The sequence below is a fragment of the Chionomys nivalis genome, chromosome 1 (genome assembly GCF_950005125.1).
Source record: "Chionomys nivalis chromosome 1, mChiNiv1.1, whole genome shotgun sequence".
NCBI classification, from domain to species: domain Eukaryota; kingdom Metazoa; phylum Chordata; class Mammalia; order Rodentia; family Cricetidae; genus Chionomys; species Chionomys nivalis.
This window is the reverse complement of record NC_080086.1, coordinates 10,325,589-10,613,946: the sequence shown is the minus strand read 5'-3', so window position 1 is coordinate 10,613,946 and position 288,358 is coordinate 10,325,589. Positions and strand designations below refer to the sequence as shown.

General features: G+C 43.5%; 1 protein-coding gene across 32 annotated transcripts; it reads left to right on the top strand.

The window, feature by feature from the left end:
• Positions 1-97,271: 97,271 nt before the first annotated feature.
• Positions 97,272-261,558, top strand: Plekha5 (pleckstrin homology domain containing A5). 32 transcript variants are annotated; one of them, XM_057784151.1, is made up of 32 exons: positions 97,274-97,623; positions 97,735-97,814; positions 99,810-99,867; positions 191,077-191,160; positions 191,840-191,993; positions 192,604-192,708; positions 194,683-194,755; positions 199,252-199,352; positions 203,026-203,141; positions 203,372-203,389; positions 208,254-208,721; positions 215,063-215,525; positions 219,017-219,100; positions 222,122-222,241; positions 222,919-222,972; positions 228,630-228,710; positions 233,320-233,355; positions 233,827-233,889; positions 234,626-234,706; positions 234,812-234,961; positions 236,057-236,158; positions 238,398-238,509; positions 240,495-240,541; positions 241,452-241,640; positions 243,090-243,210; positions 246,914-247,026; positions 249,436-249,645; positions 253,944-254,084; positions 254,457-254,581; positions 256,429-256,565; positions 258,116-258,218; positions 260,719-261,558. In XM_057784151.1, exons 1-31 carry the CDS (start codon positions 97,532-97,534, stop codon positions 258,208-258,210), a joined length of 3,873 nt encoding a protein of 1,290 aa, XP_057640134.1. In that variant the 5' UTR covers positions 97,274-97,531; the 3' UTR covers positions 258,211-258,218; positions 260,719-261,558. The 32 variants fall into 32 exon arrangements, 30 of the variants coding, with proteins under 30 accessions (XP_057640377.1, XP_057640134.1, XP_057640127.1 ...); XM_057784144.1 differs by having other exon boundaries at positions 240,492-240,541; XM_057784173.1 differs by having other exon boundaries at positions 191,873-191,993; positions 260,719-261,557.
• The last annotated feature ends 26,800 nt before the right edge of the window (positions 261,559-288,358 follow it).

Sequence of the window (288,358 nt, the reverse complement as noted above, 5' to 3'; positions counted from 1 at the left end):
ACAAAAAAACAGACTGGAGGGTTACCAGAGACCAGAAGGTGTGTGCCAGAAAGAAAACTTGGATTCGGTAGAAAATCTCCAACCTGAAAAGCAACATGAATGCCTTTTTCTCATTTGTTCCCACAACGAGGGATGCCTAGAATACAAACATCAAACAAAAGACAAAAGAACCATCTTCGAGGAAACTGACCACAGAGAGGAAACAAAACAACCCTCTTAGACTAAGGCTGGCAGAGTCTCCTCTGAAGGAGTGGAGCTTGGGGCTGGAGGTCCCTCGGTAGAGCTCTTGCCTGGCTTCCACGTAATCCTGGTCCAATCCCAGAATTCACATATCCAGATGCCCGAGTGGGTGCTCCACTTAGAATCAGAGCCCGGAGACAGTGGAAACAGGAGGCCCCAAGCTCAAGCTCGGAGAGGTTTGGGGCCAGCCTGGGCTCCGTGACTCAAGGTCATAGGGAGTTGGGGGCCTGCCTAGGTTATATGAGATGTCTCAAAGCAAACAAGCAAAAGAACGGTAAAAGGCGAAAATATCCACCAGATTTTCAAATAGTAAAGTTAAAGATTTATAAAGGGAAATAAAAGTATCCAAAAGTTTTTTTTTTTAAATGCTGAGGAGAAAACATCTACAAGAAAATTCAATGTTCAAGTAACAGAACATTCCAAGATGAGAAAATTGAGAAAATGAAATACATAAAAAGAAATTATTGAGAGAAGCTCGTGGAATCGAAGGAGAAAAATTTTAGGTTGAAGGAGTCTAAGTGAGGAGTAATGTCTTAGTTAGGGTTTTTATCACTGTGAAGAGACACCATGACCATGACAATTCTTTCTTTTTTTCTTTTATTTATTTATTTATTTATTAAAGATTTCTGCCTCCTCCCCGCCACCGCCTCCCATTTCCCTCCCCCTCCCCCAATCAAGTCTCCCTCCCTCATCAGCCCTAAGAGCAAGAAGGGTTTCCTGCCCTGTGGGAAGTCCAAGGACCACCAACCTCCTTCCAGGTCTAGTAAGGTGAGCATCCAAACTGCCTAGGCTCCCACAAAGCCAGTACGTGCAGTAGGATCAAAAACCCATTGCCATTGTTCTTCAGTTCTCAGTAGTTCTCATTGTCCAGCTATGTTCAGAGAGTCCAGTTTTATCCCATGCTTTTTCAGACCCAGGCCAGCTGGCCTTGGTGAGTTCCCAATAGAACATCCCCATTGTCTCAGTGTGTGGGTGCACCCCTCGCGGTCCTGAGTTCCTTGCTCATGCTCTCTCTCCTTCTGCTCCTGATTTGGACCTTGAGATTTCAGTCCGATGCTCCAATGTGGGTCTCTGTCTCTGTCTCCTTTCATTGCCTGATGAAGGTTAATATTCAGGAGGATGCCTATATGTTTTTCTTTGGGTTCATCGTCTTATTTAGCTTCTCTAGGATCATGAATTATAGGCTCAATGTCCTTTATTTATGGTTAGAAACCAAATATGAGTGAGTACATCCCATGTTCCTCTTTTTGGGTCTGGCTCACCTCACTCAGGATAGTGTTTTCTATTTCCATCCATTTGCATGCAAAATTCAAGAAGTCATTGTTTTTTACTGCTGAGTAGTACTCTAATATGTATATATTCCATACTTTCTTCATCCATTCTTCCATTGAAGGGCATCTAGGTTGTTTCCAGGTTCTGGCTATTACAAACAATGCTGCTATGAACATAGTTGAGCATACACTTTCGTTGTATGATAGGGCATCTCTTGGGTATATTCCCAAGAATGGTATTGCTGGGTCCAGAGGTAGGTTGATCCCGAATTTCCTGAGAAACCGCCACACTGCTTTCCAAAGTGGTTGCACAAGTTTGCATTCCCACCAGCAATGGATGAGTGTACCCCTTTCTCCACAACCTCTTCAGCAGAGGCTATCATTGGTGTTTTTGATTTTAGCCGTTCTGACAGGTGTAAGATGGTATCTTAAAGTTGTCTTGATTTGCATTTCCCTGATCGTTAAGGAAGTTGAGAATGACCTTAAGTGTCTTTTGGCCATTTGAACTTCTTCTGTTGAGAATTCTCTGTTCAGTTCAGTGCCCCATTTTATAATTGGGTTGATTAGCCTTTTACGGTCTAGTTTCTTGAGTTCTTTATATATTTTGGAGATCAGACCTTTGTCAGTTGCGGGGTTGGTGAAGATCTTCTCCCAGTCAGTGGGCTGCCTTTTTGTCTTAGTGACAGTGTCCTTTGCTTTACAGAAGCTTCTCAGTCTCAGGAGGTCCCATTTATTCAATGATGCCCTTAATGTCTGTGCTGCTGGGGTTATACGTAGGAAGTGGTCTCCTGTGCCCATGTGTTGTAGAGTACTTCCCACTTTCTCTTCTATCAGGTTCAGTGTGTTCAGACTGATATTGAGGTCTTTAAACCATCTGGACTTGAGTTTTGTGCATGGTGATAGATAAGGATCTATTTTCATTCTTCTACAGATTGACATCCAGTTTTGCCAGCACAATTTGTTGAAGATACTCTCTTTTTTCCATTGTATACTTTTAGCTCCTTTATCGAAAATCAGGTGTTCATAGGTTTGTGGGTTAAAATCCGGGTCTTCTATTCAATTCCATTGGTCGACTTCTCTGTTTTTATGCCAATACCAAGCTGTTTTCAATACTGTAGCTCTGTAATAGAGTTTGAAGTCAGGGATGGTAATGCCTCCAGAAGTTCCTTTATTGTATAAGATTGTTTTGGCTATCCTGGGTTTTTTGTTTTTCCATATAAAGTTGATTATTGTCTTCTCCAGATCTGTGAAGAATTTTGATGGGATTTTGATGGGGATTGCATTGAATCTATAGATTGCTTTTGGTAGAATTGCCATTTTTACTATGTTGATCCTCCCAATCCAAGAGCAGGGGAAATCCTTCCATTTTCTGGTTTCCTCTTCAATTTCTTTCTTCAAAGACTTAAAGTTCTTGTCAAATAGATCTTTCACTTCCTTGGTCAGAGGTACCCCAAGATATTTTATGCTATTTGTGGCTATCGTGAAAGGTGATGCTTCTCTGATTTCCCTCTCTGCTTCCTTATCCTTTGTGTATAGGAAGGCAACTGATTTTTTGGAGTTGATCTTGTATCCTGCCACATTACTAAATGTGTTTATCAGCTGTAGGAGTTCTTTGGTAGAGTTTTTGGGGTTGCTTATGTATACTATTATATTATCTGCAAATAACGAAAGCTTAACTTCTTCCTTTCCAATATGAATCCCCTTGATTCCCTTATGTTGTCTTATTGCTATTGCTAGAACTTCAAGCACTATATTGAAGAGGTATGGAGAGAGTGGACAGCCTTGTCGTGTTCCTGATTTTAGTGGGATGGCTTTGAGTTTTTCTCCGTTTAATTTAATGTTAGCTGTCGGCTTACTGTAAATAGCTTTTATTATATTTAGGTATGACCCTTGTATCCCTAATCTCTCCAAGACCTTTATCATAAAGGGGTGTTGAATTTTGTCGAATGCTTTTTCAGCATCTAATGAAATGATCATATGGTTTTTTTCTTTCAGTTTATTTATATGGTGGATTACATTGATAGATTTACATATGTTGAACCAGCCCTGCATCTCTGGGATGAAGCCTACTTGATCATAATGGATAATTTTTCTAATGTGTTCTTGAATTCGGTTTGCCAGTATTTTATTGAGAATTTTTGTGGACCACAACAACTCTTGCAAGGAAAATATTTAATTGAGATGGCTTGAGATGTCCAGCCCATTATCATCTTGGTGGGGAGCACAGCAGTGTACAGGCAGATATGGTGCTGGAGGAATAGCTGAGAGGGGGACATCTTGCAAGCAACAAGAAGTTCACTGAAAGTCACACTGAGGGAAGCTTGAGTAGAAGAGACCTCAAAGCCCGTCCCCACAGTGACACACTTCCTTCAACAAGGCCATGCCTCCTAGCAATGCTACTCCCTTTGTGGATCATTTTCTTTCAAATCACCTCAAGTACCAACCCCAGCCTGTCAGGGATTTCTTGTCACAAAGAAAAATGTTGGCTTTTGCCTGGAAGAGTTGTTTACCTCCTACCTGTGGGTAATTTTTGAGGAAACAGATTTTTGTTGTTCCCTGACTTAAAAGGACCGATGGTATTTGAAATGCAGTGTGCTGTGCCCTCAGCTCAGCACCTTCTTCACCCTCCCAACCCTTCTCACCCTCCCCACCCTCTCCATCCTCTCCACCCTTCCCACCCTTCTTACCTTCTCCTCCCTCCCCTCTCCTCCCCCTCCCCATCCTCCTCACCCTCCTCTAATCTAGACAGTTTAACCAAGTCCACCATGCATTAATATGGCAGAACCAGAGCTGGAAATGACAAATTCTTGTCTGGGTCTGAGTCATAGTCTAGATGTAAGCAACAAATTTAGAAGGAACGCGGCTGCCGTCTGCCGAGGTCATTCTGTGTGGTCAGCTCGACAGTGGCTTCATTGTCATATTTATGTTCCTAACCCCAGCTGTGTAGCTCCAGCTTCCTTATGCTGTAATGTCCCCTTATTCTGATTAAACGCAGGCTTATTGAGTGGAAAGAACATCAGACAGGGGCACAGCGGCAGAAGACACTGTAGAGAGGCCCTCGTCCTGTTTCCTGATACTTTGCCTTCATTTTCTCCAAAATAGGAAACAAAGAACTGTCAGCCTCGGAAGTCTTCCCTCCAGGATCTTTAGGGGATACAACGTGGAACATCTTCTTGCACTCCTGGAAGGCGGGTGGCAAGAGAAAGGGTTGTTTCCATGCTAGGACAGAGGAAGACTGCAGCGAATCAAATCCACTGACAGAATGGTTTGAGAGACCAGCATATTCTTAAGTCCTGTTGACATGACAGCACAAAGGTATTGGTTTGGGCTATAACCAAAGGCTTGATTAGTTACCAAAATCACAAATTGAAATACCAGGAACGGTGAGCTGGCATTCAGATCAGGAAGATGGTCAGTATGAATCAGCTCCTGGAGGCCATCGGTGCAAAACATATACACCGTAGACCACCCGTGCTTCCATCAACACTGGAAGCTTCTGTTAGTGCAATACTGTTAGAAAGAGTCTCGGTGTGGAAATCGATGGAATACAAGAAGTCTTCTGTAATGAACAAACTGTGACATCAGCCAGGCCTGCAATCTGTACCCTGAAGGAAAGCAAGCACCTGAGTTTGACCTTTAATGAACTTGAGTCTGACCATTGAGTCAGGAGCAGTGAAACTTAAGGGACTGAACTTGCCCATAACTGATTGATATTATATCTACTACCCTAGAAGAACAGGTTCTCCAAGTGGATATTGAATTGGAATTTGAGTTCTGAGAAAGTTAAACTTCCCCTCATTCCAAGCAAGGAGCACAATTTTGGGTCTCTCTCAATTTTATCTCAGAGATCTTTTAATTTAAGACTGAACACCAACTCTGTCACATCTCTGCCTCCAGAAGTTCTCCGGGAGTGACCTCATTGTCCCCAGACTTTTCTTAGTGATCCGAAGTCTAGTATGAAGATCAAGCGATGGATATTAATGTCTGCTGAAAGATCTTTTTCTGTAGGAAAAACTGTCTTCACTTCTGGCATCAAATACATGAATTTTTCCCATGCCAACTAATAATCCAATTCTCTGCAGATACCTGCTGGTGCCACACAATTTAACTCGATTCTAACACTATTCACCTGGAGACAACATCAGATCTCATATGACCCCATCACTGAAAGTGTCTATGAAAAATCTAAGTTATTGCCTGTGTTTTAGCCAATTGGCTGTGCATCAGAGGTCCCCTCCTTGGCTTGGTTCTTTGCTAGAGAAGCGCAGAGCATGTAGGGAAGTCCTTTATACACTAATCCTTGCTTACTATACAAAGGCACAACTCGGGGGCAGCATAACAGAAAAGATGTCCAGAGCTGGGAAAAGGGCAGAGGACACAGAACTGCCGAGCCAGATCCAGGAATGCCACGCTCTGAACAGAAGCTCTGAGATTCCAGAGTGTAAGCTGTCATGCTATGGAGCCGCTTACCAAACAGAAGCTTTCTAAACCCTGCCCTTGGGGCACTGGTAAGGCCTCATTACAAAGGCATAGTTGATTAAATCATTAATCACTAGTGATTAATTCAATACCCCCCAGTCCTTCTCCCCATTTGGTAAGGGGCTGAAGGGGGGCTGAAAGTTCCAGCCCTTTAATCACTAACTGGTTCCCATGGCAACCATCATGAGGTTACGCAGGCATCCTCAGCCATCAGTCATCTCTTTGTCATGTGAAAAGATTCATCACTTCAGAGATTCTATGATTTTAAGATGTGTGTGTGTGCCAAAAAGCAGGGACAGAGACTATATTTATAACAATTATTACAAATTACAATATCACACTATTCAACTCAGAAGAAAAGATAGTGTCTGAAACATGTAGGTGTATTTTTGCAATGGGGAAGAGGTAGTGACAAATGAAATTTTATGTTGAATATGCAAGTTGAATTTTATTTTCTAAGATAAGCTGATAAAATTATCTTACATTCAGGAAATACCTAACTCTAAGCCAGAGACAGCATGAGGAAGGCACTCATTTCTCCACAGTGATCTGATATCAACAAGGGGAGACAGATATAAATATCACAAGTCAAGTGCCCTTCCCATGTAAGTAGGCGCACACCTGAAAAGTTTTCAAAAAAAATCAGTAATAAAATCATCCAGCAGCATTCTTTCATACTTCCCAGACAGTATGAAAGAATGAAGAAAAATGGACTGTAAGCATGTAAGAAGTTCAAAGGGAGAGACTGGGTGGACCAGCGTTGAATGCATAGTACAGTCGGATGCTAGACAAACAAATATGGACGCCTTCCTGAAGAGCGTGGCCTGTACAAAGTAAGCCCTTCTGTCATGCAACCCCACAGATTTCAAAGTGCTATCCTGTGACATTTCAGTGTTGTGGTTTGAATGTGTCCCCCAAAACTTTGATTCATGAGAAGAGGAAGAGCCTTAAGCTAGGGCACTGGGTTGGTCTCTATACGTGATTTCTTCTGCCCTGTTGCAATGCATCAAGAAAGCCTTCAATTGCTAGTATCATGATTCTCAGCTTCCAACGTTCAGAGCCATGGACTAAACAAAACCCAATTTTTACACATTACCAAGTATTTTGTCAAGGCGACAGAAAAGACAGATCAAGGCACTGCGATGTGTTGAAAGGTCAAGACCCTGCCTATTATTTTATCATCTCATTCTATCTTACATGTTTTCAATTTTCCCTCTTTTCTTTTCTTTCTTTTCCTTTTTTTTTTTTTTTTTGTTTGTTTGTTTGATTGATTGTTTGTTTGAGACAGGGTTTCTCTGCAGCTTTGGAGCCTTTGTAGTCTGTCCTGGAACTAGCTCTTGTGAACCAGGCTGGCCTTGAACTCACAGAGATCCACCTGCCTCTGCTGAGATTAAAGGCATGTGCCACCACGTGATTTTTCTATTTTTACTTGAAAATAAGGCCCAGTTGTTATGTTTTAGTTTTAATATCATTTATATGAGCCACCAGTAATCAGTCATAGGAGGTCTTTAATGAGGGAGGGTTAATGACAGAAAGTAAGGTAAGAGTAGGGGAAGGAGACATAGAACAGGGCAAGGATTTGCTGAACTAATAAAAGGGCCTATTTTTAAGAAGTTTAAGTCAGGATGGGGAGAGTGGGAGTGTGGGCAGAGAGAGACTGAAGACAGTTGTGGTGGTCTGGATGAGAATGGCTTCCGTTTGGGTAGTGTGTTTGAAAGCTTTTTCCCTAATTAGTGGAACTGTTTGGGAAGGGTTAGGAGATGTGGCCTTGATGGAGAAGATGTGTCATTGGGGGTGGACTTTGAGGTTTCAAAGGTCTCATCTAGTTCTCTCTCTCTCTCTCTCTCTCTCTTTCTGCCTGCATCTTGCAGATCAGATGTGAGCTCTCAGCTACTGCTCCTGAGTTGTGACTGCCTGTCTGCTACCACAATCCCTGCTGTGATGGTCATGGACTAACCCCCTGAGACTATAAGCAAACCCCAATTAAATGCCTTTCTCTGTAAGTTGTCTTGATGACAGTGTTTTATCGCAATAAAACAGTCACTAAGACAACAGTCGAGAGACACATAGAACTTGATTCACAGCCAATTCGCAAGTACAGCAGTTTCTGACAATTGGGCAAAGTAGGCTGGAAACCAATACATATTTACTCTTCCACTGGGGGCTTTTCATAGTTAATAATAGCTGCTTCCCCTCCACGATGGTTACCATGGTTACCATGAGACAATGAGGCAGGGCGTCTTGTATCACTCCCAAGCTTCTAGGGTGAGCTTACTAGTTTCTTGACTAATGGGATCTTGTAGAAGAGTATGTTAAATTTAAGAACTTGACCATAACTTACTAAGAGAAGACTGGTCATTGTCTTATCATTTTGTAGTCTCACATCCTCAGAAGGCTGAGGAAGGAGGGGCCTGAGTGCAAGGTTTGCTGAGGTTACTGGGTAAGCTTAAAGCCAACTAGGGCAATTTGGTGAGACTGTTTCAAAATAAAAGATAAAAAGCTGGGAAGGGGGCTGAAGTAGGGTGGAAGGAATGAGGCTTTCGCTCCATTGAGGAATGTTGGTCTGGCATTCAAATTCTAGTAGACATAGAAAGAAGAAACTTGGAAAGAGTGAACTATGTAGAAAAGGAATGGAATGAGCCACAGATACCAGCAGCATTCTTCCATGGCACCATTTTTACTTGTTTGTATGACCCAGGCTTCACTAAGACAGTCTTGTACCCTGCACTGCCAGAAGAGGACAAAGTTGACTCCTAACTCCACCATTATCTAGGACTTGAAGGTGAGATACCCAGCCTTTATGCCATGTAATATTTTCAAAATACCTCTCTGCAGAAGAAGTCTCATGATCGTTAGATACCAAGGAGGCAAAAGGATGTGACCTACATGTGACCTGAGCCTAGTAGCGCTCTCATTCTTAGACAAGAGACGACTGTCTGGCAACTGATTATACACTCCTATCGATTTTATTGGTGTGGGGAGCATGTGCCACATTTTAATGTGCAAGCCAAGAGACAACTTGAAGAAATGAGTCCTAGGTAGCCAACTCAGGCCATCAAGCCTGGCAGCAAGCACTTTTACCCATGGAGCCATCTCACAGGCTCTGTGCACTTAATTTTTTGAGCACTCTTATTATCATCGCTTGGGAGATGAAAACAGGCCAAGGCGACTTCACGCAGATCCTGCAGCATAAAGCAGTAACTTTTGACCAGTGAGCTGACAGACAATCTCCTGCGTCTGTAAACAAATGGAGTAGAGATGGAAGCAGAAGCCAGTGGGAGGCAGGTGCACGGGCCCTGTAGTTGTACAAAGGCCACTGTGACAAGAGGCAGAGACGGCCAGATGGAGTCGGCAAGGGCTGTCATGCAAAGGTTCACGGGTGTGTGGAGGACTGGGTTTTGCCTCAAGGCTGAAGGAACACTGTTGAGAGGACTTAAACGGGACGCACGTTGCCAGAGCTTCATTTCTTTTAAAGTTGTGTTTATTCAAGTGTATTAATTATACATAATAATGAATTCACGGACATTTTCATAATGTATAGAATTTAGTTTGATCACATTCTCCCCCATTACCCTCTCTAGTTCCCCTCCTGCTCCTGCTGACCCTTTCTTCCCCACTCACCCTAAGTCACCTCCCCACTTTCTGTCATTTTATTTGCTTCTCTTGTGAGTGCCCAAGGCACCTGAGGCATGGCTACACCACTGGAGGAAATGTGTCCCCTCCCCCAGCCACCATCCACCACCTACAAATCCTTAGAGAGGGGTGCAGCCTTGTGAATTCCTCCCCCCGTCCTTAGCAGAGTATTGACAGCCCCAATCTTGTTCAGGTCTTAAGCAGGTAGTCATAGGTGCTATGAGTCCAAGAGTAGCAGGATGGGAGGAGGGGTCACTATTCAGGAAGCAGATCTCTGTGAGTTTGAAGACAGCCTGGTCTATGTTCCAGGCCAGGTAAAGTCACACAGTGAGACCCTGCTTTTTTTTAAAAAAAAAAAAAAAAAAAACAACATTGAGTATATTGTAGCCATGGGATTAAATTGAGTTTTAGTTTAAAAATAGATAAATTGGAATAGGACAGAGACGGATTGAGAGGAACCATATGAACCCCATTAGATTTACCAGAAATTTCATACACTCTCTCAGTTGCAGATCCTGATACCAACTATTTAAACTGAGAGATAAACCAAACTGAAGCAGGTTACATTTATAGCTTTGCTTGGACATCCTAGGCAGCAAGGTTTGGCTTCACGCTCCAGATCCCAGGTTCCTGGTTCCAGGCCTGTGCCCGGTGTATCCTAGACCGCAAGACCAGCTTCTTTCCTGAACTGCAGCCATGTTGACTGGCTCTCTACAAGGCCTAGAACCTTTCTCTGAAACCTGCTTCCCTCAGCCTCATGGCTCCAGTCCCTAAATATAGCAACCTTCATCACACACAGGCTGAGCCTCCAAGACAGCAGAGACTCTCTGCTTTGCCTCTCACTTCTCATCTTTTCTTTAATTTTTGTTTGTTTGTTTTATTCTGTTTGTGAAGGCATAGGTCACAAACAATCCCACACCAGTTTAGAATTATGATTAATAAAATGGTTACTTATTTAAAGGGAAAAAACTTACAGATCACCATCCCAGACAACAGCCCTCTGCACCATCAGGAAAGGAATCCTAGTAGCCGGAAGCGGAGCTAGCACACAGCTACCACTGTTTTTTAAAACAAAAGAGACCACGCCCAAGTAGGCTGGTATCTTAAATGCTATTGAAGGAGTGGAAGTAGCTCCTGCAGCATGTTCGGGTTTTTGTTTATTGAGACAGGGTTCCTCTGTGTAACCCTGGCTGTCCTAGAACTCACTCTGTAGAACAAACTGGCCTCAAACTCAGAGATCCATCTATCTCTACCTCCTGAGTGCTAGGATTAAAGTTGTGTGCCACCACTGCCAGCTTGTTTATTTTTAAATAAACTCTATTATTTAAAAATAATAATAAAAAAAAAGACCACCAGGCTGGAGAGATGGATCAGTGGTTAAGAGCTCTGACTGCTCTCCCAGAGGACCCAGGTTCAATTCCCAGTACCCACATGGCAGCTGACAACTGTTTCTAAGTCCAGTTCCAGGGGACCCGTGACACCCATGGCAAAACACCAATGCACAGAAAATAAAAATAAGTGAATTTTTTAAAAAACACCAAAAGTAACCCCAAAATCTAAGCTTCTCAGTGTACTTTGCGGTATTACTCAGTGACTACAACACTGTATTCTGACTTTATCTGGCACATCCTAGTGTATTCCAACTGTATTCTGACCTTATCTGGTACACCCTACTGTTTCCAACCATAATCTAACTTTAATCTCTTTCCTATCAACTAGTTTCATTTCAGAAATGGATTCAGTCCCTGGATTCAGCTCTAAGGCCCGGGTTCTCTACCTGAAGGATCTCCCCTTCAATGGAAGGGGAGCACTCTTACTGGAAAGAAAAAGCAAGGTAAGACTTTTTCTCCCTTAAGGAGGAAAGTGCACAGGAAGTGTGTGTGTGTGTGTGTGTGTGCGCGCGCATGTGCGCGCAGATATTTGCTGAGTCCAGAAGAGGGTGTGGGGAACCCTGGAGCTGGAATTACAGGTGACTATGAGCTGCCTGACTTGGGTGCTGAGAACTCTAACCTCAGATCCTCCGAAAGAGCAGTGGAATGTGTTCTTCACCACCTGCCTCTTCTTCTCCCCACCCATCCCTGTCTTTAAGATTCTTTTTTTTTTTTTTTAATTTATTCCTTTTCAGTCCTCAGGAAATACCATCTCCTCAAGCTTCAGCACACACTAACATTCAAAGTTAAGATCACATGTGGGCAGCAAGTACTGCTGGCTTTGCAAGTACAAAGGACTTTTTCCTCAGAGAAGAATTAATGGTTCAGATGTGTTCAGTTTTAACCAACTGCAAGAACTGAGCCTGAACCTGAGTGCCAGCTTGGTTAGATGGAGAAACACTTAGATTTGTAACCCCCACCTCTGCGCATATCTCCAATAAGTCTTGTGAGATCTACTAGGTAGTACGTTTAGCCTGGAATCCCAGCACTTGGGAGGCAGAGGCAATATCACCACAAATTCAAGCCACCTTAGTGTCCTCTCTGTAACGTGGTCTATGCCACCTGGGGTTGTATACTGAGACCCTGTTTCAAAAACAAGGGTTTGGTAAGATGGTTCAGGGAATGAAACACTGCCGCCAAGACCAGCAGCCTATGTTTGAACCACAGAACACACATGGTGGAAAGTAAAAAGCACCTCCCACAAATTGTTCTCCACCCTCCACATGTTCACACACTCACACACACACACATACACACACATGCACACACAAACACACTCATACACACACAAATAAATAAATAAATACATATATACATGCATAAATGTAAAGCAAATTTATATTTGCAAAAATCATGAGGGATCAGTCCTAACAAATGAATTAATCCACTAAAGAATCCAAAATCTGAAAAATTATCTACCAGAAAGAGGTGGCGCAGTGGAAGGTGGGGCCTTTGGAGAAAGCAGGTCCCTGGTGCCACACCTTAGACAGTCTCGTCTTGGCCTGGCCCACTTCCTGCTAATGCTGTACTCTGCTTCCTCTCCTCAGTGATGTGAGAGTGCTCAACCAGAGAGACTAAACATTCTGAACTGATCACCACAGCACAAAGGAAGTCGACACTGTGCTACACTCCCCCCAAGAAAGGAAGGACACGAGAGCGAAAGTGTGGGCACTGCCGCAGCCAGCAGGACCAGGCGTGCTTTAGATCTAAGGTCAGTGTGCAGACCCTGCCCCCTTCTCTGTAAAGAGTTCTGAGTATACAGCCACATTTCACGTTAAGATATGAAATATAATCCTAGCAGGAGTCAGCAAGTAATTCCTCACTTTCGCACTTTCTCTCCTCCCAGAAGAAAATCATTAAGAAGAGGAAAGATTCCCTGAATTGGCCAGATGTATTTCCGTTCCTTTTGTTCCCTCTTTGCTTGTCTAGTCCAGGCAAGATGGGCCCTTCTCCCAAGTAAACCAACAAATAACTCACTGCCTAAGAAGAAAATCTGAAAAGCATTCCCAGGCTTTAAGATAATATCTTTTGAAATCTTCCTTTGCACTTCCTTCCAAAATACCTTTTTTTTCTAAAAATAGAATTCCCAAAGTGACCAGAACAAATGAAGATTGGGTGGGGGATAGAGTTTTCTGCCAAGTTGTGAGATGGATGTGAATTAAAGAAACTGAAATGTGAGCCCGTGCTATTGTGATCTGAAGTGCTCACGTGTGCCCTTCACCTAACACACGCAAAATATTTTCAAAACAAGCACCATGTGATACTTGGTAGGCTAAGTCATATTATTACAGCTCTCCCAGGGAGAGAACTTGTCAAATGGAAACTTTGGGACTATGCTAAAATACAAACACTTTCTGAGTACAGCTCAAAATTAGCCATATATTGAGGCTTAAGTGTGGGCTCAGCGGTTAAGAGTTCTGGCTGCCCTTCCAGAGGATCCACATGGCACCCCACAACCACCTGTAACTCTAGTTCGTGGGGACCCAACTGCATCTTCTGGTCTCTATGGGTGTCTTATGTAGGGTTTTTATTGCTGTGAAGAGACACCATGACCACAGCAACTCTTATAGATGAAAGCATTTAATTGAAGTGGTGACTTTCAATTCAGAGGTTCAGTTCATTATCATCGTGACAAGAAGCAAGGTGGCTTGCAGCAGACATGGTGCTGGCTTCATCTTGATCAGAAGGCATCAGGATGTGGACTGTGACATTGGGAGTAGCTAGAGCATAGGAGACCTCAAAGCCCACTCCCACAGCCACACACTTCCTCCAACAAGGTCACACTCCAGCAAGGCCATACCTCCTAACAGTACCACTGTCTTTAGGACCATTTTCTTTTAAACAGCCATAGTGGGTGTTAGGAATATTTCCTAACAGAGCCTTCCACTGGCACAAAGAACTCCAATCAAACCAGATTAGACCAAATCAAAAATGCCCACGTTTAATGAATGCTGTGCTCTCAGGTGACCGGGAGCATGGCAGGGAAAGACAGAGGGACAGCACTTGCAAAACACAAAACCTTATGCTTCTTTTTCCTGGCTCAAGCCTAAATACCCTCTGGGAGTGGTCCTGACCCTCCCCCAGGGAGGGGTCAGCACTCGGCAGACTGGGAGTTGGAGTTCAAGTGCTTGGCAGGCTGGGAATTGGAGTCCAAGCACTTGGCAGGTTGGGAATTGGAGTCCAGACCAGGGCAATTCCCAGGTGGGGTGGTTGGGGTGACACTTCCAACTCAATATTACACTGGGCACCAGGCCCACTAATGCACATATATGCATGTAGGCAAAACGTCGTACATATAAAATAAAATGGATCCTAAAAAGAAAATTAAGCCTTTTTCTTTGTCTTTTTCAAAACAGGTTCTCACTGTATAGACCACCGATGTCTGCCTCTACCTCCTAAGTGCTGGGACTAACGTTGTGTGTCACTATGCCTAGCCCTTTAGTGCTAGTTTTGAAGCCTCTGACTGTCCAGGAACTCATTAAGTAGACCAGGCCTCAAACTCACAGAGATCCACCTGTCTGATTCCTGAGTGCTGGGATTAAAGGCATGTACCCCCACATGGGGCACATATGATCCTCTAAATGACAAAGAACAGCAAAATAATGATGATGATGATGATGATGATGATGATGATGATGATGATGATGTAGTACCGGCGTGAGCAGTGACTCTGTTGTTCCGATTTTGCAGCCTCTCCTAGGGTTCTGGAGTCCCAGGCACACCGTCATTTACCTACTTCAGCTTTTAGTTCCCTGCTCTGTGGTTTTCTCTGGCCTCTTCTGTGAACTCTTGCTGTGCGGGTTTCTTAAGCTGCAGATGAGTTGAATTTCAAAGAACCAGGGACACCAGAGCTGCCACTTAGAAATTTCAGCTCCCTGCTCCACCAGTGGAGAAATAAATAGGGCCTCAAGGGAGAGGGAGTGAGAGCTTCCCTGGTGGCAAAACCCCCATGGGAATTATGGATGAACAATAGTATTTGGGCCGAGCAGACACGTGAGCACCCTGCAAGCCCAGGCTTTCCTTACCACAATAGGCTGGGAGGGACCCCTTTGTTCCTTCCAAATAAGTCCAAGAGAGCCCTTTACCTAACACACGCCCTCCATTCAGCCCTTTTATGTCTTTGTTCTTTCTCATTTCCTTTGATTTTTTTTAAAAGAGACTTTAGCCTATGATTCTCATATCCTATGAAATTGAGCTCAGTGATTTGTTTTTCTTTTCCTTCTTTCTTTCTTTCTTTCTCTCTTTCTTTCTTTCTTCCTTTCTTTGTATTCACTCAGTTACTTCTGAGAATTTGGTAGGTCCCTTCTTCCCCCACCACCTCCCCCGCCCTGTCCCTTACACCCCCCCATCCCCCAACCCCTCCCCATGTGGGTCCATGCAGAGGTGTTCAGAGGGCAGTCACTATGTCTGCATAGTTAACCATCAGAATACAGTCCCAGGATGGGCTTCTGTCTTCCCACACCTGGGTTGTTAGCCACAGGTGTCATGTTGTCTCTTTTCCCACCCCCACCCCACCTCTCCTCTGTAGTGTGGAACTTAAATCCATCAAACACACACACACACACACACACACACACACACCCTACAGACAACCACTATTTAGAAAAAAAGAATGCAAAGTCACAAATACAAAATCAGAAACAAAGAACGATATGTGTCTGGAAAAAAATTAATTACAGCAAAATACAATCTAGGTGTCGTCCCCCCAAAAAAAAAACCCAGGGCATGGTGGCACATGCCTTTAATCCCAGAACAGACAAACATACTTCTGTGAGTCCAGGACAGCTTGGTGTACATAGGAGTTCCAGGACACCAGTCAGGGCTACAAAGTGAGACTCTGTCTCAAATTAACAAAAAACAAAAGAAAAAAATCCAATAAGCATATTAAACATCATATAAAACAAAAACAAATTGCATGATTTTTCAGTAGTTGCTTTAAAAGTCCTCTATACCACCTTTCTGGACGTAGATAGAAGGACCTTGGTCTTCCCGCAGGGCAGGGAATTTGGACTGCTCTTCAGTATCGAGAGGGAGGGGGAATGGAGTGGGGGGAGGAGAAGAGGAGTGGGGATAGGGGGAGGGAAGTGGGGGGAGGGTAATATTTGGGAGGAGGGGAGGGAAATGGGAAATGGGGAGCAGGTGGAAATTTTAATTAAAAAAGAATAAAAATAAATAAATAAGTAAAAAAAAAAAAAGCCCTCTATACTCCAAGAAAAACTATAAACTTAAGAACTCAATTATCTTCTTAAATCGTTGCCATACTGCACTGAGATGTACAAATGTGCAACACCATGCAGGCGGTAGAGAAAGTGGTGTGGGGATTTTGTCAAGAAGGGCTTTTTCCTCGCAGTACTACTACATTTTTTATTTTAAGTTTTATTTATTGTGGAAATACATCTGATTTTGGGGGGGTGTACATGCCATGGTGTCCATTGACGAACAAGTCTCCCCTTCCTCCTTTACATGAGTTTTGGGGATCGAACTCCATCATCGGGCTGAAAAAGCAGCTTTACCCATGGAGCCATCTTGTCAATCCTAGAGTGCTACATCTTAGTAGGATGCTATTTCAACATGTGGGGTGAGGGGAGGGTTGGAATCCAGGCTCCAAGCATGCTAGACTAGAACATTATCATTAATTGACTGATGCTTAGACATCCAAGTTTTTCTTTCTTTTCTTTTCTTTTTTTTTTTTAGACATGGTCTCACTGTAGACCAAGGCTGATCTAAATTCCTGAACTTAAGCAATCCTCCTGCCTCTGCCCCACCATATCCAACTATCCAACTATCCAACCCTGAGAGCTATTTCATTTGAAGCAAGTTAACTCTTAAAGACTAAATAGGCCAGGTCCACGCCACTGTGTGAGGACAGTCCCCATGTGTGTGATGTTTAAACCCAGGGATCAGACCGTTTTTATCTGGCACAATTCTCATCCAAAAGAGGAAGAAAGCAGCGTGTTGTCTTCTCCTGACAGGAGAGCATCCATCTTGATAGGGTAGCGGCGAGAGGACACTCTGCTCACAGTCTTGCAAGTCCCACTGTCCAGCTTCTGGCGACCAGTTTTCTAGATCCTTATCTCCTCTCTTTGTTGGGAGCCTCAGGACACAGGGAGATCACAACAGGATGTTTGGTCTCACACTTCCGTGTCACAATGCCAAGTGAGCAGTGCACACTTCCTGAAAGCAGTTCTTTCAAGAAAACAAAAAGCCTCGCTACACCCAGAAGTAGTTGTGAGCTAGCACATTCCCTGAGCATGCCGCCAACTGACAAATTGCACACCAGAAGAAGCGTAACAGAGCAGAGAGTCTGAGTTAAACAATGGTCTTAACCAACCGCAAGGAAGTGTTTGCATCTTCGATTATTCATTCATTTACTTCTGGTGGTCTCACTATATACACTAGGCTGGCCTGGAACTTTGCAGATGAAGCACCTCACCAGGCTTGCAAATTTTATAAATGCATAATCCTAGGTGGTTCGCTCTCTGTAAACATTTTTGCAGATTCATTGTTGACATTTTTTACAAGTCGTATTCATTTGTTAATATACAAAACTGATACGGCCTCAGATAGCTAAGAATTACTAGCTGAAGTTTTATCAGCAAATTCCAGTGTACAGTTTTTAAATAGTAAAATTCAAAAAAAAAAAAAAAAAAGGATGAATCACCATGCCAGGCTTGCAAATTTTACAAATATATGGCCCTGGAAAGGCTTTGCTGGAGCCCTTCCCAGGGATTTGGAATATGCAGGGAATTTCCTTGACACATCATTAGCCTAGCAATAAAGTTTTGTATCTAACTTAACTGGGTTTAGTGTGTGTGTGTGTGTGTCTGTTGTCAGGGATTGGACCCAGGGTGTAGAGTTACATCCCAAGTCCTCGACTTGATCTTTTAAAATGATGGCTGGAAAGATAGCTCAATGGTTAAGGCCCTTCCTGCATAATCAGAAGGACAAGAGTTCATATCCAGCAGCCACCTAATACACACTAATGCACATATAGAAAACTAAACAGATTATATCTTTATAACTAAAATGAATGGTTGCCTTGTTGAGGATTTGTATGCATTAATATTTAATATAGAGTATCTAGACCATGCTTGTATTATATTAGAGCATATAAATTACAGTCATTTATTCTTCATTATGATCCTACCTGGTGTGATTATCTCTGATATCTCATGTGTTGAAATTTAGTCCTCATTTGTGGGGAATTAAAAGGATGGAAATTTGATCCAACTGTGGTGGTGCTGAGACAAAGCCTCGGGTGATTAGGATTTGATAAGGCTCCTTCACCTTCCTGATGGCCATATATAAAAAAAAAAAAAAAAAAAAAAAAGACCAGAAGAATTACAGAACACACAAAGTTCATCTCTAGCCACGGGATGTCCTGCATCACCTTAGGCCTCTGCCAGCTAGAAGGCCATCACCAGATGTGGAACTCCAGAACCGTGAGCCAAAACAAACCTATTTTCTTTCTCTTAAAGATTTTGTGCTTTTATAATTCTGTGTGCTAATGTGTCTGTATGTGGTGGCCTCAGAGACTAGGGCGGTGAACCTCTGGAACTAGTTTCACTGACAGTTGTGAGTCACAGAAAAGGGTGCTGGAACCCAGCTCAGGCCTTCTAGAAGAACACTTACCTGCTGAGCCATCTCCGGGCTCTAGATCACTTTTCTTTATAACTCAGCTAGCCGGTGGCATTGTGTTACCAAGAACAGAAAACAGACCTACAAATTTGTAAAATATATTTACAAACACATTGAAAATGTAGCAAACATAAAAAGGAATAGTTTGTAGTGATATTTTGTTTGTAATCTAACAACTAAAACTTGTCTGAAGGGCAGAGCTAAGCCACTAGTTAGCCATGGAGGCCAGGCACTCGGGGGAGTAGACAGACAACTGTGAGTTTGAAGTCAGCCTGGTCTACAGAGCTAGTTCTGGAACAGATTGGGCTACATAGAGAAACCCTGCCTCAAAAAAACAAACAATAAATCTCCCTTTTCTAGGTTTTTACTGTTTAAAACATATGCCCTAGGATTTGCTAATAGGACCAGCTTTTCAAGATTAGTTATCCAAGGCCACATTGCTTTTGTATATTAACTGAGTTAGGAAATAAACAAATATGACTTGCCAAAAAAAAAAAAAAACCTATAAATTTGCTAAAACATTTAGAGATGAAAAAGATTAAGAAGTCAACTAGGGTTGGTAAGATGGCTCAGTAGGGGAAAGTGTAGAACCTGAGATTGAGCCCCAGAACCCACATGATGGAAGAAGAGAAGCAACTCCTGCAAGTTATCCTCTGACCACCACATATGCACCATGGCACGCATGTACACACACACACGCACACACACACACACACCCTTAAAAGTTTTCGAAAGACGGTATCTATCTCCCAACACTATAAACATCATAGCCGTTCCAGTTCTTCATTCACTAATTTGGAACATACTTGCTACGCATAGAATCTATACCCTGACGGGTCAGATAACAATGATTCAAATAATGAAACCAAAAAAGCTTTACTAGGGGAAGCTGTGATCAGAGCAAAGAAGGGAGTATGAGGATAAAATCGTGGGAGGCCTGATGGAGTCTGTGTTTACAGGGGTGGGTAGAATGGAGAGGGAGAGGGAGAGACAGGGAATCATCCCTGAGAGAAGGCTACCTGTTTGGGGTCTGGAATATGAGTTATTATCTCATGGAAGAGAGAGAGAGAGAGAGAGAGAGAGAGAGAGAGAGAGAGAAAGAGAGAAAACAAGTATTCCAGACTTACAGTTGATATGGCTTCAGTGTGTCTCCCAGACTTCAAGGGTTGAGAACTTAAGGTTCCAATTAGTACGTGAATGGTTTTTGGGGATGGGACTATTGGCAAGTGCTTAAGTCAGAGCAGCAATCCTTCTCCTGAAGGGATGACTGGGGACTCAGAGTGGCTTCATCATAAAAGCAAATCTCTCTAGCTGGTCACCCTACTCTATCATGCGATGCATCATACCAATTTGTATTATATGTAATATATAGCACCAGGTTATGGTGCGGGAAGTCCTTCTGTCTATGTGACGCTTTTATTGGTTAATGAATAAAGAAACTGGCTTGACCTATAGCATGGGAGGAGGAAGGTGGAGTTAGAGAGAAGCCATGGATCCGCTGGAGACAGACTCTGGGAACTTTACCCAGTAAGCCACAGCCACGTGGTAGTATACATATTAATAGAAATGGGTTAAATTAATATGAGTTAGCCAATAGGAAGCTAAAAATATTGGGCTAAGCAGAGATTTAATTAATACAGTTTCTGTGTGATTATTTCGGGTCTAAGCTAGCCGGGCAGCCAGGAACCAACAAGCAATCCTCTTCCAACAATGTTATAATACACCGTGAGGACATTAACCAAATACTAGCACCGTGATATTAAACTTCCCAGCCTCTAAAACCATGAGCTGACTAATCTCCACTTTTTTGATTGATAATGGGGGTGCCTCTCAGTGTATTGCCCAAGCTATTCTCAAACTCCTGAAACATCCCCCTGCCTTAGACTCCCAAATAGATACAACTATGAAGAAACCACCATGCCTAGCTCTGGTCTTATTTATTTATGTTTTTTTGAATAATGTGTATGCATGTGTGTCTATGTGGGGTGTATGTGCATGTATGTGCAGTGTCATCAGAGGCCAGAAAAAGGTGTAAGATCCCTTGGAGCTCGCTGGGTATGCAGGGGCTTCTGAGCCTCTTGCTCTTTGTGCTGAGAAACCCATCTTTGGTCCTGGACTAGAACAACAAGGGCCCTTAACCACTAAGCTATTCTTTCAGCTTTTTGTTTTGAGTGTGCTTCTTTTGTTTTGGTTTGATTTTTTTGTTGATAAAAGGCTCTCACTATTTAGACTCTGTCTTCAGAGGGGGATGAAATGCTGACACCACCACACAGCAGCAACTCTACTCTGTACACGTTATCCAGTCTCACGGGTTTTGTTATAGCCATAGGAAACAGACTGAGATGGGGTAGAGTGTGTGAGAATGTCTTAGAAAGCCAGAAACATTGCTATTTGGGCCTACGGACATGTGTATGGTTGGAACAGAGGGAGCAGAAAGGGGCCCAGCTTGGGAGGAAACTAGAAATCAGGCAGGTCAGGCCATGCCAGGATTGAGGAAGGATGCAATTACAGAGTTTGGAATAAAAGGGAACATGGTCACTTTAAACTTTTGAAAAATCCTTTTGAGGTAGAAATGAGAGGGAAAAGTTGGGAGCAGTGTTATTTTCTGTCACTTCTATCTCTTTGACTTCTGAACCGTGTCAATGTTTTAGGAGTCATAAAATAACAATGAATATATTTTATCCCGTAAAGGGAATATGAACTAAAACAAATGAACCTTTTCCATTTCAAAAGGATCACAGAAGCACACCAGAGGGTGTAAAGGCGGAAAGAGGTGATCCAAGTAATTTATGAACAAAGTATTTTGACACCCTGCCTTCATTCTGAAGACAATGGACTGTAGTTAAATATTGAATATACGGGTTTTAATATGTATTGTGAATGAGCAAGAGAGGTGGAGAAACAAGGAAAGGATGAATAACTGTGCACACCCTGGGAACTACTAGACATAATCTACCAAGTAGCAAGGACAGCCCGTCCAAGTTTAAACCTCTGAATGCAGTAACCAGTAACAGGAGCCAAGCTCGTGGGCTCGGCCCACTCCAGCCAGAATTTAGTAATAGTGGATGATCCTGGAATATCTTAATTGAGGCCGAGAATCAGGAAGTGGTTCAAAAACAGCATGGTCATCAAAGGAACACAGAAGCCAGCTTCTGAAGGTATATTTGGCCAAATGAGGGTATATTCTCAGAAGAAAATAGTATTAAACAAAAACACACTGAAGGAGATAATTCATGAGGAGATAGAAAACACATGAGGAGGAGAGAAGGGGAAAAGGGAAGAGAGAGGAGAAAGCAGGGGCAGAAAGCTTTCATCCGGTAGCTATTATGACTGGGTAACCACCAACACCAGTAGATTGTAGACCTGTGGGAGAAATAGTATAAAATCTGTGTAGTTCTCCCTATAACAAAGAAACTTCCCAGAAAAATAGTTGTAAATTTAAAGATAAAAATGTAACCATTTTGCAGTAGCATACTTCTTAGGTACTTTTTTTGCAGCTCTGACAAAATAAGAGGTAATATCAACTGAAGATGGGGAGGTTTATTTTGCCTCAGGGTTTAAGACCTGTGACAGTCATCACAGGGAACATGGGGAAGTTGGGGGTTTGGAGGCTGAGATACAACCTTACTTTTCACAACAGGAATACTGCTGGTCACATTGTATCTGCGATCAGGGGACAGGGAGACTCAAGTGCTGGGGCTTTTCTCACTGACTTCTTTTGTCTTGTTTTGTTTTGTTTTGTTTGTGTATTTGAGAGCAATTGCCAGCATACACAAGTTCCTAGGCTCTGTCTCTAGCACAAAAGAGGAAGATGAAGATGGTGCAAAATGGGAGAGGTACCTGATGTGGAATATCCTTCTGGATACTGTGAATGTGTGTTGCTTTTATTGGTTGATGAATAAAGCTACTTTGGCCTGTGGCAGGCCAGAATATAGCTTGGCAGGAAAGTTAAATTGAATACAGGGAGAAAGAAGGCAGAGTCAAGAAAGATAACAGTTGCCTGAGAAGCAAGATGTGAAGTAACCAACCACAAGCCTCATGATAAAATATAAAATAACAGAATGGGTTAATTTAAAAGTACGAGCTAGTTAGTAATAAGCCTGAGCCATTAGCCAAACTTTTACAATTAATATAAGCCTCTGAGTGTCTATTCAGGAACTGGTGGGCGGGAAAGAAACTTCCAGTTCCAGTACTGAGATTGCAAGGGCAAGCACTGCTTTCCTAACTCTCTGATCACTCAGTACATTTTGTCATTGTCGCTGTTATGATGGCCATCTGCATGATCATCAGGCTTCAGAGCCATCATTTCAGCCTCTGAAGTTTGTTGTCAAAAATGTGAGGGCTGAGGCTGGAGAGATGGCTCACAGGTTAAAAGCGCACACTGTTCTTGCAGAGGACCTAAGTTCAGCTCCAGGCATCCACATGGGGCTGCTCACCAGCACCTATAACTCCAATTCCCAGGAATCTGACACCTCTTACCTCCCCAGTCATTTGCACTCCCATTCAAACACAGACACACACACACACACACACACACACACACACACACACACCTATGTAATGAAAATGAACTGAATTTTATTTTTTAAAGGAAAGGCTATGAGTACAGCTCAGCAGTAGGACATTTTTTCCTAATGTCTGTGAGGCCCTGGGTGTGATATCCAGCACGAAAAAAATAAACCCTGGGTCTTGTCACACAAGGTGATGCAAACCTTGTGGGTAGATGGGGAGGCCGGAGGATCAGGAGTTCAAAGTCACCCTTGTCTACACAGGAAGTTGGATGAAAATGTGTGAAACAAATGAATCTTCAAGCTGCAAGCAAACATAGTGATCAGAATATTTACGTCAATATATAAACCCAGAATTTGACAAACAGCTGCCTCTCTGGTTTGGTCTCCAGGGTCTGCTCTGTTGGCAGCTCCTGATACTTCATGAGCTCATTCTGGGCTCCGTTTTCTCTAGCCTGCTGAGGTAAGAGTCGCTGCCTTAGGAACTGCTGAAGTGCTTTGCTACTTAAAGAGAAATTAGAATATGGCCTGTGCAAGGATAGGAGGTAGCTTGAAAAAGCACCAAAGAATCAAAACCGGGAGTAAATCCCACAAAGAGGCACTTGACAAGCTTCTAGAAACATGAATGTAGAAAACTTAGACATAAGACGGAAGAGGCTATTTTGATCCTCCAGCTGGGAGAAGGAGGAATATTAAATATCAAAAGGACTCAGTTTTAGTTCATCTCATCTACCTGAAACGGACAAGCCTGATGTGAAAAGGCTGCTGCAGGGAAGGACTCTAACAAGAAACCAGCAGCCCAGGGTGTGACTCTTGCTCGGCTACAGTTTCCACCATCTTTGATGATCTCAGGTCATTCACTAACCCCCCTCTGATCGGCATGGCCACCTAAATTGCTGTTGCTCCCTGAAGTAGGGCATAATGTTGCATATTCCAGGAAGACAAAATGAGGGTGCCAGGACCCAACAGATGTTTGGCACAGGTGTTTATAATCCAAAAACAATTACCACCACACACAAAACAGAACAAGCCACTCTTCCTCATACATCATCCTACAAAATATATGATTCCTATGTAGAGCTCCAGAAGGAAAACGCTGGCTGCTTCCCTTTGATTCCCTTGTCTTCCTACACAGCCTTAATGAAGACATCTGCCTGACAATAGTCAGCTTGTCAGATAAGACAAGCAGCAACCAAATCTGCCTTGTCATCTGCAGAAAAAAAAGAATCCAAAGACAAGATGCTAGAAATATAGAGGCCTGATCTCGCCCTCAGCCCATCCCTTGCTAATTATAAAAATAATGGGTGGTGAACGACTTTACAATTCTCCCAATTTTGACATTCCCTCCCGAAAACAAAAGCATCTTTATTACTATTGAAACCCGTGAGCAGAGTGCATAAAATGGACTTGATAGGGAGGGAAATTGCTTAAGAGAGGATGATTAAAATATGTAGCCTTTCCATCTCTCTGAATGTTTGATCTAGTAATGCAGAAAAGTCTTCCCGACAGGCAGGAGGCTGGGATGGGGGTGTTCACAGTTAGCAAACAAAGGATATCCCCTAAAGGACTTGCAATGCCCTTTAGAGGAGTTTGCACCATCCCCATACTTGCAGATGGCACAATGAATGCCACCTTCTAGTTTGTTCCCCAAGCAGCTCTCATGTCCTCCTCCCCCTCTCTTTTTTTCTGTATCTCAAAAACAGATAGATAGATAGATAGATAGATAGATAGATAGATAGATAGATGATAGATAGATAGATAGATAGATAGATAGATAGATAGATAGATAGATGAGAAATAGACAGATGAGTGATAGATAGATGAGAGAGAGAGAGAGAGAGAGAGAGAGAGAGAGAGAGATAAGAGATAGATAGATAGGAGATAGGTAGGTAGGTAGATAGATAGATAGATAGATAGATAGATAGATAGATAGATAGGAGATAGATAGATAAGAGACAGACAGATAGATAGATAGATAGATAGATAGATAGATGATAGATAGATAGATAGATAGATGATAGATAGATAGATAGATAGATAGATAGATAGATAGATAGATAGATGATAGATAGATAGATAGATAGATAGATGATAGATAGATAGATAGATAGATAGGTAGATAGATGATAGATAGATAGATAGATAGATAGATAGATAGATAGATAGGAGATAGATAGATAAGAGACAGACAGACAGACAGACAGACAGACAGATAGATAAGAGATAGATAGATAGATAGATAGATAGATAGATAGATAGATAGATGATAGATAAGAGGTAGGTAGATAGATAGATAGATAGATAGATAGATAGATAGATAGATAGATAAGAGATAGATAGATAGATAGATCTATAGATAGGTAATGTAAAGGCAACGAGAAAACATAATCTTTGTTGTATACCTTATTGCAAATTCTTCTTTGTTAGCATATAATTTAGATTATTTTTCATGACAAGGAAGTACTGGATGGACATTATTTGAATGGTGGATGGATGTGGCATTCTCCCTAGATTCTACTACACTGTGCTGTTTTCACAAAGAAGCACTTCATTCCACGACACCAGTTTATTCATTAGTGTAGATCCTTCTGGTGGCTCCAATCATTTACTGTCTGCTGATTTCCTCACTGTGCACGCTCATGGTAAAAGCACAGCTGCCCTGGGGGAAAACAAGTGACCTTGATCCTTTTTTCTGTTAGACCTGAGTCAGAGGTGTGACTTAAATTCACCCAAGCAGGTTCTTCCTCCCGAGACTCTGAATACTCAGTGAGTGATGTAAAAGAAGAGAACCTTGTGGAGATGGTTTCCATGGCAACTGAGACAAGAGGTGCACTAAGTATTTTTGGTGGAGGGATGGTTGCTGTTTCTCCTGATTCTTGGCCCTCTAAATCCTCCATTGCTTCCATGCCAGCCCCTAGAGCCTCCCAGTCTGTGGTCTCTGCATTCAGAAGCATCATCTCCATCACCAACCCTGCGGGTGGTCAGCCTTCAATTCAAGGTGACAGTGATCAGCTTCTATTGGTCACAACTGCAAATCTCCTCACAGAAGTGACTCTCTAGAAGTTAATTTGCAGCTATTCTAATTTCAGCAAAACTACATTGAGAAGAAACCGTGACGTTGTTACATACTTGTGTGTAGGCAAATACGACACACACTTGATTAAGAGCAAATTTTTAACTGCTTTCTCTTCTAAATAATTCCTGTAGGGGTTGGAGAGATGGCCCAGTGGTTAATAGTGTTTGTTGTTCTTCCAGAGGACCCAAACTCAGTTCTCAGCACCCTTATTGAGTGGTTCACAGCTGACCTGTATGTAACTTAGTTCTGGGTGATCTGGTGCTCACTTCTGGCTGCCCTAGGCCCCTGCACACACAATTCATACCGATACACTAACACACACGAGTATAAATATAAATAATCCTTGAATAACTCCTGTACATTCTGTGAAAATGAAAGCCAACCTTTGAAAAGAAAGCTCGGGGTTCCTATTGCTGTGATGAACACCATGACCAGGACAAGCTGGGGCGGGGGGGGGGGGGTTGATTTGGCTTATATTTGTGCGGCACTGTACAGAAGCCAGGACAAAAACTCAAACAGGGCAGGAATCTGGAGGCGGAAGCTGATGCAGAGGCCATGAAGGCGTGTTGCTTACTGGCTTGCTCCCCATGGCTTTCTCAGCCTGCTTTCTTGTAGAACCCAGGATCACAAACCCAGGCATGGCTCTACCCACAGTGGGTTCAGACTCCACATTAATCACCAATGAAGAAAATGCCCCACAAGCTTGTCTGCAGCCCAATCTTCCAGAGGCATTTTCTTAATTGAGGCTCCCTCCTCTCTGATGACTCTAGCTTATGTCAAGTTGACATAAAAGTATCATCATGGGTCATTTGCCATGTGAAATACTGTCCTTCCCATTTAATAGAGTAAGGGAAGTTATTAATAGACAAAACCAGAGGTTTTAAATGTGTGAAGCTTAAAAATTCTAAAGTGTCTCTGAATTAGAAAGTGTAGGATGGAAGGATCAGAGATATGGCGGTGCAGTGACTGGGTGTGACAGACCTGCTATCGGCAGCCCAGTTAGTCCTCCTGCTGACAGGCAGCTGAGTAGGGAAAGGGCAGTACCTGAGGGAAGCAGAGAGGCTGCCTTGGGAGCACAGGACACGGCTTGATAAGACTCTGCTCGTCAGCGGCTGTCACCGGTCTTCAGAGAACTTCCACCGCATGTCTCTGACTTTACTAGGAAATTACTTTTGATTCATATCTGTGCTGTTTCATTTTTTTTTCTCTATCACAGGAGCAAACTCAAAAGTGATGAATCTGTGTTACAGTATTTTACCATACCATGGATAACACGGAGCTTAGACAAAATAGAATGAGTGTGTATGTGTGGGGGAAGGGGGGAACGACAGACAGAGAGAAGAATACAGAGAAGCAGAGAAATGAATAGAAAGCTAAACTGCCTAAATTAAAGTTCATATTGGTAAGAAGTAAAAGCCAGGGTCTATTTAGCAATCTGTGGACTCCGGCTGTAGCTCAGTCAGCAGAGTGCTTGCTTAGCTTGCAGCACTGGGTCCAGTTCTCAGCACCCCATGCACAGCCTGTGCTGTGCACATCTGTATCCCAGCACTCTGAAGGCAGAAGCATGAGAATCAAGAAGTTCAATGACATTCTTGGCTACACAGCAAGTCCAAGGCTAGCTTAGACACATAAGACTTTATCTCCAACACAAATAAATATTGAGAAAATGAGAAATGGTATACATACATAATGATTATTAAAAATTGAAAGGAAAAAAATCCCAGAGTTCTAGCATAAGAACTAGTAGAGAAAACACACATGCAGACAAAGAAAATGCAGCAAAACCCAGTGGACCAATGGACTTAAAGACTCACCAAGAGCACTTAGAAAACTCATGGGCTCCAATGCAATAAGAAGTGGTTTTAAAACTGCTGCACACATCGAAGATGTCACACATCAAGAAAACTTCTGATAATGAAAAGGCATTCAGATTGGTTTGTGCATAATGTATTATTATAGCATTAATCATGCTCTCTGTTTTTTTCAAACAAAACACATCCATCACTAAATTTGGTAAAAAAAAAAAAACACCACAAAGCATCTGGAAGATGCCAATGATCTATTTTGACATTTCATCACAAGTCAATTGTTTTCAGAGAACAAGCATGTCTGTTTGTATGACAAAAATTACAAAGGGACATGAAGAACCATTAGCGTGCACACGCGCGCACACACACACACACACACACACACACAGGAATGCCTTCCAACCTGGAATAAACAAAAGACAGGAAGTCCAGGGGCTACAGAAATGGCTCAGCCCTTATGAGCAATGGCTGCTCATCCAGAGGACCTCACCTGCGCGCACAATGCCTTCATAGGCCTAAACAGTGTGTCAGATCCCCTGAAGCTAGAGTCCTAGGTAAGGTACCTTATGTGGATTCTGAGAACCCCAACCTCAGATTCCCTGAAAGAGCAGAAAGTGCACTTAGTCACTGATCCGTTTCTCCACCCCATCTGGCTTTTATTTTTATGATTTATTTAATTATCCTACACAACAAGAAAAGCACGGTTGTGGTTGAACGAGAAATGTTCCCGTGGGCTCGTGTGTTTGAACACTCTCCGTGTGGCAGTGTTCTAGAAAGTCGTGAACCTTCAGGAAGAAGAGCCTCTCCAAAAGAAGTGGGTGTGTTGGTAAGAGCTAGCCTTGCCGTTCCTTACCCCGCCCACTTCCTGTCTCCTCTCTGCTCTAACTGACCTAGTGATGTCTCTGCTCCAGGACATCACGCTCCTGCTGCCCAGCCCCGATGTGATTCGCTGTATTCCTTCTTGAACTGTAAACCAAGATAAACTCCTTTCCTTAGGTTGCTTTTGTCAGACACTTCGTCTGCAACTATAACCCATTGGAATCTAATAAGTGTGGCTTCAAATTGGAGCTCAGCTCAATTTTTTGCTAAGAATATGGCCTCAGGTAGTTTAACCTTTTTAAGGTTTGGTACTTTCTTGTGCAAATGAAGAAAAAGTCTACTTTGGGAAAAGTTGCACGTGATTAGTACATAAATATGGTTAATAATAGGGTCTGGGGAGATGGCTCAGTTGGTTAAGTGCCCGCTTTGCAATTATGAGGTCCCAAATTCAAACCCCCAGAATCCACACAAAAATTGTGGGCATGATGGCATGTCCAGTGTAGGAAGGTACAGACGGGCTCAATACCCAGCATACCCTAACCTAGTTGTAAATTTCAGGCCAGGGAGAAATCCTACCTCAAGAGAAAAGGAGGGATTGGGGAAATGACTCTGCAGTTAAGAACAATTGCTGCTCTGGTGATGGACCCAAGTTTGATTCCCAGCACCCACATCAGGTAGCACACAGCTGCCTGTCACTCCATCTTCAGGCTAGATTCTGATGCCTCAGGTCTCTGTGGGCATCTGCACTCACTTGTATGGACTCACACACATCCACATGCGCAAACACCCCCCTGCCCATGCACACACACAATTTTATTTTAATTTTAGAAAGTAAGGTGACATCTGAGAAATGACACGGAGAGGTGGCCTCCACACGAGTGTACACATACCCGCTGTGTTTGTTGCTTTCCTGTTCCTGGGATAAACCATAACTAAGGCATCTTAAAGAAAAAGTTTATTTCAGCTGTGGTTCCAGAGGGGAAGCATCCATCATGGTGAGCGAGGCATCGTGTTAGCAGAAGCAGGAAGCTAAACTCACATTCTCAACTGTAAACCCAGAGAAGGAAGAGCAAACAGGAAGTGGGACAAAGCCTAATCTTTCAAATCCTGCCCCAGTGACATTCTACCTCCAGCAAGGCTGAGCCTCCTAAACCTCCCCAGACAGTGCTAACAACTGTGGACCAGGTGTTCAAATACCAGAGCCTGGGGGGCATTGATCATTTAAAACATTACTGCTGTGCACACGCAGATATACATATCTGAATATGTTCATGCGCATACATATACACACATCCCATAAACTACACAAGATGTTTAATGCCAGAGTTACATTTTAATATCTGCACCTATGCATGGCGGTTTGAGGGCTCCTGCTTATTTATTATCTGCTTTCTTTCCTCTTCTTTATCACCACTGACCACTCTGTTATCTTAGACTAAAGCCCAAGATCCTCATCTTAGGATAAGTGTTCAGTTAAAGACCTGTTTTAATTTCTTCAAGGCACTGAAAGATGCCCCTAGGTTTGTCAGTTATTTACACCTCGACATGGATGTTCATTAAGTCGTTGATCTTAGTGGGGGTTAGAAGGACCAGGAAGGCCTGCAACCCACATAGGAACAAACACTAAGGCATCAATGAATCATCCCTGGTAGGGAAAAGGGACGAAGAGGAGAACCTGGGGCTGGGAGGCAGTGCCACTGGTAGAGACCGCAAAACATAAAAGCAGGCTCTGAAAGCAGAAGGATCAGAAGTTCAAGCTTATCCTTGGCCATATAGTGAGTTCGAGTTTACAAGAGACTGTATTTAAGAAAGGAAGGAAGAGACAGAGGGAGGGAGGAAAAAGAGAATTAACCAGGAAACACAGAAACAAACTCTATTGCCATTTTAGTTACTTCCTGCAGTCTAACAGAGACAATTTGTAAATATTATTTTGGTGCAGCTTGCTGGAGGTGAAAGACCGTGGATGGATTTACTCAAAGGTGGACCCAGCCATATGGATCTGTCAGGCAAGAGGTGTCAAAGGATGCAAGAGTGTCCTGACTGTGTGGGAGGTAATCAGTCGCCTTTTTTTTTTCATTTTTTTTTTATTCTTTTTTAATTAAAATTTCCAACTGCTCCCCGTTTCCCATTTCCCTCCCCCTCCTCCCACATATTGCCCCCTCCCCCGCTCCCCTCCCCCTATCCCCACTCCTCTTCTCCTCCCCCCAGTCCATTCCCCCTCCCTCTTGATACTGAAGAGCAGTCCAAATTCCCTGCCCTACAGGAAGACCAAGATCCTCCCACTTCTATCTAGGTCCAGGAAGGTGAGCATCCAAACAGGCTACGCTCCCACAAAGCCAGTTCATGTATTAGGATCGAAACCTCGTGCGGTTGTCCTTGGCTTCTCATCAGCCTTCATTGTCCCCCTCAGTCGCCTTTTTATTGGGTTTAAAGTCTGCTCCATGAGAGAGAATTTACACCCAAGTGTAAACCTAGCCGAAGGCCTGTGGCCGGGGCAGTCATGGGCCTTTGAGGAGAATCTGCTGTTGTTTGGTTAGACAGACACGGCGTCTAATGCCATCTAAATGTTTCTGTTTATATGTATCAATAGTGATTCTCTCAGTCTTGGTCAGAGAAACCCCTTTTTACATTGGGCAGCCATCAGTGCAGAGACTCCTAAGGAGTCAAAGTGCTGAGAATAAGGGAATGGTGACTGCTCAGCCCTAAAAGGTGTTGTTGCTAAAAGTTTGTGTGTGCAGACAATGCTAAGTGGACTCAGTGGGTTAAAAAACAACAAAAAAAGAGAACATGGAAGTGGGAGGGGCATGTGTAGAAGGGTCCGGACAGTGGGAGGAGCATGTGTTGAAGGGTCCAGAAAGTGGGAGGAGCATGTGTTGAGGGGTCCAGACAGTGGGAGGGGCATGTGTTGAGGGGTCCAGAGAGTGGGAGGAGCATGTGTTGAGGGGTCCAGACAGTGGAAGGGACATGTGTTGAGGGGTCCAGACAGTGGGAGGGGCATGTGTTGAGGGGTCCAGAGAGTGGGAGGAGCATGTGTTGAGGGGTCCAGACAGTAGGAGGGGCATGTGTAGAAGGGTCCAGACAGTGGGAGGGGCATGTGTTGAGGGGTCCAGACAGTGGGAGGGGCATGTGTTGAGGGGTCCAGGTAGAAGGGAAGAGCTGAGAGTGGGTATGATTGAGATATATAAACATGCAAAATTATCAAGGAATAAATAAAAATATTTTAAATAACTACAATAAGGTAGGCAAGAAAGGCTCAGTGAGTAGGGAAAGGCGCTTGAGTTCAATCCCAGGATCCACACAGAGAAAAGAGAGAACCAGCTCCTGAAAGCAGTCCTCTGGCACACGCACACACAAACTCATACATACATGTATATATACATACACACAGAGAGACACATGCACATATACACACACAAACTCATACATACATGTATATATACATACATACACCAAGACACATGCACTTATAGACACACACAAACCCGTTTGCACACATGCTAGTATATATACATACACTCACCGAGACACATGCACATATACACACACAAAAACTCATACATACATGTATATATACATACACACACAGAGTCACATGCACATATACACACACAAACCCATATGCACACATGCACGTATATATACATACACACAGAGAGACACGTGCACATATATACACACACAAACCCATATGCACACATACACGTATATGTATACATACATACACACAGAGACACATGAACATACACACATATACTCACACATACAGAGGCACATACACATAGAGACACAGGCACATGTATGCATATATATACACACATGCACATATATACACATACATACATGCACACACTTTCACATATACATATACACACATTCGCATATGTACAGAAAGACACACATACATACGTACATACACACACACTATGACAAGTTCATGCCCAAATACATGCAGACACACACAATTAAAAAAAATAAGTAAATAAATGTTATAAAAATTTAAAGCAATAACAACATGAAGGCAGAGAAAAATTCATTCAGTATTCAACAATTTTAAGTATGCAGGAGGCCATGATAGAGGACTGTGATATCTTTTATTAAAATCAGACATTCATGACACATCTTTATTTATCGTTAGCCCTATTCTCTCGAGAGCTGACTGTCACACTCCAATCCACCCTCAGTTTATCTGCACATGTGTGTCACTGAGGTGTGTAGGGGGCAGGTAGAGCTCCATTATCTTCTGATTACAGATAGAGAACCGAAAGCAGGGACAGATAAAGCAATTTCTCTCTGGCCTCACTCCCTGGAGGTGGTTGAGCAGGTAACAGACCAGTCTGTAATAGAAACCTCTTCTGTCAGATAAGGACACTCCCCTCCCACCTCAGCTGGGAACCTGCCTTTTTCCCAACCCTGAGAGCTGCTGAGGGAAAGCTGGGGAATTGGGAGGACCTAGAGAGAGAAAAGAAAATGAATACTCCAGTCTCCAGCATTGCTGCAGATGATTGCTGTGGATTCAGAAACTGTAATGAGCCCAGACTTCAGGCTGAAGTTCAGAGTGGGGTTTTTGTCCACTAGATGAACACGTCTGTATTACAGAGGACAGCCACGCCTCCCACCAGGCCCTCTTGCAGACAGTTTCCACCCTAGCATTGTGGAGCAAGTGCCGCTGCCGCTTGCACGCAGGTGAATGCACTATTGACCAATCAAAACCACACGTGGACCACTCCTTAGGAAATGGGCCACGCCTTCAGGCAAAACTGGAGCACACCCAACTCTGGCACCCAGCCAGCACCTGAAGCAAGACCTTCGATTTTTTTCTTTCATTTTGAAAGCTGCTGTTTAGGAGAAAGCAAAGGAGAACCTAGCACACACATTTCCACACAAGGGTTAGTGAACAAGGGCTGAGTCTGTTATTTTTGTTTGGAAGTCTGCTTCCTTGTTTCTGGCGGGGGGGGGGGGGAGGAGATGGTAGATAGTTGTTAAAGCTAAATGTTTAAAACAAAATGATTGGGATGACAAATTTTAGGTAATGGCATAAAAAGATATGAAAAGCTGATCGTGTTTATTATTGTTTAGACTGTGACAAATGTGGATGTAGAGGAGAGGAACTCGATCAAAAAATTGTGAATCACAACATTAGGGGCAGGCATGGCGCTGCATGTTTTTGACTCCACCACTTGGGAGGCAGAGGCAGGTTGATCTCTTGAGTTTGAGAAAAGGCTCCTCCATATAGTGAGATCCTGTCTCAAAAATAAGCAAAACATTTACCTTTTCCTTTGGTGTGTGTGTACATGCCCATGTGTGCCTTTGCGTGTGTGTGTGTGTGTATGTGTGTGTGTGTGCATGTGTGAGCAAGTGTAGTGATATTTTATTTGTGGTCTAACAAAGGAAGCTTGCCTGAAGATCAGAGTCCAGAGCTAAGTCAACAGTTAGCCAAACCGGCCAGCCAGTGCTGACACACACCTTTAATCACAGCACTGGGGAGACAGAGGCAGCTGGATCTCTGTGAGTTCAAGGGGACCCTGAGCTACACAAGATTGAATCTGTCTAGAAGAGAAATAGAGCTCACACGGAGGTGATTCTAGCACTTGGAATCCCGTCTTTAATCCCAGCACTACGGAGGTGGAGACAGGAGTGACATGGCTGGGCAGAGAGAAGACAGTAAGATGGGAGGAGATAGGAACTCAGATGTAGTCTGAGGGTGTAGTGTGAAGATTTGTAGAGACAGGATTGATATCTGATTCCATGTTTTTATTATTAAGACCAATTAAAACTCATGTGTTTGTGTGCATGTGCCTGCCTGTGTGTGTGCATGTGTGTACATACAGTAGCATGCATGTGGAGGTCAGAGGAGAGATTGCAGGAGATTGGTCTGTCCTTCTACCACGTGTGTGGGTTCTTGTTATTGAACTCAGGTCATCAGGTTTGACAACAAGTGCCTCTACCCACTGAGCCATCTCACAGGTCCCACAGAAGAGGATTTTAACAGTTGGCGTAAAAAGACCAGAAGTCAATAAGGACAGAAGAACTTCAAATAATCAAAGAGTAAGCCTGACCTTTTCGAGGACACGCAGAATATTTACAAGAATTGCTCTCTCAAGAAGTTAGAAAAAGAACAGGAAATTAAATTACAAAGAAACTTCAACTAAGGCAATATTAAAGTTAAGAGATGAAACTGCGGCCTCTGTTACATTGTCTCGTGTTTCTGTTGTTTGGTTTCTAACAACTCTTTCAAAATCTAAAAAACATTCTTAGTTCATTGGCCCCAACAAAAACAGGCATGGGCAAGACTGGTCCCAAGAACCATCACTTTCTGACTTCTATCTAGATCACAAAAGAAAACTGGAAAAAAATTATGCCAATAAATTTTAAACTTTAGGTTCTACAGATGAAAACACAAGTCATCAAAGCTACCACAGGAGCAGCTAATCTAACGGTCTATTAAAGAAACTGCACTCTCAATTTAATTCCTTCCCACAGAGAGAACGACTGGCCCAGATGGCTCTGCTGGTGGATTCCCCCAAACGTTTAAACAGACTTTTCTAGAGAACAGCAGACCAGGGACTATTTCTCATTATTTCTGAGTGAACTTCATAACCTTGGTATGAAAACATGACAGAAACATTATGGGAAAGATGAAGTCCATGCCAGCATCTCTCAGAGTACAGACTGAAAAATCTTAAACAAAATCCTTGAAAATCAAATTTAACAAAATATTAAAAAAAATCCAACTTTTTTACTGGAGATTAATACTGGTGCAGATTTTAAAATATCAATCAAAACAGTTTGCACTATTAATGGCATAACAGAGATGCCGTGTGCTGATCAGGGGAGAGAGCACTGCGATGCTGTGTGCTATGATGCTCACTGCAAAGTCTCAGCAAATTCTGATGGGAGGGGAGTTCTTGGTTTTGACACGGCATCAATATGAGCTCCACAGCAACGTAAGGATGGACGCTTTCCTACTGAGATCTGCAATGAGTCTGTAACCAGTGCTGCGTTTAGCCTAGGACTGAAGGTGCCAGCATAGAAAGAGAACTGATCATGCAGAACCAAAGAGGGAGGGAGGGAGGGAGGGAGGGAGGGAGGGAGGGAGGGAGGGAGGGAGGGAGGGAGGGAGGGAGGGAGGGAGGGAAGAAGAAAGGAAGGAAGGAAGGAAGGAAGGAAGGAAGGAAGGAAGGAAGGAAGGAAGGAAGGAAGGAAGGAAGGAAGGAAGACAACACTGAGGTTAAGGCAGGAGGATTGCTGTTAGTTCAAGACAGCCTGAGCTACAGAGACTTCATTTCAAAAAAATCGAACAATAAATAAAATAATAAATAGTACAGTTGTTTACAAAATGCAACCGTTGGAAGCAGAGGCAGAGACCCACAGCCAAACATTAGGTGAAGCTCAGGGAATCCTGCAAAAGAGGGGGAGAAAGGACTATAGGAGCCAGAGGGGTCAAGATCACCATAAGAAAACCCACAGAATCAACTAACCTGGGCTCATAGAGGTTCACAGAGACTGAACCAACAACCAGGGAGCCTGCATAGGACTGACCTAAGCCCTTTGCATATATATTACAATTGTGCAGCTTGGTCCTCTTAGGGGACTCCTAACAGAGGGAACAGGGACTGTCTCTGACTTTTTACTGGGTCACCTTGCCCAGCCTTAATACATGGAGAGGTGCTTAGTCTTACTGCAACTTGGTAGGCCATGTTTTGTTGATACTCACAGGAGACCTAAACAGAAACAGAGACCTGAATTGCGGGGGGGGGGGGTCATAAAGATTGGGAGGAGAAATGGTAGGGTAAACTGAGGCCAGGATGTAAAATAAATAAATAGGTATCTATTATTAAAGAAAAAAAGGAAAATAGTTAATACGACCCACTGTCTATAGAGATGAGTAAGCACTGAGGTGTAGGTGTACATGGCTGTGGACACAGGGCCACCAAGAGACACGTCCCCTGTGATTTTGATTGGGATTGTTGGTTTGTTTGTTTACAGTTCTGGGGACCAAACACAGTACCTGGACACTTGCTAAGCGGGTGCCCCGCAGAGTCCCACTTCCAGCCCTGAAGAGAGAGCTCATGGGTTTTTTGGATATTTGTTCTGTTCTCAGACTGAAACACTCAGGTACCTATTAACAGTAAACTGAACAAATGGATCGTAGACTCATTCATAATGGGCGATTATAAACCAGCGTAGAAAAGAAAAGCACAATTTCCTTAGAAATCTAGGTAACTTTGGCAAATATGTTGAACACAGAAGCCAGTCACGAAAGTCCCCATACTGCATGATCTCATTTTCTATAAAATTCAAAGCAGAAAAAAAGATTGAACTGCAGTTTGACAATGTGTGCTAGTGATAAAATTCTAAAGAAAAGTAAGGGATCACTACCGTTGTCTCTAGGGACAATGAGGGGTCGAGCAGAGGCAGGATTGGAATACAGGGTGTGGAGACACCAGCCCTTATTTAAGCAACGTGTTTTGTTTTGTACAACTTCAACTTGTATATATTTTAATTTCAAATTTTCAAAAACTTAAAATATGACATAAACCAGTTGTCGGTGTCTAAAGACATGCTACTTCTAGCAAATGGCCTGTCACATTCATCCCTAGCCTTTTGCACCTTAAACCATCCTGTGCTAAGGGGAAACTCTGCATTCTTTGCTAAAGCTATCATCTCAGTGACTTGCCCAGAGACTTCAGACTTTTGTACAAAGCAGATTGTAAGGGTTTCAGAAGAGAAAGAACAGCAAACATCTCAAACCACATGTAGTTTTAATTAACACTCCCTAAGTAGAGAAAATACATCAGCTGTTCCATTCGGGTGTCTCTTGGGAACTCCACAGGAGTGCTCTGCTTTCGCAAGGAGAGCTGCTGGGTGCACATTCAACACAGTGAGAGCCAGCAGCAGAAATTCTGCCCCTGCGGCAGCCACAGTTGGAAGAAGCCCTGAAGACTGGGAAGTTATTGCTGTACCACTGAGTCTCTCGAAAACCCTCAACAGGCATTGGGCATAGGGCATGTTGGCTTTGGCAAACTTCGCCTCCTTTGTCATGACAATTAAGTTATTAAAATTAAAGCACAGGGGCTAGAGAGACCGCTCAATGGTTAAAGGGCTTGCAGTACAAGAGTGAAGACTGGGGTTTGGGTCCCCAAAACCCATTTAAAAGCTGGGTGGGCATGGGGGTTCTCCTGTAATTCCAGTAGCAGAAGGCAGACACAGAAAATCCACAGAACAAACTGACTACAGAGACTAGATAGTCACTATAGTCACATACACATAGATCCATCTGTAAGAGAACCTTGAAGGGTAAATACCCATCTGGTACCATGAAAAATAAACCAGTGAATCTACAAGACTACAAGTATGATCTTTAAGAGTTTTTCTGTTGTTTTTGGTTATGTTTTGTTTTGTGTTTTGTTTCTTGTTGTTATAGTTTTGGTTTTAGTTTTAGTTTTGGTTTTGAGGTCAATTAACTGAGGAGGCATCCTGTGGATATGGAAGTGTTCTGGATTTGACTGAGAGACCCTGACTCAAGGAATAAGGTGAACGAGAGATCAAGGATGTTTCCCAACATCAACCTCATGCCTCTACATGCACACACATATACACATACAAATGTGCTCACATACCCAAGACATGCAAACACACAAAGAAACATGGGAAATAAATAAATAAAAATCAAAGTACAAGCACTTAATAATGAAACTCTTTTTTTTTGTTTGTTTGTTTTTTTTTTTTTTTGTTTTTCGAGACAGGGTTTCTCTGTGAATAATGAAACTCTTGTAAAATAATTCTGACTTAGTTGATGTTTGGGGGTTTTTATTTTTTATTTTTTTTAAGACCAAGGTTTTGTGTATCCCAGAATGGCCTCAAACTCACTATGTAGTGGAGAATGATCTGGAACTCTTGATCCTCCTGCCTCTTCCTTCAGAAACTGCAGGGATCATAGGTATGTGCCACCAAGTCCAGTTTCTTACCTTGCTGAGAACTGAACCCAGGACTTCATGTGTGCTAGGCAAAGATTCAAGGAGGAAGTTTTTCATTTTATTTTTCTGTAATGTTTATATATTTATTGTGTTGGAGAGAGGGGAGGCGTGCTCATCTGAGCAGTTAAAGGACAACTTGGAGGAACTGGTTCCCTCCTTCCACCATGGCCAGGGAGGAACTCAGGTCATCAGTCTTGGCAGACTTTGCTCACAAAGTCATGGCACCAGCCCCATGGCTGAAACTCATAAAGGCTCAAAACCTATTTCCTGACTTCTCAGCAAGATGCCTTTCCGGTTCACTAACCTCAAAAAGAACAAAAGCTAAAGGTCACATCTGCATCCATGTAGCTTCATTGGTTTCTTCAGTTTTAACCATGCCAGATGGATGTTTACCCCCCTGGTGTTACTACACATGTGTATATATATATATATATATATATATATATATGTATGTATGTATGTATGTATGTGTGTGTGTGAAATACATATATATATATATATATATATATATATATATATATATATATATATATATATAGTGGGGGGAAAAGTGTATTCTATACTAGCTTATTCCCCTTTACTCTTTGCTTTTCTCTGACCCAAACATCAAAACAGGTAGAATAAGCGAGAGATCTGTCTACAGCAACAGAGGTCAAGCCAATTAGATTTTTCTAATTATTAACTTATTTTTTATGTGAATATTTTGCTAGCATGTATGTCTGGGTACCATGTATGTGCCCGGTATCAATGAAGGCCAGATAACAATATATACCAAAACTGGAGTTACAGGAAGATTGTGAGCTGCCATGATGGGGCTGGAAATCAAACCCAGGTGTCTGAAAGAGCATCCATGCCTCTTAACACCTGAGTCATGTCTGCAGCACTGCCAACAGAAACTTGAATGAGTTCATTACAACTGAACTACAAATTGTAGGTTTTCTGAGGAAAAGATGCCCTCCTTTCTTGTTGTAGTGCAGGATGGAAGGAATTTCTATGGCCAAACCTGAGAGTTGAGGAAATGGCCTATTTTGGATGCCAGATAGAACAGCATTTTAAAATAAGTAAATACTAGAGGCTTTCTTAACAAAGCTATTTTTCAGATTCCAGAAACCTCCTGGGGAAAGCGGTTGGAAGTGACAGAGTTTGACACACTTAAGTTATAGTAGGGTAAAGCACTCAAGTGCTTCATGAGGAAGCGCTCTCTGTAGAGCTCGTGGGACAATGAGCTGGATGTGTAAGAGGCTGAGAAGAAGTGAACTCAGGAGGCAGGCCTGCCGCTGAATAAGTATCATTTTAAATAGAGAGTGGCCGTGTTGTAACCCGGTTCACTCTTCTGTGGAGAAGAACATGAATGAGCGAAATAAATAAAGCAATCTGTCTCTTCACAGGCCCACCTAATTATGTAAGGTTTTACCCAAGAATGGCACACTTCTATATTCATTCTCTTTGAACTATGTTTTTAATGTTATAACCCCCAAGACATCCAGCCCCCTTCCTCCAACAGTTCAACCTGTCTGTCACAGAGAAGTTCTGAATGAAGCCAACCAGCTTTGAATTTCAAATGCTTATGCTCAACTCTGCCTTTTTGAGGTGAGACGAATTTGACAGTGACTTCCTTACGCTTCTCCCCTGTGGTGCTGAACCAGCACAACCTTAATTAAGCCTATACAACTCCCCGAAGAACAAATCACTTATTGGGAATCATCAGCTCTACTACAACAGAAAACCACCTTTCAGAAAACCTTCGCTTAAGAGAACAATTACCATATTCTGTAAACCTATTGATTTCTCTTCACTGTGGAGATGGCAAATGCAGACAGAAATACATATTTACTCATTTTGTCTTCTAGAACATGACCTTTGCTCCATGACCCCAACAGTCTGTCCCTTGTGTATGAAAGAAAGGCTCTTTCCAGAGTTTTCCATGAGGGTGACTGATGACTGGCTAGATAAAATTCTAATTAATATGTTGTAGGGAGCTGCGGGCTGTGTTCCTGCCACCCCAGCTCCTGGTCGCCTGGCTAGCTTATGCCCCGAAATAACAACACGCAAACTGTATTCTTTTAAACACTGCTTGGCCCATTGTATCTAGCCTCTTCTCGGCTAACTCTCGCACCTGGACTAGCCCATTTCTAATAATGTGTGCAGCACCCCAAGATGCACTTACCAGGAAGATTCTAGCCTACGTCCATCCTGGGTTGCAGCTTCATTGCATCTTCCCCAGAGAGGAGAGCTATCGAGTCTGAGCTCACTTCCTCTTCCTCACAGCATTCTGTTCTGTTTACTCCACCCACCTATGTTCTAACCTATGAGGGCCTAGCAGTTTCTTTATCATTTAACCAATGACCTTCCTCCATCACTAATATAATAATTATAATTCACTTCATAGAATAAGGAGGATGTGAGGGTGTTGACCGAGGTTTCTGTCTCACAGGGTCCTGCAGTCATTCAGTCCCAACGAAACACACAGAGGTCTACATTAATTATAAACTGATTGGTTCATTAGCTCAGGCTTCTTATTAACTCTTATAACTTATTTTAGCCCATAATTCTTGTCTGTGTTAGCCACGTGGCTTGGTACCTTTTTTGGTGAGGCAGTCACATCTTGCTTGCTCTGTGTCTGGGTGATGACTGTAGACTGAAACTTCCCTCTTCCCAGAATTCTCATTGCCCCACCTCTACTTCCTGCCTGGTTGCCCTGCCTCTACTTCCTGCCTGGCTACTGGCCAATCATTGTTTATTTAAAATACAAGTGACAGGGTACAGACCACTGTCCCACAGCATGAGGGAAAAACTATTAGACCTGGGAAACAAAGTGGTTGTGGCATATTGGTAATATTTCTAAAATGCCTAAATATTACTTATTCCCAGAAGGCAAGTGAAGATGGATGAGACAGATGGAGACTGGCCTTTATCTACGTGGGGTGTGCAGCCTGCAGCCCAGATGTCTGAGACCCAGACTCGGGAAACTCACACAACCCCAGAGTCCCACTGGGACAGATGGAGACTGGCCTTTATCTATGTGGGGTGTGCAGCCTGCAGCCCAGATGTCTGAGACCCGGACTCGGGAAACTCACACAGCCCTACAGAGTCCCACATTTGCATTTCCAACATGGTAGGAGCTGCCTGTGCATCTCTCCCGTCAACATGAGAAAACTATCTGAAATACAAGAAATAAAAAATATAATGAATCAACTACAACACTCTGTGAAAAGTCTCACCAACACAGTGGGTCAAGGAGAGGACAGACTATCTGAACTTGAAGACAAGGTAGAGGGATTAGAACAATCCAATGTGGACAAATATTTAAAAAAAAAAAATAAGAAGTTACCAGTGGGCATCCTAGGATATAACCCGACATTCTAAAAAGATTAAATTTGCAGGTTAATGGGTGAAGAATGGGAACAGGGAGAGGAGGAAGAGGAGGTGGAAGAAGAGGGGTGAGAGGGGGGAGGAACAGTGGAGCAGCAGCTTTTTGCTCTAGAGCAATGGTTCTCACCTTCCTAGTACTTTGACTCTTTAATACAGTTCCTCAGGCTGTGGTGACCCCCAATCATACAATTATTTTTGTTGTTACTCCATAACTGTAATTTTGATGTGATGAATTGTAATGTAAATATCTGATATGCAGGTTATCTGATATGAGACCCCTGTGAAAAGGTCACTCAACCCTCACAAGACAATCTATAAAGACACAGCAGAAATTTTCAAAAAAAAAAAAAATCACAACCGAAAATTTCCAAAGTCAGGAAAATAGATGCAGTCCAGGTGCAGGTGGCACTGAGGAATAACCAGACAAAACCAGAAAACAATCTCCCCTCATCATATTATAATTAAAACACTAAATATGCAGAACAAAGAAAGTGTATAGAAAGCTGCAAGAGAGAAGCATCAAGTCACATGTAAAGACAGGACCGTCAGAATAACAGCAGATTATTCAACTGAAACTTTAAAACCAAAGGGCTTAGAATGGTGCATTTCAAATTCTGAAAGATAAGGGCTGGAGAGATAGCTCGGCACTTCAGAGCACTGGCTGACCCGGGTTCAATTCCCAGTACACACATGGCAGCTCATGCCCATAACTCTAGGTTCAGGGGATCTGACACCTTCACACAGACATACATGCAGGCAAAACATTAATGTGTATGAAATAAAAATAAATAAAGTTTGAAAAATTCTGAAAGATACCAGTGTCCAGTCCAGATTACTTTACCCAGCAAAACTTCTGTGATAGTTGAAGAAGGGGAATAACCTTCTATGATAAAAATAGGCTAAAGGAATTTGTGACCACTGAGACATCTCTACAGATGACAATTGAAAGTATCCTGCAGACTGAAAAACTCCAACCCATCCATGGGGCCACAGGAAAGAATAAACAGTGCCAGAATCAACACTAAGCAAGAAGAACAAAGACTCAAGCACCAGAAAAGCCAACTCTGAATATTAATGTTCTTAATTTGCCCAGTTAACAAGTCTGGGGCTGGAGAGATGGCTGAGAGGGTAAAAGGACTGGCTTCTCTTCTGGAGAACCCATGTTCAATGGGCCAGCACCCACAAAGAGGCTCACAATTATCTGTAACTCCAGTTCCAGGAGATTCCATACCCTCTTCTGACCTCCACTGGCACCAGGCATGATAGACAGACATGCAGGCAAAACACCCATACACATAAAATTTAACTTAATTTAAAAAGTACCAATAGAGGGACAGTCACAGGTCAGCCCTAGAACAATAGCAATCAGCAACTTTAACACTGTGCTCTCAGTAACTGACAGGCCATTCTGACAAAGAATAAACAGAGATATCTGAATTAAATGGTATCAAAGATCGAAAGAACAGAACAGATTTCTGCAGATGTCCCATCCAAATGCTGAAGCCCATGAAACTTTCTTCAAAATAGATCATATATTAGGGCACAAACCAAGTCTTAGCAAATAGGCAGAATTGAAATAGTTCCTTGTATTCTACCTAATCATAATGGAATTATAATATCCAAGAAATAGAATCAGCCTCGATGTCCATCAACTGATGGATAGATGATGAAAATATGCTGTGTTTACGAAGGGAATTTCATTCATCTGTAAAGAAGGATGAAATTTGCAAGGAAAAATGAAAGGAACTGGGAAATATTATGCAGAGTGAAGTAAGCCAGGCCCAGAAGGAAAAATGCTGAATGTTCTCTCATATGTGGTTCTAGCTTTGAATTCTCAGAGTTTTATGTTTAATTTGGAGTATCTGTGAAGGTCAGAAAGCCAAGAAAGGACTTATGAGGGAGGGGAAGAGGTATTTATTAAGGGACAAGGGAATAGCAGAACCCATATGCTATAGGGGTGGGAGTCAGTCAGTTAAAAGCTTAATCAGAGAGACACTGGGATGGGGGACAGGAGAGAGGAGAGAATGGGATAGATTTGCCAAATCTGGGGATGTATGGAAACCCACTATTTGTAGACTAACTTCCCCCGTGGTCATTAAATAAAAATCTCAGTACAGGGCCCGCAAACAACACAGTCTATTGTCATTGTGCTTGATTGCCCACAAGAACTAAATGGTAAGACCCTGTTGCCAAGATACAACTTATTTTGATTGTTGGTCACAGAGAAATGAAGCTAGAACTAACCAGAAACTTCCTCCCTGTTGTTTGGCTTTCTCTGGGGGAGAAAAATGGCCAATGTTATCCCTCAGCAGCAAGGGCCAAATGCCAAATCCTGGCTGGCTGAGCAACATGGGCCCACAAGTGTACCAGGGGCACAAAAGTCATGGGGTAACTACCTGCTTTTGAGCTGGATTTGAGCCCACACACCACCACCCCATCACCTCTCCACCCTACCACCTACCTCACCATTTGACACAAGACTCTGGGAACACTGAGGGACAGGGAATGGAAAGAATATAGGAGATGGGGACGAGTCCTGCCTGTGGAATGTCTTCTGGATGTGTGACCTGGCCTTTGCACTCATGAGCACACTGCAGCTATGGGTACCTGCCCAAGATCAAGACAATAGGCAACAGTAACTGGATCTAGTGGGTTATCATTAAAAAAAAAAAAAAGAGGACATGAAGATGGGAGGGGTTGTCGAGGAGGAGTGGGAGGGAGAACTGGAGGTATATATGAGTAAGACATTAGTCGTATATATTACACATACATATATATATAATTGTCAAAGAATAAATAAAAGATTTTTTTCTATTTTTTTAAAGCGATGGAAAGGAATACTGTGAGAGAGACCTAGAAAGGAACAGTGAGAGCGGATCTTAGATAACCATGATTACAGACTTAGTGATCGTGACGTCAGTGGACTAGCTCAGATCCAATCTCTCCTCTCAAGTCTTGCTCTTCCACGGGGGTGTGGGAGGCAAGCGTTTGCTTCCGTATCATCTCGGTGCTGGGGGTGACAATGTGGCTTCTGTGACCAATGAGTTGTCAGCACTGCTACCATGCAAAACTGAGACCTGTGTCTTCGCAAGTGGGTTTGTCACCTGTGTTGCTTGAAAAGCCCTGTGATCCAAGGTGGGAGGCAATATTCATAGAGGAGACCCAAGTGCACTCTTTGCCCAGGAAGTGAACTAGCTGTACTTTAAGTGAACAGTAAACAAATGCACAAAGAATGAATGTGATTGTCTCTTGCCGCTGCACCTTGCAATTGTCTCCTGTAAGCTCTGTGTAACTGTGTCCGGATTTGAAGCACTGAGAATTGTAGTGAGTGGGTTTGGAGCAATAGTTCATCCACACTAGGCCAGTCTATTGCCAACCTCTTAGTGCTAGTAAAGTGACTATTAAGACATGAATATTGAATTCATACATAATGGCAAGCCCTTCTGTCCGATTGTTTTTACAGTTGTGACAGTTTCAGAGGGAACTCATGGGTGCGATTGATAAAAGCAGCCACCTGTCTCTGCTGTGACCGCCAGAGCATCTAAAATTTTCCTCCTGCCTGTATAAACTTGGAGACGAGACTCTGCTCCCACCATTTATCCTGGATTCTCTCAACCATCATATCATCACAGCTCTTGTTAAGAAAATTCATAAATGATAGTTTAAAAAAAAAAGAGCAAATGATTGCAAGACAGGGACTCTTCCTTGTCACAGGCTTTTCTTTTGGGTCACCAACCAGCTCCAAAATACCAATCCCAGTTCCCTCTTCCTCCTCTCCTCGTACTCCGCCCCCCAACACCTTCCCTCCATCCCATCCCCCATCCAATCCTCAGTGAGGGATGACACTGAGACTTCTTAGTTATGAATGCTCGGCCTTAGCTCAGCTCTTATTTTAATCTGCTTCTCTTTATCTACGTTTTGCCTTGGGGTTTTTCACCTTTCTTTCTTTCTGTATGTCCTACTTTCCTGCTCCTGTGTCTGGCTGGCTGGCGATTGCCTGGCTTCTGACCTCCAGCATGTCTGTCTCTTTCTCCATTGTTCTTTTCTCCTTCAAATCTAGATTTCTTCTCCTATTTATTCTGTCTACCAGCCCCGCCTATCTGTATTCTGCCTAGCTATTGGCCGTTCAGTTTTCTTATTAGACCAATCAGGTGCCTTAGGCAGATAAGGTGAAACAGCAACACATCTTTAAATCATTGAACAAATGCAGCATAAACAAGTGTAACCCATCTTTATGTCATTAACAAAGGCAGCAGAGCCAAATGTAGCACAAATGTAGACAAATTTCACATAGCTAAAGAAATATTCTCACATAAACAATGTAACACATCCTTGCCTAGCTAAAATAATATTCCACAGCACTTCCTCAATAGCCTTTTAAGTGAGCAGATATCTATATTTACAGTATATAAAATGTGCATGTGCATAACGTCTTTAAGAAGTAGATACACTTCACTAGGCATAGTGTTTCAGAACATTCTAAGCCTACCAGTCTCAGGCCTCCCCCTTCCCTTGCCCACTCACTAACCCTCTGACCCTCTAAGGTCCTTTCTTCATGGTTCACACAGAAGGGCATCAGCCTCCTAGATCTACTAGAACCAGGCATGGTCCACACCTGTTGTTGGAAAATGGAGGTGGACTAACCAGGAGTCCAAAGTCACTCTTAGTTCATAACCCTTAGAAGCTGTGGTGGTTTAAAAGAAAATGACCCCCAATGGGAGTGGCACTATTAGGAGGTGTGGCTTTGTTGGAGTGAGTGTGAACTTATTGGAGGAAGTGTGTCACTGTGGAGGCGGGCTTTTGAAGTCTCATATGCTCAAGGCAAACCCAGGGTCTCAGACCGTTTCCTGTTGCCTACCTATCAAGATGTAGGACTCTCAGTTCCAGCATCATATCTGTACATATACCACCGTGTTTCCCCATGACGATAATGGATAAAGCCATCCCATTTAATAATGTTTTTCTTTATAAGAGTTGCCATGGTTACAGTGTTTCTTCACAGCAATAGAAGAACACCAACTAAGAGAAAAGTTGGTATCAGGGACTGGGGTGTTGCTGCCATGAGCCTGACCATGCTTTTTGTTTTGAGAAATTTGGATTTGGGTACTTTGGGTTATGAAAGCGGTAGAATGCTTTAAACACTGCTTACTGGGTCATATTAATAGGAACACAGACAGTGATAGTGCTAAGAGTGATTTGAACTGTGGGGAACCAGCTCAAGAGGTTTCCGAGAAGAAGAATTTTAGTGTGTTTGGTTTGCCTAGAGATCTTTCTTGTGATGTTTTGGTGAAGAAAGTGGCTGGTTTTTGCCCTTGTCCAAAGAGAGTCTGCCTGAGGCTAAAATGAAAACATTTGGATTAATTTCTTTGGCAGAAGAAATCTCCAAACAGCCTAGTATAGACTTTGCCATGTGGTTACTATTTATGCTTATAAAGATTTATAGTGAAAAGGAGCAACCTGAGGAGAAAAGGAGAACCAGGAAGTGGAATGGAGATAAATCCTGCACTCAAGGAGATAAACAAATTAAGAAATGGATTAAAGATATTGGTGACCTCAGGGCAAGAGCCTACCCAACTCAGTTTCCAATTTGTGAAAAGAAATTAAAGAAAAACTTTGATCTGGATTTGGTGGAGCACACCTTTAATCCCAGGACCAGGATTCAGAAGGCAGAAGCTAGAGGAACTCTGACTTTGAGGCCAGCCCTGGTCTACAGAGCAAGTTCAAGGACAGCCAAGCTTAGGCAGTGAAGGCAACCATGGAAAACAGAAAGCTGGTGAAGATGTAATTAAACAAGAGGACCTTGTTCCAGCCCCAGCAAGCGGCAGAACTTGGCAGCTTAAGCTATGTGGTTCTGGCTTTAGCATTAAGGATAGAAGAAAGGGGCTATGGAATTTGTCTTAGTGACTAAGGAAAACCCCTAAGGTCAGGCGTGTCTGAGAGGTGTCCAGGAATGGAGGCCTAGAGAAGCCATTGTGTGAAGCTGTGAAGTTGAAGCCTGGATTGCCTTGTAGACCCCAAGACGTTGGATATGCCAGAGGTGTGAGATATCTGCCAAGAAAAGCTGCTAACAGGGAGTGGAACCAGCTCAAGATAAAAGAAGTGTGTTGCAATCAACAAAGTTGAACAGAAACGGGGATCCGAAGAGTGGTTTGATATCAGGCATGGAAATACAGACTTTTTGTGGAGTTTGCTCAGCTGGTTTTTTGTCTTGCTTTGGTCCAGTATTTCCTCACTATACCACCTTCCCTGTGTTTTAGAATGGTAATGCATATCCTATGACATTGTATGTTGGAAATATGTGATCTATTTTTTTATTTTTATTTTATGGGGGATTACAGTTAAGATTGCATGAATCTCAGAAGAGACTTTGAACTTTGGACTTTAAAACATTGTTGAGACTGGGACAGACAGTGAGGACTTGAAGTTGGACTAAATGCATTTTTGTATTATGATATAATTACAAGCCAGGGAATGGAAATGTGGGGGTTTAAAAGGGAGTGGCATTATTAGTAGGTATGGCTTTGTGGGAGTATGTGTGTCATTGTGGAGGCTGGTTTTGAGGTCTCTGATACTCAAGCCACACGCAGTATCTCAGATCACTTCCTGTGGACTGTGTATTAAGATATCGGGCTCTCAGCTCCAGCACCATTGCCTATGCACCACCATACCCCACCATGATGATAATGGACAAAACCTCTGAAACTGTAAGACACCCCATTAAATGCTTCCCTTTGTAAGAGTTGCCATGGTCATGGTATCTCTTCACAGCAATAGAAACCCTAAGTAAGACAAAGGCTAGCCTAAGACACGTGAGAAAGGGAAGATGGATAGTTTTGTGCAGAATGAACTAGGATGAAAAACTAAAAGTGACAGAAGAAGAGAGAGAAATCTGAAGGTTATTATAGTCACTAGCTCAAGAGAGATAGATGGACCCGACTTGTGACAGGTACTTTGCCAGGAAATGGACATACCAAAAGTGTAATGTCTGACCTCTAAGGTCCAGGAGGAAGTAAAATTGTGTAAACATTCCTTTAGGAGACTTGGGAAGTCATGTTGGAGAAAACTACCCCAGATGTGCGCTGATACTGGTCAAGTTCCTAGGCTGGGGCTTTAATCACCGGTCCCTTAACATGTGACCTTATTGTCAAGTATATAAAGATATCTGTATTTCAGAAGAGGCCATTCTGGTTATGATTGGGATGGTCAGCTGACATGCTTACACATGATGAGATGATCATGACCTCTGTGATAGACAAAGCAAGGAAGACTGCCAGAAACCCAGCGGAATCTAGAGAGGGGGCCTGGAACACATCCCTCCTCCTAGTCCTCAGACAGAGCCAAGTGCTGCAGACACCTGTACATTTAGCCTCCAGAACTCTGACAAGACAAATTCCTTTCATTGAAGTCACTCACTATGTACTAGTTGGTTTCAGCTACCGGGAAAATTTGCACCTGTGCCTTCGTAACCATTCCACAAATGATCTTGTTTGGTTGTTTGCTCAATTCCACAAATACTATAGAAATGCAGTTGCAAGTCCATAAAAGAACCTCTAGACAGAACACTCTACAAGGCACCCCAAGGCTTAGGAAGAAAAATTGTATCTATGAATTAATGAGTGTCAGAGCAAAAACAAATAATTTTCTCTCCTGTTTATTTCCAAATCCTATTCCATTCTCTGGAGCCATTCACAAACCTTGTCATTTGTAATGACTCATTTGGCGACTTTCCACTCTCCTCAACTTCAAGTCATTTGTTTCTCATCTGTCAGTTCAGCTCCACCCCAAGCACCAAATTTTAAGACATTCCTGTTATGAGAATGTTCAATAAGCTCTCTTCCCGTGGGGTTAATCATCTAATCCGCTTGGACAATGATCAAACACTGTCCTATTAAATGAGATATTTAGGGTTTGCTTTGTTTTGTTTGCTTTTTGTTTTTTTTTTATGTCCGAAGCCCCACTTTTTGGGCCTGACCCAACTGCCAGGTCACATTGGCAGCCTTGGGTCCACCTTCCAAAGACACCATCTCCTGGCTTTCCTGGTAGTTTATTCTATGGCTGGCACCTGCCCTGGCCATCTGTGCCAGCTTGATGGCTCTGCCCAGGTTCTGGATCTTTGCCTCCTCGGCTCTGCCCTGTCTAGCCGCTGACTAAACCCCGATTCTGACCTAGTTATGTCACGAGAGCAGCAAAGACTCATTAGGCAAAATCTATTTCCTTCTGATCAAGAGAACAAAATGCCTGGCCTGAGCAGAGACCTAACATACCAAGTTACCTGAAACATAAAAGTGAATCCAGGTGGACCAGTCAGTTACCTGGGCAACAGACCACACTCCTTCACCTTAAATGGCACTAAAGGAAGAGGCAGAATAGTTATCGCTTTGATGACGTGGTGGGCTCTTCCTTCCCAGGATCCCCACCCCTAGCACAGTTGATTACAAAGCAGCAAATTACAATTTGTAAGCCTTCCCACTTTTCTGAATTACCCATAAACGTATCGCTTTTCCTTTCCTTCTCTTTTCTAAGCACGCGGTCTCCAACTCCTTGGGCTTCACTCTTCCTCTAGTGGTCGCTTCTCTACCGTGTGGCTGCTCACCCACCCTGTGGCTGACCTCCATGCTAGCCTAACACAATCAGCGTGGCCTCTTCTCTTCTCCCTCTTCCACAAGCTGCTGGGATTTATAGCTCATACGCCCTGGTTTCTTTTTAAACCCTAATAGAATTGTCCTTGAGAGTCCTTTCAAGTCCATTCTTAAATTATTTACTAGCAAAGCTAAGGATGTTGATTGGGCACCCAAGTTTCTCCCCAGTAACATACAGTGATTATGTGGACTCTCCCAAATCTCCAGGAACCGTTGCCTTTCTACTGCACTGTGGACATTTTATTTTCCAGTTTCATGTCTATTTGCTTTTAAGACAGGGCCCCGTGTAGTGCGGGTTGGTGGCAAATTTGCTAAGTAGCTGGTGGTAACCTTGAACTTCTGCTCCTCTCGCCTGTACTTGAGATTACAGGTTTGTGACATCATACCTGGTTATATCCAAGGTTCTGCATGCCAGACAATTAACTGCCCTACCAACTGAGCTATATCCCTTGCCTCATCTTCCATATTTAAACATGTAACTTACTCTTGACCACTTGGCATTCGGTCAGTATGAGCTAAGTTGTGCTGTGGTGACATACAGCTCCACAGCTCAGCAGCAGGAAAGAGTCAAGTCTTCTTTTCTATCTTACGCTATATTTTGAGACAGGATAGAAAGACACGTAAACTACAGGGACCCAAGAAGGAAGCTGAGCTTCCTCTCCTAGTCTTTCTGAAGCCTCTCTAAGTCCGTTTCATAAACTGGCTGGTCCTGAAATTATTTTCAGTGTCAAGGCTACAAATCCTAGCGTTAGCTTCAGATTAGGTTCCTAAAACTCTCAAGCAGAAGTCCTCAGGGTAGCAGTGGGGAGATGAGCATCCTGTGCCTGTACCCCGAAACACTGAGGTTTTAATAATCATACTTAATCAGTTGGTGTCAGTTAAGAGTCGGCTCCGAAGGTCCACTCGCCCTTCTTCTGCTCTCCCTGAGACCTAGGTGTGGGGGCCAGCCATGATAAGCTAGGTATGGACAGGTCATCCAAAGGAAGTTCTTTACTTCCAACCATTATCACCTGCCAGCGTAGAACTCGGTCTTCAATAAATTTAATAAGAGGCCCCCCAATCTCAGTTTCCCCTGAAGCAATACCTGGTAGCAGGAAAGAACCACAAGCTGAGATAACCACACCCCCACCCAAGAGCAGATCATTCAAAGGAAATGCCTGGCATTCCAAGCACTGTAGATAGAAACACCTGCCAGCACACATTCACCAGGACACCCCTAGACAAATGTCAGCCAATCAGAAGTCCTGAACCTCAGAGACCCCTCACCCCCACCTTTACTACTATAAAAACCCAATTTTACTTGAGCTCGGGGTTCTCCGGTTATTCCAATACATTGGACATGCTGAGAGACCAAGTTTGCAAACTTGATTAAAATAAAGGCTCTTTGCTTTTACGTAAAGGTTTCCTTGTTGGCCTTGAGGGGACTTCATGGATTTGGGCGAAACACTAGGCATCTGGAAATTGCCAAGAGTGAGGGTCAGGAAAAAAGCTCCAAGCTGGTGCTCTGCTCTGTGGATGCTCGGGTCTAAAAGAAACTAACTTCTCTTCCCCCTCCACTCACTGGCTAGGAACCCCACGTTCGCCTCTCTGGGAAGGAGGAAACTGGCGCTAAGGGCTTCCATACTGAATAATAATTTTGTTTGCTGTTATTTTTGAGTCACAGTCTCATTATCCCTGGCTTGCCTCTAACTCACTACATAGGAGGCTGACCTTGATCTCCTGACCCTCTCTTGCTTCCACCTCCCAGGCCTTAGGACTACAAGCGTGTGCCATCAGGCCTGGTTCTGACAGTGATTATTTAAGCTGAGCTTGCATATTATCAAGGTCTTTTTTCTTGTTCACAGATTTCCAGATTAGAATAACATAACCACAGAGTGTTCACCAGTTGCTAAACCTGAGAAATATTAGTCCAAGAATTAATATTCTATAATGAAATAAAATGTTTCCTTTTCAATAGTCATTTAATGTTTCTCAAATCTCCCACAATATTGTGCGTGTGTGCATGTGCGTGTATGTGCGTGTGCGCAGCTGTGTCTGTGTGTCTGTGTCTGTGCACGGTACTGGGGTTGGGGGTGGAGGCCAGAAGAGGGCATTGGGTCCTCTGGAGCTAGAGTGACAGGAATTTATGAGCTGCCCGATATGAATTATGGTCCCTCTACAAGGAGCAGCAGCATCTGCTCCTAAACACTGAGTCATCTCTCCCTCTCCATCTCGGTAATACTTTGGTTTCACTCAATCCAAGCGACCTAATTTCTTTACTACATTTCTTTCCTTACTAAAACTTAGTACTAGCCTGAGGGAAATAGTAGGTGAATCTTACTCTGCATCTTTTAGCAGCCCTACCACCCTATAAGAAAGGGCTAAAGCTTGCTTTTCTATTCATTGGTTCATTAAAAGATTTAATGCAGAACAAAGTAAAAACCATTGCCTTTGGTAACCTGGATATATTTTAAGTAAGAGCGAAAGAGGATTTCCAGGTTTGCTAAAACGATGCTCACACATTTCGGTAAGATACCCTTTAGTAACACCCACAGTGAGGGAAGCTGGGGCAGGAGGTCCACCAGTCACCGGCAGAATGAAGGAAATTCCTTGCTTTTTAGGCTTCAGGAAGGCGGGTGTTGAGTTCAGCCCCTGCGTGCAGGTGCTGGGTAGGCTAAGAGGCCTTTACTCAGGTTGCCTGAGTCTGGGCATCCGGAAGCTTAATCCTTTCGCCCCACCCTACCTAGGGACCTGAGACTGTGCGCGCTAGAGTTTACCGGTGCTCAGGTTGCCTTAGGGAGATGGGGGCGGAGCTACAGGAAAGCAAGGGTAATCCTCTGTACTGCCTCAGCTTCGGGGATTTAGCTGTCGTTTATTTCCCACAGATAACTCAAACTTTGCAGTGACTGTTTCTAAAAAACTCAGAAATATTGACCTGCATAATGAACTAACTTTGCCACAAACGCTTAAATTACGGACACCTTTCCAGAAGTCTTCTCTGTGAAAATTTTATCAGTGGAGATGGGAAGTTTCATTGGACTGCAACTTGGAAAACTTATTGCCTCCCTTTTTTTTTTTTTTTATAAATCTATAATTCTAAAATTGACTTCAAAGGATAGCTTTTTAGGCTCACACATTATGAGTTAACTGTGTTTATCTTTGTCATACGCCTTATAATTAGATATAATTGTCTAATTGTGACTTCACATAAAATAATGACTTATCTGAATTGAAAAGTATTCACCAAAAATAAAAAATAATTCACTCTTACAACATTTGTGTGTATGTATATATATATATGTGTGTGTGTGTGTATGTATATGTGTGTATATATGTATGATTGTATATGTGTGTATATGGGTGTCTGTGTGTATATGTTTATGTGTGTATGTGCATACATATATGTGTTTGTATATGTATGTGTGTTTATGTATGTCTATGTGTATGTATATGTATATCTGTGTGTATGTATATGAGTGTATATATTTATGTGTGTCTGTGTGTATATGTATGTGTGTATGTACGTGTGTACATATGTATGAGTGTGTGTTTGCATATGTATGTGGGTATATATATGTATATGTGTGTAAGTATATATTGCATATGTGTGTGTTTGTGTATATTGCATATGTGTGTATATGTGTGTGTGTGTGTTTTACAGGTTTTTTTTAAAAGAAGCTGTCTTTTTAGAGCTATACAATAATACAAAATCCCTAAAGCCATTCCTCATGGTAAAAAAAAAATTTAATTTAACAATTTATGCAAAATGAACCCTGCTTGTAGTTTTATTCTTTGCAGGCTTTTTCCTTCTTAAACACGACATCCAAATCTCTACTCTTGTGTAGTTTTTCTTTCTATTTAGAAAGGATTAGGTGACATTTTCTTAGCAAATTATGAATTTTCGGCATTAGACATTTGCTTTCCCATGCGTTCTACTGTTTCAGGGTATTATTTTCCTCTATTATTCCCGCCTTTCCTTCATTCCTCAGTAAGCCTTCAGCCAGGCTCTTTCATGTCTCCTCCGATTTTCAAGCCAAGAACATACTACCAGGTGCGTCAACTCCTGAAATACAGTTTTCCGGAATCTTCTTTTCTCCTGGTTGTCATCACACACACACACACACACACACACACACACAGAGAGAGAGAGAGAGAGAGAGAGAGAGAGAGAGTGCAACGGCCAGGCCAACCAAGCTGAAATGTCACTCACCTCGCTCCAGAAGCCTAGCCGGGCCTGGAGCAGAATAGGACTGGTGTTCCCATAAGAGCTAAGCTGACTGACCACTGATTTAAAACAGACCTAACCAGTGTTTCTGGGAAAAATAAAATAAATAAAGCAAAAAAACTGGGCATAATCATTCACACCTTAATCCCAGCACTTGGGAAGTAGAGGCAGGAGAATCCAGAGTTCATGTCATCTTTGACTACACAGTGAGTCTGAGGACAACCTAGGATCTCGTTGACCTGTGTCCCTGTGTCTTTTTTATGTGTATGAGTGTATAGAAAGGAGCAGCAGGCTGCGTTCCTGCCACCCAGCTCCTGGCTGCCTGGCTAGCTTATGCCCCAAAATAATAACACGGAAACTGTGTTCTTTTAAACACTGCCTGGCCCATTATATCTAGCCTCTTCTTGGATAACTCTCATATCTTGACTAACCCATTTCTAATCATCTGTGTAGCACCACAGGGTTGTGTCTTACCAGGAAAGATTCAGCATGTCTGTCTCAGGTCAGAGAATCATGGCGACTGACCCAGAGAGGAGAGGCATGGCAATTGCCTCACTTCCTCCCAGCATACTGTTCTGTCTACTCCACCCACCTAAGGGCTGGCCTATCAAATGGGCCAAGGCAGTTTCTTTATTAACCAATGAAATCAACACAAACAGAAGACTCTTCCACATCATGAGTGTGTATGGAGCATGGGCGTGTATGTATGTGTGTTCACATGTGTATCGTGTGCTTGCACCTGTGAAGAGACCAGAGGTCGATGGCGGGTATCTTCCCCCGTCACTGGGGGAGTCTCTCCCTTCACCCCCGACCTCTCTGCTGCACTCAGCTAGGGAGTCAGCCTGCTCAGCGGAATGCCAACTCTGCCTCCCCAGCACCTGAGTTACATACCTGCATTATATGGTTGTTGGGGATCCTAACAGTTGCTTAGGCAGCAAGTACTTTCTCCCCATGGTTTTCCCTAGGCAAGGGGTACTCTTGAACTCCTGTTAGATCTGAAATTAACTGAAAAAAATTAATTTTTTTTCTGAATTATGGGTTAGTCTGAATTCTGGTAAGGCTAATCTACTCTTTTGAAAATTTCCCTCTTTACTTCTATGAATTTACTTATATGTTTAATTTTTGCAGTACTGGAGATCAAGTCCAGGGGCTCATGCATTCCAGGAAACAATGCTACCACTGTAGTCCCAGATCCTGGGGCTTGAGCAAAGGCAGAACCAGCGCTTTCACTTCTGATGTGGCAAATGAGGACCTGCCTCCTGCTCTGTAAACCCAGCATCTCTGCTGAGCTACAGGGATGGCTCAGTGGCTAGGAGCACTAGCTGCTCTCGCAGAGGACCCAGGTTCACTTCTAAACACCGCATAGTATCTTACAACCGTCTACAACTTCAGTTCCAGGGGATCTGGTGTTCTCTTCTGGTCTCCAGAGGTAACAGGCACTCCTGTGGTGTACAGACATATGTGCAGGCAAGACACTCACTCACAGTTTTTAAATGCTCATTTGCTTTTGTTTCTGTGTCTTGCATGGCTAGGGATCTGGAACTAGGACTTGAGTGCCTTGGTCAAGTGTTCTACTACTGACCTAGAGCCCCACCCTTGGGTTGACTCTTAAGACTTTATGGGTAATAGCACTAATATAGGGACATTCTGTTTATCCTATTCTTTTACTTTATTTCTTTTTTTTTTTCTTTTTTTTTTTTTTTTTTTTTTTTTGGTTTTTCGAGACAGGGTTTCTCTGTGGTTTTGGAGCCTTTCCTGGAACTAGCTCTTGTAGACCAGGCTCGTCTCGAACTCACAGAGATCCGCCTGCCTCTGCCTCCCAAGTGCTGGGATTAAAGGCGTGCGCCACCACCGCCCGGCTCTTACTTTATTTCTTAATTTGTTCAAAATAGAAACAAGGGGGCTGGAGAGATGGGTCAGTAATTAAAGATGTTTAATGTGCAACCATGAGAATAACAGACATAAGCCACATATCAGGGCAGGTGTCCCACAAATGCCTGTATTTCCAGTTCTAACGGATATGACACCGTCTTCTGTCCTCTGTGGATGCACAGGCCTTTACCATCAGCATGCAAACACATACGACATACACACACTTCTAAATGAATAAAATAAACCTCTGGAAGGGGCTGGAAATAGATACGGCTCAGTGATTAAGAGCACTTGCTGCTCTTACAGAGGACCTGAGTCTGGTTCCTGGCACACAGGTGCCCAGTCATGCACCTTGCAACCATCCATAAAACGCCAGTTCTAGGGGCTCCAACACCCTCTTCTGAACTCCCCAGGCACAAGGTACACCACACATGTGATATGCATACAGGCAAAACACTCAGATATAAAATCAAAGAAGAACGTTTTTCAACTCCAGAGGAGAAAAAAGATATTATGTGGCATCCTTCATTAAAGACAAGGATGGGTGAGTTGGCTGCCAGCCCTGCAAAGTAAAACAAAAGGAGTAGAGCTGGGAGGAGACCGAGGGTGCTAAGACATTGATGGGAGCGTCCCGATGGGACAGGCTGTAGACTGCAGTGGAGAGTGATTGGTAGGGGTCTGTATTTATGAAGCTGTTCAACCAACAGACTTGTGACTTTTGTGTAGAACAGCCTCACAGCTAAGCTTCATGTTTGGGCTCAGGCACTATGGAAGCCACAATTTATGGCGGCTTTGCTTTTTGTTCGCTGTATTTGTTTGTTTGTTTGCTAGCCGAATTGGACATGTAGTTAAAGATGACCCTGAACTCCTCATCTACAGAGTCAAGTATTTACATGTGTTTTCTATGAAACCCCTCATGGACCACTTAGGGATCAATGAAGATTTGAAATCACGTGCACAACCCACCACTGTGAATCTAGGATACAAATATGTGAGCCATGGGAGTATTTAAGAGGAACCACAAGATGCCAGTTGCTACAGCTGACCACACAGTCTAGCGTTCCTTACACAGGCCGAGGAAACCCTCACTAAAAACATTCGGGACACAGACCTTTGACATTTGAAAGGGTATAGAACAATCTTGACTTTTTTTCTCCTGTGTTTTTCAGCCTGGCCTGAGATTTTAAGTTAGACAAATGAGTGTTTAGTGTCTAGTGAGCCCTTAAGACGACTCTGAGTTACAGTCACCTACTGCTCCAGAGTCCATTAAACACTTGCACTGAGGAGGAAGGAAGCAGCGAGGGACCAGTTTTCACAACATCCGCTGGGTTCTGTTGGTGGGTTCAGGTCATCGTGACTGCAGGAGCTCAGATTAGCTCTGGACATCACACATGAGAGAGGTTCTCCACAGACAAGTTTTATAGCTCTGTCGTGATATTTTGCGTGTGCTCTACAAATAAAGCTTGCCTGAAGATCAGAGGGAGGGGCTAGTCATTAGTTAACCACAGAGGTCTGGAGGTCTGTACAGACAGACAGGAAGTGACATAACTGGGGAGAGGGGGGGGTGAGCGATACGGTGGGAGGAGAAAGGAGCTCTCTCCTTTTGGGCAGAGTCATAAGAGGTAAGATCTCAAAGTGGCTGACTGCTCTGCTTCTCTGATCTTTCAGCTTTCACCCGCTAATATCTGACTCCAGGTTTTTATTATTAATATCAATTAGAGCTCATTCAACATAGCTCTAAGGGGCTCAAGGAAGTGGAAATCAGAAATTTCAATAAAGCACATGAGACAAAAAAAAAAGTACTTCAATTGAGAGGAGGTGGCACTGAGTGTCACCATTGCTGATGTCTGTATTTTGCAATGCCTCGCATACCAATCTCCAGAAAAAGCATTAGAATACAAAGGCAGGGTTTTTGCACCACAGCCCCTATAAAAGCATAGAACCAAAGATATGTTCTTTCTGGTTAGTCTTCCCAATTAAGAGTCTGGATTGAGAGCTAAATATAGCAGTACATACCCATCATTCAGAACGTGGGAAGTTGAGACAAGATCAGAAGTTCAGGATTATTCTCAGCTACACAGCAAGGACAAGGCCAGCCTGAGCTACATGAGACACTATCTCAATAAAAGCTAAATGTTCTCAAGCCATTGTGGCTTTGTTTCAGCACTCCAGAGGCAGAGGCAGGAGGATCTCCACAAGACTGAGATTAACCTCGTTTATATGTTGACTTCCTAGCTATCCCGGAATACGTAGTGAGACCTGTGTAAAACAATAAAATCAATTCAATTGAAAATATAAAACTAGGCTCTCTTCATTCCCTGAGAAAGACTGCACATCACAGAATTTCATCTCATAGATGAATTACATCACTACTTCTCTGGCCTTTCCAGGTCTGTCTTGCCTTTCATATCTAAACGACGTGGATCGAGCCTCCACCTAAGAGATTACAGGCATACGGCGCCTCCCTTTATGAAGACACCAGCAAGACCTTGAGCATTTCACAAATCCGTGCTGAGTGTTCTGGGTCAACTCCTTCTGGACTGTTGCTTCAGATCGTTCCATAGAGACATAGATACCTTCAGAAGTGTGGCAATAAAATCCTTCATTTTAAATGCAGATAGCACTGCAAAGCAATGTCTGAGCATACTTTCCTGAGCCCTGACGAAGCTGGAGAGGATTCAACAGAACAGCAATGTGTGCTGTTCACCTGGACCCTGGAGTGATGAGACCTCACAGAGGTCTCCTGGTGCCCCTGGCAGTGCTAGGCACTGAAACTGGGACCTGATGGCGTGGGGCAGGTCCCTACCACCAAGCAATATCTGCAGTGCTGTTATTGTCCTGACTTTTTATTTTGAGATATGGTTATGGCCCTCCTGTAGCCATGGCTTCAGCCCTCCCCCCAAGAAGCCATGACTACAGTTTCTGTGCCTTCGGGCCACGCTTCCCCCAGGTGCTCTTGTTCTCTCTGGACACACTCAAAGGATCCTCTTAATCGTGTCTAAACAAAAGTCTCTTCCACTCTTTTGCCTCAAAAATACCAAATTCCTCATCTCAAGGTCAGCCAGAGAAAGCCAAGCCAATAAAATATAATGAAAATCTCCTCTGAAAGGCATGCAGTCCCCAAAGTGTCTACAACAGACCCAGGGATCTATTTTTGGATGGCTTTATCAATGGGCTTCCCTCGGGGTCATGGTGATTACTTAATTTAGAAATACACAGCTTGTTAAGATGTTATGCATGAAGTTTTCTTTATTTTGTATTTAAAAAATCAAATTATTGCTCAGCTTGGTGGCACACAACCCTAATCCCAGCAGAGACAGGTGGATCTGTGTGAATTTAAGGCTAGACAGGGCTACACAATAAGACTCTAAAATAATAATAGTAATTATAGTAATGATGAAGACGTTGATAAATTGTCATTGTTGCAAGATGTGATGATGTAGGCCTGGAAAACCAAGAGTTGGGAAGTGCAGACAGGAAGATCGGGAGTCAAAGGCTGGCTTTGGGGACAGGTGAGATGATTCAGGAGGTACAAATTCTAGCCTAGCAGTCCTGATGACCTAAGTAGGATCCCCAGAACCCCCATAAATATAGAAGGAGGGATCCAACTCCACAAAGTTCTCCTCATCCCTCCATATACCTGCTGTGCCATGTGCACCTACATACACTGTAGACAACACACAAATGCACACACTGTAAACACACACACATATATACACACAGGTATATATACACTGTAAACACACAAATACACACACTGTAAACACACACACATATATACACACAGGTATATATACACTGTAAACACACAAATACACACACTGTAAGCACACACACAGGTACACATACATTGTAAACATACAAATACACACATATACACATAGGTACACATACATTGTAAACATACAAATACACACACTTAGACACACAAGTACAAATACACTGTAAATACACACACACACTAAAGAAAGAAAAGAAGGGAAAGAAATGTATGCTCCTATTAGAATCCACAGTCCTAGATTCCCTCCACAATAACATTAACTTTGTTTTTTTTTATTGTAGCTTTCTGTTTTTTCTTGTTTTTTTAAAGCTTTTTTTAATTATGTATGCAGTGTTCTGTCTGCATGTATGCCTGCAGGCCAGAAGAGGGCACCAGATCTCATTACGGATGGTTGTGAGCTAGTGGTTGCTGGGAATTGAACTCAGGACCTCTAGAAGACAAAGGCAGTTCTCTTAATTGCTGAGCCATCTCCCCACTTTGTTTTTAAATAACAGGTATTTTTTTGTAATTTTTTCCTTTATTGTGGTCAAAAGGACAATAAAAACTTGTGCTTCGCTGGGCAGTGGTGGCACACGCCTTTAATCCCTGCACTCAGAAGACAGGCAGGGAGATCTCTGTGAGTTTGAGGTTAGCCTGATCTACAAGAGCTAGTTCCAAGACTGTCATCAGAGCTACACAGAGAAACCCTGTCTCAAAAAATAAAACAAACAAACAATCAAAAAAACAAAAAAGCAAAAAACCTTGTGCTTCTGCATTTTCTTGCAGACAGGCATTGCCCTGGCACACCACAGTCTGCTGGCTCGTTTTCAAGAACCTTCATGTGTGTGTTCTGAGGACAGCAAACAGCTTAGCTTTTGGAGAAATTTGCTAAGAAGCTGCCTGGCACACGAGCCACTTACTGCGTGGCCCACAGAAAAGCACTGATTGCCGCGAGAGGACGAGGGTGTGGCGTTTTATTGAAAATTATCTGAGAGTCACTGCTTGGAAGGACGCTTTTTCACCCATTGAACTTTGCCCTCTTTTGTAGGGCGTGGAAAGCTTAGTCAGAAAGAAAGGAAGCTTCTAGAAGTTTCTCCGTCCTCATTTTCAACCACGGTTGCGCCTGCAAAACGGAAGCATGAGTTAATGATTTGGTCTGCCATCTCTGTTTACGGTAAATGCCCTAAAACTGTGAACCTAAACCAATTAAGTAAGAGGCCAATGAAGAGCTGGGCTTTAGAAATCCTTGGAAGATTGTCACAGGAGAGCCAAAGATGTTGCATGTGGTTTCAAGACGCTTGCTGCGTTTAATCTACCTTGGAGTTTATGGGTAACTCTTGAGTCAATCAACCTGTTGACTTACATGTATCCTCATAAAATTTGATTGCCTAATTAAAACATACTTATTGGCAAAGTTGATCTTTTTTTAATTAACTCTTGGCAAAGGGAACAATGCAGAAGAATGGAGGGAAAGACTGTAAGACCCAAAGGATCAGGGAGTTTGCCGTGAGACTGTGTGTAATGTGGGAAGCTGCACCCATGAAGCCTCACCAACATGACTGCCGAAACATGAACTGGACAAGGACAACAAGAGACATACCAAAGTGGATTGGGGAAGCCCATGGGGCCTCAGTCCTACACAGAGAACTGCACACGGCTAAGGGACGCTGAGGGAAATAGTCTTCCCCAGGGCAGAGAACAATTTGGGTTATTCAATACCAAATGGTCAGCCCCCAAAACATGCATACAAGTAACATTACAGACTGAGCAGGTTGTTTGGGAATATATATGTACATACATTACTTATATACATGTAATAACCATTAATAGGAAAAGAAGCTATAAATTTGAAAGATCAAGGAGGGAGGGGTATATGAGAGGTTTGCAGGGAGAAAAGGGAAGTCAGATATTATTAATTATAATCTCAAAAAATAAAAGAGAAAAGAAAAAAATAACTCTTGCAAATGATAGTAAAGAAATGCCATTTGTTTTCTGTGACAATGTCTTGCTGTGGAGAAAATGTTATTGTCCTATTTTAACTACCAAAATGGGATTCTATAGATGCAATCTGTGCGTGTTATTAAGGCCTTTAAATCTTAGTTGCAAACGTGGATGAACCTCTGAGGAACACCCAGGGACAGAAAGGCAGGTCCAAACAGGTAAGTCAGCAGAGCGAAATGACAAGTGTATCCTGTCCTGTCTATTGCAACCTTGTAGCTCTTTCTGTGACTAATTTCCATTGCACAATTTTTAGAGCAGTTTTTTTTAATTGCACAAACATGATAAGGTCATAAAGGCTTTTTTTTTTTTTTTTAATTTGGGCCACTGAAGTTTCAGGAGAATGTTCTGAGAACCTCATCTCTTACCACCCCAAACCTCCTACTCTTGACCAGACCACCCAATAAAGACCAGATTTTTTTCCAAGCGTTGTGTTTGAGCTGGGTTTGTAGTAATCATAAGTTGGCTATGGGGGATCCTGGGCATACAGCAAGGTTTGTCTTAATGTATTTAAAGTGAATATAATAAAGTATATTTCAAATAATAGTTGGGGAACTAGAGAGATGGCTCTGCAATTAAGAGCATTGGCTACTCTTCTAGAGGTCCTGAGTTCAATTCCCAGCAACCACATGATAGCTCACAACCATCTATAGTGGGATCTGATGCCCACTTCTGGCCTAAAGTCGATAAAGCACTCATGCATAAAGTAAATAAATCTTTTAATAAATAAATAAAAGAATAGATGGGTTCAAAGGATATTGCCCCACCCCCAATAGTTTGGTTTTCTTTGAAAGTTTCAGAGCACCATTTCAAGAACTCACCACTTAATGTCCTGCAAGTTCATCTAAGGTCAATGTTTTGGTTTTTTGGTTTGGTTTTTGTTTGTTCTGTTTTGCTTTGCTTTATTTCGTTTTTTGACAGGTTCTCACAGTGGCTCTGGCTGGCCTGGAACTTGGTACACAGACCAGGAGAGGCTTGAACTCAGAAACCCACCTGCCTCTGTCTCCCAAATACTTAAAGACACAAGACAACATTCCCAACACTAAAATTTTACATTTTTCTTTGTGTTTTTATGTGTGAGCGAGCCTGCGGGGTTGGAAGACAACTTCTAGGAATCTGTTTTCCCCTTCCACCATGTGAATCCCTGGGAACTGAACTGAGGGCACCAGACTTAGCAGCAGTAATTGTTTACCCCCTGAGCCCTCTCCCATTAGCTCAGGTAAACAGTTTCTGTGGGTGTCCCCATCATGGTCTTGACCCCTTTGCTCATATTCTCACTCCTCCCTCTCTTCAGCTGAACTTTGGGAGCTCAGCCCATTGTTCCACTATGATTCTCTGCATCTGCTCCCATCAGTTGCTGGATGACGGTTCAATGATGACATTAAAGATAGCCATCAATCTTACTACAAGGCAAGGTCAGTTCAGGCATCTTCTCCACTATTGCTTAGGGTCTTACCTGGTGTCATCCTTGTGGATTCCTGGGAATTTCTCTTGCCAGGTTTCTTGCTAGCCCCATAAAGGCTCCCTCAATCAAGATATCTTTTTCCTTGCTCTCCAGATCTCTGTCCTTTCCCCCATCTAGATCAGCCTGTCCCCTCAAGTTCTCCTCCTCTCTTCCCCTTCTCCCCTCCTTTTTCCTTTCACCCTCCCTTCTCCCCTCACTCTAATGCTCCCAATTTTCTCAGGAGATCCTGTCTATTTCCGCTTCCCAGGGGTATCTATATCTGGTTTTTTTTTGGGGGGGGGTTCCTTGTTACTTAGCTTCTGTGGGGTTATGGACTATAGGCTCGTCATCCTTTGCTCTACAGCTAGTATCCACTTATAAGTGAGTACATACCAAGTTCATTTTTCTGGGTCTGTGTTACCTCACTCAAGATTTTTTTTTTAGTTCCATCCATTTGCATGCAAATGTCAAGATGTCATTGTTTTTTACTCCTGTGTAGTACTCCATTATGTAAATGTGTCACATTTTCTTTATCCATTCTTCAGTTGAGGAGCATTAGGTTGTTTCCAGGTTCTGACTATTACAAATAATGCTGCTATAAACATAGTTGAACAAATGTCCTTGTAGTATGATTGAGCATCCTTTGGATAGGTGCCCAAGAGTGGTATTGCTGGATCTTGAGATAGGTTGATTCCCAATTTTCTGAGAAACTGCCGTACTGATTTCCAAAGTGGCTGTACAAGTTTGCATTCCCACCAGCAATGGAGGAGGGAGGGTATTGGTCCTGCCTCAAAGCAATGCGCTAGACTTTGTTGACTTCCCATGGGAAGCCTTACCCTCTGTGAGGAGTGGATGGAGGTGGAATGGAGGGAAGGTAGAGAGGGAGGGAGGAGGGGAGCTAATGGGAATTGGAATTGGTACATAAAATGAGAAAAGATAGGGCTTTTTTTTAATAAATAAAAGGCAAAACAAGAAAACTTAATTACTTTATATTGTTTTTAAAAAAAAAAGCTTGCTTTTCTGCTTCAAATGGAAAAATAGTTGGTCCACATGCAATCGCTGATTCTTTGAGGCACAATGAAGAAAAAGATACACAGTAACAAGGTCTGTGTGGAATGTGAGCGAGCACAAAGCCCTACACGTGCTTCTTCATCATTCCCACCTCCTCTCAGTCTGTTAGCTAGTGTCTGCAACAAAGAATAACCTCAGTGTCACACACAGGAACACTCAAAACAAAGGCAAGGCAAAGCAGCCAAGCAAGGCATGCTCCAGAACCCAAACCAGACTAGCAAGCACATTTGGCCAAGGTGGCTTCTGTCTCTTCCTATTGGTGGGAGTATCACAATCTGAAGAGCTTGGTTACTCAGTGCAGAGTGGAAGGGAAATAAGAGCCTTTGCTGGGCTAACTTGCTTCAGCCGAAAAAAAACTCATTTCTTGCACTCAGATCTAGTCTGGAACCATCATGCTAACTGTCTTCATTTTCAATGCTTGGTAGTATTCTCTTTGGAAGATATGAATATGTTATATAAGAGGGCTTTTTAAGCTATATGTTTCTGTGCTAAAGAATTTTTGGTTTGATAAATGATTTAAAAATTAAGATCCAAATTCAGCCTAGTAAAGTTTGACATAAAAAAATTTCAGTGGCATCTGACAGGAAGATTTGACTGACGTAAGAATGCGACGTAAGAACGTGAGCACCAGAAATGCTCGCTGTCTTCCTTTTAACTAACACAAGACAGCCGAGGGAGGGATGCTCACGAGCACTACCGCACCACAGATCTGCCTTTTCTCAGTCTCTCCATTAGTTTCTCTCACTTTCAAATTAACTTCCAGATCTTTCCCCTCCTAGAATAATTGATCTCCAGCTCTACGTGTCCCCTACTCTGAGACAGGATGCTATATACGTCCCCTTCTCTGAGACAGGATGCTGTACATGTTCCCTGGTCGGAGACAGGATGCTGTGGCTCCCATAACATAAAGTCTCATCTCTCCAGTGGCCAGACCTCAGCTTAGGGCAGACAGTTCTCAGAAACATCGCCCTGTTCCCATGACCTGGACCTGATTAAACAAATTACAGTGGCGAGTCCAGAAGTATTCCTCCAACCAGTTAGGCAGAAACCTGGGGACTGAGGCAAGAGACATGTCATAAAGGAAAGCCACAAAGCACAGATAAGTTTGTTGGGTGTGAAGAAAGAAAACTGACACTCTCAAGGGGCAGAGTTCTATAAACCTGGGCAGCAAAGACAAACCGCAATAACAATAACATAGTGAAACAAATTAGAGATGAAAGTCAAGCCCACAGTGTGATGGATTAATTAGGTCAAATGTTTCAACTACAACACCTTGAGTCCAACAAAAGAAAGAGAAAATGGTCCTAAATGTCACACAAACACTGCCATCCGTGCAGTTTCTGTCTTTTTGGGTTTTATAACTCTTGTTTCTGGGTCTCTAGGTCAAAGTGACCAGCATCCATCCTGTTCTCAAGTTCCTCACCCCAGGCTCAATCTCACTGGTTCCACCAACTGTAAGAATACATTTTACCTGGAAATTCACTCCTTTTTTTCCTTTGTGAAATGTTCATCATTTGAAACTCAATAGCACACACTTGAAATTGAAGTCAGTTTCCTTGGATGTAAATTCAGCTGTCTTAAGCAAAATATTAAAAACATATCATTTCTCCAAAAGAGGTTGTAAGCATTGCTTACAATATTCAAAAGAGATATTTATGAGTTCTCCACAAACAAGGCAAAATAATACATATTTAACAGCATTATTCTGTTCATCTGTGACTTTGTATTGACAAATTATGTCAAGGTCAAGTCCATGTAATTTTATCTTTTTCCCCTGTACTGGAGATTGAACCTAGGGCCTTGTGCCTGGGAGGAACTGTTTTACTGAGCTATATCCCCAGCTCATGAAATACCATCTTAGGAGTTTAAGTAAATTAATTAAGAGAGATTTATCATTCTTATTGGTGATATAGTAATTCAGGCAAGCTATAATCAATGTTTCCAATTTATCAGGCATCACTGTATATCAGCTCCAGTTAGGACGCGGAAGTCACCACGGAAGGACAGAATGCGAAAGAGGCTTTCAGAAACACAGCCTTTGCTTTTCCTAATGTCACCGCCACTGGGTGAGGAGCGTTTACTTCTCACTTCCCCTGGAAGGAGAGGTTTAGACTCATGAAAAATAAAACAAGGAGGGACTGCACATTTAGCCCAAAGTCTGTGTGAACCAAGGGATGCCCACAGTTATGTTCTTCTTCCTGGGGAGTCCGACAAAGTGAGAGGAAAAGAAATGAGATACGGGTGCAACCGCGGAAATCATTCAGGAGAGGTCCAGAGATGTCCAGTCAACCCTGAGGAGGCATGTTGAAGAGCAAACCCACAAATACATTTTTTTGCTGTTATTGTATTTATTATTACATGTAGGTGTGCACCTATGACGATGGGCATGCGTGTGCCTGGGTGTGCACGTAGAGGTCAGACAGCAGCTTCTGGTATCAGTTCAGACAAGGTCTCTGTTCACTAATGCCAAGGCCAGGCTAGTGGGCTGCCACGTTTGTCTCGTCTCTGCCTCCCATCTCCCTGTAGGGGCTCTGAGATTACAGATGCTTGAGCCTGATTTGACATTGGTTCTAGGCATTCAAACTCTGGCCCTTATACTTGTGTGGCAACTTCTTTACCCACTAAACCATACCCCTGGTCTTCCAATTTATGATCATCTTAAATTATGTTAAAATAATAAGCAATAAAAATAATTTTGGCCCTGATTGGTACATATGGTCATAATCCTTTCAGGAAGTTTGTCTTTCTTTGAGTAACTCTTATCTTTATAGCTTGTACTTCCTAATGATAATCGATGCAATAGAGTAATGGTAAATTTTCTTGCATATTAATATGATCTGTGAGCATCTTTTATTGGGCTACAATAATAACAAGAATCTTATGTTTGTGAAATGTCTTAGAGTTTACAGCACACTCTCACATACATTATCTCATTTGATTAATGGCCCTGGCAGGTGGCCAGGACAGGATGTTTATCCCAGCTTTATAGATCCCAAGACTAAAATAGGTTTTAAAGACACCAAGACCCGAGGTGTCACAGTAAACAGCGGGAAAAGCTAGGATGTATATCAAAATAATGTCTGACAGCCTATGTCATGTGACCCAAGTTAAATTTCATTTCCTTCATGTTCTGCCTCTGACATTACTATGACTCCACCTGGATTAACGGTACCATGACTTTTTTAAAAAGCCCTCTTATATAACGGTGCCATAAAGGCTGGTGAGGTAGACCATTTTACCCCAAATTTAACTAGCATCATTAAGGTCGTGGGTAATAAATAAAAATCGTTAGCGGCCACTGTGCATAAAGGAACCTAAAAAGGATTGAACCATCATGAAAGATTATGATAAGTGGGCCAGGGAGAGAGATCGCTCAGCAGATAGAGTACTTGCTGTGCAAGCCTGACAACCCAAGTTCGGCCCCAGACCCATGGTGGGCAGAGAGAACTGACACCTTCTGACTTTCACACGTGCCCCGAAGCACACCCACGCTCACACACCCACAATAATAAGCAGGTTTTTTAAATTATTTATTTATTTTTATTTATTTATTTATTTATTTTTGTTTTTTTTGCGACAGGGTTTCTTTGTAGCTTTTGGAGCCTGTCCTGGAACTAGCTCTTGTAGACCAGGCTGGCCTCAAACTCACAGAGATCCGCATGCCTCTGCCTCCCGAGTGCTGGGATTAAAAGGCGTGCGCCACCACTGCCTGGTGAAGTTTTTAAATATAAAGAATATTATGAGCCAGGTGTGGTGGCACACACCATTAGTCCCAGCACTCAGGAGACAAAGGCAGGCGGATCTCAGAGTTCTAGGCCAGCCTGGTCTACAGAGCAAGTTCCAGGGCAGCCAGAGCTAATCAGAGAAACCCTGTCTCAAAGAAACAAAACAACAACAACAAAAATATTACAAATGGCCAAAAGTGAAATAATAAAGTCAATATAAGGACCTTCGTGAGAGGCTTAATTATTTTGGTACTGATACAACTCATAGCTTCGTGCATGATGGAGACCGTTCTACTACTAAGGTACACTTTGGGCTTCTAGAAGACGTGTGTGTGTGTGTGTGTGTGTGTGTGTGTGTGTGTGTGTGTGTGTGCTGCACATCCCACAATGCACATGTGGACGGATCTAGCATGCCTATGGATATCAGAGGACAACTACCGTTTTCTTTCCACTGTGTAGGTTTTGGGAATCTAACTTACATTGTTAGGCTCTGCAGCAATGGTCCTTACCAGCTAAGTCGTCCTTCCAGTCTGAGCTATGTTTGTAATGTTTATTAGGAAACACATGCAATTAAAATTTTTTTTGTTTGTTTTTTTTTTGTTTTTTTCGAGACAGGGTTTCTCTGTTGCTTTGGAGCCTGTCCTGGAACTAGCTCTTGTAGACCAGGCTGGTCTCGAACTCACAGAGATCCGCCTGCCTCTGCCTCCCGAGTGCTGGGATTAAAGGCGTGCGCCACCACCGCCCGGCACAATTAAAAATTTTAATTAAATTGTGTTTTAGTGGCATGCTAAAAATATTAACGTTCTTGGGGTATATTTTCAATTTGTGTGTGTGTGTGTGTGTGTAAGTGTGCACACGCTCATGTGCTGCACATCCCACAATGCACATGTGGAGGTCAAAGGACAGTTTGTGGTGTTGGTTTTCTCCTTCTACCACGTGGGTTCTGGAAACTGAACTCAGGTTGTCAGCCTTAGTGGCAAGTACCCTATCCACTGAGCCATTTTGCCCGTCCCTATCTGTGGCAATGTTTTGAAACTTTAAATATATATATAATATTTTATGAATTCTTTGAGAATCCCATACATGCATACAATGTATTTTTATATTAGTCCCCATTCCTCCTCACAACTCCTCCCAGATTCATTTTCCCTTTAGAGCCGTTTTAAAAGATATCTACTGAGAAAAAAATATGCCAAGGGGAAAATATTTAAAGCGCTTTCGAGGCACTGAGTATTTCACTGACTCTGTACCTACAATAAGTAGGTCATGGTCCTTTCCCAGGTGACTACTCACTCTTTTGATCTCAAAGAGTGACATGGTAAGCAACCCAGACTGCTGCTTCCAGGAAGTTGTCTAACCCAGTTACCAATATACACAGAGCCCCAGATTCTGGACACCCCAAGATATACAGACTAGGAAGCTTGGTCTATGAATTCGGGCAATGTACAAGAGTGGCTTCTGTGTATCTAGCAGTGTTTGCTGAGAACACACACTTATTTCCACACAGTCCATAAGGTTTTAGGTCAACTTCTAGGCACGTTCCTCCCCTCTGACAATTTTCATCTTTTCCCTATTATAGGGAAGAACCCCAGGACTGCCTGACTTAGGTTTCAGCGTTGTGGGTTTGAACAAGGCTGGACAGTAGTCCAAGCTGAACTGATTAAACTGTCCTTCCTGTCTTTGAATAAAGAAAGACTCTTGAAAATGAGCTTTGGGTTATAGGTCAGGAAGACTCGGGAAATGAAGGGCACTGAATTGCTTAGGCATTATCTTAGGGCTGCCAGAATAAATACAAGCATCATGTACTTTTGCCTGCCAGATTTGGCAGCTCAACATAATACACGGCATTAGAGTTATAAAGGCAATACTGCAGGTGGTTGTGGTGGAGCACGCGGATCATCCCAGCTCTTGGAAGGTAGAGAGAGGAGGATCAGGCGTTCAAGGCCAGTTTCCACTACACAGCGAGTTGGAGGCCGACTTGGGCTACAGGAGCCTCTGTGGAAAGAAAAACCTGGCTGGGAAACAGCTCAGTTGGTAAAGTGGCCATGCGAGTAACAAGACCTGAGTTCAGTTTCCAGCACCCACGCGAAAGAGCAGCACGGTGATGGGCTGAGGAGGAGAGACATGAGGTGCCCCGGGGTTCACTGACCAGCCAGCCTAGCCGCAGGCTCCAGCCAGAGACCCCGGCTCAGAAAAATAAGCTGAGAGTTCCTAAGGAATGACACTCAAAGTTGACCTCTGGCCTTTACATATGTGTACACACGTGCACAGACACACAGGTGCACACACATACGCACAAAGCAAACAAACAAAATAATAGGAATGAAGAGATAAGGAAATTAGAAAATCGGAGGTTAAAGAGACAGCTCAAGGGTAAAGAGCACTGGCAGCTCTTCCCTAAGACAAAGGTTCCGTTCTCAATACCCACATAGAGAATCACAATCCTCTGTAACCCCAGTTCCAGAGGACTCAGCGCCTTCTTCTGGCCTCTGTGGGCACCAGGCATGTGTGTGGTGAAGAGATATACATGCAGGCAAAACCCCACACATAAAATAATAACCATGCTGGATAGTTTTATGTCAACTTGGATCAAACTAAAATCATCTAAGAGAATTAAAATTCCTCTATAAGATCAAGCTGTAGGCAAGCCTGTAGGGCATTTTCTTAATTAGTGATTGATGGGGGAGGGCCCAGACCATCCAGTGCTGTCCCTGGGATGGTGGTCCTGGCTTCTCTAAGAAAGCAGCTGAGCAAGCCATAGAGGAACAAGGCAGTAAGGAGCAGCCTCCATGGCCTCTGCATCAGCTCCTGCCTCTAGGTTCCTGTCCTGTTTGATTCCTCTCCTGACTTCTTTCAGTGATGAACAACGATATGGAAGTGTAAGCCAAATAAACCCTTTCCTTCCCAACTTGCTTTTGGTCACGATATATCATCAGAGCAATAGAAGCCCTAGCTAAGACAATAACAATAATAATTTGATTATTTGTACTATATGTACTATATTTATTTAAATATTATGCACAATATATTAATTTTATTATATATAATTATGTGTATATATGTATTATATAATAAAAGAAAATTGGAAAACTATGCACTGTTGCAAATGTGCAGGGAGGGGAGGAAAAGAAAGGCACCTCTTTTGCCCTCAGCCCCAATCCCTTGCAAGGTTTCTGTGCTTCTTGCCCTCGCCTTCTGTGAGATGCCATGCTTCTTTATAAGAGACCCATTTTTCCTTCACAGAGCTCAGTGGAGACACATTTTTATGTAAAATACATCCCCAGGCATGTATAAAATGCTGTCACACTCTGAGAAAAAGTTTTATTTCCCAACCTTCAGATAATTCATGGAATCTGTGAGAAAACGTGCCTCCTGTAGATTAGGCCTGGGAAGTCTTGGGCTATCAAAGTGACTGGGCAGGTAAAGGCGTTTGCCCTGGAAGTCTCACCACCGGAGTTTGTTCTCTAGAACCCAGCTGGTGGAAAGAGAGAGAGACTCCTCTATGAGTTGACACAAAAATATAACCCTCATCTCAAAACAGATGAGATAGTTTATTATGGAGTCAAACATTAGTGACAGTGGCCCGGGAAAGCAGAGTTAGATTACCCCAAGTTCCATGCTCCACTATGGAAGCAGTTTCATGAAGCTTTGTTTATCTTAGATGTTTTTATGTGTGTATCTTACCCATATGCAGGTATGTCAGCACATGTGTGCCTGGCGCCCATGGAGGTCAGAAGAACATGTCAAATCTCCTGGAACTGGAGGTAACAACAGTTGTGTGTGCAATGTGGGATGCCAGGAACTGAACCAGGGTCCTCGGAAAAAGCAGCCAGTGCTCTTAACCATGGAGACGTCTCTCCATCCCCTTCAAGAAGTTTTTAAGGCAACAGAACACAGAAAGCCATAATTCAAGACACTTTTAAACACATTGGTGGAACCCTAGAGACGCAGGTTCCGGCAAAGCAGGGAAGCCTGTATTCTAGGCCTCAGAGACAGGCCAGCTTTAGCCTGTGGGTGAATAGAAGCTAGTGGTCTGCTGAGTTAATCCATCAGAAGGAAGCTGGTATTCCAGATGGTTTACCTGTCTGCGGGCACAGAGGACACAGAGCACACAGCTATTAAGAGGGTTAAAGATAGCCCAAGGCTCTGGACCAGCGACATTCCAATCTCTCCACACTCACAGGTTAACCTGCCTCGGGGAAGGTTCTGTTTGGAACTGGGAACTTCTCTCTGGGAACTTCTGTTCACGTCCTTTGAGCTTCCCCTGTGTTCTGTAGCATAAGTGTGGCCACATGCACACATGTATGCACACACACACACACACAAAATAAATTAATAACTAATCTTTAAAACTTAGAATTAGAAAATTTTGCCTTTCTGTAAGAAGTACAGCGACAACACGGCTCAGAACGGTGTATTTGGAACTTTCGGATTCTCAGTCGGTCTCCTTTTTTCATTCCTTAGAGAGATTTCAACTTCTTAAATTCATTTAGTGTATTTTTCCCAGAGGAAAAATGATCAGCAGAGAGGGTTGGAATGATGACTCAGTGGTTAAGAGTACATTTTGCTCTTGCAGAGGACCTGGGTTTGTTTCCCATCATCCACACGGTGACTCGCAACCATCAGTAACTCCAGTTCCAGGGATTCTGATGCCTTCTGGCCTCTGAGGGCACCAGACACACACAGTGGTTCACAGACAACCACTCAAACACACTAAATTTAAAAGATATTTTTAAAGTTATCAAGCAGGGTAAAGCGAGTCTTTCTGGATCAGCTGTCCCAGCCCCGCTTCTCTTTCTGTCATGGCCTCTCTCCTGCTCTTGGACTTTCTCCTCTCTTCTCCAACCTCCCAGCTTCAGTACCACAGAGGAGGGAAACCATCACTATTTCCACACTGACTGGAAGTGCTAGTCAGAGTTTGTGCATGATAGAAGTCTTGGGGAGCTGGGCAGTAGTGGCACACACCTTTAATCCCAGCACTCGGGAGGCAGAGGCAGACAGATCTCTGTGAGTCTGAGGCCAGGAGACAGAAGCCAATGAAAGTTTCTGAGCTTATTACAGTGGAAGGTAGATTTAAGTCATGATGTCCTATGAGTATCGCACTACCTTGAGGGGAAAATTCCTATTGGTCCTCTTCCACTAACTACAGCTAAGGCCAAAGTGGGTTTTTTTCTTTTTTTTTTTTTTTATCTAGAGCAGAGCTGGAAAAAGGACTTCTGGGCATGAGAACTAGATTCAGTAATCAACAGAGCAGAGCGCTGGTCCAACTCCCAGACAGGAGCTGGGAGTAGACTTCTGTGGAAGGGGTGGGATAACCTGAAACATGGCACCCACACATTTGACAGTGTATTTCGGGGAGTAGTGACAAGGAGGGGCTAAGAGGGGCTATGCCTGTGGGGTTCTTAAACCTAAACACGCCACAGATGGCTAGACAGCTTAATTTCACCAACAAGCTGTCAGATGCTTCCCTTTATCCTAAAACATCTGCCCTCTGCCTGAAACTTTGTTAATTGAATGTTCTTTTTATTAATAAACAATCTCCTTTTAGCGTTTTAAGGAGGATTGCTGGTAATTCACACCTCTTCATAAACTTAAGAAGAAGCTGGTTGATTGCTAGCTACGCTTGAAAATTGGTAATAGCCTTCTGATTAGGGAGAAGGGAGAATTAATTCTGAGTCAGGCTACTTTGAAGGGCAGAAAGCCCTAGCTATGACAAGAAGGCAGCATTAATAATAGCCAGTGTCTGAAAAGTTGGAATTAGAAGTCAAAGAGCTAGAGGGGCACCTCTGCACTTAATGCACACGGCGCTTGCAGAGGACCAGAGTCTGATTCTCACCACGCACACCAGGTGGCCACAACCCCCTGAAATGCTAATCCCAGGAATCTGACACCTCTGGTTGTATCACTAAGGTACATAAGTCACACCCCCAAGCCCTGGCCACATACACGTAATTAAAAATAGTAAAATGGCCCTTTAAAAATGAATTAGAAGACATGAGCAAGAAGATCCTTTGTTATTAATTATTTTTGATTTTTTTTTTTGAGACAAGTTTTCCCTATGTCTCTCTGGCTGACTGAGAAATCACTGTTTAGATTCACCTGGCCTCAAACTTGAAGTAACCCTTCTATCTATACATCCCATGCAAAAAAAGATTACAAGACTGCAAAAAGAATCTTTAAAAATAAGTTTTGTGAGCTAGACAGTGGTGGCCCATGTCTTTAAGCCCACCACTTGGGAGGCAGAAGAGGGCAGGTCTCCGAGTTAGAGACCAGTTTGGTTTACAGAGTGAGTTCCATGACTACACAGAGAAAACCCTGTCTCAAAAGAACAATATAATAAAAATAATAATATAGTAAGTTATCTGAGCTGGGTGTGGCTTCCAATGCCAGTGATTTCTCAGGAAGTAGAGGCTACACAACAAATACAAGGATAGCCTGAGCTACCTCATACTCAGTCTCAAAGTACTTAAAAAACTTGTTAGTTTACCAGCTTGTTCATCCATCCTGTAAGCCTTTCTTCATTGTAAGTGAAGAGCCTCCCCAGGGAGCATAGCTCACTGTACAGGGGATCTATAGAGCCACCGCCCCTCTTCATACTCTGTTTTCTCGACCAGACCTTGTCTTGCATAATTTATACAGTCAGTGGCAATGCCATTCCCTCTTTTCGTTGCCCACCCCAAATACCTGCTCAGGAAACTGGACCCTCTTCAAGTAGGTTACGCTTCCCTCCACTGACACTAGACTCAGACCTCTCGAACTCTGCAGTCTGACTGCTGTGGTCCCGATCCCAGATATTCTGTTTATTGTGATGTCATGGTGGATCTGCTCTTCTCACCAGGATACAGGGTAATGTTAGTCACTGCCTCCTAAGTGTGCAATGGACACACACACATCAGGCTGAGAACTGGAGTGCAGCTGGAATACGTTTGGTGATAATGAGCGTACGTTAGATGGTTGATGTTGCTATGCATAGCTGATAGGTCGTGTATAAACATCCTTATCTCTCTGTCCTATCAGTTGGATTTTCTTTTCTTTTCTTTTTTGGAGACATGATTTTGTTATGTGTCCCATGCTGGCCTGAAACTTACTACAGATCCCAGTCTGGCAGTGACCTCATTATCTTCCTGCCTCTACCTGTCAAGTGCTATTATTGCAGTTATGTGTCATCTCCTGGCTTCCCAATGCTATTTATTAATTTCACTTATTTACTTTTGAGACACAATCTCCTGTAGCCATATTGTTCACTAAGGTTTTTGTCCCACCAGGTCCCACATCCATTTAGTTTCAAATAAACACACAGAAGCCTACATTAATTATAAACTGATTGGCCTATTAGCTCAGGCTTCTTATTAATTCTCATAATTTATCTTAGCCCATAAGACTTGTATGTGTTAGCCACGCGGCTTGGTACCTTTCCTCCCCCCACAATTCTCGTTGCCCCACTGCTACTTCCTGCCTGGTCACCATCACCCCACCTATACTTCCTGCCTGGCTACTGGCCAATCAGTGTTTTGTTAAAAATAATAAAAGTGACAGGATAAAAGATCATTGTCCCACAGATTGACCTGGGATTCTCTATGAAATCAAGGATGACCTTGAAATCCCGATCCTCCTGCCTCCACCTCCTGGGATTATAAAGGAGTGCTACTTCATCTGGTCTCTGCCTGGCTAGGGATTAAGTCTTTATGTACACTAGGCAATCCCCTACCTATTGAGCTATATTCACAAACCCTCAGAGATATTCTGTGAATGGTAAAATGAAAGTTTCATGGATTATTCAGGCCTAGACACAAGAAGTTCACTGGAGATCCTTGATAGAACCTAGTAGAGTGCAAGGTGTGATGCTGACAGGCAATAAATAAGAGCAAGACAATAAGCTAGCAGGTCAATAACAAAGGGATGAGTCAGGCAATCAACTGTAGAGACTCATCAACAAAATATACCATGTGACTGGCTACCAGTAGTCCCCAGTCTGCTGAAAGTCATTTATATTTGAGAAAAACTTCAATGATATACACTTGCAATTTTGTTTATGAAAATAATGACCTTTTACAATTTTGTTTGGTTAACAGCATGTCACATTTTCTTCTCAGCTCTTTCCACTCTGTAAGCAGACAGTGCTGGAAAATTCTCTTTAGATCTCTCTCTCTCTCTCTCTCTCTCTCTCTCTCTCTCTCTCTCTCCTACCCTCCCCTCTCTCTGGTTCGATTTCTTTCTTTTGTCTGTAGCTTTGGAGCCTGTCCTTGTAGACCAGGCTGGCCTGTTTCTTTCTTTTTCTTAAAATCCTGGAGCTTGAACTTAGGGCCTTGTATACACTAGGCAAGGGCTCTACCACTAAGTTCCAACCCTGAGTTACCCCAGGAGGGTAACCTTAGTTAATTTTTAAGTTGGAAACTGACTTTACTATAATAGGCATACATTAGTCTGTAACTTCTGAAGCAAACAAAAATTGTTTTTTAAAACAGAACTTATTTTATTTTAAAATACTTGTATAATTGTGAGTGTGGTGTGTGTGCAAGTGAGGGCAGTGCCTCCCAAGGTCAGAGACACTAAGTCTGGAATGGAGTTATAGGCAGCTATGAACCACCCAATATGGGTGCTGGGAACTGAACTGGTTTGTTGTGGGATATTTGTACACTGTGTGAAGATACATTACTGTGATTGGTGTAATAAAAAGCTGAATGCCCAATAGCTAAGTGAAAGGTATATGCAGGACTTCCAGGCAGAGAGAGAGAACTCTGGGAGGATTTCACCAGCAGACATGGAGCAAGTCAGATGTGTCTTACTAAGAAGAAGTAACTGAGCCACATGTCAGGATGTAGATTTAAAAAAAAAAATGGGTTTAGTTATAAGAGCTAATTAGGGGGAAAGCCTATGCTAAGGCCAAGCTTAGTTCAGGAAACTGAACTAAGGAGGTTAGATTCAGGGATCTTTTTGTAAAAAGATAAAAAAAAAAGGGGGGGGGGGTTAGAAATGATAGGCGCTGGACAATAATGGCGCACACCTATAATCCCAGCACTAGGAAGGCAGAGGCAGGCAGATCTCTGTGAGTTCAAGACCAGTCTGGTCTACAAAAAGAGTTTCAGGACAGCCAGAGCTGTTACACAGAGAAACCCTGTCTCAAAAAAACAAAAAACAACAACAAAAAATAAATAAATAAAAATGGTAGAATTAAAGGGTAGATTATTGAATCACTTTTGAAGTAAAAAAAAACAACAATTAACCTCAAATATTTTATATTGGTATGGATTTTTGTATATTGATACAAATTTAAGGTTAATTTTGTTACACTGTATATATGTTTCTGCTCTTATTTAAGGTATTGTGTGGTGCAGGAGAATTGTCTGTATTCTGTCAGTCATGTTTTAAATAAACGCTGATTGGCCAGGCAGGAAGCATACATAGGCAGGAAAATCAGACAGGAAGTAGAGGTGGGACAGGGAGAACAGGAGGATTCTGGGAAGAAGGAAGCTCTTCTCTCAGTCCTGCCCAGACCACGGAAGAAGCAAGATGTAATCTGCCTGGCTGAGAAAGGTAACGAGCCGTGTGGCTAACATAGATAATAACAATGGGTTAATATAAGCTACAAGAGTTAACAAGAAGCCTGAGCTAATGGGCCAGTTTTATAACTTATGGAGATCTCTGTGTGGTTTTCTTTGGGACTTGCCAGCTGCGGGGTACCAGGCGGGACAGAAACCCCAACAAGCAGCCAGGCCCTCATGTTACAGTATTGTACTTATATACTTTGTTGAACAATGTAATGTAAATTTCTAGTCCTTGAAAGTTTATTGTTACAAACTATTTAGGATAGTTAAGAAATACAGGTTAGTAGTTAGTTATCTACCAATCAAACTTGTAATCATGTTATCTGTGTTTTCAAGGTTAAACATTTATTTTACATAGGTAGTCTTTAAACACTTCACAGACCTACAGAATATGACATTTAAGATGTTTTAATAACCTAAGGCTTTTCATGACCTTGGGAGATGTCTACTCCTGGCAGCATCAATCTACTTCCAAAAAAAGGATGATGGGCACTAAAGAACCTCCATATGGAGTTGCTTTCAATGTGGTAAAGTCAGCCAATGGGCAAGAAAATGCCCTTGCCTCAACTGCTGACAGTACGTTGTCCAAATTGGATAAGCAGGACACAAAAGAAGATGACTACCAAACTTTACCAAGACAAGGTAGGACAGTCCTTCAAAATTCCTGCTTCACAGAAAAGTCTGTCAGATACTCTGTGTTGTAATAAGAGCTGCGGGCTGCGTCCCCGGCACCCGGCCGCCCGCATGGCTTATGCCCCAAAATAATTACACGGAAACTGTATTCTTTTAAACACTGTCTGGCCCATTAGTTCCAGCCTCTTATTGGCTAGCTCTTACATATTGATCTAACCCATTTCTAATATTCTATGTAACACCACGAGCTGGCTTACCAGGAAAGATCTTAACCTGCGTCTATCTGGAGTGGGAGAATCATGGCGACTCCTGACTCGGCTTCTTTCTCCCAGCATTCTCTTCTGTTTACTCCACCCACCTAAGGGTTGGCCTATCAAATGGGCCTAGGCAGTTTCTTTATTAATTAACCAATGAAAGCAACAGATTAATACAAGACCCACCTCCATCAACTCTGGGCCTGTAGGTCAAAGATGAATGCACCAATGTTGCAAAGGAATCTTGGGTGATTGCCCAGGCAGTCAGCTGCTTCTGTCATTTCTATAGTTTTGGAAGTTGTTTGATCTGTGTTTCCTATTTACTCAGGTAATACTATAGCCTACTCATATCCCTAATGAGATTGAAGACTAGATAAATATAGTTACAGTTTACCTTGTTACCAAATTCAAAAAAGAAACACACCAAAGAGGTGTAAAGTGTATAAGGCTGAAAGACAGAAAAGCTTAAGTTGTTTATCTAAGACGATATTTTAAGGTCTAAAAAGATATTTTTAGGATGGTAATACAAGTTATGATTAAAATGGTTTAGGTATAAAACTTTAGATTCATATAAATAGGATAGATAATAGAGTATTTTCTCTTAATATGCCAAATACAAATGAACTAGACATTGTAAATCTAATTTTTTTTTTTTAGTTTTTTAAGACAGGTTTTCAGAGATTAACCTGTTTTTAGTTTAGACAAAAAGGGGGAATTTTGTGGAATATTTGTTTACACTGTGTGAATATGTGTCACTGTGATTGGTTTAATAAAGAGCTGAAGAGCTAATAGTTAGGCAGGAGAAATTAGTTGGAATTTCCAGGGAGACAGAAACTCTGGGAAAAATAGAGGCTGAGCAATGCCAGAGAGACACTGAAGAGGTCGGATGCACAGTACAGAGTAGAGGGGTAGCAGGGCCACGTGGCAGAATGTAGACAATAAGACAGGTTAAGTTATAAGAAGTAGCGGTACAGCCGGGCGGTGGTGGCGCACGCCTTTAATCCCAGCACTCAGAAGGCAGAGGCAGGCGGATCTCTGTGAGTTCGAGGCCAGCCTGGTCTACAAGAGCTACTTCCAGGACAGGCCCCAAAAGCTATGGAGAAACCCTGTCTCGAAAAATCCAAAAAAAAAAAAAAAAAAAAGAAGTAGCGGTACAAGCCTAAGCTAAGGCCAAGCTTTCACAATTCATAACAAGTCTCTGTGTCATTCTTTGTGGGTTGACAGTCCAAAGATGGTTCAACAAGAAAGCTTGCTACATACAGTTTCCCTAAAGCTGCAAGAGCTCTCAACTGCTGAGCCAGCTCTCCGGCCCCTACTTAAAACAATCTTTAAAAACAAATGTCTTAGGGCTGGATAAATGCTTCAGCACTCAAAAGTTTTGACTCTCCAGCTCCAGTGGACCCAGGTTCCAGGTTCATTCCCGGGACCCATGTGGTAGCTCACAACTATCTGTAACTCCAGTTTTGGGGGATCCAATGATCTCTTCTGACCTCCTCAAGCATGCATGCAACCAAACACCGACACCCATAAAAATAAGTAAATAAAATTAAACCAAACCAAACCAAAAAAAGTCTTTTCCTTTATTCTCTCTCGGGGTTGGCGATTTAGCTCAGTGGTAGAGCGCTTACCTAGCAAGCGCAAGGCCCTGGGTTCGGTCCTCAGCTTCAAAAGAAAAAAAAAATGTCGGCCTTTATTCTCTCTCTCTCTCTCTCTCTCTCTCTCTCTCTCTCTCTCTCCCTCTCCACACATACACCATTGATCTTGTCACTAGGGAGGCAGAGACAGATGGAACTCTGTGAGTTCAAAGCAAACTTGGGGCTCTCCAGATATTCCAATACGTTGGACATGCTGAGAGACCGAGTTTGCAAACTGGATTAAAATAAAGGCTCTTTGCTTTAAAAAAAAAAAAAAAAAAAAAAAAAAAAGCCAACTTGGTTTACATAGTGAAAATAAGTAAAAAAAAAAATTGTATATTTATGTGTGAATATGTATATATATGTATGTATGTAAGCATGCATGTATTATGTATTTTGTATTATGTATGTATGTATGTATGTATGTATGTATGTATGTATATTTAGGGACTTTCCAGATGGCTCAGCAGTAAAGATTTTTACCAGTACTGGATGTGGTGGTGCACACCCCAGGTCTCAGGAGGCAGAGGCAGGCAGATCTCTGAGCTCAAGGTCAGTCTGGTCTACCCAGAGCTCCAGGACAGCACAGCTACTGAGTGAGACGCTGTCTCAAAAACCAAAACAAACAAACAAACAAAAGGTGTTTGCACCAAGCCTGGTGACCTAAATTTGATCCATAGGATTCACATGACAGGAAGTAAGAATTGACTCTCTAGCTGTCTTCTGACCTCCACAGACACACCATCACACACACACACACACACACACACACACTTTTTTAAAAAGAATTTTATCTTGCTTCCTTCATTCCTACTGTAGTTCTTTTCACAAAGTCTGTTCAATAAACTTTAAGAAATGAAAAATTATATATATATATAATAGAATTATAGAATTAATAGAATGTAGAGAGAAAAATAAAAGAAGCAAGAAATCAAGGAAATCATGGATTAGCTGTGGTCCTAACCAGTCTGATTCCCTTGGGCAAATATTTTAACTGGCTTGACCTGCAGGGACCTGCTTCACAAGCACGACCCCCATGTGGCTAGCAGGGTTCGTGTTCAGGGAGCCCTGCTGTTGAAGAACAGTCCACTGTCACTGTTTTGAAATGGTTAATATGTTCTGAGAAAGTTCCTAATATTTTCATATTGCGCTAGTCTTGTAACTCGTTCTTTGCAAGTGAAGATACAGAGAATGAGGCCAACTTAAGATCCCAATTTTAATTCTGTTTTTTTTTTTTCTTAATGCCTCGCAGCGGCTCAGGCACATATGCCTGTGGGAACAATTCGAGAGGCCTCCTGATTGCTGGGCGAAGAGTCGTCCTTCTCTAGAGCACCTGCCCTTTTCCGTTCCCTGTCTCCAGCGGGGTGTCCTTCATTCTGTGCCTGTTAATGCTGCTGCAGAATTGCAATGGCTTCTCCAGACTGCTGAAGTTCCACAACCATTGACCTTGAAGTAGGAAGGCAGGGCTGGGGGTTGGGGGGAGAGAACCGCCCTTCTGATGACAAATTCTTTAGGTCTAAAAAGAGAGAATTATCAAATATAGTTTCCTATAAGGAGGGCTTTGGACAGAAAACCTGAAAGGCTTGGAAAATCATTTGGGTATTTTGGATTCTCTCTCTCTCTCCCTCTCTCTCTTCCTCCCTCCTCCCTTCCTCCCTCCCTCTCTCCCCGCTTCAATCCCCCATCTCTGGTATCATCCTCAGAAACATAGTCCACATACTAGAAAAGAGACAGGGATCTCCCAGTGACCTGAAGCTCACCAATTAAACTAGGCCAGCTGGCTAGCAAGCTACCGGAATCCTCTTGTCTCTGCCCCTCCCCACTGTTGGAATTATTAGCCCGAAGCAGCACACCATTTTCTGCAGGTCCTTTTAAGAGCTAGAATTTGGGTTCCCCTTCTTACAAGACAAGTCCATTACCAATGGGACTATCTCCCAGCCCCCCAGTCCCAAGGCAAGTCCATTACCAACTGGACTATCTCCCCAGTCCCCAGTCCTGGCCATTTCTCTCTCTTCTTCAAATCGTTTCAAAAGTACCTCCTATTCATTCTCAAATTAAGTATACTTTCATAGAGGACAATTCTTATATACAATATTTCAGAAAGGAACAAATGCCACTCCAAGTTTATTTTTGAGTTATCATTATGAAAATAAGTAATGGACTACAGAGGGGGAAAGAAAACACAGCAAGCTGCCCAGAGATGAGAACAGCATGCAGATTACTACTAATGTAAATTACCTTTCCTTCTTCTCCTTTAGAAAAATGCCATCTCTATTTTAAAGCGTTTCTATCTGAACAGTTCAAGCTATTTCAAGATGCTAGAGCTTAGAGCTCTGAGCCTAATGCTTTTTGCTACATCTTCAAATGTTTAATAAAAAGGCATTGTCAGGCAATGGGATGAAACAACTAGGAAGGATTTTTAAAATGTTGTTTAAATGTTTACCACTTGGACTTCATTACAGGCAGGACGGGCCATATGATACAATTCTTCTTGACAATAGCATCTCTCCCTACTGATAATTGTGAACGGTGAGGATGTGTTTGGGAGGATTTGGTAACACTGCAACTGTTGCTATTCCATTGCAGACCCTGTGAGTTGAGTAGCCAGGGGAAATCATCTGTCAGGGCACAATTTCTGGAAGTATCTCTTTTGTTCCTACTTTTCTGTCAGTTCTGTTTTCTGTCTTCAGTAATACAGTAACAACATAGTGACAAAAATACAGTCTGTAAGCTGGGCGGTGGTGGCGCAGGCCTTTAATTCCAGCACTCGGGAGGCAGAGGCAGGCGGATCTCTGTGAGTTCGAGGCCAGCCTGGTCTACAAGAGCTAGTTCCAGGACAGGAACCAAAAAAACAAAAACAAAAAAACAAAAACTGCGGAGAAACCAACCCTGTCTCGAAAAATCCCCCTCCCCCCCAAAAAAAATACAGTCTATAGAGACTGTGGGGTAGTGTGGTCACTTGGAAGGTCACCTTCTTTTTAATTATTTATTTTTAAATACATATTTGTGTTTTGTTTTTGTTTTTGTTGTTCGAGACAGGATTTCTCTGTAGCTTTGGAGCCTATTCTGGAAACCAGGCTGGCTTCAAACTCACAGAGATTTGCCTCGCCACCACTGCCCGGGTAGAAGATCACCTTTTTAAGCTTTTATTTATGTGTGCGTATGTATGCTTACACACACATGCATGTGTGAGTGTGTGTTTGCATGTGTGTGTGTGTGTGTGTGCATTCGCTGGTGTGTACATCCCATTGTACGCATCTGGCAGTCAGAAGGCAACCTTTAGGGAGGCTGTCTTCTCTTTCCACCATATGTTCTGGCATCAGACTCGGATCTCCAGGCTTAAACACTAAGCACTTTCATCTGCTGAGCTCTCTCGCTGGCCCAAAGGTTTAGATAGCCACCCTGGCCTGAAACTCCTGCCCCATGTTTCCTCAGCATCATTCTATCAGCATGGACCACTACACCAGCTCTACTAACTATTGAATACTACAGTTCCAATTAAGACACCAAAGAGTAGACTAGACAGTGGAGGAATACACCTTTGGTCCCAGCAGAGGCAGAGGTAGAGGCAGGCACATCTCTGTGAGTTAGATGCCAGCCTAGATGACAGAGTGAGTTCCAGGACAGTCAGGGGTACACAGAGAAACCCTGCCTTGAAATAAATAAACAAATAAATAAATAAGCAAGCGAACAAATTCCTGCACCAATGGTGGGGTGGCCCCACCCCTATCTGAGGAGCTATTGACAGTTGATAATTGCTAGTGACTGTCACCTTTCTTTGGAAGCACAGACACTACTAGATTCCCTAGATCCTAGTGAATGACCCCACACCCATGCATCTTAGGACAACACTAACAGGCCTCAGTGGGCTAAATAAATAAATACATAAAAATGTCAGAAGCTACCAAGCATGATCTGTATGGAAGAATTAAGAGAACAGACTCTCTAAGAGATGAACTGGCTCTCAGAAAAGAACAAGGCACACGCGGAGAACATCTAGTTCAGCTAAGGAACTCATCAGGAGTGACTGTAGCATGTAGTCAGTTTTACATATGTGTTCTGTAATGTATGTGTAGGGATTCATTCATTCAGGAAAAATATTGTGAGCCCACAACAGGTGCTAAGCATTTTGATAAGAACTAATGAATGTGGAAATATAATTTGACCAAGTAAAACTGGGTTCAGCAAGAGCACCAAATGTCCCCCAGACAGGATAGCCTTCATCAAAACAACTGATTTCTCCATCATTTGGAATTTTGGAGTTAAGATCTGGTGTGTTGGCCTTGATACTGAAAGTTCTCGTGGTGTGCCAGCCCCAACTGTTGACTGAGGCTTTCTGTCCCACCTGTTTCCTGCCATCGTTAAGTCCCAAAGAAATCACACAGAGGTCTACATTAGTTAAAAAACTGATTGGCCCATTAACTCGGGCTTCTTTTTTTTTTTTTTTTTTTTTTTTTTGGTTTTTCGAGACAGGGTTTCTCTGTGGTTTTGGAGCCTGTCCTGGAACTAGCTCTTGTAGACCAGGCTGGTCTCGAACTCACAGAGATCCACCTGCCTCTGCCTCCCAAGTGCTGGGATTAAAGGCGTGCGCCACCACCGCCCGGCTAACTCGGGCTTCTTATTAACTCTTATAACTTATATTAACCCATTATTCTTATCTGTGTTAGCCACATGGCTCAGTACCTTTTCCAGGGAGCCAGTCACATCTTGCTTCTTCTGTGACTAGGTATGATTACAGAAGGAACTTCCTTCTTCCCATAATTCCCCTGTTCTCATTGACCCGCCTCTACTTCCTTTCTGGTTTTCCCGCCTATACTTACTGCCTGGCTACTGACCAATCAGTGTCTATTTAAAATATAACTGACAGAATACAGACAGTTGTCTCATACCACCCAACCTTTGTTCTGTCATCCCCAGGGGTGAACTTTGTCTTCATCATCCGTGATGGAGTCAAAACTCAACTTCCGAGCAGTTGGCAGAGGAAGAGAAGTGGGACTAAGTACTTCTCAGCTAACTTTTAAGAAGACTTCCCTGATCCTGCCAGGCTCTTCTCTGTTTCCTATATCTGAACCCAAGCCCAGGCCTCTCATCTAGGAACAAGGAGTCCGAGAATTTCGTTCAATTTAAGCATCAGTGTGTTCAACTAAAACTCAATAGAGATTGAGTAGGGAAGCTGAGCTACTGAGGCAAATGCAACCGTGCATGGCCCCAGAAGACCTCCTTCTTGGAGACAACACCCTGAGTGAGCTGGAAGAGAAAGGAGCTAGCTCAAGTTGTAATTTATTTACTGACTTCAAGGAGTATGCATAGAGATACGGTTAATTAACAACAGGATGCAGATGTCACACTCTCGGTGACAGGCTCTCTAAACACCACCTCCCACAACTGCCGGCAGAAAGACTTTCTTCCAAGCTTCCATCTCCCAGCTTGGGTGACATCATAGCACTTATGGCAGACACAGTAATTATCTATGTCTCTCTGTCTTCCCCACTTCTTCTCATCCAAACTTAACTTTAATGCCTAAAGGGCTAAAATCTGAGTTTTTTATATTCCCTCTGTCTCTAGCTTTAGTATATATGCATATAGAATTAGACTCATGAAAAATGTTTGCTATTTGATATTTTCTTTTCTTTTCTTTTCTTTTTTTTTTTTTTGGAGACAAGGTCTCAATATGGATGGAGCCTGTTCTTTAGAGTAGGCTGGCCGCAAGTTCACAGAGATCCTTGTCTTTGCCTCTCAACTACAAAGATTAAAAGTACAAACAATCGTGCCTGGCTGAATTTAGCTGTTTTTTGTTTTTTCAAGACAAGTTTTCTCTGTGTAGCCCTGGCTGTTCTAGAACTTGCTCTGTAGTCCAGACTAGCCTCAAACTCAGAGATTTGCCTGCCTCGGCCTCCCAAGTACTGGGATTAAAAGTGAGCACCACCACTGCCCAGCTGAATTATTTTTAATAAATAAAAATTTACAAATGCAGGGTCTCTAAGCCAACGTAACAAAGGTGCCATAAAATGATAGTATATAGAAAACTTTGCCAACTATCAAAATATTTAACACAATTTTTTTTTTTTTTGCTTATGAACACAAGTGAATTTTATCGATATTTAGAACTGTGGTGGTCTGAAAGAAAACGGTCCCCAAAGGAAAGGACACCAGTAGGAGGTGTGGCCTTGTTGGAGGAGGTGGGTCTTATTGAAGGAAGTGCGTCACTGTGGAGGCCGACTTTGAGGTCTCATATATGCTCAAGATACTGTCCAGTGTTGTCTCAGTCTATTTCTTGTTGCCTGCTTACCAAGATGTAGCCAGCATTAAGCGTGCCTGCATGTCGTCATACTCTCCGCCATGATGATAATGTACTGAACTTCTGAAAAGGTCAGCCACTGCAGATAAGTGACTTTCCTTTATAAGAGGTGCCATGGTCACAGTGTCTCTTCACAGCAACAGAAACCCTACCTCACACAGAACCTCATCCAGTTTTCTGAACTTGCTGAATATCATTGACAAACTTAGAATTAAGTATATTCTGTCAATGATAAGTGCTATGACCACTAAAGCATTTGAAAATCATTCTTCAAGCATGATTGCAATAAATAAATAATTCGCTTAAAATGTCTTAATAAAAGATGCACTGTGTAACTTTAATCCACTCTACAGTTGTACAGCTGGGCTCAGAATGACATGGCTGGAAACAGAGTGTGCTGGCTCCCTCTGTTGCTCTTCCCCAGATGTCTGCTCACACATTCTGGGAGGACAGTCTCCAGTGGGCAAGACTGTCACCCAGACGAGCTCCTCGTGGCTCAGCCCTGGTCCTTGCCTGTTACCCCACACGGCTCTGTAGAGAGTGAACCGTGAAGTGATGAGATTCATATTCTCAGCCCTTTCATTTTAAACCAGTTCACATTTTCTTTTGTAATTATTCATAGCTTCTTCTCGATTCTCTTAGGTCAAAAACGTTTCTCAGAATAGAAATTCAAGCCGGGCGGTGGTGGCGCACGCCTTTAATCCCAGCACTCGGGAGGCAGAGACAGGCGGATCTCTGTGAGTTCGAGACCAGCCTGGTCTACAAGTTCCAGGACAGGCTCCAAAACCACAGAGAAACCCTGTCTCGAAAAAAAAAAAAGCAAGAATAAAATTCAACTAATAGGACCCTTCTGAATCCATAAGGGATCAACTGTAAAAGAAGTGAACCCAAGACAGAAAAACCTGGGGCTGGGGTCTGACTCAGTGGCGCGCACTTGCCTAGCATGGGTGAGCTCCCGAGTTCGATATCCCCACCCCATCCCTATACTGAAAAAAAAAATTCAAACTGAAACATAACGGAAGAGCTTTGTTAAGAGGCCTCAACACCCCCTCCATTGCTGTGTGCTGTAATTTCATGATTCATTCAATTGCTAAATATTGTTGAATAGAAACCAGGCACAAGCATTGCCCGTGAAAAGGCAAAAGCTGCACTGGCACTGAACTTATTTCAAACTTTATGTCACAATTACCTAGAGATAATCTCTTTTAGATTGTTGCTTATGAAACCCCACATATAACTGAATTAAACATTGAGGAGGAAATTGGTTGAAAAGTAAACGCATATATTTAAAACATGAGCATATACAACTTTCTAGAAAACTCAATTGTCATATGGGAAAATTCCAGCTCCAGGGGATCTGATACTCTCTTCTGACCTCCTCAGGCATGCCTGTGGCACACACACACACACACACACACACACACACACACAAATAAAAGTAAATCCTTTTTTAAAGTAGTAACATCATCTTTTGGAGAGCAAGTGTTCAAACGCATGACTTTAGGGGACATTAACGTTGCAACCATAGCATAGGTCAATTGTCTGAGGCACTTTCACTAGAGTACTGTGGAACTTGCTAGCACGGACAGCGTGAGAGATGGCAACTTTTGTCTCTCATGACTGTGCATATCTTTAGTGAGGTTTTTGGTTTTTGTTTTTCGAGACAGGGTTTCTCTGTAGCTTTGGAACCTGTTCTTGAACTAGCTCTTGTAGACCAGGCTGGCCTTGAAGATCCACCTGCCTCTGCCTCTGCTGGAAATAGAGGTGTGTGCCACCATCACCCGGCTGTCTTTAGTGGCTTTCAATTTACTTTTTCCGCCAGCTTACTCAACTATAGTATTTGAATTTTTTTAGGTATTATGTATTTTTTTTATCAATGTCATTTTTCCTAAGAAAGAAAGCCTACCGACTGAGATCTCTTTAATGAGCTAAGCCTTCAATGTGTCATTCAAAACAGCTACAAATCTTCAGAATTCTTGAAGCCAGGTAGGCAGTGGCATAGAAGCAGCTATTTTCATCCACTCCTAGGCTGCTCTTGGGTCACTGCCATTTTTTTTTTTTTTTTTTTTTTGCATTCTATACGGGGTAGTCTATAAAAAGCTAAGAGAGTGCTAAATCCAAGAAACGATAGCAGTATGACTCATGGCAAGTTGCAGTAACACAAACAGAAATAAATACCAAAGATGAAATGCTTTGCAATACAGGGCACAATGGAAATACATCCTAGTTGTTATTCATTTAACATTTCCTGAATGACAGGTGATAAGGAGAAATAGTGTTTAATTTAGGAAGTTTTAAGAGGAGAAAGGGATGCACATTATTGTATCAACCAGGAGAGACCAGCACCTGAAAGACTAGGTAGTTAGGTTGTTCCTAAAGGATCCTTTTGTTCTCTAGTTGTTGTTGCTGTTTTTGTTTGTTTGGTTGGTTGGTTTTTTGTTTGTTTGTTTTGGTCTGAGGCAAGATAACAGTAGACCCTGCTGAACTTGGTCAGTGTTAGACCAAGGATGACCTTGACCTTCAGAGGCTGTCTCCACCTCTAGGTGTGCCTGTGTGGCACCGAGCCTGGCTTCTGTGATTTGGGAACTAAAGGGACACGGGACTCTGTTGCATGCTGGAGAAGCATTCTACAAACTGAGCTGCATCTTCGAGTTCCAAAGCAACTTATGATAAAGGAATTTAAAACATCAGTGGGAGAGTGTCAGGCAAACCAGGAAGAGGGATTGAAGAGCACACACACAGAGACTTGGAAAAAGTCTGGTTTGTTCTGTAGAATATTCTGTAGAGCTAATATATAAATTGGGAAGACCTCAGATTAGGACAGTTCTCAAAATGATAAGCGACTTGTTTTGGGATTTTATCCTTTAAGCCTTTGGTGCCACAAGCCAATTTAAGCAAGAAAGAATGATACTCAGATATTCGTTTTAGGAAGATCATATTGATAGAGGGAACAAGTTGTTGGGGACACAATTTTGAAGTTTCTGACGTGGAAATTTGGTTCGATGTTTGTGTTGGTCACTAAAAGGATGGCAATTGTATATTTGGAGGAACAATGACTAAGATTATTTAGAATGTTGAGCCTGAAGTATTTAAGAACTATGTCTAAAAGAAATTCTGAGATGTGGTTCATAGATTACAAGAGAGGTCTAGGGGAGAAATGCAGATTTAGGAATGATGATCGTGTGCTGGGCGGTGGTGGTGCAGGCCTTTAATCCCAGCACTTGGGAGGCAGAGGCAGGCGGATCTCTGTGAGTTCGAGACCAGCCTGGTCTACAAGAGCTAGTTCCAGGACAGGCAGGACAGGCTCCAAAACCACAGAGAAACCCTGTCTCGAAAAAAACCAAAAAAAAAAAAAAAAAAAGGAATGATGATCATATTGAGGAATGGATATCAGACATTAGTGTATATTAGAATCACCAATTTTTTTTTTTTTTTGGCTGACCTCGAACTCACAGAGACCTGGCTGCCTCTACCTCCCAAGTGCTGGAATTCAAGGCGTGTACCACTACTGCCCGGCCCTTCTTTAGTTTCTTTTCTTTTTTTTTTTTTTTTCTTTTTTTTTTTTTTTTTTTTGGTTTTTCAAGACAGGGTTTCTCTGTGGCTTTGGAGCCTGTCCTGGAACTAGCTCTTGTAGACCAGGCTGGTCTCGAACTCACAGAGATCCACCTGCCTCTGCCTCCCGAGTGCTGGGATTAAAGGCGTGCGCCACCACCACCCGGCTCCTTCTTTAGTTTTTAAGACAGGCTCTCATACTGAGCCTTTGGCTGTCTTTCCAGTAAGTCCCAGGAATCTGTTGGTTTTGTTCCCAGCTCTGAGATTACATATGTGCCATGCCTGGGTTTTCACAGGAGAGTGAGGATTCAAGCTTGGGGTCCCATGCTTGTGCAGAAAGTACTCCAACCCACTGAGCCCTCTCTCTAGCCCTCAGGAATCCATCTTAAACAGCTTTATGTAATGGATGCAGATGTACTACAGGACCAGTTTTGAGAACTATTGCCAAGAGAACAGGAGCAGAACTGCAAGGGAGTGGTATCATAAAGCCCAGAAGAGAGGGTTTACAAAAGTGTGGTGGCCTTGTCAATCTAGCAGAAAATCCTGCAAGTACAGAGCTGAGAAAACATACAGCCTGCAGGAGAGACTGTAGACTTGAGCAATGACATACTGAAAGGCTCCTCACCTGCAGTGGACACGAGGAAATGGGCAAGGGGAATGGAGCGCACCTAAGAAGCAATACCGTGCAGACAGAAGGTGAACTGCAATGCCAGGAACTCAACTATACAGTCAACTCCAGCCCAACTGAGACCACACGAGACCCCGTTTCAAAACCAACAAACAAAAAGACAATGTGTACTTAAAAAAATTAATAACTGTGTTGGGTCTAAAGAAATAACTCAGTGATTAACAGCTGCTAACTGGCTGCTCTTCCAGAGGACCAAGTTTCTATTCCAGCATCCCTGCGGCTGCCCCCAAACCGTGTGTACCTTTAAAAGAAGTAGATAATTGGAGCTTTCTTGACCAGCTCTAAGAAAAAAAGTGTTTGGCTTTTGTTTTCGTGTTTAGAGACAGGGTTTCTAGGCATAGCCCTGGTTGTCCTAGAACTTGCTTTGTAGACCAGTCTGGCCTCTGCCTCCCAAGTGCTGGTCTTAAAGGCATGTGCCAACATGTGTGACAAGAAAAAAAAGTTTTTAATTTGAACAAGTTCAGGGGCTCAGATGTTAGCTCCTTCAAAATATTCTTTGTTATTCTCCTTGTTTGTGACTGAGACAGGCAGGGTCTTAGGAAGCTATGGTGGATTGAATGAGAATGGCCCCCAGAGGCACAGATTTAAGTGCTTAGTCATCAGGGCGTGGCACTATTTGAAAGGATTAGAAGGTGTGACTTTTCTTGCTGGAAGTGGGCTTTGAGGTTTTCAAAAATCCCAAATCAGGTCTAGTGTCTCTCTTTTCCTGCTGTCTGTAGATCCAGATGTAGAACTCTTCTACCTCTCCAACCGTTTCTGCTTGTTTGCCACTCCCATCATGCTAACAACGGACTAAACCTCTGAAACTGTAAGCCAGCCCCAATTAAACATTTTCTTTTATAAGAGTTTTCATGGTCATGGTGTTTTTTCACAACTAAAGAACAGTAAAGGAGACAGTAGCCCAGGCTAGCCTGCACTTGGAGCAGTAATGGAGACAGTAGCCCAGGCTAGCCTGCACTTGGAGCAGTAACTGAGACAGTAACTCAGGCAACTTGCACTTACTTGAACTTCTGATCCTATTGCTTCCAATACTTAGTTGCTGACATTAGAAGTCTGTCACCACACACAGGTTTTGAAGATAATCCCCTTCATTCAGGAGGCTAAGGAGAGATGATCATTTTAAGTTCAAAGTCAGAGTTACAGAGTAAGACCCCGACTTAAAACACTAAAAATAATGATAGCTCAACCACTGAATTATAACTTTGTGTTGGTGGTGTTGTTTTCAGACAGGGTATCGCTGTATTGTCCCGACTGGCCTAGAACTTGCTATGTAGACAAGGCTCTCCTTGAAATCAGAGACCCTTCTGCCTCTGCTTTCCAGGTGTTTGGCTTAAAGGTGCTCACACAATGTTCAGCTTTTTATTTTTCTTTCTTCTAATGGATGTAGAATGGATGTAGGTATTTCATCCTCATGTATGTCAGTGCACCACGTATGTGCCTGGTACGTGAAGAGGGCAGAAAAGGGCACCTGATCCCCAGGAACTGAAGTTATAGACGGTTGTGAGCTGCCATGGGGTGCAGGGAAGGGAACTAGTCCTCCAAAACAGCAGCAAGTACTCTTAACTAATGAGCCATCTCTCCAGCATGGCTCCCTCCTCTCCAAGTCTTTAAATCCCTACCACCCAGCAAGATTGATGGTGCATCGTAAGGCAACTTAGTATATATGGTTTTTGAATGTGTGAAATAATTTTATCTGTAACTCTCTGTTATCAGGTTCTTTTTAATTTTTTTTTTAAATGAAACAAGATCTCCAGTTGCCCTTGATTTGTCTACGTAGCCAAGGATGACCTGAACTTCTGAATTCCCCTCCCCCATCTCCCTTGAACACCTGAGTCTCCTGCCTCTACCCCTCCAGCTGCTGGAATTAAAGGCACGCTCCACAGCAACCAACTTTTTGGGTGCTGGGGCTTGACCCCACGGTTTCACACATGCTACAAAAGCCACAGAATCAACTGGACAATAAGCCCATCTCTGACCAGTTTGCTTCTTAGGAAAGAAATCCCTAATACACTGACTTGCAGGTCTTACTGTTTTGCACTGGTGCAGACTTTCAGGCTCCACCCTTTCTGCCTAGGTTTTCTCTTGGCTGGGTAGGTCAGATGCTGTGCCGTTCCTCTCAGACCTCTCCTGACCCCTTCCACCTTGGGACTAAATAAAGAGTTCACGGAACTCTTTATAAGATTCCTGAGTCTGTGAACCAATGATGTGACTAAATACGTATTATCACATTTTGTTGGTTGACTTTGTAAGGACCAAGGCTCTTTTCGTGAGCTGCAGACGAGTGCTCGACACGTGAGCTACAGCTCCCTGCCCCTTGTCAGTAGAGTTTAATAAATGAAAGTTTCTATGAGTAATAGGTATTTCTTGACAGTAAAAGAACTTTTTTCTCATGAACTCTTTCTTTGCTTTCTAGAATTCACTTTTTAAAAATCCCCTTTAAAAAGGGAAGCAGGGGCTAGAGAGATGGTTCGGTGGTTAAGAGCGCCCGGGTTAAATTCCCAGCACCCACAAGGCAGCTCACAATGTCTGTAACTCCAGTTTCGGGTATCTGATACCCTCTTCTGGCTTTCATAGATAGTGCATGCATATATACATGCATGGCAGGCAAAACACTCATACATGTAATATGGAAATAAAAAAGTTTTTTAAAGGTTTGTAAAGGGAAACAAATGGATTTTTTAAAATTTTATATATTATTTACTTATCGTGTGTGGGGTAGAGCGGCAGTGGGTAGAGCCACAGCTCACATGTGAAGTTCAGGGGATCTGAGGCACAGGCTTTCACCTTCCACCAGGTGGGTGTGAGGATAGAACCCAGGCCTTCAAGCTGGGCAGCAAGTCCCTTCTTTGCCTGCTGAACCATCTCACGTAAACTGGTTGTTTTCTAAGGTGTCACTTTGTTCTCTTTCCTTGCAAGCATTTTGGGAAGCAATCATGGGTTTGGTTTTCTCGTCTTTTGTTTTTTATTTTGTTTTTCTTGTTGTTGTATTCTCGTGCTTTGAGCTGAGAGTTCTTTAGATCAAGGACTGTCCTCTGTGAACGGGAAGGGTGGTTTTATTTTTAGTTTATCTCGGTACTTATTTATTTATTTAGGTTTATTTATTTTGGGGAGGTGTGACTGTAGAAGGACAACCTTGAGTTGGTTCTCTCCTTCCTCACTAGGTTCCTGGGCTCTAACCAGGGCCATCTCACCAGCGGTCCTCAGTACTTTCAAGCCTCCTCTTCTTCTGAGGTAGCGACAGTCACACGAAGGTTCTTCTCAAAAGACAGACTCACGAAATAAGAAATCAAATAGTCTCACGGGAGGGGACTATGAAAAAAGGCAATAAAAAGCAGACATTGGATATGAGTTTGGTCTGACTCAGTTCTGCAGAGGTGTAAGGTGATAAAGGGGATATATTATTGGATAATAACTCCATTGAGGGGCTGAGGCATCAGGAAGAAAATTAAACTACTGATGATCACTGAGCTGACTCAAGGCTGTGGAGACTCAGTGAATGGAAAAGGCACGACTCCTACCTCCCACCAGGGAAGATACACAGACCTCACAAAAAGCATGCTCATAGAAAGGGCAGTTTAGGAAGATTTTTTAAAAAATAAAAATTTTACCCATTAAAGGTGAGAAATTAGAGCACTCAGCATTTTAATGGACGGAGCTCATCTGACTTTTAGGGTCAGATGAGCTATTATTTACCCCAATCAAAGCCTGTCTCACTTTGTATATACATCACTAAGTTTTTTATTTGCTCTTTCCCTAAACTATTTTTAAGATTCTAGATTACACAGGGAGTGGTGGTGCACACTTTACATCCCAGCAGTCTGGAGGCCAGCCTAGTCAACATGGCAAGTTCCAGGCCAGTCAGGGCCATACCTGTCTCAACAAACAAAAAGCAAAACAAACATAGATTCTAGATTACCATTTGAGTACTGCAAATGTTTCCTTTTTCTTCTTCTTCTCTTCCCTCTCTCTACCTCCTCCACCCTGAAGCTGGTGATTAAATCTAGACCACGGAGACAAGTTCTCTATAGTGAAGCACATCCTTTACCCTGGGTTGTGATTTTAAACATACATTAATGGATCTATTTTGCTTTTTGAGGTATGCCTTCTGTGAATGCATCTTGCAATATCAAAAGATCCAGAGCTAAAGAGAATCCCAGCACAGTATACAGCCAGCTCACAGACATCTTAGGAGTATGCAGTCTTTTGGATCCTGGACCAAGTAACACTAGACCCATAAAGTTATTGTGGTATTTAGGGGAGTTTTAAGTTTGTAATGAGAGCAGAATAGAAAATCAACAGCTCTTGATATTCTTGTTGTTATGCCAGTGACCACGGATGCTAATGTGGGACATTTCCTACTAGCTATTCATTGATTTTAAAAAAAAGTCATATTTTCCAGAGACTGGGCAGGAGATAAGATGTCAAGAAGTAATAAGGAGTGAAGTGAAGGAGCAGAATACAAAGGAACCGAAAAGAGAAAACATTACAGTGACGATATTTTTTTCCTCTTGTGTATGCAGATGGACAGGAAAATTATAGCAGTAATTGCAGTCTCTATTTCATCAGAGACTTATGGCCTTGGGGAATCAGGAGATTGGGGGAGGGGCTATGATGAAAATGCATTCTCATTGGGAGCTTTGGCCAAGGGCATTTGTCCTTTCTGTGCCTTAGTTTCCTTAAAGGATGGAAAAGGTCATTTGCTTCTTTTCAGTTACTGGGAAGATGAATGAGAAAATGCTTCACAAGCACCCAATACTGGTCAGAAAAAAAAGGTGCTGCAAGAACGCCAAGTTGTACTGTTATTGAACTGTGTTTCCTGTTGGGATGAGTCATTCGCTGCAAAGCCACAGAAACAATTCCAAGTGTGATGAAGGATCAGGGGCAGTAAGAAGCAAGGATAGTGCTCTTAACTGGTGCCAAGGGAGGTCTCACTTGCAGAGAACTCTTCCTTTGTTCAAAGAACAAGGGGAAGGGGATGAATGTCAAGGCATTTTTTTTAAAAAATACTATGCAGCAATGTATATTCCTATGAATGGACTCTTGCAAGCCTACAGGCAATTTGAATTCAGGCTTTGCCATTTTCTACCATAACCCCAGGCGCAATAACCTTTGTTCTTTTACATCCCCACCCCCGTGAAATGGGGACGATCTTAGTTCTAATAGGAATGTTGAGATTTAAATGTCCACCATGCCAAGGACTCCTAAAGTAAGTTGCTACTGTAATAAAAGAGAGATTGAGAGACTAGAAATTCACGTCGATAATCAAGTGCTTATTTTTAAGAAAGGAAGAGGAAAAGGCAAGTTTTTCTAAATTATTATATGACTCAGAAGCCTAGGAAGAAAAGGGAAAAACTAAACCCCAAACTCAAGTCTGAGTCAGTCCCATTTCGAAGGTCAGCGTCCACTCGTGGACCCTTGGATATATAGCACGCCACACACCAGAAAAACCTTTCCTGCAAGCAGATTTCCATTTTAGACCCCGGCGCCTCTCTGAGAAGCCCCGGGTTAGGGAAGGAGCTGTTACAAAACAACAGCTCGTGTTCGGAGCCGAGCCCTCGGGGCGCCGGCGGGACCCGACCCCGGAACCTTGGCGCTGGCGGGCGGGCGGGCGGGGCGCGGGGCGCGGGGGAGGGCTCTGGCGGGGGCGCGGCGCCGCTTCGCCCAGCCTCCGAGCGAGCGAGCAAGTGAGCGAGCTGGTGTGCGAGCGCTGCGCGGGCCGGCGGGCGGGCGAGCGGCCGCGGAGGATGCCGAGGGGCGGCGACGCGGGCCGGACTCAGCCGGGGCGGCGGGGAGGGCGCCGCCCGAGGGGGTAGGGCGGCCGCGGGGGCGCGCTCGGGCCGAGCCGCGCGCCCTGCGCTCCGTTCGCTGGCTCGCTCCCTCCCTCGCTCGCTCGCTCGCGCCCTCCTTCCGCGGCGGCGGCGGCGGCGGCAGCACAAGGCGGCGGCGGCGGCCGGGGAGCAGACATGGCGGCCGACCTGAACCTGGAGTGGATCTGCTCGCTGCCGCGCTCCTGGACGTACGGGATCACCAGGGGCGGCCGGGTCTTCTTCATCAAGTGAGCGTGCGGGCGGGGGAGGTGGCGCGGGGCGGCGGGAGCGAGCGGGTCCGGGGACCCCGTGGGTCGCCCCTCAAGCCGCTCAGCGCCTGTCCCTTCTCTCCCCTGCAGCGAGGAGGCCAAGAGCACCACCTGGCTGCACCCGGTCACCGGCGAGGCCGTGGTCACCGGGCACCGGCGGCAGAGCACAGGTAGGGCGAGCCGGGGCTGTGGCTCGGGGCCACCTGGCGGGGGTTGGAGGTGCTCCGGGCTCCGCGCGAGTGAGTCCCGGGGCGCCTTTCTTCTCCGCCTTTTCATCAGCACTTGGAGACGGCGCCCTCTTCCTGCGCCCCGGTCCCCATCCCTGTCCCGACGCCCCCCGAGAGCGGCCGACGCCCCTCTCGACCGGATCGCCCCCGTCTCAGCCCCCAGAACCCTTTAGGGAGTCCTCACCCGCTCCCCCTCGTTGCTCCCGGTACCCCAGCACCCTCGCGGCGAGATGGTCCTGCATCCTCGCCCCGCTCCCCAGAGAGCTGCCTTCTGCCAAGCGGCTTCCTCCTCCTCCACCTCCTACTTCTCTAGGTGGGACTTGTGGGTAGGTAACTGATGGAGGAGTTAGGGGTGCTGCGATCCGTCCCCCCTCTCCGCCCCCCGTGACCCAAGCGCCGGTGCGTCTTCTCCTGCCACCCGGGGAGCAGCAGCCGGAGTCAGGACGCTGGAGCGGGCGCTGCAGGAAAGTCCCCGGTAGCCGCAGCCAGGCTCCACGTACCACCAGCAGGCGGTGGGCGAGTCAGGGCGGTCCCGCGTGGGGGCATTCAGGCCCCAGTTCCGCGGGGAAACGCATCACGGTTTGCTTTGATAGCTTGCTTGAATGCCAAGCGTGAGTTGAGCTGGAGGAGGGCTCGTGGTGTTTTAGTGCTGGTCTGGCTTTCTTTTGTCATTCTTTGTTTACATTTGCCCAACTTGTTTGCCTGAAACGTAAGAGTGTTCCCGTGCTGGCCCGCCTTTACTCCAGGCTCTTGCAAAGGCTTGAGAACAGTTTGGGTCGAAGGTGAGGCCGGTTCCAGCCGCCCTGTTAGTACTTTTCTCTCCAACTCCGCTGTTCTGAGAATCTCCTATTAAAGTTGCCAGAAGGGTGAACAAACCTGCCTTTTCTGTCAAACGCTGGAGTTCGGTGAAGTGACTAATAAAGGTCCAAATTTGCAAAGACGTGGAGGAGGGAAGGGAAGGCTGCTGTAGCAAGCGTGATGAGGTTACATTTTTAGGGCATTTCTGACTAATGAACCGTCATGTTTCCTAACTCCCTGTGCAGTCTTTAGCTTCAGCCTGTTTTATACACATACTGAGACTTAGATGGCCTCATTGCTTTTCTGGCTATGGACACGTTTATTTCATGGAAGACAATATGGGATTAAAGTAACTTAACCCAATCGTTTTGTGGCATTATTTCATGCTTATTTTGGTCATTTGTGACACCAGTGTCTTCGAATTACCCTCACAGATTGTATAACAGTCACGTGCCAGAAGTAGTTTATGCATTTATCTATATATTTGTTTGGGTTTGCTTTCCTTTGCTTGGTTTTGTGCACACGTCAATGACTTTTCATTTTGGAGATGGGTTACGATAAACTCCAAACCACTTGTCATCTTGAGTACCACGAGGCACATTAAGATACAGTCACTCACCTGAATCATTCCCTAATTATGACTTGAAACTTCACATCTCTTAAGGTCGAGTGTATTGAAACACGGTGTGTAAGTGTTCAGTTCCTGCGAATAAGTGCTTGAGTTATTTCATACCAGATGAAAACCTAGATGGATTTGGTTATGTCACTGGAATACACATTTTTAAATAGGCAAAAAATACCTTAAAAAAGCAAAGTGCTCCTGGTTGGGGTTTTTGCCAGTCAGTGATTGGTGTTTCATCTGGGTTTCGAAGACTGATTTTGGGGTCCTTTTTCAACCCTGATCATTAAAGAGAATATGTCAGGTCACCTCTAATATTGTTGGGACCTTCCTGATGGCTTTAAATTTGAATTGCCATATTCTTCCAAATACTGTTATGTTGACTGTTGATTTGACCAGTCTAGATTTTGGGTAGACACCTCCTTAAATGAGCGTAGATAATCATGAAGCTAGCTAAGATGGGCTTAAGCGTATTTTACAACCCCACTGAAGTAATACTAATTGAAATGTGTGTTTTTTAGATTTACCCACTGGCTGGGAAGAAGCATATACTTTTGAAGGTGCAAGATACTATATAAAGTGAGTGAATTTTGATTTCTTCCCTTGGTAATTCAAATGTTGAGATGAACCTGAACTTGGATACTTGTGAGTCTAGACACATTGATTATCTTAAAGTTTGCTTTATTATACAGTGTTAATTGTATCTTTTATATGGTTATGAGATTTTGAGAGGGAGGGTGGTGGCCCTCGTCATTATCTCATTCGCCTGGGTATTCCTGGGTTCTTGGATTGCAAATTAGATTGCTTTGGGCCACATTCCTTTGCTTGGTGTTTCTGAAGGTTTCTTTGGTAGAACCTTGCAGCTGCTTTCTGACATTAGCAGTGTGGTACTTACAGGTTTTGGTTCTTGATTATCGAAGCACACACACTCTCATGCACCGAGAAGTATCTGGGTTCTGTTACGATTCTTACTTTTGAGATGAGTTCTGCCTGGGTGTATTTTGGCCTGAGCGGTTACTAAGTAGCAAAACTGATGTAAAGCTGGGGCACTGACAAAGTAAACAGTAAACCCTGGACACACTGGAGCATCCTTTGTAATTCCTGTTTGGTTTATTTAAAAATGGCCAAGAGATTCTGTGTCTTACTAATACTAGTGTTTGGGTAAAAGGCTTTGAAGAGAGCTTGAGGGGAAAGATGCTGACTAAGCAGTGAGAACCAGTTCTCCAGAGCTGGTCGCCATTCACAGTGAAGTCAGTAGTACTCCTCCCAAGTGCAGTGCTGGAGGTCGGCGTTGCAGTGGGAAGATTGCCTTCTCCCAAGGGGAGTCGTGCTTGAAGTTAAAATCTATTTGCTGAAAGAGCTTTGCTTCTGTTCGTGTATAAATATTTTTAGTTAACTTTAAAGAACGGAGTCTTGAAAGAGAATAAACTCAAGATCTGGTAATGATTTTAATAGTTTATTAATAGTAACAGATTCCTAGGTAAAGAAAGGTACAGTGGGCCCAGCCAGTTATTTTTACCAAGTGGTATTTTTTTAAGATCATGCCATTACTTTGGTGGCTTTTTAAGATTCTGTAGAAGGATGCTTTCTGGAAAATGTCAAGGTATATTTATAGGTGCAGCCTCTTTTGAGTACAGCATCAAGAAAGGCAGAAGTGAGGTATAAGAACTGAGGATCTTCATAAGTGTGGGTCTTCTGGATTAGTTGTTTAGTTTTGACTAAGTTTTTTGTTTGAAGATCAAGCCATAGTTTGTTAGATGTCCTAAAAGAAAAACAAATGAAGGCTTTAGTAAAAGGAGACCAGCAAGTGTTTTCCTAGCAATTATTTTCATTTCTGAATAAAATGGTTTCTTTTTAGATATAGTACTGATGCTGTAAATAGAGGCAAGATGTTTTGTTTGTTTGCTTTTGCTTTTTTTTTTTGAGACAGAGTCTAACTATGTTCCTCTGGTTAGATAGGAACTCATGGAGATCTTCCTGCCTCTGTCTCCCAAGTACCAGAAATAAAGGTATATGCCATTGTACCTGGCATAAAAACAGCTTTTTAGTTTTTTCATTTATTCAACACACTTTAGATTACTGTACATTAAGCCTAACTGATCTGAGAATAGACTTTAATGTCAGAAATATTTTAATTTCAGTGAATGAGTGTGTTCTTGGATGCTTGGAATTTTTTTGTAGTTCAAAATATTGCATAGGTTCAATGTATATGTCTTAATTCAGAACTAAACTATTAGACTTTGTCTTATTTTACTAGCTAGCCATTTTTGATGGTGTTTTCTTTCATTTTGAATTAGAATTTTACTTGAGTACTGTGCCAAAGTCACCTTCTTAGGAAAATCAGGACGATATTAGAAAGCTATAAATAAAAGCCATCCTAAATCTGTGGACTTTAGTCGTGTGATATTGAAAGATAGCCGGTAATTGTGTCTAAAAGTAGAATTGTTCCTATGCTAAGAGCAGTTCATTCAAAACTGGGCTCGTCTTAGAAATCCATCACACACTGAACTTCTTCCAAGATGTTGGCCGTTCACACAGATGCTGTGCTGAATGTCGGTGTGTGACTTGACTTCATGTCAAGACCGATTCCTTTATTTTTAGCTACGTCCCTACGATCAGCTATAACTTCTTACAAACTTTTGACGTACTAGATCGTCCCATATTGGGTATGCTTTCTCCGGATCGTGAAGACCAGATCTCACGTTAATGGTGGAAATAGCCAGAAGCGTTGTTTTTCTTTGTTCCTAGCGTAAGAATGCCACCGGGGGGAGGGGGGGGAGCAGTTCTGGATCTGGGCAGCTGAGGATCTTTCAAGGAATAAAGTGTTCAATGTTCATGGATATCTTTTCATCTGTTGTTTCTTGAAGAAAGGGAGTTATCGATCAAACGAAAGGAGGAGGGGATAGGAGAATGAGCTGGTATGAAAACTCCTAGGGGAGATGACCCTGGCCTCTGACTTCTAATCCTGTTGTGGGAGGTGCCCTTTGACAGTGGGGGCCTGCAGTACGTGAATGCTCAGGGGGATGTGCGGAGCTGGAAAGCCTTCCTCTTCTGAGGACAGCGCTGGTGCCTGCTCACCATCACAGGGTCCTAGGAAGAACTTTCTCTTTGGATGATTTTAGTATTGACAGGTGGAGTGGGTAAGTTTTAGAAGCTGAAGCATGAGTTTGGCCTTTAAAAAAAATTTGGAGGTCAGTCTTTTGAACTTTAAATTAGACGAGCTGGAGAAAACAACCTCTAAAGCCCACCCAGTGGATAAATTTCTTTAGATTTCATCCTACTTGGGAAATAATGCAAACTGACAGTGCCAGGGAGGAGGTAATAGCAGAGACTGGGAAAGCTGAGCTGTGGCCTCCATGCTTAAGCTCTGTGTGGCTAACTAGAGAGAGTGGAATGCCAGGGTGTGCCGACTTTCTGTTGCTGGGTCTGTGCTCCCGTTTCCTCCTAAAATGCTTGTATATACATCTTCCCTGCACAGCTTCAAGGAGACAGCTTCAAGGATAAATAGTTGTCATGTCAAGGAGCGCAGCAGAGTGAAAGTTATATGCATTTAATCAGGGTCACCAGTTTACTTTGTATGCTTTTTAAATGGGCTCTTTAGCATAAGTTTACAGTTTGGTTAAAAAAAGAAAAGGTTCCTAATATTAGAGAGTATATTTATTTTATATTCACTTGTTCAAAAATGATAATTTATGAAAATTCCGCAAGATAAATATTCGTTATATGTTTTGACTTTTCCAATCTTCAGTGTGCTCTAAGCCAGCCTTCAAATTACGTATTGTATTTCTCTTTCTCTTTTACACACACATATACAAATATAGAGTTTGAATATTTTCCATATTGCTTTCTAAACCTTAATTAATAAATGATGTGATTTTTCTTCAGGGAAAAGGCTAAAAATTATTGTAAGTGAATTTGTAACTTAAAGTAGAGCTTATATATTCCATATCCTTGCCTCAAATCAAACTTGAGTCCATAAAGTACAGACAATAATCTTAATACTTGAATGTTATTAGGCATCCTGCTTAGGCCTTTCAGAGATTGCTTAATGACTCCTTAATGACAGGTCACTGTAGCTTAAAATGAGGTGTGTCGTTGACTGTTCCTTTGTGCTCCAAAGCTTTGTGGTAGTTAAGATCAAGTGCGAAGCGAATCCTGACGCAGTGCTGGGTGATGGCAGAGACGCTGCTGGCTCCTTCCAGGTTACCAGGCAGGGGGGAGCAGGCACATGCATCCTTGCACTATTAACACACTAGGCAGTGCATGCAGATTCTGCAGGTAGCTTCTCATACTGCTTTTTTGCTTAAATAGAAATTTTGAAATTATTTTAGATATGCAAATAGAACAATGTATGATTTGGGATAATGAGGTTTCATTTCCATAACCTCAATAGACTCTAAAAATGTAGTGAGAATTCCCGAATACCCGCAGTGATGGAGTTTCTGGTATGAGATAGTCATTTAAACTCGCAAGGAAAGGGAAGAAAATAGGAAGGCAGGGAACGCACAACGGTGCGTAGCCATCATAAGAACATTATAATTTATCGACTATATTTGATATTTACAATTGTTTTGTAGCTATAGTGAGGCACTATAGCTGTTTAAACCAGATTATAACCAAAATTTTGAAAAAGTGTCTCAGACTTTAGCACAGGCTAGCCTAGAATTCGCACTGTGCAGCCCAGGTTGGCCTGGAACTCAAGGTGATGCTCCTGCCCCAGCTTCCTGTGTGCTGGGATTATAAGAGTTTTTTTTTTGTTTTGTTTTGTTTTTAGAGACAGGGTTTCTCTGTGGTTTTGGAGCCTGTCCTGGAACTAGCTCTTGTAGACCAGGCTGGACTCGAACTCACAGAGATTCGCCTGCCTCTGCCTCCCGAGTGCTGGGATTAAAGGCGTGCGCCACCACCGCCCGGCTACAAGAGTTGTTATGACTGGCTGTGTGTCAGTAGAATGGTGGGTGCTTCTGCACAGTCAGTAGGTAGCGCTGTGCTTCCCTCTGCTTCCCAGAAGAGTTTGGACTGTAATGTGGAGCCCCGTCTGTACATGGAGCCCCTATTCCTGTCCGTTAGGTGCCACACAGCTGTTAACACTAATGGAGTTCGTACACAGTGAACATATGCCATGCATTAAAATGCGGAAATGTGTAGGGGAAACTTTTTAAATTTTTTTTTACTTTTTAAAATATATTTTTACATAGGTATATAAATTACAGAGTGAATGTATATATCAGCAATTACTTTTAACTTTTTATTAGATTTGTTTTTTACTATATGTGTATGACTGTTTTGCCTCCATTTAAGTATGAGTTCCCTGTGCTGGGCCCTCAGGAAAAACGACTGAGCAGCCAACCTTCTTGTTACCCTTTTTGCTATTTCTGTTTCTTGTGTTTTGTTTATTTTTTAAACTGACTCCTGAAGAGGCTATAAAGACCTCTCTTGTGTAGGCCATGAAGCTTCATTTTTAGTCGCTAGTATTCAGATCAAGGTCTGTGGGCCAAAATATCAAGACAGCGTGCAGGAGAGATGGCTCTGTGGTTAAGAGTGCTGGCTGCTCTTCCAGAGAATCGAGTCAGTTCCCAGCAACCACATGGCAGCTCACAACCATCTGTAACTGCAGTCCAGGAGATCTGATGCCTTCTTCTAGCCTGTGGGGTGCACAGACTCATGTGTAGGCAAGATGTCTATACACAAAAGGAACAAGGCAGCTGAGGAGGCTCTACACCTTGTGATTCTAAGTTGGTTACTTGGAACAAAAGGTATTATTTCATTACTAGTATTGCGGTTAGGTTATAACGCAACCCTCAAAGACCTTGTTTAACCTACATAACCTGTTGACTGCTATTAACAGGGTCTTATGACTGGTGCCTCCTGTGTGTTCACCATTTCAAGTACTCTTCAGGGGCCTGAGCCCATAAAGGTGGGCGTGGGGAACCACCTGCCATCTCTGAATCTCAGGCACAATGGGAGAAACAGACGTTGAAAACAAAAGAACAGATAATGTAATTTTAAAATGGCATCTTCATGAAGGCAAAGTACAGTTTGCTGTGAAGGATTCGGAAAGTTTGCTCTAAATAACTTAGCTTTTGTAGCTCTGTTACCAGCGTTTCCAGGTGCAGTTGAGCTTCTTGGTGGATTACGTGATTACAGTGCCCTTCTTTTTAGCCTCGGGCCCTCTACTCAAGACCAGACCTGCTCATTAGTCTCTTGATAAAGCTTAAGGCCTGGAGGCCAGTCAGCTTCTGAGAAAGTGGCACCCTTTACGCTCATGTCCAGTCTATAAGGATTTCTCTTTGCTGTTGCTTTATTTTGCTTATTATTACTTTCAATTGTCGTTGTTATTGTGTATGTGCGCATGTGGAGTCAGCTCTCGCGTTACCTCTCTGTGGGTTACAGGTATTAGACTCGGGTTGTCAAGCTTGCATCTTCTGGCTGAGCTGTCTTGCCTGCTTGCCCATGAGATCTAGATGTTTGAAGTGGTTCCCCCCCCCTTTAAGTTGGTGTTTGTTTGGGGTGGTGGGAGGGCGACACAGAGCTAACTAGACTAGAAGAGCTGGGAAAACCGGAGATGGGTCTGATGTAAACAGGATAGTCAGGACCTCTGCACCGTGTCTGTCCGAAAAGTGTGCAAGTGTCAGTTGGAGTTTGTCGGTTGACAGCCACAGTCATCAGTTGGTGTCAGAATTCTCAGGAGGAAGAGGTGCATTCGCTGGGCCGCTCTGGAGCTACTAGGAGGTAAAAGGGCCAGAGCTGGGTAGACGAGCAGATGAGCTAGCATTCAGATGTGGCGGGGATCTAAATGACTGGCCCTGACCTGCCTGATGGATGACCTGCTCTCCAGCTGGAGGACAGCGGGCCGAGTTAGTGCTGTGGGGAGATGCGTCTGCTCTCAGGCTTGGCCAGTCAGGACTTTATTATCCTAGGCTTTCTATTTCAGTTGTCTTGTCAATCACACAGCTTTATTTCATCAAGCCAGAGTTTCTAGGGAGGCTTTAATTTAAGCAGCCTGGATTAGACAGGGCAAACCTGGAATCAGGGGCGAGACTGGTTTGCTGCTCTAATCTCGACGTTGATTGCTTGAACCAAGTCTGTGAGAGAGGGAATGGGAGGGAAGGAGGCCATTGATCAAAGATATTAAAGGGAAGTTGACGGGCCTTCAGAGTCTTGCTGAGCAAGGCGGTTGACAGAAGAAGAGGTCAGAAACAAGTGGCCGCAAGAATGACGGTACCCTTGGAACAAGGGAATATTATGTGGGTGTGGGAAGGGGAGCCCTGGGTGGATACACTAATGACGGGTTTTTTTTTGTTTTTTTTTTTGATTTTTTGAGACAGGGTTTCTCCGTAGCTTTTTGGTTCCTGTCCTGGAACTAGCTCTTGTAGACCAGGCTGGCCTCGAACTCACAGAGATCCGCCTGCCTCTGCCTCCCGAGTGCTGGGTACGGTTTGGTTTTTGAGTTGTTGGGAGAGCACAGTACTATTTTAAGTGGCTGAAATCTGGCCTTTACAAAGGCCTTTCCCCTGTCCATCAGTTACAATCAGATCCAAGCTTTCTCACCCAAACTCCAGACCCCAGGGTTTCTCTGTGTAATCGCCCTGCTGTCCTGGAACTCTCTTTGTAAACCAGGCTGTCCTCGAACTCAAGAGACCCACCTGCCTCTAGGCATGCGCTACCATTCCCAGCTAAGAATTTCATATTCATTTATCCTGTTATTCAGCAAATACTGTGGCTGAATGTCATGGTTTATACTTGTAATTCTAGCACCAGAAGCAGAGGGTCACCACAGGTTCGAAGTTAGCCTGATCTTTAAAACCAAAAGTGCTTCCCTAATAAACACAGAGTTGGGAGGTGGAAGAACAGGACCTGGGGCAATGCTTTATACCCTCAAAGCTTGCCACCAGTGACCATTCCTGCAGGCAGGTTCCATGTGCTAAAAGTTGGAGTCCATCCCTGAACAGCACCACCTGCTGGGGACTAGAGCCTCAACTACATGCCCACTAGGGATCTATCTCATTGAAACCGCCATATGGCTATATTAAATTACCATATTAAATAGCATTAATGTGGGGCTGGAGAGATGTGCTCAGCAGTCCAAGAGCACATACTGCTCTTCTGGAAGATGTGTGTTCGATTCCCAGCACCCATGTCATGCAGCCCACGACAGCCTCTTCTCACCTCAGAAGTTACTTAAACGCACATGTTCATGCACATGCACTTAGGCACACACGTGTGCATGTGCTCATACTCAGGTATATATATACAGATAAAAAGTTTTAATCTTTTAAAAATTAGTATCTTCAAAAGTATGTTAGACTGAAAAAAAAACACTTGTTTTATATGGTTTTTCTTCCCTCCAGACAAGGGGTAGTTATCACGGAACGTCATCTCGCTCACCGCTGTTTGCAGTCCCTTATCTTATCCGTTCTCACAGTATGCCATTAATATTGGTTGATGGCACGACTGACTGCGCTATATTTAATTATACATTATTCATAAAACTTGTCATTTAGGGTTTTCTGAAATTTTAATATTCTATCCTTATGCTTACCTGAGTTTGGTTTGTGTGACTCTGCTCAGGCTGGGGGAAGGGGACGGGAACCTGTTCAGAGAGCTGACGTATAACCTGCTCCCCAGAAAGCCAGCACCCAACACCAGAACTTGCCCTTGGCCGTCCCGTTTCTATTAAAAGTGCTCACAGTTGAAGTTGGAGCGGAACCACTGCGGTTTCAGGAAGTCAAGGCGCTGGTGGGGTCTGTACTGTGTGAGGCGATGGAATTTGGAGAGCAGCGGGCCCAGGAGAAACCTGAGGGACAGAGAAGGCGGTCCTCGTGGGCTGTGGATGATGGACATTTCCAGGTCTCTTAGGAGTAGCCTCTGGACATTTGAGACTTACGCTCTGAAGTGGCCAGTACGTACAGAAGCACCGATCAAGTCTGTGTGGTCTTGGCACCTCGTAAGCAGACTTGGTCTCCGAGTCTCGGGCAGTTAGAGGTGTGAAATGAACTGAGAACAGATGGCAGGGAAAGCTTTTCATCCCCCAGAGCCATTTGCATGGTTTACTGTGCCTTCTCCATTACCTGGTCAGGGTACTTGTTGAACGTGTCAGTGACCAAAGCCAGATAAAAGCTGCCAGTAAAGAGACTTCACGTCAACTTCAGGAGTGACCCGGCGGACCTATGGTCCTCTTCACCTGCCTTTCTTGGCTGCTGGAGGCTTCTCTCAAGCAAACCAGAGAGTGTTTGCCTGTTTTCCTGATCTACAGCCTTTTGTTTTCAGCCCTAAAGGTTAAGCTCCCTTATTAGTCACAAAAAGAAAAAAGAAATCCGTAACCTGGCCCCTGGCCTCTGGGAGCCACATGTTCATTCCTGCGCTGCATGCTCGACCACCAGTCTCCATGGCCTCTTTATTCTTTCCTGTGGGTTTGTTCCCATGAGTGCAAGTGCTTGCAGAGGCCAGAAGAGGGCGCTGGATCCCTTGGAGCTGGAGTTACAGGGTGTTGCTGGGATCTGAACTCAGGTCCTCTCCAAGAGTGGTACATGGTCTTAACCTGTGAGCCACCTCTCCATTACTCCCATTGCCTCCTCTTAGCTGGAGCTGAGGTACTGATGTTGGCAAGCCTCCTAGAAGTGCTGTTAGGAAGGAAGGCCTAATTCATCATGAGGAGTTGAAGCTCAGTGTCAGAGGTCACCCTCTCTTTCCAGGAGAAAAGATGGGGTGAAGAAAGAGCATAAGCTGATCCTAGACCAACAAGAAATCTTCCTGTGCATTTGTGGTGGACCGGGGTTTCCCTACGGCTTTTGAAAATGTTCACTACTTAAAATGTAATTCCAAAGAGTGTGAATTCTTGAAAAGTTCTACCAGCTCTCATTTGCTGTTGACACTGTGTGTGTGTCATGTGTAAGCCCTTCTGAATGGATAAAATCAACATTATTCTTTGAATAGTCACGGTCCAGAGAAAGAGGGGTGTGTGTGTAAGAATTAATCTCTGAGATAAAAATATGTCTTTATTCTTTATTCAGTGAATTAATCCCAACAGCTTTTTCTGAAGTCCATTTTAGATGTTATATAATATGAATTTTACTAATCAAATATTTAGAATAGAGCTATTGAACCTAAAATTTAAAATATAGTAAAAACAACAGTAGCATAAGATCTTGAAAAGGAAGAATTCCTTGTTGGGAATATAAATATAAATAAATGACATAAAGTACCATGTTACATTTAGATCAAATATTTTTCTCTTAAATATTACTCACACAGTGCAGGTATATTCTAATAATGGTTTTTATTGTAGAAATTCAAGGTATATATCATCTTTTGATTGCATAGTGAGGTGGTTACTATAAATATGCAAATTATATATCATCTTGCAGATACTTGTGAGGAAAAACTGCACATCTTTCTCCCAGCGAATCTCTAGTAGATAATGCAATATCAGTTGTAGCCTTTCAGCATTTGGACTTTGACAGAATGGCATTGCTGTCCTTTAACCTGTATCGTCCCTGTCCACTTTGGTCTTGTGTATTTGACCTTTGCTGTTTCTTCTCTTTTCAAGCTTCCACATGTAAACGGAATCATGCACCATTTTTTCAGTGTGTGACTTATTCCACTTAGCATCCTTGTGGAGGTTCAGAGGACCAAAAGCCCATGTGTTTAAATACTTGGTCCCCAGTTGGTGAAACTGTTTGGGAAGAATTAGGAGAAGTGTCCATGGGAACAGGCTATGGGGTTTCAGAAGACTTCCCGGTGTCTTTCTCTGTTTTGTGGTTGTGTCTCAAGATGCGAGCTCTCAGCTACTGCTCCAGCACCATGCCTGCCTCCTCCTGCCTGCTGCCGTGCTCTTCACTGTGATGGTCGTGGACTTGAAATTGTGAACCCCAAATAAACTAAACTCTTCTGTAATAAAAGTAGCTAAGACTGTCCTCCAGCTTCACCCGTTTGTTGCAAATGCATTGGCATAATTTTCAGTGTCTTCTTGAACCTCATCTGTGGCTTGCCTGCTCCATATGTATCTCCCGAGTTCTTCATTGGTTGAATTTCAGTGGTTAATGTTATATATGTATTTGCATTTTTGTGTGAAGGCTACTTGACCTGACTTAGTAGAGGTTCTCAAAGTATTTTCGTTTGTAAGTATTCTGTGAGAGTTTTCTATGTGTACCCTTATTATGTGTATATTTGTTATAAATTATATACATGTGTTACTATTAGTCTGTTTTCTTGTGCTACTTAAGGCTTATTTTTCTTACCTTGCTGAGATGTGAAAGTGTGTATTCATATGCACTCTCATGAGTTGAGTGTCCAGCATGAGCTGAGTCCTTTCCTGGCCACTTCCATTTGCTAAGAGGCGTCTGAGCCAGTGGGCATTGGCCATTGCAGGGGAATGTGAAGAAACGGTTGCATGAGCACAGTTGAGGATGGTGTGCTGCACACTTAGTGGCATATATATTTGGTTTTTACAGTGTGGGTTTCTGTTTAAGAAAACCTATGATTTGGGGAAAAGACATCAGTTTAGTTAGTAAATGCCCAGATCATTAAACTAAGAGCTTTATTTTATTTTATTTTGCTCCTTCAGGAGCAAAGTAGCTCTTATTTGTGTCTGAAGCTAGAGGGCGGCTGCTAGCTTGGATGTTCCCTGTAAATGAAGAGCTAGAGGCACTGCAGGGTAGCAATGTAGAACTATGTAGCACGTGAAACAGAAGCGGGAGCAAACTGAAGTTGTGTAGATGTACCCCAAAGTGCTAGGCAAGGCACCTTTGAATGACAGTGTCACTGACGTTTGAAAAAGATAGTTGTTTTTTAAATGAATGAGTTTAACAGAATAAATTACGAGTAGAGGAGCTCAGTAGGAGAGGCAGAATAAAGGAATAAAATCTCTTATCATTCATAAAGGAAATAAAAGTTGGGATTGCAGCTGTGTAGATCTTTGGGCGTGACACAGTTAGATGTATTAACACAAGCCCTGCGAAGATGCTGGGAATCGTGCGCTTTGGGCAGATTCTGCTGGTGGCACAGGCAGAGCCCATGACCAGTGACGGCTTGAGTGGGCTGGGACTTGAAAGCTGAGGGTCATAGGCCACGTAGGGTCACATTCCTTCTGAACCTCCTCCTCTCTCCCTCTTGTTGTATTCACAGGACAGCCCCCCAGAGTGGGAAGCAGGTCAGGCCTGGTCATTCCAGGCCCTGAACCTCAGATGCTTTCCCAGATGAGTGGGGAGGACGGTCGGGTCGGCACGATGTGTACTACCCTTAGTGTCTGCTTTCAGTAAACCACTTAGTTCTTGGGAGTCGGTGCTTCAAGCAAGTGGAAAGCCTTTGTGAATTCGTAATAGTGCTGCCCAGAAACACAGAAATATCTGAAAGGATGATCGTGAAGGGGCAGAGAACCTTGATATGTGTAGGAGCCTTGGTTCATCTGGCCTCACACGCCACCTGCTGACCCGGGCTTTACAGCGTCAGGCCAGCCCTCCCTCCAGCCGCTGTCATGAGTGATGCTAAGATTTGTTACAGCAGATCCACAAAGACGCTCTGAGCTTGACGGTAGCTGTGTGGAGAAGTAAAAGCCAACAGGGTTCTAAGTCCTTTCTTAGTAGAATGGTTTCTGTCTGGCTTATTTCTGTAGTGTCATAGAAGGAGATTGGCATTAGGTATTTCAGTTACTGATTTCGGTTTCTCAAAAGCGTTAATGGGGAAAAGCAATAAGCTAGCAGGGGAGAATATACAGAAAGAGTTAGGACTTTGCCCCAAGCTATTGCTGTATCACAAACCAGGGGAAAACTTAGTAGCTGGACACAGAGGCATGTAGATCTCTGTGAGTTCAAGACCTGCCTGGTCTGTCTGCATAGCCAGGTCCAGACCAGCCAAGCTACATAGACTGTGTTTCGGGAGGAGAAAAAACAAAGCATGACTATTGTGTATAGTGCTGCATACATCCTCGGGTGTGCAGCACATCCTTCTAGTCTCTCCTGGGCCAGCTCCTCTCTGTGATGAGGTCTCAGGTGGAAGGTACTCTCCTGTGGCTGCTTCTGGACAGCTGTCTTTAGCCTCTTATTTCCAGCTTTGTTTTCTGTGGTTTTATTTACATCTGTGGTCTACTGTATCATGAAAATATCAAATGCAAAGTACCAAAAATATAGTTCCTACATTTTGAATGGTTTGGTGTTTTTGAGTAGTGTGGTGACATCATGTGCTAACCTGTCCAGAATATGAATCCTCTTTACATACTGAATTCATGCTGTGTATGTTATCTTCTTGCTAGTCAATTAACAGTATCTTCGTTATAAGCTCGCCTGTTGCAGTGACAGTGATTGTATTCAAGTAACTCCCTTTCCGCAGCCTCACACTAAGTTGTGTCTATTTCATTCTTTTGATTTCATGTCTTATTTATTTATTTATTTATTTGGTTTTTTTGAGACAGGGTTTCTCTGTAGCTTTGGAGCCTGTCCTGGAACTAGCTCTTGTGGACCAGGATGATCTCGAACTCACAGAGATAAGATCCACCTGCCTCTGCCTCCTGAGTGCTGGGATTAAAGGCGTGCACCACCGCCACCTGGTTATTTCATGCCTTTAGGAAGGCATTGTACTATCTCATATCATCAGAAGGGTAACTGAAGTAAACCCAAGATATTTTGGGGGAGTGAGACCATATCTCACATAGCTTTAATAAATATATTTTGATAAATTATCATAGGTGTGCACGTGTCCACACATGCACACATGAAAACCCAGAGTATGCACAGGGTTTGGTGATCCCCACTGTGAGGTCTCAGACTATATGTCTTCTATGGTAAATGGGCTCTGCTGTATCCTGGACTTTGGGGATGGCTTAGCTCGTTTTCAGGTAGTCTCTGACCCTATAGCAGGCCAGGCCAGCCTCTCTATATCATAATGAGAGGCATAGGGGTTGGAGACATGGTTAATTGGTTAAGAGCATTGATTGCTTTTCTCTATGACCCAGGTTCAGTCCCTAGCGACCACATGGTAATTCACAGCTGAAGCTCCAGCCGAGGGCATCCGACATGCGCTTCTGGCCTCCATGGTACCAGGCATTCATATGGTGCACCAAAACATGCAGACAAAATACCTAGACACATATTTTTGTTTTTTTTAAATTAAAAACGAGAAAAGGCATTCAAGTAAATGAGCACACGCACAGGACTCTTGAAGTCTAGGTTTAGTACTGGGGTAGTGTGACTTCTGACATTTCTTATCGGCCAGTGAAAGTCTCATTATTCAGCTCAGCTCCTGTTAGCCAACTCAGATTCAGGGTTTGGGCTGAAGTAGATTATCTTTTTGTGAGAGCAGACTTGTACCACAAAACTAGAGATTCAAAGAGAAAGGAAAAAATGGAACACTTCAAATCCCAAAGCATGTACCGAAAAATACTGCTGACCCTGCCCCCATCTCAAATACGGGATTAAAGTGGACAACGGACTCATTGCTGATCATGTGCTCCTGAGGTCCAGAGTGAGCCTCGGTGGTTCTTCTGGGCCTGGAGGAACTGCTTGAGTTTCAGGGTGTTTGGATACAGTGCTCTGGATGAGCCCAGAGCTCTGCCCATGCCTCTAGGGCAGTTTGGGGACCAGACCCTTGTCATGTTCGCCCCGTTTTATTTCCTGTAAGCTTGATTCCTCAATTCAGGTTTTGTTCACTCTCCCTTGCTTATTTGTCTGGTGACGTGAGCTTTCCAAGAGTGGAGCTATTTTTTGGTCCTGGTCACCACTAAATTCTCAAACCTTAGAATTGTACTTTTCTCCCCTGATGGGATTTGTATTATATACACTTTGGGATTAACATGAAAACAGCTTGTTAAAATACCACATGTAAACCCCATGTCTTTGTACTTGTAGAAACTTATTTGGGTATTTATTGCTTATAGGGGAGATGGGGAGCTCAGAAAATGGATAGTTGAATCCACAAAAGTTACCACAAATAAAAGTAGGCCGTCTGAAGAATGTGGAGGACAGATTTGTCTACAGACTTCAGACTTCAAAGGTGGGGTGGGGAGTGAAAAGAAATCTAATGGATTGGAGTAGAAATTCTCCCGAGAAGCCACACAGGGAGTGGGTGTAGTTAAGGATGCCTACTGCTGGGTGAGGTGGAGGTGTGATGTGATGTGGTCACTGAGTTGTGGTTCTTAGGCACCAGTTATGGATGTGACAGGGTCCTGAAGAAGGGGACATGCGGGGGTAGCAGGAGAAAGAGGTGCAGGGGTAGCAGGACGTGGGTGGAAACATCATGAACTCTTTAAGACAGTACAGTAGTCCTCAGGAGAACAGCATGGGGAGCTCAGATGCTGAGGCCATGTCCTCACAGGCTGAGGAGACGGCCATGGAGGAGTTTGGTGTGAGTGAAGCTGCTCCCTGGCTGCTTTCCTTAGGCCAGGCTGGAGACCGGGTCAGAGGAAGGACAAAGCTCTGTCGGGCTATAATGTAGGATCAAGGGGTAGATGGGAAAACGGTAGAGATGATGATGGGCATTGATTGATTTATGGGTTCTTAGAGAAAGGATCCCCTGAGGCTAGAGTCTTATTTGCTAAAAGGTGGTATCATCCCAGCAATCCCGACACTTGCCTGCTCCTAGTGGGTGTTTAGGGAGATACATGTGAACTTACGTACTAAATACATGCAGCCTTCTATACTGTTCCAGTGGATCGCAAAGTCTGCATGTGATTCAGTCCCTTTTAAACAGTGTGATGTTTACCTGCAACACACACACACACACCTTTCTGTATACTTTAAATTATCTTTAGATTGCCTAAGTACCTAATGGTATGGAATCATGCATTAATAGTCCCCCATATTGATTAAGGGATAGTGACAAGAGAAACTGTATGTGTTCAGTACAGACGTAGCTACCATAGGCCTCATGGTGTAGTGTATGAATAAGACTTGAGGAATACCACTCAAACAAGTGCTGGCGAGGCCAAGCATCCGTATGGTGATGGAAGCTGTGTGTGTGGTGGGGTGTGTGTCTCATCTCTTCCCTTGGATGGACTCAGCTTCTTGGTCACTGTGGCAACCACAGAGCATCTTTTTAGATGCCGCGTCTTTTCCCATGATGCTTTCCGCCCACCGTTGTTCAACCTGTGGCTGTGAAATGCAAACATAGAGGACTGACAGTCAATTAAGATCTTTCATGTTTTCTCTGTGGGTTTTTTTTTTTTTGTAATAACTTTTTTAAAACTAGAAATGGCATTTTCTAAATGTGAACTATTTAAAGATGTCCAGCATTAATAATATGTACAAATACTGAAGGATAGTTTAATTTATAGAATGCTAGTTATTAAGTAAATTAAATCTAAAATCTAAGGATTAAGATTTCATGGTTTTTTTTTTTTTTTTGGTTTTTAGAGACTGGGTTTCTCTGTAGCTTTGGTGCCTGTCCTGGAACTAGCTCTTGTAGATCAGGCTGGCCTCGAACTCCCAGAGATCCGCCTGCCTCCGCCTCCCGAGTGCTGGGATTAAAGGTGTGCGCCACCACTGCCCGGCAAGATTTCATGTTTATATTACCTGTTCTTTTGTTAGTTTCTTGCGTCCGTGTTAACAGTGGACATCTTCAGTGTAAATATTGAATCTCTTGTCTTGCTCTGCTTTCGAAAGTTCACAGTGTGTGCTGAGCCAGAGCAGACTTTGGTAGCCTTCCACCCCGGGGTTGCTGCATGCAGCAATGCAGGAATGACAGCAGCAGAAGGCTACAAGTTTCCAGAACCCCCTGGGAATCACTGTAGAAAAACCTTTGACCGGGACTGTACGTGAAGAATAATTAACAGCAATTACTTTCTTCCCTCCACTCTTTGGTCAGGCTCGTTCCCATGAAAGAAGTAAGACTGGTTAATAATGTAATTAAGCTGTTGCGCAATACAAGTCAGGCTTTATTTTCTAATTTTAATTTGGTGCTGCAGAATCGAACTCAGGGCCTTGCCGTGTTAGGCCTTACTGGGATGTCAGGGCAGGAGCTTAAAGCAGAATCACTGGAGGACAGATGCTGGTTACAGGCTTGCTCCCATGCTCATGAGCGAACTACCTTTGTTAAACAGCCCAGGCCCACGTGCTCGGGATGGTGCTGCCCACTGTGGGCTGGGCCCTCCTACATCAGTTAGCAACCAAGAAAATGAGCCCACAGACGTGTCCACAGGCCAGTCTGCCCCCTTCGCCCCGATGACCCCAGGTCTGTGTCAGGTCGACAGCTGAAGCGACTATGACAGAAAGTGGTTTTGGTTTTTGTTGGGATTTTAAAATTTCTTTTATGCTTATGTGTGTGTTGCCTTCATGTTTATATGTTTACCACATGTGAACCTGGTGCCTGCAGAGGTCAGAAGAGCAGAAGAGGATGTTGAATCCCTGGAACTGGACCTTCAGGTGGTTATAAGCCACCTTGTGGGTGCTGGCACTGAGCCTGTTCCTCGGCAAGAGCAGCAAGTGCTGCCAAGCCACCTCTCCAGTCACCCAGTTCCTATTGTTGATCTTTTTAGTCCTCCTGCCTTTCCATTGAGCGTCTTTTTATTTATTTATTTATTTATTTTTTTAATATTTATTTATTTATTATGTATACAATATTCTGTCTGTGTATATGTCTGCAGGCCAGAAGAGGGCACCAGACCCCAATCCAGATGGTTGTGAGCCACCATGTGGTTACCGGGAATTGAACTCAGGACCTTTGGAAGAGCAGGCAATGCTCTTAACCGCTGAGCCATCTCTCCAGCCCTCTTTTTATTTTTTTAGGCAGGGTCTCATTGTGTAGACCAGGCTGTCCTGGAGCTCACTGTGTACACCGGGCTGTCCTGGAGCTCACTGTGTACACCGGGCTGTCCAGGAGCTCACTGTGTAGACCAGGCTGTCCCGGAGCTCACTGTGTAGACCAGGCTGTCCTGGAGCTCACTGTGTAGACCAGGCTGTCCTGGAGCTCACTGTGTAGACCAGCTGTCCTGGAGCTCACTGTGTACACCGGGCTGTCCTGGAGCTCACTGTGTACACCGGGCTGTCCAGGAGCTCACTGTGTAGACCAGGCTGTCCCGGAGCTCACTGTGTAGACCGGGCTGTCCCGGAGCTCACTGTGTAGACCGGGCTGTCCCAGAGCTCACTGTGTAGACCGGGCTGTCCTGGAGCTCACTGTGTAGACCAGGCTGTCCCGGAGCTCACTGTGTAGACCAGGCTGTCCCGGAGCTCACTGTGTAGACCAGGCTGTTCTGGAGCTCACTGTGTACACCGGGCTGTCCTGGAGCTCACTGTACAGACCGGGCTGTTTCAAACTCACAGAGATCATCCTGCCTTTTCTTCATGAGTGCTGGGATTAAAGTGGGTGCCACCTCACACAACTCCATTGGTTGTCTTTGTGCCATGGGCTGGCATTTCTGGTTCAGACCTGGGAGTTCCTGCTTTTGGTTTCCATCAGCAGATGTTTATCGAGGAGTAGGAAAAGATACTGCTTCTAGAGGAAGGGACCTCTCTGCTACTCCCAGTCTGGTGCGAACGGCTGTAATGAATGAATGGTGAATTTTATCCATATATTTGTTCTATATTCATCGAAGTGGTTTCCCTTTTTAATTTACTGCTTCAATGAATTGCATAAATTTATCAATATCCTCAATAATCTTGAACATCATGTTGATAAGAGAAACTGAATTTGCTTATGTTGTACCCTTTTAAAAATTAATAAACTTGGGGCTGGAGAAAGTAGTTATTGTAGAGGACCTGATTTCAGTTCCCAGCACCCACATCAGGTGTCACCCAACCGCCTGGAACTCCAGCTTCAGGGAGTAGACACCTCTCTGACCTCCTTGGTCACACACACAGACATGCATACATACACATAAATAACAAAAATAAAAATCAGCAAACTATATGTTAGGGTTGGGTTTGCAAAGTTGGAAAGAAGGTATAAGGAGTTCTGCACATGCATTCATGCACATCTGCCCTGCTGTTGATGCCGTGCACATCAGAATTGGTGCACACTCATACACATCTGCCCTGATGTTGATGCTGTGCACATCAGAATTGGTGTGCATGCAGTGTCTTTCCTTATTTCTCTGAATAGTGTGTTGAGGTTGACTCTAGCTTAATGGATTGTGATGACTGTGTAAGGGTGGTCTCCTCCGTGGTGACACACAAGATAGTTTCATCGTCTTGAGATCCCTCCAAATTGCTTTGCCGGGTTTGTCTAGCAGCTTGCTGCTGGTGATAGTAACCAAGTCATATAATGCCCTTCTTCTGTGCCCTCATTTTCTTGGATGTGTAGGTTGTTGTGACCTCAGAGCAGGAGTTGGGAGGTTTCTGCTCTGCTCCTGAAGAGCTGGAGACTGGAGTTGGTTACTTGATAGTTTGACTGTTGTGCTGACTTTGTTTCCTCTGTACAACTGTCATATTCAGAAAATTTTTTAAAATGTGTTTGGCACATTTTAGTACAGAATTGTGCCAAGTGTGGAATACTCCTTAGTGTGCACTCAGTGTTGCATCAGCGGGAGAGGGTCTCCACCTCCAGTAATGAACTGACCTTGGATTTGTGCTGCTGCGGGTGTGTCTGGGATCTGACGCAGAACTGCCCTTAGCGCACTTGGCTGCTTATTTCTAAGACCTAGAGCATGGCTCTCCCAATAATGTTTCCACTATGGCTTTGTCATGCATTTCCTTGATATGCGCTCTCAGGATGAAATGTTGGCAGGCTGTCTCTGTCTCTGTAGAACATGAAAACTGTGCATGTATTTATTCAGATATGAACCCTCATGTCTGTCAGTGCTCCCTGTGGGAGATACGGTAACAGCCTTACATGGTAGCCCTCACCCTTTCAGATGTCAGAGAAACAAAATCTTCCTTCAGAGAATTTTCAGCTACAAAGAGAAAGTTTTTTTTAAAAGTTCAAATAAACTTTCTTTTTTACTGAAATTGGAAAATATGAGATGAAATGAATATACTATGGCAAATAACCTGCCAAGTACCAGGGCTGCAGAGATGAGCTACACCAGGTCTACAGATCCCTGGAGCCTTGTAATGCCTAGTGGATTTTGAACTATTTGCTTCATTTGATGCACTTTGGGAAAAATATGTTGCATGCTAAGACTTGAGTGCTTGCTGTGTTGCCCAGGGTACCATCAAACTACAATTCTGCCTCAGATGGGGTTGTAGCAATCAAATCATACCTGACCCCCACTTTACCCTGTCTCTATGAATACAAACCCGTTGTGGTTGGAGATTTTGAGAGCAGAAACTCAGAAACAACTTTCCTTTAAGTTTTGGTCCCTTTGATTTGTGTGGCTGCTAGGAGTTCTCCTGTATTGTCACCATTGTGACCTGGTCACCACTAGCTGGGCATTCATTAATATATAGGCGGTTGACTTTCCAAGTGAGGAGGTAGAATTGAGACTCATGCTTAGGGTGGCTTAGAATCATCTAAAAGATCTCAGTTGTGCTTCGTGGAAAAACTTCCATCTGAGAAAAAAAAAAAAAAAAGACAAGTCTCAGCTACAGAATCAATAAGGCTTCGGCTTCCAGGAGGCCACCCTGTGGATACATCCCAGAATCCCCGGTGGGTGCCTGAAACCGTGACTTTGTGTTTGCCCTTTACATATGTAACTCAGATACAGTTTAATTTTATAAATCAGGTAAAAAATTAAAACAGCAGCAAAGAAGAAAGTAGAAGCACAAATAATGCAGTTAAAAAGGCCAGCATCTGTTTTGTTCCTGGGACCTTTATTAGTTGTGGCTTTGGTGGCTGAGACAGCTGAGTAACCACTGGATGGGTCTGTGTGAGGAGACACTCAAGTAACCTCAGATCCAAGCTGTTCGGGGGGAGAAATTGTATCTGTAGTAAACATGCAGACTGCCTCTTGTCGTTCTGTAAACACTGACATATAATTACTATTTACATCAAGTTTATATTGTGGTGGGTATCAGTAGAGGCACATTTGTCCCGCTCGGTTCCGCAGCCATTCAGTCCCAAAGAAACAGACAGAGGCCTCCGTTAATTGTACACTTGGCCTATTAGTCAGGACAAAAACCTTCCATCTACAGGTATCTAAGTAACCAAGTGTACAGAGGTGGTACATAGATTATATGCAGATACTGAATATAACATGAAGATAATTTTTTTTTTTTTTTTTTTTTTTTTTTTTTGGTTTTGGTTTTTCGAGACAGGGTTTCTCTGTGGCTTTGGGATTAAAGGCGTGCGCCACCATCGCCCGGCGATAATTTTTGTTTGTATTCTGAGACAGGATCTTTATGTAGTCGTGTAGTAGACTAAACTGGCTTCAAAAATCACAGATCTGCCTGCCTCTGCCTCCTGAGCTCTGGGGTTAAAGGCCTACACTCCCACGCCAGGTTTAATATACCGGATTGAGCATGTGCAAAGGCGGATACTCATGGGAGTAAGCGTGTAACCATTTGGTTGCAGATACTGAATATGGACATGCTGGATTAAAAAGATGGTTTGTGTTCTGGGCAGGTGAAGTTTGCTCATGCTACCTGGAACAGTATACAACATAACACTTAGGAGTTGCAGCCTTGTACCCCTTGACCCCTTGTTGTTTTTCTAGCTGACTTCTTGCTCAGCCTTGGCAGAACGTTTCCCGCCCTGCCTCCCCAGTGCTGGGATTGTGAGCACACACCAGGTCACACTTCTGCGGCAAACATTTAACTTTCTGAGCTTCTCTCCAGCCTTCTATCTTGAATTTTTCATTGAATGCTTAGTAAGTTGTTTGTAGGTAATAAAAATCATAGAAAGCAAAACTGGCTAAAGGGAACTACTGAGTTAACCCGCCCAAGACAGCGGTACAGATTGAACGGTGCTCAACTGTGGAATCGGTTTGTATTATCTGTGTCATACTTACTATAAAAAGTCTTTTTACAAGCTCCTTCTGTTGATCCCACTGATCGGGAATAAGACCACTACCACAGTTTAAAGCCAAATTTGAAGCAAGCTTTAATTAAATACTGTCCAGGTGGGTGGGCTCTGGCCAGGTCCATACCCAGGTTCCTGGGAAATGGCCCAGAATCAAGTATGGTAAGGCTGAAGAAGGAAACCCCATAATTCATTGCATTTTCCAGCAGGTCCAGTCAGGGGCACCATGCACCTACCTTCAACATGTGGTCAAGCAAATCCTGTGCAGATAGGTCAGACAAACTGTTTTAGGGAGTGAAAACACGTGCCTGTTCTCTCCCATAAACAACAGCCTCCAGCATTTGAGGAACCGTCTGTCCTTGGGCAAGGGTCTTGCAGATCAGAGGCATTTTTGTTTCAAGGATCTCTAAGACAAAGTGATTAAAACTTAAAGTGTCTTGCGCTACCATGCCATCTGATACCATCATGATCATAAATTTTGATCAAATTTATAATGAAGTTTGAAAAAAATTAAGTCCATAAAATTAGTTTTCCAGTTGATGTGTTTCCTACAGTACGGAGAAGGGGGGGGTCATACTATTCTGATGGCATGGGAAGTTGACTGACTGCATTCAGCAAATTGTATGGATGTTTCTACCTCATTTCTTTTTCAAGTTCTGGGCTTCTCACTTTATGGTTTCCTGTTTTATAAAAGGAGAAAGTAGCCCCACAGATAGTTACTATAAAGTGCTGCTCCCCTGGGTGATCTTGCCCCACCTCCCTCCAACCTTACCCCAGCCTCCCTGCTTCCTGGACAGTTTGTTGCGGTAATCCAGTGACATAGGCTGATCCTCAGATATCCCAGCTCGCTTTTTGATTGATGGCCCACTGCAGCAAAGTGGGTTGAGTTTTATTTAACTTGTTCATCCTCTGTGTGTTTATGTTTTAGTCCCTTGTAAATAGGCAACATTTTTTTTTTATAGGCAACATTTCTGTCATTGTCTCTGAACTCTCCTTACAAGCTGTTAAACTCCACTCCTGTGCGATTCAACTGGTGTCAGTACAGTTTGGAGCAGAGAAATGACTGGGTCTGGCCGGCATCAGAGACGGGCGAGTGTTTTCTAGTGTGCCTTTGACGTTTGCTGTGTGCAGATGGAAGTTCTCAGCCTCTGCTGTAGGAAAGCCGCGTCGTGGTTCTGTAGGACGACAGATTAAACACAGCTGGGAATGAAGCCGCTCCTCCAGTCTCACAGACGCTCACCGCCCTCTGCTTATTTTCCTGTTTGTATTCCTGGGAGGAAACAGCTGGGCGTTCATTTTTCGCTTTTTTAAAATGTGACTCTCAAAAGAAGTAAACTGGGCTTTCAGACTTAGGAAAGCTTTCTGTTTCTTATTGACTTTTTCAGTTGAAATGCTGATTTGTTATTGAAGTATTTGTCATTGTATTAAGGTACTGCTTGGAGGTTGCCCGCTGTCTTCCCCTTCATATGCTAGCCGTGGGTGCGCTTCTGCTTTCTTCATCCTATAGCCACCCTAATCTAACCCTGCATGCCTGGCGTCATTACAGTTCCTACCTCTGCATAGTCTTCCTCTCTAAAAACGCTTCACTGAGAAATCTGTGCAGGCCGCTTAGCCCTCAATAGTATCACCTTCAGTGATGAAATGTGTGCATTTGAAGCTACTTTTAAAGTGTATTTCTGGACTGATTAAATGTCAGTATTCTAAAGCCATTTTGTATTATACATATTAGCACCAGATCTTCAGGTTTCAGATCAAAGTAAGGGCCATGAGTAAATCAGAACTTTAATTCGATCACTTGAATCAACAAGTATTTGAAACACGTCTCAGAATACCTTTAGCTGCGGTATTGCTCTGCATCTGTAGTTTTCTCTTCATTTGGTTTTTTTGTTTTGTTTTTACATCCCAACTGTTTCTCCTCCCTCCTCTCTTCCCAGTTCCCTGCATCTATATTTTAAAAACAATTTATTATATGAAAATGTTATTTTTTTTTGATTACAGAAGAAATAGATATCCCTATTGGAAAAATACAGAAAATCAGTTGGAGAAAACCCCTACCTGGCACTCTCTGCAGAGGATTGGCTGACATCCTTTCTGTTTCCTTTGTGATAACCCAAGAGCACCGAGGTCTGATCCTTGTAATGATAGCCTGATGCCCTTAACGTTTCAGTTACACCCGTGACCCCTAGATTGGTGTCCGTGTTGTCGGAACTCGCCATGTGATGTAAGTCTAGTGGTGCCTCCCCCACCTTTGTGACCCCCTTCTTTTCCCAGACACTGGTGACAGTTGCCTATGTGCCTTGATAATCATTTGGGGTCAGTACATGTGGATTTTAGACCACCCACCCCACTGCTTGCTTTTTGGCAGAGTCTTATTGTATACCCTGGACCATTCTGGCCTGGAACTCGTAAGCAGAGACTGCTCATTCATCTCCCAGCTGCCCAGACCCGAATAATCACACAGAAACTATTAATTACATCACGGCTTGACCAATGGCTTAGGCATATTCCTACCTAGCTGTTATGTCTTAAATTGACCTGTTTCTATTAATCTGTGTATCTCCATGAGGCTGTGCTTTACCAGGTAAGGTTCCAGCATCTGTCTCCTTCAGCAGCTACATGGCTTCTCTCTGACTCTGCCCCCCCTCCAGATTTCCTGCCTAACTTTACTCTGCTAAGCCATTGGCCAAAACAGCGTTATTCATTAACCAATAAAAGCAACACATATGCAGAAGGACATCCCATATGAGGAACTCATTGTCTTTCTGCTTCAGCATCCTGAGAGCTGTGAATGCGGGTATATATGTTATCACCACTGGCTTGAATTTTAAACTTCAAGTGACACTTCAAACGGAGATCGACAAATTAAAGTGAAACTTTGATTTGTTGATGCACAAAGCTTCTCATCTCTTTATTTCTTGAATATTATTTTTACTGTGTGTCTGCAGGTTTTGCTTGTATGCATGTCTGTGTGTCACATATGTTCCTGGTGTCCTTGGAGCTGAAGTTAAGGACAGTTGTGGGCCACCATGTGGTGTCAGGATGCTCTTACCCTCTGAGCTGTCACTCCAGCCCCTGTCCTCCAAACTTTTACCACAGTCTTAGTATTGCTCTAGGAAGCAGTTTTTCTCACTTAAGGCTTTTATGGGTTAGCACTGAAGTACAGTTAGCAATAGTAATAATACTGTAACAGCTTGGATTATAGGAAAACAGTAGGGAGGTTCTTTGTATTTAAATAGGATTTACTGTAGGAATATTAGCTGTTTATTGAAACGTCCTGCACTTGGATTTTCAGTTTGCTTTTTAAGATCCGGGTAGGTTTTTAGAAGTTCTGCTCCCGTCTTCATTTGTTTTTATTAGATTCTCTGCGTACCTGGCTGCCCTAGCTGTGATAGTGCAGACCAGCAGAAGCGCTCACACTGAAGGCTGGGAGCGATGAGACCCAAGGAGGAGCAGTGGGTGAAGTCCCTGAGGAAGGCGGAGGAAAGTCTACATATTCTCAGGGACCTTTCTGTGCAGTGTGCGGCCACCAAGGTTGAGAAGCACAGTTTAAACTCCAGGATGGAACAGAAGATTTGGCTCAAAGCAAACATGAAGCTGTTGTTTCTCAAGTCTGCTGGCCACGCTCCAGGACTAGCGGGTGTAGAGACAGCCGGGTGGTGTGAGCGCTAAGTCATTTCTAGGGCGTGCGTGCTTTTAGCATTAACTCGGATTGAGTATACGTGGACTCCAACTTCCAGAGAGAACTCTCAGGGAAGAACTGTGATCCTATTTAACTCAGATGTCCTTAAAGAATGGTCTGATTGTGAGATGAGCGGGTAGGCTTGTGTTCCAGCAGTAGACTGGGACCCAGTGACACGGGTACCCTGGTGGAGGAGGGGGTGGGGCTGTTAAATTATTAGGATTAAAAATGGAGTTGTTGCAAGGTGACATAAGCTAGTAAGTTTCCCTTAGTGCTAGGATTCTGTGGGTGGTTTCAATGTGGGGAGCAGGTCTCTCCCACCTTTCCTCTATCCCCGCGGGGCAGTTTTAACTGTTCAACACCAAATTCTTTCATCGGTGTTCATCATGTGTCTGCTGTGTTCCTCATCTGCTGTGTACGAATGTTGTGTGGTACAAGTTTAGAATGCTTTCTAGGAAGGTGATTAGACAAAATAGGTAAAATAGATGTTTCTTTTCTCAAAACTTTTACATTACTTATTTTACGTGTGTGTTTATGCCTGGCGTGCGTCTTCTGTGGCATGTGTGTGCAGGTCAGGGGACAACTTGCAGGACTTGGTTCTCCACACCAATAAAACCCAGGTCATCAGGTTTGGTGGCAAGTGCCTTCACCTGCGAACTGTCTCTCTTTCCCCCGTGTAATGATTTTCATATGAGCTGCAGCTCAGATGCCTGAGAGTGAAGCAGATAAGAAGCGTGTATTTTAGGATGCCTGCAGTAACTGTGATAGAATGTAATATATCCAGATTCTGTTAGTGACAGGTCAAAGGTGTAAAACAGGAGATGCTGTAAATGGAGACTGTGCTTTTGTTTCCAGTTCACCCAGACCTGAATAATCACACAAAAGCTCTATTAATTGCAACACTGTTGGACCAACGGCTCAGGCATATTCCTAGCTAGTTCTTAAATTAACCCATTTCTATTATTTTATATTTTACCACAAGGCTCGTGGTTTGTTGCCTCACATCTTGCTTCTTTGGCCGCTATGTGGCCCGCAACATGACTCTACCTTCTTTCTCCCTGCATTCAGTTTAGTTTTCCCGCCTAGCTATATTCTGCCCTGCAGTAGGCCAAAGCAGCTTCTTTATTAACCAATGGTAATACAACATATTCATAGCATACATAGGGGAATCCCACATCAAGATGCCAAACTTCAGGTAGAAATAATTGAAGATAAAGAATAATGTCCTTTTTGTGTAAATAAGGGTTTTCTTAGGAACCAGACTTGGTTTCACCTAATTCCAAGGGGTATTATTATTTTTATGTGTGTTAGGAGCATCTTTGTCTGAAACCATTTATTTCAAGGTACAGCAGAAATAACATTGAAATGAAATCTCTTCTCTGATGAAGCAAATAAGCATACGATGCACCTGACTTCCTTCTGTCGCTGTAGTAAAGCGCTGGCCAGAGCCAGCTTAGCGCAGAAAGGGGTTTGGCCACACATCCAGTCATAGTCCATCACTGGGGGAAGTCAGGGTTTGCTTCTCACAGCACCCAGGACCATGTGCCCAGGGTTGGTGACACCACAGGGAATTGGACCATCCCACATCAGTCATTAATCAAGAGTGTCAGCAGGCCAATCTGATGGAGGCATTTTCTCAGTTGAGGTTCCATCTTCCCAGCTGACTCAAATTAGTGTCAAGTTGACAAACACCAACCCGCAAAGAATGCAAGCAGAGACTGTTCTTTATGTTAAGCTTCTAAGAAAAGCTCTAGGGTTTATTCAAACGTATTGGGTGTTTTTATGTGTTGGGCATGGATATAGCGGTATCTGATATTAGATTTTTTTCTTCTTTGTGGATTATATTTCACACACATGTACAAGTGAAATGACGGCACAAGGGAAGCCTGGTACAAGAAAAGTTAGCCCAAAGCTCAGCTTTAAAAAAGCAGTTCCAGGACAGGGCAGCAGGTCACAGAGATAACCTAATAGGTGTTAATTGATCCTGGACAAGTCATTTAATCTCCTGGCTTCTGCGTTTCCTTCTACTGTCAGGCGGTTCCCCAGCCTATCTAGTGCAGAGCCCTGTTATCAGGGCCAGTGAGGTCATGAGGGTCGAGTGCAAGGTTGGAGGTGTCCCAGTGTGTGTTGTGGGGGACGGAATGGGGAGGGGGCGGGGAGGCAACACGGACGGGATGGGGGACAACTAGCTGCTTTTAGTTGTGCTTACAGTGAAGGTCTGAGCAATTGTGTCTCAAGGAGCATGTAAGCTTTTTTTATATTTTATGATATAATAGATTTGAGAAATGTACTTGAAATTTAATCAAATGCAACCAAAGTGATGCTGATTATGTTTGTTTACAATATACTTTTAAAGTATTGATCTACACTGTCCTGGTAACTAGGAGGTAAATGTTACTTTTAGTATTTCTACATAAAGAAAAATGAGGCAAAAATAGACAAGAGTAACTTTGTAAGGTTCGCCAGTTCAGGTGGTAGAGCTGGGATATTCCTTTAATGTCCTTATTTTCCCAGTAAATTACGTAGGCTTTACAGAATAGTAATAGTTTGGGTTTTTGTTGTTGTTGTTGTTTTACTATTTTGTTTTGTTTTAGTTGTGTAGTAATAGTAAAATATAAAACGAAAAAGTTTCAAGAGTAACCTAAGTTTAACTTTTTTTTTTCCTAATCCACATAATACCTCATTGAGACACGCCGCTGTTAGATAAATCCCATTATGATTCTAATTGCCTTGTTCCTATGTTTTGTGTCTGTGTGACTAGGCAGCTTTGTTGTCCTTGCTTGCTTGGCTCTTTTTCATTGGAGTCTCTGTTTCTGTGCTGTGGTTCTCTCCTGGGTACTCCACTTTTACATCCTATGATGGTCCAAGCCTCAGTGACCCGTCACATCCCAAGTTGGTCCTCTTCTTCCTCCAGAATGCGAGGCTGTGAGCGCGAGAGAAAGTTGCAGGCTGTGATTTCTGTGGTCTGCAGCTGACCGCGCATCCGCCACCTGCAGCTGCGGTAATGTGGAGGCCCTGACCTGTCCCTCCCACACCTGTTTGTTCACCTCCTCCCTTCTCTGGCTCCTTTCCCCTGCCAAGAAGTGCTAGTCACTAAAGCAACATGGACTTTCCCCCTAACGTGACCTGAGATTTGTCACTCTCTGTGACTCCTGTGTATTAATGTGCAGTTGTCCTTATATTTTGACTTGTTAAATTTATCAAGTAAGACAGTGTTTTAACAACTTCTATATGTTTTCTTTCTACCATGAAAAAGCAACAACAGAAATAGTTGTTGAGCTTATATTAATTCAGAGAAAGAAGTACTCCTTGTAGACAACAGTCTGTGATGAACTGACTCGCCCATACACCTTCCCAGCGAGCTCACCCAGTTGCTGAGAATTCTCTTTCACCCAGTCTGTACCTTGTATATAGATCACCCATGAAAGCAGTCTCTGCAGTAACCTTCTTGTTGCAACAGCAATTTGATCCTGGTTTTTCTGGAGTCAGTGAGAGTACAGACAGACAGTGAAAAAGGACATTTTTCAGAAGGGTGAACTCCATATAGCCTCGTTACAGGATAGAGAAACGTGTCATCAGATGTAGTAGCTTCTTTGGTTCCGGTGTTGGTTGGTGCATAAGCTTTGATTTTTTTTAATGTTGACATCGTGGCTGCCTAAGACTCTACAGGTCCTCTGAGGCGTCTTTCTCTCTCCTTGGAAAGGTGTGGGCAGGTTCAGACCTTGATGCTGAGATAATTTTATGTTAGTGAGTCTGAACTGTGCTAATAACTCTGGGGTTTGGACGTCTGTGTTTTCCCTGTTGGTGTGCGGGTGTTGGCCTGTTTATCATCTCCTTTCCCTCCATGGATTCTGTTCTTAGCTGACCCTAAGCAGTTATTTGGGCTGCAGTGTGCACTGGGTGGTATGCTGTTTACTGCTGTGATTCTTCATGCGGTGTTTTCAGAGGGGAATCTAGTCACTACACCAGCCACACAAATAAACTTGAGGTTACAGCAGTGACCCATTCAGGGATCTGCTGTGCCATGCGATGTTTTCAGAGAGGAATCTAGTCACTACACCAGCCACACAAATAAACCTGAGGTTACAGCAGTGACCCATTCAGGGATCTGCTGTGTTGGGTCCTGGCCTGCAGACCTGATTGATGTGACATTCAAAGGCAAGTGTCAGGTCCTTGGAGCTGAGAAATGGTTTGGCAAAAAGACCTATTGATGCAGACAGTACGGTGGGTTTGAAGAACTCCGAGGAAAGTTTGTCTCTGGGATGCTGAGACCGAGAACTTGGAGAAACTGAGCGGAAGTGTGGCATGGTCCTAAGGAGGACCGGGAAGGTAGTGTAAAAACGGAAAAACGGCTGTTTATCCTGAGCAGTAGGATTGCTGGCATTACAGCTTTTGTTTATTCTGACAGAATAAATGAGAGACGAGCCTGAGGAAGACCAGGAGATGGGGGTTGCCAGGGTCCTTCCTTCTTTAGATATAAAACAGTGTCCAGTTTGGTTGTCTTTGTTATTTCTGTTTAGAATTTGCATTGTGGGGTTTATCTATCTCTTGTCAGACCTACTCTTCACACACACACACACAGAGAGAGAGAGAGAGAGAGAGAGAGAGAGAGAGAGAGAGAAGTACCCAATAGAAATACATATCTATGTGTACTAAAAAGAACAGCAACAACAAAACATAAGGAAATTGTTTGTGGTAGCTGTATTAGTAACAACCAGAAACTGAAAACTAATAGTGGGTAAGTAAATGCATATTCACACAGTGAAGTAGAGTACAGCAATAATAGACAGCCTACAACTGCGTGTAATAGTGTGGTTAAATATCATAAACCTGTTGATGAATATGGTCCCAGCCCTTTAACTATAGATGTATTTATAATAAAACTGTTGACTGGGTGTGGTAGTGCATGCTTTTAATCAAAGCACTCCCAGCTCTCTGGAGGCAGAGGGATCTCTGTGAATTCCAAACCAGAACAACTTAGGGAGACTGTCTTGAATTAATTAAAAAGTAAAACATTTATGTCCCATGTGTTAGGATAGACCAAGCCTTTGAATATATCCTAAAATACAATGACACAAATACAGCATACGTTTCTTGCTGCTCACACAGAACTGCCCAGGCCGTATGTTCCGTGCTGGGTTAGAGCAGGGCTGCTCAGCAGCTGCTCCATGCTGTTCTTAAGGAATTGGACCATCATCGTCTCTGCTGTGATCAGTGTAGCTCAAGGGCACACCCTGCTCACTCTCTGTTGTAGAGAACATAGCCACGTGCCCACACCAAACTGTGTGGGGGATGCAGGCAGAGGGCTGGAAATACAATATTCTTGTGTGTCCTGGGGTGGGGAGATGTTCAGGTTATTTTTATTGTCTCCTATCTTTTTCTTTGTCTTGCATACCACTATATGGAGGTTATTTGTTCATGTCAATGGAGATAATTCTCATCACTGTCTTTAATGTCAGTAGATATTCCAGCGAACAGATAGTATGAATCAAAATTGAATGATCATGTAGATGATTTTTTTTGATTATTGCTAATACTGACAATTCTATAGCAAAAATCCTTGATGAGAAAATCATTTTGGCTGGGCGAGAGTGGCATTCACCTTTAATCCCAGCACTCGGGGAGGCAGAGGCAGGTGGATCTCTGTGAGTTCGAGGCCAGCCTGTTCTGCAGAGTGAGTTCCAGGACAGTCAGAGATAACACAGAGAAATCCTGTCTCAACTCCCTCCACCCCCCTCCTCCCCCCCCAAAAAAAAGGAAAAAGAAAATCACTTTGGTGTGGTCACTTGTAAGAAATAAAACTCAGGGCCCAAAGAGTTCACTCATTTTAAGACTGTGATTCATGTTCCTATGATCTCCAGACTGGCTTCAGCGTTCACTTTTGTTTTTTCAAACATTTACACTTTTAAGTGTGTGTGTGTGTGTGTGTGTGTGTGTGTATGATTGTATGAGTGCTCAGCCACAGACATGCATGGAGGTCCGAGGACAGCTTGCAAGAGTCAGTTTTCACCTTCCACCTTGTAGGGCCTGCCCTGCTTTTACCCAGTGAGATGGCTCAGCAGTATCCATTTTTTTGTTATTTTATTTGCTTTGAAATGTTTTTTAAAAATTAAATTGTTGTATATTGATGTTCTATGATACAGATGTTAAGCATAGTTATTATAGTGAAGCAAACTTAATCTGTCAGTGCAAATAGTAACTTTTAAATAACCAGGGCGATGAAAAATCAGTGAATAATCTCTGTGTTTAAACTTGTTTGGTTGATTGGTTGCTTGGTTTTTGGAAACAATGTTTCTCTGTGTAACCCTGGCTGACCTGGAACTCGCTCTGTGCTCTGTAGACTGAGCTGACCACGAACTCAAGAGATCCGGCTGCCTGTACCTCTTTATTGCTGGGATTAAAGGTGTGTGCCTTTAAACACCTGGTTGTGTTTAAAGTTTTTAATACAGTTATGTTGACTATAGCCCTTCTGTTAAGTGATATTAAATAAGTTAGCCTTATTTTTCATATTTTGACTGTTATTTCATTTTTGCCACAAAGCTTTTGTTTTGATGTCTTTCAGTCTCACACTTTCTTCTCTTTTGGTTCTGCTCTTGGTGTCTTATTTGGCTTTATCCTTAAATTGTGGAAAGGTCTGTATTCCCTAATAGTTGTCTGTAGGCAGAGGCTGCTTGTTCAGTTTTCAGCTGCCCAGACCTGAAATAATCACACAGAAACTATATTGATTGTAATACTGCTTGACCAGTATCTTAGGCTTTTTATTAAGTAACTCTTACATCTTAAATTAACCCATTTTTATTCAACTGTGTATTGCCATATAGTTGTAGCCTACCAGTAATGTTTTGTCCAGCGTCTGTTTCCTTTGGCAGCTACATGGCATCTCCCTGACTCCACCTTCTTTCCCTCCTCTATCTCTGCTTGGAATTCCCACCTTGCTCGCTTCTGCACTGTCATAGGCCCAAAACAGCTTCTTTATTAACCAATGGTAACAAAACATATTCACAGCATATAGAGGGGAATCCCATATCAGAGGTCGATACTTTTGTTCATGTATTTTTTTCTAAACCTAGTTCATCTAGAGATAATCTGACATACAGAGTCTGATTTTATTTTTTGTTGAATGTTACTTAGCTATACCAGTAGAATTGGTTGTTTTTATTTTTAAAGGACTGTGTAAACCCTAAATAAAAGCATTCAGAAATGTTTTTAAGGTGTCTTGCTAACTAGTGATTTGGATGGAGTAAAACAGAAAGTTGTACTTCTGAGACATTTGAAGAAGAAAACCCTGTGTCACTACAACAAAACCATGATCCCTGTAAGATGTGGGTGTGCCTGACATTTGGAGCATCTTCTCCATCTCCTTGCTGGTCCTCTCTTGAGGTCTGTCACTTCATTTGCTTTAGGGCCACATCTGACTGCTGCCTTTCATGTGTCTCTTTGTGCCACCTCTCCCTGAGACTCATACACCACTGCTCTGGTGCTGGTTGGAGCTAGAACTGAGTTGATTTGGTGAAAACTAGAGACTTTTCTTTGTGAGTAATTCATAGCTTATTAATTTAATGTTTGTGACTATGAAGGTTACAATTGAAAATAACCAACGTTCTTAAACTTGGCTAGGTACTTTATTAGCAAGATTTTCTTCTTCAGTTTACATCACATACTTTGAGCAAGTCTGTATCTGTGCAGCAATTACAAGGTCTGTGAAAGAAGAAACCTTACATGCTTATTAGGTTTCAGTCAGCAGTCATGCTCAGGTTGTGTGAGTAAGCCAAAGAAAAACTTAGTTGTTGGATGAATAACCCAGGGGCCCACCTGACACCCTCTAGCTTCGGCCAACCTCCCAGGCTATCTGCTGTCTGCATTTGTTCAGGCTCCGTTGGTTACAGAGACAAACGCAGCAGTAGCGTTTGCCTGGAAAGTGAGCACTAGAGTCAGGAGTCTGAGTTCCTGGTCAGCTTTGACTACCTGAAGTCCTGTCTCAAAATACAAAGAGATCAGTTTCTATATTATGCATCATCCCAGTAGTCGAGAGACTGTTAGAAGGATCAAGAAGTGATGACCCTCTTTGGTTAATGGTCCTTGGTCCTCTGATTGCTCCCGTTTCCTGCTACCTTTCCATTGTGCTGCACTCCCCATAAAACTAAGCCTGGTCAACTTCCAAGAACACTAAGAATCGCTGGGGAGAGTGACACTACCCTTAGATAGCCCTCTTCCGTTGTCATTGGCCAGCTGATGAGTTTCTAAGTCCCTTGGCTTTGTGTAAGGCATTTAGGGTTGGTCACTGAAGTACATTTCACTACAGGCTGTGACCCTGCAGTAGTCAGTACAGTACCAGTTAACTCGGGGGCTGAGACTTAACACTGCATGTCAAGCTTCTGTTGGTTGACTCTGCTCTAGGACAAACTGATTACTTTCAAAATATATTTTGCAACTCATAAAGCTGTGGGTTTTATGTAGAAGCAACCCGACTGGCTGTAGATGTCAGTTTTCAGGTAGAAAGAACTGTTGCCCACCTGCCGTCTTGCTGCTTTCACTTAGAAGCATTTTTCTTCGTTGGGTTAATGGTTTTTGAGGTTCCCTTTTCATTGATATTGTATATTTGGGCTAACCTTCTTTTATATGTAATAGGCAGTTCTAATACTAAATAAAGCTTTGGATTTGTACAACCAAACTGAGTTATATTTTATTTGTGCCACAGATGAGACAAATCAACTCTGGCAAGTCCGTTTTGGAAACCACAGCACACTATGCCTTGTTATTGTAGCGATTTACAGACAAGCAGTTCTCTCGCAATTTGTTTTGGGTGAGAGAAATGAAGTTTGACACTAGTATCTTTGTTGTTACAGTTGGATCTTGAATGTCAGCCCATAAACCCATATGATAAAGGCTTGGTCCCTATGCTGTGGCTCTGTTTAGAGTGGGGCATGAGGACGATGTTACGCTTCTGTGACCTTAAGAGTGGATCCTAGCCCCTTCCTGCATCTTTGCTTCCCAACCACCAGGGGGTGATCAAGCTTCCTCCACCGTGGCTTCCTTCCAGTCTGATTGGCAGCCTCGCCACAAGCCACCAAACCACAAACTAAGGCAGCCACTTCAAATAAGGCTTCCTGTCTTTCAGGTTGTTGGCCTGAAGTGTTTGTCTCAGTGATGGAAAGTTGACCATCCCATTTGTTTCTGTTTATTAAATTCTTAAAAATCTAATCTTTTATTTCCCCCTCTCCTTTGTGTATACCCGCAACACAGGGACACCGCCACAATGTTTTATTATTAATTATAGCAAAAAGAAAAAGTCCTTCAAATTCAAAAATAGTGATATTTACATAAATACTAGTTCTTGAGATTTCTATTAAGAATGTTTTATATTTGGGTTGGCAAAATGGCTCAGTTGGGTGAAAGGCCTTGCCCCCAAGTGGTAAAGTACTTGCTTAGCATGTGTGAGACCCTGAGTTTGGTTCCCAGTTCTGGCCAAAAAAAAAAAATCTAATTAAAATTATAAAAATGTACCATTGATCTCAATTTTAAAAGTTTGGGAGAAAATATATCAATCTTTGATTTTAAAGTATGTAAAGAATTCTTAGAAATGACCTTAAAACTCCTCAGGAGACTGAGAGAAATGATGTTTCGGGAGGAGATAGAAGTGGACGTGGAGATGAAGCTACTGAAAATGGGAGGAAGCAAGAGGGAGAAGGTGGAGGTGAGCTGGGGGAAGAAATAGCAATTTTCGTGTGTAAAGTCCTATAATGAATAATACTTTATAAAACCGATGGAATGAGAAATGATACCCAACGTATAGTTCATAAATAGAAAAAATGGGTTGAGATTGTCAAAATTAGTGGTGTTTTACATTATAAACGACTAAGAGGGCTGGAGAGATGGCTCAGCAGTTAAGAGCACTGGCTGCTCTTCCAGAGGACCTCAGTTCAATTCCCAGGACCCAAATAGCTCATAACAGGCTATAACTGTAGACCAAGGGATCTGATGTCATCTTCTGGTGTGCAGATGGACATGCAGACAGAACACCCATAAAATAAACAAACCTTTAAAAAAGACTAAGAGAAAAAAGGTAAATCAGTGGGGAAAATATATGCAGATCATATATGTGGCAAATTACATCCAAATAACACAATGAAACAGCCACCAGGCAAAATATTCTAACAGTCGCTTTTAGAAGATGCGTAGATTGGAAATGTGTAGATGAAACAGGAAGGTCGCTCAGGCCTTGGAGCATAGCTTAGTAGCAGAGCACTTTGCTTAAGTGCACGCTAGGCCCCATTCCCCCTGTAACACCACAAAGTAAGACGTTCTCTGTCTATAGTTAGTGCAGATTAAACCCACAATTAGGAAGCAAAGCGTGACTACTTAGGACAAAAAAAGCAATAGTGACTCAGTAAGTGCTAATGTGTCAGGCCCAGTCCCCAGGGCTATGCATCGGGAACCCAGCTGACCCTAGTAGATGCCCGAGCATGCACTATCGCCACCCATTCTCTCAGGTGATGTCCTTTGCTGGCTTTCAGAGGGTGGCATGGGCCGAATGCTTTGGGGTTGGTTAGTGCTGGCCATTGCTCTGCTTGTGCCTCCCAGGGGCTCTGTACCTGGGCAGTAGAGGGAAACTTCCAGCCAGGGCTGCTGCTCATTTCCTTTGCTACTCGCGGCACTTTGACGCCTGTTCTTGAACATCGCGGTTTTAAACCACCCCTTCTTCCCCCAGGATTTCCAGCCCCTCTCCATCAGAAGAAGTCTTCACAAGATGTAGGCTCCTTCCTTGGAGCCAGACACCACTAATGATAGAAGTAGAACTAATCCTGGCACCAGCCAGTATTGTTCCCTCTCCAAACGGACGCTTTTTCTTAGCAATAGAATTGCAGAAATGCACTCACTGTCGGAAGCCGCCTTCTTCCCTAACTCTTGACTCCAAGGAACATGAGGCAGAAGACTGTGGCCTGGGATGTAGCCTAAAGTGTGATGTCTGACCTACAGTGATCGACCCTGTCGTTTAAAGAGGCACAACGCACTGCATCCTACTGGGTGAAAGGCCAGGGCCTGGGCCTTCCTTTGCTCTCAGCCATCACAACTCGGATATTTTATTTTCAAGGGTTCGCAATGCGGATTCTTCACCTTCCAACCCCATAAACAGAATCTACGGTTGCTATCGCAGTGGTCTTTCCACCTACATGGAATTTGAGTTCGAGGCAATTATTTTCTCACAGATATTCAAGCTGTAAAATGAAGAATACACATAGCCATTGTCGCCCAGAAATAACTCCTCAGATGAAAAGTGATTTGCTTCTACTGCTTAAGATGAGCGAACGCATGGAAACTCAGCTACAAAGTCCAGTTTGATCGGTAGGCAGAGTTCAGGTTAGCACAGGCTCTGGGAAGTACAAGTTGAGAAGGCACAGCATTCTTCTAGCAACGAGAAGAGGAGCAGCGGGCTCTCAGTAGATGGTTATTTAGTTAGCCGGTAGGTTTCCCTTGAGTATCATCTCATGGCTCGAGAGAGGAGCCATGTCCTTATCCCTAGGTGATGTCGCGATGGTCCCTCCCACAGTCAGGTGGAGCCTGGACTCTGCCGTCCTCCCTCGTTCCCCCCATGTCACATTTCCCGTCTGCAGTTGAGAATAATCAGACCTGTGCTAAATAATGCTTATGTGCTTTTATACATTGTGACTTGTAGGCGCACCCGTAATTCAAAGAGTAATAATTGGTGATTTCTCTATTCAAAAAATGCGTAATTTGACTTTGTTGTGGTAGGAGTGTTTGTTCCCGTCGTTAATGCCTGTAACTTCAGCAATGGTCATCAGTTTATGGGTGATTAATGACAGACCTTTGTGAGCCAGCTGTGGAGATGCAGGCTTTGAAAATGAGCCAATCGTTGCTTCTAGCAGCCCCGGCTGTGACGTGTTATGGTTGGGGTTTAGATTGTGGACTGTTCCGAGAAAGAGTGGGGGAGGGCCGCCAGCAGACCGCACTTGTGAGGGCTGTGACACAGGAAATCTGTGCCACGCTTTGTTCCGAGTCCATTGCTCTCTGGGTCAGTGCAGCAGAAATGGCTGAAATAAGGAACTGGACTCTGCTTAAGTTACGTACAGGTACATTCAGGAATTATTGAGCTTGGGCCCGCCTATTCATAGGCAAGAAAGAAACTCAATACCTGGCAGACAGGTGGGGAGTGGGGCCATTTTCCCCAGTGGGTAGTTCAGGTAGTTCATTTTGTTCAGAATTTTTATGAATGAAGTTAGAAAATCAGTAGTGAAACAGAACAGTCGGGTGTTACACAAAGGTCGAACAATAACAGGTGCTCTGGGGCTTTTGTGGTTGATCTAGGTCTGCCTGGTTGCGAAACGGAAGGGCTGAGGTTTTCCTCTGCCTTCCCCCCTTGCTGTGTCTTTAGTTTGTCTCATCCGGTATCGGTTTCCACACCTCACTGGATAAACGTCAATGTATTGCTTTCTTTAAAAGAAAAACAAATGTTAGTTATTTATTATTAGTTAGTTATGTATAGGGAGTGGCGTTAGACTTTCTTTGTGTTAGTCAGTTTCACTCAGCTCTAGAAGCCCATGAATATATTGGTTCACTATTTTGGGAAGAAGAAGCTAAATACTTAGAATAAATAAGGGGAAAATCGTACATTTGTAATATTTTAATTGCAGACCCAGTTGCCTCTCAGAAATCTTACTACTCGCATGTGATTATGTTACGTTTTAAAGTAAGATGTTTAATTCCTCTGCACTGAGAAATCTCTTTCTCTAGTTAGCTCTTAAAACTGTGAAGGTGATTATTTTATACAACTACAGTTACTCCCAGATTCTTTTTTTTTTTTTTCTCGGCTTTTGGTTCATGCATTAGTGATGGAGTCCCCATGTGGCTGAATCATTTAAGTAGCAGAAGAGTGCGGCACAACGGCGTCTCAGATGCATGTGGCTAATGGCTGTAAAGGATGAAGGGCTACTTAAAGTTAAATGTTTGCAGGCATTCTTTCCTCTGGCCCCTGGAGGAGAGGTGGGGTTACAGTTTCGGTAGTCACAGGCAAGTTAATGTCAAGGCAGTTGAAATCTAGCATCTTATTTGTAAGAACTCAGAATATAGGCAACTCACTTTCATGAAAATTAATTATAGAAAAAATGTGGAATGGATGGAAACAGTGAGTTCACATGGAACTGTGGCATTGGTTTCTTAAGACTCACACCACACACAGGCGAGGTCATATGCTTTGCGCTTCCATCACAGTGAACCGAGCAATGGATGGATCTTAGAAAACGGAAACCTGTCTGAAGCGCGTGCTCTTGTATCTTCTAAGAAATAAGAAAAAGGTGTCAGTGAGATTCAAGTCAGGCTCTCCCAACCGAGTCAGACCCTCTATAGACGACTGCCAAGCTCAGTTGGGACTCCGTTCTGCAGTCTGTGTGCTTCACCTGGGTAGGAAGATAGTTGGAAGGACATGTTGGGCCAACATTTCCCACATGTCGTGTAATTATTCAACAAAGATTAATTTAAATTCTTTCAGTATTGTATAAAACTAGATTCAAAAGACCACTTCCTTCTCTAGTAAAATATCTGTATTTGAGCAGACCTGCACGAGTGCCAAGAAACAGAATGATCTAGAATATTTGACAGAACTAGACAGTAATGGTGTAAGCCGTAATTAGACTTGACTGAATAATCGAGATGGTGAGTATTACTTAATGTAGTAGAACAATGCTGCTACGTTGTCTGAAGACGCCTGAGATGTCTGGCCCAGTGAGGCACAATAGCATCCTAAACAAAGATAAATGCTTAACACCACTGCCTCCTAACACAAGGTGATGCTGAAAATATCATGTGCACTGATTGTGACTGTGTATGATTTGCATATTGTGTGTGCGATAGTTGTATAGATGTGTGTGTGTGTGTGTGCGCGCGCACATGTGCACACGCACGCTCAAGAGAGAGTAGACCCGTGCTTCTCTATGCTTGTGGTATGGGCATGCCGTGGCATTCATGTGGAGGTCAGAGGACAACACTGGATTTCCATCCTTGCCTTCTCCGTTGTTTGGAATAGGGTTTCTCACTAGCTGCTGTCTATGCCAGACTTCGTATCCCGTGAGTTCCTGGGGATTTCCCTGTGCCCAGTTTTTGCAGTAGGAGCCACTGAGATTGCAAATGTGCTCTACTGTGATCAAGTTTACAGAGATTCTGGGGATTCGAACTCGGGTCCTCATATCTGCACAAGAAGTGCATCCCCAACTGAACCATCACCCCCGTTGTGTTTTGATATTTTAAAAGTATGTGTGTATGCATGCACACACGTACACACATATGTTAAAGTCTGCACACACACAGAGTGTATGCGCAGAAGCCCATGTTTGGTGGACAGAGGCTAACTTTCAGGAGTGACTGGATCCTCCAGACGGAATGCAGGATGTCAGGCCTGGCCACAAGCCCTTTACTCCCTGAGCTGTCTTACCAGCTGGAAGTGATGGCGCTTTACTGTAATCCCCAGGCAAGGAGAATTGCTGCAAACTCTAGGCCAGCCTGGTGTACACAACAAATCATTCAGCCGGGGCTTGATAAGACGCTATTTCCATTTTTTTAAAGGGAGAGGTGGCTCAGAAGGGCAAAGTACTTGTTGCAAAAATGTGAGAACCAAAGTGTGCATGCCCAGTACCCATCCATGTAGATGTCGCTTGGTATGGGGGCCACCTGTAGCCCAGCACTCAGGAGACAGAAGTGGGAAATCTGCGGGGAAGGATGGCCATCTAGGCTTGCGGAATCAGCAAGCTTTGGCGGGGAGAGAGGGTGACTGTGCCTTGATGTATAGGTGGAGAGCAATTAAGGTGATGTCAATCTCTGGCCTCCATATATGTGTGTGCATAGTTCTGTATAAATAGGAAATAAAATGTACACCAGTAGCAAGAATCACAGTGTTTGTAAAAAGCACGTGTAGATGTCTCGCTGTGGCTTTTCATTGTTCTCGTCCATTGGTGCAATAATAGGAAGATGGCTTTGCTGCAGAAGCCAGTAGGAAGGCTGACCTGTGTCCCAGACTAGTCCTGGCACGGGGTAGCCAGCCAATTATAGTTTCATTGTGGTTAAAACCCATGGTGGCAGCACTGCCGCACGCCTTTAATCCCAGCACTCAGAAGGTGGAGCCAGGCAGATCTCTCAGTTCAAGACCAGTCTGGTCTACAAGAGCTAGTTCCAGGACAGGCTCCAAAGCTACAGAGAAACCCTGTCTCGAAAAAAATCAGCAGAAGAAACAAACAAAAAGTCTGATCTAGGAATATGGTGATGGGAAGGAAAGTTGATACTGATTTGGGGGGAGTCTCGAATACACAGTTAGCAGAGATTTGGAGTTGGGAGTCCATCTGCCGGAAGCAAGTGTACTTTAGCAGAGAATTGACAGTTGTGACCCTCCACTAGACAGACACAGAGAGCATGCAGGTGAGACAGTGGTGGAGTGGGGCTGGAGGGACTTTTGGATGGCTTTCTTAGTATGTCCAAGGCAGTGGTAGAAGATATAAATGAGTCCAAATCCTCTTAAGGAAGTCAGATCCTGAAGCAAGAAGGTCACGTATTTAGTAGTGTGGCTCTCCTGCTTCCTCAGAACACTGTGTGACTGAAGTGGGCGGCCGCTCCCCCTCAGCATGGCCTCCGTGCTGCAGAATGGTAGAAGGTAGGGCTGTTTGAACAGGGAAAGATGCGGTAACAGGTTTACATAGCAGGAGCCAGGCAGATCCTGTTGAGACTAGGTGTAGGAGAAACTGAGCACTGGCAGGGCTGGAGATGGCCCAGTGATCAAGCGCAGTTGTTGTCATTTCTGAGGACCCAGGTTCGGTTCCCAACACCTAAGTCATGGCAGCTCACAACCACCTGGACTTTTCATGGCTGGGTTCCTGCTTGCATGTGGCACATATTTTCATCTACAGCCACACATACAAGATAAAATGAATGAATTTTTTAAAAACAAAGTCACTGGTACCGTGTGCTGACTCAGACAGACCGGATGTTCTGTCTGAGGTTTAACTTGCTGTGCACCCTCGTCAAGTAAACACGACAGACCTCTTGAGTGTCAGTTTAGGTAGATAGCTTGTGATAACTTTACTTAAGCGTGTTAGTGTTTGGCGGGTTTTGTTTTCCTGATGTAGAGATTGCTGCAGTCTTTGTGGCTACAGTAACTGATCAGCTGTGGTTCCGTAAATTAGAAGCCCAGCTACTCATTGGTTTAAAATGATGTTGGGCAGAAGACTGTGCGTGGTGGTGAGTGTCTTTGTCCCAGCATTCTAGAAGCCGAAGCAAGACAGTTAACCACTTGAAGACCAGCCTGGGCTACATTAATGAGGCCTCGTCTCAAGAGTAAATGAAAACTAGCTGGAGAGGTGGCTCTGTTAGTATAGTACCTGCCACACAGTGAAGCTTTGAGTCCAGACCCCTAGCTCAGGTAAAAAGCCAGGAGTTTGTCAGGCCAGCAACAAGGGGGGAAGCAGAGAGAGCAGACTCTCTAGAGTAAAGAGCCTCATCACTCACTGAGCTCCAGCTCAGTGAGATCCGTGTTCCAAATAAGCTGGAGAAGCGATAGAGGAAGGTGCCGGATGTGGGCCTCTGGCCTCCGTGTGCAAGTGCGCCTGTCTACGTGTCCATATGAACATGTACATAACCACACTTAGAGGGACGCACACATGCAAACAGATTAAATAAGGAAATACGTGTGTGTTGACAGGACGGCTGAGAGTCTTATTTCCTCACGTCTTTTGGTTTCTAGAGTTTGTCCTCCTTGGTTCCTGTCTTCATCTCCTATGGAGGAACCTTGCCTTTCTCCAGCCTCTATCTTCTCCTTACTTAGTCTATTCATGAGGCTCCCTTGGATAATCTGTGATCTCACATTCTCCCCACCTTGCACCATGAGGTGGTGTAGCCGCAAGTTCTAGGATTGAGATTTGAATTCTGAATGTGGGTCAGTGGATAATTATTCTTGCACAAGTCTGGCAAAAGCTAACGTCTTGACAATTCCTGACTCCCGTGTTCTAAGTCGACCTGAGGCTTGTTGTCATGTGATGCTTACTTTAAGCGTCATGGCTGCTTGAGACTGGCTCTCTTTCTGAGCTCCGCTAGGTCTGATGCACAGTTATCGCACCGATAACAAGTATGTTAGCAGACCCAGCTGTTGGGGCTTGGTCTGAAGTCACTCTGCAAGCCAAGGCGCCGTCTGCTTCTCCCGTTTCTTGGCAAACAAAACTTCTCATAGCTTCACGGTTCAAGTTTTTAGGTTATGGGCACTCAGCTGGTAAACTAAATATTCCAAAATCTGGAATACTTTTGTCCCTGGGAATGAAGAGACCTTCAGTCTATACATAATTTTTTTTTTTTTTTTTTGGTTTTTCGAGACAGGGTTTCTCTGTGGTTTTGGAGCCTGTCCTGGAACTAGCTCTTGTAGACCAGGCTGGTCTCGAACTCACAGAGATCTGCCTGCCTCTGCCTCCCGAGTGCTGGGATTAAAGGCGTGCGCCACCACCGCCCGGCTCTATACATAATTTTTAAGAAATCTTTAAATAGGAAGAAAAAGTGCAGTCTTACATCTTAGCAGTGAAGACAGTTTCACAGCTTATGTGACACGAGTCACAGTCTGTCTTGTTTTGGGGTGCACGTTTCTCTTACATTAATTACTGCTATTATTTATTTGTGTATATATGTGTGTGGAAATCATGGCACAGATATGTGTGACACCTGATTCTGTGTTAGCCCCTCGGTACAGTTTGCACGCTACTGTACCGTACGTGAGCCAGGCAAGGGCCTGGAGACTAAAAGAACACACAAGAGACCTGGGTCATTCGAAAGGAGATCAGCCGAATGTTTATTCAACCTTGGGGAAATCCTTATATACCTAGCTGCTGCACAAGGATTTCTGCCCAGGCAGGTGGGAAATGACCACACCAAAGATGGAGTCGACAATGCCCTACAGCTAATCACCAGGAGGGGCAGAGAGAGCACAGGAACAAACAGAATGTTTTAGTTAGGTGACTAGAAACTGTCCTCAAGATGAACCCTGGGCCTTACAGATATGGATGTCAGAGACCAGCCTTGGAGAATAGGCCCTGCCGAGACTGAACTCAAGCCGTTAGGCTTGGGCAGACCCCCTCCCCGAGGAGCTGTGTTGCAGGCCTCAGATAGAAGTTTCTCTGGGCTGTTTTATGATGATCGCAAATAGTAGGACGACAGCATCTGAATGGCTGGGATTGTAGGAGCCAGAAGTCGGGCCTGTGGAGCCGTTCAGAAGGCAGCCAACAGGTCTGTACTGGCCAGTTACCCTGCCCCTCCCTGCTTTTAGATTTACCACTAAAGACCTGAAATTGACTCTCAGGACTGAGCAAGCACACGAATGGTGAGTTCTTTGTTTGGCCAGATGAGGGCACTGGCTCTTCACTCTTCTGGTGCTTGGGCTGTGAAGCAGATTTGGTTTCCCTTATTCAATCTGTCACTTTGTTTTCTTACTGCCAGTAAGATTGTGCTTTATTCTTACGGATTGGTTTTTTTTATCAAGAAAAACCTGTAGTTTTTGTATACAGTTTTTTTTTCATGTGGAAAATTTAAAGTAATTGACACAATTTAGAGGAATCTGGTAACTTGAAAAAAGGTACATTTACTTGTAATTTTGCTTATTAATAATGGGTGTTTGAATTTACTTAAAGGAGAAATAGACCATGGCTAGGCTAACTCGTAGTGATGGCTGTCCAGAGCAGTGCATATTGTACTCATCTTGTTACACATGAGTTTAAAAATCTAAATTTTTTTGTCTTGAATTCATCCTTCATACTTGCCTGCTGAATCTCATTCAGGTCGATCAGATTTTGATGTTTGTTTCACTGTTGGCTTTTCAACTTTTAATAAGCTCTTGTTTTATTGTCGTTCAGAACTCGGCTTTCCAAAAGCGCTGGGAACTTGTTTGATTGTCTGTGACGGAAGGGCAAGAGCTTTGTATATGAGCCTTTTAAAAACAGAGGCCAGCCATGGTGGCTCATGCCTGTGTGTCAGCAGTTAGGCCGATACAGGAGGATCTAAGCTTGATACTAGTGAGAACTTACTTCAAAACCAAAGCCCAGCCAGCAAGCAGAACCGTCAGCATTGTGTCTTGTTTTCTTCTTAAGATTGTTCACACTGATGTCAAATATTTGGAGTCTCCATCCTGATGCATTGAGAATAACAGAGCAGGTGGGAGGTCTGTGACGTAACGAGACGCTGCGGGACATCTTGCCACACGTGCCGTCGTTGTGGTTTGGTCTCAGGTTCTTACCGTATAGTCAGGTCTGCTCCTGCCAGGTACACAGTAAAGCTGGCTAAGTAGAGCAGGAAAGCCACGTTATCTCTGTGTGCATAATTGACTCCGGCCTGAAGTTAGTTATCAAATGTATATTCAGACAGTTACCGAAAAGCCATCTGTTCATTTCTAATTAGTGCATTTGAGAAAAAGATTCCAGCTCAGGACTTGAGGTCAAAGTCGGGTCCAGACCTCCTTTTCTGTGGATTGGTCATATATATAACATATGTTTCTTGGAATTTTTTAAAATTTCTCAGCTTCTATTCTTTGCTTTATTTCTTTTTAAAAATACTGTTTGTGAATTTGTACCCATCCACTGAAATTCTACATTCTAAATCAGTTTTTATCTTACCAGAGACTTCTTAGAGAGTTGAAGTCAAAATTAATTTTATCTACTAAATAGTACATATTTTCATCATTAACCTTCAACTTGTACAAAACCTTAGAGTATATTGTATAATAATTCAATATAAAAATATATTTAGTATTGCATTTTTATTGAAATCTTTAATGGTTAAAGCCAGGTTAAAAAACAGTATGTCATTGATGCCCTCTAGTGGTTGAAATAGACATTGCTAGTACGTAATTAAGACTAACTCTTTTTGGCATCATAATTTCTTTTATCCCTAGATGCATCTATTAGTTTGCTGATGTGTCAAACGTAATTATTTAGTATGAGTTTTTATCAAGACTTTAAAGCTACCCTTTATATTATAGTTATATTCTTCCTTTTGTGTATGTGGAGTCTTACAGCTGCAGTTCCAAGGGCTCAGCAAGTAGAGATGCTCACACAGGACTGATGACAAATTAGGTTTCTGGACTCTGTAAGGTGGAAGGAAAGAAATGGCTCCTGAGAGCTGTCTTCTGGCTGTCCACACACAGCCAGTGATTCTCATTTCTGGTCTACCGTCCACTAGAGCACTGCTGGTTTCACCCAAGTTGTGATGTAAAGTAGAAAAAGTAAAGCGGGGGAAGCGGGGGTGATATCCCGTGGGGGAGAACACATTCTCTGTAAGCATGAGGACCTGAGTTTGAATCCCAGCCTAGCATGTAAGCTTAGCCCTGGGACATGAAGAGAGAAAGGTCCTTAGAGCCCGACTGGACCTGCAGCTCCTGGCGCAGTGAGGAAGCTGTCTCGAATAAGGCAGACAGTGACAGAGGAGGCCTAGGGACATTCCCTTTAAATATCCCCCTTTCCGTCCTATTTTAATACGCTTTTTATAACCCTATTTTCAGATTGCTATGTTCGTTTTGAAAATAAATCCATACTACTTTAATGTTTTGAAAGTAGGGGCAGGTACCGACATGGAATATTAAAATTGTGTCAATCTGCCTTTTTATAGTCACTTTCATGTCATTTTCGAACCAACATCAACAATGTTCTTGACTCTGAAATTTTTTTAGTGCTTTCAGAGGTGATGAACCTGCACTGGCTGCCGTGGGTGTACTTCTAGGTCTGAATTGTCAGGGTTAGTTAGTACTGAGATCATTTCCTGTAGAGCACTTGATTCCTTCTGTGGGTTTAACTTGTTTTTATTTTATCTTGTTATCATGTATTTATATTTATGGTTTATATGTAAGGTTATTATTATATATATTTTTTAGCAAGTAGTATCAATTTAAGAAAAAAAAGTCTTTTAACTGAGCAATGTGTCTTGGATTTTTCTCATATCAAAGCATCTGGTAATTTCCAGGGTCAAATACGCAAGCTCGGCAGATGCATGGTTTACCAGGAAAACCCTTCCTGGCTGAAAAGATTGACGAGGCACAAAAGAACCCAGCATGCCCAGCGCATGACTAAGGAGAAGAGGTGGTCACGAGGCTCCTGCCTCTGTACAAATGAGAAAAGGAGAGGATGATGGTCAGGTGACCACACGCCGCAGTAACGGGGTGCAGACAGGAGTAACTCCAGCGTTGTGAGCTCTGTGGCACTGAAAGATGGAAGTTTATACATCAGTCAGGCAGAGGATGTGTGCGATGGTTGTGGGAAAGCTGGGTGGAGGCTGAGGAAGGCAGTGATCTGCTAGTCTGCGCTCAGAAACGAGTCAGGAAAATAAATGTGGGGACATTAATATAGTACTGCAGCTTAAGCCAGCAAACGGCCTGTTCTCCACTCTTACTTAGACAGGTGGTAGGTCTGGGGTGATGTAAGTGTGCTGACATTTTATTGACATGAATAACTGCTCTATGAAAAATGAGTAAAAGTTGGGAGAGCTGCATGAGGAAGGCTAGCCAGAATTCTCCCTCCATGAGTAGCTTCTGTGGTTGAATGTCCTTCTCTGTGCTTGGAGACCGAGAGGAACTGGCTGCTTGCTTTGTCCTTTCCCAAAGGCGTGGGCTCATTGCCTTATTGATAGTTGAAATCTGCTTACAACATGTCCGTTCCCCGCTTCCTCACTCCCCATGTCACCTCATATATTTTTTAAATTTATTATTCAGCAAAAAAGTTATTATTCAGATAAATCTCAGTATCATGTTTTTCATAGACTTTATTAACTTTTCCTGTTGCCTTTGATGGCAGTCCAAACCATGGCCTTTTGTGTTTTCTCTCTGATTTTTGAAATAATCTTAATAATCTTTGAAATACTCTGACTTATTACTAGAAGTTTTTTAGTAAATACTTAGCTCTTTACTGTTTACTGAGTAGAAATTATATTTTCAGTTGTAAAAATAGTATTTGAAGTCACAAGAGCTTTTCTGCTCAAACTTTGCGAATAATTAAATCAGCTATATGAAGTTTCCTCCCTTCCCCCACCTCCCCTCTCCTCTTTTCTTCTGACTCCCACATAGCTTTTTTTATTAGCTGCTCATTTATCAACGTTGCTGTAAAACACTGTGCCAGACATTGCAGAAGAGAGACTGGGCTGTGCTCCTGCGTCAGGACACTCGGTGACTGCAGCTCCTCCATAAGAGCCGAGGCAGTCATGTGCTGCTCTGCATGCGTGGTGACCGTCTGCACATACACCTGCTGCAAAGTCAGGGTGCAGACATCAGTCCCATCAGCTCAGCGTGTCTAATTATTTCTGGCGTGTTGCAGAAGTGAAGATGACTCACAGCCAGAACTTTCCATGATGTCAGAATCACTACACGTCCCTATATGATCCCCTCTTTGTGTTTGCCTTGTGAGACCACCACTGAGTGTGTTTTAAATGAGATCCCCCCAAAGAAACGTACCTAGATGGGCAGGGGTGAGGTTAAGGAAGCAGCAGTGCGGGAGCCATTGCCAAGGCATCGACAGTGTTGGTGTGAGAACAGTGAGCGGTGAAGAAGGAGCCAGCAAGAGAAGCTAGACAGGAACATGAGGCGCGTCAGAGCGCAGACTGTGTGCAGGCTGTTTCCTAGGATACCAGGAGATGTGGAGCAAGAGTTGACATGGGTTTGGGTCAAACTCACCAATTTCTGCACAAGAAAGAACCAAAAGATTAGAAAACCAGCCTATAAAATAGAAGAAAAAGAAACCTTCGTTTCAGCTGGTTAGCTGACAGCAGATTAATATCTAGAATACATCCAAAATTAAACACCAAAGGGAGAAATAACCCAGTCAGCAAGTTGGCAAACAAACTGAATAATGACATTAAAATAGTGCTCAGTATCTTAAGTCATGAAGGAATGCAAATCAAAACCACACATTCCTTCTCGCCCTCATCAGATGGCTGTCATGAAGAAAGCAGATCTCAGCAGCAAACAAAAACAAGTGGAGGGAGAGGAACTCTTACATACTGTTATTGGGAATGTAAATTAGCACAGTCATTATGTAAATGAGTGTTGATATTCCTTCAAAAGCTAGAAATAGAACTACCGTATGATTTAGCCATAGCACCCCCCGGGAAGGAATCCAAGTCAGCAGACAGCGAAACTCCTCTGGGCATCCGTGCCTGTTCCTCTTCTATTGGAAATAGCCAGGGAATGGGGTCAGTGCCCGTCCACAGAGCGGGAAGAGGAAACGGGCGTGTATAGCCAGAGCAGTAATTCAGATGCTGAGAAGAATAGAGTCGGGTCATTTGCAGGAAAATGGATGAGCTGAGATTATCACATCAGTCTGCAGTGGGTAGTGCGTGTTTTCTTTCCTGTGAACCCTAAGGAGAAAGACAAGAAAAGGACTGGGGAGCAGTGTTGATAGAAAGACAAGGTAATAGGTGAATGTGATCAAAATGGGTTATGTACATATGTGAAAATGTCACTGTAAGGTCCATCATTTTATCCAGTAAGTATGAATTCATTTGTAAAAAGTAGTATTTTGTGTCCATGATTTTTAAATATCTTGGCCAACATTCACTGTCAGCATACGACTTACAAAAACTCAAATTTAACCATGTATCCTTATCTTTCACCCTGTACAAAAGTCAAGTTAGTCTTGACTTAGTAACTGAAGCTGATGGTCTCTGTAGAGAGGCCCAGGCCAGCCTCAGGCACGTAGTGAGACCCTATGTGCAGTGAGAGCAAACGGCAAGAAAACAAAGCTGAGAACAGCTAATGAGATGAATAAACAGTTCTCAAAAGAAGGAATACCAGTGGCCAGTAACTGTTTTTAGAAGTGGTTAAATATCCGTAGATATCAGGGACAATCTAAAACTACTCTGAAGTTGCGCATCATCCAATCAGAATGGCCGTGGCATTGGCGCTGGTCATGATGTGGGGGAGAGGAACCTTTATTCCCTGCTGATGGGAGAGCATCCTAATATAGCCATTGCAGGTGTTGGCATGGAGGGTTCTCCAACATATCAGAGTTATTCTACAGTATGACCAGGCTGGACATGTACTGGACATGTGCCCAGAAGGCTGCCTCCCCGGTCCTAGAGATGCCTGCACATCCATGATTGCCATTCTGCTCACAGTAGCAAGTGAGTGGAGCCCGATAGACGGGCGTCAACACTTAACTGATAGTGAGTGAGAATGTGGCTGCTTAGCAGGACGGAGCTTTATTCAGCTGTAAAGGAAAATGAAGTCTTAAAGTTGGCAGGGAAGTGCCTTTGCTTTGAATTCTATGGTAGCTTGTCATTTGTAAGGAAGTGCGGTTAGTTATTTCTGCCAATAACAGCGAAGTCAAAGGTACGAAAATAAGAAATTTCAGAAAGTGGTATTTCTGGACAATGAGGACTACTGAGAACTCAAGAACAATGGCAATGGGTTTTTGATCCTACTGCACGTACTGGCTTTGTGGGAGCCTAGGCAATTTGGATGCTCACCTTACTAGACCTGGATGTAGGTGGATGGTCCTTGGACTTCCCACAGGGCAGGGAACCCTGATTGCTCTTAGGGATGACGAGGGAGGGGGACTTGATTGGTTGATTGGGGGAGGGGGAGGGAAATGGGAGGCATTGGCGGGGAGGAGGCAGAAATCTTTAATAAAGAAATGAATTTTTTAAAAAAAGAAAGTATTTCTGAGGAAAGAAAATGTTTAAGTTCCGTTTGGTTGGTAAAGTACAAAATAAGTAGAAATTAAGTACTCAAAAACTCAGTGGAGTTAGTAATGGATATCACCAGTGAGTGACATGATCTGTGATGTGGGAAGTGGCGTATGCTGTGAATATGCTTTATTGCCATTGGTTAATAAAGAAGCTGCTTTCAGCCAATGGCTTAACAGAATATAGCCAGGCTGGAAAAGATATAGACAGAGAAGGCTGGGTCAGTGAGAAGCCATGTAACTGCCACCAGAGCCTCCACAAAGCTGTCGAAGCTTTGCCAGTAGGCCACGACCTCGTGGTGATGCACAGATTAATGGAGATGGGTTAGTTTAGAAATAAGCTTAAATGGCCAAACAGTATTGCAAATAAAATAGTTTCTGAGTGATTATTTCAGGTTTAAGTGACTGGGAATGACCGTACAGCCTCCGCCAACACTGCTGGATCAGTCTGAAGCAGATTTGGGGCTGGCACCGTGCTGTGTAACTGATCCTTTAGATTGGGGACCAAATCTAGCCCATCTTTTTTTTTTTTTTTTTTTTTTTTTTTTGGTTTTTCGAGACAGGGTTTCTCTGTGGTTTTGGAGCCTGTCCTGGAACTAGCTCTTGATGGAGGAAAGTCATTGGTTAAATAATAAACTGCTTGGCCCTCATAGGTTAGAACATAGGTGGGTGGAGTAAACAGAACAGAATGCTGGGAGGAAGAGGAAGTGAGCTCAGATGCCATAGCTCTGCTCTCGAGGGCAGACACGATGAAGCTCCAACCCAGGATGGACGTAGGCTAGAATCTTCCCGGTAAGCGCACCTTGGGGTGCTACAAACATTATTAGAAATGGGCTAGTCCAGGTGCGAGAGTTAGCCGAGAAGAGGCTAGATATAATGGGCCAAGCAGTGTTTAAAAGAATACAGTTTGTGTGTTGTTATTTCGGGGCATAAGCTAGCCAGGCGACCAGGAGCTGGGGTGGCAGGAACACAGCCCGCAGCTCCCCAACAAGCTCTTGTAGACCAGGCTGGTCTCGAACTCACAGAGATCCACCTGCCTCTGCCTCCCGAGTGCTGGGATTAAAGGTGTGCGCCACTCTTTATAAGTAAAATCTTGTTGGAGCATAGTCCTGCTCATTTGATGTATTGTCTATGACTGTTCTCTCATTATAGTGAGAAAGCTGATGGTTCATAAGGCCCAAAATATTTGCTATCCCTGTGGTATGAGCCTCTTGGCTTCTGTTTTAGATTTAAAAATATATAGCTTTTTTTTAAAGATTTGTTTTATGAGTGTTTTACCTGTATGCATATACGTTACCGCATATGTGCCTGGTGTCCTTGGAGGTCAGAAAAGGGCAGCTGCCGTGTGGGTGCTGGGAATCAAACCAGGTCCTCTGCAAGAATAGCAAGTGCTCTTAACCACCGACACACCTCACTTCCAGGTTACATGGTTTGTTTGGGGCCATGGATACCATGTGTGAGTCAAGGGTAGAAGGTCATAAACTGGAAGCATAAAAAATCGTACTGTTCATGTCTTTGATTGCATTTTTAAGGAGAAAATCCTGATTAGAAAGCGCCAGAATATAGAGGTTTGTAAGAATGCTCTTCATTAGACTGGACTTTGTGGGGTGTTTTGTTCGTTTGTTAGTTTTGGTTTTTTTGTTTGTTTGCTTGTTTGTTTTCAAGACAGAGTTTCTCTATGTAACAGCTCTACAGGGTTGTGAGCAGGGCCACGAGGCTAAGCATCCGCACAGCTGCAATCTCAGCTGACGTCTCCTTGCAATGATTGGATCGCTGCTCGCTGTCTTCCCCTTGGCTGTTTCTGTCAGGCTGACCTGGAACTCTCAGTCCTGGTGCAGTGTCCTGAGAGCCGTAAATGTGTTTCTCCTTGTACAGTTATGTGACACAGGAGAAACCAAAGACAATAATTTATTCTGAACATAGTTTATTTTAAGGTTGAGGAATATTAAAGGTATTTGCAGTGACTAGGCATGGCGATGCATTTCTGTAATCTTAGCACTGGAGAATTGGAGGCAGGAGGATCAGAGTCTGAGGCCAGCCTAGGCCTATCAACACTGTCTTAAAAACAAAACAAAAATGTAAATGTTTTAGAGGAGAATTAGTTTTATCTTAGCATTTTAATTTCAAAAAATAAAAATAGATATCATATGTCGGGCATATACACTATACTAGATACTTTTCAACCGTGAGTTCACTTATTGTTTTTAACCCCATGAAATAAGGAATAGTGTTCTTCCCAACCAACCCTTTGAGAATCTTTTGCAAGTAGCTAGTCTAGAACCTGAGTGTGAAGCCTCTCTGAAGCCTCTCCTCCTATGTGTCTTCAAACACATTGCTGACGTAGGTGCCTTTTCTCTGTTTCTCACCCTTTTCTTCCTGTGTCCTTCCTTTTGTGTTCACTGCCAACTGTGTCCATAACCTGATGACATCATGTGGCACAAACGTGGCGCGGGATGTAGAGTGGAAGGAGCCTTAATTACTCATGACACGTCTGTCCTGCTGCCCATCTTGTCCCTGCGGGTAGCTTGTGTCTCTCCTGTCCTCTGCAGTCGTTTGTCCTTCACAGTCGTGTCCACAGTTCAGCCTTGGTCTCTTCAGCGGCCACGTGGTTGACTTTCAAGCTGTTCTAGATCCTTCCCTTGACTTCTGCACACTGCCTGCCATCTTGGTCTCTGCGTACATGATTTTGCCTGATGACGGTCTGGTGTTTGTCTTGCCTACACTAACTGAGATGACTGAAATTGTATCCATCTAGTTTTAGATTAAAAGGGCATTAGTTTTTGTTCTTCCTATGACCTTTAGTAATACTTTATTGCATCTGGATTTCTTAAGTTTCATTTCAGTAAAATTCAGTCATGGAATCTTTTTTAAATCTGTTATTTCCAAGGCCCTTCACATGCCATATGCCAGCCACTCACCCAAATATCTACACCTCTGTCCCTTCCCTGAGCTCGTGTGCACAGACATACATGTCTCACACCTCTATCCCTTCCCTGAGCTCGTGAGCACTGACATACATGTCTCATCTTCGTCCCTTCCCTGAGCTCGTGTGCACTGACATATATGTCTCATGCAGTCAGTTAGAAAAGACCTTTGCAAGCTTTGCAAACATCCTTAATCAATCTCTCTCTCTCTCTCTCTCTCTCTCTCTCTCTCTCTCTCTCTCTCTCTCTCTCAGCAACCCTTTACCTCCTGTTGGTAGGCCCAGTTGACATTTTGTCCTTCTAACAGTACCCCATCTTTGCCTCTTCCTGTGTTTACCATACCTCCATCTGTGCCCCATCATCTCTCCAATCCCTATAGCCTCTCAGCTTTCACTACCCCTGCTGTTGACCTTTTCCGGTCCGTTCTCCACCTAGTGGCTGAGCAGCACAGCACATCTTCTTTTTAAAGTGTGAAAGTCCCGGCTGGATAGGGATCTTCCTGGTCTTAGCAGCCTTCCCATCGCATCCCATCCCTTGCCTGGTCTAAGAATCTAGCCATCGTCGACTTCCTGTATCTCAGACTTCGGCTTCTGACCACCATCTCTCACTCCACTGTACTTGGCCATACACGTCTTCTTTCTTGTCTTTAGAATGCCAAGCTTAGAGTCTAAATTTAGCTTGCCCAATCTGGACCTCACCCCTCATTTTTGTGCCACGAAGTCTGCTTAGCCACTGCTCCTTGGGGCTTCCTCCCATCGCCCACTCGCAATCACCACAGCACATGGTACTCTCTGCCTTGCTCTTGTGGTGTTCTCTGGTCCCTCCCTGGGAGGGTGTGAGCTCCCCAAGGCAGGCACGAGAGTGTTTGCCATAGACAGTGCTAGCACACATTTGTAGGCTAAATGAGCAAAGGGAACAAATTCCTTTTAGAAGTAGATTTCTGTAATACTTAGGTAAAATCTCGTCATCCGACAAACAGTATTCTCAGCAGAAGAGAATAAATACATGACTTCTGACTGGAGGGAGAGGTACTAAGTAGTTATTATAGTGTCTCTCAGCAGAAAGTAATAATAGCCCTGTCCCAACCCTGGCTTTTCTTTTCACTTACGTAATGCAATATTTAAAAAATATTTTTTCTCTTATACCTTTATTCTGAAGCAAGATTGTCTTGTATGTTTTTTTTTTTATTTTTCTAGTGAAGCATGAGGGCTTTTTTTCCTAGCGTAAGTATTGTCTACAGCAACAGACAACTTAAATGCCAAAATAATGTATAATTAGGCCTATTCATTATCTTGCCACATGCTAAGTAGATGGTAAGGGTTTATTGCTACAGTAAAAGTCAATGGTATATTTAAGTTTATTTTATCAAAATGTATTTTTAAAATTACAATTATTTTTGTCAGCAGTAAATTTATCATGTAGAATTCATACCTCTGCCAAAGACCCCTGTAAATTTCTGTGCCCCCCAAAAAGATCTTGTTGCTGCTCTCTCCCATATAACAGCCCACAGGGCCTATTTTCTTTTATATAAAATTTTTTTTAAAATTTAGATTTTTTTCATTTCATTGTGTGTGTGTGTGTGTTTTGCCTGCATGTGTATCTGTGTACCATGTGTGTGCTTGGTGGTATCTCAGGTTAGAAGAAGGAATCAGATCCCCTGGATTGAAGTTAGAGATGATCGTGAGCCACCATGTGGATGCTGAAAACTGAACCCAGGTCCTCTCTGCAAGAACAAGTGCTCTTGACCACCAAGTCACCTTTCCCGGCCCCCTAAAGGAAATGTTTAATTTATTATTTTGAAGTTTGTGTGTGTGTATGTATGTATGTATGTATGTATGTGCGTGTGCGTGCACTGCCCACAGAGGCCAGGCGAGGGCTGTGATCCTTTGGAGCTGGAGTTGCAGGCAGTTGTAAGCTCCCCCTGTGAATGCTGGGGCATCAGCTTGGGTCCTGGCAGAGCAGTACACATTCTTCACCACTGAACACCTTGATTTCCTGATCTGTAGTTGAAAAGATCTAAGGTTTGATGGTTATTAAAAATGAATATTTTAATAAATCAGATTATTTCTCTTTTTTTCTACCCACTGCCTTCTGAAACCCTGGGAAAGCAGTAAGGCACAAAGAGGAATCTTTGCCAGCGATGTGCACGGTTTCAGTGCTTTGTGACTGGTGAGCGCTGGGACTGCCGTTGGCTTGTCTCAGAATGAGGCGGTGACAGGGATGGCAGCGGCTGTTCCCAACTAGTGGTTTTGCTTCTCATTCTCAAGATCCTTCTTCTAGCTTGTGGTTTTGCTTCTCCTTTTAAGAATTGCCGCTGTCCCCTTCCCTAGTTGGTTAGAACTTCTTCAGACTTTTTCATAAATACATTGTCATATACTTATGTGTGATCTTGAGGGCTTCCGAGTAGTGGCTCAGCAGTCAGCTGGAATTACTTGAAATCTGATATATTTATACCCCACCCTCCTCTGAATGTTAAATGCCAGTGAAAGACATCAGTTAGCCTGCTAGCCGCAAAAACCGTTGGAAGAAGTACACTTAAATGTCCAACACCAGTGAAAAGCACCCGTGAGCCTGCCTGCCACAGGAACCACTGGAAGTGCATTCAAAACTGGAGTTTTGTGGAGAGACTAACTCCTTCCATCCTAAGGTCTGTTTACAGACAGTCTCAAACTACGTGCACAAGTTTGAAATGAAAATCGTTTTAGCCTTTTCTCATAGTCTTCCTGGAAATAGAAAACTTAAAGTCCCTGGTTCTGAGTACAGACCTGGGAGTTTGTCACTTTGCAGAACTAGTATGGGAAATGGCATGTCTGAGCTGATGGCGGTGTGTGAATGATTCCCCACCCGAGTGCATACCATACGATTCTGTTGGAGATTTCCCATGAAATCAAAGTGTAGGGACAGAGCCCAGATCAGTGGGTGTCGGGACTGGGTGTGGAAGGAGGGGCAACTATATTGGGGCTCTGAGGAAATAGACTGTGTTGATGGATATGCTATAAAACCTGATAGTGTAAGTAGATCGTGTGGGATGAAAGTCACACCTCGTCAGACCAAACAGAGACTGAGTTAGTCGTGTGCATAGCTTCTTGTTTACCACAGGTCCTCCCTTCACTGTTACTGGCTTTTCTCCCCTGCCTTTCTGTATCACCTGAACTATTGAACCCCTTGTAACAGCTCTGCCCCCTCTGTGAGCTTGCCGCCTTTGAAGCATTCTTTAGAACACACATTTGGAGTCTGGGCCTGGTCTAAGATCCAGTTCCTCTCACCCTGTGTGGCCCTGGATAGCCTCTGCATCCATGAGGCATGTAGAATAGTGAGTGAGAAGGCCTGGTGTGTGGGGGTGGCAGAAACATTAAACAAAACTATATATTTGAATCATTCAATAAATGCTTATTGCCTTTTTAAAGGGAGCATTAACAACAGAGCAACTATCCAGTGGGGAAAAAGTCCTGGGGTTTTAGAACACAAGAGCTCCTCTGCCTTCTGCCTGTGTGGCCCTGTGTGGCATCAGTGAGTCACCAAGGCTCCACCTTTCTGTTTTCTGATCTTTACTTGAGATTTTTAATAGAGCTGTCATTGTCACATGAGGTTGTTTACAAGTGTGAGTGTTCATCTTCATAAAGGTTAAACACCGTGCCTCACACAAACACTCAGTGGGTAAGTGCTTCTCATCATGAAGTCCTTGGCCAGAGCTTATTGCCCCTCAGCCCCCTCTGAGATGATTTAAACCGTAACTATACCTTCTTACCAAGGAATCCTTTTTCCTTTTCCAGCCCCCACTCTTCTGTCCATTCTGTCCTCAGCAGTGTCCACTTCTAGAGGAAGCCCCCTCCCTTGGGTTTCTCAGTCTCACTCCCAGTGGGTAGCTGTGTTACACTGATCTTCCTTCTGAGGGTCTTTGTCTAGCTTTTACTTTTTTGTACTTTTGAATGACTGATTTGATTTCTTTTTTAGTCCCACATACGTGTCTCCTGCCTATTATTAGATATCAGGTGGTACACACCTTTAATCCCAGCACTAGAGAGGAATATAAGACGGGAGGAGACAGCTCTCACACACAGTCTCATCCTGAGATTCCTGGAGGCAGGATCGCCATTGTGGACTGAGGTAGAGGCAAGAGACAGTGGCTGACTGTTTTGCCTCTCTGACCTTCAGGTTGAACCCCAGTTTCTGTCTCTGGGTTTTTATTAATCGTGCTACAACACGTTCCATGGTTGAGCACCCTATCTTTTTGACTGCATGTGCGCTCTTCCAGATAGATGTGCTGTTTTTCTCTTGGTTTTCCTTATGGCACCGCTTTGAAAGCTTGTAAACCACATTGTGCTCAACTGTGCCGTAGCCACCAGTCTTTCTCCTTTCCACCCTCTCTGAAAGTCACCACCAGTGTTATCCTTAAAAACACAAGTGAAGTGTCGTTCCCGGTTAAAACAGCAAGTGCTTCTGAGGTGCGGGCAGGGGTCATTTGCTTCCTTAAGGAAACGCAGGATCGCTGTAGATCCTGCCCTGGCCTCTTGCATTGCTCCCATCCCACTCCTGCCCCATGCTCCAGACAGCCAACACATGCATGCATGCATGCACAGTGCCCACGTGTCCCTTTGTTTTCTCCCATCAATTTGCTTGGCTTTTTTTGATCTGAATATCTTAATTTTCTGTCAGGCTTACTGCAGGGATCCATGAGATGTGACCTGCCCTGTTAAACTCCCCCCCCCCCCCCCCCGTAGGACTTCCTTCCCAGCTTTGCCATGTTGGATCCCAGCTGTTTATTTCTCTCTCTCCATCTGTGAACTAGCACACTGCCAGTGCAGTGACTGTTAACCAGAGAAACTAGGCAGCTTAACTGGAGTCTGTGGTCAGCTGGGTAGGGTCTGTGCCCCTGAGGGCCTGAGGCCTAGAGTTCGCCGAAGCTTGTGGTGGCTGAAAGGCACGAGCCGTTTTGAAAAGCCATAGCTGGGATAAGAGTTTTCCTTTAGCAGCAAGCAACCATGGGTGAACTAGAGCTTCTTCAAAGTATTGTGAGGTTTTCATATCGGCATGATGGTGGTACACTTAGTTTTCTGGCTGGTAGCCCTTCACTCAAGACAGAAAAGGCTCTAGGGAAGGGTCTAATGGCTGTCAGTCAAGTCAAACTGCTGTAGTCACCAAGGTCTTAGCTTATTCGAAGGAAAAATTAGCATTATTGGTGATTTAACAGTCCTTCACAGTGTTCAGACAGTGCTTAACTCTTGAGGATTCCCTGGGAAGATGGGCTTTTCTGTCCTCTCTCAGAGCCTCCAAATTTAAGGAGTTTCTCCATAGCGTATGGCCGCACACAGAAAGACGGTAAAAGACGCCGAAATGAGTGCGTGTGAGAGCATGAGAGCATGTGTGTGTTTTCTAATGTTCCTCGGCTACCCCAGATGGCGCGTCTGTACTCCTTCGGTAAACAGAATAACAACAAATTGTAGTATGAGACTCCCTCGATAGAAGACGCAGCTCCAACTGTGAGCCCCAATATACTGTGGAGAGAGTAATGTTTCAGTGAGAGCCATGTCTGGGAGGAGGGGAGGAAGGATGTGAGATCTGCGTCTTCTGCTCAGTTTGACTACGAGCCTAATGCCGCTCTAAAAAATACAATGGATTGCAGGCAGAACTCATGGTGGCTGGATGTAGGGGTGCAAGCCCGTCATCTAACCCATAGAAATGTAACAGGAGAACCATGAGCCTGAGGCTAGCCTGGGTGGTATAGAAAGACCCTGTCTCAAAAGAACAGCAAAAAGTTGAAGTGTTCACTTTCATTCTTGGTCCTTCTATTCCCACCCTTGGTTAAGTGTCAAATAAAAAAAAATTAGTATATATATTTAAGTCTTGAGAGAAAGTTATTGTCAGAGAAATAGATGATATCTTTGTTGAATTCTTTAAGCATCCATTCTTAACAGGGAATGTTTGTTTCCGGCTTTGCTGCTATAAATGGTGAACTAGTCTTAAAGATAAATTAGGCAACGTAAATAGAGATTAATAAAACAATAACAAAAGCATGGCAGTATGCCCCTGTAATTCCACTATCAAAAGACTGAGCAGGCAGTCACAATGTCACAGCCTACTGGGCTACGTGGTGTAACCATATTTCAAACAAAAAACAGAAAAAGACCTCTAATTACTGTGAACAGTTAATGTTAAATGTATAAGAGAGGGACAAGTCATGCTGAAGGGAGTTAGTGTGGAGAGGTTTAAAGGGGGAAATGAAAGAGAACAGGCTGGACGCATGTGGCCTGAGTTGCCTCTTTTTCACTTATCCTCTTTTGTGTGTGTGTGGTGTGTGTGTGTGTATGCGTGTGTATGGTGTGCGTGTACTTCTTTTTGCCCAACCTCCTTCACTGCATTGCTCAGCATGTAGGATACTTGCTGTCTGCTTCCAGGATCCTCCTCAGGATAATGAGCTTGTTTCCTCTTCCATCTTTGTTCATGCAGCCAGCGTCCCCACATAGGTTCCTGGGCCTCTGTCCAGTCCCAGCCTCTCTCCTGGCTGTGTCCTTTGCCTTTCTCTCCATATCTTTAGAATTCATCCAGGCGGTTCTGATCCTTATCCTCAGAAAAGCGCAAGTCATCTCCCTCATCAGAATGCCTTCTGCTCTTCCTCCAGACTTTGTCAGTTGCGTGGCTCTTGGTACCCGCTTTTACCCTTCGTTCTTTCCCTTCCTGGGATTTTCTTCAAAGATAGAATGTTGTGTAGCTACCCGCAGATCTAAAACTCCAAAGTTCTTTGCCAGTGACGATGCTGAAGAGAAGGTTTTGTTGGTGGTTTGCTTTGAAATTAGCAGTTTCCTTGGGAAAGGGCTAAAATTAAATGTGGTTCCACCGACTTTTCTCTGTCTGAGGATTCAGCCTTGCAGAAGCTAGCAAGCCCTCTATCCAAGTTACATATTTAGTCCTTGATTGTAAAACATTATATTAGATTATGTTTATGTGTCTATGTCTGTGTTGATACCGCATTTGAGGGTGGGTGCCCACAGAGACCTGTACAGGTGCTGGGACCCAAACCTCCAAGACTGGCTCGGTCTCACAATCTTCCTGCCTCTGCCTTCTTAGTGCTGGGATTACAGGGTAGTATTTCATTTTTTGTGACCAAGAAAAAAAGCACTCATTAGCATGTATGCCCATTTAATGCTAGAATTAGCTTTGCTGCATCGGAGGGAGGTGTGATGCCTTCATCTCTGTGCGTGCTGAGTGAACAGACACTTCCTACAAACACTTCTTCCTTCTGCTTGTCTGCCCAGGGGAAATGAGAAGTGGCTATGGAGGGTTGTGTGCTTGGGTTTTGTTGGACTGTTTGCCCATGTCTCTTTATGAGGATCAAAAGAGGATAAATCTCCATCACCCCAAAGTTCATGACTGTTGTTACAGCTTACCCAGCAAACCAAGGCAAATTATTTATGTTCTGATATAAACGTTTATGTATAAATTCATGGTTTCTTGCCATTTTTTGTAAAACTTGTTCTTTAAAATAAGCAATTTTACCTCAGGCAATGGCACACATCTTTAATCTCAGTCCCGAGGGGGCAGAACTCTGTGCATTCCAGGTTGTCGAGGGGACACACACACACACACACACACAAGTTTCAAGATTCTGTTTTCCAAACTTAGCAATATTTGGGTCATACATGCTGTTGGGTAACATCATCTATAATGTATTATATAATCTGTAGGTTGGAAAAAATTAACTTTAATTTGAGGGTAGCAAACATTGGCGCAAATATATAGCAGCTTTTCAGTCCACTGCTGTTTACAGAGGAGAATTAAACACTTCTATAGAGAAAACTAAAGAAACAACCAAGCTGCATGCGCACAGGATTGACCACAAAGTGGGAGCAGCAGTGAGGCCAAGCAGCACCACCCAGTTCACAGATCACGGTGCCTGGGGATAGATAGGCAGGAAGACAGACAGGGTTCTAGTCCATAGGTTCTAGTTTGCTTGTTTTATCGGTGCTTGTATTTACATTTGGAGTTCACATCTTAGATGTCTTAAAATCGCAGTTTATTCCGGCATCTGGCGTATTTGTGTTGACAGTTGTGTATTGACACCTGGGGATGGAGATGCCCAGCCAGTAAGCGTTGCTCTGCTTGCAGAGGACCAGTTCAGCACACAGCTGCCTGTCGTGTCAGCTCCAGGGAGGCCTAAGCCTCTCTTTTTTGCCACCAGGACTCACGTGCACACACCCACAGAGACACATATTTAAGAAGAGCATAACTCTTTAGCAAGTATTGAAACGTAAGGGTGTGTCTAATAAAAATATAGAAGTTGCTCTCATTTGTCCCATCAAGTTAAATGATGCACCAAACCTCAGAGTTACAGGCCGGCCAGCTAACATTTGGCAGCTGTGCGCAGGGATTGCAGTTGATATCATTGAGTGTGCAGCTCTCTGAGTTTGTTTGGAAGTAGGTCATGGCATGCTGAGATACCAAGTCATTTAAGTAAGATACCGAGCATGCTCACAGGAAGGAGCTGCTTGGGAAGATTGCAGTGTGCTTCAGCTTCTGGTGGAAAGAGCAGGAGGAAGAGTGTGGTGCCGTTGGTCTGCAGAAAGCAGAAACCCGGGACGGAGAGCAGAACACAGCTTCGTTAGCAGGACACTGGCTGGTGAGTGAGCGCTTTTCCTCTGTCTGTCACAGTAGGCTGTGCCTTGCCCACAGCTGAGGTTCTGTGTTCTGTGCTGAGCTGACCTAGCTAGTGTGTGGCTAGTGACTTAGCTGAGGTCTAGAGGAAATTGTCTGCACTTAAGTCTCATCCTTTAGGCATCGCAGTGGCGATCTGAGGTGGAGTGCTCACCCACAGCTGTGACAGTTCTTCCCTGTGCTCAGTAGTGCTGGCAGAGCTGTGTGCTAGGAGACGAGGATTTCTCCACTCAGGCAGTGGAGCATTCTTGCATTTCACACATTTGTCGTTCACTGTTGGTGCTTTATACTGAATCATGATTTTCGCTGCAGTTCTCTACTAATTGCTAAAGTAATAGGTAAGACCTGTTAGTGTTAAGAGCAGTTATTTAATGGAAACAAGAGGGTTTACAGTAATGTGTATTAACTAGGTGGCTCAGACATAAAAATTTACTTTGCAATACAGCTAGTTATTTAAAATCATTTAAAGTAAATGAAAACAGCAGCACATTGTAGAATGTGCTGCACTCCCATATCTGTGCTTGAAATCAGTTCGGTTTTTGGCTTTGCGTCAACTATGGAAGTGTTTGGAACAGTATCTTGCTGTTTTTAGTTCTTTAAACTCACTATGGTACTTGCTACTTAAGTTGTTTCTAATTTTTTTTTTAATCCAAAATGTTTGTTTTAGAACTTAAAAGAGGGATGTGTCATATGCTTCTACGGGTTTTACTCTTGAGACAGAAGTCTTTATAATCTTGTACGGCTGTTTTTTATGAACACTGCTTTACCATCTGGAATGGATACAGTTGATGACCGAGTCTGCAGGGTATTCTGAAGACTAAAATTCCACCTCTGAGCTTGGGGTGAGTGCTGCAGCTTTGGGAGATTTTGAGAGAAAGCATAAATTACCACATGTCTCACCTTAGGGAAAACCGTGTTGTACATCCGAATACCAGGTCGGGAATTTGAGGCTGAGAAGAAGGCACTTTGAAGAGCCCTAGAGACAATGTGTGGGGAGAATGCCGAACGCTTAGTGCTGCCACGTGCCTAGCAGTTCCATGATGCTTTCCTAAAATACCTCTGTTTTGTGAACTGCCCCCACTGTGCCATTTTCCAGGATTGGCACATGGGAAGGAGGTGGGTGTACATTTCAGCTTGGAAGTTTGTAACGAGGAGGTTAGCAGCTAGACATGGGGATGGATGGGCGCTCAGGAAATCTGTCCCGTTTCTCAGCACTGACTCCCCCTCGTGACCTTGGACATCACAAGTATCATTTGTCTGCACTTTATTTTTAGTGGAAGACTTTGCTGTGTAAATAGCAAGTTCTTTAAGGTATCTAAAGTTTTGATTGCCTGGACTGTGTGCGGAACCACAACACATGGCTGTCGTAAAACTCTAACCAACTCCACTTTTATGGGTTTTGGTGACTTTTTTCTCTAAGTATTTTAAAAAATGTGTAAACCCTGTTGATTTGTATATTTAAACCTTTAGAGCATTCAATCACCATAGAGCATTGTATTATTTAGCATTATTATAGAGCATTCTGGCTCTTCGGTAGAAGAGAGATTTACTTTTTTTTTAAGCACATAGGAACAGTGGGAAAGATGCAAGAAGGAGGATATAGAAGGAAATTTGCTGATTACAAAGACTGCTGGTTCTAAGGGGCAGCATAGCTCTGTAGTCAGTGTGTTCACTTCTCTACTCAGGGAAGCTCATGAGTCTCAACAGGCTGGGGGCTCCGGAGTGGTGCTGGGTGCTGATGGGCCCCAGGGTCAGGTCAGTTTGAAAAAAGCAAGCAATCAAGGCTTTTTATGCAGAACGTAGCCTTTCCCATCCGGCTCAGGAGCTTAGTTTCTCCTAGAATAACTTTCTTTCTAAGCTATTAAACAATTGGCAGGTGTTCTGAAAATGCAAACAGGAACTCTGCTCAGTCTGGAGAACGGGGGAACAGTTCCGAGGTGAAACCTTAGCCGACAGGGCCAGTCACTCTCTCTAAAACTGCTTTCTTCAAAGATGTGCACTGCCCAACCAGTGTGTGTGCAAATCACATGCTGCTCTGGAAGCTTCCATTGCTCTTGGTCCTCCTTGTCGGGTGTAGTAAGAGCAGGCCTGGAAACCAGTGCTCAGGAGGCAGAGGCCAGATCTGGCTCTTGAGGAAGAAAGGATCAGTTCTCATAGATTATTCCTGTGAAAAACAAATTTTTGGAGGTTAACATTCGTAGAAGAAAGTAGCCTTTGTGATCTGGTAGACCTGGCCCTGATCCATGTCCTGCCATCTCTAATTTCATGTGCATGTCTTTAGTTCACTGCTCTCCTTTTTCCCCCGACCATGAACAGAAATGTTAATAATTTTTTAATATGTGAAAATCAAATTTTTTTTTTTTATTTTCGAGACAGGGTTTCTCCGTAGCTTTTGGTTCCTGTCCTGGAACTAGCTCTTCTAGACCAGGCTGGCCTCGAACTCACAGAGATCTGCCTGCCTCTGCCTCCTGAGTGCTGGGATTAAAGGCGTGCGCCATCACCGTCCAAACAGTTATATAATTAAAAATATTACATATCTTATTCAAGAAAAACAGTCTTACAAAAGCATACTAATTTATTTATTTAAAATTTATTTATTTGTGTATTTAGTATTTATGAGTGCTCTATCTGCATATACACCTTTATGCCAGAAGAGGGCATTAGATCCCATTAAAGATGACTGTGAACCACCTTGTGGTTGCTGAGAATTAAACTCGGGAACTCTGGAAGAGCAGTCAGTACTCTGAGCCAGTCCTCAACTTTTTATTTTAACTCAGATGTTTTTGTATTACTATAAAAAACATGTTAGCTGGGCTGGAGAGATTGCCTGCTCTTCCAAAGGTCCTGAGTTCAATTCCCGGCAACCACATGGTGGCTCACAACCATCTGTAATGAGGTCTGGTGCCCTCTTCTGGCCTGCAGGCATACACACTGACAGAATATTGTATACATAATAAATAAATAATAAATATTTTTAAAAAAACATGTTAGCTAAAATTACATTTAAGTGAACCGAGCAGTCCTATGCGTGGTTGGCATTTGCTACGTGTGGATTTGTTTGGTTTTATTTTGTTTGGAGCAAAGTTAGAAGTTCTCTGCACGTGTTGGAAAAACACTCTACCACTGATGTGTATTGAATTAAATTTTTTGCTTTGTTTTTAATCCAGGTCAACACGTAACAACATTTAAAAGCTTATACTTTTTCTCCTTTTGTGAAGATTGTTGTCCTTTTAAAACAGCAATAACTGGGCAATCGTGGTACACACCTGTAGTAGAAGGCTGTTTGTTTGTTCCTGGCTGTTCAGCCCCGAAATAATCACACAGAAACTATATTATATTATTTGCAATACTGTTTGGCTAATAGCTTAAGCGTATTTCTAGCTAACTTTTACACCTAGAATTAACCCATCTCCAGTAATCTGTGTATCATCATGAGGCTGTGGCTTACCTGGTAAAGTTTCAACGTCTGTCACCAGCAGGGCTGCATGGCTTCTCCTTGACTCCGCCTTCTCTCTTCCAGCATTCAGTTTAGTTTTCCCCACCTAGTTCTACTCTACCCTATCACAGTCCCAAAACAGCTTCTTTATTAACCAATGGTATTTGCAGCATACAGAGGGGAACCCCACATCACACACCTTTAATTCCAGCACTCAGAGAAGCAGGGGCAAGTAGATCTCTGAATTTGAGGCCAGCCGAGTCTACCGCGAGTCCCAGGACAGCCAGAGATACACAGAGAAACCCTGTCTCGACAAAACAAAAACAAAAAGAGAAAAACCAGCAATGAAAGTTTTTAAAGACTCAAACTGGGATTAAATTAGATACTCTTATGTAATTTAGTTCTTTGTAATGATTGGTACACAGTAAACTCAGGTCTGTGAATGAGGCTCCCAGTATAATTCTTAAGCAGCAAGGTCGTTCAGCTGTCAGGTTGGCAAAGAATATGTCAGGAAGTTTCTTTGCACCCATATCCTGTACTGTGTCTTCTCTCTGGTCTGTTTCTTCTAACAACAGCTTTTTGGTAAAGATAGGGTAGTTCAGCTGACTTGATATAATAGTGATATATTTTAATGACTCTCAGAGGTGTAAATGACTTAAGATTAGGTGTCTTAGTGTTCCATTGCTGTGACAAGACACTGTGGCCATGGCAAACCTATACTAGAAACCATTTAATTGGGGCTGGCTTGCAGTTTCAGAGGTTTAGTCATTATTGTCATGACAGGAAGCATATTGGTATGCAGGTGGACATGGTTCTGGAAAAGTTTTCATCCTCAGACAACAAGAAGGGGGAGACACCTGGCGTGGCTTGAGCTTTTGAAACCTCAAAGCCTGTCCCCAGTGACACACTTCCTCCAGCAAGGCCTCATACATTAATCCCTCCCAATAGTACCACTTCCTGATGACTGTCTTCCAAGATGTGAGCCAATAAGGGCCATTCTCATTCAAACCACCACAGTAGGCTCATCAGAAGTGTGTGGTTACTGAACCTAACCTACAACAGATGGCTCCTTACCACACCGAAAATGCATATGCAGCTTAACCTCAGTCTGGCATGGCCACAGAGTTTGGATGGTGCCCTCGAGCTTGTCAGCTTCTCTGGATTGCAGCTCATTAGTGGTTTTCATCTGGACTCTTTTTGCATTATAGCTCTTTCATCATTTCTTTTTTTAAGGTCATTTTGGTGTTCTGCATATTTATAGCTCTTTACTTTTCTCATATGAATCCCTTAGTAAGCGGAAATCTATGGTTGTATGGAGTTCAAGTGTGTTCCCCATTCATGTGCTAGGTAAAATGTCCACAGTGGAGGGGTGTTGAGGGTGAAGCTTTTAAAGGGTAAAGCATTTTAAATGAATGCTTGATTACACCATCCCTTTGCTGTTTGGTCATGTGATCTCCTCTGCATGTGCTCCCATGATTGTAGTCTCATCTGCCAGGAGATCTTATCAGTGACCTAACACTAAACCAAACAATTCTCTTTTCTTTATGTATTACCAACCTTTGGTGTTTGTCACAGAAATAGAATACAGAATGTTCCCGGCATGTGTGAGTTTATGTCTGCGTAATCCCTTTCCAGAGTCTCAGTTGTGTGTGAGCTGTCTCCTGAGGAGTTCTCACCCTGAAAGAACAGGCAAGGACCAGGGCTAGCAGGACAGCCAGTGGGTACAGAGCCTGATATACAAGTCTGGCCTCGAATTTGATCCTTGCAGTCCACAGAGAAGGGGAGAAAGGACCCAGAAAGTGGTCCTCTAAAATCCACAGTGCTCATGGCCACATTCGAGCACTATAATCAATAGTAATAAAATAGTAAAGAGAAATAAAGAGTAAGGTCTACTCAAAAATGGAGGCAGCACTAGTGACAGTGACCGTCTTTGGTTTGGTTTTTTGCGACTATCTCAAGTTACCCAGGCTGCGCAGCCCAAGGTGACCTCAAGCTCCAGCGCTTTTGCCTCCTGTAATTCTGGGTCTTTAGGCATTCAGAACCTCTTCTTGCCAGACCAAAGTCCGATTCTCCTGGCTCTCTTCTGTTAGTCTCCAAGGTTGGAGTGTTTGCAGTGACTTTCGTTTGACTAACTCTTCCTTCCACATCTGCCGCAAGTTCTCATCAGAGTCTGGCTTTCAGGACGATGTGATGGCACCTGGGAAAATGACTCAGAGGTTAAGAGCCCTGGCTACTCTTGCAGAGGACCAAGATTTGATTCCCAGCACCCACATGGTGCTTAGCAACCACCTGTAGCTCCAGAGACCTCCAGGGATGCCAGGGATGCACGTAGAACACAGATGTCCTTGCAGTATATGCCATAATTCTCAGTAGTTCTTCAGCTAAAGGTGTGCACACCTCTCCACACCAGTTTTGACTGCTTAGCCTTTTTTCTTTCTCATAATTTTTCTCTTCTTTCTTGATACCCCGAGTTCTGCTAGAGAGGTTAAAGACTAGCCTTTATTCCCACGTTTACTAGAATATCAAACCTTCAGCCTCATCAGTGAAGTATCTTGGCTACTCCGCTGTTCCACTCACTCGCTTCAGGGACTTTGTGTTTGTTTTTTTTTTTTGAGAAACTGATAATTTGATTCATTTGCGGCTTAGCTTGTGTCCTAGCATTCGTGTTAAATTTAAATCTAGCTATTTAAGTTTCTTGCTTTCAGCCTACCTGTGTTCTCCTCTGAGAAGGGGGTATACAAACATTCGTAGATCCGTGGCCAATGCCTTCTGTCCTTAACTGCTCAGGGGTGAAAGTGGGCTGGTTGCCGTACCCCAGTATGTGAGCACTGAGGTTACTTTTATTTGATCAGTATTTCACTACCTGAGAATGGAGGTGGATCAGGTTTCTTGTTAAGTTTGGTTTTTTGATGGCTTATTAGCCATGTTTAACCAAAAGTAGCGTTAGACATTGGGTGTGCAATGTAACAAACATATAATAAAACAGATACATGTCCTAGCAAAATCTTCTTTAAAATATTCTGAGATTTCTAATATTTTCCAAATATAAATTGAAAATTTTGGGGCGGGTGGGCTGGGTGGATGTTTCTGTAGGCAAGGTGCTGGCCATGCAAGCATGAGGTCCTGAATTCAAATGACCAGCATGCAAAAGCTAGATATGGTGGCATCTGCCTGAAACCACAGCAACTCCCGACCGCCCTGCCTATCTGAAAGGGGCAAGGGAATGCAGTGAGAAACCCTATGTTAGGGCAAAAAGATGGCAAGCTTTATGTGGTGCCTGCACAGGCAGTGCCCACACATGCATATGCTACACACCAAATGAAACAATAACTAGATTAATTTTACTGTACAAAGATATAAAGTCACAGATCTTGAACATTGGGTCTCTGGGTAGAATATCAATGGAATTCCCCTTAGGTGTCATCTGGCACAGGAGGGCTTCCAAGGGAGAAGTTCAAGGTTAGTTTAAGAAGTTTGATGGTGACCATCTGCTTGGAGTAGAGTCATCTTGGTGTCTGTCTGGCACAAATCGGTAGACTTTTCCTTGCTTACATAAACTGTGGTGGTTTTCCTTTGTAGATACATCTTAGATGAAACTCTTTTCCTTGAGAAAAATTTCTGAAATGTATAGGTCAGAGAGAAAGGATTTGCCTACTAAAGACAATTTATAAATTTATCAGAAGCTTTTGTTTTTAGGACAAGTTGCTGTGTGGGAGAGGAGTGGAGAAAAGGAGAGAGAGAGAGAGAGAGAGAGAGAGAGAGAGAGAGAGAGAGAGAGAGAGAGAGAGAGAGAGATTATCATTTAGCCAGCTATGCATCCAGAAAATGAATGATTGGATCTTAGAAAATACATCAAAGCCTTCCTATGTAAACACATGTAAATCTTATGGCAAAGAGCAGGAATGGCGTGCCCAAGGTCAGTGGCGCACAGTGGTGGGTGAGCTCCCCATCTGGAGACTTGAAGGAAGTCGTGTTCACACAAGTGCAGCCAAGATCTGGGTTCCTGAGCAGATAGCATGGAGGTCAGGGTAGTGATCGAGCAGGTGGCAAACCTTTAGACTAGCCGCTGAAGAGGCTGAATACAGAGTGAAGGGCTGCTTACAGTGCTGTTGAGTGCCGACCAGCGCCTCCCGGTAGACCCTTGATCATGCTCTTGGGGGCCTGCTGGCTGAGGTGCTGCCTTTCATCGGATACAATTGTGTTTCTTTGCTGTTTTCCTCCAGAATGTGTTTCTTTTGCAGTATCTGGCCTCTCCTGTCACTTTACACTTGTTGAAAGATTTTTTTTTACTGTGAAATATAAAGCATTTATGAGTTAAAAATAATACAGACGCTATAACTGTGCATATACACTTAGTCACTGTTGGGTGTTAGTGTAGCGAGAAGGTATGGACTTCAGCATGTTGGCAGCCAAGATTTTGCTCCCGTGGGAATGGTGTGAGTTGTGTAAGAGTCCTTTGGGTAGCAGTACTCACACCCTCATCCCTACCAGAAACTTCAAGTTACATTTTTTTAAAACTTTAAAACATTTTTATATTTGAAACTGTGTTTGTGGTCTCCTAAGAGTATATCATTAAGTAAGCTATACAAAGGGCCCACCCCCACTTCCTTTCAAAAATTTTAGCAATTGTGGGCTGTTGAGATAACTCAGCAAGTAAAGGCACTTGCCCCGAAGCCTGGTGACCCACGTCCAATCTCTCAGGAGAAAACCAACTCCAGAGTTGTCCTCTAACCACATACATGTCACAGCGTACATGTGTGTGCACGCATGCACATTGATGTTTTAAAAATAAAATATAATCATTATAGGAAATCTCAATGCTACATAGGGAATCCCTGTCTCAAAAACAGTTAATTAGCTAATTAAAGAAATCTCATTTTTCAACAAGTTTTAAGAATCTATTCAAAATTACAGCTGTTGGATAGGTAATAATTGCTGGCATGTATCATATAGCACGTGAGCTTTGGCTAAATGAGTCTTCAGAGGTAAGATGATAATTTAACGTGAATTCTTCAACCTACAAATAAAATATAACAGAAGCGTTAGTATAATGTTGGTCTGGGTACAGATCTTGTGTGTGTTTATAGAGTGTTTTGTTTTGTGACAAACACAGGATTTTTATGTGTACTGTGTGAAGAGCAGGGTGTGAGCCAGGCACACAGTGCTCAGTGAATTTTAATTATGCTTGATACTGTTGCTGTTATCAAAAGGTGGGGATTTAAATCAGAGCATATGTGTTTAAGGGGTATGGTTAAAAACATGTGCATTGGGGACTAGAGAGATGGCTCGGCACTTAAGAGGACCCGAGTTCAGTTCCGTATGTGAGCACATAGTAGCTCACAACTGTCAGTAACTGTATCTCATGGGATCTGTTGCCCTCTTCTGGTGTACAGATGTACATGCAGACAAAACACCCTTATGCATAAAATACATAAACACATCTTTTAAAGTGCATATAGTGCATGAAAAAAAAATTAGGAAGCTTTCCAGAGACCCTTAGTCAGCGCTAAAGCGCACTTAGCAGAGTCAAGAAGATAAAAGCTTTCCAGGTGTCAAAAGCTGTGTAGATCCCCAAAGCACTGAAAATCAGAGACTATTGATTGACCTTTAAGAAGGCAGTTTCAGTAGGGTGGTTGACATGGGCTCTAGAAGAGTTTGGCTGGAGAAAGATGGAGAAGCGCATTGTCTGTTACTATAAGGAGCTATCCCAAAATGGACTTTCTGCGCCTCAGGAGCCTGCTGTAGAGCCAGCAAGGTCAGCTGGCTTTAGGACCACGGGGCAGAAGGGAAAAAAACTGGTTCTGCAAGCTGTCTCTGACCACCACAACCACCACCATGAGATATGAGACTTGAAAAGCAACTGGGCTCTCTGGGGTTTAGAGTGAGAACCAGAGAGGGGCAGGCTTGGCTGTAATACTGAGCTACAGCAGACACTGCCCCAACTGAATTACCTTTGCCCGAACCCCAGCTCTTACAGCCTGTCCAATCAGAAAGTACGAGATGATAGTGGTTTGGGTTGGTTTGTTTTTATTTAGTTTGAGGGTTGTTTTTTGGTTTGGTTTGGTTTGTTTTTTGTTTTTTGTTTTTTTTGGTTTTGCGAAACAGGGTTTGTCTGTATAACTTGCCCTGGCTATCCCGGAACTCGCTTTGTAGACCAAACTGGCCTCGAACTCACAGAGACCCGCCTGCCTCTGCCACCACAACCAGGCTAGCAGTGGTTTTTTTATTAAGATATATTTTTGTTAGTTTTATTTTTGTTTGAGGATGTCCGTGTGGGTGTCAGCCAAGGCCAGAGGAGAGTGTGGGGGACCCTTTGTTAAGAGCAGCCTGGTGTAGGGGAAGGGCTAAACTCAGGTTTTCTAGAACAACAAGCACTCTGCAGCCACAGCATTTTTAAACAAAATGCCAACTATTGAGTTAGTAAGAACAGTAATGAGGAGTGCGAGACACCCACATAGACACACTTTATTCCCGTTTAGGAAATGGTCTTTAATTCCATCAGTTCCAGCAGGAGCAAGAAATACTCTTCACTACTTAGAATTCATGTTCTCAGCAATCGCATCCAAAAATGTCTACAGTAGAAATAGCTCCACAAGGTGTACTATTTTTATTTTTTCTGAAAATGGGTTTCCAAATTGTCTGATTGATTTTTTTTTTTTTCCTCAGTCAGAAGGAGGGGATTTTGATAATGAGTCTACCCGCCCCCAAATAGTGATTGAACCCAGGGCTTTATACATGCTGGGCAAATGCTCTACCTCAGACTGCATCGTCTGACTGACTGCTTCAGACTGCATCTCCAGACTGCACTGAGCTCCTGTCTCCTCCCTCATATTCCCCTCTCCACCCAGCCATATCGCTCCTGTCTTCACCTCCCTAGTGCTGGGATTAAAGGCACAGGATCCCAAGTTCTGGGATTAAGGGTGTGAGCCCCCAGGGCCTGACCACTAGTGGCTTCACTCTGCAGACAAGCTTTATTTGTTAAAACACAAACATTACTACACCAGCTCTAGGAGAATCTGGGGTTTCTGGCTTACCAGCTCTGGAGACGAACACACATACTTTTTTTTTTTTTTTTTTTTTTTTGGTTTTTTCGAGACAGGGTTTCTCTGTAGCTTTGGTGCCTGTCCCAGAACTAGCTCTTGTAGACCAGGCTGGCCTCGAACTCCCAGAGATCTGCCTGCCTCTGCCTCCCGAGTGCTGGGATTAAAGGTGTGCGCCACCACTGCCCGGCCACACACACATTTTTAAAAGCAGTATTGAAATGTTTGGTTTTACTGGGTGACAGACGTTATAAAGGTGCTTTTCTGTTTGCTGTGTGAAGTATACTGTAGAATGTGGCGAATACTCTTGCCAATGATGCTTTTTTTCTCTGAAAAAGATTTACATAAAAACAAAGTCAAATTTTTAATTGCCATTTTATCATCTCCTTGGTTAATGCATCTACATTGGCTGTTTGAATGAAGTTGCCATTTCTTTAAAAAAAAAAAGTGTGTGGGGGGGACACATTAACTTCTGTTAGCCACACGCCCAGGTGGTATAGCTGCACCGCCTTGAGTTAACTAGTTTATAGTCTGCATCATTGGCCTTGATATGGTCTGTAGGAAAGGGAACCAGGTGGTGGTTCCTGCTGACCTCTGGAGTGAACCTGCTGTATTTCCTTCTTCAGTCCTCCCTCTCTTCCTTTCTTCCCACACTGCCCTCCAACTTTCTTCAGCTGGAAATGGTTCCAATTTTATTCTGAGAATGTGAACAGAAGAGAAGTGTGTACAGATGAGGAGTGTGGACAGATGAGAAGGAGTGTGAACAGATGAGAAGTGTGTACAGATGAGAAATGTGTACAGATGAGAAGTGTGTACAGATGAGAAAGAGTGTGGACAGATGAGAAGGAGTGTGGACAGATGAGAAGTGTGTACAGATGAGAAAGAGTGTGGACAGATGAGAAGGAGTGTGGACAGATGAGAAGTGTGTACAGATGAGAAGAAGTGTGTACAGATGAGGAGTGTGAACAGATGAGAAGAAGTGTGTACAGATGGGGAAAAGTGTGAACAGATGGGAAGAAGTGTGTACAGATGAGGAGTGTGAACAGATGAGATGAAGTGTGTACAGATGAGGAGTGTGAACAGATGAGGAGTGTGTACAGGTGAGGAGTGTGAACATATGGATGTGTACAGATGAGAAGAACTGTGTACGGATGAAGAGTGTTAAGAGATAAGGAGTGTATTCAAATGAGAACAAAAGATTTCATTTCAGTTCCAGAAATGAGGCCAGAAGTAAAAACTAAAGTGGGTTCCTTGTGTCCTAAGTAAGTAGATAGCAAAGAAGTGCATTATTTTCATTTTCTTTTTTCTTTGTTTTAGAGAAAATGCTCATGTCCTAATAAAACTTGGTTTGAGATACCAAAGAGATAGATTAGATAGATAGATAGATAGATAGATAGATAGATAGATAGATAGATAGATAGATAGGTAGGTAGGTAGGTAGGTAGGTAGGTAGATAGATAGATAGATAGATAGATAGATAGATAGATAGATAGATAGTAGATAGATAGATAGATAGATAGATAGATAGATAGATAGATAGATAGATAGATAGATAGAAAGAACCATGCTCCTCCTCTTCCAGAGGACTCAGGTTTGGTTCCACTCCAGGCTAATGCCCTCTTCTGGTCTCTCTCTGGGTACTGTTTGCATGTGGCATTATATACACACATGCACACACATAAATAAAATAAAATCTTTTTTATAAAAAAAAAAAAAAACAGCGTGCTGTTAGACTCCCGTTTGCACCTTTGGGTCAGCAGTAGAGCTGAAAGTGGCCCTTCCATCCCAAGGCTCTGTCTCAGCCACAAGTCTCCATATGTATTCTGTCCTGCATGTGTCTTCATTCTTCATTTTGCACATACTGCCATCAGAAATTTTCTAAATTTTTATTGCAGTGAAAATGTAGTTAAAGATTAACCACTGTCCTTTTTTTTTTTTTCCTATCAAGTAGGGGAAAGTGTAAAAGGTTCCAGAACTGATACAGACACAACCACACATTTCTTCTCTAGTTCAGAAGTTGAGATGTCTGCTGACAGTGAGGATGCTGACCAGTTCTAATGCATCTTTGCTGCCTTTTGTTTTGAGACAGGGCCTCAGTATGTAACTGACTGGCCTGAAGCTCACTGTCCAGACCAGCCTGGTCCCCAAGTCACAGAGCTCTGCTGCCTTTGCCTCCAGAGTGCGCGGGGTGGGGGGGGTGTTAAAGGCGTGGCCACCATGACCGACCTTTTGTTCTGCTTTGTTTGCTGCCATTGGATCATACCTCTCACTTGTATGTGATTGTGTAAGTGAGTTAGTTCAGTGTCCAGGAGTGCACTCTCCCTGCAGAAAAGTTTATTCTACCCCTTGGGGCAAGCACTTTGAAATAGTGCTTGGGTCTTGCATTAATGCAGCGCAACCTCAGTGAGCAGCAGCGTGCACGGGAGCTCTCTGAGAAGATGGCACTTCAACAGGACTTAAGTAATGTGAGTTGGTCAGGTACTAATATAAACTAATTGAATTAGTTGTGACTTATGCAAAAAGCAGAACTTAGAAAAGACTAGAAGAAGAAATAGAGAATTTTGAAGTCTTACATCATACCCTTACTCAACTGGCCAGAAGATCAGGGTCTTATTAATGACCTAAGTACTAGATAGCTTTCTCACATGCAAAGGGTCTGAATCCTGTTGGTAAGCAAGTATGTTTTAATAACCACCACTCCCTAAGGAGGAAGAGTCTAATGGTATGAAAGGCTTTTTCTTTATAATTGGTTTCTTCCTAAGCAGGTGTTTATGGACTAATTGGGTTCCTAAATCACTCATCTCTTCCAATTACTTGTTCCAGGCATTTGCTGTTTTGTGAGATTTTATCTCTAAAGGAACACTGGCTTGAAACACAAATCATCTTTGAATATTTTGTGGATAGTAAATGGAATCCCTCCCCCTTCTTTCTTGGTTGTTTTTTTTTGTTTGTTTGTTTGTTTTTTGTTTTTTCTGTGTGCGTGTGTTTTAAGGCAGTCTCTGCCTCCTGGGAACTGGGACCGTGGGCATGTGCCACAGGGTTGTGTGCGTTCTAGTGTTTTTCTCATCAGAAGGGTTGGAGTAAATGACCTAGGAGATGAAAATCACTGACCAACCAGTATGACATCTTCCACTTCCTGTTTCCCAGTAGTGTTGGGTACTGGAAGAAAAGACTTGAGGGTGTCATTCTTTCATCATTACAAGGACCTGTATTTGAATATTAGTTATGAACAAATTGACTCTACATTATGAATGGAGTTGGGTTTCAGATTGAAGTCGTCAAACATAAATCTGATTTGCAGAGTAATGTTGAGGCTCCTGATAGGTCGAGTAAGTCAAGGGTAACCGTGGCATTTTCAACATTAAATACCCCTGGGAAGTGAAATAATACATAAGGACTGAAAAATTACAGTATTGTAACTGGTCCTTGCGTCATCTCCCAGACATGGCTGAGGTGTGCTGAGATATCTTATGTTGGTACAGTAATGGTTGGACCCTTGGTCACCCCACAGATGTACTGGAGGTGTGCTGGACCAAACTTCTGTGTTGGTGCAAAGTTCTTAGGAGACACTCACTGAACTTTCTTTCTCTTTCTTTCTGTTATTTACTATGTATGTGTGTCTTGACTGTGTGTATGTATTATCATCTTACCATGTGTGTTCCTGGTACCCGCAGTGGCCAGAGAGATTGGCTGCACTGAAACTGGAGTTACAGATGGTTGTAAGTCACCATGTGGGTGCTAGGAATCCAACCCTGATCCTCTGTTAGGACAGCGAGTGCCAACTCTAACCCTTCTCATTGCTTTTTAAAAATGTTTTGTTTTTACTGTGTGTGGTGAGGTGTGCATGCCCCCTCTGGGGACTTCATTCTCCTTCTAACATGGGCTTCAGGAATTAAATTCATGTCACCAGGCTTACATTGCAATAACCTGCTCGGCCACTGCACTGGTCCCCTCTGTTTTTATGAGGCATGGCTTCTGCCCTGTACTTTAGAGAAACATGAAAAGAACATTGAGATTAGTTGTGGTTTAGGATTCCCTACTGATTTGAACTTGATTAGCTCCAACAGTGTAGTGGGATGTCAGTCTTTTCTCCACTTTCTTCCTGAAAATGTTCTCAACGCAGGTATTTGAGATGAGCTGGACAGAACCGAACAAGGCACATGAGAATTGCCTTATTGTTAATAATATTTTTAAGTAAATAGTTTGTTTGCTATTGGGAAGCTTTTGCAGGTGGGGAGTTCAGGGTATTTATTTATTTATTTGCTGGCGTGTGCTGCCAGACAGCTACCCCTAGCAGATTTCATCTTGCAATCGTCAGGTCAGCGGTCACATTGTTAGTGGTTTCCACATATCCCCCGGCAGTGAGCCCTTTCCTCTTCTGGGCTCTGCAAATCGGGTTATGTTTAATGATTTGTTTACAGTCTGTTTTCTGTTACTAAACTGTCAGTTTGTCCTGTCGTGACCTTGAGAAGAGGGACCTTGTCTTATTCTCCCATGGCTCCTCCACGGTTTTCCTGTGGTGAACAGTGAATAAGTCGGAGAAGGGCCCAAAGAAACCATACAGGCTTGGTGACTTCACAAACCAAGTGCTTGGTTGGCTTGTCACTCTTAATGTCCCTGCTAATTCGCAGACTCCGAACAGATCTCTGTTGCTTCATTTTATCCTTTTCCTCAGGGAATGCTATGTAGAACCACCACCCATCCTTCTGTGTGATTCTGCAAACACTGTGCCATGTTTTCATTTTTTTTAAGTTCTGCCTTCATATGGATTACATCTAAATCAGATATGCTAGGATAATAGGAAACCTTCTTTTTAGTACATTATTTTGCTCATCTGGGTAGCTGGTATTTTTTTTTATTGTTTGTTTCCTTAAAACAGGATAGGTTGTCATGATTTTAATCTGAAACGTGCTCCAGTGTTCATATTGAACCCAGCTCTTTGAATGGTGGCGCTAGTTGGGGAAGCTGTGGAACTTTTAGGAGGTGAACTTTGAAGACTGTACTCAGCCCCTCGCTCCTGTGTAGCGTTCTCTCAGCTTTTTGGTCTGCTGTGATGTGATCAGCCACTAACACCCAGCCCTTGGTGAGGAAGTGGCCACTTGGGCATGCCTTCCCAGCCATGATGGATGCGCATAACTGAAAACAAGTGAACCCTCCCTGACATTGCCTCTGTCAGAGACTCTGCCTGAACAGGGCAAAAATAACTGGTAGAAAAATTTGGGGAATAGAACTGCTGTAACTAAACCTGACAACGTGGGCATTAGGTTTTGAGAAATGACGTGTGAGAGGAATGTGAAGGAGTTTGGAAATGTAGGCTAGAGCACCCTAGAATGATGTAAGCGGAGCTGAGGACCATTCTGATAGGAGTTTGGAAAACTAGAACCTATTGAGACATACAGTAAAGACTGTTCTCTGAGGTTTAGAAGGGATCAATGACTATTGGAAATTGGACTGGAAACGGTCATGTTACATTGCAGCAAAGAATCTGTTGGTAGTTTATGTGTGTCCTGAAGCCTTGAATGAATTTAAACTGAAAAATGATTTGCTAATTAGCTGAATAAAGAACCTTTCAAGACAGTGTAACATTCGGGCTATGCCATGTTTGTGCCAGCTGCTTTTAACCAGTTCACAGTGAGCACCAGGAGCTTATACGCAGGGAAGAAATGCATGGGGAGCCATGCAGTTTGGCCAAAAGTAGCTCATTTCAAGTTGCAAGGAAACCATTAAAGACAAGTCCAACTGTTTACACAAGAGTGTTAAAAGTGCCTTGGATATTTCAGAAGTTGAGGAATTCTCATTCCTGGTACCAAAATAATTATTAATCAAGGTTTTGTAGAGGATCAAAACTAAAAAAAAAAAAAAAACTGTGAGAGAGACAGGCAGACAGAACAGTACAAAGGGTTTTATTTGAGTGGCTTGCATAATAGAAAGCGAGGAAGCTCAATAATGGCTACCTGCACACTGGACAGACCTGGTTGCTGAGTCCACATAGGAAGGCTGGGAAGCTGAACTCTGATGTCCACAGATAATGTCAGCGGTGCTCACGTACTTACTTGGGAAGAATAGAGCTTGCACGTGTGCCCTGGCTTCCTCTTCTTCTTAGTTAAATCCATAGAATCTCCACCCACATTCATGGTGAATCTTTCTCCCACCCCCTCACCCCCCACTTTCCCATGTCAGTCCTTAGGAAATGCCCTCCAGAATTTACCCAGGGCTGTGCATCGCCAGGCCTAGACATCTCTCAGTGGAATCATTTTGATAATTAAGTTCAGCCGTCGGTCTCACTGTAGCTACAGCTGGCCTCTGCCTCACACTCCTCTCATCTGGGCTTTCTTAGATGCTGGCATATGAATATGCAGCATTATGTTTGACTTAGTGAGTTGGGAAGGCTTTGTTACAGAACTGTCCTGCTAAGGAACTCTTCTTTAGGTAATAGAGTCTAATTCCTGTGGGAGATAATAAGCCTTCTATATTGTAGCTCTCTCATTCTCTTTATCAGTTGATAATGATTTCTGCTGTTTAAAGGGACTCTTCCTTTGCATTTTGGATTGTGAAGGTAGTTTTATTGACTTCTTTATTTTCTTTCTTCCTTTCTTTCTTTCTTTCTTTCTTTCTTTCTTTCTTTCTTTCTTTTTTTTTTTTTTCGAGACAGGGTTTCTCTGTGGCTTTGGAGCCTGTCCTGGAACTAGCTCTGTAGACCAGGCTGGTCTCGAACTCACAGAGATCAGCCTGCCTCTGCCTCCCGAGTGCTGGGATTAAAGGCGTGCGCCACCATCGCCCGGCGACTTCTTTATTTTCTAAGACTGGGATTGTTTTCTTTCTTAGTGTAAAAAGTCTTAAGTTGATCAGAATTGAAATTAACAAAATCTTAACCTAAAAAAAGGGGGAGATTATGAGCCATATGTACAACCTTGCGGCTTCAGCGAGCTGTTGGCCTGCCTTCTCACATTCCAGACTGTGTAATGAAGCAGTTTTGTCCTTTGGTTTTCATTTTTGTTACAGCAGTTTCAGAGAGGGGGTGCTTTAGACTGCGTTAAATTTGATTTTAAGATAGCCCCAATTAACATATTTTAAAAGTATTATACTATTAACATTCTAACAAGGTATTTGCAGTACGTTTGGTAAAGTAGTTTGCCCTTCTCATGTAAGTTACCATCTTGTGAAAGAGACATGAGCTGTAGAAGAAATGCGGTCAGCCATTAAATGAGTCGGCTTTTGACTAGGTGGCTTTATATGATTTTTGTCACTCTCACAGAAAACCCATAGGATTAGATTGTTAGAATTGTTTTCCTTACCAGAAAGCTGAAGCTAGGTGACCTGTCGGGCACCAGACTCCAGGGTGGTTGCCCTTGACCACTAATTAGGGTGGACCACTTCCTGCAGGACCGCACATCCGCAGACAGAACCGTGGAGCGGCACGGCGCATTCCCTCTGTCAGGTGTGTGAAGAAGAGTGATCGTCAGTGTTCGGTCTGAGCCAGGATACAGGGAACGAAGAAATGGGGTGTGCTGGAGTGCATGTATAAGTCTTTAAAGAGGACAGTGTAGACCTAAAGCTGTACACACTCTCTGATATTCTTTCTGCATTTAGGAATTATCCTGTGTAGTTAAACACACAAAAATGCAGGAAGATACACAGTGACTTTTTTTTTTATTTACTTACTTATAGCTAGCAATTGAACATAGGTGCCTGTTTGTGCCCAGGGTTAACTAAGTAGCAAATGAAAGTTAGGGACATGGGACCTTTGTGAGAACGCTCTGTTGCAGTAACCTACTGTGTACACAACCTTCGGTCTCGAGGTGTATTTCAGCAGACTGTCTTTTGATCATTAACAAAATGCCTGGGCAGACACTCAACAGTTCCAGGTTTTATTAGCAGCATGACTCAGCCTCAGTTGTGCCTCAGTTTTTTTCAGTAAAACTAAGGTAAGAACAGAAGCCACTTGAACTATGGGGTGAGGCCCGCGTGGGTCGGTGAGGTGCTAGACATAGTAGTGAATCCGAGCAGCTGCTGTCGTCTCTGCAGGGCGGAAGACAGGAACTTCAGTTCTCTTTCTGTCTTTCATGTGTTGAATTTTGAAATAGTATAATGGGGTTGGGGAGACTTTAATCCCAACACTCAGGAGGCAGAGGCAGGTGGATCTCTGAGTTTGAGGCCAGCCTAGTCTACAGAGTGAGTTCTAGGACACCCAGGGCTACAGAGAGAAACCCTGTTTCGAAAAGAAAAAAAAAAAAATCAAACCTTTTAGTGTGCTTACAAGCAGAAAATGCCCAATTATTTAGAGCGTTTATTTTAAATTTCTCACTAAGCATTCCCTTTGAAAGCTATCTGTAATCGTATACCTTGGTATTTTACCCCATTTTCTATTCCACATTTAAGGAAATTGAAGTCATATTTTATTTTTTGGCTAGAAGGCAAGCTTAATCATAACACATTCTTCCTGGAGAAACTGCTTTAATTTGCGGCTGCAATGACAGGCTAGAGTGTGACGTCAGTGTGGTGTCAGACTTCAGGGCAGGCCAGCCTGAAAGCCACAGTGCATTTCCTTGGTGTTTGGTCTCACAGGACTCACTGAGAGCCGCTCAGAGACAAAGGAGTTGAGTCTGTTTCCATCCCCGTCCGTCCTCTGTGCCTGTACTGAGTGTCTTGAAGGAGGTGAGTGACTGTCCTTCTTGCTGCTAGCTTCACCGTGCTGAAAGTGACTGGTCTGTAATGATCACTCTGCACCCGGTGCCACGCAGGTACCCAACGCAGAGGGTTTGCATATCCTAATACTTATAAACTGTTAGAGTCATGTGAATATGTTTATCCTGTTTGCACATGATTTGGCCATTTTAAGAAATCAGTGTCAGAAATGCCTTCCTCTTTGTTTGTCCTTAACTTCCAGCTATGTTAATATATCATAGACATGATTTACTTTAAGGCCAAGATTTTTTTTTTTTAAACAAATCAGTTTACCTTAATTTTTTAACCTACTTAGATGAGAAGTTGGGTACACCCACCTCAGAATTAGATAAATAATTCTTCAAATATTCTTTTGGAAAATATAGACAATACTGATGAATAATGTTTAAAATTTTCAGTGTAGCTTAAATTAACACTTAGTTCAAATTTCCTTTGTTTCTCTAATCTGGGGCTGTTTCTGTGATGTGATTCAAAGTAGGAATCCTTACTAACCTAAACTTTAAGAACAAAATGCTAGCAGAAAATTTTATATTAGAAACAGTGGTTTTTTTTCTACTGGAAGAAGTTTTAGGAACATAAGTTGTTGAGGCCAACAAATGTGACTTTAAGAATTTACTCTTACTTGAAATACCAATTCAAATTTCTTTGAATTACAATATAAATGTATTTCATTGGAAAGCGTGGTATAAGAAAGTTATATTGTCTGAGCCTCCTTTCATTTTTGAAAGGCTCTTTTACTACAATTTCTTTGCTTTGCTTTATGGATACATTGTTTATGTTGTGCATATTGGAGCTTTTAAGTCTTCCTAGTGACTTTTATGGCATTAAGCTTTTTATGAAGGTTCAGCGGCAGTTTTGATTCCAACTTAAGAATAGAAGATTTATATGAGGAAAGGGCAATAATTCCTAATAAGTATTTTTGTCTCAATTTTATATAACAAATAGGAATGATTTATTATATGTGTTTTTATATGAATAATTATTTTTGGCATTATGTAAGATTTCAAATTTAAGGACTAGGTTGCCACCTTACGACTTGCAGTGTAGCGTATTTTACTTACATATTTGGAAGCATAGAAATGGGGCTTCATGTTCGTTTTATTGAACTTGACAGCGTTGATTCACAGTTTTTCCCTGAAGTTGCTGAGTTTTCAGCTTCTACCTAGGACTTAGCCCAAAGCTAGAAAATTTAAGAAGCGCTGTGTATGGAAAAGTCATGGGTATTTCTAGTCCCTTTAAAAATTTATCATGAATTCACCTAAAATATTTGAACGGGTTTTTAAGTCTCTGTTTTAAACCAAAGCAGTGTGTTGCCATGGTATGGTGCCTCGGAACAGATGAGGCACACACAGCTCAGACAAAGACGGTTTTGAGGCATTATGACATCAGAGGTCACTGGCTGCCACCAAAGTTCAAGTGAGAAGGGTCTGCTGTAACTTCTTTTTGAATGAACAGGAAATTAAATCTGACAGAAGGATGGTAAGCATAGCTGTAGGGAGATGACTCGCTGTGGACCTGTAAGATTCCCTGGCTCTATAGTAGAAGGCAGTTATACTTGGAAAGACGCTGCTGTGGTAACTCAGATGGCTGTCTCAGCCCTTTTCAGGCTTCCACTCTATATTTCGTTCTCTTGTGGTAAGCAGAACAAAACATTGGGCATAATAGATGCTTGAACACATGTCAGCATGAATAACTAAAGTTACGAAGCAAGTTAAGAGAGAAAAGAATCTCTGTATTCGAGAGATCCCATCTTACTGCAAAGGTCCAAGCCTGACCCTCAGACCTAGCCTTGTAGGAGTCAGTGTCTCCAGACTCAGGGCCCACACTTCTGCCCTCGTGGATGGTTGTCCCCACTCTACTCATCTCTGAGAGGAAGTGGGCCTCACTCAGCTCTTGCCCTGGGCACCCTGCGGCAATTGATTGGTGACTAAACTGGACCGTAAGTCTGGGTAAACTTTACTCTGCTGCCCATATTTTGTCTATAGCTCTGTTACTTTTTGTTCTTATGTGTTTGCTTGCGTTTGAGGCTGTGTTGCAGGGCTCACTTGAATGGATGAAAAGCATTTGCAGTACAAAGAATGATGCATCCTTTCGAAAGGAAGTTGATCTTGTTTCACATGGGCATTATTTGACTTATGCTCATGAGAAAATTGTTTCAATACAGATCGTGTAGTTTTCTAAAAATAAGTAAACACTGTGAAGTGAAAAATAAGTAAGTTAAGACGCTGGAGAGTTGGCTCAGTGGTTGAGAGCACCTGCTGCTCTTCTGGGGGACGCAGGTTCAGTTATCCACATCTACATGGCACCTCACAGCCATCTATAACTCCAGTTCCAAGGTGTGCAACTCCCCTTTTTGACCTCCTCAGGAACTGCATGTACACGGTACACTTAAATATTTGCCGACAAAAACCATGCACATGAAATTTAAAAATAAAATATTTAAAAAAGACTAGTAAATTAAATCATTAACGTTTTTCTATTTGAATTGTATGGTTTACTTGGCTCTCAAGTTTGACTCTTAAGAATGCTTCCTTCCCAACAAAACAGTTGGGGTGCTTTAGACTATGTGGTTAGTGTGTAGGGTAGAGGTGGGTTCCGTGTCTAGATTAAACTGTGTGGTTAGTGTGTAGGGTAGAGGTGGGTTCGTGTCTAGATTAAACTGTGTGGTTAGTGTGTAGGGTAGAGGTGGGTTCCGTGTCTAGATTAAACTGTGTGGTTAGTGTGTAGGGTAGAGGTGGGTTCGTGTCTAGATTAAACTGTGTGGTTAGTGTGTAGGGTAGAGGTGGGTTCGTGTCTAGATTAAACTGTGTGGTTAGTGTGTAGGGTAGAGGTGGGTTCGTGTCTAGATTAAACTGTGTGGTTAGTGTGTAGGGTAGAGGTGGGTTCGTGTCTAGATTAAACTGTGTGGTTAGTGTGTAGGGTAGAGGTGGGTTCGTGTCTAGAGTGACAGCCTAAGAACTAAGGCTTGAACTTGGTTTTTCTCTAGTTTGCTGTTTGCTTCCTTCCCAGTGGTACAGTAAATGTCTATTTAATTGATGTTACTAAGGACTATTACTAATTAGCATTCATTAGGGAGTGGTAGAGTTGTCTGAATTCATGAAATTATAGGTTATATACTTTTAAATGCCACACTCTTGCTTTTAAATGACAAATGGAATATTGTTGTATGTTTCTAGTTGAGGTTCTAAGTTTTGTGACAATACTTTTTGTACAAATTTCTTTGCCATTTTTTAAATAGTCCTTTAAACCACTGTAATATACCCCGTAATCATTTTTATTCTGCTGTGTGGCTTTGTATGAGCTTTTCCACTCTAGGTCAACAATAACTTCTAAGCATAGGCCGTATTCCTTGTCCAGTAAACTGTAGTTGTCTGTGTCATTTTATTTCATGTTACAGATGATGCAGGTAGCCATAATCTTTTAAACCAAGGAAACACCCGGTTGTATTTGTCTTTAGCAACCAATTCTTCTAGCACATTCTAGTTCAGCCACGATTTGGTAAGGCGTACTCATTAATATGACTTGATGCTACCGGACACTCTATTCTTCCAATTATATGTTGTTATTTTTCTTTGGTGCACATTTTACATGAAGAAGTAGTTACATTGATGTAGATTAAATAGCTTTCTAAAATGTCTCAGGATCAGAAAAACAATGTGTTTGTAACAGACACAGAAATGCATTTGGTAATTTGCAATGGAAACTTAAGAAGTAGATAAGCTGCTCTGTGTATGTGCAGCCCCTGACTCCAGCACCAGCACCGCCCACTTTCCCAGGATGCACAGCTGCAGTGCACCAGTGCCTGAGGTGGTGTAGGCTGTCTTCTCTCAGGGGATGAGTTCTACCCATTACCAGAAACACCATGGCTTCAGTTTTTTATACTTGGCAAACAATTACCCTGTTTTTGTTTTTGGTTTTTTTGTTTGGTTTTGATTTTGTTTTTTTCTGGTTTTTCAAGACAGAGTTTCTCTGTAGCTTTGGAGCCTGTCCTGGAACTAGCTCTTGTAGACCACGCTGGCCTCGAACTCACAGAGATCCGCCTGCCTCTGCCTCCTGAGTGCCAGAGTTAAAGGGTACGTCACTATAACCTGGCCATCATAAATTTTTATGCATATCTTAAATTCATATTTCTATCTTGACCGTACAATGCTAGCTATTCTTTTCATTAAGACAAGCATCCTAGCCAGATAGTAATAACACACAGCTTTAATCCCAGCACTGGGGAGGCAGAAGCAGACAGATCTCTGAGTTCGAGGACAGCCAGGCCTACCCAGAGAAACTCTGTCTGGGGTGTAAGGGTAGACATCCTAAGTTGCACTCATAACCAATTGTCTATGGGTAAAGGGATGGGTTGGAATTATTTTAGTCTTTTTTTTTGCCTTTAATTTACCAAGTGGTCCGAGTTATAACGCTGTCGTGACGCTCAGGTGAATGTGACAGGAACATTTTGTCTTTAACTAGCATAGTGCTAATTGAATTATTCTTGAGTTACCTCAGAATTATTTAAAATCTATTGCAAGTGTTTCTTTTTATAGGTATATGTAATGTAAATGCTATTTTTATTTTTAAGAGCTTTTTCAGGGGGCAGTTTATACTCTCCCTGGGGTGTGTGCTCTCGGGTTCTGCACTGCTGTTCTAGTCTGTAAGGAGACTTTCAGCCTTCTGCTTGGCTCCTTGCAGCCGGCTCACGTTTTCCCACCCAGCTTTAAGCCCCTTTCCTGGGTTAGGCCGAACCAGATTTTCAGTTCCTGTTGGTGTGACGCATGCCTTGGTGGCATGTGTGCGGTGTGGCACCTCTGATAGGAGAATGTGACGTAACGTTTCTACATCTGCTGTGCTGATGATTTTCATTGGAACAGCTGACTAAGAGAACAAAATGGCTACAAAGCTTGAGAGCATAGCAAGACGGGAAGGCATTGAGTTTAAATTAGATGGGAATTGGAGGTTTCGTGATAGCTTCAGACTGACGTGCTGCTGTGGTGAGGCTGGCGGCAGGGCCTGGAGGAACCCTAGCAAATCCCCGGGGGAAGGGACCGACTTGTGAGCAAATTGTGCTGCTGCCTGCCCTGGGTGCCATTGCAGCAGACGGTGAGGGCAGGACCACAGGGCAGGGGAAGCTGTAGAAAGGATGTGGCCGTCTGAGGGTGGACGCGGCGGGTGGGTCAGCCTGTGCAGTGTAACTCACGACCCCACTTCAGAGGGACTCTGAGGACTGTCAAGCGCAGGTCCCCAGTACAGCAAGACAGCAGTGCTGTCACCGTGAGAGCTGCCACCAGTGACCGCTGTGCCCTGCTGGGAAAGAGCCGAGTGAGGTTCTCACACACTTGGTCTCCCTCCTCTCTCCCAAGATGTCAGAGGTGATCTGTTTCCTAAATGTGGGGAGAAGAGTGGGAAATAAAGGGTTAACCCCCAAGGAGGTCTGCATGGCAGGTAAATGAATCCCTGAGGCTAAGCGCCTGTCTGGAAGCTTAGAGCTGAATTAAAGGCTAGTGGCCTTTGGAACTGCTGTGGGGAGAGGAAATGAGGATTTGCTTCGTGTGTTTCTAAACAGTTACATACTTCACTTTGCTAACTGTGTGGTTGCTTTCCCACATAAGCCAGGCCAAAGAATTGGATTTTTCAAGAAAGTCAGGGTGTTTCTTTCTTTTCTGTTCTGTTCCTAAAATTTTGAGTTTAATTGTAGGCCCAGTGTCTTATGCCAGCTTATTTTTAGTCTGTAAATAAGTTGGTAAAACAGTGATTGTGGTGGACAGATTTCAAAATAATATTTCCCTCCTGTTTGTTAATGAAAATAAATAGCTTGCTATATAAAGCATTAGTGAATTTTCCACTTAATAATATAAACATTGTCTTGAGCCAGTGTTGAATTCATGAATTTAATAACTAACTAGCTGCTACAGGCATGGTTTTAAAGCTAATCACGTTTGATTGTCAGTGATGGTGGTATGAGTTCTACTGATAAACATCTCTCTAACTTCAGAGCAAGCCAGAGAATGTAACTGCCTTGTGGTGTCTTGTGTAACAGCCTTGAGCTGTCAACTAAACTTGAACAGCATATGGGCTCTGGTGCTCTTTCTGCCACATAGACGTGTGTACAAAATGGGCTGCACGCACACGTCTGGGCTGCTGGCTGCAGGCTTCTGCCCTTCCTGGGAGGAGCACAGCGGCTTCCACGGTTCCCCAGGCCTCTGCCTCCTGCTCTCACAGTCGCAGGTATGTGGTGACCTGTGGGTCAGGCTCTCGGAGCAACGCGATGCTGGCTTTGCTAGTGGTTGCCAGAAGAGTTAGCAGGCTGCAGCTGCCAAGCCTCACCGTGCAGTCCTGTTTTGCTTTCACTAAATCAAATCCTTTCTCTCTCGCTTGAGATGATTCATAGATCATGTGGACTCACATCTTAGCTTAACGAGACCAACAAGATCTTTGGGGCAGTTTTCTAAAACATGAACTTTTTTTTTTTCTTAATGGTTGTATTTCCAGCTTTGTTGCCAGTTACATTAAAACACTACCGCCCAAAAAGCTTATAGTCTATCATTACAAAGATCACATTAGCTGTTATTGGCAGCGTAGTAGCCGTGGTTTCACTATCTGCTGCAGTCACTGAGGTTAGCCACATACTGTAGTTTGGATGCTGGGTGTCCCTCAGAGGCCCATTTAGGCTTGGTTCCTAGAGTCGCCCTATTGGGAGGCAGTGGGAGGTAGGACCTTTCAGGAGGTCCTTAGGTCATTGAGAGCATGCTTCCACAAAGGGACCCTGCTGGGCCCTGCAGCCCGGGGAGTAGAGCTTGCTCAGCAGGGTTCTCACCATGAATGTCCTGCCTGAAAGGCTCTAAGCATTGGAAGCAGTCAGTTAATTAGTTGAATCACCAATGTTTTCTCTTAATTAACAATCTGAGATAGTTTGTTATAGTCACAGAATCAGACTAGCACACTGTGAAATAAATTGTTTTTCTCAAGACAACAAAAGCAAATGATTCTACAGGGAACTTAGAGTACTAAGAAGAGCCAGAATATAGTTATTGGCCAAAATATTAAAACATTTTTGAGACCATAGGCACAGCATCAAGAAATCTTTTGTTGTGATTAAATCATCTTTCTGACCTTCCCAAAGCTTCCCAAAGGATGGAACTGGCCAGCTTGCCTTTTCTTCCCTCAGAGAGCGTGCAGTAGTTACAGTCTGCTAGCGGGAGTCTTGTCTTTACCCCACACGGAAAGCTGCTGTGTCCAAGAAAGGCTTGCACTTGGCTTCTCCTCCCGAGATACCACAGTGTAGTCTCGTTGATTTGATTTTCTCCGTATGGGTTACGGATTAGCCATTAGGCTTGATTGGACTGTGTGGGCTTATGACAGTGCCGTTATTGCTGCTGCTGCTGCTGCTGCTGCTGCTGCTGCTGAGTTAGGCATGGACTTTGCTCTATTTGCCTGACAGAACTCTAGAGAAGAAAGGCTGTGGCGCATTGCCTAACCCGAAAAGTGAATGCCAAGAAAAACTGCACTCTGGACTGTTACGGTCTGTATACATGGTACAGGGACACTGTAGTCAGTTTGAGCCTAATATGGTACCCACGTAAAAAGGACAAGGTAAACAATAAGGATGAAGTCCTGGGGATTGAACCTCGGGACCTCATGCAGGCTAGACACCCCTCCTGTAAAATTCTGTCTTTTAATTTGGGAAATGGTCTTAACCCATACATACTTGATTCAAAGAAGTCATTATGTACTAACTTGTGTAGCGTTTATATCTGCTCCTCTTGGTTGGTTTCTATACTGTGCTGTGTGGCCCTCACTTGCTAACAGGCTTTAGAACAAGGATTTTCATTTGTCAGTGGTCTGAAGGGTGAGAGTGTTCTTTCAGTAATTCTGGCTTGTATCATTTTAGAAACTAGAAATTTGCTGAGCAGTGGTGGTGCACACCTTTATTTCCAGCACTTGGGAAACAAAGGAGGCAGATCTCGGAGTTTAAGGCCAGCCTGGTTGGTCTTCAGAATGAGTTCTAGGACACCTAGGATAGTTACACAAAGAAACCATGTCGTGAAAAACTGAGAGAAAGAAAAAGGAAACAAGAAATTCAGCATGCAGTTATTAGGAGAAAAAACTTTATCTCATTTTATAATTTTATTAGAGTTTATAACTGAAGTATATGATTTTCTTATAGGAATGTCCATGTTATTCTGTTGTGTCTAGAGAAATGCAGGATAGTGAAGAAATGCTTCCCACTTAGTGGAGCTCACTATCAAAGGCTGTGGTGGTGCAAGGCAGGCTTCCCTCCCTAGGCACAGGGGCCTTTCAGGGCTGCTTTGATGTGGACCACTCTCCTGCACATGATAACATTTTTAGCATACTGTAGACTCCACCTACACCCAGCAGATTCCAGTGACAGTTCCCAGCATGCAGAAGATGTCTTCTATTAAATAGACACACGCACGCACGCACGCTGCCGCCCATGACCACCCTCCCACCCTTCCACCCCGATCTTGTTCTACAAATAGAGATGTTCTAGAGGGAAAGAGGAGAGTAGGAAGCACCTGCCATTGTCGTCTTTAAGTGCAGCTTTCCAACCTTGCTGCAGTGAATTTCAAGATGAGGGAACTCACTAGTTCCCTGGCTATAAGTGTGTTTTTTTTTTCAAGTCTCTCTCTTTTTTTTTTTTTTTTTAGTGTAAGGCTTTTGCTGGTTGGTTGGTAATTTCACATAGCACCTCATCACACCCCGCTCCCAGTCCTCCCAGGCCTTTCCCTCCCCACCTTATGACTCCCACACACACAAAAGAGAGAGGGAGAGAGAGAAGAGGGAAGTTCAATTTGTGTTGCCCATATATACTCAATGGAACATGGTCAAACTCCCAGTGGCCAGCCCCTTAAAGAAAACTGAGTCCCTCATCAGAAACTATCAACTGTGGAAAGCTATACTTCAGCATCTTTGTCAAAATTTAAGAGTTTCTGTCTAGTCTCTTACTTTTGAGGGGCATGGGTAGAGTGAGGTGGGGCAGGGGTTGTCACAGAAGTGTTCTGTGTCCTTCTTTTGCAATTGTGAGTCAAGACCTGAGTTTTATCCCCTTTTGCAAGACTTCTCTTAGAAACACAAATTTACATTAAAGAAAAAAAACAGAAAAAATATATCTTTTCCTCTTTCTCTTTTCATTCATGGAGAGTACCAAATCTCTTGACAAGTTTAGTTTTGTTTTTGAGTGGTACCTCCAGCTCAAGCCGAAAGCTTGGAACATGCTAAGCATATGTTCCACTCCCGAGCTTCAGCAGCAGCCCAGAATCTAAATGTATGGAGTCTGAGAAAAAGGCTGGGTGCTGAAAGCATTTGTTCTGTGTGCATGAGGACCCGAGTTCCCATAGCATGGCACACACAAATTCTGGGTGTGGCATAGCATGCCGATAACCCCAACTTTGGGAGGCAGAGAAAGACAGATTCCAAGAGATTGCAGGGCAGCCAGCCAGCCTAAGAGCAGGCTTCTGGTTCAGAGAGACTGTGTCTACATAGTAAAGTCAAAAGCAATAGAGCAAGACGCTAGAAGTCCTACATGCATACTCATGTCCATGCACGCACACGTGTACACACACACAGTCAGGCTGTGACAAGTCCAGAGTTTGTGGAGAAAATGGGTTAAAAGCAATAGTGACACAGGAATAAGGGTGAAATCTCATGGAGCTGACAATCCAGTCTTCTACGTTAGGAAAGGCAGAGACTGCTATAATAGTTTTGCCTTTGAAAGAGAATACAGTTTGCTTGAGGAAGTGGGCATTGTTGGGTGGGCTTCAGCATATGAGTTACTGGTAGGTGTCAGAGTGATTGTCTAGAACGAAACATGAAGTTGTATCATTAGGTATGGTGTGTTTCCTAAATACCCCATGAACTAGAAGTAACTGGTGGGTATTGCGTGCGTGCAGATGTTTGTCTTATCAGTTTTGGTGGCTGTGTCTGCTAGATGCAGTTTTCTGCATTCATAGGGGTTTTCCACACACTAAAAAAGTGTTTTTCCACATATTTAGAAACAAAGTGTGTGTAAGCAAACACAAGATTTGTGCTGTGCTCAGTTCATTCTCTAATGTATGAAGCTCCTTGGATGACATTGCCAGACACATATTACAGTAGAACCAAGGATATTCTTGGTCTGATTTTGAGCCTTTGGAAGTAAAATCAAGACCAAAGCAAACCTGGTGAGCTGTGGGAAAGAATGGCAAATACAGTATGAACATGTGGTTTGCAGAGAAGCAGGAGACACATTTGGTAGAACCGAGGAGAGGAATCTTTATCTTCTCTGCCTCTCTGCAATCTGGATTGGTTACCCCTGCTTTGTACCAAAGACAATGTTCAAGAGCCATAGCTGGAGACCAATTCCCTCTCACAAGGCCAAGTGGGCACCCATTAAAGAATTCTGTATATTAACACAGAAGGGTGTAAGGGAGGGTGACGCTGGTGCGTGTGACCAGAATGTAATATATACATATGTAAAGCTGTTAAAGAATAAGTTGATTTAAACATATGCTTTATTCTTAGCTTTATGAGAGCATAGTGCACTGATGCCCCTGCGGTGTTTGCTCTCTGAAATGTGCCAAACTTGGGCCCGAATTAAAGGAGACTGACGGATGCTCATTCTTTGTGTTTGTGGCTCATCTGAGAAATATAAGACACGATGGTAGCTGGCCTGGTCAGCAGCACTTTGTTTATGAAGTATTGAGGTCTCAGACTTGGTGGTGCTGTGTCTGTGCTCTGCACTCACCGCGGCACACCGCAGTAAGCCTGTGTTTGCTCAGTGTCAGAGTTTTAATGTAGGTGCTTTGCTGTAAACTATTAGAGCAATGTTTATGATTATAGAAGTATCCCACATAATTCATTTTTTCTTTTATTCTTTCAGCCACAATGAAAGGAAAGTGACCTGCAAGCATCCAGTCACAGGACAGCCATCCCAGGATAACTGTATCTTTGTTGTGAACGACCAGTAAGTGAAGAGTATCATGGCATGCTGTCCTTGGAGTGGGGTTCCGTGGGATTGCTGTGACCCATATATGATACACGTATGACCCAGCGCAGTTAACAGCTTTCTTTATCTGGACATATGCAGTCAGATATATCAGTGTAAGCTGTTTACTATTGAGAAACATGATCTCACTTTTTTTCTGAGGAATGTAATTTTAGAAGCTCTTTCTTGAGAACTTAAATTCTGGCTCTCAGTTCTGGAGCTCGGGATGCCAGGTAAAGAAATCTGCAAACTTGGTCTCTATCGACTTTTTTTTTTTTTTTTTGGACACATCTCCCCCACCATTTCCTACATTATATACCATAAAACTGCTCAGCTATTAGTTATTTATAACATCAGAATCGTTAACATTGTAATTTGTATGTGTGCACGTGCAGATGCATGGAATTGAGACCAGCCTTGTGTGTGCCAATCACATGGCTCAAACCCTTGCATTGATTTTTTTTTTAATTTTTCAATTGGATGACCAAGACTATCTGCACTAATGCTTATTTAGATATAGTTCTAATTTATGATGAGCTAGAAGTAGAAGTGTTGGTTTAAAGTGGTGATAGCGTGAAGTATAACTTTACGGTAACTACTATTGAAAAGCAGGCCGCCTTTATAACTTGGGGAGGCCTTGCTTTGGCGCTCTTTACAGGGACAGCAGGCTGCAGCATGGGTGTCTTTTCAGGACTGTTGCGGCCATGACATCTGAAGAAAAGAAGGAGCGACCCATAAGTATGATAAATGAAGCTTCCAATTACACCATGGCTTCAGACTATGCTGTGCATCCCATGAGCCCTGTGGGCAGAGTAAGTGAATCTGCTTAGTGTTAATTTGTTAGAAGTATTGGTTTGTAGCTGTTGCTACTACTCATTGTAGACTTAAAATTGGAATTAGAGAATGATAATTACATTTTTATTATTGCATGGTACTAATTATAATAGTAGTAATGGCATAAAAAATAGCTTCAAATATAGATTAACAAAATTTTAGAGGCCTGCATATCTTGTACCTACTGAGTGGAGATATTCAGTAATTTTGTAAACAATGTGAAATGGGCCTTCTGTTCAATCAACTAAACTTTTATATATTCTTTATTTTTGTAAGTATAAATTTACCATCTGTATTTCATATTTAACTGTTTTTTGAAATTCATTTTTCTGTATCATAAGAAATATTTCAAATTATTAAATTTTGAATCAACTAAACTTTTAAGGGCAAAATTAATGTCGTAACCTAGAAATTAAATTTCTTTGTGTACCGTTCTTATACTTGAAATAAGCCTGCAAAAGTAGAATTATAATTTTTTCCTCCAAATATCAGAGAAATCTGGAAAAAGATGAAAATTATAAAAGTAGAGAAAACCTTAAAGCTCCAACCCTTAATACTATATGTTCTGCCCTGCTTTCTCCTGTTTAGACGTCACGGACTTCCAAAAAGGTTCATAATTTTGGAAAAAGGTCCAATTCAATTAAAAGGAATCCTAACGCCCCTGTGGTGAGGCGCGGCTGGCTGTATAAGCAGGTACTTATCTTCTCTCGGATAGGGTTAAAGTGCTACTGTCTGGGAAGCTGGTGACTAAGGGTTTTTATAAATGAGGGATTCGTTTTTACTGTTTTGAAGCTGTGTTTCCTGTGGGTTTCAGACAGTGACTACCAGTAACTGAGATGACACCCAGCATGAAATCTGTTACCTGCCTTTCACTCTCTCTTATCCCGGGCAGTCATACGAGTTACCTGACCTGGTCATTGGCACATCTCATAGATGTTTAAATGTCTCATTAGAGTACCCGAAACATTTGGTTATCCCATGGCCACTGAATCTAAAAGCACCTTAAACTAGGCTCGCAGCCCATGCCTGTAATCCCAGTATTCGGAAGGCACCGGCAAGGCAAACAAGTTCAAGGCCACATTGGGCTCAATTCCAAACTCAAAGAAAAGTTTTTTTAATTACATCAGTGGCTTAGTGATCTTGAAGATCCATTTCTTTATAGTCAGTGATTGACTTCTGGTGGCCCTAATAACATTTACTCATTCAAACACATAGCACATTCGCTGTACAGTACTCCTGAGAGGCTGCTTCCCCGAGAACCAACCTGAAGTCCATGCTCAAGCATCTCTGCATATCGAGTTTGTAAGAGGGACTCCATGTTCATCTTACCTGCTGCCTGTAACCCGCAGATATTTAAGTAGCTTGACACCGTTAGACCCACTGGCGGCCAATGGCCCCTCAGTAAGACAGCTGCAGATCTTGTTCTCATTCCCACGGTTGGACCTTATGGCACAGTGTTACTAGTGTGAATGTTTAGCAGTGGATATGTGACTTTAAATTTTTTGTGGCTCCCCTGTCTGACCCAAAGAAAGATCCAAAGGACAAGCATGTCCCCTGGGCTTCTGATTCCTCCTCCATTTTAAAGATAACATTTTATATTTAGGATGTTTTTTTTTTTCTACCCATATTTTATCTCTATCATTTTAAGATCACTGTTAGATTAGCAAGAAATATATTAAGAAGTATCAATGCAGGCATCTAAACTGTTGTCTAGCATTTTGAGGGCATCCAGTGTTCCCAGCGTTCTTATTGAGTGTGGGAAAGTACTTTTCATTAAGAATGTGATCTCATTTGAAGCTGGTAGTTTTATGAAGTAGATCACTTAGCATTAGCTAAAGGGACGCAGTCTCTTGCAGAATGAGCAAAACCTAACCATAGATGGAAGAATATTTACTCACTAAATTTATCTACTAAGGTTTTTCATTCTTGTTCATTTTAATCATCTTACCCTTCAAATCATTTTTTTTTATTTTATTTATTTATTTATTTTTTGGTTTTTCGAGACAGGGTTTCTCTGTGACTTTGGAGCCTGTCCTGGAACTAGCTCTGTAGACCAGGCTGGTCTCGAACTCACAGAGATCCGCCTCCTCTGCCTCCCAAGTGCTGGGATTAAAGGCGTGCGCCACCATCACCTGGCCCTTCAAATAATTTCAATGCACATGTTTTTGCTTCTTGTTGACGATTAACATGTTTATTAAACCTGGTTAGCAGAGTGAGTCTGTACACCATTTCATGCCTCCCTTATTCTCGCCTCACAAGCTCATGTGTTCAGAAGAGTGAGTTCCAGGTGGTGTCGGCCTACTCTTTTTCATACGACAGCACCACTCTTCAGAGAACAGTCAGCTTACGACCATCTTAATTAACATAATACAAGTCCCTGAAATTTTTCCTTAGTCAGAATATAAAAATTTTATTTATTTATGAAGGACCATGTGACTTTCATACATATAAGCATTGTGATCAAATCAAGGGCAGCATGTCTGCATTCTCAAATATCCATCCTTTCTCTGTGGTAGAAATATTCTTTCTGGCCTTTTGAAACATGCTAGAGTTACCTGGCAATGCAAGTAACAGATCAGAACTTTTTGATAGGCCTTTTAATTAGGTTGTGTTACATGCATATCAAAATGTATATCAGAAGTATCTTCAATCTGTTGTTTAATGCAGGACAGTACCGGCATGAAGCTGTGGAAGAAACGCTGGTTTGTGCTTTCTGACCTTTGCCTGTTTTATTACAGAGGTGAGTTCATCAGCTGCTGAGTATCTTAGTCCATAACTGCAGTGTGTACTAAGCAGTAGCTGTGTCCTAAAAGACAGGAATACTGTTGCTGTTTACAGATGATGTCGAGAAAACCTTTCTTCACGAAGCCAAGGTTGAGAGTCCCTAGAGTATGGCAGAAGGCAGAGCAGGGCTGTAAGCAGAGTGGAAACAGGGTCTCGCAGTGTAAACCAGCCTAGCCTTGAGATCACAGAGCTCCACCTGCCTCTGCCTCTTGAGTGCTGCCATTACTGGTGTGTGCCACCACACCTGGCTTGAAGGCTGCTGTGATTTTGGTCTGCTTCCTGTATTCTGATTTTGTTTTGTGTGAAGAGCTTAAGAATAGTCCGCCTGTCTTTGAATATGGCACCCAGAGATAAAGCCCTTGATTTGGGTACTTGGTTTTGGAACTGGCATATCACACTGTACCGGAGCTAGCCTGGAACCAGTGAACTTGCCTCAGCCTCCTAGCTTCTGGGATTATAGACATGACCATCACTGCCAGCAATGTTAATTTTGTGAGCTCTAGCTGTGGCTTTATAGACCGCCCATAGCTGTGATTTTATCCAAGTGAGTGTAATGTCAGGAATTATTATAATTGGTTGGAAAATAAAAAAATATGCATTATTGATATAAATGTGTGTGTACATTTATGCATCTATTTGGGTTGCTTGTTTTTGTTCTTTTGAGACAGTCAGTCTAGCTTAGTCCAGGCTACCCTTGAACTTGAACTTCCTTCCTCAGCCAGAGTGCTGAAAAATCAATGATCATTTTCTTCCAACATGAAAAAGGTTATATGAAAGACACAAAGCAGACTCTTAGTATTGGCACTGAAAACCTGCAGGGGTTACTGGGAAAACGCGCTCCTTCATTCTCCTTGATGGATATGAAAGATTCCTTCTGGTTTTTCTCATTAGGAAATTATTAAAACAAGCTCTCATAGTGTATTTTTTTCTCTCACAGTGTTACCTCAAATTCTTGGTTCAAGCAACCCATCCAGCTCCACCTCCCAAATAGCTGGGATGTGGGCAGGCCCGTGCTACCTGTTAGGAATATTCCTAAGAGTCTCACTGCCAACGCAGATTATTCCAATTAGAGCAGATTATCTGGTGTTCCCTTTCTGAATGGCAGCGTAAATAGCCTGTGGGAGGGGTCAGCACTTGGCAGGCTTTCCAGGGGAAGGAGGCTTCCCAGCCCGGTATTACATTCCAGACTCTTCTATAAGGGTAACAGAGATCTGAGGTGATGCTTAGGACCAACATTTTAGGCCTTTTTGGATAAAGGGCCATTGGCTCAAGTCCGGCTATTTCCTGTGGGCATGGGGCGACATGGGGGAGGGGAGAGCTGGGAGTTGGTGAGCTCACGTTCAGCAAGAGTTGTGGCTGGTGTGGCATGCAGTTTACTGTCATCCTGGAGTCCTCAGGCAGCTGCTTTTTGAGGGTGATGAGAAGGCAAGTGGCTAGGAGAAAAAAATACTGTTTTTATTGGCCCTATAAATGGAGCTAGCCATGGGAAGTCATTAACTGTCAGAAGTGCCCTGGTTGTGCAGGTGAGGCTCAGGTGTATCAGATGCAACCAGATTTTATAGTTGGCAGGTGTCCTTGATCCAGGAGAGTTGGTACCAATGATGGAGTCCCAGGAACTGGTGCAGGTGTTAGCATTGTCTGGAGAGCGCTTTGTCTTGGCCCAGACAGCAGAAATGACCTGTAAAATGTGCTTGAAACTGGTTGGGGTTAAAATAGGCTCTGGAGACTGTTAGTTTTTTTGCTAGACCTGATTTTTGATGCAACAGTAGAACTTTTTTTCAGGAACCTGTAGGTATCTGTCACAGCAAAAGGCTATTACTTTTAGGGTACTCCTGAAACCTGTTAAGTCCTGGACTTTGAAGCCCGCTAAAGAGGCACACCTGTCTGTATTTTAGCAGGAAGCTTAACAAATAAAGTAATGAGCTGCCAGTACATTTAGTTATCAAATACCATTAGACAGATCTGAGAGGGATAAATGAGGAGATATGAGGTAGCTTTTTAGCTATGCAGGCACTTTCTCCTAGTCCTTGGAGAACACCAGTCTTAGAAGCAGTGCTTGCCATTAGCTGTTGAATATAAGAAGGTCCAAAGATTTTTCATGTGGGGGGAAGATTTAGTCTCCCTGTCTTGGCGGGATGAGAAGATGGATTGATTCCCTGGGTGAAGCATCCAGGAAGCTAAAGAGGTGGAAGGCCACTTTTTGCTGTGAGTGGCTTTGCCAAACCCAAAGGCAAAGCCTGGAGGCAGAAGGTGTTTTGAAACCATGCATTTTCTTGGAGTAGCTATTGGGTGCTGTGGAAGCTGGCATGTCTCTGTGTTAGAAGCTCTTTTGTTAAATGCCATACTCTCAGATCTGTAGAGGCATTTGAGAGTTTGCTGCTTCTGAGTCTGGCTGGCAACTCCTCCTCCTCCTTCCCAGCATTCCCTTAGCTTCATTCTTCAGCTCCTAATGATATTCTGCCTCGCTATAGGCCGGTCAGCTTTCTTATCTTTGTGAGTGTAAAGTTTTACACCTAATTTACCTTTTATTATAACTAAGGAAAACAATAAGTCTGATTATTTAGTCTTTAACTCAAAAAAAAAAAAAAAAAAAAAAAAACCAGAACGGTGTAATGTTATGTAGCAATAAGGACATCTGGCTACCTAAACAGTCATTTAAAGTTCTTTTGTAATGTTGGGGCATCTGTCTTTTGCCTACAGGCGTAGTATATCTGACAGATGTTTTTGAGAAGCAGGGAATTTTGAACAATTGTCCTACCTTGTTTTGGCAAAGTTTTACAGTCACTTTTTTTTTTTTTTAAACATTCTTCTGGTTCAGTTTGAACAGTAACTGTCAGCAATCAAGGCAAGGGCAGTTTCTTTGCCCAAATGATTAGCTTTTGCCATAAAGAAAGCAAACTCCATACAGAGGTTCTTCAATGCCCATCATCATTTTTTGAAGCAGATTGGTGCTGTCAGGAGCAGACATGTCTCACTGTCATGAAAAACTTTAGGTTATTAAATACTTTAAATGCCATATTTTGTAGGTCTTTGAAGTGTTTGAAGACCATATATATCTATCTAAATATATCTGTTTAGCCTTGAAAACATACCTAATATGACTACAAGTTTGATTAGTATTGATAACTATAGATTTGATTACTGGAGATGAGTAACCTGTTTTTAAATTATGCATTACATTTTTAAATGAGTTGCATAAACACAATACCCCAAACAAGAGTAGAAACATACATATAATATAACAAAAATGACTTTAAATTTGTATTAATTAACCAAAATTCGTACCAATGTAAAACATTTTGAGATTAGCAGTTGTTTTTTTAGGATAAAGTCGATTCAATAATCTATCCATTTTAGACTTATTATTGATTATATCAGCCAATAGCTCAGGCTTGTGTTTAGCTAGCTTTTATAACTTAAATTAATCCATATTTTTTATCTACACTCTGCCACAAGGCAATACTTTTTTTTTTTAAACAAGGCAAGTTCAAGATAAGATAAAAAGTAGAATATTTCTCTTATTTTGCCAAATACAAATGGACTGAATATTGTAACTAATTCTTACTTGATAACTGTCTTTGGTGTGTGTGTATAATTTTACTATATTAAGGTTAAAACCTTCCTTTTTAAGTAGACAAAAAGAGGGAAATGCTGTGGAACAATCTCTGTACACTGTAAATAGGTGTTGCTCTTATTGTTAATAAAACGCTGATTGGCCTATAACGAGATAGGATTTGGGGGCAGAGAGAATGATGGGAAGAAGGGTGGAGATGGAGAGGTTGTAAGGCAGGCGCAGAGGAAGCAACCTGGGAAGTTCACAGATGAGGTAAATGAGCCTTGGGACGGCACATAGGTTACTAGAAATGGGTTGATTTAAGTTGTATAGAGCTGGCTGGAGACAAGCCTAAGCTATCAGCTCATTATTTATAGTTAATAAGTCTCTGTGTGGTTGTTTGGGAAGCATCTGGTGTGACAGAAAAGTCCACCTACACATGAGCTTATCAGCTAAATGCATGGCTTCATGAACTCGTCTGGCGGATCCATAAAGGTGACAATGTATCAGGTTTCTCAGACATCTCCAGACAACGAGCTCTGTGTGGGAGATGAGTGTTCAGGTGTTTTCCTCAGCGTGGTTTATGTGCTTGCTTTATAGATCCGCTGCTCAATACGCCAGCCTCTCTGTGTCTTGGCTACTAGTAAAGGCAAACCTGAAGCCCCATAGCTTTTAATTTATGCACGTTCTATCTCATATTGGAAATACTTTTTCATGTCAACATATCTTCTTAACATATCTCTGTACATATTTCCACCTCTGAGTGCCAGTCCAGGGAGGATGGGAAACAACATGAACTACTAGAACTGGGGGGAGGGGTGGATGTGTGAGGATGACAGGGCAAGTGGCGAAATTCCCAAAGAACAGAAATTCTAATGAAACACTTACCTTGTGTTTAGATGAGAAGGAAGAGGGGATTCTGGGAAGCATCCTGCTACCTAGTTTTCAGATAGCCATGCTTACCTCTGAGGACCACATCAATCGCAAGTATGCATTTAAGGTAAGGAAAGGAGCATGGTGTGTTACCCTGTGAAACTAGCAAACAGTTGCTGGGGCTGGAGAGATGGCTCGGCTGTTAAAGGCTAGGCTCATAACAAGGGGGGGGGGGGACGGAGAGGGAGAGAAAGAAAGAAAAAAATAGGGATAATTAGAACAGATGCTGAGCCATAAACTATTGTAAAGGAAGATCTTCCTGGTAGTAATGTTTACATTTAAAGTGTATTGGTGGTGGCTCACAATTGTCTGTAACTCCAGTCCCAAGGGACTTAACACCCTTTTCTGGCATAGACATACATGCAGGCAAAATGCTTATGCACATAAAATAAAATAAAAAAATAAAAAAAAAAGCTTATTGGTTAGTGATGGTACAGTCATGCCAGCGAATACTGTCATTGTAGGAAGTGCGTGCTAACATAGTTCAGGCTGTGTTTTCAAATGTTTCTCTACGGAACAATCATGGCAGAGCAAACACGATGGAGGACTATGGCTAGATAAGCTAGTGGGCATTGTTCTCTCAGTTACTATTTGAATTTCGTCAGATGGGAAGAGCCTTGGAGAAGGGTCTCTTCATGGCATATTTGCAGATTTGTACATGAGTCTCAAAGACAATTTCAAGTGCATAATGCTCATCGCCCAACTTTAGTGGCCAGCCACCTGGGTCCCCGCGGAAGCCATCACTCACCCACTCATCTTGTGCTATTGCTGCTGTGAAAGTACACCTTAATGCTGATTCGGTGGCGAACTTTTGTTTTACAAAAAACCACATTCTTTGCTTTAAGGTTATGGTTAAAATAAATTTCAGAGGTGACCCGTCTTGGGTTTGAGGTTTGTTTTTTTTTTCCCCTGGTTATATATACTTTTAATAATCATGACAAATTTTAATGTGGAAATTTTGTTTTAAGAGTAAAGGTGCAGGGGCTAGACAGATTGCTCAGAGGTTAAGAGCATTGGCAACTATTCTAGAGGTCCTGGTTTCAATTCCCAGCAACTGCATGGTGGCCAAAACCATCTATAGCCTTCTTCTGGTGTACAGACATGCATGCAGACAGAACACATTATACATAATAAATAAGAAAATAAATCTTTTTTAAAAAAAGAATAAAGCTACAAATGACAAAATACACTATTTATCAATGAAAATGCTTGTGCCTTTCCAAAATGCATATAATTTTAAACTTCATATTATTAACTGTAAAGCTAAAAGTAGAGGAAGGCTTAAGCAGGATGAGAAGGTGGGCTAGAGCAAGGCCTGAGTGTGAGGGAGTAGCCTCAAGTGTGAGTCAACTAGCCCAGCAAGCTAGTGTATAGAGCGTGGCAGCATGAGGAGCAATTGAATAAAATTGGGACCTGGAAGTGTACCTCAGTGGCAAAGCGTCTCCTGTGCATAAGGCCCTAGTTCAGTTTCCAGCATCTCAAAAGCACTGAATACAGGTGACTTCAAATAAGACCTTTCTAAGTCCATGTCTAGAACTGTAGTGTTCACATTGACTTGGCCATAAGCTTAAATTTTTCATCTGCTAGTAAATTAAGCAAATGTTTATTGAAATTTTTCTCTTTGAGGGACATTTTATCTGTACTCTTAGATTCCTTAAAAAACAAAACAAAAGGGGCTGGAGAGATGGCTCAGGGGTTAAGAACATTGACTGCTCTTCCCGAGGACCCGGGTTCAATTCCCAGCACCCACATGGCAGCTCACAACTGTCTGAAAATCCAGTTCCGGGGGATCTGACACCTTCCCACCAATGCACATAAAATAAAGCTAAATAAACCATAAAAAAAAAACAAAAAAAAAAAAACTGCAGTGTGAAAAGAAAAGGCAGGCTAGAGAGACGTCTCAGCTGTTAAAGGGTAGGCTCACAGCCACAAAGAAAAGCATTCTGCAGGGCTAGAGGAAGGCTCCGCAGTTGAACGCACACAGGACTTGGATGTGGTTCCCAGCACCCACATGGCAGATTACAAGATCTGTATCTTCAGTGCAGGGGATCCAATGCCCTCTTCTGGCCTGTGAGGATGCTGCTTGCATGTAACACACAGACATGCACACAAGCAAAACAGTGCCACATAAGAACTTAAAAAGTAATAGTAATAAAAATCAGTTAAAGAATGTTTTTTAAAAATCTACAAAGTTAAAGTAGCTCAGAAGTGGCCACAAGGGTCTGGTATAGTTTCTCTATAACTATTAGTTTAGTTTTGGTTTTCTTTTGCCTGTAACAATAGTAATTATTCTTTTAACTTCTCTTTTGTGGTGTTTCCCCTAAATTTTGAGCTACTGTATGACCGCATTTGTTGACTTTGAGTCTGCTCTTATCGGCATGGTAAGTAGGAACTCCCCAGTTCCTGAACTAGTACATGGTGGGGTGGCTGTGTGCATGGTCTGGCTTCTGTTGTCTCTGGGTGGGGACAGGATCTTCCCACCACTGATCATAGATATGGGCAGTGTTACCAAAACCCACTCCTAAGAGTCCAGTGACTGCTGATCATTTCGGCACCAGAGCACTTGAACTGTGTCTTGGGCTACTTTAGCAGTTACCTCTGACCTCACTGTGGAGATCTGTTAGTTAGGACATTGCAGTGACCACTGCTTATTGGCTATATGTGTATTGTAAATATTCTAAAGATGTTAAGCCGGTTTGCTCTAGGGGAGAAAGTAGATACAAGACGTTGGCGGGAAGGGTGTGATTCTAGATGTAGAGGCCTAGTTTACTACTTAGCAATCAGCTGCTTAACCGACTCCTCCCCTCACTTGGGCTGCAGTGGCCTTTCTTTCTTCATTCGACCAAGTCTTCAGGTGTCTAATGAGAAGTGACCAGAGGGTTTCTAAGTGGAACTTGCTACTGTTCCCTCATCCCACAGCTTACCTGCTGTGTTTTGCCATGGCTGTGCAGTGACTTCCCGCAGTAGTGATCTCGCCAGTGTCCTTACGCAGTTTTCCTCCCGGTTTTCTGATAAAGGTGCACCATAGACGAAGACCCCAGTGGGCATTTTCCTCCTCTCAAACTGCAGGTGTTTGCAGTTTTGTAACTTGGAAACCTGGAAAGAGAACCTAGAAAGAAATGCCATTGAAGTCATTTATGCATACATGCCTGTACGCCATCTCTAAAAGGCGTAAACAGCATTGCTTTTACAAAATAAAGACATTGCTACCGAGAAGCAAGAATGCTTGCATGGGCTTTCCCGTTTTGTTGCTCCTCTCTCTCTAAAGTACACCCCACCTTTGTGTTATTTTGTTTTGTCTTTTGAGACTGGGTTTCCATTCTGTCCTAGAACTCACCATGTTGACCAGGCTGGCCTAAGAGTCACGCCTCAGCCTTCCAAATGCCATGCCTAGCTAGAAATATTATCCTTGAATGGGAAGATATTGGCTGCACCGAATTAAAATGGTTGGAGTTGAGTGAGTGGAACAGACCCCACAGGTGTATTTTGAACATGATTTCTAGAACACATGTTTTTGTAGCTTTGAGGTATAGGCAGTTGAAGAAACATTCAAAGGATAATTAATGTTGTAGCTGCTGGGGTCAGTATGTATGTTCTTTCTTAAGTCATGTCTGTGTCTTATGTAGAAGACAAGTCTACTTTCTCTAAAATTTTGTAGTAATGATAGATACAGAGCCGCTTTCCCCTCTCTTTTTCAGAATTGCATGTCATGATCAAGTGCTGGTGTCGTTTCCACTCAGGCAGCCCATCCGAACATGCGGACCTATTATTTCTGCACTGACACAGGGAAGGAGATGGAGCTGTGGATGAAGGCCATGTTAGATGCTGCCCTGGTGCAGACAGAGCCTGTGAAAAGGTACAGCTTTGCAGGGAAGCTGCAGCGGCCCCGCCCCCGTGATAGTCCTTCCCTGCCAATGCCATTGTCACCATGCATGGGTTTCTCTTGGCCTCTTTCACGGCCTTTGTCGGTGAAGACCCCACCTGCACTTTCATTTCGCCTTTTTTCTTGCCTCATTTTCATCTGTCAGTGTGCATGGGTTACTCTAGAATCCTAACATTCAACCTGAATGTTCTTTCTTCTTACAGAATTACCTTTAATTTCCGGTGAGTACATCTTCTTATTACCTTAAAGCTATACAGATTTGTGCGCTTCGTGGAAGAATTTTTTTTTAAGAGCCTAAATCATAGACGTTAATTTCATGCAGTTAATTTTATTGTGTTCTTATATTGTATTGGTATTTGGGCAATAAATAACAATAAAAAAATTTTGATAAGTTTTATTTTTTTACTATTTTCTGGCTAATTCTGATTATTTTATTATTAATAACTCCAGAAAATAGTTCATAGAACGTTTAAATTATTTCTAAATATGTCTACTACTTGATGAGTTGAGGCTTTCCTTTAAAACTGTAGTACTCAGATTCCTTGCTAAAACTGATCCTAGACTTGTTTGTGTTTTCTTCTCTGCTTGAAGATAATGGGTCATATTAATATTTCCCATTATACTGAGAATCAGCATACCAGACATGGTGGCATGCACATGTATGTGCACATGCATGCGCTACGGTGTTCTTGTGGAGGCAAGAGGACAGCTTCAGGAGTCACTGCTCTTCCTTTCGGTGCATGGGTCCCAGTGACCACACTTAGCATCCACCCACTGAGTTGTCGCTGGCCCATTGCACACATATAATCTAGGCATTCATAGGCATAAGAGTCTCGCTCAAAGCCCGCCTGGGCTGCATCACAAAATCCTGTTTTAAAAAGAAGCAGACCTAATCAAAGAAAATTTGTGTCTCAAACTGCAAAAATAGAGGTTGAATGGATAGGCTTTTCTTTCTTTTTCCCCCAGAGACAGGGTTTCTCTATGTAGTCCTAGCTGTTCTGGAACTTGATCTGTGGACCAAACTGGCCTTGAACTCACAGATCTACCTGCCTCTGCCTGCCAATTGTTGGGGAATATGCTCCTTAAAACTTGCTATTATTTTAAGGTTTATAGTTTAATTAAACTTTCCAGTCAATGATAATTAAATTCGCATCTTATATAAGAAAACTGCTAGTGTGTAAATTTAAAGGGATATGTGTGTGTGTGTGTGTGTGTCTGTCTGTCTGTCTCCCACTTAGAGACCAAGCCCCATGATGCATACTACTTCAGTGTGCGTTTTAGTAGTCTTTTGGCATGTTGTTTGAAAGACTGAATTGAGGCTTTATTAGATATTTGTACTTTTTTTTTCCACATAGCTCCTCAAGTCCTGGAATTTTTTATGCAGACCAAAGATAAAGATTCCCCTGCCTCAATCTCCCAAGTGCCAGCATAAAAGGCTTCTAGGAATTTTTTAAAATATAGAAATTAGAGTATTTTATTTTCAAGTAGTTTCTATACTCCATGTTATACTTTTTGCAGTTTCTACTTACCTCCATTTTCTTTTGTTGAATTTACTAGTAACAACTGGAACCAAGCATGGTGGTGCACCCCTGTAATCCCAGCCCTAGAGGGTGTGAGAGATGGTTTATTGAGAGCAGCGCCAGCTACTTTTTCGGGGAACTCAGGCTTGATTCCCAGTAGCCACACAGAGGGAGGTTCCCAGTCATCTGTGACTCGAGTTTGAGTCATTTGTTTGTGACCCCATAATGGTTTGCAGGCAGTTTTGTTACTGAAGTTTGTCCCTGAGCCCAGCCGGGAGGTGTCAGCCACTGTCAGTCACTGTCACACCACAGTGTAGCACACCTTCTTCTACGCTGAGCTGTTGGCTCCATTATATTTAGACATTCAAGATTGAAAGCATCTTATTTTGATAGTTAATTTCATAAATCCAGTGAGATGTTTTGTTTGCTTGAAGTAAAAGTAATGGGGTTTCTTTGCTTTGTGACTCCGGTACTTAAAACAATTAACCAGAGCACATCAGCTAAGAGATAAAGCAGCCTGGAGGGGGAAGGCAGAGTTGTGCTGGATACCAAACCTAAGTCCTTGTATGTTAGGTGAGTACTCAACCACTAAGCTACATCCACTACCGAGCCCTGCAAGGCTTGGGTCTAACAACCTGCAAGACTGGGGTGACTAGGAAATAAAGGAAAGGCAAACACATACAGAAAAGATGGGGTCCAGTGGACCATGCGCACTCATGACACCAGCTTCCGAAACAACTTAGAACTGCAGCATGCTTGTAAGACTTGCAGGCAAAACACCCATAATTTTTTTTAAAAGGTAAAAGAAACACACTGAGTTTGTATACTCCAAATGTGCCTGGTGCCCACAGAGTCCACAAGGAAGGTATCAGACCCCTGGAACAAGAATTAGGCAGTTGTGAGCTTCCATGTTGGTGTGGGGCGTTGTATCTGGGTCCTTGGCAAGAGCCACAAGTGCTCTTAACCACTGAGCCATCTCCTTCTAGCCCCCTCGGTGTTTTTACTTTGTGTGTTTGTATGCTAGGCATCCAGCCCGTGGTCTCTCTCATGCCAGGCAAGCACACCATCTCTGTCACTAAACTATACCTCCAACCCTGCATTTTTATTGTCAGTTGACATACAGTAATTACACATGTTGCTATAGTATAGATAGTAATTATATATGGGACATTTCACATGCATACACTGCAGTATCAGACTGGGGTAATTAGCACAGATGTCATCTCAGACTTTGATCATTTCCTTTTGCTAGGGCATTAAAAAAATCCATACTAGTTATTTTGAAAAAATCATTACCAACCATAGTTGCCTTACAATGCTGTTAAGATAGAAAAATGTCTCCTCCTATTCTGCTGTACCTGCTATCTAATCCTCTCTCTCCGCTCACCCCTTCCCTGCCCCTCCCTGGCTGTGGAACTACTTTTCTGGTTTTGGGGCTTTTTTTTTTTTTTTTTTTTTTGAGGTCAATATTTCTAGATTCTGCATGTAAATGTGAGGCTATGATCTTTATGTATCTGGATCAGGCATATTTCACTAACATAATGAACTCTGGGATATTCATATGGCCGCATTTTATGTGCGTGTGAGTGTTAGAAATTCTATATCCATCCATTGATATATACATTATATTTCTTGACTTTTGTGAAGATTGTTGTGCTGTAATAAGCATGTAAGTGCAGGAATCTCCTCACCATACTGACTGGATGGGTTCCCAGGAGCAGGATGGCTGGGTCATAATGCATTTCTCTCTTCCTTTCTCTTTTTCTTCCTTTCTTTCTTTTTTCCTTAGTTTTAATGTTTTGAGTCACTGTCTCATATAGCCCAGGCTGACCTCAAACTCAGCATAGAAAAGAATGACCTTAAGCTCCGGTCCTCCCGACTGCACTGGGGTTGAGGTGTGTATTCCCACACCTGTCTTCAGGTAGCAGCTCTGTTTCTTGGTTTGGAAGAACCCCTATAGTAGTACCCTTTGTCTTAATGGCCAGAGAGGTTTCCTATGTCTTTGCTGTTATGGCTTAAGTACCACTTTCTTAAGTCAGGGGCATTTCTCCTGGTTTATGTTCTCATAGTTTTTTGAGTCAGTTTTGTTCCATTTAAGGAAGCATCATACAGCCTTACTTTTCTCCAGTGATAAACCTTTGGCAAAAATACTACAGTTCTAGCCTAAAACAGTAGCTGCAGTTAACTGGACTTAGTTTTACAGTTTTTAAGATACTCAGCGTTCATTGTAAAACAACCTCTCCCTGCAGTCGTCAGTAAATGTTTGCTGTCAATTTCTTAGTGGTTTCCTCTTTGAAGGGAAGAAGCCCCACAGCCTATCTTTGTAGACTGCCTTGTGACTGCTGCTAGGTCTGATTTGGAAGCAGTGGTTCGTGTGTGACTTGTATGTATGCAGTGAGTGACTTCACTCTTGCTAGAGCCCCTTGCTAGAGTGTCTGTACAATCTACGTTTCTTCACTAAGAGTTGAATGTAGGTACATACGTGTGAATATGTATGTTTTCCACACATCCCGGAAGTTAACAATAGTACCACCATTGGGATCTCACAGTAGCACCAGGTGTGCTGAAATGCAGGAGGCAGGCCAGTTCTGTGAGTTCTTGCTGAATGAGGTGATCTTGGTAACTTCCTGCAGGTTCACACACAGTTGACAAAACATTTTCTTCTCGGGCACATGGATTCCACAGAACTGCTCGATGAGCTAGAAAAGCAACGGCAGTAGGGCCCTGCCAGCTGCTGTTGGGTTCTCATAACCACCCTCTGACATTGCTGAGAGTCTGGGTTTACCAAAGAGGAAACAGAGGGAGTGTAAGCTGCTGTACCCTGCCCAAAGAAGTAAAGATACCCACTGAAGATGGGCATGCTGGTACACACCTTAATCCCAGGCAGAAGCAGGCAGATCACTGGGAGCTCTACCCAACCAGGCCTACACAGTGAGATCCTGCTATTTGTTTGTTTGTTTATTTAAGAAAAAGATGCCCACTGAGCATCAGCGACTTGACTGATGGCTCCTAACCCTTGCTGTCTGGGTCTGGGGTGTGGCACCTGTGATGCCAGCGGCCATGGCACTTGAGGATCCCTGTAAGCTTGAGGCCAACCTGGGCTACTCAGTGACTTCTCTCCAGAAAACAAAGCCGCACACAGGTCCTCTTGTGTACAAACAAGAGTTAGTCATACAGTTCAGCTGTTTGATGGCATCAGACTATGATTTCCTGTTGGAACAGCTTCCACAGCCAAACTCAAGGTTGTCTCATGATGAGCTGGCCTTCGTGACTGAGAGCCATTTGTTATTTCAATTGACCGACTTCCGTTAATGGTGAGAAGTAGCATTTGCTGTGCTTCCAGATGTTGGCAGGCAGAGGCACATGGCGCTTGTCTCAGTAGCTTTTGTCTGACGGTTTTTTCTTGCATTCAAGGAGTTACCCCTGCATGATAATGCCACAGCCCTGAGATTCTGTGTCAGCTTACGCTCTCTGAGTCTGTTAGTTCCTTTGCTTGTTCTCATGAGCCCGAGGTGTAACATAACCTGTTCCGTCTATTTACTCCCCTTTTCTTCTCTGCTTTCAGAGTAGACAAGATTACAACTGAAAGTGCAACAACTAAAGAAACCAATAACATCCCCAACCACAGAGTTCTCATTAAACCAGAGGTCCAAAACAATCAGAAAAATAAGGAAATCAGCAAAATTGAGGAAAAAAGAGCCCTAGAAGCTGAGAAATATGGATTTCAGAAGGATGGCCAAGAAAGACCATTAACAAAAATTAACAGTGTGAAGTTGAACTCTCTGCCCTCGGAATATGACAGTGGGCAAGCCTGCCCACCTCAGAACGTGCACTATAGACCCATCAATGTGAATAGTTCAGATGGCAAAGCAGTGAACGTCAGCTTGGCAGATGTCCGGGGTGGGAGTCACCCAAATGCAGGACCCCTGGCCACAGAAGCTGATCGAGTCCTTCAGAGAACGAACTCAATGCAGCAGCTGGAGCAATGGATTAAAGTCCAGAAAGGACGGAGTCTTGAAGAAGAGCCCCGAGGGTGCGTACCCTAATGTGACAGCCCAGTTTCTTTGATGCTGTGATGGGGCAGGTTCAGTTACAGGACTGGTTTGAAGTATGTTTTCGACTTCCCACTGTCATTAGTGGGTCAAATGTGAGGACTTTCTGGCTCATGTTTCTGTGGATAGATAGTCTTTCTGACCCAGGACAAAGGACAGGCTGAAGTTGAGGGGAGAGATGAGGGAGGTGAAGAGGGCCTCTATCCTTCCACCTTCACCCTATTTCTCCTCTCCTACAATTTTGAACTGTGGTGAGCCAATGGGAATTTGTCTTTAGCCCTAATCTTTAGTCTTCTGTTAGCAGCTTCTACAGCGTCAGGGTCTGAAAGATCTCCTTAGACAAGAAACCTGGAGCCCAGGCGTGGTAGCACACACCTGTAATTCCAGTGTTTAGGAATAGAGGCAGGGGGGATCTAGAGTTCAAGGCCAGCCAGAGCTACACGATGAAACTGTGTCTCTAAACAAAACCGAGAGATCTCTCTGGGACCAAAGTTGTGGATCAGTGTGCCTCCCGCGCATTAGGTTCAGTTTCCGGCACTACAAAAAAGGGAAGGGAAGAAATATCTCTAGTTACTCGATTGTAACCTAATTGTTTGGAGAAAGTTCCTGTGTGAAGTGAGAGGAGAGAGGTCTGGCCCCTTGCCATTTTTCTTTTTTCTTTCTTTTTTTTTTTTTTTTTTTCGGCTTTTTGAGATAGGGTCTCTAGCTGGCCTGTAACCAAGCTGTTAGACCAAGCTGACCTCGAACCCACAGAGATTTGTCTGCTTCCTCCCAGAATGCTGGGATTAAAGTCATATGCCATCGCTGCCTGGCTGTAACTTTTTTCTCAAAACACAATTTATTAGAGAAAGTATGTTTTATTTTAAGTGGGTTTTCCACGTTATCTTACATGCTTTATGTTGATGATATGGTTTGTACTGTATGTGTACAGTGATTTTCATGGAGATCACTCTGTGATGTTATTGTGACTTCTGAGTCATAGAAAACAAAAAGCGTGACTCCGATGGTATTCTGGTTTACCGCTGAAACCTGTGAGGTGTGGGAGGACTTTCTAGTTCTGCTCAGTCACAGTGGTCGGCCTACACTATGGGAAGCTGTCTTCAGGAGCATGGCTCCAAAGCCTGGGTAGACTAGGCTTGTTAGCTCTCCCAAGGCTGCAAACACTCCCCCCCCACCCCACCCCACCCCACCCCGTGAGGTGTTGCTCACCCCTGTCTTCTCCGTCCTCAGCACTCATTTTAGGGTTTTCACAGGAGAGAGTAGTGGGTGATAGTGACTTCCAGTCTGTAAGTTGTAAACGTCTACTCTGTGACATAATGGCTGAGTCGTAACAATGAATTATATACTGAAAATTGACAGGACAGATTTCTTTGTTCATTTTTTGAGACAGAATGTTGCTATGTACACCTCTGGCCGGCCTGGCCCCCACCTTATAAGATACCCCTGCTTCTGCTTCTCCATTGCTAAGATTCAAGGTTACGCCCTGCCCCTGTCCCTGCCCCTGCCCCTGCCCTCCAAGACAGTGTCAGAATTGCAGGTTACATGCAGTCATGCACACACTCAGTTTGATGTAGCATTTCCATGGTATGTGTGTGTTTTATGTATGTTTGTAACTTTTTTTCCAAAAAACTATGACTAAATGTTCAGATTTAACCAGTTACCAGGAACTTACACATTAAATTTAACCAGTTACCAGGGAACTTACACGTTAAAGAAGCAATGAGATAATTGTTTCACTTCCATTTTGGCCACAGTCATATGTAAGCAAATTACTGAATGCACGGATGAGAAAATAGAATTTAATTATTGGATGAGACTACAAAGACAAATCAAGTCTCATACAATGTCCGTAGGAAAACAAATAAATAAAATTTGATTAGACAGAAAAACAGGAAGTAGTTCTGAGGGTCAGAGTGTTCCGAGGCACTCCAGATCACATTCAGGAAATAATTTAGACTGGAACTTTGCCAAGTCGCTTCCTCTCAACTTAAATCTCACTTCAAAGAAAAATCTTTCCCTCAAATGAAATAGTCCTTCCTTGAGTTTACAAGCGTAGAGAGGGTAGCGGGTCCCTGCAGTTTATATTTTCATCTGTGAAGTCTTGGTGTTAGCCGGCCCAGGAGGGTTTTCTAGCCTTTTCTGCAGAGTGCTGCCCCCTCTGCAGCTGACAAGGGCTTTCTTTGCTTCTTCCTCTTTAGGTTCCCCTGAGTGCTTGTGGTGTGGCATTCTTTTCAGATGACTCAAGGCCACTTTGCATCTCATCTGTGTTCCTAAATACACCTCGTCCCCAAAAAACACAAACTTTTACTGGTGAAAGGAAATATCATAATTCATGAAAGAATTTTTTCCATTATGAAAGGCTTTCTTTAATTGCTAAGACCCTGGTAGGAAGCAGGGGAGGTTTAATGTTTAGTTGGATGGTGGGTCCCTGCGCTGTACCCTGCCCCCTTCCTCCAGCTCCCACTCCCTTCCCCGAGCTGCAGAGTGTCTTTGTTAGTAGCAGAGCTGGTCATTGTCGTCCCGTCCCGTGTCCCCCACCCCATCCCCCCGGGCGGATCACAGGCAGCTGATGCTGAATGGGCTCACAGTACGTGCTTCTTAAGCTTTTACTTCAGAGTAAATCACTCTTTGCCTACTTTGAATTTCTTTGGAACAAAATCACTGAAGTAAATCGTACTTGTGAAAATCAGGCTCCTAATGCTGGATAGCATGTGAGACAAAAAATGAATTTGCTTGTTAATAACTTGTTTTTCTGCTAAGAGTCCCCTAAAGTTTCAAAGATGTCAGAAGACCATTTTAAACTTAACCAAGGCGATGAGAAACACTGCAGTCAGTAAAGACAGCAGCTCACGTGACAGTGACTGCTTCAGCAGAACTGTAATCTGTGCTGTTAGTGCATAGGTCCTCACGGTGTGTTTTAAACTGGCGACGCCTGTCCCTTCTGTGTTGGCATGCTGTGTTAAAGTTGCAGTTAATGCTTCTGTGGTGTGTCTTATATTTCTTACTTAACTGTGTGAAATTTCTGAAGCAACCTGGGGTGGGTAAGTTGCCTCAGGGTTAGTGTCTCAGCTGGAACCGACCTGAGATAGACTGCTTAAGGGGGGGTCTTGGATGGGATCAGCTTCCTCTGACTGTAGCACTTCGGAATATATGACTGTGGGGCTTCCAGCTTTTCTCCCCTAATTTCTGCCTTTCGTGCTATCAGAGAGAAGTGGGGGGGGGGGGAGATAGAAAGCTGTGTTGGGGAAGGGGCCAGGCGTACCATGTGGGAGAACCACAAATAACTGAACTCTGTTCTGGTCACATGGACTGTTTTCAGCTCCCAGAGCTGCCTGGGATTGGTCGAAATGCAGGGATTGTGGGCAGGGGCATTGTCTTGAGTTTTGCAGCCTCTGAATGTTGTAACAGGCTTATTATTGGTTCTCAGCTGCTCAGCCCCAAAATAACCACACAGAAACTGTATTAATTAAATCACTGCTTGGCCCATTAGCTCTAGCTTTTTATTGGCTAGCTTTTACATCTTAATTTAACCCATTTCCATTATTTTATATTTTACCGTGAGTCTCGTGACCTACCGACAAGGTTCTAGCATGTCTGTCTCTGGAGGCAGCTCCATGGCTTCTCTCTGACTTCTTTCTCCCAGCATTCAGTTTAGTTTTCCCCACCTACCTCTATTCCCTGCGCAGGCCCAAGACAGTTTCTTTATTAACCAATGGTATTCACAGCATACAGAGGGGAATGAATCCCACATCAGTTGAAAATAGAGAAGAGGAACTAAAATGATGAAGGAAATATTATTCAGGAGAGGTAACTGAAGGGATCAGAGATGTTTTCAGTATTAGTGAAGAATGTGACCTTTTGAGTTCCAGACAACTTCATGATCCAATCTCTTGTAGGCAAGAAAGCACTGTCAGTAAAGGGTCCGTGTGGCTGCTGGGAACACAGGAAGGGGCCCAGCCTTCTGCAGTCGTGTGCTTCCTAAGCTTCTGCCTTCTTCATCTTCAGTTTTGTTTTCATTTCCATCTGTGGTATTGGGTGGGGGGGTGGGATGCCCGAGAGGCCAGAAGGTCAGACGTGGATGTGGATGTCAGAAGAGCAGCAAGCACTCAACTGCTGAGCCGTCTCTCCAGCCCCAGTTAATTCATTACGGTAGATGAGTAGTTGGAATATTTTTCATGTATAACATGCATGCCTTTAGCAGATTTTTTAAAAGAAGAGATAACTTTTTATCATTTAACTATAAATATTTGGAAATTGCTGGTGTAATGAGTGCGAAAAGGAGATGGTTGTGTTTTCATTCGCAAACTCTTTCTATAATGTCAGACATTAAGGGAATAGGGATGTGATAACCTGGCTGGCCTGGAATGTACCATACAGACTGCACTGGCCTTGAGCTCACAGAGATCCAGCTGCCTTTATCCCCCAAGTGTGCCCTTCTCTCCAGCTGCTCCTACTCTGCCTTTCCCTCTACTGCAGTATTGTTCACAGCCACACAGAGAAGATATTCTATCTACCTAATGAGAATTTCTCATTGAATAACAGTATATAATTTTATACACCAATAGAAACTAAGTATGTAGTTTGCCTCATAGCCCAGAATATACCCAATCCAATGCACTAGGTCACAGTAAAATCTGTTCAGGGACTGTGTGTTTTGTTTCTGTTGTTGAAACAAGATCTCATTGCAACCCACATGCAACCCGAACTGCTTCAGACCTATTGTATCCCTCCAGAGTGCAGAAATACGCCACCACACATGCTGAGTAGTGTCAGAGAGCTCTGGAAGAGCTGGAGAGATGGCTCAATAGTAAAAATTACTTGCTGCTTTTCCAGAAGACCTGGTTCAGTTCCCAGCACCCATATTGGGTAGATCACAACTGCCTATAACTCCAGGGTATCTGACACCCTTATGGCCTTCATAGGCTCAGCACACACGGCATACGCACACACTAAATTTTTTTAAATAAGTCTTTAGCTTCCAGTTTATCAGCCAAGGATTCAGATTATTAAATGTAAAGTAGGGGCTGGAGAGGTAGCTTGGCAATTAAGAGCACTTGGTAGCTCACAGCCATCTGTAACTGTCGTTCCAAGGGATCCCATGCCCTTCCCCAGTCTCAAAAATGGTGCACATATATATGCATATATGTATAGCACACCCATACATATAAAATAAATAAATACAAACATAAAATATTCTTAAGAACATAGTTAAGTAGATTGCACCTCAGTTTTCACCCCCAGTTGACGTGGTCGCAGCATCTTCAAGCGGCTAACGCTGGGAGGAAGCAGCAAAAGTAGGCGTGGTGTGCTGAAAGCAGCTGGATTGTGCTCTGTGGGAAAGTACGGCCCCGAGAATTTAGTCTTACATACTCTTTTCGTTTGGTTGTTTGGGGTGTGGGTTTTTTTGTTTGTTTGCTTTTTTGTTGTATGAGGGGATTGTTGTTTTGTTTTTTGTTCGGTTGTTTTAAGGCAGGGTCTTACTATCTTAACTAGTTGTGCAAAGGGGAAGACTTGAGGTTAGTTAGTTCTTGAATATTCCCTTTTTAAATTTTACTTATTTAGGAGGCTGGAGAGATGGCTAAGCAGTTAAAAACACTGACTGCTCTTCCAGAGGTCCTGAGTTCAATTTCCAGCAACCACATGGTGGCTTACAACCATCTATAATAGGATCTGGTGTCCTCTTCTGGCCTACAGGCAGAATATTGTATAAATAAATAATTAAATCTTTAAAAAATTACTTATTTATATGTTAGGAGGTGGGTTTTGTTTTGTTTTATTTTGGGAACAGTTTAGGGGTGGGCAGAGAGTGTTTGTTTTTGTTTTGTTTTTAAAGTCAGGGTCTCACTGTATGGACCAGAACTCACAAAGATTCTCCTACCTCTCTACCCATCAAACTGTGAGATTAAAAGCTTGGATAGTCTCATTACCAACTGAAGTGGGGTAAATACTTCTTCTGCATCAAGCTAAATCCGTTTTGTGGAATTTATCTTCACACATGATTGCCATAGATTCTGTTTATGTATCTACATTACCAGATGGAATTTCATTTAAAAGCTTTAGCTTTTGAGCAATTTATACCTCACATAGCATTTGGCCAATTGGTCTTCCCTCCCTCCCTTTCTTTTCTTCTTCTCTCTGTCGGGTACTGAGGTTCAAACCCAGGACTTTGCACCCGCCGAGCGAGCGCGCCGCCCCTGAACTTTGTTCTCTCACGAAAGGCAGCTCGTACCAGGGCAACTGGAAGTAGTGTCGCTTAAAACTGCAGAAACCGCTCTGTTTACTGCGTCTTTTTCATGCTTTCAACTTTTTTTTTTAATTTTAGAGTAATTTCTTATCAAACATTACCAAGAAATATGCCAAGCCACCGAGCCCAGATTGTGGCCCGCTACCCAGAAGGTTACCGAACACTCCCAAGAAACAACAAGATCAGGCCTGAGAGCATTTGCAGTGTGGCGCCTTCTGGCCATGACAAGGCCGGGCCCGGAGCAGAAGAGAAGCGGCGGTCCATGAGGGACGGCACCATGTGGCAGCTGTATGAGTGGCAGCAGCGCCAGTTTTACCACAAGCAGGGCACCCTCCCTCGGCACAGCTGCCTGGGCAGCCCCAAGGCCATGGGGAAGCCTCCTGACCAGACGATGCACTCCATCCCCGCGTCACCTTCCCATGGGTCCGTAGCTGCTTACCCGGGATTCTCCCCACCGCGAACATATAGGTCAGAAGTGTCCTCGCCCATCCAGAGAGGAGATGTCACGGTAGACCGCAGGCACCGGGCGCATCACCCTAAGGTAAAAGACTAATTTTATGTTAACTCTATGCTTAAGGATGTTGTATTTTCTTTCTAATATACTATTTGAAATTAAGTTTGAGGAAAGAGAATGGGAAGTTAACAAGGCTGTTTTTGTCTTTAAAAAAATTAAAATTCTGTCAAGATCCCATGTGTAGAACCTAAGCTTTACAAGTTTCTCTAATCCTTTTATGTTGAGACAGGGTCTCTGCATTGCCCAAGCTGGGTTCACACTCCAGATGCTCTTGCCTCAGCTTTTTTGGGCTTCAAGACAGGGTTTCTCTGTTGCTTTGGACCCTGTCCTGGAACTCACTCTGTAGATCGGGCTAGCTTTGAACTCAAAGATCCACCTGCTTCTGCCTCTGCCTCTGGGATTAAAGGTGTGTGCCACCACCACCTGGTTTAGCTACTCTTCTATTGCTATGGTAAAACCTGATGCCCAAGGCAGCTTATTGAAGGAAAAGGTGTTCAGGCTTACAGTTTAATAACAGCTCATCAACATCACAGAGAGGAAATGGCAGCAGAAGCAGCAGAGAACTCACATCTTTTTTTTTTTTTTTTTGGATTTTCGAGACAGGGTTTCTCTGTAGCTTTGGTTCCTGTCCTGGAACTAGCTCTTGTAGACCAGGCTGGCCTTGAACTCACAGAGATCCGCCTGCCTCTGCCTCCCGAGTGCTGGGACTAAAGGCGTGTGCCACCACCGCCCGCCCGAGAACTCACATCTTAAACTCCAAGCAGGGGGAGGAAGCAGCGTGAGAATGGCTGGTGGTTTTCGAAGCCTGGGGACATACTTCCTTCAGGAAGACCAGACCTCTTGAACCAATCCAAACAGGGCCCAAGCATTGAAATCCCCACGGCTATGGGGACACTTCATTCAAGCCACCACAGGACACCACACCCAGCGGAAGGGTTTTTTGTTGTTGTTTTGTTTTGTTTTTTTAAACAGACACGTCATTCATTCTTTATCTGAGGACATATCTTGTTCTTGTTTTATTTTTTCCCCGGTGCTAAGAATCAAATCCACCTTGTGCATGCTAGGCGAGTATTCTGCCCCCAGACTACATTCCAGCTCACACTGGGGTTGGGGGAAGAATATGTCTACATGTAAGTGTGTGTAGCCATGTGTGGAAACCAAGTTCAATGTTGAACATCTGCCTCTGTCACTGTCCACCTTATTCTTTGGGACAGGGTCTCTCACTGGACCTGCATTGGCTAACTGGCCGGCCAGTCACTGCCTCCCAGCACTGAGATGAGAGATGTTTGCGGTCACACGTAATTGTTTTTATGTGGGTGGTAGGGATCAGAACTCGGCTCTTTTTGCTGGTAAATACAGCCGGCACTTTACCAACTGAGCCAGCTCCCCGGACCACACTTGTTCATTTTTATTGACTTTTTGTATGCTTGACAACTGTACCTTCCCACTGGCATGCCTGCAAGTTCGCTCTGTCTTTATTAAGGGCAAGAGTATTGACTTCACCTCTAACCAAATAGCTGTCTGGCATTGAGATCTCTTATAGACTCAAATTCATTGTTAGTATCTAGCAGTATTTAGCAATATACTTAAAATCAAAATGTTTGGGGACTGAGAAATGGATGGTTAAGAGCACATACTGCTCTTGGAGAAAGCTCTTTGGTTAACTCCAGCTCCAGGTGATCTAATACACTCTTCTGGCCTCTATGAGTAATACACACACACACACACACACACACACACACACACACACAAATTAAATCTTAAAAACAATGAAGCTGTTAAGGGCCCTGGTTTGTATGCTGAGAATCAAACATGGGTCCCTGTACTTTGTGGGAAAGTGCTTTGTCATTGTGCTGTATTCTAGCTTCGTAAATCCATGTAGAATCTAAATGTTCATTTGTGGGCTGGAGAGATGGCTCAGAGATTAAGTGCTCTGGTTGCTCTTCCAGAGGTTCTGAGTCTGTTTTCAGCAAGCACATGGTGACTCACAACCATCTTTAATGAGATCTGGTGCCCTCTTCTGACATGAAGTCATACATGCAGGCAGAACACTGCATACATAATAAATAAACAAATAAATAAATCTTTAATAAATTTTAAAAAAAGGTTAGTTTGCCTCCCAAAGAAAATGCTCAGTTTGAACCTTTGCTTTTCACTGAGGCCAGCTTCTCACTTTGATATGCACTAAGAATCTTCTGTGTGCATTCCAGTTTTATTACATGTGATGATAGAAAACGATGTGTAACAAAAAGTTGATTCAGTAAAATTAAGCTAGGTGTGGTGGTACACACCTGCAGTCCCAGACCCAGGAGGCTGAGGCAGGAAGATCACACGTCTGAGGGTCAGTTGGGTTATACGTTGTGAATTCGTCTTTAAAAAAAAATAAGATTTAAAAGTGTCTCAAGGTGATTCTTTGTATGTGTGCAAGCCTTTTTAGAACAGGTTATGATATAGTCCAGGATGACTTCAAACTTGCCATATAATGGAGGGTGACCTGAGTTTCCTATCATCCTGCCTCCACCTGCCAAATTTTAGAATTACAGGCATGAGCCCTTCTCCTGAGCTGTTTCCTTTGTTTTTCAGTTTTTAAGAAGGAATTCTCATAATCAAGGAGGTTAAGTGAATCTGCTAATTAATTTGTTTTTGTTTTTAAAGACAGGGTCTCTCTGTGTAGCCCTGGCTGGCCTGCAACTTGCTCTGTAGACCAGGCTGGCCTTGAATTCATAAAGATCCACCTGCCTCCTGAGTGCCGTGATGAAAAGGCATGCACTACCACTGCCCAGCCAAAATTCTTAATTGTGAATATATAAAATCAATTATTTCTCTAGGTATTGTTTGCATTAATAGTGCAGAAACCCTAAGGACAAGAGTGATCTAAAAGCAGGTATGAGAAACCAGCCAACCAATAAAATTTGCAAAGCTGTCCAGCTGTTTTGCTCCTGCCATTAGGTTTTCTCTAAAGAGTGTGAAGCAGGGCCAGTGAGATGGTTGAGCAGGTAAAGATGCTATGTAAGCCTAGCAACCTACATTCACATAAAGGTGGAAGGACAGAGCCAGTGCCACAGAGCTATCCTCTGACCTCACGTATGCATGACCCAGACAGCAAACACATACACAGTAACAATAATAATAAATATAAAATATGTGTCTATGGGCCCAGGCATAGTGGTTCACGCCCATATGGATAGCACTCGGGGAGTGGAAACTAGTAGATTAGGAAATCAAGTGTGAGGCCAGCCTGAGCTCCATGAGGTCCTGTCTCAGAAAAAACCACAGCAGCACACACACACACACGCACTCACACAGTCCTGAGAACAGGAGATAGAGTGCTGATGAGCCAGTTTTCGCAGAATCGCTCTTTTTATTTGCATCTGTATTTTAGTCAAGTGAGGAATGTTGGTATGCCTCTCATAAACACTAATGACAGTTGTAATTGGTATTTTGTAATTAAATTTAAGATCATTCATCAATAACACTGAATGTTCCCCACTGAGTTATATGTTGTCTCTGTTTCCTAGCATGCCTATGTACCTGACAGAAGGTCAATGCCAGCTGGCCTGGCCTTAGCGTCTGTTAGTCCTCAGAGCCTCCAAGGCAGAACGGTGAGTGTGATAAGTTTGCTTATCGTTTGCCTACTTTATTTGCTGCCCAGAAAGGCGTGAAGCTGACATGGCTTCTAAGTGTGAATTCTCAGACGTCACCTGCAGAAGAAAACAGCACTACCTTTGTGATACAGATTGTACAGCGAAGAATGTAGACTCATTTAGTCATGTCAACATCTTTTTTGCTGCCTTCCCCTAAATGCCCAAATAAAGGAGAAAGTTCAAAGTTTACTATTTAACTCTGGGTTTTTGATTTATTGTCCCCTTTATCTTCAAAATAAAAGCCAGGCAGGCATGGTGGTATAGAGAAGAACGGCTGTGAGTTAAGGCCAGCCATGACTTCCTAGCATACAAAACTATTTAGTTGGAGTTTTGTTTTTGATGTTTTGTTTCTTAAAAACCCAACGTAGCTCAGCTTGCAGAAGATATACTAGACCTGGATTCAAGACCAGCCACCCCTATACCAGTGGTTCTCAACTTGTGGGTCTCGACCCCTTTGGGGTTGCATATCAGATATTTACATTATAATGCATAACGGTAACAAAATTACAGTTACGAAGTAGCAACGAAAATATGGTTTAGGTTCCCCACAAGTGTTAGGAAGGTTGAGGACCACTCCTTAAACACACTCAGCAGACTTTGGAGTGATAATTAGGAGAAGTCCAGCCAGCATCTGTCTTCTGATGTCTTTTCCCTGTGCTTTTGTTTTATTCTGAGACCAAGTCTTGATAGAACATGCAGCAAGCCTGGTCTCGGTCGCTGTTCTTGCTTGGCCTCCTCAGTGTTGGCATTATGTGAACATACTGCCTGCCTCACATGGCTTTTCTGTGAAATTTAATATAAATCAGCCACCTTAGAGCCAAAACTACATTGACTTATGTATTTACACAAAGAAAGACTATACATGATGATGGTTCATGCCTTTAATCCCAGCATTCCAGAGGCTGAGGCAAGATTGAGAGTTGGAGGCCAGCCTAGAATACAGGAGGGGAGAATCAGACAAAAAAACCCTCAGCAAGTATATTTTCTATTATTTGAAGTGAGGATCTTTCATATCAGTTACTCAAATTTAAAAAAAAAAAAAGTGTCTTTGCTTTGGCTTGTTTTTAGGCAAGGTCTTGACCTAGCAGTCTCCCTGACACAGCCTCTGGAATACTGAGATTACATCACCAACACTGCTGGAATGCTTTTTTTGGGCTACTCTATTGTGAATAGATTAGTCCTGTTTGCTTGGGGATGTGATTGTTAACACTCATAGGATTGATGATGGTGATTATTTAAAATTCTCTTCCTACAGTAATCAAAACAAACTCATCTCTTTTATTACAAATAAATGTCATATTTCATCATACACATTTAGATAATAGGGAAATAGTTCCTGGATTTAAAGTGATTGCCATGTGTTTACTAAAGATGGTGAATATATTTTATTAAAACCCAAGAACTAAGTTGTGGTAGTGGTGCACACCTTTAATCCCAGCACTTGGGAGACAGAGGCTGGCAGATCTCACAAAGAAATCCTGTCTTGAAACAAAACAAAATCAAAACAAAACAAAAACAAAAAAACCCAAGTACTGTTAAATGCTAGATTGTGGATCAGTCAGGCAAAAGCAGGGGCGGTCGCCAAGTAACTGCTGGCTGTCTGGTGTTTTCTCTTTCACTTTGCTCCCTCTAGTGGCTGTTCAGGATCAGGTTTATTTACCATCACCCCTATCCTTTTCCAGCCAATAATGCCTCTTTTTTTTTTTTTTCCCTCAAAATGTGACTGTGCAGCTACCTTATAGTCTTCTGTCCTTTTGAAAATGCTATCATTTTAGTCCATGCACAAACTAGTTTAGTTTGGATTTTCTGTCAGAAATCAACGTGAAGTTTAGAATATTCCAATCTACCAGAGTATAACAGTCCCTTACTCTCTCCCCTCAAGACCTCGAGAGCAGAACATGACGATCAGGAGATAAAGCCTCTCCCAGAGTCATGAAGTCACAAGGTGCCCTTCTGAGTTCAGAGCAAAAACAGATGGGCTTTTATCTGCAGTTTGAAGTCACATGCCCTGAACACTGTCTACTGTTAACTATAAAAGCCTGTTGCCTTCTTTCCGTATGTGGCCACCTTCCTCTGAGGGGCCAGTGGGAAGGTGTAGTTTACTTCAGTGACGCTGTGCCTGTCAGAAGGCAGTATTGAAACCATGCTTGGGTCGCCAAAGACATTCATGGTATAGAAAATGGGGCACAACAGCAAATGAGCTGGGCATGGGCAACGTGAGCTCAGCCACGCCCTGCCTGGGACGTTAGGGGAAGAGCCCCTTGCCCCACCCTCGTGCTCTGCAGATGAAGGGGTTTGTTTCACTGTTTGTTGAAAGCCTTCTTCCTCCGGATTCATAGTAACCACGGGGGAACCAGAGTCTCCCGTTTCCAGAGGGGGTGTGCAGGCTGGGTGCTGGGGGACACTCGGAGCAGTATTTGCTTTCCTGTTTTCCCCCCTAAAAAGTAGGACTGACATTTTAGTCGTAAGAATGCTGCAGAAACTCTATTGACGACATGACCCAAGGTGACTAGCCTCACACACCGAATCGTAGAGTTCGGAAATAACACCCAAGTTTTACATCTCTGACATGCAATTCTTTTTATTCACTTGTTCTTTGAAATGGTGTGGGATGGGCCAGCCTTGTTTTGTTACTGGAAGTGTCTTAGGTGTGGTGTTAGCATCCTGCTGACATCTTCCATGAGCAGCTTAACGGTTGTTAGCAGTTCTCTGTGCAAAGCGTGATGGTTGGGTTTGTGAAATACTCTGGAGAGTTCTGAGAAAATGCCTGCATCCCCTGTTGTTTTGCTGTAAAGTAACACTATTCCTTCTGTCTCTCTAGATGGCTATGCATTTATGTAGGACCTATCATAGTGCCTAGGCACTATGATGCCAACCGTAAGAGGAAACTTGCCAAGAAATCTTGGTTTAATGTCTGTCACTTAAGACAACAATTAATCTGTTTTCCACTGTTTGGATTCTTAAATTGTACTCCTTCAGCCAGAGGAGCTTACGCTGCTGCTCATAAAGCTGAGACGGCAGCAAGCGGAACTGAGTAGTATCCGGGAGCATACCTTAGCACAGCTCATGCAGCTGAAACTTGAGGCCCACAGCCCAAAGGTCAGCTATGGAGACGTGTGTCGGGCATCATCACTCATCAATGCATCCTGTGTCCTTGGTGTCAAGCATGAGCCTGTACCATCCTCGCAGGGACATGATAGTCTCCTATTGACCCTTTGAGAATTCAGCTCATTTTCATGGCTGTACAGTCAAGAAAACACAGCTGGTTGGGAGGAGGAAGGAGGAGCTCGGTGAGGCCTCGAGACAGTGCCGCTGTTCAGTACATACTCTGACTTCCACAGCTGATAGGACAGTAAGGTACCGAAAGCCTGTGTTCACACGAAGCAGTAAGCTGAAAATTCATCATAAACCCTTGTTCCTATGGGGAAGAAATGAAGGCATAATATTTCTCAGCTCCCACATGTGGTTCCAGCACTCAGGATGTGGTACAGGAGGATGGGGAAGTTGGAGGCCGGTCTGAAATCTCTCAAAGGGTTAATAGCTTCTGTGTGTGTGAGGAGGGAGGGTGTGAGGCTTCTACCTGCTAAAGCCATTGCAAGTGTTTTCCTACTTAATAACTCAGTGTCTACAATTTTACACACTTGGTGATGTCATCTGTGCCCTGACAGCATGTTTGTGAAGGTTGTGTGCTGTGATGCTACGCTGTTTTGCTCGTTACCAACTGACCTTTTGATGATTTGCTCTTTGTCCCTCTTTCCTTGATTGATGGCTGCTAGAATGAAATTCTTTCACATCATCTTCAAAGGAACACCATATATTTGGATCATCAGGTGGGGTTTGTAGAATTTTCTTACTATCACACCAAGTAGAACTTAATGATTATAGTACAATTTGTATGGCTACTTAACGATCTCAATAATAATAATAATAATAATAATAATAATAATAGTGTGACTTCTATAAGTGACAGTCAAGAACACTGACCAAAAGCCAAAAGGCATTTGTGAGGGCCATTGGAGGATTCAGAGACCAAGTCACCTAAGATCACGAGCCTATATGCTTTCTGTTTCTTTCCTTATATCTCATGACAATGCTGACGAAGTGAGCTTTATCAGAGCTGGGAGCAGCCAGTGAAGGAACACTGTGAAGAATGTCCCGCTGGCAGCTGGGGAGGGCGGGGAGAGCAGTGGTTCTGGATTCTGCATGGAGTTTGCTGGAGGCCGCCTTTAGTTGCCTGTTCTGCCTCCTTCCACCATTCAGTCTTTGCCCAGTGTGCAGAGCCTGTTTCACAATGGCCTGTGGTTCTCCCCATTGCCTCAGTGGTAGGTGGCCAAGGGGAGTGACCACAAGTGAAAGGCATGGTGGCTCATGCCTGATTTCCTGAGCTGCAGACTGAGACCCTATCTATCTCATGAAAAGTATCGGGAAACCAGGATTGTCCCAGGTTTTAGTGTCTTAGACACTAAGTAGGCCTTGGTATCTTATCAGACATGATTTCTGCTAACAAATGAATTCTTTAATGCAGATCAGGCTAAGCCTACCTTTGATTTGTCTTAAAATGTATAGGTTTGAGTGTTTTACCAAATAAGTTCCTAGAGGAAATGTTGTAAGACAGGTGTTTACAAATTCAAAGAAAACGGTAAATGCAGCTCTATAGATTCAATATTTAAAAGGATTTTATGCCGGGGCAACCCTTTGTAGACACATTCAGTCATTTCCTTTTAAAGAAGCACACTTTCTTAGCATGTAATTTACATACTTCCCATTAATTTTTTCATGGTTTTACCTATTGGAGTGCTTCAGAAATCAGCATTTTGCTACCCACGTTCAGATCTTCATTGCAGAGCCTGGGCTGATTTTGACAGCAGTATAATAAAGATGCGTACCTCACATTCTAAAAAGCTTCTGGGCAATCAACTGTCTTTAAACTTCCTCTGCACTGTAAACTAGCACACATGACAAGGTAGCCCACAGCCCTGGCCCAGCAGTTCAGAGGCAGGAAGATCAAAACTTCATGACTGACTGGCTGTCACAGAAAAGTTTACCCGACTCATAAATAACCGAGCAAACCATAGATTATCTGAAAACCTGTGGGGTATTATAAAAGTAGCGTGAGCATAAATCACGTTACCGAGACCCTTTGGGAATAAGCCCAGTGATGTGCTGTGGCTTATTAGTAATCTCAGTAATGTCCGTTGTGAAATTACAGAGACAGAACTTTGGGAATTGCCTGACAGAGGAGTCTGCCACACCCAACACTGGTCCGGAGATGCTTTTCAGTCCTGTACCCGGTTCCCAGAATGGCGCAGATGCCGTCTCAGGCTTGTGTGCCATCATAGTCTCTAGGCTTGTGGTTATGCCATGCTAGTATCCCGATGTAGTACAGTGAGATGTGGTCATCTGTGGACTCTGTCAGCAGAGCTGTCAAGGAATTTGCCCTTTCTCAGATTCTGGAACAGTTATATTAGTGTTCCACTTTTAAATTTTATAATAATAATTATAAAAATGGATGTTTTGAGTGGTACTTTGCCTGTAAGTCTAACCACTTCTGATAATAAACATGTGGCTATTTTTAGATACCAGCTAAGATTTAAAACTTTTGTGAACAGAAACTCATCTATATCTAAATGTGTATAACCTTCAGATCACTTTGGGGCTCGGCTGATGGCCCAGTTGGTAAAGTGCTTGTTGGCCATCCCCAGAGCCCAGCATAGGAACACACTTGTAATCCCAACACTACTGTGGTAGAGACAGGCAGTCCCCTGTAGCAGTCTGGCCAGCCAGCCTAGCCAAACCTGCAAGCCTCGGGTCCTTCCGGGCTTCAAAAGGTGGGTGGAGTCCCAAGATGGATGATCCTGAGAGACAACAGTGTTCACCCCCTAGTTCAGACGCATACACATTCACAAAGGGTTACCTAAAGAAAATGTCTCCTTAAATATATTTAAAAATTGTTTCTAGTGATGTATTGAAGTGAAAAATTTTGAACTGCATTATACATTGGATGTAACTATAGCTATACAATATGTAAAAATGATTATGATAATCTTAGTTTAGTAGAGTTTCTCATTCAGCTCAAACCTTTGCAGCTGTCTGTCTGGTTCCTGCCAGTAACTTGTTTGAGCTGACCAGGTATGTTATTTTTGCAGGCAGTTTTGGGTGTCTGGGATTTATAGATTGACTCATCGGTTTTATAGAACCGCAAATTAGCAGATCAGAGGAAGAGTCTCTGAGCAAACTCTAAAGTACACACCTTGAGGAGCGTGTTCTGGCTGACTCTCCCTCTCAGCTCCTGCTGGTCCCTACTCACATTAAGTAGAAGCGATCCATACAGCCTTCCTCTGGCCTTCTGTAGGTGCCACAGCCACCCAAAAGAAAACTTGAGTTCATTTAAATTCTATTAATTTCTAACATGATTTGTGAAAATAGAGCCAGAAGATATCCCCTGAGCTATTTCGGAGGTGAAAACAGGGAGACAGGCACGTTGAGCACCCAGTCTGAAGAGCTTGCCTCCTGGTCTCAGTAGCTTGAGCGCTGGAACATGACTTCTCGTCCTCTCTTTTGAGGACAGGTGGCTACTGAAATGGGTGTGGTGGTCCATACCCTTACTCCTAGGGCTCAGGAGCTGAAGTGCTAGGGTTGCTGGGAGATGCATATAGTAAGTTGTAGGCCTGCTGGACTACACCCTTAGACCCTGTCTCACAAAATTAAAACATAAAGAACAAAAGCTGTGCTGGACTTGTCTCCCCTCTGCTTTCTGCTTTACTCTGAAATGAACTATCACAGATTGTTAGACAGCACTGTGGTAAACTACTTGAGATCTGTATTTTTAGTGCTATTGTTATTTACTCTCTGGGAATTCCATACTTGTGTATGTTGTATTTCACTCATCTCCACTCCCCCAGGCTCCCCACGACACATGTCCCTCCCAGCGCCATGTCCTCCTTTCCATAACCCATTGAGTCAGTGAGCTCGTCTCATTTGGTTCTTCTGACCTCCCTTTCCATTCTAAGAGCAGTAAAGAGAGACGATTTAGATGGTTCTCTTTCTTCCCCCCCTCCCCCAATCTTCCTGCCCCTGTCAACTTTCAGGGAAGACAGTACTAACAGAAGCTAGCACATTGGAAATGGTGGTCCAGAGAAGACAGGAAGCAGCAACACAGGGGCTAAGGCAGCCAGGCAGCAGGGGCTGACGTCAGGAACTAAAACCTTTTACAGTATATCTTCTCAAACAGTATTAAATGCTTAGGAGGTGGCAAGAAAGTCACCTTTAATACTGCTTTCTTCTAAATTTTCTTTTAGATTTTTATTTTAATGTGTGTGCTTCACCTGCATGTAGCTAGGCACACCACGTTTGTGTCTCCAGAAATTTCCTGCCTAGGTATTGGCCATTCAACTCTTTATTAAACCAATCAGAAAATGCCTTAGGCAGAGACAGGTCTTTACAGTGTACATAAAGACTAACCCACAACAGGAAATGATACCAAGATGAGAGCAAAGTGTGAACAGGAATGAAAACTGTAGGTACCCTGGACTTCTTCCTGTTAAACTTTGACAAATGAACTGACAGTGGGGAAGTTATACGACTTCACTGGGTAATCATCCTGGTGAACCAGACAGGAGATTGGCCCCACCCTTTAGTGTCCTAGGTCTGAGACTGGCTGCCACTACCCTGAGGCTGCGCTTGCGTACATGAGCACTGGGTGGGTTAAATACCAGTACCACTACAAAGATGAACTGAAGAGATGTGGGGAGATGGCTCAGTGGTTAAGAGTACTGATTGCTCTTCCAGAGAACCCCAGTTTGATTCCCAGTACCCAATGTGGCAGCTCACAACTGTCTATAACCCCAGTTCCAGGAAATCTGATGCCTTCTGGATTCTGCATGCACGTGCTGCACAGATATGCATGCATGCGGAACACCTACACACATAAAATTAATTAAAAGATGTTCTCACTGAGCTCTCTGGCACAGGCCCAATATTCCTAAAGTAAATGTCTTTGTCTGTGGCTTTTACCTCTGGCAAAAACACTAAAAGCAAAGAGTAAATAGGATCGCAAGGAGAGTGTGAGTCATTCTGTCCAGGGGCTTTTTGGAACAGACTGCCTCATGGCTGGGTTCTTCTATCTGCAGAGATCCCCAGGTTGCACAGGCGAGTTTCCTGGGAATTGTGTCCATGGGCGAGGGACCACTGCCCTAAGTAGGTTTTTGGTTCAGAAGTTTAGATTATCCTGTGCATTGCAATGTTTTATCATCTATCCTAATATAGAGTCATTAATTGGCTCCATTGATGAAGGAAAAATCCGGCTGCAGCACTGCACCAAGTGATGCTTTTATGGCCTCTGTAGTACAGGATAGTCATGTGTGGTCATGTTGTGGCCTGTGTAGTACAGGATAGTCATGTGTGGTCATGTTGTGGCCTCTGTAGAACAGGATAGTCATGTGTGGCCATGTACTCTGCAAATGCTGTGGACGGCGCACTCCTAAACCCTGGGAGAATAATCATAAACACCTGCCTGCTTAGAAATGCTGAAAATTTTGTTAGCCATTTACTCTTCCATTTTGGAACTCTTGTCTTTTGAATGCTTTGGCTAACTACAAAGCCCGCTGCATGAAACTGTACTTTTCTAGAAGGTAGAAATATAGCTGGAAATGTCAGTCAGTTACTCAGTTACTGAGTCCTTGCTGAATAAGTTTTATTTTAAATGTCCTTGAATGGGGGCCTGGAGAGATGGCTCAGCAGTTAGGAGCACTGGCTGCTCTTTCTGCCATCCTGAGTTCAATTCCCAGCAACCACATGATGACTCACAACCATCTGTAATGAGATCTGATGCCCTCTTCTGGCCTACAGGGATACATGCAGGCAGAACACTATATACGTGATAATCTTAAGAAAATTTTAAAAAGCCCTTGAATGATTCTACGCATATATGATTATACTGTGAGAAAACCCAAGAGTGTATAAAAATGCCTATTAAGACTAATTTTAATAAAATGTGTTATCTAAATGATAAGAACGTTGGGTATTATAAAATTTTAATATCCTTAGAGAACTAATTTTTTTCTGACTAGTCTTAAAAAGAACTGGCATTTGGTTTCAGTTTTATTAGTGAATAGAGTTAAACAGTATTATTTTACTCCTTCTAAATCCACAGATTGTCGCCCTCTAGAAAGTTTATTGTCTTTTTATATTTAATGCTTTACCATCTAACATATGTAGAAGTGGCTGTTAATTGGCTGTATTGATTAAAGTAAACGTGATTTAGCACTGTCGTAGTTAGGTTTATTTTATAACCGTCGGTGTATTTTATAGCTTTAGGTGCTTGCTTGAAATTATTGGTGTGGATTAAGTCTGTGCAACCATGGGGTGAAGTGTAAGCAACTGCTGCTAGGAAGATACTAAAGTAGAGGATATATTTACAGTGTCGTCTTTCAAATCTACCTGTGATGTAAACTGATGTTTGCTGTATGCTCCTCCTGATTTGAAATAGATGAAAGAAAATGAACCTATTATCACCATGGTTCACACAATGATTGAGAACTCGGCGCTAAGACCACAACTGTACCAACAAGTAAGGTCTTGGTCAGTGAATGACACTGCATTGTCACCTGCAAAACCCCTCAGTGACAGCCCTGTCTGTCCTCAGACCTCCTCATAACATCGGTGTCTTCACATTTTGTTTCTGTCTGTCTGAGAAGCCACACTTCATCCATGGGCCCCGAGATGCTGTGGTACCCTGAGCATGGCTTTGCTGAACCCTTGCTGTTGACTATCCCATATGTCATCTTCCTAAGGCTTTTGTTTACATCCTGTGGTCGATAGATACTTGGAGGTCTGCAGTACACTTAGCTGAAGTTACTAGGTTTCTGTGTGTTAATTCTGAAGGCATTGCAAATGCTTGGCAGGGAGAAAGATTTGAAAACCTGTTTTCTTTGAAGCACAGCCCTGCAAACCTTTGCAAGTCCAGAGTTCGTTCATTCCACCTGTGTGGGAAGTGATGATCTGGTTTCTATCCTGATGGAGTGGAGCCTAGCCCACGGTTGTAACATAGGAGGGCTGTTGGTTCCCCTGTATTAGCATTCCTATGCATCCATCCGGGCATTTACTCCCCTTCCTGCTCCTTTCTCGCACATCCCCAGTGTGTCGGGGAGTTGGCAGGCTTTGCCTTAGGAAGCTTGGTAACCTGCAGATCTGCAAAGGAAGTGCCTATCCATTCCTTCCACTTATTATTTATCCATGGTCTAAATGTTCCTGGCTCTGTGTTCAACGGCATCAGCTTCTTCCACTTCAGCCCCCTCCAGTTCTCCAGTTCTCTGGGCAATGGCCTGTTAGAGTATTTTTAAACCATAACAAAGAGGAAAGAATTAACTCACATGAAAAATGAATATGGATCCTAATTCAAATGCGAGAAGCACCAGATAAAGGAAGCTTGTGAAAGGCCCAGGTGCCTCTGTCCTTGAAGTGTGCTTGTGGGCAGGGCACAGGACTGCTTGATGCCGAGAGGTTAGGCCTCCTCTGGGCCCAGTTTTCAAAATGTTTAAATGGCTGAAAACATCTTTAATTCACAAGAAATGACCAAAATACTAAATATTTAAAGTTAAGCAGCTTTACTTGAAGAAAACAGAAGGGACACCTTACCTTTTAGTGTAACTGTACACATGTATAGCACAGCCCTCCATGGTGCATGTGTGAACATCAGAGAGCATCTCCAGGCTCCAGCTCAGTTTCCCAGCTCAGAGGCAAGGGCTTTACCCGCTGAGCCATCTCTCCACCTCTATAGTTTTGTCCTGGGACTGCTTCCTCCTAAGTGCTGGGATCATACTGCCCAGGCCACCAAGCCTGGCTGAGACCACCTTAATTTGTATATTCTCTTAGGTGGCCTCCTGAAAACCCACCTGGACAGAGGGATTTCTCCAAATTGACCAAATAACAAAGATCTAAAGTTCAGTAGTAAACAAGTATCAAATTATTGTTTTGTTTTATTATTTTATGTGTGTGGGTGTTTGGCTTGTATTACATGTGTACCTAGTGCCTGAGGAGGCCAGAAGAGGGCATCAGAGCCCCTGGAACAGACAGACTCGAACCCAGATCCTCTGGAAGAGTAGCCAGTAGTGCTGAGCTGAGTCTGCAACTGCATCAAGATTTTTAAAAATCTTCTGAATTCGTTAATTCGCTGGTTGTTTTATACGTGACACTTCCTGTGCTTTTGGCTTTATAAGATGGTAAGTTCTGAGGAGGCGGATGAGGAGAGCCAGCGTATGCCTGCCGTGCTGTCCGCATTGTTTGCTGGCCTTGTTGGCTGGTTGTTTTGGTGGCGGTGGTAATGGTGTTTTGTTTTGTTTTGTTTTGGGGGGCGGTTACTTTTTTGGTTTTTTGAGACAGGGTTTCTCTGAATAGTCCTGGTTGTCCTGGAACTCACTCTGTAGAGCAGGCTGGCCTTGAACTCACAGAGATCCTCCTGCCTCTGCCTCCCTGGTGCTGGGGTTAAAGGAATATGCCACTACCACCTGGCTACTTTTTTTTTTCAATGTTTTTAAAATTTAATAGAAAAGTCTTTTGGAGTATGTGTGTACGTGTGTGTGTACATGTGAGAGAGACATCACAAGGAATTTTAAAGGTTGAATTTGTGTGTGTGTGTGTGTATTTGGTTTTGTTTTTATTGTATTTTTTTGTTTGTTTGTTTTGGATTTTGCTTTTTGGCAGGGGTTGGGGTGCTTTTGCTTTGTTTGTTTTGGGTTTTGGTTTGGTTTGGTTTTTTGGATAAGGTCTCACCACGTAGCTCTGGCAGCTCACTATATAGATCAGACTGGCCTCAAAGATCCACCTGCCTCTGCTTCCTGCGTGCTGGATTAAAGATATATGCCTCACCTTGCCTAACTCTAAAAGTTACATTTTAATTAATATGATTTATTTTAACTTAGCGCCAAAGCCAGCATTAGTGAAAGAGAGAAAAACCAACAGTAGACTAAGGCTTAGTGATGACAGAATTTGCCAGCCTTGCTAGATTCTGGGTTCCATCCTCAGCACAACTAAGGAGGGAGAAAAGAAAATGAAACCAAGAAGAAACTGACAGAAGAGGCTCAGCTGCAGCTCCTAAAGGCAAGGTAGACCAGCTAGATAGCTCGGAGAGCCCTCACCCCAGGCCTAACAGCCTGAGTCAGACCCCTGAGTTCTACATAGTAAAGGAAGAGTTATCTTCTAACTTCCACGTGTGCGCTATGATAGGGGTGTATCCCCCAACACACACACACACACCAAGAAAGGCTTGGTTTTGAATGGGGGTCTTTGTGTTTTAGGAAAGTACAGTGCTATTGCTGTTTAGTAGCATACTATTGTGATTCCAGCTCTTGGGAAGTAGAGACAGGAAGATCATGAGTTCAGAAACATCCTTGGCTGGGTGTTTGTGGTGGTGGTAGGAGGTTTTTTTTGGTTTTTGTTTGTTTGTTTTCATGGGGTTTTTTGTTTTTGTTTTTTTGCCAGTCTGGTCTTCATAAGACCCTGTCTCAAAAAGGAGTTGAGGTGCTGGAGAGATTGCTCACTGATTAAGAGCACTAGGGACTCTTCCAGAGGACCCAAGTTCAGTTCCTAGCATACATATAGTGTGGCTTAAAACCAACTGTAAGTAACTCTAACTCCTAGGAATCCAACACCCTCTTCTGCCCTCCATGGCCACCTACACATATATGGAATATGCACATAAATTAAAATAATGTAAAGAAAATGTCCATTGATACAATAAGTATCCTGTGAATATGATATATTCACCTGACTATAAAGACATCACTCAAAAGCTAGAGCAGCTGGATGAGCTGACCCGTGCCTACAGTCTCTGCACTATGGAGGATGGGTATAAGAAGTTCCAGGCCAGCAGGGCTATATCACAAGGCCCTATGAAAAGGGTGTAACTGTGCAGTGAGCACTTCTGATGCTATGGCAACTGATAGGAAAGTGAGTCTTAAATGGCTCTCTTGGGTAGAAACCGAGGTTCTAAACAGTCACCATCAACTCCTCTTAGTAGACTGGTTTTCTTTTCCTTGGTCCTTGGACACGGATGCAGTTTCTACTCTTAACCTCCATATAGCACTCTTCATACACGTGTTGTGGTCTAGTAAAGCTGCTTTGCATTTAACTTTAAATATGAAGCAAAATTACGGGAACATCTTAATAGCACAAGGCCTCTCGCCTTTAAGTTCTTCAGTGTGAAAACTAGTGTGGGCCTTCTCCAGTTGGTATCATGGATAGAAACATTTTAAACCTCGCTTCTTGTCCCTTTTCCAGGGAAAATTGTCAATGCTTCCTTGGGTCCAGGTGCTTTGGTCTAGACTTTTGTGGGGGTGCTATTGGCTGACCTCTACCTGCAATAGCAAACAAACATTCTTTTACCGTCAGATTCATTTTTCATGGACTATTCCTTTCTATAAAACCTTGTGGCTTAATGATCATTCTGCACACCTGAAATAGTCACAATTCATTTGCATGAGATATGTGAAGTAAAGTCGTAAGATGAAATATGTAATTGAAGGATTTATTCATATGTTTGAAATGCTTGAATTTTTAACCTTTTGATCTCCACGTTTCTAGATTCATTTAGTGCTCTCCGCTGTTTGTTTTCAAACTATAACAGGCAAGCCCTATCTTTACAGAGGGGATATATAGCCAGACATTCTTACGGATTTGTACATGTGTATGTAAAATGTAGCTCCCGTCTAGATTATCCTGGGGAGTGTTACTCCTGAACTGACAGTGAGTGAAATTATACCATTTAATAACCATACATCAAGGTTCAGCTCAATCTTGCCTAATGTTTCTTTGTTGCTGTCAATATCAAATGAAAGTAAGATGATGTGTGCAGGGGCTGTGGTGTGCTCTGGGTATGACAGACAATTATATGAACATTTAAATTTTTTCAATGTACGGCAGAATAATTCCTTACAAGGCTGGAAGTGTTATGTGCTCCGTTGTGGAGTGCTTGATAATCATGAGTGAGGTGTTGAGTTCAGTTCCCATACTACAAAAATAATAATCGTTTTCTACAATATCCTACAAATGCTGTCCGACACAGATATAACCTCTTGTGCAGTCTGTTTATTCATAAGTTACAGCATAGGCTTTCAGTTTTAGAAGGTTTCCGGTGATTTCCTTTTGCAATTAAACCCGCCCTTTTCCTCATTATCTTTTAGTTCTTAAGACAGAAGAACCAGATAAGTCTCTATTGTGTATGTGTGTTTCTATTGCATATATGTATACGGTGTTCTGTTAGCGCGGTTGTGCTAAGATGTGCTGATTTGAGTGCCCACACTGTCTGAGTGTGTGTGCACTGTGGCAGATGCTTTTTCCTGGACGTGCTGATGCAAACATTTGGTTCAGTGCAGCTGCTGTGGCTGTGTTTGTCCATTTTCCATCAAAGTAATGTTTATCTTTACAGTGGAAAATGGAAGGTGCTATATTAATTTTGTTTGGCCAGCTTATTGTTTGGCATATTCTTATGTATCTTGCATATCGTATCAGTGCTAAGTGTTTCTCTACTTTTGTGATGGTTTGTGCTTGAATTAAATTTCTAGAAGTATAAAAATCATTAAAATCCTGCTTGTGATTTTGACAGAAGTTTTAAAGTATTCACTGTAGACTAGACTATATATTACTTAAATATGATTTTTAAAGTTGCTCTGTGGCATTTTTTCTTATAGCTGTCACAAGATGAATGTAGAGGCCCATCATACAAATACAGACCCGAAGAAGTAGATATTGATGTAAGTATCTCTGACCTCCAGACAGAACTCTCTTTGTAGACCAGACTGACTTTGAGCTCAGAGAGATCCTCCTGCCTCTGTCCCTCAAGTACTAGGATTAAAGGAGTACAGCATGAAGCCCAACTATTCAGGAACCACATTGGTCCATTCCTCCCATCCCAGCAAAGCTCAGGCAGGAGGAGTTAAGGAGGTTCCCGGCCAGCATAGATGAGGAGATTTGTCTCGAATAAACAAAGAGACAAATAAATAAATAAGTGGTTTGCACTAGGGCTGTCGTTGGACAGTAGAGCATGCGCTTATGATTCCTGAGACCCTGGGTTCCATCTCCAAAGCCAGAAGAGAAAGGAAAACATCAGTTATGGTAGCGTGTGCCTGTGGTCTAAGACGCATCCATGATTGGTAAGGGTGTTTGGAGATGTGTGAGCACCCTGTAACTGTTTGTCTATTGTTTATTTGATTGGAGAGATCTGCCTGCCTCTGTCTCCAGAGATTAAAGGCATGCGCCGTGTTCCCTGCCACATTACTGTTGGTGGTTCTCGTTGACATAAAAATGCCCTGAAGGGGGACAGTGTAACCAAAGTATAGTGCATGAAAAAATTTTTTTCAATTAAAAGAATTAATTTTTACAAAGTTCTACTAGATATTCCATGATTGTTATGATTGTTTTAAATGGCTCCCTTCCCTTTGTTACGGGGAAAGACTTTAAATTGCTAACAACAGACATCTTCTCTTCTAGACCAAACTAAGCAGATTGTGTGAACAGGATAAAGTGGTCCGCGCCCTGGAGGAGAAGCTGCAGCAGCTCCACAAGGAGAAAGTAGGGCCATTCCCTTTACTGTGTCCAGTCAGTGTTGCTGCCTGTGCCGATGGCAACAACACGGGTAGCCAGAGTTACAGGACTGTATCCTCTTTATCCCAACAGTACACGCTCGAGCAGGCCTTGCTGTCTGCCAGCCAGGAGATAGAGATGAATGCAGACAACCCAGCCGCCATCCAGACCGTGGTGCTGCAGAGGGATGACCTGCAAAACGGACTGCTGAGCACGTGTCGAGAACTCTCCCGAGCCACTGCTGTGAGTACTGCAGTTTTCCCAGAAGCCTGGAAGTCCTGGCTCTGGACCTGGTGTCACAGCACTAGAAGACTAAGGCAGGATGCTCACTGAGCTCAGGCTGAGGCAGGATGCTCGCTGAGCTCAGGCTGAGGCAGGATGCTCGCTGAGCTCAGGCTGAGGCAGGATGCTCGCTGAGCTCAGGCTGAGGCAGGATGCTCGCTGAGTTCGAGAACTACCTGATAGTGGAGTCAGTTCAGAATTGGCATGTGCAACTTAATGAGAACCTTTCCTTTTTAGGGGGATTTCAAGGCAGGGTTTCTTTGTGTAACTGCCCTGGCTGTTCTCGAACTTGCTGTGCACACCTTTATTCCCAGCACTCAGGAGGCAGAGCAGGCAGATCTCTGTGAGTTCAAGGCTAGCCTGGTCTATAGAGCAAGTTTCAGGACAGGCTCCAAAGCTACAGAGAAACCCTATCTTGGAAAAAAAAAAACAAATAAATGAATAGAATAGAATAGAATAGAATAGAATAGAATAGAATAGAATAGAATAGAATAGAATAGAATAGAATTAGCAGATGATGCAACTTTACCACTGCACTCCTGGGGATCTACCCAGAAGACTGTCAGCACACCACAGAGACATGCTCATCCAAGAGCTAAGAAATGGAACAAGCATAGATATGCCTGGATATGCATAAGCTAATAAATGCCATACATATACACCATATATACACCATGGACTTTTTTTTGCATCCATAAAGGTTAAATCATGACATTTGCAAAAAAATAGATGGAACCGAATGAAGTCATTGCATTAAATAAAATAAGCCAGACTCTGAAATAACACCACATGCTTTCTCTGAATGAACTGTGCCTTGTAAAAGAGGAAGCCACAGAGGAGAGTGAGTTGTAGCAGTTTTGTTTGGGTGCTGGAGGTGTAACTCAATAAAACACTTGCTTACTATGTTCTTGGCTTCAGGCTCCACTGCCAAAAGATATTTTTATTTTGCCCAAAATAATCCATACAGTTTCCTGAAATCTTGGGATGTTTTAAGTATACTGATAATACCGTTAAAACTTGGGTCCCCCTGTAAAATAATGAACGCTTTGACTTTAGGAGCTGGAACGAGCCTGGAGAGAATATGACAAGTTAGAATATGATGTGACTGTCACCAGGAACCAGATGCAGGAGCAGCTTGATCGCCTTGGGGAAGTGCAGGTAGGATTGGCGGGGGCAGTCTGCTTACAGTGGACTGCTATAGCCTGAGCAGCTCAGTGACAGTCCGCTCCTCGTCTTTGCCTTTTACTTGACCCCTGAGGAGCCCTAAGGTGCTTGTGCTTCTTGGTGTTTCACATGGTTCCCTCAGCGTGGTACTCCCTCGGCACTGTGGTCTCTGTACTGGGTTCAGTGCTCACAGCACTGTGGTCTCAGCGCTCAGCTCAGCTCTCCGCGCTTCTGTGAGGTTCAGACTCACAAGTCATCAGTGATGGCTGATACAGAATTGTTCATTATATGCTTTATTTTTTCCTCTGGTAAGTGTCGCCTTTGTGGCTCTTGCAGATGCTGACGTTATAAATGTGCCGCCCCAGACCTATTTATCAAATAGTGTTTATTTCTCAATGATATTTGTCTTGGGGCTGGAATGACTGGCGGCTTAGCCCTTCAGAGCACTTACTGCTCTTCCACAGACCCCACATTGAATTGGGAAGGATTGGGAGGTGTGGCCTGTTGGAGAAGGTGCGTCCCAGTCCACACCAGGCTCAGTGTCTCTCTCTGCCTGTTAATCAGGGCATAAAGCTCTCGGCTGCTGCTCCAGCACTATGCCTGTCTGCTTCCAGCCATGATGATCAGGGACTAACCTGAGAGTGTAAGCGAGCCACCAGATAAATGGTTTCTTTATGGGAGAGTTTGCATTGGTCATGGTGTCTCCTCACAGCAACAGGACAGCTGCTGAGACAATGTGTATGTCACCTATGTGGGCACCCTCGGAAGCCAGAGGAGGACATTGGATCTCCTGGACTAAGTATTGCAGGTGTCTGTGTGGTTTCCAGTGTGGGGTCTCTGGAAGAACAGCAAGTGTTCTGAAGTGCTAAGCCGTCATTCCAGCCCCGAGACAATTACTATTTCCCTGCAAGGGTCATACAGTTGGAACAAAGAATTGCAGCTCTGTGATTTTAGCCTAAAAGCGTGATACGGGATATTAGAAGTAGGAAAGTGAATTACCAGAGCAGAGTCACAGTAGTGATTGATGTTTGGTGTTTTTTTTTTTTTAATATTTATTTATTTATTTATACAATATTCTTTCTGTGTGTATGCCTGCAGGCCAGAAGAGGGCACCAGACCCCAATACAGATGGTGGTGAGCCACCATGTGGTTGCTGGGAATTGAACTCAGGACCTTTGGAAGAGCAGGCAATGCTCTTAACCTCTGAGCTATCTCTCCAGCCCAGTGATTGATGTTTGTATTGCAAACGCGTTTATTTACTTCTGACAATCCAGTGTTTCTTATGTTCTAGAATTTAGGAAGTAACACATTAGCCCTTGTCCTCAGAATAGGTCCCATGCCTTTCAGTGAATCATGAAACTACAAATAATATCGAGCCCTGTATAGTAAGGGTTGGGAGGAGGTGATCCCCAGGGCAGCGAGACCACTAAACTGCTCCGGTCCACACCTGCAGCAGCAACAACACACTAGCACCTGTGGCTGACCCAGCAGCGCAGAGTGGCTCCTCCTTCTGCAGTCCAGTGCTGGGGTAGTGCGGAGGCGGTCTCGGTGCTGGTCCAGCACACTCCCTGCCGCCGAGCTGCGGCCCACGGTTGGCTATGCACAGGGAACCTGTGAGAATGGACCCGTAGTGAGGGAGCCACGGAGAACCGCCTGTGGCTTCCTCCCTGTCCTCAGGGGCTTGCGTCTGTCTTGTTTTAACTTAGGAGTGGTAAGTTTTTGTTTTCCCTTCTCAGAGTGTGCCTTTCTGGGATCATGAAGAAAGCACACTGCAGACGTGTACATAGCACCCTTGTGTCAGAGAAACTTTTTTTATTTTCCCTTTTGATCTTTGCAACATCATAGTTTCACATGTTTTATCCTCCATATCCTGGGTACTTATAACTAGTGAGACTTAGAACTTTGACTTTTTTTTCCCAACTTATTATTGACTTAGTTATTTTCCTATTGCCATGATAGAAAACCCTGTCAAAAAGCATCTTAGGAGAAGAAGGGCCTATACTTGGCTCACTGTTCCGAGGGATAGCGCCATTATAGCCAGGAAGACATGGCAGCAAGAGATAGAGGCTGGCCTGCAGGCCTCAGGAGAGAGAGGGAGAATGGGAAGGGAACTCCACCTAGTTGCTTCCTCTAGCAAGGCCCTGCCAGCTGAAACCAGGTGTTCAAATGCATGAGTCCCTGGGTGACATTTCCAGCTCACGCACCACAGTGACCTGTCCGTCTTTACCAATAGAGCGAATCGGCAGGGATTCAACGGGCACAGATTCAAAAAGAACTTTGGAGAATTCAAGATGTCATGGAGGGCTTGAGCAAACATAAACAGCAAAGAGGCTCCCAAGAAACAGGTGGGTCCACTTTGCATGTCTGCGTCCAGCTAGAAAAATCTGTCTTTTTAATGGGGTACAGAAGTTAATAAACTAGAAGCAGAAGTTTGGCAGCCATGGCCACACAAAGCCTTGTCCTGTGTGTATGATGCTAACTGTACTTCAGCGACTCCTCTCTTCTGAATCTTCTCAGTGGGAAAAAAAGATCTCACTCTGTAGACCAGGCTGGCCTGGAACTTACAGAGATCTGCCTGCCTCTGACTCCCGGGTGCTGGGATTAAGGCGTGTGCCACCACCGCCCAGCAAGGATGGTGATCATACACAGGTTTTTCCTTTTGCTTTTCCCCTTTTAATAGTATTTTATTTTTCTTTGAAAGTTTCATGCATATTATACACAATGTATCTTGGCCATACCACCACAGCTTCCCTCAGGGCTGTCAACACCACCTTCCTGTATTTTCTTTCCCTTATCGTTTCCAACCAATGTTTGCAGTTCCTGTTGCTGTTAGCCTGCTGACTGATCTGGTTGGCTTTCCCCTCCTGAGTGTATGTGATGCTAGCCGCCTGTGACACTATATAGATTAACTACTTGATCCTTCCATACTGTTGAACATGTGCAGTTTCTGGAGTAATATTTTGGTACCATCTGTAAGCCCTTCTTCCTTCTGTAGCAGGCATCATTAGGCATATAACAGAACATCCTTGCTAGTCCCCACTGGGTTCCACAGTATGAAAATTAGTACATCCTGCATTCTAAAGGATATGGCCAGACTGCTGTCATCAGAGAGCACTGTTTATACTTTATTATAGTATATAATAATGCTTGAGGAAACCTATTTTCACATATCCTTTCTTTTTCTATATTTAAGGTTCTTTTTGAAATTTATTTTATGTGTCCAGGTATTTTGCCTCCATGTTTGTCTGTGTAATGTGTGTCCGTGGAGGCCAGACAAGGGCACCAGATCCCCTGGAACTGGAGGAACTGGACTTTTTCAGCCCATTGTAAGCCACCAGAAGAGTGCTGAGAATCCAGCCAGTGCTCTTAACCAGGGAACCATCTCTCCAGCCCCACGACCATTTCTTAAATTTAGTATTTAGAGCAGGTATTGGCAGCACATACCTTTAATCCCAACACTCAGGAGGCAGAAGCAGGCAAATCTGAGTCTACTGAGAGAGTTCCAGAGAAACCAGTGTTGGAAAACCAGAAAAGACTGAAGGCTAACCCATGTAACCCTAGCACTCGGGAGGCCTTGAGTTTGAAGCCAACCTCAATTAGTAGCAGGTAAACTTAAGCTCCATAGCAAGCTCCTGGAAGCACACACAGTGAAGGTGTGGGGACAGTGATGAAGGCTTCGTGTGAAATGGGTGAGTAAGTGGGACCAGGTGGCCAGATGGCTCACTGGGGAAGGACGCTGGCGGGCAGGACTGGAGACTGAGTTTGATTTCTGAGGCCCACCAGGCGAAAGGACAGAACCCACTTCTGGATTGTCCTCTAACCTCTGTGTGTGCACTCCGGCGCATGTGTGCATGCCCTCACACACAAAGTAAATGCATTTAATTTGAATTCTTTGTTTTTGATTTTGATTTTCAAGACAGGGTTTCTTTGTGTAATAGCCCTAGCTGTCCTGGACAGCTGTATACCAGGCTGGCCTCGAACTCAGAGATCCATCTGCTTCTGTCTCCCAAATGCTGGGATTAAAAGCATGCGCCAACACCGCCCAACTTAATTTAAAATTCTTAAGTAGCCGCGCGGTGGTGGCGCACGCCTTTAATCCCAGCACTCGGGAGGCAGAGGCAGGCGGTTCTCTGTGAGTTCGAGACCAGCCTGGTCTACAAGAGCTAGTTCCAGGACAGGCTCCAAAACCACAGAAAAACCCTGTCTCAAAAAACCAAAAAAAAAATAAATAAAATTCTTAAGTAAAGTAAGCTAACTGAAATCATTCTTTCAGTGGGTTTAGGAAGGTTTTCTTAGTATAAATAGTTATTTTTTCTAATTTTCCCAGTAGGTCTGGCAGGATCAAAGCCTTTCTCAGCAGTTAAGTACAAAAGCGAGGTAAGTTTGGTTTGTTCTTGTAACTAACTTTAAATGTTAAAAACTGAAATTAAAAGTTAGTCTTCTCTATTCCTGAAATAAATAATTTTTAGCCTGCCTGGAATGATCATGCATACCTGTAACCCCAGTACTCGGGAGGTTGAGGCAGGAGAATGGCAAATTTGCAGCCAGCCTGGACTACATAGCATGATTCTTTCTCTGGAAAAAGAAAAAGAAAAATAGAAATGTCTTTTAAATGTATTTAGATTATTTTAATCTTGAAATGTCACTGATTTGGTAATTTAGTGTCTTAGTAATTTCTAACATGATTTTTCTTCCTTAAATGTGAAAATCAAATTAGTACTACTTTTCATCTGCTAGAGCTTTAACATCATTGTGCTTTTTCTAAGGAATTTGAATATTTATTGTGGCTTTTTATCTTTGATAACATTTATAGGATGGTTGCTAGCTAAAATTGGCTTGGTCATGCATGCCATAGAGAATTTATAACAACAAAGAGATACTGTCAACCTAACTGAAAAAAAGTCTGTGACCTTGAGTTTTGTTTAAAAGCCAAAAAATTCTTTTCCTTTTTCTCGCAAAATCATCAAAAATACATAATAATATTATTTTTTTTATTATTTTTTTTTAGTCCTCCTGGTTTTACAGTGAAGTACAGTAGTTTCCCATAGTAATCTATCTGGGTAGATAAAGCTACCCCGTAAGTGTAGGAGAAAACAGATATGACACTTAAAACCCGTTGTTTACTTTATGTGAAATTGTTTTGGTTTTTCAGTGTGAGACTTTTGGCTTGGCAGTGTCCCTTTAATGATATTAAAGTAACTTTAAGTTAATGTAGCAATAAAAACAGTTTAGAAATGCTTAACCCGATCTGCTTATCTAAATAAGGTGACTATTCTACAATCTTTAGGAAGAGGAAGTAGTCCCACCTCGGCCTCCACTTCCTCGGTCCTATGACTTTACCGAGCAGCCTCCCATAATCCCCCCTCTGCCCAGTGATAGCAGCTCCTTGCTCTGTTATAGCAGGGGCCCCGTGCATCTGCCTGAAGAAAAGAAGATTCATCAAGTTCAAGGATATCCAAGAAATGGATCTCACTGTGTAAGTGGCTGGAATAGCCACAGAATGATTTCACCCACCCATTTTTGAAAATTAATTTATTTCATACTCCTGCTTATTTTTGCTATAACTCCATTTTTTAGCTAGTGCTTTTTTGTTTGCATATAACATTGCCCTTTGTTTTTCCAATTTACATTTTATCATTTTTTAATATTCTCACTTTAATATTTCATTATTCATAAAGTGGTTACTTTACACGTTCTGATCTAACCATATTTTAAATTCGCCACTTCAGAGTGTTAGAGGCGAATAGAATATTTAGCACAGAAAATAGCAAAATTAGTGGAAGGTGGGCAGTTTAGGAAAACCCTGAAAGGTCACAGGGAGCAGGGATTGAAAATGAGGACTTTAGTGAGCAGCAAGGAGACTGTCATGAGCAAGAACAGTAAGGGACCTAGAATCAGGCAGATGGATTATGAGATCAAGGCCAGAAGACCCTGTCACCAAAAGCAAAACAAGAAAATGGACGTTAATATTTTGAGAAATACAAAGTATTCTGACAGAAATGTAGTTTGGGGTGAAAGTTACTATATAGTTACTTTTAAGCCTTAGTTTGATCATGATAACAATGTAACTTTGAGCTCAGTATGATGGTGTCCACCTGTCACCAGCACTCAAGAGAGGCAGATACAGGAGAGCTATGGCTCTAAACCAGTTAGGCTGTGCAGCCTCAGAGAGAGAGAAGAGGGGGGAGAGAGAGAATGGGAATACATGCTTAGAGGTCAAAAGGATCAGGAGGTCAAGGCCAATATGAGCTCTATGAGACCTCCCTCCAAAGGATGACTCTGGGTGATAAAGTACATGCAGGCAGCTCGAGAGATGGTTCCGTGGTTAAGAGCACATAGCCATTAACGTCTTGACTCCACAGGAGCCCACATTTACTTCTTTGTGCCTACATAGCAAGGCACAGCCACCCAGAATGGCAACTCTAGGAAACCCTCTGGACACCAGACATACCTGTGTGGTACACTTAGAAACACACAGCCAAAACACTAATGTACATAAAATAAATCTTTAGAGTGAGTGCAGGCCTTTGGTTTAATCCATACACACAGAAAAAAAAGAGACTTTGTTTTTTAGGAATATTCTTAATTTTAAAATAGTAAGTTTTACTAACTAAAATTAAATTATTTCCTAAGAAAGGGGGAAAAACTTTGAATTATTCTTTCTACTCAGTTGGCATGTGACATGTATCACACCCTATCAGAGTTGGGGTACTCAGTTGCCATGTGATATGTGTTGTGTCATGTCAGAGTTGGCACTTTAAGTTGGCATCTTTGAAGGTACCCTATTTTTCAGTTGAGCCCAGGACCTTACACACTAGACAAGGCTGGCAGTGCCAAGCCTCCTACCCAGTTGAGGTGCACAGTAGACGATGACCGTGTCGTTTTTATTGTTGTTGTTGTTGCAATCACATGTCTTCCATTCAAGGGTCCAGATTATAGACTCTACAAGAGTGAGCCAGAGTTGACCACAGTAGCTGAAGTTGATGAATCTAATGGAGAAGAAAAGTCAGAACCGGTTTCTGAGACGGAAGCTCCAGTTGTTAAAGGTCAGTGTTCACATTATTTTATCTTCTCCTTTCATGGTTCACGTTGTTTTCAGATATTTTGGTGTACACCATCACCCAGCATAGACGTAAGTCCATAATCTCATATCTAAAATCTTTGGAATCTCTTTTTGAATTTCTCAAGACATTAAAAAATGTCTTGAGCTGGGCATAGTGCTGAATCTCTGTGCGTTCAAGGTCAGTCTGGTCTCCGTAGTGAAGTCAAGGACAGCCAGGGCTATATAGTGAGACCTTGTCTTTTTTTGGGGGGGGGGGGGGTTCGAGACAGGGTTTCTCTGTGGTTTTGGTGCCTGTCCTGGAACTAGCTCTTATAGACCAGGCTGGTCTCGAACTCACAGAGATCCGCCTGCCTCTGCCTCCCGAGTGCTGGGATTAAAGGCGTGCACCACCACCGCCCGGTTGAGACCTTGTCTTAGGGGAAAGGAAGGAATGCTTTAACCCAGACATGGTGACACAAACATACAGGATTGCTGAGTTTGTGTCCAACTAGGGCTACTTAGCATGACTCTGCCTCCGAGAACATACATAAAGGGGGCAGAGTTGGCTCAGTGATTAGGAGCACCTGGTGAGGACCTGGGTTCAACTCTCGATACCTGCATGGCAGCTCCCACCATCTGTAACTCCAGTTGCACAGGATCCAAACTCTCTGACCTCTAAGGGCACCAGGCACACACAGTGTGCACATACACATCAAATAAATAAATCTTAAAAATGTGTTTTTTTAAAGAAATTAAAATGAAATAAAAAGAACCAGAAATGTTTAGGCAGAAGAGTCACCATTAGGGGTGGTGTCCTGACTCAGGGATGAGGAGTGCTTGCTGTTCTTCCAGAGAACCTAGGTTCGGTACCCGCACCCACAGCAAGCAACTCACAGCCCCCTGTAATTCCAGCTCCAGGAGATTCCAACATCCTCTTCTGGCCTCCAAGAGCACTGGCAAGTGCATGTGAATGTGTGTGTGCGCGCGCGCGTGTGAATCTGTGTGTGTGTGTACGTGCACGCTCAAGCCACAGCTAGCAAGTTTCCTGGAGAACTGTCTTGCCCAGCTGACTCCAGGCCATTAGGATTGTTTCCTATAGGGAGCACAGTGGTGTGCTGTAGTTCTTTATCTGAGAGCCTCCCACTACACAGTAGTCTGACAGGATTCAGACGGTTCTGTGTGGAGACTTTCTAGGCAGGATGTCATGTCTCTGCCTGGGACCCCATTCTCGGTCCGGTAATCATGCCCCTGCACTTGGAGTTTTTGCTTTTCCTAGCTACTGTTGGGAGGGAGGCTCATCTGCATCTAGAAACATCTCGTAAGCATCCTTTTGCTTCTCCCCCCCCCCACCCCCCCACCCCCGTCTCTGCCTTAGTGCTGGGGTGAAATGCTTCGTCACCAACCTTGGGTCTTATCTGAAGTAGGCTGGTGGACTTTTGCATGAAGAAAATCCATCATATCAAATTGCATTATAACAAATCATTTTTTATTTCATTTGTCTTAATGTTTTCCTGTATCTGTACATGTGTTCACGCATGCCAGGGCACAAATGTGGAGGTCAGAGGACAACCTTAGATGTTGGTCCTCACTTTAGAGACAGTCTCTTGTTTTTTATTCGTTTTTTTCTGCCGTGCGTGCTAGGCAGTTGGTCCATGACCTTGGGATGCTGTTGCATCAGCCCTTCCAGTCCCCACAGAGGTGCTGAGGTGACAGCTGTACTCTGTGCATCCAGTGTGTGCATGCCCTGTCACTCTCGTGGAGGTCAGGACAGTTCCGTAGAATCAGTTCATTCCTCCAAGTTTTATGTGGGTTCCAGGAGTTGAACTCACATCTTCAGGCTTGCATGGTAAGCACTTTTATCCACTATCGGCCCTTGTACCCTTCCTTATTTTTTCAGATAGCGTTTCAGTCTAGCCCAGGTGGATGGGGGAGGGGCGGCTCTTTTTCTACTGCAGGCCTCTGTTTTGCAGCAGGGAGACTCATGCTTTCTTCTGCACATCCCCAAACCATTGCAATGTTACCGCTGTGAAATGACCAACTGATACAGAAACAGTAAGCTGGGTGGAGTTCTACAGAACTTCACTACAGACAGGTGCTGGAGAAATGCTTCCGGCGTCTGCCAATCTGCAATGGTGGAAACAGCGAGAGCAGCCACCCACAGCACAGGACATCTCTTACAACTATAGACTACAGAGTGTGCCATTTAGTGAAGTGCTGGATGGGGATCTGTTCACTGATACAGGAAGGGAGGTGCTAGAGGTTAGGAGGCATGGCTGATGCTCGCTGCACGGGCAGCAACTGTGGGCAGCCTATGCATGCTCTGCATGTGTTTCCCCCTCACACAGTTCCAGTGACAGAGAGGCTAGAGTTTGTCACTAAGGTGCTTCATTTTGGTCTTGAACACCCTCACTATCCTACTGCCTTCTTGTCCTCAGCTCTTGCTCCGTGTTCCTATTCCTTGGGACTGTCTCACCTCTCTGGAATGGGCTCGGATTCACTGTGCACCGGAGTTCATGCCAAGCTGGTCTTAATGTTGCTTTTCAGATGTTAAAATGGATTACAGTTCAGTTTATTTTGCTTTTCTTTGGATCTGGCAGTACTGGATATCGGACCTCACGTGTGCAAGGCAGGCACTTTACTGAGCTTATGCCTGTGTGTGATCCAGGCGTTCACAGAGCCCAGAGGATCAGATTTTTCTGGAGCTGGAGTTCTGGGTGGTTGTGAGCCGCCTGGTGTGGGTGCAGGGAACCGAACGCAGGTCCTCTAGGAGAACAGTATGAGCTCTGAACAACTGAGCTATATTGATACTAAATCATTCCACTTCCATTCCTAGAATAAACCCCAGTTACAGAGCTGTTGACAGAAAATACAGCTGTCTTTCCCACATTAAGAGTAGGTTATGGGGCTAGAGAGATGGCTCAGAGGCTAAGAGCACTCTTCCAGAGGTCCCGAGTTCAATTTCCAGCAACCACATGGTGGCTCACAACCATCTGTAATGAGATCTGGTGCCCTCTTCTGGCCTGCAGGCATACATGCAGACAGAACACTGTATACATAATAAATCTTTTTTTTTTTAATGAGATTTAGAGAGAGAGACAGAGAGACAGAGAGACAGAAGTTTCTTCCGAACCACATGTGTGTGTCCATGACCTGGGAGTACACCTTCAGGTTACTGCTCTGGCAAAGGACCTGAGTCTGGTTCCCAGCACCCATGCCAAGCATCTCACAATCACTAATAACTCTGGGGATCTGATGCCTCTGGCCTCTGTGAAACTCACCATACATACACACACAGAGTTAAAAATACAATGAATTAATGTTTTTAAGGTTTATTTTTATTTATCCGTTTTATAGATGTATGTCTCGTGCGGGTGCCCTCGGAGATGAGACTAGGTAGTGGAGAGCCCTTAGAGCTGGAGTTGCAGGGGTTATGAGCTGCCTGACATGGGTGCTGAGAGCTGAACTCCAGTCCTCTGTAGCAACAGGAAATGCTCTTAACTGCTAAGCCTTCTCTCCAGCCCCAGAACTTTGCAAGGGGGCACCAGAGCTGGTGTGGTCTCGTGGCAGGCAGAGCACTGGCCATGGATGAGACTGAGTCCCACCTAACAAGAAATCCCTAAACAGCAAAGCCTCCAGTGCAGGGCGTCACCAGGACACCATGCTGTGACAGAAACCTTTTGTGGAACTTACACTGCCTTAACTTTCAGGTTCCCGCTTTCCAGTTGGAGTTCCTCTGAGAACGATGTCACCCCCACCGGAATCCTCGACAATAGCTTCCTATGTGACCTTGAGGAAGACGAAGAAGGTGGAGCTAAGAACGGTACAGACCAGGCCCCTGCGCTGCTGCAGAGAGCTTGCCCTTTGTAGAGTCTGATTAGAAACATCGCCGCCTCCCTTAACGTTTTTATCACAGTGGGGAAATCAGAACCTCAGAGGACAGCCGATCACAGTATCTTAGTCCACAGTTTGGCTACACAGTGAAACCATGTCTTTAAGTTAAAAAAAAAAAAGCAAGCAAGGAAAAAAAAACATAATACAGGGCATGGTGGCATGTGGGCATGTGCTGAGAAGAATCCTAACTTCTCAGGAGGCTACAGTGTACCCTTGAGTTTGAGGCCAACCTGGACTGCATTAGACCCTAGGTCAAAATTCCCCACCTCCAAAATAGAAATAATTGTGAGGTGAAACTAACAGCTATGTATCAGTATTAATGTGGTGACCATGGTGCTCAAGTACAGCTGTTAGAAGACAATCATGTTCTATAGTTTTTTTGCTAACCAAAAAATATTTTAGGGTGTTTTCTTGACTAGGCACTTAACGTATGACTAAAAAACATTCTCTTAAAATGAAAGAAATTCCTGTCATTTAAGTGTTCTGCCCTCTCTCTCCCCTCCCCCATTTCCCCTAATCTGAGTTTCATGCCATTTTCTGTTTCCAAGACATGGAGTAACTTTATTCAGGGAAGCCACACCATTTATTTAGTGTTTGTTTGGGTTTTTTTTTTTTTTAGGACAAGGTTTCTCCTGGCTATTCTGGAACTCACCCTGTAGACAAGACTGGCCTCAGACTCACAGAGATCTCCATGTCTCTGCCTCCCGAGTACTGGGATTAAAGGCGTGCGCCATCAGCACCAGGCCACATCATCTGTTTATTTATACATTTATGTTTAGTGAGGCAGGACTCAACATGTAACCCTAGCTGGCCTCAAATGTAGAGTACTCCTGCCCCTGCCTCTTAAGGCATGGCTGCACCAGGCCACTGTGCGTGCATGTGTGCGTATATGAAGGCCAGAGGGTCCACACTGGCCATCTTCCTTGATCATACCCATGGGGTGTGAGCTCCAGAAATCTGCCTGTCTCCTCTGCCTCCCCTCACCCAAGCCCGGGGGGTTCAGCAGGAGCGACTGTGTCTGGCTTTCTCGTGGTGCTGGGAATGCAGGCTCAGGTCCTCACTCTTGCACAGCGGCACCAGCTCCCCAGCCCCAGCTCAATCTTTTAAAGTAGCATTGGCGTTTAATAAGATAGTTTTGTTTTGTTTTGTTTTTTTCAAGACAGGGTTTCTCTGTGTAGCCCTGACTGACCTGGAACTCACTCTGTAGACCAGTCTGGTCTTGAACTCACAGAGATCCACCTGCCTCAGTCTCCCGAATGCTGGGATTTAAGACATGTGCTGCCACCACCACCCAGCTTCAGTAGGGTTTAATAAAATGATTTAATATAGATTTGGGGCTTGAGGGTTAAGAGAAAGAGAAGCACTCAGAAGGAACACCAGCAATGTCATGAGTGTAGGCTGAGACAGCTGCCCTTTGACTGTTCCAGCTCTCAATCTCCATACCCTCACAGTGGGATGAGTTGATTTCTATGGCGCTGAGGCTGGAGCCCAGGGCCTGTGCAGCTAGGTCAGCACTCTGCCACAGGCTGTCCTCCTAATCCTGCTTTTTGCTGCTGCTGTTTTTCTTTATAGTCCCCTATGTCTCATGTGGCTGAGTGAGACTGACCTCAAGCTTGTGAGCCTCCTGCCTCAGACTCCTGAGTGCTGGGTTATTTGCCTGAACTTTTTTTTTTAGTTTGTATATTTTATTTTATGTGCATTGGTATAACAGTGTCAGAATCTCTGGAACTGGAGCCACAGACAGTTGTGAGCCGCCATGTGGGCGCTGGGACTGGAACCTGGGTCCTCTAGAAGAGCAATCAGTGCTCCCAACTGCAGAATCACCTCTCCAGTCCCCCTGAACACCTTTTTTAAAACCAAGAAAGCAGTACCCTCTCTGTGCCCTTCTTCTCTATGCCTCTGCATTGCTAGCCCCCTTGCTGGTTCCCTCTATCACTGCCCACTGCCATCAGGACCAGTTGAGGGTGAGGTCTCTTTAGCTGCCGTCTGATGTTCCCTCACTGGCATTCAAATCTCCACTTGATTTTTGAAGGCAAAAATAAGTAACTACCTTATAAAATCTTTGATTCATGATATTTTTAGAAGTATCTGTTTTTGACACAACATCTCATGTAATCCAGTCTTGCTTAAATTCTGTGTAGGTGAGGATGGCCCTCCTGCTTCGGAGTGCTGGACTGATAAACAAGTGTCTGGTTTAATTGGAGCAGGGAATACAGTTCAGGGCCTAATACATGCTGTGCAAGCGCTCTACCAACTGAACGTCTCCAGCGTGGGGGGCGGGGCAGTGCATGCGCGCTTGCGTGCGTTTGTATTCACGGGCTTGTTTTTTGATCTTAAGGAAAGACCGAGAAGCGCAGTGGAACAGCTGTGTCTGGCTGAGAGCGTTCGGCCTAGGATGACCGTGGAAGAGCAAATGGAGAGGATAAGGAGACACCAGCAGGCCTGCCTGCGGGAGAGGAAGAAGGGACTGAGTGTCGTCAGTGCTTCCGACCAGTCGCCCTTACAGAGTCCCTCCCCTGTACGGGACAATCCTTTCAGGGTCACTCAGGTATGTGGGCTTCGGATGGCATTGCTTTTGGTTATTATGTATCAATCCTTTCTGTTTATTTGTTAAGAAAACTAGCTTATTTAGCTGGCTACAGAGAAAGCAGCAAGCCTGGCAGTATCAGAAGCACGCGAATCATTTTCCTGTTGTTCTGTAGTTAATCAGTCACCACAAAACTTCATCCCCAACCCTCAGTAAAAGTTTGGTTTTTTTTTTTTTTTTTTTTTTTTTTTTTTTTTTTTTTTTTTTTTTTTTTTTTTTGGTTTTTCAAGACAGGGTTTCTCTGTGGTTTTGGAGCCTGTCCTGGAACTAGCTCTGTAGACCAGGCTGGTCTCGAACTCACAGAGATCCACCTGCCTCTGCCTCCCAAGTGCTGGGATTAAAGGCGTGCGCCACCACCACCCGGCTTGTTTTGTTTTTTTTTAAAGATTTATTTTGTATACAGTATTCTCAGTGCTCTGCCTGCAGGCCAGAAGAGGGCATCAGATCTTATTACAGATGGTTGTGAGCTACCATGTGGTTACTGGGAATTGAACTCAGGACCTTTGGAAGAGCAGGCGGTGCTCTTAACCACTGAGCCATCTCTTCAGCCCCTCAGTAAAAGTTTTTATTTTGAGACAAAAACCTCATAAATTGTTTGGGATCTCCTTGAACTCATTCTGTAGCCCAAGCATGCCTTGAACCTATGGTTCTCTTGCCCTGTCTCCCTTGTAGCTAAGATGATAAATTTGTATCACACAGCCAGGCTAAAGTCATAGGTAGAACTGATCTATAGAAAGATTTTTCTTTGAGCGGCCAGCTCACAAAAAAAACACACAGAGACTTATTATTAATTGTAAAAGCTTGGCTTATAGCTTAGGCCTGTCCCACTAGTTCTTATAACTGAAATTAACCCATTCATATTAAGCTACATTTTGCCTTGTGGCTTTTTACCTCTCTTCCATCTTGCACCTCCTGTGTAGAAGAAGCTGCGGGCAGGCCTGCTTTTTGTCCCACCCGGCTCCCGCATGGTTAGCTTTTCCCCCCAAAATAACAACACACTAATTGTATTCATTTAAACACTGCCTGGCCCATTAGTTCCAGCCTCTTCTTGGCTAACTCTCATATCTTGCTTTAACCCATATCTAATAATCTGTGTAGCACCACAAGGGGGTGGCTTACCAGGAAGATTCTAGTGTACATCCATCTTGGGCTGGAACTTCATCGCGTCTGCCCTGGAGTGGAGAGGCATGGCGTCTGCCTGACTTCCTCCCAGCATTCTGTTCTGTCTACTCCACCCACCTAAGGGCTGGCCTATCAAATGGGCCAAGGCAGTTTCTTTATTAACCAATGACCTTCCTCCATCACTCCTGTTTCTTTTCCAAGTCCTCTAGCATCTTTCCTGTGTCCAGATTCATCTCTCCTTCTGTCTCTTTCTCTCCCTCTCCCTCTCTCTGCCCAGAAGTTCCACCTAACCTCTTTCTGTCTTAGCTATTGGCCATATAGCTCTTTATTAAACCAGTAAGGTGGCACTTTTGCAAAGATACATCCTCACAGTATACGAAAAGGTTATGCCATAACTGATCTTTATCTATTTATTGTGTGTAAGTGTGTATTTGTGTGGCTGTGCATGCCACAGCACACACATGGAGGGATCACCTGTAGGAATTGGTTCTTTCCCTCCAGCTAGGCTCCAGGGGTTGAACTCAGGTTGTCAGGCGTGGCAGCAAGTACCCTTGCCCACTGCACCGTCTCTGGCTAGTTTCTCTTTCATCCCTGCTGTTTGCAGCAAGACTGAGATGTGTGACTATGATGTCTTGGAACCTTACCTCCTGGGCTAGACTCAGAGTTTGTCAGTCCTCTTCCCTCTGCTCCCACGTATGAGGACTACAGGCATAAGACACCCAGTTTCACCTTGTTTTAGTCAGGGGTGGGAGGAATAACACAGGTCTGTCCCTGAAAATGACCTTCAGCTCCTGATCTCTTTCATCTATTTCAAACTGTGCCGGCATCCACTCTTTTAAAGAGAGAGAGAGAGAGAGAGAATTTTCGGACAGAGTCTCACTAATTGTCCATGTGTCCTTGAGCTGACCTTGCAGTCAGGCAGTCCTGTATTAGCCTGCAAAGGGGCTGGGTCACAAGCAGGCACCATCCAGGCTGCCTCAGCTGAGTTTTACACACATAGATATACGTGTTTGATGGGCTTTAATAGTTCTTCCATAGAGATAGCTGTTTTATATGATTTGATTGTTACAATGGTAAGCTATAGTAGTTTATTAAAATGAAAATAGCCCTGAGCTCAAGAGAGGATAGCTGCTGCCAGTAGTGGCTCACACCTTAATCCCGGCACTCAGGAGGCAGAGGCAAGAGGATCTCTGTGAGTTCGACACCATCCTGGTCTACAGAGAGAGTTCCAGGACAGCCAGGGTTACACTGTAAAGACAGGAGAGGGGGGCAAAGCGGGGAGAGGGGAGCATGGGGAGAGAGCCAACATAGTTAATGGATGCTCTTGTGCCCCCGTGGCTTCATTTTCCCAGCTGTAAGCTAATGTTACAACATGGCTGTTTGCCTCAGAGAGCTTTGGACAGGCCCTGCCCTAGTTTACCTGGTAGTGTGATAAACACCAGGACCAAAAGCAACTTAGGGAGAAAAGGATTTGCTTGGCTTGCAAACCATCATTGATGGGAGCCAAGGCAGGAACTGAAGGTAGGAGCTTGAAGAAGAAACCATGGGAAGGGGGCTGAAGAGATGGCTCAGAGGTTCTGAGTTCAGTTCCCAGCAACCACGTGTGGTGGCTCACAACCTTCTTCAATCCGATATATATACTGTCTACCAGAGGAGGGTATATATGTGTGTGTGTGTGTGTGTGTACATACATACATACATACATACATACATACATACATACATACCACTGAGGGCCCCTATTCCTAGGGATGGTACTACCCACAGAACATGGTCCTCGGGCCAGTATGATGGAGACAGTCTCTCAATCAAGACTCCTTCAGATACCTCCAGGCTGTGTCAGGCTGATAACCGACGTGAACTTGGAAGTGTGTGCTGTGGGATGCTTACCTAGACTGTACACAGCCCTGAATCTGTTCCCCTCAGCAGAGTAGTCAGCATCCGTTTGTCTCAGTGGTTCACTGCCCGTGTCCCCCCTCTAGCTGAGGTCCACCAAGCATGCTGTGCCTGCTGCATCAGCAGGAAGGGCTTCCTTGCCCTGGTCCACCTCTCTTTCCCTCTAATAAGAGCAGACTTTGCTCGTGGCCAGTAGACTCAGAAAGTTGAACATGGCACATTTTACAAATTGTAAAATGGGTGACTTTAAAAGAAAGGAAAGGAGAAAAGTATATATTCCCTTCTTTTTTTTTTTGAACCTCTGGTTTGTAAAACATACACAGGTGCGTCTAAAGATGCTTTAGGAAGCAAACAGAAGGAAAGCCAGGTGTGGTGGTTCAAGCCTGTAGCCCCAGCATTTAGAGACTTACTCGCGAGGAATGCCTTGGGTTCAAGTGAGTTCAAGGAAGCCTGGACTGCCTAGTGAGACAAACAAAACAAAAAAGAGGAGTGCTGAGCTGGGTGGTGGTAAGACATGCTTTAATCCTAGCACTCGGAGGCACAGGCAGGTCGAGGACAGCAAGGACTACGCAGAGAAACCCTGTCTCTAAAAGAAAACAAAGCAGGGGCTAGAGAGATGGCTTAGCTGTTAAGAGGACTGACTGATTGCTCTTCCAGAGGTCCTGAGTTCGGTTCCTGGCACCCACGTGGTGGCTGACAACCATCTATAATAGAATCCGAGGCCCTCTTCTGGCCTGAAGACTACTCATACATAAAATATAAATAAATAAATCTTTAAAACAAAACAATAGGAGTACAGTAGAGATTGCTCAGAGGTAAAGAGTGCTTGCTAGGTTCAGTACCCAGCACCCACATCAGACAGTTCACAACCACCTGTAACCCCAGCTCCAAGGGATCTGAACACTCTTCTGGTTCCACAAGTACCCACATACACATAAGTAAATAAAAATAGAATAAATCTAGCAACAAAATGCTTTAAGGCTAGGCAGTAGTAGCAAAAGCTCTAATGGCAGCATCCAGGAGGTGTTGGAGGAGGATTATACTTTCCCCATCAGGCTGGGCTACATAGCAAGACCCATCTATAATCCTACCAACTCATAAAGTCAGCCAAGGCGAAAGACTCACTACAGATTCATGGCCAGCCTGAGTTACACAGGGAGCTATGGGCCAGCCTGGAATGCGACCATGGTTCAGAACAATAAAATAAAATGTAAGCACATTGCTGTCTGTCTTTTGAGCAGACTCTGAGGAGGGAGGATACTGTTCAGGAGCTAGACACCATCCACAGAGAAAATGATGGAAAGCCAGACCACGAAACTCCGGCAGCAGAAACTGTTGTACTAGAAGAAGCTGAACCACGGAAGGTGAAACTCGGCAGAAAGGTAAAGTGGCGGATGTGGCAGGGTGGTGGGGTGCTTGGAAGACTAGGTCAGGGGAGCTACGGTGTGCTTAGTCAGAGAGCTCTAAGTCTAAAGGGCTGATAACTCTCTTTAATTTGGTGGGTGTGTTCATCATAGAGATACTCCCCAATAGCTGCGTCAGCTGTGTGTGCCAGCTCTTTGTATAAACGACTTTATGCATTTCAGTAGTAAATACTGTGACTGTTGTTCATATTCTTTAATCTAGGCTTATTCACAAACATTTATGACAGCATATAATTTGGGGCATAATTTTTAATCGGTGTGATCATTTCAGCTTTACTAACGTTAAATGTGGCAGAAATGCTCTGAAAAGTGCTGTTTTGTCTTTTGTAGCTTCAAAGAACTGAAAGTATTTTTTATGACATGCTTTACACGCCTGAGCCAAATGGAATGAATTCTGAGGGGGTGATGGACAAAGAAAGGCATGAAGGTCAGGCACTTGAAGATGTTCCCTGCAGGTAAGAGCAAGAAGACAGAGACTGGCTGTTCAGGAAGCTGGGAGGCTCTTTTCTATGATGTATTTATTTGTTTTCATGTGTGTGAGTCTTCTGCCTGCATGTGTATATGTACACCATGTGTGTATAATGTCCACCGAGGTCAGCACTGGATTTAACAGATGACGAGCCACCATATGGACAGAACCCATGCTCTCTGCAAGAGCCCCTAATGCTCTAAACTGCTAAGCCACCTCTCCAGCTCAGCTGTAAGATTCTTTAAAAATGGTGCTAGGTGTGGCGATGCTCCAGAGGCAGAAGTAGGTGGATCTCTGAGTTCAAGGCCAGCCTGGTCTGCAAAGCAAGTTCTAGGACAGCCAGAGCTACACAAAGAAACCATAACAACAAAACACAAACAAACAAACAAAATGAAACCAAGGCTAGTTACTGGATTAGAAGTGGACTTTATGGCCTTGCGGTGGTGGCGCACGCCTTTAATCCCAGCACTTGGGAGGCAGAGGCAGGCAGATCTCTGTGAGTTCGAGACCAGCCTGGTCTAGAGCTAGTTCCAGGACAGGCTCCAAAACCACAGAGAAACTCTGTCTCGAAAAACCAAAAAAAAAAAAAAAGAAGAAGAAGAAGTGAACTTTATGGGTCCAGAGAAATGAGTTGTTTGCCGTGCAAATGTGAAGACATCAGGTCCCTGATACACACACAAAAGCTAGTACAGCAGTGCACAGCTGTACACTATGGGAGGCTGTGCAGAGAGAGTGGATCCCAAAAGCCTTTACTCCAACCAATCTAACCATCTAACCATTCTGAGAGCCCCAGGCAATGAAGAGACCCTGACTTAGATAATATAAGGGGAGGAGCAGTAGAGGAAGAGACCCAATAACTCTGACCTCCACACACCTGCATATGTCCACAAGTGTGTGCACATTCATACACATACATACATACATAAAGATGCTGTCTGGCAGTGCACCGAGTAGACCTTTTGGAATTTCAATCAGATAATCCTAATACGGCATTGTAAGAGTATCAGGAAAGTTTTGAAGTATCGACTCAGTATCTAATGGTGTTAAAGTATTAAAAACACATGCTAGGGGCTGGAGAAATGGCTCCGCAGTTAAGAGCACAGGCTGCTCTTTCGGAGAACTTGGGTTGGATTCCCAGACCGTACATGGTGGTTCATGACTGTTTGTAGCTCCACTTCCAGAGAATCTAATGCCTTCTTCTGGCCTCTGAGGGTACTGTGCATGCATATGGTATGCAGACATGTACAAAGATAAAACATGCACATACATAAAATGAAAATTAAAAATACTGGTTTAGGGAGTCAGGGATTCATGTGAGCTTCAGCTGAAACACAAGTGGTAAAGGGGAGAATTGCTGGTGCTGAATAGGCTGGGCAGTGGTGGCGCACGCCTTTAATCCCAGCACTCAGGAGGCAGAGGCAGGCGGATCTCTGCGAGTTCAAGACCAGCCTGGTCTACCAGAGCTAGTTCAGGACAGGCTCCGAAGCTACAGAGAAACCATGTCTCGAAAAACCAAAAAAAAAAAAAAAAAAGGCATTATTTACAAGAGAAACATTAAGTCATTAAATATGAGTGGGTGGGTGTGTTTGTCAGGAGAGGGTCTCAGGTAGCCCAGGCTGGCCTAGCACTCCCTCCATAATCAGGATGATGACCTTTACATCCCGCCCTTGTGTGGTGTGGTGGCACACAGCTGTAGTCTCCGCATTTGGGAAGCTGAGTCAGAGGATCAGGTTCAAGAACAGTCTAGGCCATGTAGCCAGACCGCATATCAGAAGAACAAGAAAAACTGCATGGTATCCTGCAGGCTTTAACATGCCAGTCTGTTGTCACTAGCCCTCAAGAAGAGGCGGGGATGACAAACCACCGGGCAGAAGGCCACCCAGAAGAAGTAGAGAGCCATCATGAAGAGGAGGAAACTCTTGCTTCTCTGGAGACACCTCCTGAGATTCCTAGAGAGAATGAAACCACAGGTACGTGCACGCTCCACACTCCCCTTGGTGGGTGCTCCTACGCAGTGAGTATACCAGGGTCTTCCTGCGGCGCCTTAGCTACATGGATGTGAGCCTCAGGTTTGTCATTGCGAGAGGAGGAAGCAGCTGTCCCTGCTCTGCCACCCCCACCCAGGCTTGGGCTCAGAGAATTAATTTTTATTTTATTTTTAATCATGACACTGTGAACTATTTCTAAAAAGATCCTAGAAGAGCCAGGCATGGGACTTTCCTGCAGTTCCTATACTCCAGAGGCTGAGGCAGTTCAAGGCCAGCTTGCACTATCTCGGAAATCATCAGTACTTAAGACCATGCACTGCTCTTATGCAGTTTGGTGCCACATCCGATGCCTTGAGCACCTGAGGTCATGTGCATCCACTTCTACACAGACTTACACGTGTGTGTGTGTGTGTTTGTTTGTTCGTTGTTTTTGAGACTGGGTTTCTCTGTGTAGCACTCATTTGTAAACAAGATTGGCCTCGAACTCACAGAGATCCGCCTGCCTCTGCCTCCTTAGTGCTGGGATTAAAAGAGTGTGCCACCACACCCAGCTACATAATTTAAAACAAAGTCCTTTTTAAGCAAGGCCTCCCTACATGGAAACCTTTCCTGCTCACAGGACTGGGTTCTGATGTCCTTGCTCCAGCCTGGCTGATACCAGTGGACCAGCACCCCGCTGTCCAAGGGGTCCACATTAGAGTGGACGCTTGGGTACTTGTCTGCCAGTCTTCCTTGTGTGGTTTGTGGGAACCTCGGCCTTCACAGGTTCTTCGCTCCTGGGCTCCAGCCACAGCTTTCTCGTGGTTTTTAACCCTTTTTTTCTTCTTTCTTTTTGGAGGATGGGGTTAGGTGTGCTTTTAACCTGTTAACTGTTTAAGCAGTTGCTGCTTAAACTTTAAGTAGGGGGATAAGGGGGTCAAGACAGACTTTTCCTGTGTTGCCCTGACTGTCCTGGAACTCACTCACCAGGATGGCCTTGAACTCATAGAGATCCACCTGTCTCTCCTTGCCGAGACTAAAGTGTATACCACTACACCTGGCCTCTTACATGTTTGCTTCTTATACCCTGTGAGCAAGACACATTTCCAGAGGAGTTACAGAACAACCAAGTACACAGAGAAACCCTGTCTCAAAAAAACAAAGGAAAAAGTCTCACCACCTCCCTCCCAGCCCTGTGGGAGCACAGCCTCACCCCTCCCAGCCCTGTGGGAGCACAGCCTCATCCCTCTCAGCCCTGTGGCACTGTAGAGATCCCGGCGTCAGGAGCCACTCTTCATGGTGTCTTAGAGATGTCGTCTTCTGGCCTCTGGACTGGAGAGATGATTCTGAGTAAGGGCACTTGCCACCAAGCCTGACAGCCTGAGTTTGATTTCTAAGCTGTCTTCTGATCCCACAGCATGCACAGATGAATGCACACACAAACACACACACTAAATATTAATTACCTATGTTCAAAGCAACATATGTATGTGTGTATATGTATGTATGTTTGTGTGTATATACTTATCTTCTGTTTTCTTGGTGTATTTTAGTGAAAAGTCTGTCCCCGTCTCCTGAGTCCTCCACGTCACCAGATCCGCCCTCTCCGCCAAAGCTCACAGAAGGATCGCATTTCATGTGTGTGTAGTCTCAGAAGTATGTCTTCTCCTTTTCTTTGGTTCCTTGTGTTAGGGATGTTTTACTTGGATTGTATTCATTTGTTGGAATAGCAGTCCAGGCGAATTAACTCTGGGCTGTGCTCGGCCAGAGCAGCGCAGCAGACCATTTATCTGAAGCCCAGGCGGTAGCTTAGATGTCTCACGTTGGCCTGGAGAGATTAGCTTCCTGACTGATTTTTTTTTTCAGACTCTTGGCCAGTGCCAGTCCCTCTCACTCTGGCCTGATGCCCTGCCCGTGCTCAGGGCTGAGGATGTATTTGCAGTCCTCTCATGCTCACACGACAGTGTTGGGCACTGAGTTTGGCACCTCTGTCTGGCTTCCTGGGAATTAGCCATTCTCACACAGCCCCTTAGACTGCAGTTGTAGAATTGAGGCTAACTCTCGAGTCACTGCTTCCTTTGCCTTTTGTTATTATTACTATTATGTGGTGTGTGTGTGTGTGTGTGAGAGAGACAGGCATGAGTGTACCTGCAGCGAGTGTGTGGAGACCAGGGGACAACTTGGCAGAATTGGCTCTGGGATTTGAACTTGGGTTGTTGAGTGCGGTGGCAACATTGCTGGGCTGTCTCATCGACCCCCAGAACCTGCTTTGGAACAATGTAGACATTGTTTTACCCATAATTTTGTGCTCATAAGTAAAGAATTTTCTTTTCCTGAAAAACTAAAGTAGAGCCCAGCAGTAGCAGTGCATGCCATTAATCCCAGCACTTGGGAGCCAGAAACAGGTGGGTCCCTGTGAGTTCTAGGCCAGCCTTGTCTACAGAGTCCCAGGATAGGCTCCAAAGCTACAGAGAGAAGCCCTGCCTCAAAGACAAACAACAACAACAACAAAAAACTAATGTAGAATGAGAATGTATGCCTTTCCTCTGTTTTCTCAGCATCTGCCACCTCTTATGGTGCTGGGAGCTTATTTTAGGTTACCATAAAATCCCAGCAGGCGTGCGCAGTAATGCAAACACTCAGGAAGTCTTCACCTGGCCATTGTCACAGCAGGGCCTGCTGTCTGGGACCTGTCTTCACCAGTCACTTTTCTAGTAGCCGTTCTCTGTGCCCAGAAGTGTTTTGTGTGCTCAGCTTTATCTGAGACTGTCTGTCAGCCTGCACTGGGTTGAGATGCTTGCTACAGTTAGGAGTCACCTGTTTGTTACAACAGGCGCCCCCATATCCTGCCTGTTTACAGGTGACACTGGTGGCAGAAGAACCCTAGACAAGGGGAAGTAAACGCACCCTGTACTTTAGTGGCATTGAGAGCCAGTTACAGGGCCAGGTGTGAGCGCATACCTGTGATCCCAGCACCTGAGAAGCAAACACCGGTGGATCTCTGAATTCCAGGGGCCAAGGCTGCATAGTGAGACCCTGTCTCCAAACAAAAAAACTGTCTACTGAATATGGAGTTCCGTTGGTAGAGTGCATACCTAACATACATGAAGTGTCTAGATTCAGTTCCCAGCACCACAAAGAACCAGGCATGTTGGTTGTCTCGGTGTTCCATTGCTGTGAAGAGACACCATGACCACGGCAACTCATAAAGGAAAACATTTAGTTGAGGTGGCTTACAGTTTCAGAGGTTTAGTCCATTGTCATCATGGCAGGGAACATGGCAGCATGATGCTTGAGAAGGAGCTGATACATATTGAACCACTAGCTTGAGCAGAGGAGACCTCAAATACCCCCATAGTAACACACTTCCTCCAACAAGGCCACACCTCCTAAAAGTGCCACACCCTTTGAGGGCCATTTTCTTTAAAGCCATCACAAAGGTGCATACCAATAATCCCAACACTTGGGAGACCAAAAAACAAACAAACAAACAAATTCAAGGTCATCCTTGATTAACCAGTGAGTTCCAGGCCAGCCTGAGCTTCCTGTGGCTCTATGTCAAAACAGAATGCCATCCACATGAATTTTTGGCTCAGTAAACAGGCTATAACCTTTGGCACAATAACCCTTCCTCTAACAAAGGAAGGTCAGAGCTCAAGGTTCGCCAGTGTGATAACTTGTTACTGAGTTGTGTCTTTTGACTCTCATTCCAAGCCGTCAGTGTGGCCACCACACAGCTGACCTGTGATTCAGACACTGCCATGCTTACATCTTACCATTGCATCTGTTTTGTTTTTCTGCTCTTGTGGTTTTGCTGGGATGTGAGAGTCCTCAACGAACGCTGCTCCTGCTGTGGGGGGTGGCTCAGTCAGTTAGTTCATATGATAGTGAAGTCAGGCAAAGCTATGCCTACCTTATTGACCTACTCAGAAACACATTCGAGACATTTTTTTCTGAATTGCTGTTTAATTGCATCGGGCTTCTCTGTGTTCTCAGTTGGACGTAAGGAAATGAAGAAAGTGCCCTCTGTGTGCTCTGCTAGGGTTTTCCAGGCCATGTTTGTCGGTCACTTCTGTTCTGCCTTAGTTACTTTGGGACACTGTCATTTCTTGGCTTTGCCAATGTCAAAAGTCATTTCCTCTCTCTTGGTTTTCAGCTGCACTAACTCTTGAGAGCACACAGAGCTGAAGCTGTGGACCCTCAGCGATGGAAGAAGATGTTGTACAGTATACCTTAAATCTATGAAATTCATAGTTCTGATGCTTCTGACCTCAGAGCATCGTTTTATCACCTTTGGAAAATGTTTATTCCAAAATAGCTTTAATGGCCCATACATGCACTCCGTAGTCTCAAGGTCACCATCCTCCACCAGTGCTGCTGTAAGTTCAGAGCATACCAGTCCAGGTGCTTTCTCCCTCGTGCTCCATCCAGAGCTTGCTTAGTTGCGGTTCCCAGATTCGGATGCTTAAGTCTAGGTGAATTTACGTTGCTTTGGCTTTTTTGCAAAGCTATACTTTCGTGTGAAGCTTGTTTTCTTTCCTTCTTTTTCTTCCCATTTTGGCTACTGCAGTACTTTGTTTGACACTTGATTTGTAAAAATTTTATATAAATATATTTAAAATGTGCCATTTTATTACTGCTAAGTGAAGTATGTCCTGTTTTCTGCTATAATTCTTCCTCAGTCAGATTGCACCGTCAGCGGTTACTGCCACACTCTGTCAGCTTCAACACAAATGCTACTGCTTAGCTTTTCTTTAAAAAGCAAAACAATTACAAGTGTAGGTATTTTGAAGTACTGGACTTTTACGTCATTGGAATAGATGTGTACAGCAATAAGCAGGCTTTTAGATCCAGTACTTGGTCTGTGTACAGATGTAATTATGTTCATTGTGTAGATGTTATACAATGAGCACATGTAATAAAGGCTGCTTACTATAGTTTAATGCAAATGTTCATATCTCATTTCTTTTTTATCATGTTAAATAAATGTTGATGTTCTTAAATCACTTGTGTTAGAATTTTTTTCCCTCCCTCCCTCCCACTCACCCCCGCTCTCCAGGGTTTCACTATGTAGGACAGCCTGCCTCTGCTTCCCAAGTGTTGGAATTAGAGGTGTACACCGCCACATCTAGCTACAATCATTTTTCTTTTCATCGAAAATGGAGAATCTGAGATCTGGAATGCAGCCCAGAGGTAGAGCACTTTTCCAGCATGTTTGAGGGAAGGGGGGAGTGGATCAGAGACCCAAGTGACTTCTAAAAGAAAAAGTGATGTGCTAATCCTGTCTCCCTGGGCAGCGCCATTAGGAGGTCTTATGTGTCCAGCCCCGTGACAGAGTAGAGGAACTTGAGGCCAGAGAACAAAATGATGCCGACCACAGTCATACCCACTTCATGACACAGGGGAGCCCACCATATCATTGCCCTGACTTCCCGTAACTCCGTCAGCTCATCGCCAATGGGCAGACTTAGTTTTGTGAAGTCTCCTACCCCATTTCCATGTCCCCAAGCTGCAGTCCCAGTATGCTTAGTGAACATGGGGGAGGGCTGACAGGGCTGCCTCTTGGCCGTTGGGAACAGACAGTGTTTCTCACGAGTAGGGGCCCTCGGAGATGGTCTCTTTAGAATACATTCTTCACAGATGTTCACGCTCTTCAGACTCAATTACATTTCCTCCCTCTCCGACCTTTTGTTTGTGCTATATATTGTTCCTAGAGTTCAAGGAAATGCTAAGCCTTCTGGATTCCCGCACAGAGCAGCTCCAACCAGTTGGCACCGGCGAGTGAACCCCCCCCACCCCATGATACACTAAAGAGGATTTAGACTTTATTCTAAATGCAGGTGAATGAAAACGCATGCACTGCAAAAGGAAACAAACAAACAAAAATGTGCTTCGCTGGTCAGTGAGCACAGGTTAGCCCAGTGCTGCAAGCTCCGTATCACTGTCAATCAAGTCCCAGACCATGCCCCCTCAGTCATATCATGATGGAAGGTGGCTTTGCCATGATGAGAGGTGGTTTTATTTTTCTCTGAGGATTCTTTGAGATTCTTTAGGGGTTGTGGGGTGAAGGACTTTTTTTTATTATTTTAAGATTTGCTTATGATCTTTAAGTCCATTTGTGTGTATTTGTACACACGAGTTTAGGATCCCACCAAAGCTAAAGACATCAGAACCTCCAGATGGAGTTTGGCTCTTGCCCTGCCTGACATGGGTACACCACGCGTGCGTGTACGTGAGCGGACTCAAGGCCAGAAGGGCTTCTGTTCGCCTAAACTGCTTTCAAGTGACTATGAACTGCCAAGTGTGGGTATTGGGAACCAAACCTTGGGCCCACTAGAAGTGCAACGAGTGTTCTTAACCTGAGCCATGCCTCTAGCTCCTCCCACAAGTCTTCCTAAGGTGAAGTAGTTGGTGACATTTCTGTAAATCATCTTGAGTTATAGGAACTTCTGAAGCTTATCTAGCAGAATCTGTCGCTTCTGATTCTCTGCCTTCACCGCCCACGTGCTGGGATTGTGAGTGGTCCTGGGGATCAAACCCAGGGCTTCCTGGGTGCTAGGTGAGCACTCTGCCAGCCGAGCTGCCTGCTGGCCCTAAATGCAGAAGCTTCTTTGTCATGCTAAAGTGCTTTGACTGGAGGTTTCCCAAAACTCCTTGAATTCATCATGTGCTGGTTAAATGTAAATCTGTAGTATGTGGTTTGGATTATTAAAGTTGGCTTTAATTCTTTTTTTATTTGTCGATTTTGAAGTTCTTAAAAAGTCGATCAGAAACATGAAAGGGCCAAGAGTAATACGGCTGGCAGAAATAAACCATGCCGTGGGATTTGAGCCTGGGGCCGCTCTCTTAAGCATAGGATAGAACCAATGTCCCCATGTGCCCCTCAGGAATCCCTGGTCTCTGGGTACAGTCCCTGGCTCTGCTCTTCCCTAAGACATTCCATCTGACAGGTTTTTGACATGCCCTCAAGGAGCACCTGCAGCAGGTGTTAGGTTGTGTAAGCAGCTGCAGAGACACAGATGGCAGAAAGAGGCTTGGTTTGACCACAGGTGGGGCCATGCTTTTCACAGTGAGGGGTGGGGGACTTTCGTCACTCGTGCAGGGGACCACAAGGCCTACAGAGAAGGATAAGGTGCAGCTCTTAGAGGGGCAGAAATGACTTACACAGTCCACAAGGGAAACTGGGAGGTGAGATTTTTCTGTGGGAAACTCATTCCTACCTCGGAAACTATAAAAAGTGCAGGGCAAGGGTGTTCCAGCTGCTTTCTCCTGAGAAGGGTCTTTGTTGGAATGGGTAGCTGTAGTCCCTAAAGAGGGGGATCCTCCAGTCATATAGCAGAGGGAAACTGTTGATTAGCTGTGATGGATCGTTGTCCTCTATTGCTGAGGAGACTTGGAAAATAATTGTCTCTGTGAGCAGATGACTCAGTGACAGAGTAACACTGGACGATTTTCTGGGAAGGATGAGGAATAGAGAGGAAAAGAGGTAGGAGAAACACAGTGGCCACCGAGAGGAAGTAGGCATAGAGTTGACTCACGGTGGCAGTGACTGGTCCCATTGCCAGGAATAACTTTAAATGAGCTAGCACAAGTGGTAGACTGCCACAGAGCATCAAAAGAAGGGAAAAAAGAAAATAGAAGACTATCGTAAAGAATTGTGTCTGGCCTGGGGTGAAAGGGTAAAAGGTCTTTTTGCAGATTGTCTTAGTTAGGGCTCTATTGCTCTCAAGAGACACCATGACCACCCACTGCATCTCTTATAAAGGAAAACATTTAATTGGGTCTGGCGTATAGTTCAGAGGTTTAGTTCATGATGGCAGGAAACATGGTGGCACGCAGGCAGACATGGTGCTTGAAAAGGAGCAGAGAATCCTGCATCTAGATTGGCAGGCAGCAGGAATAGAGGATGACACTTGGGTCTGGGTTGATCTGAAATCTCAAAACCCCACCCCACCCCTGTTATACACTTCTTCCAACAACAAGCTCACACCTCCAATAATGCATTCAAACTGCCACAGATGTATCAGGAAAAAACAGAGGTATGAGAGGGTTACCTGGTACCAGCTGCTTCATGGCCCACTGACCACTGCTGCCACTTGGGGACCTGCAGCATTTTACCATAACAGAAAGCATCTAAGTGGTATTTCTTGCTTTCATGTATGATGGGCTTGGTATATTTTTTTTAAGTATTTACAGTATCAGCTACTATTTAATGAACAAAACAGCATCTCAAATAAAACAATTTTTGGTTAGAAACAATGTGATAGGTAAAAGCCTAAAACTTGGGACCCTATCAGTATCTGAAAACATGGCAATACAGATTTTTGTTATAGTTACTAGGTCATCATCTGAGATGGTGGCAACCCAGGCGCTCCGTAGTCCTATTCCGAGGTGAACCCATCAGGTGTGCACTCCTTTTTACAAACAAACAAACAAAAACTACTTTCACAAGCAAGATCCAAGTTACAGGCAAGCATTCTGTAGCAAAATAAGATTACCTGTGTAGATTTCCTTACAGTCAGCCCTTCTAACATAATTTTACAGACTTTTTTAAAATCACATCCAATGAATTTACAAATCCTAAACTACAGAAAGTGCATACAATGGCCTTACAAATCCTGAGATAAAAGAAAATGTATCCTTTAGCAAAAGTTTTAGAGATATAAGAGGGGGCGTTGTTTAGGGAGTTAAACAAAACCAAGAAAAGGAATGTAAGATAAACAGCCACAATCCCTCCTGGGAATGGTTTCCTTGTAGCTGTTTCTAAGCACATAGTATCTTTTTTTTTAGGCCGGTCAGTTTTTCTCTTCTTTTTCCTGTCACAGAGTCCAGTGACCCACTGTGGGAGGCATGGAGGTCTTTATGCTCACAGATAAGCACTATGGGAACCTGGAATGTTAAAATACACAATTGTTCCTTCAAAGGAAGGGGTACATAACCTGTTATCCACCCAGAAGACTAGTAGGATACTGTTTAATAGCCTGGTAACCTTTGTGCTTTCTGTGTGGTCTCAGCCACACCAGATCCTCCCCAAGACCCTTATCATGAGCTTGCCAGTTTAAACCCATCTCTATGGAGGGGTCACATGTACTCTTTGTAGAGTCTTAGTGAAATCACGTCTGATCTCTATTTAACTTACTCTGTGATTTATTGTGCACATAGGATTCAGTTAATTATTACCAGGAAAGTTTTCCCTAAATTGTGCTTTAGGCCTACAACAAACTACTCAGGGTCAGACTCCTGAAGTTTGAACCAACACTGGCTCCTTATTTGTGTTGAACCTCCCTGCCTTCCTGCTTTCCTCTGCTGGCCATAGTGGTTGCAGAGACCCCTCACAGCCCACCTCACCTGGCAGAGAGACTTTAAAGGAAACTTTTAAACAAACATACTTGGGTCTGGAGCAAGCAGGCTATTTCCAGCTCCAGAGCCAGCCTTTTTAATAGAGTAGAACGGCATGAAACAATTTTTTAATATTATTCACACAAAAGATTTGAATCTCTGTAAGACTGAACCCAAAGATCTCCACATTCATAATTGGTTTGTGTGCATGTCTGCAAATGAGGACAACTATCTGAAATGCTTTTACCTCTTAGCTGTTAAAGATACAAGCATGAGTTTTTCAGGTTTGCAAAGTCAGGAACACAGTGGGCCAAAAAGCATAAGGCAAAAGAGACAAAGGGCAAAAAAGTTCTATGCTCTCAGGAATAGAGACAAGTCTGGAGATCTTCCAGCTCTAGGTTGGGTTGCAAGCCAGAACCATGAGAAGTGATCTGTGAGTTATGTGGGAGAGAAGCTCAGACCAATATACCATTCCATCTTGTGGAGTTACCTAACTCCATTTAGATATTAGAAACAGAAAGTTCTCCCAGCACTTGGGAGGCAGAGGCAGGCGGATCTCTGTGAGTTCGAGACCAGCCTGGTCTACAAGAGCTAGTTCCAGGACAGGCTCCAAAACCACAGAGAAACCCTGTCTCGAAAAACCAAAAAAAAAAAAAAAAAAGAAAGAAACAGAAAGTTCTGAATTTGGACCAGCAGCGACCATTTGTCTAATGTGTATATTGAAGCCAGATTCGTACTGAGATCTGAACAAGTGAATTCAAAACGAGATCTCCGAAATAAATGGAGCTTTTTAGATTAGCCTGAAGTCAGGCTGAAGAATGGAGAATTTGGAATCTGTGGCAATGGCTGGGGATCAGGGTAAAAACAGGGGTCACTATCCAACCACTTAGAACGTCCTCTTAAGTAGGGAAGTGGTAGTGTACACCTTTAATCCCAGTACTTGGGCAGCAGAGACAGACCCATTTTTGTGAGTTTGAGGCCAGCCTGGTCTACAAGAGCTAGTTCCAGGACAGCTAGGGCTGTTACACAATGAAACCCTGTCTCAGAAAAGAGAGAGAGAGAGAGAGAAAGAGAGAGAGAGAGAAAGAGAGAGAGAGAGAGAGAGAGAGAGAGAGAGAGAGAGAGAGAGAGAAGAAGAAGAAGAAGAAGAAGAAGAAGAAGAAGAAGAAGAAGAAGAAGAAGAAGAAGAAGAAGAAGAAGAAGAAGAAGAAAGAAGAAGGCACACGCACACGCCTTTAATCCCAGCACTCGGGAAGCAGAGGCTGATGGATCTTTGTGAGTTCAAGGCCAGCCTGGTCTACAAAAGCTAGTTCCAGGACAGGTTCCAAAGCTACAGAGAAACCCTTTCTCAAAAAAAAAAAAAAAAAAAAAAAAAAATCCTCTTAAATATCGCAATGACCAATCATGCCTGGAAAGTAAGAGGGTGTCCCCAGCCTTGGCAATAACAGGGTCAAGAAACCACCAGGCCAGTGGAAGCTTCTCTGGTCTTTCTGCTGATTGGGTGGTAGGCCAGTGGAGAATCCCAGAATTAGGATTCTCAACCCAATTTCCTTGTAGCTGTAATGGTCTGTATTGTCCCTTTAAGAGACAAGCCACGCCCCCACTCCCCCACCCCTCCACCCCACCCCCACCAGCTTCCAGCCTGAGAACCTGAGCCCTTCCCTTTTCCTCTCTCTCAAAGAGGCAGCTTCTGTCTCTCCCTTCTCCCCACTTCTCCCCTTCCTCCTTCCTCCTCTCTGTCTCTCTGTTCCTCTCTCTCTCTCTCTCTGATTCTTTCTCTCTGATTCTCTCTCTCTCTGCTCTTCTCCCTTCTCCCCTTCCCTTCCATAACTCATGAAATAAATATCCAACCTCACTCTGCATGGCGTGCCTATCCATCTGTCTCTGGCCTGCCCTGTGGCTCCCTGCCTGGGATTCATGGCCTGCTGTAGTCACTCAGGTTACTGTGCCATCCCTGCCTGATACTGGCTGCTCTTAGGCCCCACTGCCTGCTGCCACTTTGGGAGACCTGTAGCATTTTACTACAACAGTAGCCATACAGTCTCCCGTGCTTTCTTCCACTGATCAAATCACAGCAAGGGGGCACTTTTTCCACGTGTGTGAATGGTCAAAATGCCTACAGAAAATTGGATGCAGCTCAATGTAGGGGGCATAAATCTCTTCCATAGTCCACAAAGGAATCTGGGAAGTGTAGTCTTTCAGCAGGAAACTATTGAAAGTATCTGCAGGTCTTGTTTTGTTTTTTAGACAGAATCTTACTATGTAGCCCTGACCTGAGACTCAACATATAAACCAAGCTGGCACCGGGCAGTTGTAGGGCACACCTTTAACACCAGCACTTAGGAGGCAGAGGCAGGAGGATCTCTGCGAGTCTGAAGCCATCCTGGTCTAAAAAGTGAGTTCTGGGACAGCAAGGGCTGTTACACAGAGAAATCTTGTGTGTGTGTGGGGGGGGTGTGGATGGATAACAAAACAAAACAAAAGCTCCAGCCTAGCCTCATCTCACAGAAAGCCTTCTGCCTCTGCCTTCCAAGTGCTTGGAAGCATCACCACTCCCTGCCTTTTATAAAAAATTTTCTTTTTTTTTTTTTATGGTTTTGTGCTTGGGAGATAACAGGGTGCAGTCATGGGTTGGTTTGTTTTCTCCTTCCACCCCACATTTCTAGGAATGGTGGCAGGTGCCTTTGCAGACCAAGCTATCTTGATGGCATTTGGGGTTGAAGGGGGGTGGTGCATGAATGGAGAGGTCAAAGGGCAATCTGTAAGTTCCCAGGGATGGAATTGTAGTCACCAGTCTTGGTGACAGAGTGCTTTTACCCCATGGGGTCATTTAACAGGCCCTTGTGTTTCTTTTTTAATGTTAATCCTTCCTTCCCATTTTAGCATCTGTGCTGCCAAGGCAGGCTGCTTAATAAAAGGGAGATTAGATGCCTGAGGAAAGAATGCTAGCTGCTACCAAACCTTGGCAGCTGTAAGTTGTTCCTTAACGTATTTCAGGTAGATGGAGGGTAATGGTCTGGCTGCTTCTTCTGCAGAGAGGCTGGCCAGTGCCACTTTCTCTAACAAACTCTGTCCCCCTTGGGGGCTGACTCAGCCTGAGATGCTCCACCCATGCTGGCTCTTTTTGCTGCCTGCTGAATCTTGCCCACAAAGACGACAAATTACCCATGAGTGAAGCCTGGCCTCGCTGACAGGCCAAACAGAAAACCTATCAGCAGGAGAAATTGCTCTGGGGTGGTGTGTGGTAGCACCTGCCCATAATCCCCAAAATCAGAAGTAGAAATAGGAAGGCCACGAGCTGGCCTAGACTGCAGGAACCTGAGCCTGTCTAACGTGCATACACGTATCCCCATAAACACACATACATGCACGCGCACACACACCAGGGAGAGGAGACTACCGGGAATTAGCCAGCAGGGCTTCGGGGTTACACGTTGGCTCTGAAACTCCAAACCCCTCTCAGTTCCTGAACTCATCTAACAAGGACTCAGACTTATTTATTAACCTGGAGATGGGCTCAGAACCATGGAGAAGACAGTTTCTGCCCTGCCCCCAAGTCCTAGTATTTCATTCAAAACATTTATTTATGTGTATATATCCCACATGCGTGCAGAACATATATACACACACATGTATTTATGCATATTCCATGTGTTTATACACATATATCACACATATATGCATATGTGTATGCGTATATATGCACATATATTTATGTACATATTCCATACACACACACACACATACATACTGGGGCCAGAAGAGGGCATCAGATCCACTGGAAGCTGGTGCTATAGGGGGTCATGACATGCTTAACAGGGGTGCTAGGATCCAAACTCCAGCCCCCTGAAAGAGCAACAAGTGCTTTTAAAATCTCTGGGCCACCTACCCAGCTCCTCATTTAAGCATTTAGCTTTGAATGATGGCTCACTCCTGTAATCCTAGAACCCAAAAAGTCATAGCAAAAGGTGTTAGTTACATCATGACCTGTCGCCAGGTGCCTTTCTCCGTCAGTCATGCGACATGTGCACCCCTTAAAAGTGCCTGCCAGGTCCTGCTCTTGCATCTTGCTCCTCTTGCCTGATCTCTGTCTGTCTGTCTGTCTGTCTGTCTGTCTGTCTGTCTTTCCACTGATGGAGCAGTAGACACTGCCTTTATCTTCAAGGTCTTACCCCACCGCTACTGATGAGCCTAACAGACTTTCTTTAACCGAAACTGCTGGTTTTCCCCTCAGAGGTCCAGTCTGAACAATGGGTTCCCCTGAACTTGTCAGGGCTTCTGATCCCCGACTACCTGTGATGCCTCATGTCTCTTTCCCAGCCAGCCTCATCCATAATGCAGTAGTGTCTGCTTTGACCAAGGACTGATTGACTCCCTCTCTTTCAACGCAATCATGAGGATGAAGCAATTAAGCCTAATGACACAGAGGAAAGAAAACTACTCTGTTTGTCTCTCGGTGTTTGTCTCTCGGCCGTACCTCAAGAAGATCATGTGGCCTTTGCAGTATCTCCAGGAATTTTGTTACAATAGTTTCATAGACCTTTTGTGTCCTAATTGAATCAACCTGTCCTAACAGCTCACAGTTTCTGAAGCCAAAGTGTTCTTAAGTCTTTAAATGGGAGGTTTCATAGAAGGACATTAAAGGGTCTGCCAGTGAACGTGGACAAGGCTGTGATGGAACTTAACCATGGGTTCCTCTTACGAGAAGGCAGAGCAGGGCCAGCAAGATGGCTCAGAGATAAAGGAACGTGGGAGCTTGCTGCCAAGCCTGACTACCTGCGTTTGATCCTTGGGATCCACATGGTAGGAGAGGAATGACTCCCACAGAGTGTCCTCTGGCCTCCTGTAGGCAAGCTGCACACACACACACACACACACACACACACACACACACACACAATGTAATTTAGAAAAATCAAATAGGGGCCAGAGAGATGACTCAGCAGTGAAGAGCACTTGCTGCTTTTGCAGAGGAGCCAAGTGAAGTTCCCAGCACCCACATGGCAGCTCAGGGCAGCTTGTAACGCCAGCTCCAGGGGATCTGACACTCTTCTGGCTTCCTCATACCTTGTATGCGCATGGTAACTAACAGGTACATACACATAGACCAGGAGAGTAGCAAACACCTTTGATCCCAGCACCCAGGAGGCAAAGACATATGGATCTCTGAGTGTGGGGCCAGCCTGATCTTTAAGATGAGTTCCAGGACAGCTGGGGTCACACAGAAAAACCTTGTCTTGAAAAAATTATATAGATAAAAATCAAATATGCAAAGCATTGTAAGACTTTAAGACAATTCTGAAGCCATTTTGACAATTCTGAATCCTCTCAGCCTCCGTGCCATAGTGCTTCCCCTCCTCCCCTGGGAACCAAGGACCTAACAGCTACACTCGCACGTACTCAGTTCCTGAACAATTACCCATATACGTATGTTTTGGTTCGGTCCCCTGGGAAACGGGGTCAAAATGACCTCTTACCTCATCTGATCTGGCAACAGCTCTCCAGTCAATTATTGGTAATAGCCCTTTCGAATAAGACAATCAGAATAGTCAAAGAACAACCCCCCTTGCTTCTGTGGCCCCTTTAAAAGTAGACTGTACCAGCTATTCGGGGTCCCTCAGCTTCCCGAATGCTGGGGGACCCTGTCATGACAGAATTAATAAAATCTTCATGCTTTTGCATCGGCTGTGGTGTATGAGATGGTCTCTGGGGGCGACTCCTCATCGGTGTTTGGACGCTAGAATCCAACAGCATCAATGGCCTCCTGGGCATTTTCTACTTTTTTTTTTTAAGTACTAAGGATTAAACCTAGAACCTTGCACATGTTATACAGGCCCTAGACCACAACCATTGAACTATAGGTCCATCCTTTTTCTCAGTTTTTATTTTATTTATTTATTTATTTATTTTGGTTTTTCGAGACAGGGTTTCTCTGTGGTTTTGGAGCCTGTCCTGGAACTAGCTCTTGTAGACCAGGCTGGTCTCGAACTCACAGAGATCCGCCTGCCTCTACCTCCCGAGTGCTGGTATTAAAGGCGTGCGCCACCACCGCCCGGCCTTTTATTTTATTTTTTTTCGAGACAGGGGTTTTTTGTGTAACAGCCCTGGCTGTCCTGGAACTCACTTGGTAGACCAGGCAGGCCTCAAACTTAGATCCACCCTCCTCTGCCTCCCGAGTGCTGGGATTAAAAACGAAGCATGTGCCACCACCGCCCAGCTCGGTCTTTGATTTCTGAGACAGGGTCTAGCTAAATTGCCCCAGATGGGCTTGATCTGAGATCTTATGCCTCAGCCCCCAGGGTGACTCACCTGTGACTCCACTTGTCTAGTGCCTGAAGCTAACCTTGACATTCTGATTCCCTGCCTCCACCGCCTAGGAGCTGGATTACAGGCCACAAGCAAATTATCAGGGACTAAGGATTGAATAATTCAGGTCCTCACACAGTGAAGCAAGCACTCTGCCCATTGAGTAATACCCGCTCTTCAGGGCATTGTGTTATTTACTTTAATCATCCTGGATTAATGAAATTACTGAAAATTGACCTTAATTTTTTGTTTGAGACAGAGTCTTTCTACATAGCCCTGGTTGTCCGATGTAGACCAGGTTGGCCTGGAACTCACAGAGATCCTCCAGCCTCTGCCTCTTGGTTGCTGGGTTCAAAGGCATACAACTACCACAGCCAGCTGACCTGAGTTTTCTTAACTAACTTCATGATTTAGAATTCCTTAACCCAGAACTCATCAGAGGGTGATGATCACAGGCATGTACCACCACACCCAGCCGAAGTGCGAGAATTATGTGTTTACACCATGGATAGGCCCTCATGCCTGACAGGCAAACGCTGTACAGCACAGCTCGACTTCTTCAGTCCTCATAGCTCTATCAGATTAACCTTTATTAAACCCATTTTACAAAGGAGGAAAATGAAGTAATGTGTCCAAAGTCACACAATAGTCCTAAGGTACTGGTATATCAAAGCTCACCAGCTTGTTTTCTCTTGGTAACAGGGGTGTCCATCCCAAGCTAGTTTTGAACTCACTGTGTAGCTCAAGATGGCATTGAACTGATTCTTTGGTCTGTCCCTCTGAAGTGCTGGGATTACAGACGTAAGTCACCACACCCAGTTTTACCCCATGCTAGAGAATGAACTCAGAGCTATTTTCTAGGCAAGCACAGAACTCACTGAGCTATCTACCCTTTGTATCAATGCAAAACACCTTAATTTAACAAATAGTGTATGTACCTGTTCAGGTGGTAGCTCTACTTCAGCCTCACCTCTCTCTTCAGACCCTGACTTGAAAAAGCCTTCTAAGCAGCAGTTCCTCCCCTTGAGATGCTTGGGACCACACCTACAGGGTATTTAAGACCCGGGTCCCTAGACCTGTCGTGTGATTTTTTTCTCTTACTTCTCCCAAGTTGCTTTGCTATGCTTATTAAACCTGGTCCTATTAATTTGCCTGGATTTGGCTTATTGTATCAGCAGAGAAAGCAATAACTGGGGTTTTTCAAAATACTTACCAGTACCTGCTTAAATTCCATAGAATGTTGTAGACCGCCTCGACGGGTTACTCTGTCTAGGGTTTGTAACCCGCCTGGCTGGCCAGTTATTCCAGGGTCACGGAGAGGCACCACCTGAAAGACATAGGCTGATGAGAAGGAAGGAGGCTAGGCAGATTTGTCGAAGCCTCCGTTTATTAGAGTCATGGTTACAGCTTATATAGCCCCTGAATGGGGAGCTTGGGGGCTGGGGCATGGGGTCTTGCCACGTGGTCCACGCCCGTTACGTAAACCAAGAGGTTACGATGGGTCAGGTCATGATTCCTTGGTCGGGAAGTCACAAGTTGACACACCTAGTTGCCTAGATAGTTTGGAATGTGAGGCAGGTTCTGCTAAGAGATAACTCTCTATTAACAGTTAATTTGGGTGTGGGATAGGCTTGGTCAATAAGACTATTCTCAATACAATTGAGAAGTGAAGCCCTCTGCAAAAACTCCTCACGGCGGTGCTTCCTGTAAATTTTGGGGGGACACGGCTCCTGACAGAATGTCTCAGACAGAATTGTACTTCCTCAACAAAAACAAAACAAACTTGAAGTGTGAGTTGCTTTGAAAAGAGAAGCCAGGAAGTTAAGGATGAGAGAAAGGAGATTTCTTGTGTGGCTTTTCTCAATTTAGATTAATGTGACTAAATTGTCAAGTGGGGAAAGATAGGAAACTATAACATTTTTTTAAATAAAAATTCAAAACATCAAAAGTTGGGAGTCTATGTACATACATGAAGTATATATCCTCAACATATTTTTAAGCCACTGTAGGCAGCTATGTATATATGTGATTTTTCTAACTGGAACAGAAGAAAAGAGATATTGTGTAGATGGAAGTTTCTATACATGGCTTGGTACACAAGCCCAAAGAAACACACAAGAGCTTATATTAACTATAAACCTATTAGCTCACACTTAATATTAACTAGCTCTTACAACTTAAATTAACCCATAATTCTTGTCTCTGTTTAGTCCCATGGCTTGGTACCTTTTCTCAGTGAGGCATTCTCATCTTGCTTCCTCTGTGTCTGCCTGGTGACTGCCTTTCCTCTTCCCAGAATTCTCCTAGTCTGGATGCCCCACCTATACTTCCTGCCTGGCTACTGGCCAATGAGCATTTTATTAAGCCAATATGAGTGACAAATCTTTACAGGAGCATTATCCCACAGCAATATTGTCTAAGAAAAGGTTAAACACTGTTACAGATAGCCCATCATGGATGACCCCTCAGATACAGTTTATATCCAATTGGAAGTCTTTATTCCAGGTGGTTGGGACTACACCCAAGAATTCAGGGACCTAGGTGTAGCCCTAAGTGTCCAGAACACTGGGTTTTTGAGGCAGAAACCACATCCTGGGGTGTGGAGGAGCTTCATGTAAGCCAGCGATTTAAGAGAATCTAAACCAAGCAGTTAGCTGGAGGAAAGTCTGCATAAATGAGCAGTTTAACAGAAGTTGGGAAAAGTTACCTAGGACAGCCTGACCTTCGGCTCCGAGAATAGAGATGGGCAATTTTCCACGGCATTCTCCATCAGGGATATCAAATTCTAGTTAAATCTGAAATGGCCTCAGCAAGAATGCAAGACCGAGGAAACTGCACTATCTTGCAGGTCTCAACACCCCCAAAAGATTCTAACTAGATGCAGCATGAAGGCCAAAACAAAATTGCCCTGTATTATTTAATCCACCTGCTTTAGTATGTCCCTGGCAGGTATCTGAGAAATCATGTTAGTTCAATTACTGAACTTCAGACTGTATTAGGCATAGCCGTTTCCCTCGAGTCCCAATTAGATAAGGCTGAACCAGCTTTCTGCCAGCAGCATTTGTGCAAAAAAAAAAAAAAAGCCACTGATGCATTATACTACACACTCTTAGAAAATAGAGACTATACCTTTTATTTTTAGTTTAGATTTTGTTTTTTGTTTTTCAAGATAAAGTTTAAGTTTCTCTGTGTAGCTTTGGAGCTTGTTCTAGAACTCGCTCTGTAGATCAGACTGGCCTCGAATTCACAGAGATCCACCTGTGTCTGCCTCCCAAGTGCTAGGATTAAAGGTGTGCACCACCATCGCCTGGCCTTATTTTAGTTTTTACTTTATGTGTATGTATTTTGCCTGCATGTATATTTATGCACTATACTTGCAGAGGTCAGAAAAGGGCATCAGATCCCCTGAGGGCAGAGTTAAAGGAGGTGAACCACCATGTAGATGTGAACCACCATGTAGATGCGTGGGAACCAAACCTGGGTTCTCTGCAAGAGCTACAGATGCACTTAGTGACTGACCCACCTCTCTGTCTCCATAAAGACTTTATTTTATTATCGATGTGTATGTATGCATGTCTGAGTGTGTGCTGCATGGATACAGGTGCCTGTGGAGGCCAGAAAGGGGCCTTGAATTCCCTGGAGCTGGAGCTGAAGATATACACACCATTATGAGCCCCTGGCTGGCACGGAAGCCGGGCAATGAACTGGTTCTGCGTAAGAGCAGTCCATACTGCTGATCCATTTTCTCTTGAGCCCAAATAGCTTCTCTCTTAGAAGGTTAAAATCTCAGAAACACGTTTTTTTTTCTTTACTCCTTGGAAAATAGTTCCTGAATTGCAAAGGGAGAGGAAGGAAACTATGAAATCATTTTGAGTGAATTTGTTCAGCTGGGGAAGAGCTGGCTCATTTTCCACGTGAGCTGCCAACTTCACCAGCTATGTGTGGGTGGGGGGAACTTGCTCTTATTTTCTTACTTCGTGTGCTATTCTTAAACTCCAGTCTTAGGGAAATGAAAAATTCCATTTGGAGATCAGATTCTTCAGATGGATTTAATTTATATCCCATTTGGCCAAGTCAATCAGATTGGGCTTAGTGGGACAGGCTTTTTTGCTATCCTACTGTGTGGCGCTGTATAAGGAATGTTCTTTTCTAAGTTTAAGAGAGTCATCTTAGTAAGGGATGCATTTCCTGTGAGTTCTGTACCTAATTACCTTCGGGATAACACTTGTGGAGCAATACTTGTGTGTCTCCTAAAGAACAAAATCTCCAAATCTTTTTCTGATGTTAAGCTTCTAAAATCTAGAGTTTCCTCAGATTCACTACAGAAAATGCCCAGGGACCAGTCGGCAGACACTAGCCTTCGTGTCCTGCCTTCATAAATGTGCAAGAATCGGGATGAGCAGGGTCAGGAGCAGGAAAAGCGGCTCTCTCTAGAGATTATGGCTTCTCTCGCTCTAAAATAGATTCATTGTTCAGCCTCCTTTTCCTCGCCCCACACTACTTCCTGGGCAGTGTTAAGTGAAAGTGTTTATTGGCATCCAAAGCTGAAGCCTGTCAGGTTTAACAGACTACTGCACACTGGTAGCCGGTGCTCACTGGCGTACCTAGGCAAAGTCAGGACCGTATTCTCAATGTTCAAGGGAAGCTGGAGTGAGCACACCTTGGGCCACTTCATTATGTCAGAAGTTGGTTTGTCCCATTAGTAAATCCACACAGAGAGTGCTGGGACTCCCTGGCTGCCAAGCGGCATAAAAGGAAGAGATTCAACTGTTAGAGAGAGACTCACATCGTGTGTTTTCTTTTATACAGTTTGTTCTGGCAGATGGAGCTGATCTAAGTGCCTGCTACCCCAAAGCCTGGGATATCCCATATCCTGGGCCTCTGGACTACTGCTTCCCGCCCCCCTCAGCTTATTGGCTCAATCAATCCCTCTCCAGCCCTGGGCTCTTCACCACATCTTTGCACAGATAAGGTATTTAGTTTTATTGACTTATTGATTGATTAACTCATTCATTTTTAGACACTGTCTCACTATGTCACCCTGGTGATGGAGGTGGGTTTTATATTTATCTGTTGTTTTTATTGGTTAATTAATAAAGAAACTGTCTAGGCCCATTTGATAGGCCAACCCTTAGGTGGGTGGAGTAGACAAAACAAAATGCTGAGAGAAAAAAGCCAAGTCAAGAGTCGCCATGATTTTCTCACTCCAGACAGACGCAGGTTAAGATCTTTCCTGGTAAGCCAGCTCGTGGTACTACACAGAATATTAAAAATGGGTTAGATCAAAATGTAAGAGCTAGCCAATAAGAGGCTAAAACTAATGGGCCAGACAGTATTTAAAAGAATACAGTTTTTATGTAATTATTTCGGGGCATAAGCTAACCATGTGGGCGGTTGGGTGCCGGGGATGCAGCCCCGCCACTCCTATTACAACACCCTGGCTAGGCTGGACCTTGCAATATAAACTAGGGTGGCTTGGAACTCACAGAGATCCTCCTGGAATCAAAGGTGTATACCACCATGCCCGGCTAAAACACACACACAGACACACACACACATATGTTAGATTTGTTTATTTTATGTGTATGAATATTTTGCATGTATGTATGTACACCCACATACGTGCTTGTGCCCAGGAATGTCTGAAGAAGAAGCTATTGGATGTCCTAGAGCTGGAGTTACAGATAGTTCTGAGACACCCCGCATGGGTACTAGGAACTGATCTCTGGTCCCCTTTAAGAGGAGTAAGTGCTGGCTGGGTGGTGGTAGTGCACGCCTTTGATCCCAGCACTGGGGAGGCAGAGACAGGATCTCTGTGAGTTCAAGGCCAGCCTGTCTGTAGAGTTCCAAGACAGCCAGAGCTGTTACACAGAGAAACCCTGTCTTGAACCCACCCCTCAAAGGAAAGAAATCATTCAGGGAGGGCCTAAAAACAATGTAAAAATCTGCTTTGGAAGCCAGCAGCAAGTCTTGTTCTTGTTCTGCTTACAAGTGCTAAAATTGAGAATTTGCTGGGAGTAAACTAACTTTTGTTAGCTAAGTTACACCTCAGTTCATGAGTTGATGATTAAGCTCGTAAATAGCCCTGAAACACCATCCATTTAGGAAGGGATGAACCTTTGGACAGAAAGAGCTATTAGGCATCTCTGAGAGGTCAGTCGGTGGAACCGTGGGTGTTGCGTAGGCCCATAATCCCGCCACTGGGGAAGCAGATGCAGAATCGCAGAATCGTCAGTTCAAGACCAGCCTGAGCATCATACAGAGTTCCACAGGTTGTGTCTGTCAGTCTTTCTGGGGAGATGTTTTTTTACTCTAGACTGAACACGAATTACAGACCCAATAAGCGGTCTCGTCGAAGCCTTGCTTGGTGAACCTATGAGTTTGTTGTGGTTGCTTACAGGAACATGTGTGACTCAGACAGCTGCTTTACTGGAAAATCCACATCAGCATGTGGGTGAGAACCCATGAAAGCTGCCGCCCCTTGGAGATTCCTGCACATCTTGCAGTCAGCCCCACAGGAGAGTCTCCTCCTAAGCTTACTGTAACCTTGGGGAGGAGTTTGGGGAGGCTTTGACGTTTCTGAGCTTGGGGGAATCTTGCAAGGTAGACGGACTTCTCCCCTTCCTCCGGCAGTGGATGTTTAAATTGATACACAGAAAATTCAAGTTCAAGTTCAAGTTTGGCCAGCCTGGACTACACAGGACCCTGTTCCAAAGCAAAAACAACTAAGCATGAAGACACAGCTCCTTGGCAGGCAGCAGGTACCCAGATTGTTGCCCTGTAAGAGGTCCAATAGCTTCATGGATAGAAGTGTTAAAGTGTTGAGACAATTTCCTCTTCAGATTTTAGTTTCCCCTGCCTCTGTGTGTGTGTGTGTGTGGGGGGGGGTGTATGTGAAGACAGGGTTTCTTTGTGTAACCCCGGCTGCCCTGGAATTCACTCTGAAGACCAGGCTGCCCGCAAACTCATCAAAGAGATCCGTCTGCCTCTCCTCCCAAGAGCTGGGATTAAAGTGTGCCACCACAGTCCTAAGATTTTAGTTCTTACCCTGTATTGAGCCAAAGGACCTCTTGAACTCTCTAGCTAGAGTCTTTCTGCATCTCAAAATGGATATTCTAGTAATCCTTACCCCATAGAGTTCAGAAACTTACACCAGCTAATTCAGGCAAAGACCTTAGAGGAGCTCCTGGCACAAACGGAGAGTTTAGCAAGTGAGTTTGTCAGTGCTGCCATTTCTCTTTCGTCTTAGGTCTTGGCAGCTCAGGGGCTCCCAACACTGCTGCCCTCTTCTCCAGAAGGAAATGGAGTCATCAGTGAAGGTCTGCACATAATGAGTTCCAACTCTACTTCAAGGGGAGAGTATGCTAACTCATTTCCTCCTCATAAAAGCTCTACAAATGATGACCTACATTTTACAGGTGGGGACACTGGATCACATGAAGCAGTTTGGGTAAAGCCCAGTGTTCTTTGGCAGATGATTGTCTTGGGCTGCAAAAGGCGTATGCAAAGATCATTCTCATTCTGATCTTTATTTCAGATCACCGACATAAAAGGTATGAATCATAAGGCCTGAGTCCATGGGGCTTCTGTAGACTGTTCTTTACACAGAGAACTCTACCTTTAGCAGAAAAGCTGGGCTTTTTTTTTTTTTTTTTTTTGACTTAAGAGCAAGGCTTATACATAAGCCTTAGTATAATGTTAGTGTTACCTGCCAACTTGAGAGACTCTAGAATCTAGGCGATGGGTCTCCAGGCATTCTTGTTGGGGATTATTATTATCTTGATTGGTTTGACTGAGATGGGAAAACCTGTCTAAGATAGGTGGTACCATCCCCGAGGTAGGGGATCCTGAACTGTGTAAGAGTGCACAATCAGAGCTAAGCAATAGCATGCATGCATCGATTTCTCTCTTTGGAGCAGAATGAAATGCCACCAGCTGCTTCACGCTCCTGATTTTGAGACATCCCTGCCATGGTGAGGTGTAACCTGGACTTCTGAGTTAAAGATAAACCCTTTCCTCCTTAAATTGACTTTTTAAACTTTATTTATTAGTGTGGGGGAAGTAAAACGTACCATGACGTGTACGTGGAGGTCAAAGGACAACTTTGTAGAGTTTGTTTTCTGCTTCTGCCTTTCTGTGGGTTTGAGGGATTGGACTCGGGTTTTTGGGTTTACAGAGCAAGCACTTTTTTTTTTTTTTTTTTTTTTTTTTTTTGGCAGGGAGTAGAGGGGAGATTTCGAGATAGGCTTTCTCTGTTTAGCCCTGGCTGTCCTGGAACTCACTGGCTGGCCTCGAACTCACAGAGCTCCACCTGTCTCTAACTCCCGAGTGCTGGGATTAAAGGTGTGTGCCACCACCACCTGGCTTAAAAATTGTTTTTATTGTGCTATATTTTTTTTCTCCAGTTCCCTCCCTTTCACTCCCCTCCCCTTCAACCTTCTCCCTTGAACCCCACGCTCCCAATTTACTCAGGAGATCTTGTCTTTTTCTACTTCTCATGTGATTAGATCCATGTATGTCTCTCTAACGGTCCACATTGTTGTCTAGATTCTCTGGGGTTGTGGACTGTAGGCTGGTTTTCTTTGTTTTATGTCTAGAAGTCACTTATGAGTGAGTACATACTATATTTGTCTTTCTGGGTCTGGGTTACTTCACTCAATATAATGTTTTCTAGATCCATCCATTTGCCTGCAAATTTCAATATGTCATTTTTTTCTGCTGTGTAGTACTCCATTGTGTAAGTGTACCACATTTTCCTTATCCATTCTTCGGTTGAGGAGCATTTAGGTTGTTTCCAGGTTCTGACTATAACAAATAATGCTGCTATGAACACAGTTGAACACATGTCCTTGTGATATGATTGAATATCTTTGGGTATATACCCAAAAGTGGTATTGCTGGGTATTGAGGTAGGTTGTTTCCTAATTTTCTGAGAAATCACCATACTGATATCCAAAGCAGCTATACCAGTTTGCACTCCCATCAGCAATGGAAGAGAGTTCCCTTTACCCCATATCCTTTCCAGCATAAGTTGTCATCAGTGTTTTTTTTTTTTTTTTTGGTTTTTTCTTTTTTTTTTCTTTTTTTTTTAAATATTTATTTATTATGTATACAGTATTCTGTCTGTCTGTGTCTGCAGGCCAGAAGAGGGCCCCAAACCCCATTACAGATGGTTGTGAGCCACCATGTGGTTGCTGGGAATTGAACTCATGACCTTTGGAAGAGCAGGCAATGCTCTTAACCACTGAGCCATCTCTCCAGCCCGGTTTTTGGTTTTTTTCAAGGCAGGGTTTCTCTGTAGTCATCAGTGTTTTTGATCTTGGCCATTTTTTTTTTTTTTTTTTTAGATCTATTTACTTATTATGTATACAGTGTTCTGTCTGCATGTATGCCTGCAGGCCAGAAGAGGGCACCAGATCTCACTACAGATGGTTGTGAACCACCGTGTGATTGCTAGGAATTGAACTCAGGACCTCTGGAAGAACAGCCAGTGCTCTTAACTTCTGAACCATCTTTCCAGCCCCCTCTATTTTATTTGCAATTACATGTCTGGTGGGTGTGGTGGGCATGTGAGTGCAGGAGCTGGATTTGCAGGGAGTTGTGAGCTGCCATGTGAATGCTGTGGGCAGAACTCAAGTCATCTGCAAGAGCAATGCATGCTCTAACCACTGGGCGATCTCACCAGCCCCTGAAATAGAGGTTTGGATTTACAAAGTTACAAGAGGGTATTTCAGGGCTGGGAGTACTTATGAAGCAAGTTTGTAAGTTCAAGGCTCTAAATTGAATCCCTAGAACTGAAACCAAACAAGGAAATAAATAAAACACTGGACTTTTTTTTTTTTCTTTTTCTTACTTTAATGAAAAACTTTGAGGCAGGACATTTTTTTGTTTGTTTGTGAGACTGAAAAAAAATTATGTTTCTTTCTTATTTTTTGTGTGTGTGGGCATGAGCACGGCACACGTGCAGAGGTCAGACGATGACTCTGACGGAGCCCTAATTTGTAACTCCGGGCAGCTTCTTCTCTCCTTCCACCATCTAGGATCAGACTCTGGTGTTTGAGCTTGGTAGAGAGCACCCTTACCCTTTGAGCCATCTTGCTGGCCTTGTTTTTGGATATTGTTTTCTTCTTTTGGAGTCTTGTCATGAGTTTGAAGTAAGGATAGATTACATAGTGAGTTCCAGGATGCAGGGCCCAGCCATGACAAGCTCAATAGAGGCCTGAGTCTCAGTAGTTTTCCCTAAGGCAGTACCTGGTTGCAAGAAAGACCACAGACTGAGTCACCCAGGTGTCACCCAGGAACAGATCATCCAAAGGAAATTCCTAACATTCCAATCATTGTGGACAGGATCACCTGCTAGCACACTACCCTCACTTTTCACCAGGACACCCCTAGACAAATGTCTACCTTGACTGAGGCATTCCAACCGCAGCTGTTTGCCTACCACGGCTGAGGTCCTGGGTTTAGTATCTGGTCTCCTAGTTGGTTTTGGGGGGACTCTGTGATCTGGGCATAACACAGGACAGACTGGGTTCTTGAACAAGACACTTTCTAAAAACAAAAACAAATGAAACAGGCCCAATATCAAAACACTAAAAGGCAGTGACAGGGGATAGATACAGTTTGGTTCTTTAGAGAGTTTGGCTAGGGTATACAGAAGGCCTGGGTTTAATCCCTAGCTCCTTATATGTGGATGTGGTAGAGTACAGCCAGGCACAGAGCAGGCAGAGGCATGTGGATCAGGAATTCAAAGTCATCTTGAAGAACATAATGTGTTCAAGGCCACCCTGGGATACAAGAGAACTTGTCTTTTTTTTTTTATGGTTTATTTAACTTTATTTTATGTGCATTGGTGTGAAGGTGTCAGATCCCCTGGAACAGGATCTTCTGACAGTTATGAGCTGGTATGTGGGTGCTGGGAATTGAACCCGGGTCCTCTGGAAGAGCAGTCAGCACTCTTAACCACTGAGTCATCTCTCCAGCCCCCGAGAACTTGTCATAAAGAAAAAAGAATAAAATAAGAAGTGGTTTGTGAGCCTTGAGCCAGGGAAACCACATATCCTGCCCTGGCATTGGGTTCCTGGACTATAATTTACTTTCAAATTCTTCCTTACAAACAGTGTAATGTATTTATGTGTAAATTAACTTTAATCTACTCTCTAGGGGAGGTGAGTTACCATTAGAGTTCTATTAGGAACTCACACTCAGGGGGAGGATAGTTAGAGTCTGAAGTGCCCTAATCAGGAATCCATACTCCCCAGGTGGCTACTTAAGCATTTCAAGAATCCTTATTGAAATGTACACCACAAGGTTCATTAATTGGCAGAAATGTCAGAAAAATATTTTCACTGGTGAAATGAATGGTGTCCCAGAGCCTGAGGATGGCTTCACCACTCTGACACTCTTTCATGAACTTCATGTGTGAACACGTGACCAAAGTGGAAGTTTCATGAGAGCCGGCATGTTTATTGGCTTTCTTCTCAGACTCTTGACAGTGTAGAGAAGGTTCCTCTGTATAACAGTCCTGGCTGTCCTGGCACTTGCTTTGTAGACCAGGCTGGCCGAACTCACTGAGACCCGCCTGCTTCTGCCTCCCAAATGCTGGGATTAAAGGTGTGTGCCACTACCACCCAGTGTAGGGCCCAGCCATGACAAGCTCAATAGAGGCCTGAGTCTCAGTAGTTTACCCTAAGGCAATACCTGGTTCCAAGAAAGACCTTAAACTGAGACTACCTAGGCACCATCCAGGAACAGACCATCTAAAGTAAATTCGAACGTTCCAATCACTGTAGATAGGATCATTTGCCAGCACACACCCATCGCTTTTCACCAGGACACCCCTAGACAAATGTGAGGCAATTAGGGGTCCTGAACCTTAGAAATCCTGAAAGACCCCCAGTGCTGGGGAGACTCTCACTCAAGTCTCGGGATAACACGACCCCCCCCAGTAACTCACGAGAGACCGTCCTTGCTCCAATCACACGAGGCTTTAATGATGAGATGAGACGGGAACCAGTGCACTGGGGCCGAGACTCGTAACCCACGCAGGGGAAGAGTTCGACCCCGAGTGACCGGGAGAAGGAGTTTTTAAGGGAAGATACCACAGCCCAGTAATCCAAAAGGGTCACAGGAAATTCCGAAAACCCAGTCCTGGTCACAAGAGGGCAACTCCCAAGGTCATAATCAGCTAGTTCCTAAAACACGGTACAATGATAATCACAAGGGGGAAACTCCCTGTTTCTCAAGATTATTCTCAAGATTACACTCTAACTTTATCTTCAGCTAGTTCCTGAAACACAGTCTCTGAACCGGCTAATCCTAGATTCCAGATTCTTCTCATCCTGCTTAGATTTTTGGCTATTTTCTTCCTGCTGGGGGAGTCTGGATTTATCCAGGTCTTTCAATCCCTCACCCCCACCTTTTGCTACTATAAAAATCTAACTGTAACTGAGCTCAGGGCTCTCCCATCACTCAAATACGATGGACACATGGAGAGTCTGAGTTTGCAAACTTGTGTAAGAATAAAGGCTCTTTGCTTTTACACACAGGACTCAGTCTCCTAGTTGGTTCTGGGGGAACTCCGTGATCTCGGCATAACACCAGCAAATAAATAAAACCTTTAAAATAAAAATTCAAGGTCATTCTCAGTTACACATCAAATTAAAGGTTATTTTGGGTCACATAATCCTTTATCTCAGAAAACAAAAACTAAGCAGGGATGGAGAAATGGCTCAGCAGTTAAGAGCATTGACTGCTCTTCCAGACAATTCAGCTTTGGTTCCCTGCATCCACATGGTTGCTGACAACTGTAACTCTGATTCCAGGGAATCTAATAGCTTCTTCTGGCCTCTGTGGGTATAATATACAAATGTGATGCATAGATATACATGCAGGCAAAATACCAGGACACATAAAATAAAACAAAAGACAACAAAAAGTAAGCAACCCCAGGCATGTAAGATACATCTTTAATGGAGGTCAGCCTGTTCTACATGTCAAGTTTCAGGCTAGCTTGCCAGGGCTACAAAGAGAGACCCTGTTTTTAAAAAAAGAAAGGAAAAACTAAATGAGAGATAGAGACAGGTAGACATACAGAAAGGTGGAGGATACTAGATAGAGGGAAACGGAGAAACCCAAGGCTAGCTTCAGCATACAAATTCCACTGCTACAAACAACCTGTTCTTATGCTCTCTCTTTTTGTTTGTTTTGTTTTGAGACAAGAGTTTCTCTGTGTAACAGTCCTGGCTGTCCTGGAACTTGATTTGTAGAGCATGCAATTTACCACCACAATTTGACTTAATACGACCTCATAATGGGGGTTCGGTGGATGCAGTCTCAAAGTAGCCAGGTTATGGTGATGGACTTGGACTCCAAAACTATAATCCTGTGAAAGATGGCATGGAATTCTTGTCATTGTTTGTAGCTTTAACATCTGTAAGATACTGTCTCTCTTCATGCATATTTCTGTCCAGTGCCAAGTCGCTCAGGGGATGAGGTCATCCTGGTACTATTGATCTTGCTCACTGGGGCAGTATCCACGCACAGAAACTAAATAAAGGGACATAAAACCTAGGTGCAAAATGTAACCCAGCTGCCAATTTTAGAAACATCTAATTTGCAGTGTGGCAGGAATCCAAGTTCCTAGTTCTCTAGCTGAAGTGGATCTGTCGCTCGCTCTGTGCTCAAGCACGCCTGGGCATGTCTGGTGACCTGCTGAGGCAAGACAGGCAACCGGGCTGATGTGGTGCTGTGGGAGCAGATTCTGCTGCTTCAGCTTCAGCCTAGGGTGGAGGTTGCTTCCTAGAACAGGACTCATTTTGGTTAAGGGAGAATGAGAGAATGAGAGAAGCGGTGTAAGAAAGTCACTCGGTGGAGAGTCATAAATGCAGCTTGGGGTGGCAGTGACTCAAATCTGTCGCAAGTCTAGGCCCACGAAAACCTCTCTGGGTCTCTAAAGGAAACAAAACTCAGAGCAAAACCATAAAGAACTGTTTCTCAGAGAGTCTGGAACACTGAGCACAGCAGTCCACTCCTGGTACCCCTACCAGTGCTGCTCAACTCAGATCCTAATTTCTCCGGAGTATAAGCTGGCACTGCCTGTTTGGTTTGCCTTTCAGATCCTGGTAGGCATAGTTGGTGCCTCAAACAGCAGTCAAGTGTGTGAAGGCAATGGGCTGCTCAGGGACCTTTCAGACCCCAAGGATCCCACAGTGTATTAACTTAGGTGCTCCTGAGGGGCAGAAGAACCAGTGATATTAACTGGACCCCATTTGTACTGTGCTTGGTGTTGTTTGAATGTGGTGCCTTATCCAATATATCTTATGAAGTGAAACTTGGGGTCACAAAGAAAGAGACCATAGCTGATGAAAGACCCCCAGTGCTGGGGAGACTCTCACTCAAGTATCGGGATAACGTAACTCACGAGAGACCGTCCTCGCTGCAATCACATGAGGCTTTAATGATGAGATGAGAGGGGAACCAGTGCACTGGGGCCGAGACTCATAACCCACGCAAGGGAAGAGTTCGACCCCGAGTGACCGGGAGAAGGAGTTTTTAAGGGAAGAAATCACAGCTCAGTAATCCAAAAGGGTCATAGGAAATTCTGAAAATCCAGTGCTGGTCACAAGGGGGCAACTCCCTGCCTCTCAGGACCACTCCCAAGGTCATAATCAGCTAGTTCCTAAAACACAGCACAATGATAATCACAAGGGGGAAACTCCCTGTTTCTCAAGATTATTCTCAAGATTACAACCTAACTTTATCTTCAGCTAGTTCCTGAAACACAGTCACTGAACCGGCCAATCCTAGATTTTTGATTCTTCTCTTCCTGCTGGAGAGGGGGGGGGGTCTGGATTTATCCAGGTCTTTCCCTGCTACTGAAGGGTCTGCAACTCTTGACCAAGAGGGTATGCTCATGAGTTCGAACACAGAGACGAGAGTGCGTTTGGTTTTTATTCTAACTCAGGTGTGGTGGTACCTTTTCCTCCTTGGCTGGGGGTCTGACCGACCTCACAATTTTATTCAATTAAGTAGTCTGAAAAGAATAACGATTCCTGTGTGAAGGCACAGGAAATCCAGGAAGGCAGCCACTGCTCTGAGGAGAAAAGGGTCATGGCTCCAGGCCATCAAATTCCTAGAATTGAGTTTACAAATGCGGGTCGTCCCTCCCCCCCCACTCCCAACTTAATCTGTAGACCAGGCTGGCCTGGAACTCATAGAGATCCACGTGCCTCTGCTTCCTGAGTGCACGGGATTAAAGGCATACACTACCGCGCCTGGCTCTAACACAGGTTTTATTGGATGAGGAGAATAAAATATTCACATAAGGTTCTTAGAAGGTGGGGGAGAGAAGATTTGAATTTCCTCTGTCAGTCACAATGAGTGAGTCCTGATCTCCAGGGTGAGACCGACTAGTGCACACTCTGCAGGCATTTCAGTACAGTTCTGGTAACTCTTGGCATACAATCCAAGATGACTTGGAGTTCTAGTGTTTAAGGTCAGCTCCTTGTACTGTAGAAGCAATTGTAAACCACAGGATCCCCTATTGTTATTTTATTTTTTGCTTTCCCTTGAGTAACATTTTTGAGGACGTTTCCTTCCACAGGGGGAACAGTTTTTGCATTAACGCATTACATACACTGGTATTTCCAAAGATTGGCAGCGATACTTTGTGGCCCACACTAGCTGGCCTCAACATTGCAGTAATCCCTCTGATTCACTCTTGAGTCCTGCGAATACCTTGGGAGCTATGTGTCGCTTTTTTTTTTTTTTTTTTTGGTTTTTCGAGACAGGGTTTCTCTGTAGCTTTGGTGCCCGTCCCGGAACTAGCTCTTGTAGACCAGGCTGGCCTCGAACTCGCAAAGATCCGCCTGCCTCTGCCTCCCGAGTACTGGGATTAAAGGCGTGCGCCACCACCGCCCGGCTCGCTTTTTTTTTTTTTTTTTTTAATTAGCACAGTGAATTCTAGAAAAGTGAAAGTGCTCTACCTGGGAGTTGGGGGTGGGGGAGGAGCTAAGACTGTCTAAGAGGAAGCTCACTGTCTTTGTGAATGCCTGCCTGCCTCAGAGCCTCAGGAGATGTGCCCTGGAGTCAGGGTGTGTTTTGACCTTTTACCAGCCTCCCTTGCAATCTCCTGGTTTCACAAAACAAAG

Excerpts from the sequence above, each read along its gene's own strand:
- Plekha5 (XM_057784144.1), top strand. The coding sequence starts at position 97,532 with ATGGCGGCCGACCTGAACCTGGAGTGGATCTGCTCGCTGCCGCGCTCC. Across the intron at positions 99,868-191,076 it reads GGTGCAAGATACTATATAAA|CCACAATGAAAGGAAAGTGA; the intron begins GTGAGTGAATTT and ends TTATTCTTTCAG. Across the intron at positions 247,027-249,435 it reads AGAAGGTGGAGCTAAGAACG|GAAAGACCGAGAAGCGCAGT; the intron begins GTACAGACCAGG and ends TTTGATCTTAAG.